This window comes from Sardina pilchardus, chromosome 9 (genome assembly GCF_963854185.1).
Source record: "Sardina pilchardus chromosome 9, fSarPil1.1, whole genome shotgun sequence".
Taxonomy (NCBI): domain Eukaryota; kingdom Metazoa; phylum Chordata; class Actinopteri; order Clupeiformes; family Clupeidae; genus Sardina; species Sardina pilchardus.
In genome coordinates, this window is record NC_085002.1 from 29,041,373 (window position 1) to 29,268,872 (window position 227,500).

General features: G+C 42.2%; 8 protein-coding genes and 2 long non-coding RNA genes across 17 annotated transcripts; 6 read left to right on the plus strand and 4 right to left on the minus strand.

Annotated features, from left to right (window-relative positions):
* Positions 1 to 21,594: 21,594 nt before the first annotated feature.
* Positions 21,595 to 26,718, minus strand: LOC134092889 (uncharacterized). Of its 2 annotated transcripts, XR_009940264.1 has the most exons (4): positions 26,655 to 26,718; positions 26,143 to 26,293; positions 25,834 to 25,922; positions 21,595 to 21,664 (listed from the first exon to the last, which is right to left on the minus strand). It is a non-coding gene; the product is annotated as an uncharacterized LOC134092889 (long non-coding RNA). The 2 variants fall into 2 exon arrangements; XR_009940263.1 differs by lacking the exon at positions 26,655 to 26,718 and having other exon boundaries at positions 26,143 to 26,521.
* A 7,157-nt stretch (positions 26,719 to 33,875) lies between these two features.
* Positions 33,876 to 36,185, minus strand: LOC134092302 (uncharacterized). Its single transcript, XM_062545105.1, has 2 exons — positions 35,882 to 36,185; positions 33,876 to 35,327 (listed from the first exon to the last, which is right to left on the minus strand). The coding sequence occupies exons 1-2, from the start codon at positions 36,057 to 36,059 to the stop codon at positions 34,051 to 34,053; spliced, it is 1,455 nt and encodes a 484-aa protein (XP_062401089.1). The 5' UTR covers positions 36,060 to 36,185; the 3' UTR covers positions 33,876 to 34,050.
* Positions 36,186 to 62,634: 26,449 nt separating this feature from the next.
* cfap20dc (CFAP20 domain containing) lies at positions 62,635 to 99,177 on the plus strand. Of its 2 annotated transcripts, XM_062544624.1 has the most exons (23): positions 62,635 to 62,736; positions 63,152 to 63,233; positions 63,963 to 64,052; positions 64,916 to 65,009; positions 65,119 to 65,191; positions 66,604 to 66,718; positions 72,376 to 72,526; positions 73,364 to 73,510; positions 74,752 to 74,895; positions 75,478 to 75,591; positions 75,900 to 76,001; positions 79,206 to 79,597; positions 85,534 to 85,893; positions 87,992 to 88,231; positions 90,154 to 90,215; positions 92,030 to 92,121; positions 92,672 to 93,801; positions 94,084 to 94,187; positions 94,302 to 94,395; positions 94,495 to 96,516; positions 96,612 to 96,710; positions 98,145 to 98,175; positions 99,078 to 99,177. In XM_062544624.1, the coding sequence occupies exons 2-17, from the start codon at positions 63,213 to 63,215 to the stop codon at positions 92,776 to 92,778; spliced, it is 2,304 nt and encodes a 767-aa protein (XP_062400608.1). In that variant the 5' UTR covers positions 62,635 to 62,736; positions 63,152 to 63,212; the 3' UTR covers positions 92,779 to 93,801; positions 94,084 to 94,187; positions 94,302 to 94,395; positions 94,495 to 96,516; positions 96,612 to 96,710; positions 98,145 to 98,175; positions 99,078 to 99,177. The 2 variants fall into 2 exon arrangements, with proteins under 2 accessions (XP_062400608.1, XP_062400609.1); XM_062544625.1 differs by lacking the exon at positions 62,635 to 62,736 and having other exon boundaries at positions 63,219 to 63,233; positions 63,963 to 64,047.
* On the plus strand, positions 67,178 to 71,021 carry LOC134092303 (uncharacterized). Its single transcript, XR_009940194.1, has 4 exons — positions 67,178 to 67,635; positions 69,225 to 69,282; positions 70,076 to 70,151; positions 70,454 to 71,021. It is a non-coding gene; the product is annotated as an uncharacterized LOC134092303 (long non-coding RNA).
* A 24,008-nt stretch (positions 99,178 to 123,185) lies between the features above and the next one.
* On the plus strand, positions 123,186 to 133,566 carry LOC134091899 (actin-associated protein FAM107A). The gene is made up of 5 exons (XM_062544626.1): positions 123,186 to 124,119; positions 125,548 to 125,605; positions 125,940 to 126,156; positions 129,724 to 129,877; positions 132,588 to 133,566. Exons 1-5 carry the CDS (start codon positions 124,096 to 124,098, stop codon positions 132,684 to 132,686), a joined length of 552 nt encoding a protein of 183 aa, XP_062400610.1. The 5' UTR covers positions 123,186 to 124,095; the 3' UTR covers positions 132,687 to 133,566.
* Positions 133,567 to 138,377: 4,811 nt separating this feature from the next.
* On the minus strand, positions 138,378 to 161,347 carry camk1a (calcium/calmodulin-dependent protein kinase Ia). Its single transcript, XM_062544627.1, has 12 exons — positions 161,232 to 161,347; positions 158,587 to 158,689; positions 147,463 to 147,594; positions 145,375 to 145,449; positions 145,143 to 145,281; positions 144,622 to 144,748; positions 143,788 to 143,863; positions 142,752 to 142,864; positions 142,416 to 142,494; positions 142,185 to 142,272; positions 141,597 to 141,780; positions 138,378 to 139,228 (listed from the first exon to the last, which is right to left on the minus strand). The coding sequence occupies exons 2-12, from the start codon at positions 158,670 to 158,672 to the stop codon at positions 139,137 to 139,139; spliced, it is 1,191 nt and encodes a 396-aa protein (XP_062400611.1). The 5' UTR covers positions 158,673 to 158,689; positions 161,232 to 161,347; the 3' UTR covers positions 138,378 to 139,136.
* Positions 161,348 to 162,890: 1,543 nt separating this feature from the next.
* Positions 162,891 to 179,460, plus strand: pbrm1l (polybromo 1, like). 4 transcript variants are annotated; one of them, XM_062544628.1, is made up of 30 exons: positions 162,891 to 162,950; positions 163,855 to 164,000; positions 164,168 to 164,265; positions 164,363 to 164,510; positions 164,711 to 164,884; positions 165,274 to 165,390; positions 165,631 to 165,699; positions 165,904 to 166,002; positions 166,108 to 166,193; positions 166,526 to 166,617; positions 166,951 to 167,167; positions 167,522 to 167,663; positions 167,842 to 167,924; positions 168,294 to 168,573; positions 168,773 to 168,878; positions 169,623 to 170,298; positions 170,622 to 170,833; positions 171,106 to 171,273; positions 171,571 to 171,728; positions 172,040 to 172,294; positions 172,532 to 172,677; positions 172,834 to 172,991; positions 173,127 to 173,310; positions 173,535 to 173,745; positions 174,274 to 174,472; positions 176,435 to 176,578; positions 177,043 to 177,213; positions 177,680 to 177,747; positions 178,140 to 178,353; positions 178,619 to 179,460. In XM_062544628.1, exons 2-30 carry the CDS (start codon positions 163,866 to 163,868, stop codon positions 178,780 to 178,782), a joined length of 4,974 nt encoding a protein of 1,657 aa, XP_062400612.1. In that variant the 5' UTR covers positions 162,891 to 162,950; positions 163,855 to 163,865; the 3' UTR covers positions 178,783 to 179,460. The 4 variants fall into 4 exon arrangements, with proteins under 4 accessions (XP_062400612.1, XP_062400613.1, XP_062400614.1 ...); XM_062544629.1 differs by lacking the exon at positions 177,043 to 177,213; XM_062544630.1 differs by lacking the exon at positions 177,043 to 177,213 and having other exon boundaries at positions 176,435 to 176,506.
* A 350-nt stretch (positions 179,461 to 179,810) lies between these two features.
* On the plus strand, positions 179,811 to 188,288 carry ergic3 (ERGIC and golgi 3). Of its 2 annotated transcripts, XM_062544633.1 has the most exons (14): positions 179,811 to 180,187; positions 180,439 to 180,509; positions 180,610 to 180,697; positions 180,791 to 180,910; positions 180,993 to 181,092; positions 181,294 to 181,459; positions 181,885 to 181,942; positions 184,028 to 184,042; positions 184,439 to 184,470; positions 184,571 to 184,667; positions 186,312 to 186,376; positions 186,495 to 186,631; positions 186,729 to 186,784; positions 187,302 to 188,288. In XM_062544633.1, exons 1-14 carry the CDS (start codon positions 180,100 to 180,102, stop codon positions 187,379 to 187,381), a joined length of 1,173 nt encoding a protein of 390 aa, XP_062400617.1. In that variant the 5' UTR covers positions 179,811 to 180,099; the 3' UTR covers positions 187,382 to 188,288. The 2 variants fall into 2 exon arrangements, with proteins under 2 accessions (XP_062400617.1, XP_062400618.1); XM_062544634.1 differs by lacking the exon at positions 184,028 to 184,042.
* romo1 (reactive oxygen species modulator 1) lies at positions 184,871 to 186,193 on the minus strand. The gene is made up of 3 exons (XM_062544635.1): positions 186,048 to 186,193; positions 185,515 to 185,645; positions 184,871 to 185,119 (listed from the first exon to the last, which is right to left on the minus strand). The coding sequence occupies exons 2-3, from the start codon at positions 185,643 to 185,645 to the stop codon at positions 185,011 to 185,013; spliced, it is 240 nt and encodes a 79-aa protein (XP_062400619.1). The 5' UTR covers positions 186,048 to 186,193; the 3' UTR covers positions 184,871 to 185,010.
* A 7,413-nt stretch (positions 188,289 to 195,701) lies between the features above and the next one.
* Positions 195,702 to 199,768, plus strand: mych (myelocytomatosis oncogene homolog). Of its 2 annotated transcripts, none has more exons than XM_062544637.1 (3): positions 195,702 to 195,853; positions 197,624 to 198,172; positions 198,520 to 199,768. In XM_062544637.1, exons 2-3 carry the CDS (start codon positions 197,635 to 197,637, stop codon positions 199,065 to 199,067), a joined length of 1,086 nt encoding a protein of 361 aa, XP_062400621.1. In that variant the 5' UTR covers positions 195,702 to 195,853; positions 197,624 to 197,634; the 3' UTR covers positions 199,068 to 199,768. The 2 variants fall into 2 exon arrangements, with proteins under 2 accessions (XP_062400621.1, XP_062400620.1); XM_062544636.1 differs by lacking the exon at positions 195,702 to 195,853 and adding an exon at positions 195,998 to 196,387.
* The last annotated feature ends 27,732 nt before the right edge of the window (positions 199,769 to 227,500 follow it).

Sequence of the window (227,500 nt, forward strand, 5' to 3'; positions counted from 1 at the left end):
AAAATAGAAAATAAAACAAATATCCTATGTATGTAATTAATATGTAATTAATGTATCAATATTAAGTACAGAACACAGCAACCAACTAATCAAGGTAAAATACTTTTTTTGAACACTCAAAATCTTTTTTTCTGCCCAAGGGAGCCTGAAAACATTTTACAAACGTGTCATGTCTGAGCTTTTTGATCTCAAACATGTAGCCTATTAAAACTCCAATAAGGCTAGGCTACACAGGGAATGGCACACATCACAAATTCCAAAAATGTTCAAAAGTTTTACCAAAACCAGGCAAACTTATGATTGTGGGTGAGAAAGTAATTGGGATTGATTGAGAGGGGGGGTATGAGAGAGGGAGTGCAATAACTGTGTGTGTGTGTGTGTGTGTGTGTGTGTGTGTGTGTGTGTGTGTGTGTGTGTGTTTGTGTGTGTGTGTGTGTGTGCGTATCTTTAGCTTGATACCTGAGAGTATTACAGCCACATTTGTGAAAAGTCTGCCACTTAGACATTGTCAATGAAGCCTGTTAATCAATCCAGAAGAGTGAATGCTCAACTGGAGCAGAGAATGGGATGATTGCGTTAGATCTCACAAAAAGGTGTCTGATTAGGGAATACTGTTCCAAAGACACCAAGTGGAACCTTAGGGATACAACATACAATCAATCCCTGTACTGGTAGTCAGTCATAAAAGCACTAGTACCTTTTGTTGTGAGTGACATTTCTTTCAGCTCTTTGGCGAGCATCAGATCTGACAGTCACGCAAATCTCCCACCATCACTATGGCAAATCCAGCTTTACACCTCAGTGTTCGACAAAACCCATAAGACCACGGTGTCACACAGCCCCCCCCCCCCCCTTCCCCTCAAGATTTAGTACACTTAAATGGCAAGGTGGCTGCCTTCGTCTCCCTCCGCCAAAGCTGTGATCGGAATATGTTAGCGCTAATTATCACCCCCAGGTTTCCTCAGCTGCAGGTAGCGCCACAGAGAGGCTGCTGGAGACTCGGGCACACAGGCCTCTTTTGACAGCCGTGACAGAGATGGGAACATGGGGACCTCCAGCAGCAGGAGAGTCTGAAAGAGTCACCCAGCTGGACTTTAATTTGAGCAATCTGATTAAATTCCTCATTTAATTACTCTGCCCTCGGTGGGGCTGTTGAGGATTGCTGCATGGATGTGGTCTTTCTTTGAGTGCACACTCAGCCATCTGCCACGTGCATCTCTTGCATGCCGTCGTTGTCTTTCTCCGTCTTTCACCGTGTCTCTCTATCCCTCTCTCTCTCTTTTTCTCTCTCTCTTTCATTGTGTCTGTCTCTCTATTATTGCTCTCTCTCCCTAACACACACACACACACACACACACGTACAGCACTTACAGCATACATACATACACTCACCACACACACACACACACACACACACACACACATACAGTACAGTACACACACATACAGTACACACACACACACACACACACACACACACACACACTCACTCACTTACTCAAGCACACACACACACACACACACACACACACACACACACACACATCCATCTACTCATATCCAGAGCTGAAGCCCTGCAGGCCTCCCGTGAGACATCCCAAAATGAGATGCAATGACCTGCACATTTTCCACACAAAAAACCCCGCAACACGCAACACACACCCAGCAGATCCAGCCTCCAGACAAATGGTGTGATATTGCATGGTGTGCCCTGGCAGACTTTTTTGTGATGTTCAAAGCACAGCCTTGTGATCCAGGGCGAGGTTTATAATTCAATGAGCCATTCCTTGTTTCTTTGATTTTGTTTTGGACTTGTCCTGTGGGAGTACAGTGTCCGCCCCTCTTCCCCGGGCTACAGTGAGCTAGACCCTCCTTAATAATATCTGGCTTAGCACTCTGTGACACGGGAAGCAATTTAGCCTTCAGTTCTCCGTCATTTTTCACTATTTATCCAAATCAGTCATGGTTACGGCTTGGAACGATCCATCAGACAAACAAAAGAGAGATCCCTTCCCTAAGTGTTACCCACCTGATGGAGCATTTGGTGCAGAATTTACTAAGGTCATGTTGTGGAATTCTGATCAGTTCCAAATCCACGACCAGATCATTAATTGTGTTACAGTAATGGATAATGCGCACAGACTACTCCCACCAATAAAACAATATATAACACATAGAAAGCATAGCACATATTCTGTCACAAAAGTGATTCTCCTTCCTCTTATTCAGATGTTGGCAGCTAGTGTAAAATATATAATGGGGTGCATCTATTATGTAGCCTTAGTTTAGGCCACAGTGATGTATAATTGATTCTGCATCACAGATACAGTGCATGCCATCTGAATCATAGGCAAGGCTATGTCCTCCCCGTTCTCCCCCGAAAAACAACCCGTTTCTACTGTAGGTTTTCTATTCTAATAAGTCTGATCAATTCAAGGTTTGGTGCTAAAGACTAGCCAGAGTCCTGAGTGAGTCCAGAGGCAAGTGGCCAGCTTACTGTAAGAATATTTCAGCATATGACTATTTCAGATTGGCAAGCCATTGATTTCGGGGGAATTTCAAATAACTTGTGTTTCTCAAAACACAGTCCGATAGTCCTGTGGTCAACCAATCAAAATGTGTCATTTGTTTAGTAAGTTATGGGCTCTGCATCTGCCAGGCTAAAGAGGGACCATCCAGCTTCTAATTAGTGCACACAGTCCAAAAGCTAGCAGCTATGATGGTATGGGGATGCATTAGTGCCTATAGCACAGGCAGTTTGCATATCTGTATAAGCTTAGAATAATGCTGAATGATACAGATTTTGGATACATGTTCTACCATCCAGACAATCCAGTCATTTTCAGGAAAGACCTTGAATGTTTCAGGAAAACAATGGCAAACTGTGTTCTGCATGGCTTCATAGTAGAAGAGTCCAGTTGCAAATGTGCCTGCAGTCCAGACCTGTCATACTGGGTGCATCATGCAACACAATTATGACCACAGATGGTTGAGCACCTGAAGTCTTACATCAGGCAATGGGACCACATTTAATTCCTAAGTTCCAGCAACTAGTGTCCTCAGTTCCCAAACATTTTCAAACTGTGAAGGAGGTTAAGCAACACAGGGGTAAACATTTCCCTGTCCCAACTTGTCCCAGATTTTTAGTGTGTTAGGCAGAAAATTGTGTGTGGTATTTTGCTAAATGTGTTTATGGAAACTGAGTCAAACACTGAGAATTAGTGTTTTGCAAAGACATCTGTTTTGCAAATTAGTGTTTTGAAAGACATATTCAGAAAATTGTGTGACAAGCACAGATTGAATGTGTAAGTAGTTAAAAAAAAACTGTAATGTAAAAAGTCTGCACACTAGATGGTGCAGTTGCAGCGCCCCCTATGGGTGAAATTGCATGAAATCGGTTGTGCATTCGAAGATTGGCAGTGATTATAAGCTCGTCAAATGTCATTAATTCTGGACCTTCAAATCATAAGATACTGGCACAGAGCTGTGTTGGCTGTTGAATTTTGATGAGCCATTGGCAGCTATTCTGTTGAGTGAGCCAAAGGAAACTTTATGACAAGTTATCAAATGTGACTAACCTGCGCATGAGTGTATAGTTCAGTGTCTTGTAGGGGTGGCACGGTTTTTGAAAAATGCTCCGAACCGTGCGGTTCGCATGTCACGGTTCGGAGTGTGTTTTCGTTGTACGGTCCTACGGTTCAGGCTTATGGCATGCGCAATTAATTCACATATGTGACGACGTGTTTCCCTTATGTGCGAGAGTAGGAGTATGGAGTTTTGAGTGCTGCGCGCAAGGTATTAGAAATGGCAAGTGCAAGAGATCATCCCTAGCGGTCAAACTGATGCACCTGATCCTGCTCGGGTGGAAGCATGTTCTTCCGCAACTGTAGACTATGCGTGCAACTTTACCAAATTAATCCAAATAGAACATTCACAATCGTGAACGCAATGACGCACAGAAGACGATTAGCTAAATTACTGTTAAAAACGGTTAGCATCAGACATTTGATAAAATCTCTTGCATTCAAGTTGACTGACCATCTCAATACCAATGTTTTCAACTCCATGGCTTAAAAGGGCCGGTCCCAAGGAGAAAAAGTATAAGCTTACCTTGAAATTAAAACACATGTGGGGAAACTGAACAGTCCAACCAGTAGAGTATGATGAGCTTAGCCTGCTACTTTGTTTACAATATTTTGAGGCTTCAGCCAGACAGCTGAATTTAAGAGGTGGAGTTATAATGAATAGTAGGCTATAATCTGCATAAAGTTTGCTGTTATGAATATCAGACATGTCAGTATATAGAATGAATAAATAATGACATAATGTGTGTGTTTCAAATAAAGACAAGCTTTACATCTTGTTAAAAAATCATTCACACTGAAAGGAAAGCAATAAAAAGGCGATGCAATGAAAAATATGGGTGGACGACCTACATTTTGTGCTGGTGCACCATCCCTGCCAAATAAATGAAAAGATTGTTGAAATCATCAATGTCTTCCCTCTTGCTTTATCAAAATCTCAACTGAAGCTTAAAGTTTCCTCAGACAATAATGTGCTTTATGTGAAGTCAAATTGAGTTTGTGCATTATTACATGATAACTATTCTCTAAATACTCTAGCCTAATTGTGGATGATTAAGCTATGTGCTGAAATATGCTTCTGGAGTGTTAAAGAGTAAAAGAAAAAATAACAACAAGAACCGCACCGAACCGAAAACCGTGACCCTGAACCGTGATACGAACCGAACCGTAGATTTTGTGAACCGTGCCACCCCTAGTGTCTTGTATAAGGATTCTTCATCTTAAAGGTCATAGAGGAGCTGGGCTCAAACTAAATGTCAAGGAAAACAAAATGAACTTGACCAGTAGGCTACAGAGGGGAAAATGTAGTTTAAAACATAAGTTACATGCATGCACACCAGTTTGGCCTGGCTCTCTTGTAGCATATAGCACATTGTACCATGTAAATACCATTCAACTGCCTTCCCGTCATCTGCCATTCCCTAGAAGAAATACTCAAGGGAGTGATATTTGGAGTTGACAATGATGTGTTTGACATCTTCAAATCAAAACATATCAACTAAGATATGAAGTAAGACATTATGTGCTTTCCAGAAGATTAGATTAATTCGATTCCAGGGAGACTACTAATTAGATGTGTTTGGCCATAGGTTCTGGACAAGACATTTGTATTTATCTTGAACAGTTTTTCCTACAACATGGATTGTTATCACATTACTAATTCATGGTTACTAATTGCTTGTCAAGGTGAAATGACAGTCTAAGGTAACCTGATAATTCATGACTACACTACACAGAGACACACACACACACACACACACACACACACACACACACACACACACACACACACACACACACACACACACACACACACACACACACACACACACACACACACATTCATAGCTTATTCCAGATGGCGTCATTCATAACAGGAACTCTTTTGCCTCCCATGCCAATACCATTCCCTGTCCTCTGATGTAAGCTGCCTGGTCCCCCATATCATAGCTTGGGTACTGTTCAGGGGGGCTCCCTTCTCTAAAATATTAACTTAATAACACTATAAAGATGAAGCACATTTAGGTCAAAGAAATGGTCCATCTGAACTTCAAATCTGTAAACAGCATGGGGGCAGACAATCAGGGGAAACATCAGGATTAAAATAGATTGCTACATGTGGCTAATACAATAGGAACGTCTAGTTTTCATGTCCGTTCTCATTAGCCTATGAAATGGTAACACTTTCAAACCAATTTCCTTACAGGTTCCGAGTAATGGAAGGGTTTAAAAGCATGATTAAAGGAACGTTCATGAAAAGTGTCTGAAAAATCTTTTGCAGTCTTTTTTTTTTTTTTTTTTTTTTTAAGCAGCAGGTTATTTCTACACTTCAAAAGTGTTTCCATTGAATGACAAAGGACAATGGTTTTGCTAGTGGATTATGTTTTTATATGAGATGTTTGATGTTGTGGAGGTTATCATATAAAGTAGGCTGGAGTGATGAGTTATTAGAATGGCGAATGGCCCTTTCAAATGTGCTCGTTCATATGGATGAGGTTAGTGTGTGTGCGCCAACACACAATAATACCACCCTGCCTCGCTACTGATACAGCCAACACACAATAATACCACCCTGCCTTGCTACTGATACAAATCAGTGACACATTTGATTTATTCGGCTCTAATCAAAGAGATGTCTGGGTCTTTGCAACACATGCGTCTCTGTGCCCTGTAATATAGTGGCCTTTAGCGTCTAACACAGATTAGATACAAACATGACGGGAGCTACAACTGTGAACACACATAGCAGGGAGAGAGCAAGCTTTTCGGTGTTAACACAAAGTTAAGTATTAAAATCCATGTCTTGATCTTTGAGAATTATCATCCTCAATGTCATGGTATTTCACAATAATATAATAATACTTTAGCCTCTTATCTGGATGTAGTTATTCACCAGGTTGCTGATTTGAAATCCAAGAAGCATGCCTCTCTTTTTTTTTCGAAAACGCGGATTATGTCTTCAAAAGTTTTCTTTTTTAGCCACATAATGAGTGTGAAATGCCTTCATTTCAGATAACAAAGGTGAGACAGACTGCTGATAACATGTAGATGGTTGTGATTATACAACTAATCAGAAACATCGGTGAGCCCCAGCATCCATGACAATGAGACGACTCGCGTAGCATTTTGACAAAGCAGGTGTCAAAACAGTGTGGTGTTTTCATTAATATGCAGGTAATACCTCATATCCCAAGAGCTACCTGTCAGAATAACCAGTGGGCCTGCATCAGAGTCATTCCATGTGGCACGGAGATACTAATTACAGGGTATCCACCAGCAATGGAAATGTTCATGAAATGAAACAGGAGCATGCTGGCACTTTTGGTAGTGTGCAAGTTGGGATAAAAAGCAGTGTGAACTGAATTTCAACGAGGGCACGGAAATAATGGTAAGAGTAGTACTAGCCTATTGTACTGGCTTTTCTGATTCATTTAAAAACAGAAAGAGAAGTAAAAAAAATACCTCTCCAATTAGAAAATGTCATGATGAATGCATGCAGTCGGTCTTCTTGGTTTAGTTTGGCTCAAAACTGTTTATAGTGTATACACCCGCTTTATGTGAAGCTTTAGGTGTAAGCTTTTACGTTAGCAAAGAAGCTTGAAGACATACAACCCAATGGGACGTGTTAATTGGTATGCCTCATTGGTATGCCTATACTGTATAACCTCATATACCCTGGACATACTGTAACTCAACCTTGACCTTTGGTCCCATGGCCTTGGGCACTTCACCACCTCAACGTACTGTAGCATTTATGATGAGGAAATGTGTGGACAAAGTTACAAATCCCCAAACATGGATTGAAGATTTTTAGTTGTTTAAGCATTATTGCACTTTTAAACCATTAAGCATTAAACCTTGACCTTTGACATTATGACATTAAGTACATAGTCAGTTCATTGAGCCCTTAGTCAGTAAGCATGTGAGCTTTGATGAGGATCTCTTAGCCTGCCCAGATGCACTAGGCTGGGTAAACCCTGCCTGATCTACCAGCGATTTGGATTTCACCCAGCAGCTCAGGCTGGAAACCTGCACATCTATCTCTCCTGCTTCCTGTCCACATCTTCAAGGTCCAATTTCAAACTGCCAAAAGGTGCACCCGAATCGTTGATCTGATTGGTTGAAGGACTATCCAAAAGCATAGAGATACAGTATAAAGTGCAGACTCCCCAGACTAATGTTCAATCTTAAAAGAATGAGCTCAGTATGGTGATAGCCAGACTACAGATACACAGCATGGACCCACACAACACTCAGACAGATGACCAAACAGTACACCTCCCACTCCTAATAGCCTAGATAAAGAACTGGTGAGCACTCAGCCAAAATACATCATAGTATGTGATTTCGACTATAGGAACTCACAAACTCAGAGGGGGCTTTCTGGATTCTACAGAGAAGTCATACCTTGGCACAAAGCCAAGTGCTCCACTTTTATTTGCAAAACAATGAAGCGAGACCATGTTTGAAGTCTTGAGGTTTTTTGGCAGGAATTGAGTCGGCTGCTCACATTAGACCACGAGACGTTTTGCATTTTCCTCCACCACCGCATCACTGACGGGCTTTTAGAAGTCGTTTTTACAGACTTCCTGACTTGTCTTGTAGAGCGCCCAAAAGAGTCAGAATTTGTATGATGCTTATGCAGGTGGCATTGAGGTAGGTTTCAGCCTCTAATTTTTAGGTTTCAGCCTCTGTTATTTACAAATGTGCCATCTGAAATTTTCACCCGTCACTCTGGGTGCACCCATCCACCCATGTCAGGGTGCGCCTCAAGCAGAGTGGTTGACTGTTGAGCAGTCCACTTTGAAACATTTTAATTAGAAGAGCAACAGGGGACAGATCTGGCACTGGCTCATTCTAGTGGGGATTCGTCCACAACTGGATAATTAAACTTGGAGAGAGTGTGGCTAGAATTCACATCAGCCCGTCCGCCGGAGCCGTCAAGCTGGGCCGAGTCCCACGAGCAGTCAAACGATCATGTCCTCACCCGTGGGACGCAGATGGTGAGGCAGTTAGCATAACTGCTTCTCTGAATGTTTGATTAGCAAGTGCTAAATAATTTACCAAACAAATACATGTAGGAACACAGTTCATCTCCCCACGGCCTTGTGTAGAAGGAGGGAAGGCGAGTTGTCTGAGTGGTGGTGGGTTGAAATCAACTTTTGAGATGCCATGAATGGTGGATGTCTTAGGTCTAAGAAGGCTGATCCTTAGTGCTTCTGAAATGTACCCCTGTGCTAACTTGCTAAGCTAACCACGCTCAGGTGTCCAGACAAACACCCAGTGCTGCTCTCTGCATGCCTGGAGGCCTCCAAGGGTGGTCCTCTGTGAAGTTAGAAGAAGTCATTGTGCACATCAAAGGTGCAGAACAAAAAACTGTCAAGAAATACTGCAACAGGGGGGCACTGTGGCATAGCTGGCTATAGAGATTGAGAACGTGACGTAAAACGCAACGCATTTTGGGAATCGGCAGCCCAAAACTTAAGTGGTTTTACTGATGTGCGGGAGCAACGCAGTGCAGTTGTCGAATATGCCGTTTACCTGCTGTATTATAAAATTCAATAGAGTAACCTGAAGCTTATCTTTTATCGTTTTCCAGCGTGGAAAAATAATAGTACACGCCATGTTTCAGAGGTGACAAAAAGGCGAGGAATGGCATGGATAGCAGCAGTAAGGAAGCACAATATTATGTTCTGTTTTTCACACTATTTTTTCACGCTAGTTTTCATTATTATCATGCCAGATCATAGACCCAGAACACTAGTTTACATGGGCTGGCATCAGGCGAGCCAAACATACCCATAATTCTTTGTGTTTTGATGACGTTGGTCACATGTCTTAGTGATCTCTATGGTGGCAATACCACAATTTGGCCCATGAGGACCTGGGTATGATAGTGCCTTCATGCCACATGTTCTGACCTCCGATAGCGGAAAAATTACTTAAACGCTAAATCGGGTTGGATTTTCATATTCTCCAACCACGACGGCCTCCCTTGCAACAACACTAGAGGTGAATCTCACAGTCATCACAAATAGGCAAGGTAATTTGTTACTAAATGAATAACACATATAGAAACACTCGCCTGAGACATTTTCCTTCTTGCTCAACCATAGTAAGCAGTTCTAATAACGTATTTATGCGTTGCCTGTATTTATTTTCCGAACTGATGTCATGACCACACTTTTTTCGGAGGTCGGGACTTTTTAAAAGAGGGTCCTCCGAGTTTCTGAGCGGCATGAAGGCAGTATGAGTCCGACCCGTGGGTCATTCCCTATCCCCACCCCATCGCTCTCTCCATCTCACTTCCTGTCAGTCTCTCCACTGTCCTGTCAAAACTCTGCTCATTTCTTGATTCTTTCCTTTTTTGTGTTTTAAACATCAGTCATGCTTGGCTCGGAATAATGTTTCAACCTATCGACCTTCTTCAGATTCACCACTGTGAAGGCCCTACAGCTGATAATGTTTCTCTTGTTGCAGTCTATAATGCATGCAGTTCATGGATCACAGTCATTTTTTTCACTCGCCATTTTTTTCAATACCAGAAGTATGCTCCTACTTTGTCTTTGGGGACCTGTCTTGTGATAATGTTAATGGATGCTTCTTAAATATATGGACTTAAAGGTATCCACTTTTGACTCGAGAGCGGCAGAGCACGCTAACCCGCTAACAACACCACAGCTTCCACCATCACAGTCTCGTCTCTGTTCACATTCTGTAAAGGATTCCAAGCTCAACCCAGGCTATTAAAGGAAGCATCAGAGGTGATATGATTACATTCTTTGCCGTGTGTAGTTCCAGGTCCTAAATGCCTTTGTAATGAATTCCTTGAACACTTGATTCATTAACACTGCAGACCTTCCAGGCCCTTTAGGAGTCACAAAGTGCTGAAACAGGCACCGGTAATGTGCTCCAGTGCATTTCGGGAGAGTATTAGGTACATTTGGCCTGTGGGCTGTGGGAATGATGAGGGCCATTTATGAAGAGTTTTAATGCTGCAGATAGTGCAACTTCTAAAAAAGACCAAAATTCTCTCTCTCTCTCTCTCTCTCTCTCTCTCTCCCTCTCTTGAAAAGGGAGAATGCTGACCTGGTTAAACACAAGTTATAACCTCAAGTTGGTTTCAAACTTATTGAGAGTGCAATAATATCCACAGGGAGGATGATGATGATGCATGGTCTGTGGGACTGAAAGTGAGATGAATCAAAATTAAATACGGCAAACAATTATGCAGAGACACATCTCACACCACAGAGATGGCTGCACAGCACACAGAGTCAAAGGAAATAACTTTCAGAACCCTTCAAAATGCTAAGTTTAAAGATTACATTTCTAAAGCTAAGAACACAAGAGGACATTTTCTCTGTTTCATCATTCATCTGCCTGCTTTGATAACAGGGAGGCATAATGTTTTTCCACAACTATTGATAATTGGAAATTAATGAACCTTGAGAAGCCACATTTATAAGCCATCATGAATGGATGAACCTTTCTAAAGCAATAGGGACAAATTTGTACAGATGAACATATATGTTCTATTCACTCCCACAATCCATTTGTCAGAATGATCAGCATGGTTTCTTAAGAAATTAGTACATTATGCGACGCCTAACTCACAGGGTATCACAAAGCATTGCCTGTTATATACATCATTTTTCGGTACGCTTCAGTGAGGCACACTGACACAGATTTGCCAACATGAGCAGCAAGGTCAATGTTCTTAATACATTAGACACAATTAGAAACCAGCTTCAAATCTCTGTAAATATGTCCACAGATTTAAAACGTTTGGGGAAAATACAGTATATCGCAGAAATAATAGCATGTTTCAGGATGTATACATATATTTACAGTATGACTTTTTAGGATATAAAGTGTTTTTCATTATTTCCTTGAGCGTCATTGTGAGGGGCAAATAATTTGCATTGAATTGAAAATGTTATTTTCACATTTTTTTTTATATATACAATTTTAGTTCAGTGTGTTTTTTTTCCCAATATGTCTTTCATATTATACAGTATGCTCCTGCCTGCCGGCCGGGAAGGGCTTGGGTGACCTTTCCCACTGCTATGAATTTCACACAGATTCACACTCCTCTCCCTAGTCCTCCAACACTTGCCCATTTCCAATACAGAAAAGGTCACAGCATGGGCCTTTGAGAGTTACACATTCTCACCCTGCAACTGTTTGTTGCTGTATCAGATGTGGTCCGGGTAATCACAATTCATGGGATCTCAGAATCTCTGGAACTAGAAACAATCTGAATGCATGTCAAACACAGCTACATCCCACAGAGCTCAAGCGAGTTGCCGAGAGGAATGCTTTATTTATAAGGTGAGGAGACAACGGATATAGGAATGAATCATGCAAATAAAATATCAAAATAATACACTGAACATTCACATGCATCAACCTTTTATTTCTTCTGTTTCTACACAAAGAATATTTGATTAATTTAGACTAATTCAAGGTGCTCTTTTAATCCAGTTCACAAAGATATTTAGTGGCAGGAGAACTGTGCAACTCTTATGCAACAATAATGTCTTTTTCCTCTCATGAGTCTACCATTTCATGCTGAAGGTCCAAGTTTGTTATTGTTTTAGTGCGAAGTCATGTAAGATTTTGAGCAGTTCCCATGTGATTATGTGCGGTATGCTGTGTGTGAGGATTACTCCCTCCACTACCCTATTGTGGTGGAAACAAGCCAACCAGAAGCTTGATCAGTTTTTTTGGAGCGCTGTGAGAAAAAAAAGTTAAATCCGGAGAAGATATGAAGGAAAAGGAGCCAAAACCCCAGTTTGAATCTCGTTAAGCCACAAATTCACTCCCAAAGCCAAGGCTGGAAATAAAACAACAGCCTTTTATCTCTGTATGCAAGGAGAGATGGGCCAGACCATAAAACAAGGTAAAGCAGAAACATATACACTAACAGTTTGCACTCGAGTGGGAGCAGAATTTTTAACAGCACTGCAGGGCTTTATGTTTTGTGAAAGAGGCAATGTGACCAATTAAAGTTATTTGTATCTCCCCAGAAAGAAAGTGGAGAATTGCAAACTGCGCTGAAAGCAAACAAGAGATGGTGACAAAAGTAGAGTAGCACTGCAGCTAAGTAATGATGTCATGAAAATAAACCTGGAGGCAACAGCAACACTCAGTTAACAACAGCAAAGTGTTGTGATCTATGTAAGTGATCGCCACAACATCTCTCTCTCTCTCTCTCTCTTTCTCTTTCTCTCCGTTTTCCCCTACATATAGTATGCTTACATTCTCAGGCTGATATGATAAAAATGCACCAGATGCAATCTCATTGCCCACAGCACATCACTCAAGGGGACAGTGCTGTGGCCTTTCTGGAAGCTAACGACCCACAGCTTTTAGCGTCCCGCAACCATCAGCATAATTAGGTTCAACGGTGCTGTATGACCCTCCTCTTTTACATGCCCTTGAAAGCAGAGACGCTTATTGGTATTGACAAATGAGAGAGGTGGGTGGAAAGTGATGCAGTGGCTTGGACGCGTGGCATCAGAGAGTCTCGTACACTTACGCCCTTCCCCGGCCCTCCTAAATAAAATCATCTTTTTGATTGCCTTTCACATCTGGCATGCTTGCCTGTTATTTGCAAGAGGGAAGAAGCATAATGGCCTAAAGGATATTGATACTGTTCATTTCAACTAGGACTGTTGTGCAGCACGCTCTCTTCAGTCTGTGTGTGAGGTGTGAGGATCTGGAGGGGAGCCCACAGTTCAGGCGAGAGCTTAATCTAGCAAATCAGCCCGGGGCTTTCCGGGTATAAGGTATTCATCTGCTGCTACTCCGCAGACAAGGACAGCAGTGGTGCAGTCCACTTTTTAATTTTCTGGCGCGCGTTCACCTCTACTTACAGATTCCTCGAGCAAAGTAAGAGTTATTCCTGGGCTGACCGCTACCCTGGCCTCCGAAAAATCTGCACCTGAGGATCCACTTATCCTTGATTTGGTGCTCGTCAGGGACAACCCCGAGACCCTCATCCATATGTATTGCTTCATGCATGCAGCACTTTCACCAAACCATCGTTTTAGGTCACAGAATCTGCTTCCCATGAATATAAGGCCAGGAGGATGGCTTTGACTCGAACTGTGGTTAAGGAGTCAGTTGAAATGGACTGTGTCCAGCTCAGTGGTCTCGGCTTGAGTTTGTGTTTCATGAAGCTATGCAATACACCGACAGACAATCTGTTAGTCAAGCTTCATAAAGCAATGCAAGAGTAACATGATTTATTTCAAATGTTGGACATGAGAACAAAAGACATAGAAACATTAAATGCAAATACATGTGAATTTACACTAGGCCAAATCATCCATCCAAATCATTTTACTCTTCTGTGTTGTATGTGTTGCATATTATATGCGCAATGTTTGAATTTGTGTGGCTCTATGGCTCTCATCTCCTATTGGTTGAATTAGACTCTTGCATTCGTTCTAAATAATGGATTCTGAACCTAAGTTGAGTTTCCCATCTGGGGTTGGAAAGCGATAACATCTATTAACACCTCATGCACAAATAAGAGTGAGATCGCTTTGGGGCAGACAGTTACTCGAGATGAATATTCACAGGTGTTAAAAAAAAAACAGCAACCACTTATTTGCAAGACCATAGCATACACAAGAAGGAGATCTTGCTTTTGTCTGATAAGCAGTGCTGCTGATTGTCCTTGAGAAAATGCTCTTAATTATATTCATGAGAAAGACATCTCTTGTACAAAAGGAAATAAACATATAGTTTTACCAGTCATAGGATAAGCACAGCAGCACACGTCTGAAAGCAATTTGAAGATGGAAACACAATGGATGCAGTGATAACATGGCCACCGGCTGGGGTTAGGCTCTGGTCAATCATGGCTGAGATCTGAAATAATTTTAACTTTGAAACTAATTGATATCTTTGAAATAATACATTTGGAAAATAATCAGCATTAATCGTTGTTTATTCCATGTTCAATACATATTAGACTTTGATTTTGACTTGTCAATGAACAGACTATTTTCAATAATAAACAAATGAAAATGGTATTGACCAATATGATGGTTCACTTGGTGTGTTGCACAACCTTTAGATGCAATTACTGCCAACAAATGTTTGTGTAGCTGTGAATGAGACTTGCATCTGTCAACAGGTAGTGTTGCCCACTCTTCCTGAGCAAACTGCCTCTGGCATCTCAAGGTTGAAGAGTGTGCTCTGCAGATTGCATGCTTCAGGTTTTTGAGATTTTCAATGGAGTTTAGGTCTAGACTCATATAAAGCCATTTTGGACCAGTCCACTCTTTGTTCCTTAACCGTTCTTGGGTGCTTTTATCAGTGTGTTTGGGTCATTAACCTGTTGGAGGACCCGTGGCCTGCGACTGACACTGAGCTGTCTGACATTGAGCTGTATCTTTTGCTCCAGGGTGCCTTTTAGTGTTGAGATTTCTTTGAGCACTATTCAGATTCAAGGCATCTTGGGCCAGACACAGCAAAGCAGCATCAACACCACCGAGCCTCCTCCATTTTTCAAAATAGGCATGGTGGTCTTTTCTTGGACACATTCATTTTTTCGTCTGTGAACAGAGAGCTGGTATGACTTGCCAAAAAAATTCCACTTGCATTTTGTTAGTCCAAAGTACATTCTCAAGTGTAATATTTTTCCAGTCTGGCTTTTCTTTATGTTTTTCTTTCAACAGTGCAGTGCATCAAATACATTTGTAATACCAATTACGGTGAACAAGTTTGTTTTCATATTATCAGTATTATTCAATAATTTAACTTTGTAAGGGGAACCAACAAATCTATTTTTTGACAAACAAAAGACAAATGCTACATAAGAAAATTGCTTTGAATTTCATCACCTTTACAACAAATAAGTTCTTCAATAATCTTGAATAATAGTACCAACAATTCAGCCATGTATTCAACCAATGATTGTAAAACAATTATTCATACAGTTCTGTAACCTGCTCGAAGACTACATGGCATCCTTGCAGTTTTATAACAAGCGACACCTTGAGGTTTCTTTATTTTCATTTCAAGGAAATTGAACCTTTTTAATGACAACACGAGAAAAAGAAACTTGTTTTAAAGCAATTAAAAACAAACTAAGGTTAAAGGTTTAACAGCAACATTCTAAACATATGCTGTTGTAAATATTCTGGCACATTGCAAGACACATTGCAAGAAAACAACATTCACACATATTCACATCATAAACATTCACACATACTCACATGCTCATGGCATCCATCACAGTTCTGTAACATGACAATGGGTTGCAATGCAGCTACTGGTACCAATTGATTTGCATAGCACACAACAGTGCAGGGGATGAACAAGAAAGCAGACAAAGGCTGATGGCTCTTCAAAGGCAAATGCTGAAATGGGTACTGGACAGCACTGGCAAAAGGTCAGCTAGATTTCAAAGAGACAGCGGGATCCCCTCTCTCTATTCAATTGTCCAGATGGACCATTGAACCATTAGCCAGTAATTTCATGTTTCTTTTGTTGTGGTCACAGTCAGCTGAAGCTTTCCGAGACCTGGGATCTTCCAGATTATCACAGGTGCTACTCGGAAGTCAGAACACGCTTGCAAAAAAACAACCTGCTCAGTTGGCATCTAGCAGTTATGGACCCTCTACACTTGAGTTTGCATGCAGAAACTATAATTCAGATATGGAGCCTCCAGTCTATGCATTGTGTGGATCTTCCTACCTGAAACTAAAGTTGCTGGGTTGGTACACTTGCCCACAGGGGGCCCCTCAGACAATGGCAGAAGTGCCACTCTTCATGTTATGAGGATATGTGCCATCGAAATGATTTTGGAAACAATACATGAGAAGGTCAGAAATGTATAAGGGTGCTTCTAAGGGCCCCTGAAAGCCTTCTGTTCTCACCTTTCATATTTTGGTCTATCTAAGGTATAGCCAGATTCATAAATGAAAAAAAAGCCCAAATATGTCCATTGCTTTGCGTTATTGCTTTGCGAGTACTGAAATTCACAAATATTTCTGCTTTCTTCAACAGAAACACAACATGACAAATAATGAAAGCACAATTGGCAACAACCCATAGTAGGGTGAAACATTTTATTTTTATAAAGTAAAGCAAAGCAACCTGTTCCACATTGCATCATGTCTGGCTTCTGGCAGGTTTAAAATGGAAAGACGAGGTGATACCTCGCTCCATAGTTCTTCCTTTGGCAAATTCTGAGTGTGTTCCGCTGGGTGTTGTTTACTCCTATCTCTGTGGGAAGGTAATTTGACCAGTTGTTAACCCAGGCATTCCTTTCAAATGGAGGAGTACAGCCACAGGCAATTTGTCCACAACACCCAGTTAAAACATGCATTGCGTTTTATTTAACATCTGAGAAACATGATGGAGGTTGACCCCCTGGTATAAATGCACTGTATTGCGCATTGCGAGTCATGTAAATTAGAGTGTGTTGATTGTGAAGCAGACGACTATCATGTTTTGCACCACACTGCCAAGTGGCCTGGAGGCGACAAAACGGAGGTTTATTAAGCCATAATAGTGGGCGGAAGGCACAGAGAAGATCTTTTGAAATTTAGACAAATGAGCAACCGCTTCAAGGTATATTTCCTCATGTAGACCTAACATTGACAATGCCAAGGTAATGCACTATCAAACAGATTTTAACACCTCACAATTATGCTGCTGTCAAGCTATCAAAATGTTCTTACACAGCTTGAAGTGTATGTGTCATTTATGTATTTTTCATCCGTTTGCCTTCTTTGATCAGCCACTCTAGTTTTATGTCAAGCTAAAATTCGACGAGTGAAGTTTTTTGGGTCCACTTGCAAGGCCTCCAAAGTGAGGCTCCAAAAGGGAGACTCTGTCGACATGTCTTTGTTGTGACACTTCTGAGAGTTACGTTTGGATGAACCACATCAACCTGCTTACATAAAAATGACAATTATTGGCTGAAAAGAACAATACTAGGTTGTTGGGTTTTTTTTGCTTTTGGGAGTCAAACAATAGGGCATAATCAAGTTTTTTTCATTCCATTCCTATCCTATTCCTTTCCTATTGTTGTGTTTGCAGTTTGTTGTTTGCCAGAAGACGACCCATTCCCTAAAATCAGGGTGAGAAAGTGTTGGCTTTCACACGCCAGCTTCAAAACAATTAACAATTAGCACTTCCTTGTCAATCTTCCAGGCAGCAAAACATCCTCATAAATGATTTGGTAATGTCTGGCAGAACAATTTCTTAATTTCGCCAGAGGAGCACTGTATCTCAATGGCTTTTTTATTTGAAAGAATGATTTAATAGTGATTAAATCATAGGCTATAATAATCTGTATCAGAGAGCTTAACTTCAGGGACTGGATTCTAGTGTAGGACATAGACACCGATTGCTTTAAGAGCCTTCTACAGTACTGAGAGACATACTGTACATGCCTCTTAAATGTGTGTAAACAAAAAACATTCTCTTTGTTATACTTGACCTCTCTTTGCATTTGCATTCATCATTTGAATCTACTGCCTGACCTCTGGACCTATAGCCTGCATAATTGTGTCTTGAAGGCTGTCTCTCGCTTATCAGTAAGGACATGAGCTTTTTTTCCTCAGAGATAGACTGTTCTTGCTCGTCTTAGCCCATATCTGATCTTCACCAAGCTCTTTGAGATGTCCTTTCACTCAAGATACCAACCTTAATCTAATTTCAGACACTGAAGCCTTTATGGAAGGTAATGTGCTGACGCAGCATGTCTAACATGATTTATGAGCACGCTTTAATTGGGTGTTTTGCTTACTCTCACAATATTGAGAGGTTGACTCATTTTAATTAGAGAACAGGGATGAGAAACTAAACATGTCAGAATGCCCACACTTTGCGTCAGACAAGTCAGACATCTTTCATGCCCGTATGGATGCTGTATATCAAGGCACGGTCCTACTGTAAATAGTGATGAAAAAATGTACAGTCAAAAAATGAAAGGACTTCCTGTCGCATACTTGTCGCCAACACCCCCTCCACACGCTAGGTTTCCCCAGAGGATTATGCAACAATTAGCTATTTGGGTCATGGTGAACTCTATGAATATGTAACTTTTACAGTAGGGCCTCTCATTTTACAGTAAAATAATGGGTGCCTGGAAGATCACAGGCACGCGTCTGCCTCCGTTCTGCACTCGTTTGCATACTGCATATCCGAGGGGATAACATGAAACAGAGGGATATAAAAAGGACTCAACCAACCAACGGTTTCTCAGACAAAGATTAATCTTAGTCGCGTTCGACGTGAGCATGAAACATGAGAGTCAAGTGAGAACGTTCTCTTTGTTGGCTTCAGCAGGGTGACGGCAAAGGTTTCAAAGGGCTGCTGAAACGTCAGTGCGTGTGTACAGTTTGCCTAGATCAGTTTGAAAGGGTCATCACATCAAATGCCCTTCGTAGCCAGTCAATAGAGCAAATGGGAAGTCTGGCCCTCAATGACCCTCCCATCCTTGCTGAGGGTCAGCGAGAGTGAACATAGCCGCTTCTGCTTTGCACAACTTTGTCTGTTCTCTTCATCCAGCAATGACCACTGACCACCAATGAACCTGTTAAATACAGTTCCAAAGGAATTTCTTATCCTACTATGAAAATTATGAAAGCACAGGAGGCAGGAGCAATGAAAGAAATATGTTCAGCGTCAAAGAAATAGTCAGGACATGCCATGACTGTGAGTGCAGCAAGGAAGCAGCACAGTAGAGCTATTGACAGAGAGCACACACTGTATGGATATGTCAACTAAAGTGACACATACACATAGTTCCTATTGTCACATACTGTATTCAATCAGCTCAATTGGTCTGCACCAGACATCCTTACCTGCAACGTAAGAAGACACCTGGTTTTTAAAGGCACAAAGGGATCACTTAACTGTCATGCTTCTTTCATTGATGACTGCTACAGTGCAAAGCCTTGCTGTTATTATTCTATTTGGGCTAGTGTCTGTCAGAGAGAGAGAGAGAGAGAGAGAGAGAGAGAGAGAGAGAGAGAGAGGGAGAGAGAGAGGGAGAGAGAGAGAGACAGCATAGGTAAAGCAACTAAGCTGTCACAGAGGTGTTATTGACTGTGCACAGCAGTGTATAAAAAAGACACATTGATCTTGCAGACTCTATCAAACCAGATGTCTCTTAAAACATGATGTTCTCAGCTTTTCACACCCACAAAACTTTAATTCTTTCATTTTTTTGATGAAAAAAGGTACTGTGCAGCTTTTTCTTTTTTTTTTGGTCAATAAGCTCAGACTTTGGTGTGATGTTTTCCCTCCTACCATAAAGGCACAAACAGTTGAAAGCACTCTACTAAGGGAGTAGGAGGATAGGCGCCAACTTCCATGTGGTATTCAATGAAAATACAACTGTGGTTTGCAGTCATTTATTTCCGAGTGCCTTTAACTACTTTTGATATTGAATGCTGGTGTGAGGTACAGTGTAACATCAGAATTGAACCATGAGACTATGAACCATGAGACTGCGGGATAATGAAATAATAGGCACATTGTTGCATCACACATTGGTTAAAAGGGCAGTCTTGTGCAGAGTGTAATTATTTTCGCTCAAAGAGATGTATAAATAGCAATATTTATTCTCATGAACTTAGATGTGGACATCAAAGGACAGCCAATATAATAATAAAACTTAAAAGACACTTCATATCCTCACTTCAAAGACAGTGGGGGTGTATTAGCACTTGCATCTCCGCCCGCTTTGCATTAAGAGACTGAAACACTGAGCTGGTCAGCATTCTTTCTTTAAAACAGCATTTTGGGATTTTTCTTCTTCTAAATGTTTCTGAAGCCCTGTAGCCTACTGTGACTAACTATTACAAAATCTCAGTGTGTATGGCAGACACTGGATGAATTTCAACAGAGTCAAACTCCAGACACCTTCAACCTAGCTCAGCATGCACAAGGGCCAACACTCTCTCCTAGCTGCACACTCCACCTTGTCATCACAAAGCACCCCCATGTCCCAGTAGCCATTTTTATCTGATCATTTTTGTGTATTCTTTGATGTGCCGTTGTCCCCCCACACTCAGAACAGAGGTATGGAAGTAGGAAAGCAAAATATTATTGATGAAGTACTGTCTTTCATCGGGCGCTTTCACAGATCATTTTACTTAAAAATATGTTACGTTTTATGGATTACCCAGGTAAAAAAAAAGTATACTTAAGTAGTATTTTCTTACCATATACTTATTGTACTTTTAACATGCTATAGAAGAGCATACTTAATTGTGTTATTTTGGAACAACTATTAGTGTATTAAGTGCACTTCAAGATATTCTTAAATACAGCTTAATTATAAATTAAATGCACTATTTTGTGTTAAAATGGAACAACTAAAAATATATTTATCATACTTAAATCATATTTCAGTTGAAGTACATTTAAAATGTCATTAAATCTGCAAATTAGCATACTTAAAGATATTCTTAAATACAGCTTAATTATAAATTGAATGCACTATTTTGTGTTAAAATGGAACAACTAAAAGTATATTTATTATACTTAAATCATATTTCAGTTGAAGTACATTTAAAATGTCATTAAATCTGCAAATTAGCATAAACATTACTGTATTTCTGTTGTCTCAAAATACTGCTACAACACAACCTTGTTCTTTTTCAACATGTTTTTATTAACACTTGAAGCACACTTAAAACATACCAAAAATACTCTTAATCCAGTATTTATGATCATATCTTAATCCAGTATTTATTATATATTAATGAGTGCATTCACAATATTCTTTAAAATTAGGTGCCTTAAATGGGAAAAAAAGGGCAAACAAATACATTATCGAAAATACTGGTTTCCAGCTGGCTAACAATTCAGCCACATGAGGTAAAATGAAGTATAAACAAAAGCTCAAATAAATAACATTTCTTGTTAATCTAATACCAATGCTAATGAGGGATCGGTTTAAGGTCCTTCAGTCATAATACCATGTCTTCACTGCCAGTGTCACTGGTAGTGCGTGGTGAGTTGCTTTGGCTGGAGGAAATAGATGAATCTGCCATGTTGTTTATGACTGCTTTCAGTGATGACACCATCTGGCAGCTCTAAAACAAGGATGCAATATAAAAAGGGTCAGTATCACATTATGACACAAAGAATAAGTATCACATTGTGGGAGGAGACTGGAGCACACTGATCTTACTTGCAGTCTTTATTGGTGCAAACAATAAACTGACGTTTCGACACTACTGTATCTTCAGACACAGTAGTGTCGAAGTTTATTGTTTGCACCAATAAAGACTGCAAGTAAGATCAGTGTGCTCCAGTCTCCTCCCTAATTGATTCTCCTGAAAGTCCTACTGAGAAGCACCTGAAACAGCAGACGAACAGCAGAGTTCTTCATTTGAAGAAGTATCACATTGTGTCAGAAAATAGAACATATACAGCGAGGATAATAAGTATTTGAACCCATGCTAAAGTTGACTAAAGAATATTTTTTTTAATTGATCTTAATGCCTTTTGTAAAAAAAGGACACCAATTGTCTTTGTGAATGTAATGTATCGTAAATAAATAAATGTTCTTCCTTAAAATACAGGAGTAAGTATTTGCACCTATGTTAAATTCCCATAGAGGCAGGAAGATTTATATTTTTAAAAGCCACTTATTTCATGGATCCAGGATACTAAGCATCCTGATAAAGTCTCCTCAGCCTTTGGAATTAAAATAGCCCCAAATCACATACCCTTCACCATACCTAGAGGCGGGTATGATGTTTTTTTTCAGTTAGCCTATTAGCTGGTTTGATTTGCATTGAGCTCAATGAGCATCAAACCAGCTAATAACTGAAAAAAAAAAAAAAAAAACACCATGCCAATCTCTAGGTATGGCGAAGGGTATGTGACAGGGATGGAAATTAGCCACCCGCCACCCTGCGTGTAGTTTTGCGCGCTGGCGGGTGAAATATGTCAACACACCCGCCACTGTGGCGGGTAAGCAACTACTTCTACTTCAAGTTGTTTATTTCATCAGAATATTAGCAGTCGCCGCAGAGATAAGAACACACGCCTTGTATCAATAATCCTCAACATCGATGGACATGACGATCACAACAAACAAGAACGGAGCGCCTTAGAATGTTGGATCTCATCATTGCGTCAGAGCCTAGCCTACCATAGATATATGTCTATGTAGCCTACTCTTCCAGTTAACGTGGCCGCTAGATAGCCTACAACCATTGACTGTATACATTTACAACAAGGCTACTGGTTAATACGTTTAGGTAGGAAATACATTGGATATATATGTATAACAGATATACCAAACTCCGAGTCATGGTACCTAAGTTAAGCACCCAGCCAATTAAACATGACCAAGGAAAAAGTGAATGGGACAACTCACAATGCCATAGGCTACCACGGTAACCTACCTAAATCATAGAAGTTAACATTGCAAGACACTTATCTTGTATATATGTCTATGCTTATCTTTTTTATGACGTCAGAAATATTTCCCTTACCTTCTTTGTTTTTTTGAACATTCACGTTATTTAATGAAAACGTGTAGGCTATCCTTGAACTTTGCGTGATTTTCCTAAAACCGAATGAACGTACTTCTTAAAGTGACAGGCACTCAATTAGACCTACACACCACCCCTGTAATATCATTAAAGACAAGTGTAATCAAAATGAAGTATTCAAATTACTGAATATTTTGAGTAATTATGCATATGCTATACATTGTTAACAAAATATATAAAGTGTATGAATTCAAATATGAAATAGAAACAAGACCAGCCATTTTCTGAGCAGGGTTGAGCAGAGATTCGGATTCCCACTGCTCTGAATGATCTGTATCCAGTTTAAGGCAATAAGGTTTTGCCAGGGGCAGATTAATGTGGCCAGGGGGCCCTAGGCTATCAAGGCTACTCAAATCTTCAGTCAGAAAACAGACATTTCAAACTGCAAAGCACATTGTGAAAATATGCCTTTATGTGCTGTGTCTTCTCTCATTCTAGTCACATATTACTTGTCATTCATATTGAATGTTCCTCTGTTATGTGGAACTACACAGTGTTTAACTCCGTTTTGAGGCAGGATGTTATTGTAATTTATAGGCTATATGTTTATTATTGTATAGCTGACACCCTGACAAGTCTGGACTGCCATTTCTTCATTGTGGAAATAATGTGTTGGTCATTGAACCAAAAACACCCTGTGGTTTGGCTAATGCATTTCTTTATTTGTCTTCAATCCATAAAGGGACATGTCCAGACCAAACACACCCCATGCCATTTGATCCCACATCACAGCTACCCCCATAAGTTGGATGAGCACCCACCACATCGACGGATCTTCTAACATCAGGGGCTTTCACACGGGACAGCACTCTGCTAATTTGCTCGTCTTTCTCGCTGCTCGGTTCGGAGTTTCGTAGCCTACTGGGTGCGAGATATTGGGGGGTCGATTTTACCCCCAATATCCCTCCTGTAGAGATAGCCTACACTTATTGTCGCCTCCGTTGCAGTGTAAATCCAAGCGGTCAACGTGTCGGCTCTTGTGTGAGATGGGCGGAGATGTCAATGACACTACAACAGCCTACAGTATGTCGAACCTACCACTGGAGATTTAAAATCTGACTGATCAAAAGCAGCAATAACAGAGACAGCACATTATGACAATCTTTAAATCCACAATCACAAAGCTTCCAGTCATTTAACGTTGACTGTCTCTCAGAATGCAATCTGTGGCCATAGGCTTTCTTCGAGCGATAAAACTGTCTCATCTTCAGGAAACGTTACTCTCCTTCAATAACATGACGCACAACTTTACTTCCATTCATTTGATTAACAGCTAGACAAGGCAAGCATAAAATTAGTGGCGCTATCAGTATCATCAATAACGTCCATTGTGTCTTGAAGGCTTAAAATTCTGTCAATTTAGGGATTTTTGTTTGCAGGAGAATTTGATAGCTTTCTTTAGCTATTAGCCTTTTGTTTATGAGCCCCGGTCTCATACTTTCTTTACGACATTTTCATATTGAACTGTAACTTGAATGGCGTATATTTTGAAAAAAAATGCACCTTATGAATTCCGCCATATTTACCCAATCAGCGTCTTACTACTACTTTGAATATCTATTTTGGACCAATGGAGTTTAATGTTCATTCTCTTATGTCGATTTTAAGAAAGTCTTGTTTTGTTATGGCCAGGCTGGCACACATAGGGCCCCTAGGCTGCAGCCATATCTAGCCTATGATGATTCGCGCCTGGGTTTTGCCTATATTTTTGTAATGTAATAGACACAGTCACACTTTTTAAAAACTATTTCAGCTTGTGTAGGCCTATCAGTGCTTTCTTATTGAACACAATACCGCGATAATACCAAAAACCGTGATAATTTTGCTCACTATAACCGTGGGGTTAAATTTTCATACCGTTAGATCTCTACTTGGCAGTATAATGTATGGAACGGTTGAATATATATTGGCTGGTAAAAATGTTGAGTGGCTGGTAGATTTTAAAATCTACCTGCCACAGTGGCAGGTGGACAAAAAAGTTAATTTCCATCCCTGGTATGTGATGATGAGGGGCTATTTTAATTTCGTACGTCATGGTTGAGGTCTGGACTCTGTGCAGGCCGGTTAAGTTAATCCACACCAAATTCTATCATCCATGTCTTTATGGACCTTATTTTGCACACTGATGCACAGTCATGTTGGAAAAGAAAGAGATGGACAATTCCATGCTCCCAACTTTGTGAGAACAGTTTTGGGGATTGCACAAAGCAATATCCGCAAAGACATGGATGACAGAGTTTAGTGTTGACTGGCCTGCACAGTCCTGACCTCAACCCAATAAAACACCTTTGGGATGAATTAGAGCAGAGACTGAGGGCCCGTCTCCTCGTCCAACATCAATGTGTAACCTCACCAATGCGCAACCTCACCAATGCGCTTCTGGAAGAATGGTCAAAAATGCCCATAAACACACTCCTAAACCTTGTAGAAAGCCTTCTCAGAAGACTTGAAGTTGCTATAGCTGCAAAGGGTGGACCAACATCATATTAAACCCTATGAATTAAGAATGGGATGTCTATTGACATCACTATACTTTGGGCAATATAGTACACACCGATGCAAGCTCCGTAGTGCTTCATCAGTGAAAAATACTGTCCGTCTCCACAGCTTATTTTATGTGTTTTCATGCAGAAAAAAAGTCTGAGGTCAATTTTTGCCGAACTTAGACTGTTTTTTGGATATTCATTTGCACTTACCAGGTATTCCTTTATGAGTTTATCGGGGTCTTCAAGTACACAACAAGTGCTTTCAGGTGGCAAACTCTCAACGAGCCAATGATAGGATTCTGCAAAACAGGGAAATATAACTGAACACTACTTTACTTACACTTACAAATTTAGCATCTTAATGTTTACAATGCCTTTCTGTGAAACCCTCCAACGTTAATTTGGATTGGATTTTTTGGAACACATTCATTTTTAGTTGGCAGGTGCATGGTACGGCCTGTAGCTCATGGCCTAATATTGGTTTTCAAAGTGGGAGGCACAAAACAACTTCTCACTAACCCAATCAATGGCAGCCATGATCTCCTTGATCTTATGTCCTGTTTTTCCTCCCTTCCTATGGCACTCAGCAGACAGCCTGGAGCAGATGATGTGCGACTGAAGTCCAAGTTTATGCCAGAACTTGACAACGCCTGTGAAATTCTGCACATATCTTGAATCATACGAGGGTAGAGGAGACAGAAAGAATGTACAAAACAACCTAGAAAGAATAACAACTAGCATACAGAAAATATTGATCTGTGTCATGGTATGTCTTGAATACAATAGTTAAGTGTGTTCTCAAATTCAAACAAATTGTGAATACAAATAACATTCCTTTAAAAACAGCCCTTAAACATGCAATGTACATTTTTGTGACTCAAACGACAGTTTAATGTAGTCAGACTAACAGGTTTTTGGACTGTTTTGTTGGCATGATATCTGCTTCAGTGACTATGAAGAGCATTCCATGCTTTTAATGAGAATATGCACATAGGTATGGGTGTCTACAACCAAAGTAATCATGAGCTAACCTGATGCTTCTGTAAGAGAGACCTCAATGACACTGATGTCTTGCACTCTGCACTGCCACATCTGTGGAGAAAGAAAGCATATCAAACTCAACAAATTTACACCATGTAAAACTATAATAGTATTAGATTACTGAATCATTTTAGAACTATGAAGAAAACATTTAATTACATTGAGGCCTTATTAATTAACAAATCACTCAAACATTTAGAGTAGGCAGCCTCTACCATGATCATGAAAAACGTATAATTACTTAATTACCCACAATTTGGTTGTAAACAAATCTTTTCAATGGCAAACTGCAATTTGCTTTACTCGTTTAACTGATATGTAAGTCGAATGAGAGCCAATAGCCTACAATAATGCTGAGCACCTCATACAAAAATAATGAGAAGTCTAATGGTTGTGTAAGTTACAGAGACTAGGCAAGGTGGTGTAGTTTGCTACACGAACATTAAAATAATTCAAATGTTTCTGGACGAACTTTAGTGTCTATACCAATGCAAATTGTTCATGACACACAAGGACAATTTGGTCAAACAGACTGGCCGTACCTACGTTTAGACATTACACTTTTCAGATAATAATCAAACTACTATTATTCTAAGCCATAAACCTAGGCTGCGTTTGTGCGGGGCTAGTGGCTACCTTATGTTAGCCGACCGTTAACTGCTAGCATAAAACAGTAAACACGTGAAGTCATCCTGACCAGGGGGGTATTTCACAAAACCAAGATAGGGGATTTAGACAGGCTTACTGGGTTATCCTGGATGAACATAGCCTTGACTTGGTTTCACAGAAGAGATCACATATAAGTTACCATGGGAATTTATACTTGGAAGCTAGCCTGCTCCCGACCAGGCTAACAGCCAAGCTAAGTTAATTCTAATGGTAATTACAATATCTGATTGGTTCTGCTAGCTGTCAGTCAAATCAGACCTCCATGCGATTTTTTCAAAGAGCTGTATTCCATTTATATATTATTTGCCACTTGTATTTACTCGCAAAACACAGCAAAATGGCTGCCTATACCATATGGGTGTCATTTAAATTATGGTGGCCTTATAATACTCGTTGTTTGCTTCTTTTTTGACGGACGTTTGATGAATAGCCTACTGTAGTAGCCTAGTTGGTTGGAAGTGGAGGGGACATTTTTCGAAGGTGTTTTCAACTAATTCGGCCTTTAAGACAAATTAAGATAATATAGGACATACTTTGTGCATCTTTGCGGTGGCAAAGAGCTTTCTTAATGACGTTGCGTGCTGAGACAAGGAAGCTCTCACACGTGGGTGCATACGTAAATTTGCATTCAGTTGATCTGCCACACCTACTCCCGCTATGTAACAGAAATACTCATGATTCCCATCCAAAAAAGTACAACTTTACCTCGTTGTTAGTCTATATCAAAAGCGGTTGTTCACTTTGTGTGCAAGACGCTATTTTTCGCGTCTTTTTTATTCCAACCGTGAGTTATTTGGGGGAGAAACGAGAACGCGCACACATACCGAATAACTTACACCTGGCTTGACCTAGCCGCCTCAACTCATCTGCGCTCAGCATTAGTGAAACGTGTTTTGCATGTTTACTTTGACCAGGCTTGGTCAACCGCGTGTGTCGTCACTTATCTTGGATCTACTTACTCTGGTTTTGTGAAATAGGCCCCTGGGGCCCGTTGCACAAAAGCAGAATTAAGACATCCGGGATAAGTTACTGAGCCGCGATCACTGAATCCTAAACAAGAGCATACCGGCTGAATTGGTTGCACAAAGACCAATCCAGGATGAGCAGACACGGATTCATCAAGCCAGGTGTAAGTTATCCGGTGTATGTGCGCGTTCTCGTTTCTCCCCCAATAACTCGCGGTTGGAATAAAAAAGACGCGAAAAATAGCGTCTTGCACACAAAGTAAACAACCGCTTTTGATATAGACTAACAACGAGGTAAAGTTTTACTTTTTTTGGATGGGGGATCATGATTATTTCTGTTACATAGAGAGCCGAAGTCACGCCCTTCTACTTCCGGTCTATGGGACCTATTTTACGATTTTTTATGCATGGGAGTCAATGGAGAGATAACAATTATTTTTTGGTCCCGTTCGAGTTGGACCGTGCATTTCACATATGATGTGTGGGAATTTAAAAGATAATTTTTCACATTAATAAAGTTCTGTTTTTCATTAGACTTTAAAAGTTATCTAAGTTTTGTGCGAATCCGTTCAGTGGACTACATTTCTCGTCTCAAACGATGCACGTCACCAACTGAGCCACCAACTATGCAAACGAGAGGCTGGCTAGTTAGCTAGCTATTATGCTAGTTAACGGTTACATCTTGCTGCCAGCTAAGTCACTTAACAGTAGTGTTTGTACAGTCTATGAATGAAATACAACTTATCTGATGTGTTTAATCCTCTGACTCATGATATTTTCATCGGCAAGGGGGAAGCTCAAATAAGACCTGTTGCTGGCGCCCGTGGCTGTGAATTGGTCTAACGTCACTAACGCGACTGATGTGTTTGTAGTCATTGGAAACACGATCTCTCACAATGTTGTAATTCACTAGTTACGACATACTTTTCAAATGTCTTTACATGAAAAATTGTCATTAAAATTGACAAACATCATATGGGTAATTCAAGGCACAAGACAATCGGGACCAGAAAATAATTTATATTTCTCCATTGACTGCCATTGAAAAAAAATCCAAAGATAGGTCCCATGGAGGCAATCGGAAGGGGCGGGACTTCAGCTCTCCCATCCCACTCACGTGACCTTCGCACAAGCGGCCGCCATGTTGGACATGTAAATTGAGTTAATTTGCCTATGCTACTGCTGTTTGAATGAATTAAAAAAACTAAAATTAGAAACGAGAACGGAGCCAAAGAAAATGCAAAAGTCGCCTTCGCTGTCCAGCGATGTGGGTCATTTACAGGGTGAGCAGAGGGAGAGGTATTTACAAAAATTGAAATTAGCGGGAATAGAAAACGACGTTTACCTGCTTCCATCAGGATTGTTCACCGATGTTAGGAAGATCGCGATCTCATCATTGCCAGACTTCACCCCTCACGATCTTTATCAGTATGTTATTAACAATCCTTCGCCATACACAGGTAGTGATCTGAAAGCTTTCAAAAGTTTGGATGCCTACAAATACTTCGTGTCAGGCTGGGTAACATGCCTACAACAGTGGATCGTCCCTGGAGCCGGTGGTCGCCATTTAATTACTGCCAAGGTTTGTTTACATTTTCATGTAATGTCGGTCATCAGGATCAGGATAAACAATATGTTATGAACGGTCATTGAAATAACTGCTTAATCCGTTGAGAAATGGCGCCTGTCATAAATTTGCTGCTACCTGAACCAAGCATTAGCCTACTGTAGGGTCGCTGTCTGTGTTAGCCTTCTGAAGGGTCTGTGTCTGTGTTAGCCTACTGAAGGGTCGGTGTCTGTGTTAGCCTACAGGTCGGGAACGTAGGCTGCATGTGGCACGCTGACACTAATTAGAACAAATCGAACATCGTTCGTTTAACCATGTTCGATTCCACTTATGCATGTGAGAAATCCTACTATTCAGTTCAGACTAGAGCTTAATTAGTCCTCTTGTGTTTGTTCTCCAAAGCTTTGCCCGCTGACGTGCGATTGATCTTGAACGCAAACACATAGGTATGCCAGACATCTCTATCACTTATTAAACAAGACAAACTTGCGCTCACGAAGCAAAAGATCAAAGCCTCAATGCTCGCATAAAACGTCACCTCACTGAATATGAGGCAGTCTTCAAGGCCATCAGCAAGTCCATGCTGCACCAGATTGGACCTGATGTTCAGTTTCGCAAATTACATGTCAAAGATATGTTGATAACGTTATTGTATTTAGCCTGTCATTCCCATTTACATATTAAGTTAATTGTAACATTAACCTACTTTTAATATAGAAAATGTATGAAAGTAAGTTAAATATCCAAACTTCTTATTGTAACCATCTTTATGTGGCTCTTCTGAAATGTAAATAAATAATTTAGTAAAAGTGGCTCTCTAGGCAAAAAAGGTTCCCGACCCCTGTGTTAGTACTAGCTAATGCCATTGTAGTGTGAAGACTATTGTAGCAATATTATGTTCAGTCATTTGGATGACTATAACAATGTTACAATGGTGGATCGGTGAGCACTATGAAGCTACAGTTACAACAACATTCATGTTACAGGTTCATCACTCCTGCGCTCTCTCTGTCGAGCCGCTGAAACCATGGGCTGTTATCCAACAAGACGGCACCGTTGTGTGTGGCCACTGTACGTGCAAGGCTGGGCTGGGTGAAGTGTGTTCGCACGTCACAGCCATGCTTTATGCCCTCGATGCAGCTGTATGTCATGTCCGGGAAAAAAGCTGTACTGATGGACCTAGGCAGTGGGGACAGCAGGGCTCCGTCACGACAGGCAAGGGCTTGTTTGCTCCAGGGGCAGAGATTGACTTCACAAACCCAGCGAAGAAACGAGATGGCCAGCCATCGCAAGGGGGAAAGGTGGCGAAGAGGAAACGCACTGTACCACCCGTTACAGCTGAGGAGACTAAACTCTTCTATGAAACCCTGAAGAACACTGGTGTCAAGCCCGCATTACTATCCGTACTGCCAGGGTACTGTAAAGACTACATTCCTAAACAGATTGCCCTTGGTCTACCGAAGCCATTGACAGAGCTCTTCTACAAGGCAGAACACAGGAAACTTTCACACCCTGACCTAATGGCTGAATGTGAGAAGGCATTCTCTTCACTGACCATTACGCAGGAGCAGGTAAAGTGAACTCATACCTGAAATATGTTAGAATCAATTGTGAATCAATTATGAATTGTATGTCTCATTAAGTACCACTTGACACTCCACTTTAACAGTTGTAGAGTTCCGCAGAAATGTTGTTGACCATACAAATTACCATACAGTTACTGGTGAAAATAACATTTGGGTCTTTCCAGCTGTGATCTCTGGGTCTTTGTTTAGAGATTTTTTGAGAAAAAACAGTAGAGATCTGAAATTTTGAATATCTATTGGGTGTATTACTATTTTTTATCAGACAAATCAAAGGGGTCAAGTGAATGACTAATTTGTCATGCACTTGAACTCATCATTCAAGAATGCTTTTATTTACATGTTGTCTAGATCATTGTATGCACCAACGGCATGTATTCTGTTTTAACAATCATCATACAATGCTTTTGTTTTCTTTTCTAACAGGCAGAGCACATTGAGCGGGAGACCCGACTGCAGGCGAAGTCTAAGCTGTGGTTTTCTATGAGGGAGGGCAGGATCACAGCTTCCGTGTTCAAGGACTCAGTACGGACCAGTCCTGCGAGTCCTGCTAAGAACCTCATACGGCAGATCTGCTATCCACAAACTAAACAATTTTCGACTGAAGCAACACGGTATGCATAACTAACAGTTTACTGCAACGTTGTACACAAAGCCAAAGCTGTTTATATGCCATTTGTGTCTCTCTGAGCCAATAAGTAAAACAAGATGATGATACATCAATATAAGATAATGAGACATTGCATTACAAAATGGTTTATTAAGACACATAAGAATATTTCAAGCAGATTGTTAAGCGATCTTGTGTTGCCATCAGCCTAACTATAGTAGGGAAGAAGCTGTTAATAGTCTGGCTTTTTGGTGGTTATACTGTATGCATTCTTTGTTATTACATATGCATTTCAGGTGGGGATGTGACAATGAGGAGCGAGCAAGACAGTGCTACGTGGAGCTGCAAGGCAAGGTGCATGCAAACATCAAGGTGGAGCAGTCGGGGCTTCAGATCAACCCTGCTTATCCGTTCCTGGGGGCATCTCCTGATGGCCTTGTTTCCTGCTCTTGCTGTGGCAACGGGTTGCTTGAAGTGAAATGTCCTTTCAGCGGCAAGGACGTTGGATTCCAGGCAGCTGCAGAGAAGAGGGACTTCTGCCTGGAATTCAGTAATGGCGTCTTCAAACTGCGGACAGACCACAGGTACTACTACCAGGTTCAGGCTCAGTTGTTCGTCACAGGCTATGCGCATTGTGACTTCGTAGTTTGGTGCACTAAGGGGGGAAATCAGGAGCTCTTCATTGAGCGCATTGCCACAGACCACCAATTTTTCAGCTCTGCCCTAGCTGCTGCCACCACCTTTTATAAACAGGTAATTCTTCCCGAGTTGTTGGCAAAGACATTTACAAGTCCACAGTTCCTGGCCCCTCCACAAACAACTACGACACAAGCTGAACCTGCATGGTGCTACTGCAAAGCAACAGTGCAGACTACCGACATCATGCTTACGTGCCAGTCTGAGCAGTGCCAGATCAAACGGTTTCACCTGAAATGTCTTGGCTTGAAAAATGTCCCCAAGAGGAAATGGCTATGTCACAACTGCAGAGTCTTGGCACCAGTTGGCAAGACAGCGTAACAACGTCTATCTATGGTGTGTGTGTGTGTGTATGCCTTTTCATCCCTCAAATGTGTTGTACATATCCTTTTTAAATGTCTGCACTGGTAGCTTGTTTGATATCCAAGCATAGCATTAGCCAATTGATAGTCTATCCACACTGGTAGCTTGAAGCGCATTGATATTCTATCTACACTGGTAGCTTGCTTGGTATATCTAAGCATTACTGATAGTCGATCCACACTGGTAGCTTGTTTGGTATCCAAGCATAGCATTACTGATAGTCTATCCACACTGGTAGCTTGAAGCGTATTGATATTCTATCCACACTGGTAGCTTGCTTGATATGCCTAAGCATTACTGTTAGTCCATCCACACTGGTAGCTTGTTTGGTATCCAAGCATAGCATTACTGATAGTCTATCCACACTGGTAGCTTGAAGCGTATTGATATTCTATCCACACTGGAAGCTTGTTCGCTATATAAGCCTACTGTTACTTGTTCGGTATATAAGCATTACTGTTAGTTCAGCGTAACAACATCTGTGGTCACTGTTGTATATACATACTGTTGTGTGTGTATCCCTTTTCATCCCTCAAATGTGTTGAACATATCCTTTTTAAATGTCTGCACTTAAGTGAATTGTTTTCAGTCACATTGAATATGTATATTACAAATTGTATAGTATAAACTGTACTTCTAAATAGTTACAATAAAAGACATTCTATTCCATCTATGCACTGAGAACATACTTGTTTGCATGTTTGCATTCCCAGTATGCATTTTAAATATTACATAAGACAAATAGTTGTACAAGCCAATGTACATGGATTTATTTTTCACAAACCTACAGGTAAAGAGAGTCTCGTGCCCTGTAAAAAAATGCATGTAAAAAAAGCAAATACAAAATTTACTGTCATGTAATTCATTTACAGTCATGTACATATTTACACAATCAGGTGATATTTGCAGTGAGAATTTCAGATGTGACAGATCTCAGTCAAAAGGAATGACAGAAGGACAGATGTTAGTTAGAGCACAGGCAACCCTTACTATTTTGTCAAGAGTAGTTAACTCAGAATTCTCAGTGTTATACAGTAGCGATATTGGTACAGGACCCTGTAACATAGTATATTTTAACCTTGCGAGCCCAATAACCCGTTCTACGTGAATGCGTACAGATGCTAACTTCCGAGTATCCTCCAACTCCACAGGACTCAGCTGCTTTTTACCTCTGGTGAATGCAGGAATTTCTACTCTGGCACAATAAAGGCCTACTTGATCTTGAATTGTAAAACCTCTGTCCGCTAAGACAAGATCACCAGGTAATAAGTTGTCTAAAAAGCCACTATTTGCTGTAATAAAGTTATCTGTTGCTCTTCCTCCCCATCCCCTTGAAATAAATGATATCACACCCTGTGGAGTAATTCCAATCAAATATTTCATTGTGTTATGAGCTTTATACTTTGAGTATGTTTGACATTTGGCTTTCAGATCTGTAGGTGTCTCCATAAAGATTTCAAAGCAATCAATAATACAGATGCAGTCAGGAAAATGTTTCCTGAAACACATAGGTAGTGATGTCCTTACATCTCCTCGTTCAGGCCAAATCACACACGCTGGGACCACATTTTCATCAAAAATGGAAAGTACATTTTCAAACACTCGTGAAACTGTTGAACTACTCACATTAAACAGATAGCCTAGGAACTGCATTGTTAGATTCATCCGTAATCGCATACAGGTCAACAACACTTGCTGAAAACATGACATGGACGGGGTATCTTTCAACTGCAGCCTTACCATACTTAAGATGGAAAACAGAAGAGTAAAACTTGGTAAACCAGTCAAACATCTCACTTTCTCATCATTGTTCCGAAATGATTCTTCTGACAGCATATCACAAGAAACCAGCTTTAACTTCAAGTCAGCATTGTCAGCACGCAGATTCTGACACTCTATCTCCAAGGCAGTCATGTCAGTCATAGTGAGATCAGTTTGACAACACACACTAATGTGATCTGCATCGACAGATGCATCTGCATCGACATCATGACCAACGTCCAGGTTCACCTGTTCATTACAGTCTGACAGCCCCAACAAAGTATGAGCCACATTGATCCTGACCTCAGCCTCTCTTTTCTTTCTCTTAAGATCCTGACGTTGGTGAAACTTTTCAAGGCTGGCTCCTACCCGTCGTTTTTGTGGAGACGTCAGATACTTGAACACACTGGGCACGTAGTCTGGAGACAAGGGATTGTTGCTCTTCTTGCCTGAAATGACAGATCGTAACATTAGCAAAGACATGCGTGCAGTTTATGGCACAGAGCCTTCCGGTTCTCGTGGAATCACTCCCTGACATCTAGCTTCTACAATGACTGCATAGATTGCGCCAATAACGCCTAACACACATTTAAGCATCGGTCATAAAGACGTGAAACTCCTTGTTTTGGCGAGTGTGTTCATTGATAAGCTCACACTGCCCTGACGCCGATGTCTTAACGTTTCAGCACTGTTTACCGACTCCTGAACTCACTATTTGACATTACTTTCTCCAACAGTTGTTACAGACTACAGGGAACGGCATACATTTAAGAGACAAATATATATTTATGTTATTTTAAACGCAGACTTGTACGCCATTACGTCTGATCTGTTCTTCAGTCTACCAACGCAAATGAACACAGGTTAGCTAGCATTAGCTAATAGGTACTACACAACAGATAGGTTAAAATGGGTTCTTTTTATCACATCTGGTTACACAATGCCCGCTATAAAACGTTAGAGGTAATGTTGAGCCTTTTCTGGCTAATTTTATTCGTCTTACCTCCAACAAAGTGGTCGCTACACAAGCGTTGGTATGTGGAGGGTTCCCAATCTTTCCTGTTAATGGCCGCGATCCATCTTCTCCTTCGGTCAGCATCTCTTGGGATCCGATAAAAAGATATATCTTCCCTCGTGTGTTGATTGTTACTACATCCAGGTGCGCAGCAATATAAGGGCATGATGGACGTTTGTTTTTTTTAAGTAAAGTTTCGATGTTTTACTATTAATAGTACTGCTCCTGGATGTTAGCTGTGGTAGACTATTGGTAGACTACTGGTAGTCCATGTCCAAAATGGCGCTTACGTTTTCTCTGACGTAACGTGGGAGGGGACAATAGCGGGAGTAGGTGTGGCAGATCAACTGAATGCAAATTTACGTATGCACCCACGTGTGTGAGAGCTTCCTTGTCTCGGCACGCAACGTCATTAAGAAGCGCTTTGCCACCGCAAAGATGCACAAAGTATCTTGATTTGTCTTAAAAGCCGAATTAGTTCAAAACACCTTCGAAAAATGTCCCCTCCACTTCCAATCAACTACTACAGCAGCCTATTCATCAAACATCTGTCAAAAAAGAAGCAAACAACGAGTAGGCTATGTTATTAATTATAAGGCCACCATAATTTAAATGACATCCATATGGTACGCTATTAGGCAGACATTCTGCTGTGTTTTGCGAGTAAATGCATGTTGCAAATAATATATAAATGGAATCTACAGCTCTTTAAAAAAAATCACGTGGAGGTCTCATTTGAATGACAGCTAGCTGAACCAATCAGATAATGTAATTACCATTAGAATCAACTTATCTTGGCTGTGAGCCTGGTCAGGAGCAGGCTAGCTCCACAGAATAAATCGCCATGGTAACTTATACCATAACATATCCTGCTGCCCCCTATCCCGCTTTTGTGCAACTGGATCACGGATAAATTGAGCCAGGATAACCAAGATATCCCGGGTTAATCCCTTATCCTAGTTTTGTGCAATAGGCCCCTGCTGAATGATTATTTAAGTTGGTGTTATGCTAAACTCCCTAAAATTACCCCAAACTCAAAATAAGAACACTGTGTGAATAGCAAATACATACCTGACAATCCACGAGTGAGGAACAGAGGCAGACCTGCCGCAGCCAGAGAAATAATGTTTTGAAACTAGAAATGCAATTCCAAGGAATTACCAGTGCATGAAAATGCAAAAATAGATAGATAATGTAGATATGGTTACTAAGGTGTAGCTAGGGTAAACATGGTGGTTGCATAGTTTACAGAGAGTTGATAGTGTGAAGGTAGACAGTTTAAAGCTGAAACATTCCCAGTTCTAACTTAACTAATGATTACTATTCATGTTAAAATGTTAACTATGGTAACAATGATAACCAGGTTGATTGGTTAACTTAGCTACTGATTTCATGCAGTAATGGTAAAAATGTTAACTATGCTAACTATGCTCACAGTGTTAACCAGGTTGATTAGCTAACTTAGCTAATGATTTCTAGCAGTTATGCTAAACATGCTAACTATGCTAGCAATGCTAACTATGGTAACAATGCTAACTTAAACTAACAATGCTAACCAGGTTGATTAGCTAACTTAACTGATGATTTCTAGCAATAATGCTAAAAATGCTAACAATGCTAAAATTGTTAACAATGCTAACCATGTTGATTAGCTAACTTAGTTGATGTTTTTTGCAGTTATGCTAAAAATGCTAACTATGTTAACTATGCTAACCATGCTAACTTGCTAGTGAGGACTTTTATTTTGAAACATTTGTTGCTAGGGTATCCATGGTGGCCACTATCAGGAAACAAGAAGTTACTGCAGTATAATCATGTTGGTTGCTATGGAAATGGTCATAAACACTTAATTTTAATGGTTGATATATTGGTTGCTAGGTACATGGAGTTTTCGTGTAGTTGACTGGAGGCATAGTTCTAGTTGATAACTGACAGTTGGAATGGTTGAACAGTTAAATAGTTGAGTAGTTACAATGGTTAAATGATTTAATAGTGTATTATTGCAGTGAGGACCTTTATTTTGAAACAGTTGTGGACAAAGGAAGTAGTGAAACAGGATCTGTAGTCTTAATGAGATTGTATACTTAAAGCCTGAGACAGAAGGTGCCTCTCATATAGTGTTTACGCGTCCTCTCTCGCTCCTCGATCCTCACTGATCTTTCTTTATGTAGATCATTGAGGATCGAGGAGCGAGGGAGGGCATATAAACGCTGCTTGAGAGGCACCCACAGTAAATACTTTAAAAGTTGTATGTAGATAGTCTAATTAATGTTGATAGATAGAATGTTTAATGGATGTTGATAGGCAGATTGTTTAATAGATATTGATTGACAGTTTAATGGGTGGATGAGTGAATGGTCTGAAGAAGATGAATGGATAGAAAGTTGGATGGAATGTGCCTTATATTCTTGTAGAATGGAGAGACACAGCTCTCTACTGAGAGAGTAGTGGATACAGATACAGGTGTAATCAATTTAACTGGCTAGTCTTAAGAGAGCCAGGCCTGAGACAGAGTAGATTGTTTCAAAGTTGAATGTAGATCGTCTAATTGATGTTGATAGGCAGACTGTTTAGAATGGGTGGATGAGTGAATGGTTTGAAGAAGATGAATGGATAGAAAGTTGGATGGAATTAGGAAGACTTATGTTGATACCGTTGATACAGGGGAACAGAAAGTGTAGTCTCAAGAGAGCCAGTTTAAAGCCTGAGAGAGAGAGAGAGCTGCTGCACCTGGACTGGCCACCTGGCGTAACATTCTAATTGCTGCCGTGATGTCATAATGAGCAATGTTAAGTCTATGGGGAAATGTTTAATAGTTTTTAATTTACAGTTCAAAAAGTATAAAAGTTACAAAGTTGAAAAATATATTGCACAGGTCTCCTTAGTAAGACCTACGTAACAAAGTTTGAATCAAGTTTCTACGTTAAACGGTTCAAGCTGAATTGCGAGCGTTAGAAGAAGTTGGAATAATAAGAAACCTAGGAAGAACAGTACAGTGCATTTTCATGCACTGTAATAATGCTCCTACGGCGACCATTGACGGACACATTTCCTCCAAACACCTAATCGAATGCGTTTCGCACAACTGACTCCATTTCACCTAAAAACCTACTTTTATTATGTAAATCCTACGAAAAATGATTCAGTGAGATGAGCAATAGTGAGATTAATTTTTTTTGAGAGTGAGTAGGCTACTGCCAAGTCCTGAGATTCTGATACTGAATTGACATGTAAATACAATATCTGAACAAAGAACTATGTTCTTCACCTGTTAGGCTACATAAAGTGCTGAACAAATGTTACTAAATAATAATAAATACACAATAATAATAAAGTATGCCTAAAACGTATGCCTATAAAATCCCAGGTTGAATATAAGTGCTCTTAAATGTACTAAAAAGGTTTTAGAAAATTTGCAAAATCTACTGTACTAATAGATATGTACTATAACTAGAAAGTACACTGTCAGTAGAATATAACAAAAATGTACTGGAAAAAAAGTATATTTTATACTGCCTTTAAAAATATGCTAACATTTTAGCACACTTAGAGCAACATTTTATCATATTTTTTAAAACATATTTATTCATCACTTACTAAAAGTTGAACTTAATTGTATTTTTTAAAAGTATACTTTTTAGTTTAAAGAAAAGTATACTTTTGAAAAATGAAATTAAATGCAACTATAAGTAAGTGTTGAATAAATAGGTTTATATAAATATGCTAAAATGTAACTTTAAGTATGCTTACAATTTAGCATATTTTTTAAAGGCAGTATAAAATATATTTAAATTTCACTCTACTGATAGTGTACTTCAGAATTCCATACTTAAGTACAGTATAGGTATGTACTAAGGAAATACAAATGTATTTCAATTACACTACTTTGAATTCCAAACACGTTTTTAGTATATTTAAGTATACTTCTTTTCGACCTGGGTACATTGACCCAAAATGTGAATTGTTTTTTTTTTCGCGTGGAATTTGTTCTTTCAATTCAAGCAGACAAAAACGCAATATTAACACAAAACACAACGCACCCAGTGTGCTGAAGCCACATGCAAAACACAGAATGTAAAAACAACAAAACAACAGAAAAAAGATACCTCTCACTGCAACAGTAGTCTCCTGCATGCCCTCAGAAGTCTAATGGCTTGACACGACTTAGAAAAAAAGATTCATGCATTTATTTCTAGTAGGGTTGACTACAGTAATGGGCTTTTTGCATGCCTTCCTCAAAAGACAATTAAGTAGCTCCAAGTGGTACAAAATACAGCATCGAGGGTCCTTATAAGAACCAAAAGGACAGACCCTATCACTATTAACACTGTGCACTGGCTCCCAGTAACTCATAGAATTGATTTTAAAGGACTGCTGCTTGTTTTTATCACTATCACTAAATCCATAAGGCCAAGCTACCTGTATTTTGTGTGCCCAAACTCATGTGATCTGAGAGGTCTGGAAGGTACAGTATGTACTGTAGAAACATCCAGACCTCTCAGATCGCATGAGAGACACTTCCAGAAGCCAACTTCCAGAAGACATGAAATTAAAATATGCTACTGCTGCTACCAATTGTAGATAAAGATGTAAAACAGAACTATTCACAGTTACTTATGTATTTATTGTTTTGAACAAGTTGCACTCTGTGTTTCATGACTTTTAGTGATGCGCTTGGTGACGATATACACAATTTAATTTATTTTTTATATTTTTATTTATCTATTGTTTTATTTTCCTTCATGCTTTAATTTCTTATTGTTTGCTACTATATGTTTTGTGACAGTGTAAGGCACATATAATTGCCTTTGTGTATTGTCGTGTCTTTATCACTACATAATAATAAATTAATTACTCTCACACAGAGCTGAAGTTCACTCGCGTTCACTCAGTTTACTGTCAATGTAGAACATGATATCACTGCGCATGCCGAACCACCAATAGGGAAAACAATGCACATGGGGAGTGATTACACCTAAAGAAATAGATCCTTTTAAAACACTAGTGTACATGTATAAAATGGCCTATATGAATAAAATGGCCTTGCCTTGCCTAAACAATGACGCTGAGCACTGTCTAATGAACTATCTAAGTGTGATGGATGGCTCTCAAGTGTATTAAGTGATAGAATTGACATGGCAAATTACATAATTTTTCTTCATTTAGCTGAGCTATTCAACCATAGTGCGAACGCTTACTTGAAAATTAGCACTTTTAGTGCTGACATAAGTAGTCACAAGGAGTTTTAAAAACTGGCCCAAAGGCCGGCGCAGATATCGGCTGAAAGAGTATAGTTGTGGTATCAAAGAGTATCGAGGACTGATACTAGGATTGAGCAGAATCTGTTGCAGAGAAAGAAATGTGAGAGAACTTTTCAGAGAAAGACTTCCATTTCTCTTTTTCTGTTAAAGGGATATTCCGCCATTTTTGGAAATACGCTCATTTTCCACCTCCCCTCGAGCAAAACAATCGATATTTACCTTGTTCCCGTTCATCCAGCCATTCTGTGAGTCTGGCGATACAACTTTTAGCTTCAGCCTAGCATAGATCATTGAATCGGATTAGACCATTAGCTTCTCGCCTGCTAGCTTCATGTTTAAAAGTGACTAAGATTTCTGGTAATTTTCCCATTTAAAACGTGTCTCCTCTCAAGTTAGAAAGTGCAATAAGACCAACTGAAAATGAAACCTGGCGTTTTTCTAGGCTGATTTGACATGGAACTACACTCTCATCTGGCGTAACAATCAAGGCAACTTGCAAACTACTGGCACTACTACTGCTTGTTGTCTATGGGGACTATTTTCGGATGCTGCGTACGATATCACTACGCCTATGGTACGTTTGCAAGTTGCCTTGATTATTACGCCAGATGAGAGTGTAGTTCCATGTCAAATCAGCCTAGAAAAACGCCAGATTTCATTTTCAGTTGGTCTCATTGCACTTTCTAACTTGAGAGGAGACACCTTTTAATTGGGAAAATTACCAGTTTTCTTAGTCACTTTTAAACATGAAGCTAGCAGGCGAGAAGCTAATGGTCTAATCCGATTCAATGATCTATGCTAGGCTGAAGCTAAAAGTTGTATCGCCAGACTCACAGAATGGCTGGATGAACGGGAGCAAGGTAAATATCGATTGTTTTGCTCGAGGGGAGGTGGAAAATGAGCGTATTTCCAAAAATGGCGGAATATCCCTTTAAAATGAGATTACTGGGTGACTGTGAAAATCATCTGAGACATTTTACCACACAGTGTGGGAGGGAGAGGTCGAGATGGATTACTGCTGTTGTTGTTTTTTTTTTTTAATTTGTTTTGCTTGCTGCTGTTGGGGGTTGACTTTGCTCTGATGACTGACAATACACCCATGATTGATACTTGCAAAAAAATAAGAAATTGAATTTTTGTTGGTATCCTGTCAGTCCCAGAGTTGAATCCACGATATGTTTAAAGTCTGCTCTTACTTTCAGATTTATAGAAATACATATGCTATATGGCTAAACAAGGCATAGCCACCACAAGTCCTAGCACACACACACACACACACACACACACACACAGATATACAGTACACATACTGTATGGACACGTGGTAAAAATGTAGATATAGCGCAAATTAGAGAATATGAAGATGAGTGTGATGTTGGAACACATCTATTTTTGTGACATTTACATTTATACATAATCAAAGAGTTTCACCAATCGCTCAGCAATCAAGGCTATGGAGTTGCAGAAGTAGGAGATGGAGAGAAGTTGAGAAGCGTGATTTATTTTCTTTAGATCGTACACACGTGCAGCACCTTGTGACAGGTGACCCTGCCAACATGACTCACAACCCCTTTTCGGATCCTTCTGTATGTTCAATGTACTTTGTTCAAATTGAGAGAACTAAAATAACTACCATTCTATTGCTATGTTGTACAAGCTCTCATTTACTCACTGTAAATAACTCTTTCATCAGTGAATTATGTCTGTTCGTCTGTCAAGTCAAGGTTAAAGGGCCAGCCGCTTTTCTTTAGATCTGGATGTTGTACATTGAAGGCGTTTCTAAAGTGACACATCAACAACAAACCAGACTCACAGCTGTGTGTGTGCGCATGGTGTCTGTTGTTAGATTTCTGAAAGCATTACTGCCCTTTCACCTCCCTCTCAGTGTTCTGTCATTATGATTTAAAGGATTTGTTTTTCATTATTCAATGAGCAAAAATACATTTATCTCGGCATCAACAAGAATCATGTTCAGTTCATAATCAAGCCCTGCGCACCTTTTGACAACTTGCTATGGTAAGAACACAGAAGAAACATCTAAACAGTTCCATCAAATGAACAAGTGGAAATTACACCCAGGGTATCTTTCTGACCTATTGCATACATACTCCCCTGTATAAAATCTCCCATCTTAGCTTCCCTTCACTGGCTCCCTGTTCACCATAGCATTAACTTTAAAATGACAACAACAACACTACCATATTTTAGATTATCACCTTGCATATTCTTATTGTTATCATTATTGCTTTTATTATTATTTATCATTTTATACTAGTATTTTAGTATTATCATTTACAGCACTTTGGTCAACTGTTGTTGTTTTTTAAATTCGCTATACAAATACTGTAAATTCACATTGACATTGACAAATGATTTGGGCTGGAATAAAACTTTGTCACCAGAATTTGGCAGATATCCAGAATTGTCTGCAGCTTGCTGTCTGCAATCAATTATTGCATGCTGCATTAATAGATTCATCTAAACATTTACACATATACATTTGGTTAATGACTACAGTAAACATATATGTGACTATACCATCTGGCCTAATTAACATTTTGTTTCCAACCATTAAGTGTCACAAGCGTTACATGTTTTGGCTTTGGGAAACTGAGACACAGCTATATTTGTGAATGTGGAGACTGTTGTGCAGGGTCTAAATTAAATCTTTATTACTTGGGAGTCTTCTCGATAAATACCAGCTGCATATGGTCACCGTCAGCCTTGCCAAGGGAATTCACGGACCATCAGACAAGCCCAGGTGCAGAAGCTCTATCTGTAAAGATGAACAGCTTGGGCCTGACCTGCTCAGCAGATGGAGTAGAACTCTCTCTGGGTAAACAGGAGAAACTAACAACAGCCATTACGTCCTGGAGCCTCCTCCTCCGACGGCTTTGAGTGTGTAGGAAGCAGGTGCAGATGGGCATCTCTGACAGGATCAAGACAAAGCCATCTCATTAGCTTCCTTTATGTTGCCATCATATCACTCCTTATGTAGAGTTGCTTTACTCATCCATATGCAATACGTCGAGAACAGACAGATGCAGGTGAAGAGGCTGTGCAGTGTGCATTGCCCCCTTTTTAAGAGAATTCGGTCAAAATATAAAAAATGAAGTCAAAACATTGCCCATTCAGTCAAAGTGTAAAAACAATCCAATAATTGTGAATTAAATGGAATTCTTAACCACATATAAAAATCTCACAATTAACACTGACTTTAGTTTAAATGAGCATATTTTGCAATCTTCACAGTCAACAGTGAGAGGGGAAATATGTTATTCATTGGTAATGCTCCATTAAAATAAAGTTGGGCAACTATATGTAAGGACAGTTTGTGACTAAAGACAAAGCAACTGACCTTTCAACATTGGCGATTAGAACAGTGATTTCTGGCCTCAACAAAAATTGTTTCACACATTTTTTTTGGAGCTGTATTTCTCTTTTGTGTTTTTCCCCAACAACATTTCACAGCTTGGTTTGACACATTTGCAGACTGCCCAGGCCACAGATGAAGATGTTTCTGTTCTAATTGGAGTGTTTCACCATTTCACAAGTCCTTTTCATTTGTACTCACTTGGACAAGATTACAGCTCTTGTTTTTTTTATGGCAATTGTAAGTGCTAATCAAAAGCACTTGGGTTAAATAATCCCAATAGTCATGTTAACAGATTGAATAAATAGGGGGTAGATTTACTTAATGAGCTTCCTAAATAAGCGCACTGTGCACAGAATTCCAAGATTGCACTCTTTGATGTATAGTGAGCCATTAGAGCAGGTAGACGGATACTTAAGCTCATTAAGTCATGGAGAGAGAAGCTTTTCTAAACTATTAATAAACCAGTTTTTTTTCTAATTGGTCGCAGCGCTCCGTCAGCAGGTAAGCACAAGAAGTCAGGTATGCTTGCCTTTCTTGTACTTCATCTTTTTGTCATAAATAGATTGTATGTCATGAAATGGTTATATAGAACGTGTCAGGAAATAGTTATAGAGACCCTGTGAACTGCATAAACAAACACGTGTGTTCCTAAAGCATTTCTGGCAGCACAGAAAACAACATTGATCTAATGGTAACTTGGGGACCTCTTCCCACACACACACACACACACACATACACACACAAAAGAAAGAAAGAAAAAGAACAACAAGGTGACATCGTATAGACTAGAGCATTTAGCTAAAGTCTGGTGCAATTATATTTCAAAGCATCTGTGTTTGGTTTGGACATTTCACAGCACGCAAGCGCTTTACGGGAGCAAAAAGGAGGTCAGACGTGAAAGCTCCATCTTGAGAGGGCAAAAGTCCAACCATATGGTGGTTCTACCTGTGCACTAACAGCATGTCACTAGTGAGCTGATCTAACTGGTAGTAGAATTGTGCAATTTAGAATCAGCTGGTTTAGTGAACGTGTGGAACAAATACAGTATGTGGGAGGATTTCTCTTTCTGAAGCCGAAGGTTTTCACCTCTGAGTGAGGTTCTCTGTGAAATGCACATTTCTACTGCAAACTGATGCTCTGCAGAATGAAGCCTTTACAGTACATCCTCCATGCTGTGCCCCATGCTCTGCCTCTGGTGGCTGGACCCATGGGCTCTTACGCAGGCGGCCTCTCCTGTTACACCACAGCCGCTGTCCAAGGTCCTGAAGCCAGCTGGAGGACGGCAGTGCTGAGCCACCCTGAGGGGGGGAAAGGAAATGCCGGCGCGCAGATGACAGGACTCTTAGGCACAAGCAGCGCCGCTGACCACCGGGTCCCAGTCCCACCACAGCCGTGGCCAGAGGGGGGGGGACGCAGGGACCACTGCAGGACTCAGCGGCGGCTCTGAGAAGAGACACTGAGAAAAGTTCTCATTATCATCCCGCTGGCACTCTGGAAAAACGGGCCATAACAAACGAGTGTGTGACTTTGCCCTGATGTATGGGCCGCGTAAGGAGGTTATTTATCCGCCTAAGAGAATGGAGCGCGCTGCGTCTTTTGTGTGGTCGTTCTTGGGGGTTCTGCAGCGGAGCACTTAATTCACAATGTGCTGATTATACAAAACATAATGGTGCCATCGGGAAAAATCATTAATCATCCTTTTACAAAGCCAGAAATACCAGTGATCTGAATTACCTTGAGTTATCTTAATCACCTTTAGCTAGCTGTCTTATGTATTCCTATGTTTCCAGGTGAGGACCTTGCATTGCATTGTTGCAAGGAAATCTAAGCACCTCAGTGCATTTGTGCAGTAGCAATTTATAGATTTGCATCTATCTCTGAACGTCTCCCAACTTAAACCTAGCAAGTTACATAATCTTTTTTTCCAACAATGTTTCACTTCAACTGGTTTATGAGCACAATACAAAAACAAGACTATGTAATGAAAAATGCTATCTAATCCTCTCAAAGTATCTTCCCAAAATATCTCCCATCTCTTCTTTGTTTTCAGTCTCACGGAAATGAACCAAGATGATACTATTCCATCCTAATGCATATATAAGGCCTGATTATGTGAAATGTTTTTGTTTTGGAAGACTTTAGTTTAAAGTGATCCTGGATAACAAAAGAATGATCTTATGAAAACAAATGCCAAAAAAGGAAGATTCATTAGTATGGTAAGCCTATTTCATGCATGATTATGTGACCGACTCAACATGTTGCCATGGTGCTTAGATACGTGATCACGTCTGAATGGATATTTATGTCATTTACTCTCCTGCATCAGGACGTTCCACAACAGGCATTCTCCACACTCTCAAGCAGAGTGCACCGAGAACAGAGCGCTTGAAGGGCATTCATGGCCACTGATAAAAGTGATGACCAGATGCCGCATTCCTAAATCAGGATAAGAGAGATGGAAGGGCAGGCAGACAGGCAGGCACTCATGCACACGGATGGTCATTTCAGGGAAATTTAGATGACATGGTCAATAGTACTGCCCCCCCCCCCCCCCCCACCCATCACTTGTCCTGGAAAAGGTTGTTTCAATCTAATCATTCAGCTTTTGGCTCCATGTGGCATGACTACCTGCTGAATGGTGAATGCCACTGAGACATGAAACATGAGGCGACAAGGCATCCTTTGACATCAGGCTTTCTTAATGCCCCAATTCTACACATCTCAAATACTTCTATTTCACAACAAAATATATAATTCTAGAGAACAAAAACATACGGGAGAGAATCATGCGGAGCTAATCGTCAGGGCTCTTCCATTCGTAAGAGAGAAACATGCATAAGAAGCACTGTTGGTGATATATATTGTTTTATATGCTCATGCATTAGGGCTGTTTTCCATGAGACTATTATGCAGGGGAGGCTGTATGCACCGGTTCAACCTAATGTACAGTCAGCCTCCCAAACTGCTTTTCCTGCTGTGAGTTTGTGATTGATGGGATACCGCATAATGGATGCATCACAATGCAGAACACCCATTTCAGAAGGCCAAAATCGGTATATCTTTTTTTGTTTTTCCTTTCAGGAAATGGGAGCAAAAAACCCTTGTGTGTGTGCATGTATGTGTGTGCATGTATGCGTGTGTGTGTGTGTGTGTGTGTGTGTGTATGTGTGTGTGCATACAGTATACAGACCTGCCGTCAGCCCACATTCCTTTTCCTATATGGGCACTTAATTCAGGTCTAAATAACATCTATAACCTCAAAGCTTTCATTAACACTTCCCCCTTGTGCTAAATCAAATGACTTGTTGTGAGGTGACTGTCCGTGGCGTGCTACCTGGCCCTTTCCCCTTTATTGACTGCTTGTCCTCAATGAACTGGAGCTCTGATTGATGCTAGAAAAGCGGCTGCTGTGTTTACTGAATGCGTGCCCTTTGCATTCAGCTGAACTTAGCCAAGGTGGAGCGGAACGCGCGCGGAATGCACCATCATCCGCCGATAGTCACGATTCAACAGCAGCTTTGTTCTCATAGAGAGACCAACGACGATTACAGTTCCACATTGTTCCCCAATGAAAGGAATGAATGCTAAACAAACGGAGACAGACAAACACCCTCTGCCGTGTGATATCCTCGGCACTGGATTCATATTGTACATCCAAGAAAATGCTGAAAAATATTCCCAACTCAGCATTATTCATGCCGGGGGATTTCTGTTTCTCTGTCCTTCATTTTACCAATGGGATGCCTATGGGATTCCAGTTGTCACATTACAGTATGGCTTTCTCAAGAGCGACAAATACAATCTGTCACAAAGCCTATCTGGTCGAATTAAATGCTTATCTGAAAAGAAAGCAAAATACTAATTGAGGAAAAATGAGCCGGCAATGGTCCCTGATTTGTATTCGAAACAGAATCTTATAATGACTGATAAACTACACGCCATCATATCCACAAGCATGTCTTCAAAACCCAAGGGCACCTCAGAGGCAAATACAGCAACAGGAGGTCTCTCTCGCTGCCTCCCCCATTTTGGCTTTCTTCCCTCCATAGCATGTTGCTGGAACAGCAGCATGGAAAACAGGCAAACCTGAAAGGAGCAGCGCTGAAAAGGTCTCGCTGCAGATGTCATGTTGATGGTCTGCAGAATACAAAAGCATATACAGTATACAGGGTTAGGTCAGTGGTGGAGGGCCACAGGCTCTTCACATTTAAAGTGCAGAGAGCTACAGTAAAGGAAGCATAAAACCTACCTGATCCTTGAATACGCCTCTAAACCTCTAAATGCAGTGTGTGCTAAACATGAACACGATACATTATTAATAAGGCAGAAAAAATATGATCTGATAAAAACCAAAATGCAAATCCTTTTCCCCCCGAACAAGGCTAATTCTCTAATGCATTCTCAAATGCATCTCCAAACATGCCTATAGACTTTCTGGCTCTTGGTTTCAGACGGAGGGGAGATTAATTTCAGTCTGTTTAATTCAGCTGTTTCAGGCGACGAGCGACTACAGTGTCCCCTCTGACTTCTACACACACTGATCACAGTACCTTTAAATAACAAACACTGCGAATGGAAATCAATGAGAATCATCTCCTGCCAAAATTATGCGGTGCCTCTAAAAGGGAGGGGGGGGGGGGGGGGGAGGGCAGCCCTGCGCACACTGCAATCACAATCTGCATTTAGACACATCATTGATTACACAGGCCTGTGGATAGTTGATACCACCGGGAATTGGAGGCCGGAAAAAAGAGGAGTGAGAGATGGAACAAACAAGATTAATAATAGCCTGGCAGTAGTAATCCCGTGGGCACGAGCGCTAGCTACTTTTGACAAAAAGGAAGGGTTCTTAGCTGCAAATGAATGGTCTATAGAGGTGTTGCATGCTTGAGAGGAGGGTATACGGGGACAATAATGAGCTGAGGGAACAGCGGGGCATGAGCACGCGCTCTCTCTGGCTCCACAGACCACACAGGGGAGACGGACATATGCAAATCAAATCAGCTTGTGACACTTCTCATCCACACCTCTACATTGGGTCTCAGGCAGGAGAGAGGGATTCCTCGGGGGGCTGTTTATGTATATATATATATATAGATAGATAGATTTAGATTAGATTAGATTGCATATATGTGATTGAAAAAGGAAAAAGGAAAAAGGAGAGACAAACACACGCTCTGATCTCTGACGTCATGATGGAGTCAGTGATTTGCTTTCACACAATAAAACAGATGTTTGGCATGGAGTGATTTCAATTTCACACATGAACACCAGTTCCCCACCACTGCTAGAACAAGACTGTAACCATCCAGACAAGATCACGTAATGCATTTGCGTTGTCGCTGCTCTGTTCACTGTGCAATTGGCATGCATCCCAAACATCAGAGAGTAACTACGGTTTAACGACTCAACAAATAGCTCTGCATGTTGTTGAGTTAAAAAGGGCCGCTCTTTAGCAATGTTTTTCAGGTGGAAATAGGCGGTCTGATTAGCTTTACTGATATGGGGCTTGAAGCTTAACGTTGCATCTAAGATGACACACAAGCTTGTTGCTTTTGGTTTGACCTGGTGTGCCATGTCGTCAAAATGACTAGAATGATGTCTTACTTTGATTTTGGTTCAACCACAAGTACCTCTGTTTCGTTATCATTTATTTATTTCCACTGATTAATGGAGGTTACAGTAAGTATGTGATAAGGGCGCAAAGGCCATCTGGGTTAGTTGGTAACATAACTCTATAATTGGGTATCATCTGCATCTTCTGAGGAAGTTTACATTATGCTGAATGATGCTGATAACCTCAGTAGCCAGTCTGAGATCATTGCCTATTTTTACTAAGGCCGCTTCTGTCATTTGATCTAAAACCTGATTTGAATTTTTCAAAGCTACTACTTGCTGATTTTAATACTACAACTCCAAATCATTTAACAAATCTATGACTATGATTTCCAGCTAAATTGTTGCTTTCTCTTGTTTTGCCCAACATCCAGGTCACCACATGCAAAACCTGGGTGGGGTCAGTGGCAACAACAACTCTTCAGATGGTGCCTGCACGAGCACAGATATAATGCAGCTATTCCATGCCGCCTTATTTAAAACCTGGCTCTGTGGCGTTCTACATCATCATCGATAATCATTGCAAAATCTGAAAATGAGTTGTGCCCCCAAAAGCACTTAAACCAAAATCTAACGAGACATTAATACGTTCTAATTGATTGAACGTCATCATGTATTTATTTTATGAGACTATTTGGCCTATTGGCTGTGGAGTAAACAGACTCAGAGCGCCTGTGTTGTGTATCAAATTAAGAGATCAAACCTCTGGCCAATTGAGCCATGCAAATGTGTGCTCCTGAGGCAGATCAAACAGCATAAATCATAAATCCCAACGCACTCAGTGGCAGGTTGGCTATGTCGAGTCTCTATTCGTAGGAAATACACATTTCAGCCACACATGGAAAAATCTGACCTTTGACCCATTTCATGTCTGACACAGGCCTGTCACTACGTGCCAAGTGGCTGTTCTCTGGATGGCATTTATGTTCCATAGAGACACAGCTGCAGCCAATGGAATGAATTTGTTGATCTATCTTGAAAAGAAATCTATCTTCTGCCTCGGACAGAAATGGCAGCTGGTGAGTAGTTATCAACCCTTGACCTGCCAAATTCATTTAACTAAACATGTGTTGTCAAGGACCTTATATTGGCCCCACCATGGACCTCTGTGTACATATTACATTTGATTGCATGCTAATGATGCTTTAATATGAAGACAAGCTGTTTTTACAAAAGTAACTGTATTTAATGCTTGCTATTGACTGTGCACGACGTTTGCCCCTTGTCTCTATTGGCACTGAGTAGCTGAAATAAACGTAACTTTGTTGAGGAGTTGGTGAAGTCAAGTGCTCAAGGCAAGAGATGTTGACGACGTATATGAAGACCAACGGTGAAAGTCCACAAGGTTGATCAAATATACAATTACCACTTGATCTAGTATGAAGAATCCTCTAAAGCTAAACTTGATGTCAGGGAGAACAGTGTGAATCGTGTTCTTTCAGTGTGATCCCACATTTTCAGTTTGGATTACAAGCTAAACTCTATTGTGCCGCGTGCACTGCTGGCTTCATCACAGCAAACCGCTGAGAGTATTTCTGTTCATACAGATCGATGTCCACTGCGGGTAATAATCTAAAGTTTCTAGAGGTTTGCCACTAATTAAATGAAAGTGCTGAGAATTATGATATAAAAAGGTGACTTCACGAGAAGTATCACACAGGAAATGGAACAGTTTCACAGAAAGCTTCCTGTAATTTTAATTATGCAGCAGTCTGGATGGGCTTTGTTTGACTGCTAAGTAATGCAACATGTTTTATTTATCGATGTAAATACTGCTCACACATGCAAACTAACTAACCCCTTGCAGGTGTGACTTCACAGAAATGTTCTTGCTTAAAATGGAATGCCTACTGGACCATTGCAGGTAAAATATTTCACCTTATTTACTTCAAAAAATAAATAAAACATTTGAGTTACTTCTTGAGGACCACGTTGGTGAGGTAACTTAATGAATATTTTATCCTCTGTCCCAGTTTTACATTAATATGAGTGCACTGTATGCTTATCTTAAATGTGTAGAAAATAGCACAATTAGTGTACAGTATTTGAAGCTTTAGCTAGCTGAGAGGTTCTATATGGATCTGACTCACAACATTCCATTTCATCAGGCAACTCATACATGTGGCTGCTCATCACACATGCACATACTGTACGTCTAATCAGTTCTAGTTCTCCAAGTGTCTAACTTCCATTACGTTTAGCCTAAGGTTCCATGTTGATAATGGCATTCTATGATTTCTTCAAAGTTCTCTTGAAAGATAGATCCATCAGAAGGCTCTGTGAATTGAAATACTTCCTTCCTGACTTACTGAAGGCACTCTTTGTAGAGAGGAGACTATGAACTATGAATATCTCTAGGCTTGCTGCCTGCATTTTGACAACTTGACAACTGGTCCAGCTGTTGATCTCTTGCATGTTGCAGTTTGACATACTTCATATTTCAACTCTGGGGGAAAGTTACTGTTCTATGTCTTTCAATTGGTGTGACTGTTACGGTCTTAACAGGATCTAGTTCAGTGCTCACACTCACTCAAGGACACACTCAAAATACTCATGTTTTTGTCACATTACCAATTCCAAGATGGCCCTGTCTTTGGGCTAAACATCTATTGCTTTGATTGTGTTTGGCTACACATCCAGAGCTAAACAAAAGCATTTTTGAAGGGAGGAATAAAATGGTATCAATCAAGGAAAGAAACACAAGTAAAGGGACTAAAACACAACTGAAAGGCTGGAAGAGAGACAATGGGTGCTTTTCGCTGTGCATTTTTCGAGCTGAGCCAGCACCAAATCCCAAGTGACCGTCGCTTCCCAGAACCCAGTAGATAAAAACTAGAGGCTCATTATCACTCCAAAGTTAATTAGACTCTTTCAAATGAAGCTTGGCATGGCAGACTGTGATGGGTAATTGTGTATACTGATTAACAGATATTGTGCATGCCAAAAAATAAACACTGGAGCATTGGTGTGTGTTCTCTTGAGCATGTGTGTTTTGTGTGTGCATGTAATAAAAAACATCTGATAAGAGGCCCTAACAAAAGAGAATTTGCCACATCATTAGCAGCTTGTTTTAGATCAGGTAGCCTCTTACAACACCCTTTTCATGCGTTTCATTTGTAAATTAAATTGTGCATTGGGAATAGTATATGCTGGGAACTGGGAATTGAATCAGCGCTGTAGTCGTATGATCTGGGTTTTTAAATAAAATAACATTACATGTTGCAGTGAAGAACTCCACTGATGGCTCATCAAAAGGACTGCATACAGCGTGTGATCGTGGTGTAATTGTTTATTAAACAATACAAATGGCAAGGGAACCTACCTGATATGAATATATACACTATACTGCTGCTTCCACCTAATTGAAAGTGTTCAAACAATCATGCAAAGTGCAAAATCACAGGGCATGAACACCAACACCACTGAGCTACTGCTGCTGTGATTCTAAAACAACTCGCAGCGTAGACCTCTGGGAAACCGAGTTGCTCTGGTACGTCTGATATGCTGTTTACCATTTGTGGATGCAGACAGAGTACTAGACAGAGGTTGAGAAGTGCTGTCGGATATTCGTGCCCACGGGAGGTTGTGTTCACTTCGAAACTAGAGCAAGATTGTCCCTCGGAGTCATATTGGGTTTTGTCATTTTCAGGGCGATTTGTTTATTAAATGTCACTTCCCATTATTTTCTATGGCTTAATGATCTACGACAGCAATTAACATACTGAATTTAGGACAACAATGTATATGCAAAAAGGAATTATGTCTGCATGTGTGTTTTTGTTCGGTTGTGGTGGGTGCGCTTGCTAGTGTGTGATCACAGTTCATTTAGGACTAACGTACAACACACATACAAAAACATACAAGAACAGACCTTAACAAAAGCAAGCCAGAAAAAAGACAATTAATGCCACCTCCTTATCGCAACACAACACTACAATGTGAGTTTGGGGGGAAAAACGCAATTGTGGGTGGTTTTCATAGCCCATGGACATAGATCAAGGCATATTCAGTGGTTCTGCGTTCACACACTGAGCCAAAAAAAAACAATAATGAAGAGTTGATCAGACTGGCAGCATTTGCAGTGCGGGTTGGCTCAGGGTCACATCACACCACTCTAGTCAAACACACGCCTGCCTGGGCCTCCGCCACACACACACTGCGCCCCACACAGACCCACTCAACACACATGAGCACTGGCAGAGGCTGAACCAGAGGGCAGGACACACACACACACACACACTCTCACACCCTCCCCTGCATTCTCTTTGGGTTGAGGCTGTCACAGCCACCACCAGACAGGGCCTTGATGAGTCTGCAGGGAGGAGGAAGCTCACAGCAAAATTAACATAATGTGACAATAAATAAATTATTTTCTCATAAATCACATCCTATTCAGGGCATCACTGAATGCATCTACATAAATTGTTTTACTCTGGTGATGATGCCCAAGTGCAAATAAAGCACCTAATGGGATATCTTTTTAAATAACAACGTCTAAAAACTACAGTAGCGCTGTGTGTGGTGCTCATTCTGGAGTCAGACGCGTTAATTGCTGTACCATTCTAAACATCACAACAAGCGAATAAACAATGAGAGCCGAATGGACTTTACATGTTTGTATGAGCAAATGGTTGGCTTTTGGCGTCTGCCGGAGAAACACAAATATTCACTGATAATCAGCTAACCTGCTGCCACGGAGGAGAGTTTTGGTGAAGTAGAAATGTAATGATTTGGGACACGGTCATGACCAGCGGCTCAGTTCCAGTCTTCGGCAGCTCATCAGCAAGACAGACGGAGATGCAAACTTTGAGCATATGCTTTTTGTCACATCCTATCTCATCCCGAGCACCTTTCTTAGCCTGGATGGCACACTAACTAGACAATTGACAAAGGTATGTCCGCCGTACTGTAGACCTGTGCGATAGACATCTGTTGATGGAACGGCGCCTGCGTGGACTGTTTGTGGCTCTGGGGATGTGGTAGTCCTTTGGAATTAAGGGGTTGTGAATACTTTAAAGGGAACTCTACTTATTATTCATGAGGTACATAGCACCAGGAGAATCAGTAAGAGGGCTCTCTCTCTCACACACACACACACACACACACACACACACACACACACACACACACACACACACACACACACACACACACACACACACACACACACACACACACACACACACACACACACACACACACACACACACACACACACACGCACGCACACACACACTCAATAAATGCACACACAATACACTGATGACGTAACCTATCGAAAATCAGACGTGTTATGGAGTTCTCATTCGACAGTCAATCAAATCCCCCAGCGAGTGGTGATGTAAGAAGACTGTAAGCTTGCTGTGTTGTGTTTTATTCATCCATTTCTTCTGACGGCTTTAAGAAACCATTTGGTGGAATTGATGTTGCCTCACCACGCTTTTGACTGCACATCCATTATGAAGTGATTATGTGTCAATATATGTTCATACAGCGGGGGTGGAGATAGATTCAACCCACACATCATTTCATTCTTTCTTCCAAAATATTTGATTTTTCATACGGAAAACAGTCAAATCAATTACCAATACAAAATCTGCAGAAGTGCTACCGTATTCAACATTGCAAAAGAACCTAAACCAGGTTTAGGCCTGTTAAACGTTTCTATTAACACCATGACCATAATAGACAGATGACTTAATAATAACAATGTTGACAAAAAACTGTGTGGTTTCACCCCATTATCTTGCTACTCCCAACCTAATATCCATGCAGGAATGGAGAAATAGTGGTTTTGTGGTGAGTAAAAACCTCCTTCTCTGCAGGCTGTCCTGGCACCATGTCTATGATGTGGAAACCCAGGATGAAGGAAGTAAATAAAGGGCAGGGAGCGCATCCCTCAGTAGGAGGAGCAGTGGACACAGTGTACCTGAAGAAAGGGGGAAAGGTCTCTGTTGAAATAGAGGCCACTCTCTCTCTCTTTTTTCCTCTCTCAGTCTCTCTCTCTCCCTTGACTACCAGCCCCGGAGGTGCGAAGTCTGGGGAATTAGTCATTCTCTGACTGGGTGAGTGGGACACAGACACATGCGATGCAAACATCGGGGAGGGGAGGAGAGGGGAGGGTAGGGATAAGTGGGCGAGAGGAAAGCCCCTGCCTGCAGCACTGACTGATGGTGCTCACACTTGACTGAGCCTGCAACAAGACGTCTGTGCCATGCCATTTCCTAATGCACACACACACACACACACACACACACACACACACACACACACACACACACACACACACACACACACACACACACACACACACACACAGACAGACACACACACACACACACACACACACACACACAGACACACAGACACACACAGACACTCACACACACACACACACACACACACACACACACACACACACACACACACACACACACAGCTCTGTTTTGCCAACAAGTCATAACTGTGCCTCCCGGGGGGGTGGGAGAAAGAGTGCAGTGACTGGGTCACCCTCGATAAAGAGATTTAATTCTCTTGAAGGTCCCTCTTTTGTCGACATTTGTGGATTTCCCTCTCACTGGGTTCAAGTACACTAATGTCTTCATTTCAATGTCACACAACAAGTTAAGCTGAGCATGACGTTTTTCAAAAACATGTGATACACTGATTTGCAACCATGCATGTTTAAGCATGAAGTTATTTACCACGCTGAATGCATTTTACAAAACAGTACATTGCCAAAACCCAAAGTGTTTGTATAAGAACCACATAATTAGGTTGACATGCATCTGAAATCAGCTTATTGGAAATTTCTGTGCTGTTTCATATGATAAAGTTTAAATTCCATCTAGCTAAAATGAGCGATAATATTGCTTTATTCTTTCTTTGATTTGATCCCTAGCAATTTTAAACAGTCAAAGCAACACATTACAAAGGATTGCTAATTAGAGAAAATGACGCAGTGATTGTATGTTCTGCATGTTAACATGCTAAATAAATATCAACAACGCACTAGTCTCTGATCCCCCTTCTATTTTACACTCCAAAGACAAATTACAAAATGGCCATCCTTATAGGAGAATTTAGCATTACATCTTGAATGTGGCCCCTTTTTATGTAAATCTTTGGGCTAAATTATATTTGCAGAGAGGTTCTACCTAAAGGTCATATTAATTCACTCTGAGAATTCGTTGATTAATGTTTCATCTATCTATTGGCTTTCGGTGACCTTTACAGCATATTCCTCCACGCAGACAGCCTATATTTACAGTGCTATTTGATGAAGCATTCTGATATACATCCCTGCAATAAAGAGACATACAGTACATACATACACTGAGTCTGCACATGTCTAACAGAGTAACTAAAGACATCTATGGCAGGAGAGAGGAGACCTAACCTATTTTGTTTCACAAAATTCAGAAAAGTACCAAATTACAGTTAGAAGGCCAAGTGTTCATGAATTCTAATAAGGACCTGATGAAAAGAATATGGTGCCTTTAAATCCTACACTTATTTTGACCTTTGAAAATGTATAATTACATTAGCTTAGAGAAAATGCCCAACTGTATTACTACCCACTCAGTAAGGGAAGCGACAGTCATCATCATCCTCATCATGGTAAGCAGTCTAAATGAGACACACACCAGCTCAGCGCTCTCCCATGCTCCCCTCCGCTCCACACCACAGCCCAGAGAGCGGCGCGCCGCATCCACGCTGACCCCGAGTGACCTCGTGTCCACGCGTCACCTCTCCCACACGCTGCTCTCAGCGCACACAAATCATCAACACATCTCTACTGACAGGCACAGCCACGGCAGGACACCACACACTGGCCTCGCTCTTCACACACCTCTGTCAACAGCCCTTCACTGAGCTGTCTCCCACCATGTTTCTGCCAGTCTCCTCCTGAATAACATGGGGGATTGTGATCAGCCTTTGAAGTGACTACTCTGCCGGAACTGTTCGCCCTGATGACTGTTGTGGACACACAACGCCCCAGTTTCCCCAGCAAAAGAGCTGTCTCACAGCAAGTGGATCTTGTTGTACTTGACTTGTTCACAGGCACGGGCATCCATTCAGACGTCTTAGCAGCATGGTAGCTGCTCTAGGATGGCTTGAGTCTTATGCCTCCTGAAGGTATTCTGGAGATATATCAAGTCTGCCTCATAGGAAACATCTTGTGGAACTCAAGTGTCAGTATTTGACCCATTCGCCTGGGATCCAGTTATCCAGTTACATCTGGTTTGATTTCACTGTCCACAACCTCACATTCAGCCTGTAATTCACCAGCATCCCTTTCAGCATCTATCTCAAAAACATGTTGGTCTATCTCACGGCATGCTACTTCTAACATAACTTATTAAAATGGCTACTTGTTGTTAACATGGTAAGTCTTTCAGCTAAACAAAGCAACACTGTTCAGCTAGAATCCTCATTATAACCACCATAAAGACAGTGCACTTGTTACTCGTTTGTGACATCCATCTTCAGTGCATGCTGTGCCATTAATTGACTTCTTTGTGGAGAACACCTTATTAGCACTTGATTACCATTGACTACAGCTGTTTAACTTCTCCCCTTCCAACACCGTGCAGATATATCTGGTCTTGGAAATGGGGATTGCATGGATGCATTACAGTGGGCTCTTTTAACATCTAGACAAAACTGTTCTCCATCTAGTAAGTCTGAAGAAAAAGCAACAAATGTAAATGTTTCACCTGACACCAAACCCTCAAAGCTACATTGTCATCAGAACACCATAGGGGTCAGACTTTTAACATCACATCTGAAAACAGCTGTTATGTTGTTCAACAATTTCTGGTTGAGAAGCAAGAGGGTATTTCTAATTAAAAACATTTGTTTAACAGTGTTGCAAGGTTGTCTCTTGTATAGCCCTGGGTAAGGATTTATAGTTTAACCTGTCTGAGAACATCATATTCCGCATATGTCTCACATGATGATCTCATCACCTCTCAAAGGTGCATGCTGTGATCTCACCCAGGGGCCAGGAGGCAAACCATGGTGCAGAAACACCAATCAACTGCAATATCGCTATGGGGTTAGGCCATAGAACCAGGCAAGGGGGGGATATCTAATTGTCAGACAGAACAGCAAAAGATGGCCAATTCATTTACATTTAGAATATAGGAAGGACTTTGAAAGAATACATTATAAGACTTTGAAAAGCCAGGAAGTGTGTTTCTCACAAGCTCTGTGACAGCTTTTTATAGAAATAAAGATTGAAGCTGTATTAACTGAAGATTGAAGAAACATATTTTTTTCTATGAACACTCTTCTTTTTCTCCTTACAGCATCCAAAGACTTTGGAGATACAATACACTCTAATACAATATTGTTTTTATTGCCAATGCTTTCAGAATGCGCTTTGGAAAAAACAAAGCAACACATTATCTGTCAATTACAGGAAATGTGGAAGGATATGACAGGTTAAAAAAGCAGGGTATTCAGTTTAAAGTACAGATGCTGGGGATGATAGCAAAGCAATAGTATTCATAATTAGGTGCCATATCAGACGCCAGACTATTTTCACTATGGAAGCGGTACAAATGAAAGCCTTCTAAAAATGTTCTTAGATTGCTGATTGCCTTCTGTCTGTCTTCACTTCTCTTTCTGTGTCTTCGATGGACACGTGGTGATATAATACCTATCTACATCAAACAGAAGCTGTCTGTGGAGGCAGATCGTTTGCCAGTCATTATGTGGCTTATTTAGCTTGACTTTGTAAGTGTGAGCTCTGTTATATACATTAGTGTATAACAGTCTGGATTATGTTATCATTACATGTATTCATTTCATTGCCACACACACAAACTAAAGCTGTAAAAACAGTTATAATACTGCTTCTCAAACACATCGGCTCAAACTCTTTTTCATCTAGTGAACAGTGGAAAGACTTCAACTGTCTGTCTGACCCAAAACCACTTTAAATCCACCGGAAAATTCATGAAATCTGAGACATATCTTGTAAACAAATTAAAAGCGAGACTGAACCCAAATTAAAATGCAACGTTAACGTTATTAGATTATGTGCATTAGCTTCACAAATCCACATTAATCTTGATGATTTTACATTTCCGCTGCAGTCACTGAGACATAACCACAATATGTAACCTAAAGATGAAGTCAATCCCTCACATTAATATTAATCAGATACCCAGAAAAAAAGCATTCTTCTGGTAGATGCAGCCAAGCTGTGAGCCAAGCAGAAGTTTAATCACAAAAACCTCAGAGGCCTTGGTAGTAAAGAAGTCTGTGTGGTGCATGATGATGTGAACCAGGGTGCTAACAGGTCTGTAAAAAAAAAAACCGAGGCGTACTTGACACACAAATTCCTCTCATGCTAAATATGAAAGAACATACAGTACGAGACGAGATAAGACACGTAGACATACGTTGAAGGAAAACGTAGAATACCATAAAGAATGTAGAAGTACTGCAGTTGAACAGGAAGAATGAGAGAAAGGGAGGGTGAGCGAGAGAGACACGATAATGATAATTGCAGAAGATGTCACAGTGTGCATAGTGCTGAAAATGAAGCAAAAAAGCCATTATGCTTTCACCCCTGTCAATTGAGAGAATGCTGATTAATTTCTCAGAGGAATGCCTGTCTCAAATTAGTAAAATCTCTGAGAATCTGAGGTAGGAATAAGACCTGCCAGTTTGACAGTGAATAATTTACATCAGATTCGTCATTACAGGCTGCTGTGAGATTGGGCAATCAACTGACAAGCAGGAAGTAAAAAAATCAATCAAGTGAAGTGAACCTCTTGCTTGCTTTCAGTCACATTTGTTAAATTCATGAAAAATATTCTTGCTATTTCTATGTTGCTGATCAGATCATTAACGGCCGCAGCAACAAAGATGATTGACATCATGAATGTGAAGGAGGAAGGACGTCACTGTTGAACCTTCTGCAGTTATTGTGGGCTTACTTCAATGAAACTAAATTGAATTCAATCAATCACAGATTAAGGAAGTTGCCTGTTTGATAACCCCAATAAAAAGTGTTTGTGATGTTTTTTTGACCACAAATGTTTCATTGTTGACAATTTGTATCAACAACACATGGTTGTTGATTGGCCACTGTACATAATGGCCCAGCAATGGTAGTATTAGTACCTTGCGGCTCAATTCTGATCCAAATTACAAGGCCAAAAGTGACACCATAGCCTATCAGGGCCCATGGAGACACGGATCTCACAAACTAATTCAGTGCTTTGAACATTTTTATTTTTAAGGTTTTGTTTTCCCCCTCTTATAATTCTCATTTTAGAAAATACATCCATGGGCTCTTGTGGGTTAGGCACAAAAATTTACCTTTTTCTGAGAATGTATAGACTACTTGCTCTGAAAGTCAAGGTTAGAGAGTAAGTCATTTATCAGAAAATGCAACACTGACCTTTCACAGCAGCCACAGTTGTCCTTTATTTGTTATGCTGTCATAGGGCATCCATGTTGTATTGTTGCATGTTGTATAAAGCATCCGTGGCCTACTGGTAAGGAAGTCGGACTGGTTGACCGAAGGGTGGCCGGTTCCCTGCCTGGTAGAAAAATGTGGGTGGGGGAAGTGATTAGAACAACTCTCCTACATCTAGAGGTGCCTTTGAGCAAGTCACCTAACCCCCCAACTGCTCCCCGGGCGCCAAATGAAGGGCTGCCCACTGCTCCGGATGTGTAGGTGTACTCCTTGTGTGTGTGGGCTCCCAGCTCACTGCTCCAAGTCTGTGTGTATGAATGTGTGCTCACTACATCCGTATATGCAGAGAAAAAATTTCCTCGCAGGACAACCCCCTTCCCCATCTGAAAAGACATCAAAGTATTGAAACCTGCTGAGGTATAACCAGGTCACTCTGATACAGCCTTGTGTGAATTATTCCTATAGCTGAGTGAAACAGGCCTGTAAGAAAGACTTGAAATTCACCCTGATATTTGGAAATCCCATTGTGGAATTAAACCGGCAAGTTTTTAAGCTATATCAGTATATATTTATTTTTCATAATATAGCCTATTCATGGGTTTCATCAGGTCCCTTTATAGGCCTACAGGTGTACATGTGGCTAGATTATGAATGCAAACTACACGGTGTTTGATTAACACACCTGTGGAAAGGGACCTGATGAAACCCATGAATTAAGCCACTCTTTCATTAGAGTGCCTACCCCATTCTGAGTAGGCCTACTTTATTCTCACTCACTGTCTCACATAGTATGTCAAGAAGAGAGCCTTGATACAGAATGAATGATCACATAAGAAACGCTATGCTACTTTCTAAAGAACCGTGACGCTGTAACGCCAAGGTAAGCCCAATAAACGTGAATAGCTCCTTCACTGTTGTTGCATAGAGTAGTAGACCTAACAGAAAACGTTGTTGACCACGCACAAGGCAGGCACATTCACGCGTGCGCGTGTGTGGATGTTGTCTTGTTACCTTGACGACGTTCAGAGCTGCTTCCTTCCACCATGATAAAGACCTAAGTTGGAAACAGTTTTACATTTAAATCATTTTCATCCAGCATATCCTTAACGTAGCATCATACCACTAATTGGACTTGACTTGTCGAATTCAGGTGAGCCTTACTATAGTATTTAGCTCCCGTGAACTTTTGCATTTTAGTTTACACGTGTTAGGATTAATGCTGGTGAATGGAATTAGCCTAGAACTAGTCTAGCTACCTGACGTTACATTATAGTCCGCCAAAAAGCTCGTTAGCAACGACGCCCTTGCTTTCTGGTGGCACAGTCTGCTACGCCAATCACAGTTTAACTAGCTGTAGGAATATTTGTCATTCTGAAACCATAATATTAAGATATCTTACAGTAACGTTAGTCTAATCTCCAAATTCAAGTTCAAGTTTCCCTGAATTCTAGCCACCCTATTCAGTTTTTCAGAACAGAAACAATGCTAGGCATATCATTTAGTAGCCTATGCATAAACCACGGATAACATTAACGTTCTTGTCTAATGTTGTGTCTACCTTTCAGCAGTGTCAGTCATCTTGTGAACCACACATGCCCTCGGAAGGAGTCAAAAAATATCTTCAAAATGTTTAAAAATGAATATCAGGTGACAACTCACGACATTATTACTGACTTGTGGTGCGTTCATCTGGTCTGGGAATGGGAAGGTTTTCATTGATGACATAACTATGAGCGTTCACGTGCTGCAGTTGGAATGTGGGAAAATCAAGAATGGGACAAGTTAAAAGATCTACACACATTAATGCTAATTGGTTATGGTTATTATAGTTATGGTATTTTGCATTTGCAGGATATGAACCAATGGAGCGTAATTAACATGCATAGAAGTTACAAGTGTCCTCTTTTCTGATTAAAGACCAGATTTGCTGCAACATTCTGGATCACCTTATGGTCTCCATAAGCAAGTGAACCACCTAACAGTGAATAGTCCAGTTTGGAAAGAACCAGGCCCTGCACAAAAAGTTGTGCGGCATATTGTGTCACATAAGGTCTGATCTTCCTCATGTTGTAAAGGATAAACCTATACGACTCATTTTTAAAAAAACTTCATGGTGTTAGAGCTTGTGAAAGAAGGATATACAGCTTTCAAGTGTCTCTGCTTTTAAGCGACTAAAAATTGTGCTATAAAGTGACAAACTCAGCAAAATCTTTCCCAAGTATGGTGTTTTGGTGGAGGTGGTCATCATTGTTACATTTTCCCATTATTCCTAGATCTGAATGTACCACAGTACCAGGCTATCTGAATTTTCATTGGACATTAACTTCAATTCTAGTAGTCACACCATAGTCTACGTCTGCCTTTTTTTAATCACAGGGAGGGCCTGTGGTGGAAATTTTCAGTGCACAAGGAAAAGATCCTGTGGCAAAATGGAAACTCTCCGGTGGACCTTCAGGAATAAGTAAAGTACGATTGTACATACTGCTTTTTAAAAGTATAATTGTTTGCTTTCTATGGTCAAAGAGCAGGAAGCTCAAACAGTAGACCTTGATCTATTTGGCACGGATGCCTTTTGTTGGCTAATCCTGCAATACTATACAATTTAGGGCATCCAAAGTGCACAATATCATATTGAAAGTCTTGTACACTACTAGTGTTTTGTCTGGCAATTAGTGAAGGACGTTGTAAATAATAGTGAAGCAGTGACAGGTTGAATTTAGCGTAATGACTATACCAGCTTGGTATGTCAGCACATTTATGCTCCCCATATGACCCCCCCTTCCACAAAATGTTTCACAAGGTGAGAGTGTTATATTAGAGGCAGTTAATACCAAGATTAGGAAATCGACAAAGGAGTAACAAAAGCAAAAACTAAATAATAATAATAAAAAATAATCTTCAGGGTCAATTAATTTATCCACAAGGCAACATTTTTTTGTGTTGTTTTGTTCATTAGTTTTTTTCCAATAGGCCTGCTAGTGCATGTATGCTGTTGCACGCAACATTTTGTATACTTCTACTAACTCCAGGGATAGTAGGGTCACTATAGCTTTACTGGTCTTTGGTATTATTTGCCCTCAACGGCGCCTTCCAGGCAGCGCTGCCTTCAAGGCACTACTCCCCTCAGTTTAGGGGTAGGATGAGGGTTGAGGGGGTTAGGGTTAGGAATAGGGTAAAGGTAGTGCCTTTTAGGCTGTGGTGCCTGGAAGGTGCCATTGGGGGCAAAAAACACCATTGAGCGTAGGTTACTGGCACTGTTATTTTGGGGGTCGCAGGTTGAAAAGTTTGGGAACCAATGGGCTGGGTAATTGTGTCTGTGTTATGGATAGGAGTTTGATAAGGAGGTGAAGGGATTTGTCTACTGCTTGGAGGGCAGCAGTCAGACCAACAGGATGCAGATACCGCGTGATAGCAAAATGGCTCGTGAGTATTTCCAACAGCTATGAATGTAATCAAACCCAACAGCTATGACAATACTAATCAAACCCAACAGGGATTTAACTGTTTAACTGTTTAGTTTTTTTTTTTTTAGTTGGACTGGTTCAGAAGTTCTTAGTCCTCCAAGTCAAGGTCCCCCTTGGTAAGGATTTTTCTACAGAGCTTTTGTAAGTATCTAATTACCTATCTATCTGCCCCTGTACACACAAGTGAAATTGACTATATGTTGTGGATAGGCTGTAGAATGTAGATATGTAGATATGCTTTTGATCAGATTGTGTCATATCAGTACTGCAAGCACTGATTAGACCTGTGAATTGGTCTCTGAGTAAAAAGAGAAAAAAGGAAAATTCCACTGATCTGCTTTCTGTAGGTATTGGTCTCATCAGGTTTTGAGTAAAACATTTTGGCATGCTGAGTCTTGCATAAGGAAATACATTAAAAAAAAAACCTCTCGTTCACTATTAAACATTGCAATGCTCTTTTCATACAGTATATAGTTAGATTTAACTAGCCTACTTTGGACTGCTGTGTGAGCTTGTCCTAAGTACAACACTGTGATGGATAAAATGATCAGTGGCTCATGTTGGATGGTGCTGTGGCTGCTGAGGCTTTAGGCCCATATTGCACTTCTAGAGAGGCAACAGTTGCTCTCTGTCTGCCCGCTCAGTCACATCCACACGTCTAATGATGATATACTTTACAGCTAAGAAACCGAATGAATCAGGAGAAAATGCTGTTTAACCATATGGTGTAACAAGAGGACCGGAAATAACGTTTTTATTGATGAGAATAAAGTACCTCTCTTGACTAAATGACTTATTCACTATTCATCCTAACAGTCATATTACAATCACCGACACACAGTAGGAGGATTGAGTTGTCCCATTCATCTTCTGTTCGTGGTTTTTTTTTTTTTTTTTTACCTTGAACGCTTCTTTGGTAACTCTGGTTAGAGGTGTGATGTTGTGAGAATTAGCATTCATCATTGAGAAAAGACTAATGCTTCGCTCTCTTTATTTGACTTTAAAGGGGATGTAACTAATCCAAAACTAATCCATCGCTGCCATTGCCATTAATTCACCATCATGACGAGTTGATCCTCTTTATCCATTCTCTAATCCAACAGATTGACAGTTAGCATTACGTTCATTTTCGTTTGAAATCGCACAAACACAGTAGGCCTATAACCCCCGTATTACTGCAAATTATTCATGTATTTCCTCTCATTTCACCTGGCATAATCCTAACACTGAGGACCTTAACGATTTGCTACTGCACTAGTGTCAATCTCAATTTTTATGGGTGTATTAAATAGTCTGGTTGAAGTTTTCTGTTCAACATCAAATCTGCTAATGTCATACTGTTTTAGCCATAGCTATATATCTGTGTGCACTCTATTTTTGAATTGGACAATTGTCTGATAGCAGAGTGAGTTGGAGCTCAGTAAGCATACACATGCTCCTAAAGAGATGCCATCCTAATTCAGCTCCAGCTCCAGCAAGAACCAAACTTGTCACCGAATTATAGATGAAATATAAACCACTCAACACCACAGGTTGTTTATCCTGTCTTGCAGGATAACTGATGCAGGTCATCTGAAGAGAAGACTGTACTTGTCAACAGTGCACAAGGAGGCTTCAGCAACCCCCCTTCATGCCAGAATACCTCTAACAAGTTTAGCCCGTAATGTTGTGAGTGTGAATGCTTGGATTATTGGAAACAAAAATGACAGCAACAATACTTTCAAAATGATACCTTGTATTGTACAGTCATGGTTGAATTTGTTGGTATTGGAAAAAAAAGGGCTTACGTTTTCTGTAAAACTGATGAAATTCAAAGCAATTGTTTCATGTATAGCTGCATGCCTTTGGTGGCTCTTCTGCTAGCCAGTCAGCTGGTATTGCGACAAGTGTCAGGCTTGTCTGATGCAGTTCCTGTGAAAATGAATGTCTGGGTTACAACTGACCCTTACAAACACTGGGAGGAACCACCAGACCTCTTACAATGTCATTCTGTGTCTGTGCTGAGGCATCCTGCTGTGAAATATACAGCCTAGCAACAGAACGCTCAGTGCCAGTTGTAGGTCATATGTCCTCCAACAGGATAATGACCCAAGCACGCTACACTGTATTCCCCAACAGTGCTATAAACTCAATAAAATTGCTGAGCTGTACTCAAAGCTGCCATATTGTTCTGGAACCACAAAAGTTTTAAGTTCACTCAACTGGTTTCCCAGTTATTGATTATTTAGAGTAGAGTAGCGCTTAGTATATGAGTAGAACTGACCTCCTAACTCATTTCTTTCAAGAGTGGATTGAAATTACGTCTGACGTAGTAATGACGTGCTAGTTCATTGGCTAGGTTCATTTCAACACGGCTTGCAGCCACTTGCAACTAACCTACACAAACCAACACAAACCCACAAAAACAAATAAGCATTTTAAAAATTGGAAATGATGGATGAACTAGTATATGGTTGATTTTGGCGGATGTAAATTAATACACTTTGACATCAGACGACTAGTTTGCAAGGACTGCTGCGCACCCGGATGTAGACAACAACAACAACATCAAGATCCATCAGCAACAGCCTTCCAAAGGTGCAACGGTAAGAACGCACTTTCATTATTTAATTGATTTGTTTACCGTCTTCCAGCGGGCAGACCTCAGCTAAAGCGTAGGCTATGAAACAGACCTTTTGTGGGCTAGCTGCATGTTTTAGCGAGTTAACTAAAGTTTGTTGTCTCAGTCGTCAGCTAGGTTAGCCAGCCGAGTGAGTGCCTAGCCTACTACTTACAACAACTAGGCTATATACCTAGGCTACAACAACTTTGACAAGATTTGGGAAAGATTTTTGAACGATTGTAGTCTTCTAACTAATGCCTGCCATTCAAGCTTTACCCAAAAGACTACAATCTTTGACGAGTCTTTCCCAAATCTTGTCAAAGTTGTTTGGTTTAGCACTAGCCCACCAGTCTATCAACTGGTCTGCAGCAATGTTTCATACATGACGCTTGGTAATCAAACACATTACACACAGTCCACGCGCTTTTAAACAATTTATTGGTGGACTAGCTGCCATGGGCTACATGGTTCGCATTAGTTGCTATACTGGGCCTCACTGAAGTGGCCACTCCACTCGCGCTTTCTATGGGTGGCTCTCAAACTCTCCTCGATCCTCGATGCTCGGTCCTCTAGGCTCGTTCCCACTGATCTAACACTGGATAGACTACCCCATAGTTGACGCCCCATCATTCCTTATCTAGATCGGTGAGGACGAGGACCGAGGAAGGAAGGGAGGATGTATAAAATAGCCTACCAAATGAGAGGCACCCCGTGATTCACGCATGGACAGTAAAATATAACAGTTTAAGTCCGCTGTAGGCCTATAATAAAAAATGCATTGGGTGATGACGTTGTAGTAGACCTAAATTCAGAAAAGTTAAATCGCACTAAAATGAAATTATCTAGGCTACGCAGAGAGGGCGTTCTCGAGAGCGATTACAATTAAGTTTCAAGCCTATCATTATCCTCGTGTCCCCTGTTAATGCCATTATTGTACATTAGACCATGTCATCTCCACCACACTTTCTGCCATATCTGTCATTTCCATCACTAGGGCCTACACATTTTAAGTTAATCATATGAAAATAATACAACATGCATTTTTGGAAAATTAAAACATATCTGTGTAATATTTAGCCTATTCAAATAATACATTTGGAACCATATGGGGTTTTTTTTATTATTTAAAAAAAAAACAAAAAAAAACACGTTTTGTTCTGTGATGGAAATAACAGGCTTTTGGAATAAATTGGAAAATACATTATTTAGGTAAAATCATCACTGCCACTATTAGGGTAGATAATTAAACCATGCAAAAGTATTTTTATTGAAAATGTTACATTTTCTTAAAATGTCCAGGTCAAAGAGTAGCCTACCATGGCCTAGTTGAAGAGTAACCCTGCAGCGGTAACATCTGTCTTATATTAACGTAAATTCCACAGTTTTGTTAACACAGATAGGAAGTCAAATTGTAGGCCTAGCTCTGAACTTACTGACAATAGCCTAAGCATGGTCAATGTCAACGTCTGACTCTGATAGGCATGCCTATAGAGGGATATGAAGAGATTGTCTGACTGGCTTTCATGCTGAAGTGAAATAATAGTCATCATAATAATTTAATTTCTCCTGCAGGACCAGATGGCGCTGTGACATTCATTTTCAGTTCTGTGCAAGGAACCATCATGCCATGGTAAGTGATAATTTACTGGTCTTCAATTTACTAGTGTCACAATGTAGCCACTGTGTAGCCTATATTATTATAGTAATATTTTGTAAGCATTTATCCACCAATGAGAATAGCCTAGTCTAACCGTATTCCTTTGCATCTCTCCATAGGGATACACAAAGGCTAGAGTTGAGTGATATTTTTGTGTCAAGGAAGGGATAACACCTTAGACTTTAGATTTTATATATCAAAATGGGTTGGCTATGTGGTTATGTGACGCCTTTTCCAAGAAGCTCAGTTACAGTATTTTGCCATTATTGATTAAATCGCAGTCAGTTTTCAAGGGTCAGCCCATGACCATGCATACACCACTCATGCATTTAAAGGGCTGAGAACCAAAGGGGCATAAGTGACATTTCACCAACTTAATAGGAGAGCCCAAACAAATCTAACTGCTTCTATATGTTCACAGTTAAAGACCTTTGGTTTTTGTTTAATAACTTTATGTTTACAAATATTTTACTTCTATAATTTTGTCAGCTAGAAAGAGCTCTCAGCTTTCAGGTGATATATATAACTCAATTTTGACCAAAATGTCACCTACGCCCCTTTGGTTCTCAGCCCTCGATTTGGACCTTCCAGTCTATCAATGCACTGAAAATTCATCTCTCACGATTTCATAGAAAAACTGAGCAGGAGGTTGTGTCTTGTGTTTACATGTCGCTTGTACTATAGTATTATTTAATATATGCACAGGATTACTATTCTGCTGATTTGTCTTCCCATTACCTCACAATCCCTCTCTCTGTCTTGATAGGACGATGCTGATGTCAACAGCAGACGAACAATTATTCTGCAGGCCCTTCTAATCTTCCTGCAGGATGACCTGGAATGTAAGTTTTTGATTCACTCTTTCCTTTTTTCTTAATTTATCTTCTCTGTATATCTCTATTTCTATTTAACCCTCTCTGATACTACATTGCAACCAAAAGACAACAACCACAACCATCTTCCTAGCCACCAGAATAGCAATTAAATCATACTACTGTACATTTAATTTGGGACTTTTCATTCACTGGTATTTCATATTATATGAAATACACATATACAGTATGTATAGTGTTTGTAATGTACAGTATGTAGTGTTTTTCACTGACTACTCTACTCATTAACTAATTACTGTCATGTTCTTCAGGTAGAAGAAATTGACCTGCCTGACCTCTCGGATGCAGCTGTACCTATTCTCACTGTCTCAAGTGATACGGACTCCCTTGTGAAGTTTGGTCATGCTATCCATTCTATAGTTCTTGAGGGAGCTATTGTTGAGTGTGATATAACAGAGTTGACAGATGCGTTAATTTTACTGTTTGCCTTAATTTATGCACTTCATGTCGATTATCCAAAGCAATTGTCTTACGCATTTAATTTCATTCAAAAATTATAATAGGTTTGGGTGACCTGAAGTCGTTACCTCCTAGACTACTTAGCCTTAAAAATGAATTGCTGATGATGGATGAGTATGCAGTCTGTTTTCCAAATCTCATTGTTGGTAGTGCCAGCATTTTAATACTCAAGCAAGCAATGAAGTGATTTTTTTTTTTTTTTTTTTTTTATTATTTATGTTGGCCTTATTATTTTTGTTATTTGAGTATTTGTACCTTTGTTGACGAAATGGTTGTTATTTCTTAGATTTTTTTGTATTAACCCCATTGCTGGGGAGGTTGTTCTGTTAGAATTCAAATGGAATTCTTAAATAAATGGAATGTGCAGTGAAATGGTCTTTTCAATAATTTTTCAGTTGGATCATACAAACAAAATATGTTTGTGTTTGAGGAAAATAGTAAATATAAACAGTCAATAAAATGTGTTTCAATAGAGTTAAGTCAACTTAAAAATATAAGAGGCTGAATTTATAATGTTTAGGTCTGAGAAATTGAATGAGTCATGTTGATAACATTAATATATTATTAGGAGCGTTAACTTAAAAAAATCTATTCCATCTTTAGTGTCAAATTTGCTAGATTTAACAATGATTTCAAAATGATCAGGTTCATTGAACTTATCCAAGATTTAAGTAGTGATTACTTAAAATTTTTGATTGTCAAATTATTATGTTTCAGTTCATCAATGTCCTCAAAAAAAAAGAGTGTGAATACAGCTTAGAGTTTTGAGTAGTAATTACTTAAAATGTTCGTTTGTTGAAGTTATTTGTTTTAATGTTGTTCATTTTCTCAAAGATTTGGAGTCTAAAGAGCTTGTCTGGCTAATGTAGTAATTACTTAAAACATATATTTCTCACATTATTCTTTTTAATTGGATCCTTGTCCTTAAAGATTTTGAGCTTTAGAAAAGTCTCATTTTAAGTAGAAATTACTTAAAGAATATGTTAACGTAGCTAAATAATTTGAGGTAATCAGTTTCATCAAATATTTTGAGTTCATTGAACCTGTTGGGGCTTACAGTGTACTAAAGGCATTCAAGAACGGTTCAAGAAGGAACAGTGGACTATTCTAAAGCGGCCTTCTATGATCCCATTGAGCATGTTTGAAAAGAGTTGAATCATGTACAGTAGTCTGCAGAAGCTTGAGATGACTGTTTAATGAGAAAGAGTGGGCAAAACTACATGATTGAATGAAAGAAAAAGTCCGTTACACAACATGTCTGAGGAAGGGCTAACGCAAAAGAATGTGCTTGTTTTTACTCAAAACTACATGATTGACAGATGCAGAGGTCTCATTTAGAGCCACAGAAAGTTAGTTGTTGGAAGTGATTGCATTTAAAGGTTTTTCAGCACACTATTAGGTGAAAGATACCATCATGTTTGTGAATGGCATTTCCATTGCAATTGAATGAACCATAAATCAAAACTAATATCTAAACATGTCATAATCAGTTATGAATGCCAACTGTCCACTTGTCTGTTTCAAATAATTTCAAAGCAAAGGGTTTTCATTTTTCATGGAAGGGTGCCAGCAATTTCAGCCATGACTGTGTGTATTCTATTCTGCAAAACTGTCTTTTATTCTGACTGTTGTGTTGACATATGGACATTATCCTGTAGCAAAAAAGTGTGTAATTTTTATTACAATGCAATTGTTTGGCCTCCTTGTTTTACAGTGGTGCAACATGTGCATTGATGTGGATTCGTTCACCCAAGAGATGTTCAAGGGAGCAGTGTTTATGCATTTGGATTCCATTAGCATATCAGCCTCATGCAAGGTCAGACGGATCTTCACCATGAAAGCTGAGCCTGCGGACTCGGACAGAGGTGGGATGCGTGGCCTGGAGGAATTTGACTAGATGATGAATGGAATGTATCATAAGAATATCTCTGGATTGTGTTTACATGAGTAATAATATTCTATCTGAAAAAGTGACTTTGTGAAATTGGTGAAATCAGCTGTACTTCCCTGAAGGTAACCAGACTAATTAGACAAAGGACATTAGAGATTTTCTAGTAATTAAAGTGTTGTTATATCATTGTATTATGTATTATAATACTATTATATACCCACCAAACCAAATTCTATGGTAACACATTCTTACCTACAGTCTCCATACTCTTCATATTAAGAAATAAAAGGCCATTATGTCCACAGTGAAGAGCAGTGAGTACTTTTGAAAACACTAAAATGAGACACCATCACATACCCTTGGGTATCCCTCTATCTATCAGTGCTTTGAAATGAAGCATGGTTTTGAGCTTCTTGTCGACTAGTGTAAACCACAGCTATGTACTTTGGATTGCCAAAGGAGTTTGGCTATTTGCATTTTCATTATAACTGAGGGCTTGCTAAAGATCGTGGACATTTCTAAACTGCTATGCCAGTAACTCACAATAGCTTCATTACTGCTGTCTGTCTGAATTTATGTTTTTGTTATGTAACCACTACTGAGTCTGAGTGAGTGAGAAAGTTAACTTTTTAAACATGATTTGTTAAAAATGACTTACAGTACCCGAGCTTGATTTACCTGAACATGACTTGCCCTAACATATCTTGCCTGAACTTCTCATACCACTTCTCAACTTCTCATTGCTGCTTTAAACTAGTAAATTAACTAATAAATGAGCTACTTCTCATTATTTTCATTATGTGACTCCCAGATCTCTACATCTATAGACATGGCAGACTGGATGAAATACCCAGGGCTTGCCAGTTTCCAGCTGAGGTTCAGCACATCACCCAAGTCATCAGCATGAAAAGTGCGGCTGCCTCTGACGTTAGGGCCGCCTCTTGGAAAACAGATTCTGGTAAATCAGACAGAAAATTATGAACCAGACTGATGCTGCTCTGTTTTACCTTTACCCACTCATCAGTGAGCAATTTTGTTGGGATTGGACTTTGTGTTAAAATAGGAAGCAAAATTGGCCTGGAAATGAGTTTTTTCTCTTGTATAACAGGAAGCAGCTTCAGTGAGGTAGTGCTGTGACAACGACTCGAATCAACTGCAGTTCATTAAAGCATGTGTCTCACAAAGAAATGTGTATAATTTCAGGATGATTTACAGTTGATGATGTAATCATTATTGATGAAATATTTTCTCACAGCAAAATAGAACATACTAGTTCCTGTGAGAGTTCATGAAGATATGACATACAAGTATTTGTTATTATTAATGAAGTTATCCTTTCAAAGAATTAACTAATGTTGATGTGATTCCAAATACTGCTTTGTTTATGAAGTTACTTTTCTTTTTCTTTAGTCTCTGCTCAACCGCCAAGATGAAGTATTTTTCAACTGGCGACATTTGTGCTTTGTGGGAGTTAGAAGTCCTTTATGAAAGATTCCTTTGTATTTTCGTTGTAGCAGTGTGTGTTTAGTTTACTCTGACCTTGTATGCTAGTCTTTGTAGCTCCTAGCACTCTTTGGGCTGTTTGTTTTCTTTGATCTACCCTAGAAAGAAAGCGTCTTTGAACACACTGCTTGTCTGTTGGTGAACTTTTAATTTTCCTGGTGTTCCTCTGATTGAGAGCCTGCCAACTAGAGACCTCACAAACCCTTAAGCTCTCTTCTAGAGAAAAGATATGAGCACATTCATTTCTTTTGTAATTCTGCTGTCATTGTCTCCGTTGTCTATTTTACGAGCATCTGTTTATTTAGGCATGTGTGCAGTGTTATCTCAGGCCTCTGAGCGTATGGTGAGAGTCAGGCGAGGGATTGAAGGGAAACATCTGCGTCAGTTGATATTGTGCTCAGTTGTTGATAATCAGGAAATTATATGAAACTATAGCTACGTTTTCATACCATCATATTTAAAGCAAATAAGGAAGAATGCATTTTTTTACAAGAAGAGCAAAAAAGTGTGGATAAGATTTTCAAAATATATCGATAACAATGATAAAGCTGAAGTCAGTTTTGCTGCCTGTGGGCTTGTGAGAGCTAAGACTGAGAAGGACATAAACTGTGCAGTGCAAGTGTTTGGAGAAGGAATCAACACTGCTGTTGCAGCAAGACAGTGCTTATGTATGTCCCTATCTGACCATCACTACAGAGCAGACCGCACCCCCGGCAAGTGCGCGCACCAAGAGCCACGACTCCTCCCATGTGGCCTTTGGCTCCAGAGTTGCACGTCCACCCCCATCCACGGGGAGGAAAAACAACCCAGCACCCAGCAGGCAAGGACAAGAGGACAAAGGTACGCACCACAACAGGCTCTCAGATACCCTCCGAGGAGAACCCCACAGCCATATCAGTGTGGAACAAATAATGTCATGTCATTTGGTGAGCATCAGGTGACTAGCTGGTATCTTGCAGGATCAGCTACTGCTGTAGAATACTGGCGTGGATGATATTGATTGGAGCAGAATATATTCTATGTGTTGCATTGAGGAGCTCAGAAAGTTGTATCTGAAACCAGATCAGAAAGTTGCATCCTAAGTCAGATCAGAAATGTACATATCATGGATTTTGGTAGTCTTCGCCAGATCCTGTTGCCTGCTCGGAGCTGAGCAGAGCTGAGATTTCTGTGTGTTCTTCTACCTCCATAATATATATATATATTTCAGTTTGCCAAAAACGTGTACTCTAGAATCTACCCTCTAGTTAGTGCTACTGGATAAATGATTTTGTAGCACAGATACTTTGTAGTGTGAGTGAACGTTTGTAGAAAACAAACAAACAAACAAAAAACTTTTTCTTACCACAGGTGCAAAACCCATTTGGTGCTTTGAAGAGATGTAGTGCAACTATCACTTACAGTATGTTTCCATGGATACAGGCAGATCTCGGATGTTACAGCCTCGTCCGCCTCCAGACAGGGCAGCGTCTGAACGAACTCAGACCAGGAGGCCTCAGATGCACAGCCCAGGGAGGGAAAGGCCCATTTTAACAGGTTACACACCGGATGTCTGCATGTTGTATTTTTCACTTTCCCAGACGTCTGGTTTTAGCATTTCAAATGTGCTCTCTGTTTAACATGCACTAATGTACAAGTACAAGAGGCACTCCACCTTTAATTTGGAAAGGGCTTGATCAACGTTGAATGTTGTTATTATAAAGCTCTTTTGAAAAGTGTTCCCTCTCATCAACATTTAGCTTTGAGCTTTGCTGCTATTCTACCCTGCATACAGAGTTGGTCCGAATGAATGGCCCGTCGTGATGTGTTTTCTTCCTATTTGTTATCCCCTGGTTCCATTGTAGAAAGAAGAATTGTACCTCAGAAACTAGATGAGCTGAAACAGGCCCCTACTCATCCTCCTGTCCAGCCTGCCATCGACCACAACAGAGGAGACGCTACAGAAGGTAGGAGAGAAGTACAGTGGAGTAAATCATAACAAATAAAAAAAAAAAAAACGGGCAAAGAAAAGCTTCCTTTTCTGAGTTCATGACTTTGTATACTAGTACATCTTGAGGTCCGTCATTGCCACTTGCATCATGGTTGTCGCTTAGCCATGTGACCGTGTTATTTGTTAGTCATTATTAGTCATTTAGCTGACGCCTTGTCCAGAGCAACTTAAAGTGAACTAACTCAATTCTATTTTGTTTTGTTGTAAATGTGCAATGTGTTTTGAGACCCATGACCCATGAATTGGGATGTACATAGAAAAGCTGGGTGGAATGCTGCGTACGCACAGTTTCATGCATCAGATTTTTTTTGTGTGTATACGCTACTTTCCAGGTTTGCACGTACACAATGTTTTAGTGTTAATTTCACACAAGTATACATGAGGCCCTAGATCCCTAACCACTACCAGCACATGCTGAAATTCTCATTTCAGTTATTTACATATACTGAAATTAGAATATGTGACATGCATCTACCACAGACTGGTCGCAACAGAAACAGAAACTGAATCTCACTGAATGCCAGAGGCTGAGAAGTTGTTGCATGGGCTTTGCTGTTGAGCACAGGGACCAAACTCTGCAAAAAGCATCATGTCAGCAGGTGTCAGTACAGTATGTGCACCCAAAATATCACAGCTGTGAGAATATTTGTGACAGATTTACCAAATGATATTTTGTAATGTAAGGAGAAGGTCAATAAAGTGATGCATTGCTTGTGAATAATAATCTTGCAAAAACAGTCAGGTCATAAAGGTAAGGTCAAAACGCAGGTTAATTTCTGGCCTCTATATTCAAATGTGTGAACTGAGCCGAGCTCTAAATTGGATAAGCCGCGGCATAATGCATATGGATGAGGAGCTGCAGACTGCTGGGAAACTGCTTGGCTGTAAATGTAGCCACTGTAGCAGCACTGCTGTAATATGGGTGTAATTGCTGGACATTGTATTCAAATGTCTTTAATAGAGAAGCGCCCCCTGTGTTAAAGCGCCCCCCCTCCCCCCTGCCTGTCTCTCCTCCAGACCCCCCCATCTCCCCAACCAGCCTCCCGAGAATGAATCACAAAGCACATTAAGTTCACCCTCCGTTCCAGGAGGCAATGAAAGATTCCTGGTGCCGTCTGCCGAAAGAAGGAAGTTCATTAGCAGTAATGGGACATTAAGTATACTGTGTAGGTCATAGGGAAGTCTCCGGGGTTGGGGGTAGAGGGAGGGGTTCACGCACGCTGTGAGTAATTAGGAATGGTGATTATGGCGTGACGTGACGAAGAAACAGAACAGAAAAGGCGTGCGTGGAATGCCTTATCAAGCCGAGGAGCGCGCAAATGGCTGGCTGCGGCTAACATTGTGTGAAATGAAATAAATGACTGAAGTACTGTTTTATTCTATTTCTTTTTTCCAAAAGTTCCTCTTTTCTCCCAGAGTTTATTTATCTCTATCATATTATGAGAACATTTGTGAGATGTTGGAGGGACTTGTGCATCTCCCTTGCTCTGCAGTGCTGTGTGTTTGTCTGCAGAAAAGCCTGTCTTTACACGGTGTGTGGTGCCATGGAGCTTTGCTGGCTGTAGCTGTGACTGAGCCATAGTTATAGTTATGGGCTCCCTGGTCTCTGGTGAGGCTCTGGTTGGGTTCCAGTGTATTTGTGTTCTTTAACGCGAGGGCACACCGACCCCAAAGGCACACACATGCATCCACACAGCGCTCCCATTGTGATTCAGCTATCGCATCACACCCGCTCTCATAATGATGTTATTTGTGTACGGATGGGAGAGCTGTACAGGAACAGCCACCCCCCCATCCACCCCCAGTCGCACACACACACACACACACACACACACACACACACACACACACACACACACACACACACACACACACACACACACACACACACACATATATTCACTCACACACACACACACATTCACACACACACACGCACACACACACACACAGAGAGAGAGAGAGGCACTCAAACAGACTATAGCAATAGAAAATATGTTCCCTTCCAGTTCTTTACTTTTGCTTATAAATGTGTTTTTTGAAACGCTTATTGTTGTGCAATCACTTTACCTTGGATTGAATCCTGGCTTAATTAAAACGAAATGTCTGGTAAATGTGGAGTCTCTGGTACTGTAATTATCCTGCATTTTTTTTTATGTGGTTATGAAGCCAGAGAAGAGGGACTAGGTGTTTTCTTTTTTGTTTTTAAGTATATTTTGGGGGATTTTTACACCTTTAATGTGACAGAACAGTGAAGAATGACAGGAATTGAACGGGAGAGAGAGTAGGGGTGAGATCCGGAGAGGACCCAGAGGCGGAAATCGAACCCAGGTCACCAGCATACAGTGCAGGTGCCCCAGCCAGCCGTGCCACAGCTGGGGCCGATCAGGTGTTTTCTTATGACAAATGAGTTGCATTATCTTGTGCATTGCTTTTAGTTAATCTCATCCCTTCCATTGGTCTGTGTCATGTTGCCCAGTCAAGGATGGCCTCTCAGAGGGGGAGTTCTGCAGGGTGTCGTGTGCTGGAGCCGCCTAGGCAGAGTGGCTATTGTCGCTCCTATTGGCTAGAGCGGTGGTTGTGGTTATTGTTGACGTTATTGTGGAGCAGTGTTTGGAGACGTTTACAACGATAAATAGAGGAACATCAGATCAGTCTGTTTTCGACTAGTTCAGTGAGATTGTGGCTATATTTGTGCATTTGAGCCAAATTGCCACACTTCAGTTGTGGAATGAAGGTGGTCTGGGATGTAAATGTTATTCAGTGTTGGCTAGCTAGTTTTTTCACTGTTTTGCAGGGATGTTTTAATGTGTTTCCTTCTGCCTTCATTATGTTGATGTTAATGTATTCGTTATGTTATGATTTAGTTGTCTCATTTTCAATATATGACATTTTATGACTTCTACACATTGTGAGTTAGCTGCTTACATTTCCATTAAATGCAATGCATGAATACAGAACAGCCAGGAATGATACATTCGATTCATACGCATCTGTTACTTGGTTTACTGTTAGCTTTATAGGATTGCTCTAGAGTTATCCCCCAAGGTGTAGGCTACACAGCCACTGTAGTGATCAATAGAGGCAGGCAGTGTGTCTTTGTCTTGTTGTGTCAAGAACATAAATACTCACAGTCCTCTTTCTCATTTGGGGCCCACAGATGAGGTGACATCGCTGTGCTCTTTAGAGGACGGCTGTCTGGGTGACTCTGACCAGGAAGCCGGCCAGCTCGATGATGAGCCCGACCCGCTGTCTGTCCCCTCGGAGTCGCCGGCGCCTCTCTCCGCCCCTCTGGCTCCAGGGCAGCAGGGTGACAGTGACGTGAGTGACAAAGAGGAACCACTGCTCGTCTTGGAAGAGGGGGAGGAGGAGGAGGAGGAAGAGGAGGTGTTTATTTTCTCCTCACGGCCACACTCGGCCAGGCGGGGGCAGGGCCTCAGTAACAGCGTCCAGGACATGACCTTTGACCCGAACGCTCGAGGTGAAGATGACGGAGGCATGCGCAAAGAAGCGCGACCCGAAGACGACTTTATTGGCAGTGAGAGTGAAGAGGTATGTGGCTTAAGCTGTAGTCTAGCTGGCAACAAATCAATCAAAGAGCACTCCCTGTTGAATAGCATCCATTGTGTAGGACTAGGAACTTGGAAAGCTTAATTAAATAGGTAACATTTGAGAAAATTGAGATGTTTTATAACACCTTTGCTTGTCCTTTCAAAAGGATACACTGGTGGTGACTCAAATGATGATTATTTATCAGCACAGGGCAAGCTATTCTAAATAATGTGTGTCCTTTCTTAGACTCTTTCTTGCACACCAGCCTCCATCTGTCACTTATCAAATAAGGGAGAGAGGATTTGTGTCTTTTCCTTACACGTATGAGTGATGAACATGACATCTGGGAGTAAAGGTAGAAGAGTACGATCTTCTGCTTCTGTTTTGATGAGGAAGTGGAACACGCCACATCAGTGCTGCTGCTGCTGGCCATTTTGGTGCCCTAAGCGAGTTGTTTAGTGGTGGGAACCGGATAACCTCACAAGTCGCAACCTCCCGTAGCCTCATCTTTGTTCCCTTGATGATTTCAGTCTAAACATTTCTCATATTAAAAAGGAGATATACAATGACAAGCCAGCTGGAATCTGCCGCTGTCTTTGTCCGTCTCCTGAGTGCGCAAGATGTGTTCCCAATTAAGTGGAGTTAGTCAAGTTAAATCTGCTACCACCCAAAAAGTATCCTCCTTGCATGTATCATGGTGCATTGTGACATTGTACACAATCTACTGCCCCGTCTGTTGGTTGGTGTCCTACGCGCCAGAGTGTGTGATGCGCATGCAGGGAGCTGTGGCACTGTTCCACACCTAACTGGATATGTACACAGGAAAGCGCAAGGCCAGAGGGAAATGTCAATTACTGAATTTCCTGTCTCCGTTTATGTGCTGTAACAATGTGTGTATGCGCTCATCTCTTTTTAACTGACGTAATATGTGTTTAAAATGCTAACATGCATTGTCTGGCGGAGTACCGTCACTACAGTTGAGTATGCACTCTGACTACCATACCAAGGAGCCTGGCAAGGTTTTGTGTTATATATCTTGAGAATACTGTTATTAGACCTGTGTTTTGTCTTGACAGGCGTTTTATAAAATAGCTATTAAACTGCCTGCACAGAACCAAAATAAATCAATGTTCTTTGATTGAAAGGGGAAAAAAACACTCAGCCATCAAAAACAATTCCATTTCCAAGTAATTATGAATTAACTTTGTTGTGTGCAAACAAAGCAGCAACAATAGAGTTATTAAAGTTTCAACAAAAGTCAGGCAAGTTTGTGTGTGTGTGTGTGTGTGTGTGTGTGTGTGTGTGTGTGTGTGTGTGTGTGTGTGTGTGTGTGTGTGTGTGTGTGCCATTGCTAGATAGTCAACTCCGAGTCAACTTGAGCTTGACACAAAGCACACATCAGAAGGACTTCCTGCAGGCACCTGTTCAGCCTTGCATCCACAGACCTGGCAGCGTGTGCTCGTCCTGATGAGAGGAAAGAGAGACATGCTGACATGGTGCACAGAAACACTGTACGATGAACCAACGGGGATCTGGAAGCCGTTTTCAAGACTTGTGACTGTACATTCGCTAATAACTCTTCATACATATGGTGTGCACTAACAGACTACAGCACAGATCAGCATCACCATAAGAGCACATTCATGGCCATCCTTTGTTGCGTAAAAATCAGGCATCTTGGAGAATATATACGGAAACGAGCACGATAACACATCATACTCAGTGACTTGTTGGGGTTGTAAAAAGACCTTAATTCAATGATATACTAGAAAAGCTCTCAGAGAGCGCAGACCTCCGCCTGTATTGTTCTTCCTACTGTAGGTCATACATTTGAACCTAAACCAGTCAGATCGCCACCACTTGGCCATACCGTGCCATTACACCACTAAGCGAAAAACATAAACGGCTCCGGAATCCCGGAGCCGTTTAAAACATAAACGGTTCCGGATCACTCCCAAAATGTAACTGTTTCTTCCGTTGGTAATTTCTGACCTTCCCTGAAAATGTCATCGAAATCCATCCATCACTTTTTGAGTTATCTTGCTAACAAACAGACAGACAGACAGACAGACAAACAGACAGACAAACAAACAAACCCCAGTGAAAACATAACCTCCTTGGCGGAGATGATAAAGAAAAGGTAGCCTTGGTACAAACACTGTTGAAAAAGAAAGTTGGTTTGGAATGTACTATGCCTTACAAATGTGAGAGGAAAGGGAAGGACTGTTTTAAATGAAATAGTCCCTCTCAGCTGCCGCTTTCTTCCCCATAGCACGAGGAACAGATTTGAACGTGTCAACCAGCATTAGCTCTTAAAACTAAATCCTTCATTGTGTAAATTATATGCATAGATTTTGAATATCCTGCTATACTCCTTTTGGTAAGTTTAAAAATGCACAATACAAGATGTTAAATCCCCTGTGTGACCAAACAAACAAGTAAAAAGGGGAAAAAGAAATGTACTGATGTCAAGGCAACCAAATTACTTGACCATAAAATGGTACATCTCAGGAAGTGTTGCCACTGCTGATGAGAAGATGTTTTGTTGGGGTTATCCTTTTGAAAAAGGACTCAGAAAGCCTTCACTCTCTGTCTCCCCATTATCATTTTCACAAACCATTAATTCAAGACTTAGCAATATGGTGTGATATTGAACACTAATAATTAATTTGTAAAGATATTCCAAATGAAATATATTTAAAAATCAGCCTAACCAGAGTCTAATTTTAAACCAGAAATGAATTATTTAGATTAAGGACTTTAAATCATTAGTGGTCACACACTGGGGGAAAAAAAGAAAGAAAGAAAGAAAGAAAAACTGAAAAAAAGAAGTGAAAAATATAATGAGGCTCTTTAGGTTTCCCTTTTTAGCTTGGTTTGATGTATCCCACTCATTATTTCTTTAAGCTTGGCTCTCTCCCTCAAGTTGTGACTTTGTCAAAGCACTGGCTACTTCTTCTTCTAGGTCAGTGATTGAAGCAGATTATCAGGTTCAAGGCTTTGAAACAGCATTAATATGCTAAGAAAGTGATAGTGTGTGTCAGCCCTAACAACGGATCCTGACACAAAGCCTATCCGTGTTTCCTGTCTGTGGAAATTCATCAGCTCTGTCCAGGAGGGTTTTTTTTGGCTAGCACAAATCAAAAGCCACTGCTGCTTTTAAAGGATTAACATAGCCCCATTCAGTTTTCATGGTTGCTACCATTGTCCGGCACATCGATGTAGACTTGTGATTACATTTTTTTTACTGGATCTACTTGTTGTGTGCCCCCATACAGCAATATTGGACACCTGCCAAGCAATCAGTACTATTGTAGTAACAGTAGTTTTTCCACTGAAATAGTCTATGACTGCATCTCTCCTGTGGAGCAGTGTCCTGCGCTGTTCACGGCAGTTAGACAGTAGAGATTTATGTGCGCGTTGCCAGGAATGGTGCAGTATTTCACTAAAAGTCTTGGCTCCGTTGTCTGTTGTGGAAGAATCACTTAGTCCTTTTTGCAGTTACGTTTTCCTTAAATAAGACACTGAATCCACCCTCATGTTTTGTGTGAGTGTGTGTGTGTGTGTGTGTGTGTGTGCATGTGTGTGTCCTCGGGGAAATCAAACCCATCTTCAGGATACATATGTTCTGCACCAGTTAATTAGGCCACTTTGATTGATGTAGTTGACAGCTTGATGTGTGTTGTATTGCACCTCTGGCTTCTTGCTCACTGTAAACACAGTACTACCTCTGTAGAGCTATATCTCAATTGGCTTTTATGCACTGGCCCAGTGTTCCGGGCTTTAGAGGCATAGTTAAAAGAGTAGGAAGCGATGCTATGCCAACACACTTTCTGCCAGATTCAACAAATAGCTCCGCATGATACACTAGCTGTGTATTCTACCTGCACACTTAAAAACCAGCCTTTGGCTCTGTAAACTGGACGTAAACAGAGAGAGCTCATCCCAACACCCATAGTGCACTGAAGGGAGGGGTATATTTGCCTGACTGTTCAGTTCAACGATCTTTCTCCAATATCCCTAACCCTATACCTTTAACCACTGGGCAATCAAATTCAAAATTGAGGCTCTCCAAGAATGGTGTAGTCACTCACCACACGTTCAACCAAAGATATTTCTGCACTCAGTCCCACTGAAGCTAGTTTTTTCTCTTCAGCAGTGGTAAACAGTAATATTTCACCCTAGTTCTGACAAAAGTTTGGATTTTATACATCTGACTTGAGAACTGTTGGCTTGTTGCCTGTTTGAAACATTCTTTCAGGTGTTTTCTCAACCATACTTTCATCATATGCATTGTAGATGGAGGGTTTGAATGGGAGCAGATTGTTAAATTTTTAATGTGTTCATCAAACAAAGATCTGATACATCTGATAACAGCAGTATGCACCTTGGAGTATGATATAGTGTGTGAGCGCAGCTCTTTTATTGTATTTTTTACTGAGAGGGTAAGACAAGGGCCCAAGTTTCTGTTGTAGTCTGCAGGTTTTTTTTGTAATATATAATATATAATAGAAGTGTTCGTCATAAATGGAACACCATGATTGCTGCGTCAGTGATCTAATATGTAATTTATTTAATGAAGAAGGACTATTTCTAGAGCTGTAAAGTTTGGTGTTTTTAGAACGGTAATACATATAGTGGCCCATCTTTAGCTACCCTGACATGTTAGTTATACATATTGTGGCCCATCTCTAGCTACCCTGACATGTTAGTTATACAGTAGCCTACATATAGTCCTAGAGAAGACTGACTACTGAGATGTAGTACCCTGACATGTTAGTTATACAGTACATATAGTGGTCCATCTCAAACCATATGCCAGTTTATGTCTCGTTCTGTTACTGGCCTGCCTCCCATCTTCAGCAAACTAGATCAGAGCTTTGAGTTCCATCCAAGCTCAAGTAATAACAGATGGCTTATTACTGACTTGTCGTATGGCTCAAAAGACTGCAACTGATACCAGGCAATGGGAGCTTCTGAAAAACTGCAGGAAGGCTTTCATTGGAATGCTATAAAAGGAGGAGTCCGTCCAAGTCCGCCTGCTTTATCATCAGCTAGCCGGCCATCATTAGCATGGTAGCAAGCTGGCTGTTAAAGGACATTAACAGAGATCAAAGCCAATTCAGATCTTCCTTACTAAGCGAGAGGTGAGTGAGGCAGCGCCTTGTCAAATGTGCTGTCGTCACCGCTAATTGCAGGTGATATCTGATGTAACTCCACCTCTTAGCAGGCAGTCACACTCCTCTGCGGTGGTGGTTTTATTAATATGTTATCTTCTGTGACCGTGTCGGCATTAGCTGCCTCCCTCGTGACTTTCATTGATGTTGCATCAGACTCCACCCGCCCACCTCATCTCTCCCACCCCCCCTACTTTGTCCTCTTGCATTTTTATCCTGAATTGAAGGATTCATACCTGCTCCAATACCAGCTGAATAAGGTAGCTGAATAACCAGTAAAAGGTTAATAAAGGTTAATGGTTAATATTGTTATTTATGACATTTCAAGGATGTCTGTGGGTCTCTGTGGGTTTGCTCTGGTAATTGCAGAACATTTACAGAGACTTGATTTGCATCACATTGTCTCTTTTTGCTCAGTATAAGGCAACAAAAGCAGTGTTTGAAACAGAGCTCTTTTATTCGCTGGATATTGTTCGTCTTAAGGCTCAGACTGTGTTAAGCTCTTATGTTCTCAGAATGTTTTTGTCAGTGTGTTCTCGTATCTGTGTTGCTAATTGTTTGTGTGCATTGGGATATAGGTTGTGTTCAGGACCCCAACCTCCCCCACCCCCTCTTCAATTGTTTGGTTGTTTTTCTATATTCAATCATATGTTTTTAAGAGTGTGCAGATATATACAGTATGTACAGTATGGCAATGGTGCTACTTGTTCCACTGGCCGTGTAAGAAAAGCTAACCTCCAGTTGTGGTCTGCCTGTCAGGACGATGCCTACATCAAGTTCCTTCTTCAGAGAGGTGCTGTGGAATCCAGCCCAGCTCCCTGTACCTCACCGGAGCCGTCCCGCTTGGCCTCAGGGTCAAGCTTCCACCGCAAGTCTCCCGACGAGCCACGCCAGATGAGTCCCAAAGCAGCAAGACCAACTCGCTCGCCAGGGGTCAGTGAGGGGTCAAGAAGACCTGACCACGGCGGTGTGGCCCCGACCCGCTGTCTGTCCCCTGGGGCTCCCAGGCTGAGCTCCTGGCTGGAGCGTCCAGGGAAGAGTGGCCCGGATGCGGACTGTAGGACATCGCTTAGCAAGAGGTCTCTCAGAGAAATCCCCCCCGAGGACTGGAAGCTTCAGGTAAGAGAGTAGCGACTTGTTAGGGAAACAGTGACACTGTAGCTGTCGATTTAGTGGTGATCTCATTTACTAAATGATTTTAACCTAACTTAACCTTGCTCACTTTTATTACATCCTGGAGAATGGAAAATTAGGCCATTTAAGCAACATGCTGCTGAATAGTGTAATAGTTTTACATTTAAACCACTGGTCATAATAGTAAGTGATTTGATTTGAAACAAACTGGAGGCTAAGGCAATTGATTAACACTGAGATCCTTTAACACACACACACACACACACACACACATGAAGCATGGGTCACTCTCTCACACTAGAACATCATGTTCACGACTTGACTGTGCATTGTGCAGTGCATCACACTGCTTCCATTTTGTCTGTCAGAGAAGAAATATTTTTGCTGAGCTGAATTTCAAACAGCCAGCCAAAAGACATATCAACGGTGTACAAGAAATAGCAGGATGGAAAACAGATTTACTTCGCTTGCGAAAGGCATTTTTCACACAAACATGACAAAGAGGGAATTGCTGGATGTACAGTAGAGTAGTACTCGGGCACCATTGGGTCGCCTTGCAGTTGGATAATCGTAGACCTACTGCTGCCTGCTGTAGACTTTGCTTTTTAACATTTTCTTTAAGGGCAAGCAGTGAGTTTCTATAGGGATTGATTCCGAAAAGCTGTCAGCATGGCATTGCATTGGATTCAGTGCTTCTGGCTTTAAGATTGGCACTTTTATCACAGCGGAAGTGGCCTTTCATACATTGAATGGAATAGTCCTATGTGAACAGACCCTAATAACTGTGTAAGATGAAATTCTTGGCCGCTTCAAGTTCAAGGGAGCCTTTCCAAAGGGAACCGACTGTATCAACATCAAGGAGCGTGACTCGGCATGTTCTGCTGTTCTTAGCTTGTGTTCCACTCCTGCTGCTCTTTTGCAAGACACTCGCTCACAATGGCAAACAATGTACATTAAGGCCAGCATTCTACTTGTCACGATGCCAAGGACCCCGCAGAGTCCAAGTGATCTATGCGGCATACATACATCGGTGTACCCTCCAATTATAAGTGACCGCACGACCACAAGTCTACAAGGGCACCATCTGGGCGCGAACAGACTCCAAGATGACTAAAAGATCATGATAACAACTACTGTACGTGTCCACGGTTTACGCAGCTGTCAGTGCCCGCATCCGCAGGGGAGTATAATTAAAGCCCGAAGAAGACTTACAGACGCAGGACGAGAGTATTGCAGTGAAACACAATTGTTACCGAGGCCCGTTTGACGGGGAGCTACCGTTCACCTCCTCGTGACCTTCTTAAGGAAGCCGGCACAGTAATTAAGTCTGAAAACATCAGAAAAGGTTTTTTTCTCCCGTGAGCTAGGAGCTCTGGAGGAGGAGAGGTCCTGAGTGTCAAACTGCTAATTTGACAGTGCATATGCTTGGCTACTGCTAACAAGGTGTCAACAGTTTCAAACCCCTCTAGTGCCTTGTGCCACAAAAGCCTTTTTAAATCCCTTTCACTCGTTCACGTCTGTAACAACGCTGAAGAGCTGTGCTTGATGTCAATAGAATCATTACAACGGATGTTGCCGTTAATTGCACCGTATGTTTCTGGCAACAGATTTAAGCGGCTCTGCAATCTGTTGTAAATGGATGGCTTTTGCCGTCACAAGAAATGCTAAGTTGTTTTCACAGTCAACTGGTTTAGTTGGAAGTAGATGTAGCTATTTGTTTTTAGCAGACTTGGTAGTGTGAGATGATCTTCATACCAAAGGTAGTACTAGATGATGTGATCGAAACAGTCACCAAAAACAGATAGTAGTATCACATTAATTAGAAATACTGCATGCATAGAAGTTGACCTCAATGGGAGGCAATGCTGTCAGTGGGGGATGCTCATGCAGAATACATACAATTAATCATTGATTGATTAATAAAGCCTTCCTATGATGAAAGTCTGGTATCTCATTACATATCCAAAGACGGCATTTTGTTTCATCAGTGCATCTGTGTTTGTGATGGCCATCATAGTGTAGAATCAGTTATCTGAACTTACACACACACACACACACACACACACACTTTCTCTGCCTTAAGGTGGGCGATGGCAGCCGACCAGCTGCCTCGGTCTCAAGTGACCTGGCTAGACCTGGGGACGAAGAGGAGCTGCGGATGTTGGCCAGCCTGTGCCGAGCACAAACGGAGGAGGAGGAGGAGGATGAGGCCAGCGGCGGTGGCGGTGACGCCGGCCTCAGCGCTTCCCAGCGGCGCCGCTGCAACGTCAGCCTCAGCACCAGCAGTGATGACACCACCACCTGGACCCAGTGCTACCCTCTGGTGAGTAGCCACAGCACCTTATACAGGACCTATACAGGCCCCTGCACAGGCAACATGCAGAATCAGCTCCCACAGCCTGGTCCCTAGACCCCCTTCCTGCGTTTTGTCTCTTGGCTAAAATGTTGAAAGCTGTACAGTAGTCCTTCTTCTGTAGGACTCCTGTATGGCTGTGTCTTCCTCAGTGGTTCCTTGTTGGTGGAATGAGTTGCCCAGTGCTCTCCTTTCCTCTGAGAGTGTTGGGTCTTTCAAGGGGGGTCTAAAGACATATCTGTTCAACATGCACTTAGTTTAATAAGCATTTCTTATGCATTATGGTTTGTATATTATAGTATTTAGTTATTTTCATTAAGCTATTGATTGAATTGGCATTGTTGTTTATTATTACCATTCTCTTTAATGTAGTATTGCCAACTTTTGAATTGTTTACTGTTAAATTGAACTATTGTATTGTTGTTATTTGTATGTCGCTTTGGACAAAAGTGTCTGCCAAACACCATAACCATAACCATAACCATCATGTTCTGCATTAAGGGTATTTTTTATGTAAGGTGGCCTGGTATAAAAAAATCTCTGAAAGGCAAATCTCTGAGGCCTGATATTGAATTGAATTGCTATCTATCAGAGCCAGCAGTTTAACCTTAGATTGATTATGAAAGCGTAGCTCGTTGAACAAGGTCAGCTCATGTCACCACCTTTCTGTTGACTCCAGCAATGTTCAGTCGATCCACTCATAATTTGTCAATACAGTCAGTGCAAGTGACAATGCATTCAGCTTGTTTTCACTACCTAGCCTTGAGTTACCATTTGTCACTAGACATGCCTCGCAGCAATGGTCAATGTCAGGAAATACTCCTATTCAATACAATGAAGTCACAACACAAACTAGTTGAGTGCTTTGATCAGATAATGTGAAATTGAAAATAACAAAATGTGTTTTTGACCTGTTTATTATCAGAATTCAGATGCCATGTATGTGTTCATGATCAGCTGCCATGCTTTCACGGTTTGGCGTACCTTAACAAGAACCTCTGCTATAAACAAGGGATTGGTCATACTTACAGTACATATGGCAAGATATCTGTAGGCTACAGTGTTGAGCTTTGTCTGGAAATATACCAGATTTATGCCATGCAGACCATTGTGCCCATAAAATGGACAGATGTTGGTACAGTTAGTGAACTGCCTGAAGTTTATTTTGCCAGAAGATTGAATAGAAAATAATGTAGTTTCACCAGCATTTTATTTTGCCAGACGTTGGTCAGTTGTCCACTCTCATGACTTACTGAGGGGGAATTACAAAGAAGAATGGCTCGTAACTTGTATGAGCAGCTTCTTATAATCCAGCTCCATTCAGAGACACTAATTCATATTCCGTCAGAAAGAGACTGGAAACTTGAGTGAACTTCATTTACATCGTCAAGTATCCTAATGGACATATTCATGCAAGTCCATCAAAAATAATCATTACGCCCCCAAGTTTAATTCATAACCTACAATTCATGCCCCTCACAAGTTCAAAAAGAGAAATTAAAATTCATTCTCTCCCGTAAGCCATCATAAATTAATACCTATTATGCTTGTCTTCTTAACATTTCATGTGACAAGACATTTTTTAACGATCCTTCATCTCCTTGTTCTTTTGGAATTACTGTGCCTTTCCCATAATGTGTGCACAGTGAGTTTGAAGGCATTTATCTTTATGAAATGGAAAGAAAATCTACATTTCCATTATGTGCAGCAACAGTGCCCCCAACAGGTGAGCACTGAGACCTGCTTTGAAGACAATAGGCTCTGATCATCATGCCTGTGAACGTGCTACATTTTGTAGTACAGAAAGATGGACAATATTGTGTGTAAAAAATGTAGCAGGTAAAGTTTAGATGTTTGCAATCTAACTGAACTGTAATCCTAATAATTTCCAGCCCGACAGCCAGGGCCAGTACTACCAGAAGGAGATGAACCCTCTCCTCCACTCCAATCCCAGGTAAGCACTGCCCCATGGACAGCCTGTGAGTGGCAGATTCAATTTCACCAGCTTCAAGATATTCACCATGTTATCTTTCAGATACACCTCTGTCAGAGAGCAAATGTACGATAGCTATTTGTTTTGAGAGAGTGCTACCTTGGCATTGTCTGGCTGTCTTATTCCGCATAATCAGACAATATTTTTCTGGGGGAAAAAAATAAGTTTAAGGGGGAAAAACATCAAATCTGTGTATTGGTGTTTATTTCAAGCATACTGACTGGCACATTTTTCAACTAGAGCCAGACTGAAGTGTTTACCGAGACTGTCGCAGGTGATTATATATTGTGGTGAGTAGAGGGAGCAGAATCCCCGCGAGGTCTGAACTTGTCGTCAGGCTGTCACAGGTCTCAGCGCCGCTCTCCGGGTGGTAGTCAGGGACAGCCCTCCCCTTAGCGACGGGGATCCTATCTGTTGTCGTGGCAGTAGGACTTGTGCTTTGTGTGTTGTGCATGGGTGGAGGACTATAACCTTTTCCTCTGATGTAAATGCATGTCAGAGTGGAGCAGCAGGAGACATGGACAATAGCACTGGACAAGAAAGAAATTGTGGGCTACATTGGCTCTGTTCTCTGATAGAGGAGTGAGTGAGTGAGAGAGAAGTTGTAATGTTCGTGTTTACTTGTTTTGTTTCACTTTTTTTAAATGAAAAAAGTACAATGTACAAACATGACAACAGCAGATGTTCTCGAAAGACAATTTTGTCATTTAATTATGTCGATTACGTAGATCACATAATCATCACACATCCGTGATGATCCGTCTTGGTAAAATCACAAGCATGTCCACAGGATCATTTTGCAAACGGTTATAAATGCTGGTCAAAAGTGCTAGATACTTCCGTGCTGTACATCACGTAGGGCCAGCGTGTAGGTTAGGTTTATGTATCTTATCTCAGGTTACATTGCAGACCTTGGTTTCAGCTGTAAACATTCTACCCTAGACAGTGTAGCTTAATTTGGATGCTGCGGCCTCAGCCTCCTCGTAACAGTGGGGGACAGTGTTACAGGAAAAGCGCTGTATGGGGGACAGGTACAGTACAGGACAGTTTGGTGTGTTCTAACAGCTTCCGAATTGGAGGAGGAGATGCAAAATATGTGAATACAAATTTTGTTAAGTTCCATACGGTTGAGCTGGTGGCGAAGGATCTGTTCTAGAAGTAGAGAGTATATTTTTGTGCAGTGCAAGTGTCAGCGAGGTTCTCCTTTTTCCAGTTGAGCTGGTGGCGAAAGATCTGGTGTAGAAACTGTAACGCGCCAGTCTAGGCGATAGACACGCAACAAAAGGTTTGAGGTAGAAAACCTCTAAAAAGGCGGACGGACGAAAAATAGCGCTCAATTCAAGGATGTTTATTTACAAAAAAAAGTGAATATATAATGAAAAATAAAGAAAAGGTTAACTTCAGAAAAATTAAGCCAGAAACAAAGCCTAACAACGAGGCCTACGCCAAGGCCATGCCAGCCTCTCACTCTGCCATATCTGGCAATGACGGCAAGTGCGGCTGGGCGGAGTGGGACAGGCGAACATGCAGAGCGAAGCCCCAAACGAAGGGAACAGCGCCCGCTTTATACTGCGGCTCATCCAATCCCTAATGGCAGGAACATAATTGATACTTAACACCAAGATGTCCTGCAACACAGTTCACAAACACAGGACAGAGCAGGGCAAAGAGCAACGCAAACCCACAGGACATAACAAAACCTAGAACTTATTGTTTGAAGTGGGTTTGAGTGGTGGGAGTGTCGGCGAGCTTTTCCTTTTCATTTGTCTTTGTAGGGAATGGATGGATGTGCTCAGCCCTCCCCTCATCCCTCCGAGCCAGCACAGGGCAAAGGGCAAGGATGATCTCTGCAAGGTCACAGATGAAGGTATTGGCTCATAATTTTCTGTCTTGTTGGCTTAGTGGAGCACGCACGCACGCACACACACACACACACACACACACACACACACACACACACACACACACACACACACGCACACACACACACACACACACACACACACACACACACACACGCACAGAGACACCACAATCATACACCTTGGCCATTGCACCCCTTGTTGAAATAGCATTTGTTTGTTTTGATCACTTTTATTCACAGCATTAGTTTTAGTTTAGTCCAGGGAGTTGAACGCCCGTTTTTTTTCTGTGATCAATATAGTACATGCATGCATAATCATTAGTAATAGTAATATTAGTCATTATTTAATTGGTAGTATTTCCCGACAATAGAAGCCCTGCTATAAGTTAATAATTCAGCATCATACACTTTCAAAAATGTTTTAATTGTCTGAAGTTTTGACATTTACAGTTGTATGTTGTTTAAATTGACATTGTGGCAATATTTATTTTAATGTTTCAACTATGCAATTTGGAGGTTATTTGATTTAATATTTTGCATCTTTGTCTTGCAGGAGCTGATAATAGCTGTGATGGGGAAGAGTTTCTCAACTTGCTTTACGATCCAGGTCTTAACTGTTATTTTGATCCACAGTCTGGGAAATACTATGAACTGGCCTGATTGTAACTCCTGTATATAGTTTGTATTATATTGTATTGTATTGTGTTGTATTGCATTGCACTGTGTAGTTTCTCCATACTGTAGAAATCCAGTGTTCACATTATTACTGATAAAAAATTAAATCACGAAACACATGCTGAGTAACTGAATTGTATCAATTCATAATCAACTTGATATCAAAGGATAGGAAGCTCTTCCTTTCATAATTTTAGTTTACAGTATAACATTAGGCTAGATTGTTTTTCATTACTGTGTTGTTGTACAGTGTTCAACTCAAGCAAGAGTGTGTTTCTGCATGCTGTGGTATTGGATCGTTATATGAGTTGATCACCCAGTGGGAGTATTTTATACAAGAACTCTGATTTATAATAAAATGGAAGATATGCAATAGCTGAACATACTGTGTGTGTGTGTGTGTGTGTGTGTGTGTGTGTGTGTGTGTGTGTGTGTGTGTGTGTGTGTGTGTGTGTGTAAAATTACAGATAATATGTGTGTCTTAGTTTGCATTGACTGTTATGATGGGGGTGGGGGTACACTTTATTTTTTTCATTGTCAAAAAGGGAGCCTGCTTCGGATGTCTAATAAACAGCTAAATAACATTATAGTCTATTAATTATGCAATTTGTTTCACAGTTATCAAGGACCAAACAAAGTGTCGTGGTTCTGAAATAGCTTGCTTAAGGTTCTTGAAAGGACTGGTAACCCTGCTGAGCTACTCGCTCAAAGCCATACCTTATTAGACATTCTCTGAAATTGAAGAGGCTCTCAAATGAGGCGGCGTATGATCCAATCGCTAGACACAGCGGCAGTGACGTAGTCAACCAAATGAGGAAGTAAACAATCATGGCGACTTATGCACACTCAGAGAAGTCGACAGTAAAACTCATAATATCAGTTTCTTGTGTGTATGTGTTAGCTATTTTCTTGGACACAGTCGATACCTTACCCTCGAACTACCTCAGTCTTCAGGATTCTCCAAATAGTCGACACCAAAGAGACAGCCCGACTGCAACAACTCCACAGGTTGGCGTCACATGATACCAAACAAACAGAAAGTTAACCACTAACTATTAACTTTCCGCTCAGTTAACGTTACCGTTAACTCAATACTTTTAGGAGCGTCAACACTGGGGTGATTTGTTCATTGTGGTCAGTTAGTATTAGGTTTTGTTTAACGTCGTGGGACAACATGGATGTTTGCGAATGTTTAATGCTCTGACTCGATGCTGTTGTTGTTAACGAGTTGAGAACATAGACAGACTACAGTCTATGGTTGAGAACATCACTATTTTTTTTACCAACTAGGTAAAAAGTCTTCATCCCGGGGTTGTGGCATCGGTGGTTATCGTTTCATTAGCTGCATTGGTGGCTGCAATATATGTCATTCGGAAATACTGCTTCCCTCAAAAGTAAGACATGCCAGTCATTAAACTTGTGTGTTCCATGTCTCTGAACTAATAGCCTACGTGACATTATGGCAGCTCAACTGTTGAGCGATATGAAAAGTTATGGTTTGTTTCCAGCGATGCCGTATACAGGTATTCAGTCCTGAGACAGATGGAGGAACAACGCACAAGTGCTACCGAGGAAAGCCGACTGTCAGAGGAGTCAGACGAGGTAACTTGTTTTTGCATAAATTATGAATGTCCAAATATTGATGAACATGATTAACTTGCAGATGAGTTTACACAGACGTTCTGATGTCTTGTCTCTCAGGACCTCCTGGAGTAATCACCACCTATGTCACTCCACATGGACTCCACTCCACTACTATTGGCCTTGCTGGATGTTCCATTTGACCTGTTTCATGCCTATGGCTGTATTGACAGGAAACACTGCTCTTGTTATCCCTTATGTTAAGCAGCTGACATTTTAAAATAAGCACTGGTGCTAATCAATACAAGGTCCACTCTTAACTGTACATGCAGCCTACACTGAATTTAGGAGGTTTAAGAGGTTCAAGAGGTGAAACATACATAGTTATATGTAATAACAATGGCTTCAACGTTTCGGATAACTTCACACATAGAACTTTTCCTCACTTTAAGCCCTGTCAATGAAAAAGGTTGCTTTCACAGAAGAAATTAAATAAGAACAAACCGATCAGCTCCTGACCGTACAAATAGATGATTCTTACGTGTGATGGTGTGAGGATTTGTGAGGAGTCTTATGTATGTAGTGGAGATATAAACTCAGGTGGAATGTCCTGTGTCCACGAGTATTAACTGCTGTAGCCTAGATGTGTGTGTGTGTGTGTGCGCGCGCATGCAGGTATGTCACCAAGTGATATATCTCAGGTGTAGGTCACTATATGGTACCCTGTTCACACTTAAAAGTGTGTGACAACCATTTTAAGAGCGCATCGCTTATGGCGGATGATGGTTACTTTGTTTTTTTGCTACCCACACTCCTGCTTTGCATGAAAGGAATATTACCATTATCAGTGTGACGAGATCAGTCAATATAAGTGGGATGGTGATTGGGCACTTGTTTGTGAGGTTTTTTTTTTCATCTAAAACGATATGACTACTGATGGAAAACAGTAGTCAGATCATTGAACGCATAAGCTTTAGCTTACGGTTTTAGTCAGTGTCTTCAAAATTCATATTAAATGATGAATAATGTAACATATTAGATGAGAACATTAGTTCTTATACCAAAGACAGTTTTGAAAGGAGGCAAAACTTTATGTTTTTATTGTATACCTCAATAAACCGCTCAGGGTAATTGTTAGGCTATTAAGTAAGCCAAACAATTTTACCTTGTGATGAATTCAAATTGAATATGGATTGACTACTACATGAAAAATAGCTTGTTAAAGAATATAAACCATTAAAGGGAAACTGTACATCAGTAGGCTTATGTGAAAATACAGGATTTTCCTCAACCGTTTATAATGAAAAAGAATGTGAAATTTACCTGTTGTGCAATACTTTTGTAATTTCTCATTATAACACTGCATTGTTGTGACATGCAAGTACATTATCAATAATGACTGTTCATAACTCTTCACTTCATTTGATTTTTTTGTTTTGTTTGGTTGATTGTTTCTAATATGTGCCTTTGTTGATATTGTCTGTTGTGTGCTTAATTGTTACTTATTTTCTCATTTTAACTTTTTTTTATGTCTCCAGTATGTAAATACAAATGCTCCCACTTTAATGAATGTTCTTTTTAGCCCAAGAACCTTGTTGTCATACTACCTCTGTCGAGGCTAATAATTCAGATCTGTTTGCCTGCGTGTGCTCACATTAAACTAATTTGGTTCAATATACTTCTATTTTTCAAGATAATAGTCACCATATTGGTCCAATCATCTGGACCATCAGGATCTGACTAATGCATTTGTTTCCCTCTTTTTTTCATTATATGTAGGCTATGTGAAATACTGTAGATTAAGGCCTTCAAAACATTAATTGCACATCCCAGCCACCAGGAGGCGTAGATCACAAGGAAATCACAGGTCCACCTCTCTTCACTTGTCTCTTTCTTTAGAGAAAGTTGATTGGGGAGGGGCATATATATCTATGGGGGAGGGACTAAACACACATGGAAGTGGTTTGCTTTTATGGGAGGTGACTGGAGGTGACAGTTGTGTATATCCTTGTTGAGATCTATATCATAGCTTTGAGATCTTTGGAACACCTAACCAAAGCAGGCTAATTAGTTGTCAAGTTACTTAAGATAATTTAAGTGACATAATCAAATGTGTATATAGCCTATATAAGAGTATGAAAGGTAAGAGCACATTTTGAACATTATCCTGTGTTTATAATTTTGTAAACCTAAACCTTGTTAATGACAGTTTATGTGTTTACATGTGCCATTCTCAGGGTTGTACGTTATCACTGGAATATGTTTTGTCCTTTGCCTTGCCTGTTACATGACTTATGTGCTGACACCTGACTTACTACAACTCACACAGCTGCAAGGTACTGTATATGTCTCCATTTGTTTTTAAACCTGTTACTGAAATAATTTTAGTCTTAAATACTAAATCATTTTTAGTCTTAAATACTAAATCAAATGCAAAACCCATGCTTATCCTGCCCGTGCTGGACAGTAGGCTACATACAGCAGCAGCATACAGTTAAGAGGATGGTCAGATGAAATAAAAATGGACCTTTATGGTTTTAAGCTAAACGTTTACATTGACATTTATTAATTTGGCAGACGTGTTTATCCATAACATTTAAGATATTAACATTTAGAGATATATAGCAATAGAATAACATTTACATTGTAAGTCTACAGTGCAAAGGAGAGGAATTGCATTGCATCTATCAATCTAGTATTAGAGGACAAGAGTGCCTACATATTATAGTCAGAGTATGGTGGGAGGAGAAGTGGCAGAGGAGATGGAAAAGAGGAAAAAGGGGGAAGTGGAGAAGAAGAAGGTAAGGAGGGAGGAGTGCCTCTGCTCCAATGGGACTTGGCAGAGCGCTAAAGCTCGCAAGATGGAATTTGTAATAGCCTAAGTAGGATGACTATACTGCAAAGAAACCCTTTGATTAATGCAAAGTATGGTGGAAGGTCTGTTACTGGGTCTGCTTTTATTCGAAAAGCCTAGGATTCATGATATCATGAAATCCATGACATTCTTCAAATCAAAAGTCGTTTTTGCCAATACACTAAGTGGGTTATGATCGGATCATCTGGTAAGTCAAAACAGACGTCCAGATCAACACAAACGAGTTACAGAACACGGAATCTAGACTTTGCTACTGCCATCTCGTTCCCCTGATCTGAACGCTAGAAAGCGTATGGCGTGAGCTGAGGTGGAGCATGCACGAGAAGAATCTGAATGGTCTTGAGAATCCTGTTAAGGGCCCCTCCTACTGAACCCTGAGCCACCTGACACCCCAGTGCGCCCAATACAATCATTCCACCCCATTTTGTATGTCTACAGAAGTTATAGATTGCCCCATATGACTCTGGGAAAGAAAAATAATTGTATGAATCACCTTCACAGTTATAAATGCATGTAGGGAACTTCAGGGGTCTGTAGACAGGGGACGTTATTTCTCACAATTTTATCACAATGTTGTTTCTGGCATATTTACAGTATCTAACCACTTGTAAATCATTAGATAAACATTTATTATAATTAGGAAGTGGTTTCTAAAACATGTATCCACACCCAGTGCAAGTGTTATTATTTTTTGCCTACATGTAGGTGTAAATAGTTTCTTAAATTGTTTATTCATTAATACATCCATTCTAACGGATCTTATTGTTATTATTGGTATTTGTTAGGAAAATCTTCCAAGTATTTAAAATTTAGAACACAAGAACCACAACAAGTAGTATGTTTTTTAACTCTGGCCCAGAGGAGAGAGTGACCTTGTGTGTGACCTTGTCCTTAGGTGTCCTGACTCCCATATCCTGCCTTTGCAGGTACATCTGTTTCCCTTGACGCACATAAGGACAATGTTGGCAAAAATAATCTTTGCAAAAGCAGTGCATGTATACATGAAAATATTGGCAAGATAACTGTGACACTCCAAAATGTACATAACTATGATGATAACATGATAATTTCTTTAACAGTATTACAAACATAGCTATAAGCTTATTTACTATAAACAAACCATATATAAGTACAAATGCTTTACTGATAAGAATTACAGTTTTTGCCTGTTGCTTCAACACATTTTGCAAAACTTCACTCATTGTGCCAAAACTACACACAAGTAAGCATGACACAACACTGAAATATACCATTCACATCTGTGTCAAATTGAAACCCTACTATCAGTACCTAAACTCAGCTATCAAAACCTAACAATCCTTTGTCAAAATGTAACTCTGAGGACAAAATGACACACACTTGAATCATACAGTATGCATACACTTTCAGATCAGGGGGAACACACTAGTCTACTTTATATAAAACACTGCAGTCTTTGATTTTTACTGTTTAAGTGTGTGTATTTGAGTGGTTGCAATTACCCAATGTGTTTTGTATTTTGGATACATGTGTTTTCCCGAATGGCGGCCTGAGATTTCATTTTTGAAGTCTTACGGTATGTATGAAATAGAGTTTAGTTTGCAGGACCAAGTGTGTTGCTTAAAGGAGTAAGTGTGTTGCAGAATTGCAACTACAGAGCAAAGCAGAACTTTTGTTTAAGGTATGTGTAAAAATGGTTAAAAAGTTTCAAGTTGTGTTACTAGTCTAAGCATGGGTCTATAGTGTTCAAGGAACGGGCAAAAACTGTAATAGGAAAAATGTTTTACAAATGAGGAACAAATCATTTAGCAATAGTTTACAAATGTTTTTGTTTGACTTGTTCTTCCAGGCAATGTACTGCCAAGGTTGAAGTGCCCCTCACGTAAAGGCTGCTCCTTCGACCAGTTTGCATTTTACATCAGGAGTGGAGTGGCTGATGTGGTGCCCCCAAAGATCTGCTTTCAAGGCAAAGTGTAGGTTTACAAATTCCTATAGCATTTCTATTGTCATATGCTGTTCTAGCTTTCTAGAGTGATTTTTTTTGGAAAGACACTAACACAACTTTTTGTTTGCCTAGGATCGTGAGTGCAGAAAATTTGAACACAGGCCCAGGTTTAAATATTGCGCTGCTGGATCGTGAGTGTCAGATTCCCGTCAATTGTCAGAAGATTAGTGTTTCCAAGATTAGTGTTCATCACCCATTAACGTGTTGTTAATTAATTATAATCTAGATCTAGTAAAATAGTAATCCAGATTTCAGTTGATTATCCCGATTTAATATAATATCTGTCCTTAACTTATGTTTTTATGCTTATGCTAAATTAGTAGTACACATTACTTCTGTAATTTGCTGGAATTCACTCGTTTTCTGTTTTCCATAGATGAAACTGGTAACATTGTGAGCAGTGACTTCCACTTCCAAGGTACTAATGCTTTCTCTCTCTGCTTTCTCTGTCATCAATATACACCAAGGGATGCAAATATACATGTTCAGGAACAGATGGATGTTCATGTTTTCTTTTTTGTTATGATGATATGAACAAAGCCATTTGCATGCTTAGGCCTACTACAACAAACATTTGCATTTATTGGCTTTATTTCCTCCATTTTGTTTAGGTTACTTTCAGTCTCTGACAGGTTGTGATCCATACTAGTGGAACAGTTAAAGGAATAGTTCGGAATTTTGGACATAGGACCTCATTTCCAACTTTACCGAGGTGATATAGGTCGGTGGAGACCGTTTTTATCGCGTTTAGCCCCTTCCTTCAGTTGCAGCGTCCCCCTTTGCTAACGCTGGTTTTGAGCTAACACATTTCTACGGTAACATCAGTCTGACATCAACAACAGTCTTACTCACTCCACCGCACACCCGAGACAAGTCAATGAAATCGTCGGACTATCGATATACATGTCCGTGTTGATAGAATAATTTTAGAAATAAAACTAACCTTGCAACTCAATGATTTATTATGATTATTTTGAGGGACTAGTTTCTCAATATCAATCCGCCACTGCCATACAGGGAACAAAGTAGGCTATTGCAATGCGATTCGTTTTATTTCTAACATGATTCTATCAACACTCAGTGTTGGGGAGTAACGCATTACATGTAATTGAGTTACGTAATTAAATTACAAAATAAATGTAACAGTAATATATTACAGTTACTGTAGAAACATTTGTAATTCAATTACAGGTACTTTTGAAATTCTTCAAAATTACAATTTGAATTACATCTCAATATTGTCAGCAAAACCTTGCAAAGAATATTGTATGTAAAAATAATTGTTTCCCTCCACAGCCATAGTTTGATACAGGACCTTCTGATAGGCTCTATCACGTCTACAACGCCATCAGCGTAGTAGCCTGCCTGTAAACGTGTTATGATTATCATTATATTATCCTCACAAAAAATGTGATCCTAATTCATGTATTGAATGCCCTTGCTGCCTGGTGCGCTTGTACAGAACTGCTCGGCCGCCTGTAGACCAAGGCCGAAATCTTCGCATGGATTTGGGGACTATATATATCATTAAAAAATCAGAAAAGTAATCAAAAAGTAATCAAAAGTAATTAGTTACGTTACTCAGAAAAAGTAATTCAAATAGTTACACTACTATTACATTTTAAACAGGGTAACTTGTAACTGTAACACATTACATTTCTAAAGTAACCTTCCCAACACTGTCAACACTAGGCATGTGCATCGATAGTCTGACGTTAAAATGTATTTATTTCGGGTGTTCTGTGGAGTGTTTTCAGTGGCAGGCTGGATGTTACCGTTGACTTGCGTTATCTTGGCACCAGATTAGCACGCGATGAACGCTGCAACTCATAGGAAGGGCAGAAATTCACTGAAAATGGTCTTCACCGACCTATAGCCTATCACCCAGACTGAGTTGGAAATGAGGTTCTATGTCCAAAATTCCGAACTATTGCTTTAAGATCAAATTGTCATAACAAACCATCATTTTGTGATAAAAGCATCGCATTGTGTAGCCAAGCAAGCAAGCAAAAACATAACCGCCTCCTGGATCCAGACGGTGATATGGATCACATTTAGTGGATTCTTCCTTGAGTCATTTCAGGCTTTTCCTGAAAATGTCATCGAAATCCATCCATAACTTTTTGAGTTATCTTGCTAACAAACAGACAAACAAACAAAACCCTGATGAAATGTTTTGAATTGAACGTTGAATGTTTTTATTGAACATTTTGCTAATCATTTTCCCAAATGAGATTTAAAGTGCAAATCTTGCTCTTATTAAACAATTTTAGGTATTAATAATTAATTTTAAATTATTAATATTAAGAAAAATTATTGAACTTTTGCCACAAAATGCAATGCTTGCAAATAAGAACCGTAATTACCCTAGTTACTGTAAAGTGAAAAATCGATTTTATGATTTCACATTTTTAACATCATCCTAAACACATAATCGTGATTACAATTTAAAATCGAATAATTGCACAGCCCTAAGTCCATGTACTGGTATAGCTCTCAGGGTCACGGAGGCACTCAAGCCACCACCCCGCGACAAGGGATGGACCGTGTGGTAGCAAGCACCTAGTAGGGCGCAAGCACCTAGTAGGGCCTCCCATGCTGGACAGGTCAAAGGGTAGAGGTGAGACTAATTGGACCACTCGCCCAGAAGTTAAATGGGTTGGCGTAGGGCCAACAACCCTACCCGTCAAAAAAGCATGTTACAGAAGCATCAACAACAATTCAAAACCAACACGGCCTGGGTGAGGAAGGGCTTCCACATAGGAGGTTTATGACGCGGAGCAGTGAAAGCCGAGAGGAAGCTGCTAGGCTGACCCTCCTTCTAACCCCCAGGACAAACACAAACATTGCTACATGGAATGTCAGGACCATGTATGAAGCAGGGAAGACAGCACAGGTAGCACAGGAGATGAGGAATTACAACATCTCTCTCCTGGGGCTATGTGAGACAAGGTGGCTGCAGACAAGGTGGCTGCAGACAGGGCAGCTGCGACTGACATCAGGAGAGACGGTTTTGTACTCTGGCCATACCGAAGACGGTGCACCTCACACAGAGGGGGTGGCTTTGATGCTGGCTCCAGAGGCACAGCGTTCTCTCATAGGCTGGGAACCAGTAAATCCACGAATCATCACGGCCAAATTTGCCACCAAGAAGAAAAGCATCAAACTGAACATCATCCAATGCTATGCCCCAACAAACGACGCAGAAGAGGAAAAGAAAGCCGAATTCTATGAACAACTACAGTATGTGCTACTTAGACAAAAAGGAAAGGATATAACCATTCTCATGGGTGATTTCAATGCTAAGATTGGAGCCGACAACACAGGCTATGAAGACATCATGGGTGTACATGGATTGGGGCAGATGAATGAAAATGGAGAACGATTTGCAGACCTGTGCTCACTTAACCATCTGGTAATCGGAGGCAGTGCCTTCCCCCACAAAAGGATTCACAAGGCCACATGGAGATCCCCGGACCACATCACAGAGAATCAAATTGACCACATTTGCATCAGCAGAAAGTTCAGGAGATCATGCCAGGATGTGCGGGTCAGGAGAGGGGCAGATGTGGCATCAGACCATCACCTCTTGGTAATGACTGCAAAACTTCGATTGAAAAAGCACTCCACAACCCCCAGTGGAAGAACACGATACAACGTTGGACTTCTTAGAAATAAAGAAGTACAAAGAAGATTTCAGATCAGCCATACCAACAGATACCAGCAACTACAGGAGCACGACGAAGACACAGACACAGACATAGAGACAAGATGGCAGCACACAAAAAAAGTTGTGGAAGGACACCTGTGAAGAAATACTGGGGAAAAAGGAGAAAAACCACAAGGAATGGCTCTCCATGGAAACACACCAGAAACTAAAGGAAAGAAAGGAGAAGAAAGACCAATTGAACACAAGTATAACAAGATCTGCAAAAGTAAGGGCACAGAACAACTACACACAAGCCAATAAAGAGGTGAGGAGAAGTATTAAGAGGGACAAAAGGGATCACATAAACAATCTCGCTAAACAAGCAGAAATGGCGGCAGGTCAAGACAACCTGAAAGACCTCTATATGTTCACTAAAAAGCTGGCAGGCAAATTTCAACAGACAGACGAACCAGTAAAGGACAAACACGGAAACCCACTTACAACATATGAAGACCAGCGAAGAAGATGGGCGGAACACTTTACCGAGCTACTGAACCAACCTATTCCAGCCAAGCCACCAGACATTACACCAGCGGAAACAGCACTGCCAATAAATTCTCATAAGCCTAGCAAAGCGGAGATCAAGAAAGCAATCATGTCCATGAAGGATGGAAAATCTCCAGGACCAGATAGTATACCAGCCGAAGCTATCAAAGCCGACATAAAGACTGCGGTTGATATGCTGCACAGCCTTTTCTCTAAGATATGGGAGGAAGAGATCATTCCCAAAGATTGGAAAGAGGGAATCCTCATTAAAATACCAAAAAAGGGCGATCTTACCAACTGCAGCAATTACAGAGATATAACTCTGCTTTCAGTTCCGGGTAAAGTTCTCAACCGGATTCTACTGGACAGGATGAGTAAAGCAGTGGACCCCATCCTGCGAGACCAGCAAGCCGGATTCCGGAGCAATAGATCCTGCACGGACCAGATTTGTACTCTCCGCATCATTGTGGAACAATCCATCGAATGGAACTCTGGCCTGTATATACATTTCATAGACTATGAAAAAGCCTTTGACAGCGTGGACAGGGAGACACTATGGAAGCTACTGCGACATTATGGAATACCAGAGAAGATCATCAGCCTGATCCAAAAAACCTACCAGGGGATGACATGCAAGGTGCTACATGCAGGCCAAGTGTCAGACAGCTTTGAGATCAAGACTGGAGTACGGCAAGGATGCCTCCTATCACCTTTCATGAGGATCACAACGGCAGGAAAGAAGAACGGCATACAGTGGACCCTATGGATGCAACTGGATGACATCGACTTTGCAGACGACCTGGCTCTACTGGCACACAACCAAAAACAGATGCAGGAAAAGACCACCAAGCTGGCAGATACATCTCTAGGGGTAGGGCTATGGATAGATAAGAAGAAGACCAACATAATGAGAATCAACAACTCAACTAAGCATCCAATTTCAATAGAAGATGAAAATATCCAAGAAGTGGACTCCTTCACCTACCTCGGCAGTATAGTGAATAAACAGGGTGGCACCGACAAGGACGTAGCAGCCAGAATTGGGAAAGCAAGAGCAGCTTTCATCATCCTGAAGAACATTTGGTCCTCTAAGGAAATAGCCATGACAACCAAAGTGAGGATCTTCAATTCCAACATCAATTCTGTCCTTCTCTATGGCTCGGAGACGTGGAGGATGACGAAGAAGACCTTGCAAAGGATCCAAACATTCATTAACAGCTGCCTGAAGAGGATCTCTAGGATTTGGTGGCCAAACAAAACAAATACTACGAAGAAAGTGGGGTTGGATCGGGCACACCCTTAGGAAACCAGCAAATAGCATCACAAGCCAAGCCTTGACCTGGAACCCACAGGGGAAGCGGAAGAGGGGACGGCCCAAAAACACCTGGAGGCGGGACTCTGAGGCAGAACTGAAGAGGTTGGGAACCAGCTGGGGAGAGGCAGAAAGGACAGCCCAAAACAGTGTTGGATGGAGAAAAGTTGTGGATGGCCTTTGCTCCATTGGGAGCGATGGGCCTAAGTAAGTAAGTAAGTCCATGTACTAAGTTTGGTTTGATAGATACAAAGGTTGCTGAGATATACGCTCACTTCCTGTATGGCGGAATCGGCGCCAATTTTGATTGCCTGTGATGCGCTTCTGTCAGTTGTTACAAAAATCAATGCACTTACAGTATAAGGCATGGGCTGAAGATGGTCTGTGCCAATTTTGGTGAGGATCAGATGAAATCCAATATGGCGGCCGAATCAATTATGTTGATGTCACAAGTTGTCATCTCTCAAGCTTAAGGACCTTCCACAGTTTTACCAGACACCACTAATTCTAAGCACAACAGCAACTACAGCCCAAAAGGCATGTCTTAATTGCAGTGCCCCTAGAGTGAAGTAAAGTAAAGTAATGTTTATTTATATAGCGCATTTCACATGCACAGAGTCCAACCCAAAGTGCTTAACACACAACACTGATACAAACAGTACCAAATGGAGTGGCGTAGTTGCCAGCGTACCCGTGACGGCATGAAACAAACAAATTTACAAAATAACAACATCATGAGACAAGACAAAAGATGACGGACGGAGTGGCATAATCGTCAGCGTACCCGTGACACCAAAGCCGCTTTCAGACAGACGTGTATTTACGCAATGTTCACGGACATTTTACGGTAGGTTTTTTTTCGTTGTGCTGTCTGAATGCATATGTCCGCATAACTAATATCGGAACTTTTCCTGCTGCCGACCTAGTAATGTTGCCACTGCCACTCACAGCTGCTATGTGAACAGCAATCGCGGGAATCTGCACTTGTCAGTGATGATCAAGGGAAGTATTACGTGTATTTAAAGTGCCCGATATCACTGAACAGTTAGCCTACATCTCTCTAACACGCTGCAGATCTGTTTCGACCTCACTCTGACCGTCACTACGGTCTAAAAAGGGTTGGTGACGGTCACCCCTCGGCCTCACAGATCCATAGTTACAGATCCTTCGTAACCTACAGTAATGAAGCAAGGCTACTCCCGGTGTGAAAACTACACTCGCATGCACAGCTGTCAGTGCGGCTGCATTTATTAGGTGTCATTATCTGCCCAGCGAACTAAAGCCCAATTGACGGAAGTTCTACATTAGATGTGAACAACAGGTGGCCGTATACATTGCGCATATATGCTTCATTTCTGAATGTCCGCTACCGTCAGAAATGCGGTAAGCAATTATCGCAAAATGTGTGCAAAACCTGTCTGAAAACAGCTCAAGACACAAGACACAAAACAAACAAAGATCAATCAAATAATGAATACAAACAAAACCAGAAAAGTCCACGCCAATCTAGTCCAAATTGACTGCATTCAAGCCAGACGGCCGAGAAAAGTCCCAGGGTAATGATGATGCACAGCTTTGTAGCCTAGACCAACCCGGAGGAATCAACGGCGCTAGGCAGGCCGGCTGGAGAGCAGCAGAAGCACATCAGTCTGAAGTCGTGGGCGACCCTGCAGATCATCAACTCAGTGGACCCCGACAGCGACAGTTTGTTTTCTAGCTTAACGTTAGCATGCTCGATCCAGACTCCAGGCAGCAGAGTGGCAGCTCGCAGCAGCAGCTCGGCAGTCGCGGTAGCAGCACAGCGCCCACAGTAGAGGTCAAAGGTCACCAAATTCCTGGAGCGTTCTACTGATGGGATCATGAGACCACGTACCAAGTTTGGTTTTCATATATGCAAGGGTTGCTGAGATATGAGCTCACTTCCTTTTTGATGGCTTCACCGCCAATTTCGATTGGACGTTACGGGCGAGCCGTTGTAGTTCCAAAGACAAAAAGTGATACATTTTTTCAGGCTTGATCTGAAGATTATTTAAGTTCTTAGAACTTAACTACTTTCAGGTGGACTGCATTCTTTTAGAATTGTTTTACAAAACAGTCCTTTTGAGTAGATTGTCCATATTCTTAGTCTGCGTATTTGAGAACATGCATAAACAAGACCCAAGATAAACTGCATTCTTGTTAAAGACAGCGAGCAAAAAAATATTGGATGTAGTCAGATGTCAGTCACTCAGCTATGATCAGATCTTATTTTGAGTGAAGCTGAGAAGATACTTAGGGATCCTATACCCAACCCTTAGGAAGTTCCAACTCAACAATTGTGGCAACAGTATGCTACTGCAAAGGTCAACTAGAAATGCAATTCCAAGGAATTACCAGTGCATGAAAATGCAAAAATGTATAGATAGATTATGTAGATACAGTACCCTCCAGAATTATTGGCACCCTTGGTAAAAGTTGACTAAAAATAGGTCTAAAAAATAATCTTTAGGTGATTTATTGTACTCCCACAATGAAAACAATGAGGAAAAATACACCCTGCAAGGGAAGCAAATTTATTCTGAGAAAAAGGAAAATCTCATAAAGAAATAAATGTTTTTAATAAAAACACGTCACTCACAATTATTGGCACCCCTACTTGTAATACCTTCTTAAACCTCCCTTTGTCAATAAAACAGCATGTAATATTCTTCTCTGACACCCCATAAAGATTGAGAATACAAAGTAAGGGATTTAAGACCATTCATCTTTACAAAACCTCCCCAGATCGTCCAGATTGCTAGGTCCACACTTGTGCATTCTTCTCGTTGTTTCATCCCACTGTTTTTCTATGGAGTTTAGATCAGGGGACTGCTATGGCAATGTCTGAAGCTTTATTTTGTGTTCAGTAAACCATATTTGTTTTGATCTGTGCATTTGTTTTGGTTCATTGACCTGATGAATGATCCAATCATGACCAACTTTTAGGGCCTTGGCAGAGATTGTTTGATTTCCTTTGAAAATGTTCAGGTTTTTCTTGGTGTTCATGATGCCATGCACCTTAATTAGGTTCCCAAGGCCTTTGGGAATTAAAACAGCCCCACAATAGCACAGCCCCTTCACCATAATTCTGATTAGGCATGGGGTTCTTTTTAGTATAGTCATTCTTCTATGTACGCCAAAGACACCTTAAGTGTTTTAGCAAAAGAGCATAATTTTATTTTCATCTGACAATAGACCACACTCCCAGACATGTCATGGTACCATTCAGTAACTCCTGCCATTTACATTGTTCATTAAATGACTCTACTGGCTTTAACCTGACATGCTGTCTAAATAATCTATTAGCAGTGAGGTCACTTTTGAAGATTTTTGGGGGGGACTTGGTGACCCCAAGATGATAGCTTTGTCTGTAACTCTCAACAGTGGTTCTTATGGATTTTTTTGCCTATCATACCATCCTCCATACTGTGCGTGGGAGCAAAATAGCCATGGGTCTTTGTCCAAGCATGTTTGCCACATTTCCAGATGATTAGAACATTTTAGTCATCATTTTAACTGGAAATATAGGCATTTTCAACAAAATACCTAGTTTCCATAGACATTCTCTCACTTACAAATGTCAACACAATTTCTTTTTATTTCAATTTAGTGTATTCTCTTGTCTCTCCAATGTTGAAAAATGACTAGAGGATTTAGCCTCTGAGTGACTTCATTTTCATACCATAGTGAAAAAGAACGTCATGAACTACTTCTGAAAGTTCACAGACACTCTGATTTACTTTAAAACGTTGCATTTACATAGGAAAATGCTCCTGTTAAATGTTGTACATAATATGTTTCAGGGGTGCCAATAATTGTGAGCAAGCTGTTTTTGTTAAAAATATTTATTTCTTTATGAGATTTTCCTTTTTCTCAGAATAAATTTGCTTGCCTTGCAGGGTATATTTTTCCTCATTGTTTTCATTGTGGGAGTACAATAAATCACCTAAAGATTATTTTTTATACCTATTTTTAGTCAACTTTTACCAAGGGTGCCAATAATTCTGGAGGGTACTGTATGGTTACTAAGGTGTAGCTAGGGTAAACATGGTGGTTGCATAGTTTAAAGAGAGTTGATAGTGTGAAGGTAGACAGTTTAAAGCTTCAACATTCCAGTTCTAACTTAACTAAGGATTTCTAACAGGTATGTTAAAATGTTAACTATGCTAACAATGATAACCAGGTTGATTGGTTTACATCATGGGTCTTCAACCGGGGGTCCGCGACCCCTAGGGGGTCCGCGGAGGTACTGCAGGGGGTCCGCGAAAATATTTCGTCTGAAGCATTTTTTTCTCTTCCAAAAAATAACATTAGTCAAAGTTAACATAATGTTCAATGAAAATCGCTTCATATTCGTTTTTAAATAACACATTGTAGGTTACCCATGAATCATGCTTGTGATAATGTGATCCCTGTAACAAGTGTGTTACCCAATGGAACACTTTCCCCCCCCGTGCGTTTTAGTTAAATAGCTTCGTTTTCAGCGGCATCTGACCATTAACAAACTCGTTCTTTTCATTCTTGGAGATAAATTACGTTTCGACTGTTTGATTCGTTTGCTTAATGTCGGGACTGATGGACCTTGAACTTTGCGGGGTAGCCTATTTGTTCTGTGTGATGTTTTGCTTTGTTTTTTTTGTTTTTTTAAATGAGAGTCTGGTCTTTGCACGTCAAGGCGTTCTGCGTGAATTTATTAATCCAACGTTCTCCGCGATGTCATACCATCAAAATGAAACGATAACGATAATCTTGTGTGTTTGTGTTTCCTTGTGTAAGACAAGTTATATTTACACAAGATGAAGAGGCTCTCTGTCTGTATCAGGTTGAGCAAATGAAGCTTTGCCTGAATTTAGCTGAATTTATACCACCAGAGAGGGTTAAAGCGGAGCTTCTCACACTTGAATATTAATTCGCCAATGTGAATGTAACAGTAAACACAGCAACGTTGTATTTAAGACAGCGGCGATATAAACGAAAATGATAGTAGGCCTAGCAGTGGTATAAACGGGACAATCAACTCCGCGCCGTGCGTTTATAGGAAAATAATGCACTGCAATAATGCCTGCGGCGTCGGGAGCTTATTAACACTTCGAACGTGCATTATTTTCCTAGAAACGCACGGCGCGTCGTTGATTATCCCTTACATATCCACCTTAGTTGACCCTTGTGACATTCATTCTATTATAGGGCGAGTTTATGCAACACTATGTAAAGAATTATCAGAAACGAGTTGTATAAAGCAGTTACCCCCCTGTTAATAATAACTTATGTTTAGAATGTGTGCGTGCGCGTACGTGCATGCATGTAGGCACTAATGACTGATGGTTCAAATGATAGGCATGATTTGAGGTGTGCCAGGTGTGGGGGTCCATGCTCAGTCTCGCTCACAGTCAAGGGGTCCTTGGGCTGAAAAAGGTTGAAGACCCCTGGTTTACATAGTTAATGATTTTTAACAGTTGTGGTAAAAATGCTAACTATGCTAACCAAGTTGATCAGCTAACTTAACTAATGATTTCTAACGGAAATGCTGAAAATTGCTAACTATGCTAACAAAACTAATGATTTCTAACGGAAATGCTGAAAATTGCTAACTATGCTAACAATACTAACTATGCTAACAATGCTAACCAGGTTGATTAGCTAACTTAGCTAATCATTATGCTAAAAATGTTAACTATGCTAACAATGCTAACTATGTTAACGATGCTAACTAGGTTGATTAGCTAACTTAGCTAATCATTTCTAGAAAATGCTAACAATGCTAACTATGCTAACCATGCTAACTTGCTAGTGAGGACTTCAATATTGAAATATTTGTTGAGAGGGTATCCATGGTGGCCAGTATCAGGAATAAAGAAGTTACGGTAGTAAACTCATGTTGGTTGCTATGGAAACGGTCATAAACGCTTAATTTTAATGGTTGCTATGTTGGTTGCTAGGTACATGGAGGTTTCATGTAGTTGACTGGAGGCATAGTTGATGATAACTGACAGTTGGAATGGTTGAACAGTTAAATAGTTGAGTAGTTTCAATGGTTAAATGATTCAATAGTGTATTATTGCGGTGAGGACTTTTATTTTGAAATAGTCGTGGACAGAGGAAACAGTTTAACAGGATATGTAGTCTTCACAGAGAGATTGTATGCTTAAAGCCTGAGAGAGAGAGAGCTGCTGCAGCTGGCCTGGCCATCTGGCATTAGGTTCTAATTGCCCTATTATGATGTCATAATCACAATGTTAAGTCTATGGGGAAATTTTCATAGTTTTTAATTTATAGTTTAAAAAGTATAAAAGTTACAAAGTTGAAAAATACATAGCACGGGTGTCCTAAGCAAGACCTACACAGCAAAGTTTGAATGAAGTTTCTACGTCAAACGGTTGAAGCTGCATTAAATACGTTAGAAGAATAATAACTAGAAAATGTAATTCCATGGAAGGAACTAGAGAATGTAATTCCAGGGAAATTACGAGTGCATGAAAATGCAAAAATGTATAGATACAGTAGATAATGTAGATATAGTTACTAAGGTGTAGCTAGGGTAAACATGGTGGTTGCATCGGTTAAAGAAAGCTGATAGTGTGAAGGTAGACAGTTTAAAGCTTAAACATTACAGTTCTAACTGAACTAAGGATTTCTAGCAGTTCTGCTAAAAATGCTAACAATGCTTACTATGCTAACAATGTTAACCAGGTTGATTAGCTAACTTAGCTAATCATTTCTAACAGTTATGCTAAAAATGCTAACAATGCTAACCAGGTTGATTAGCTAACTTAGCTAATCATTTCTAGCAGTTATGCTAAAAATGCTAACAATGCTAATATGCTAACTAGCTACCTTGCTAGTGAGGACTTTTATTTTGAAACATTTGTTGATAGGGTATCTATGGTGGCCACTATCAGGAATAAAGAAGTTACTGTAGTAAAATCATGTTGGTTGCTATGGAAACTGTCATAAACGCTTAATTTTAATGGTTGCCATGTTGGTTGCTAGGTCCATGGAGGTTTCATATAGTTGACTGGAGGCATAGTTGATGATAACTGACAGTTTGAATGGTTGAACAGTGAAATAGTTGAGTAGTTTCAATGGTTAAATGATTTAATAGTGTATTATTGCAGTGAGGACTTTTATTTTGAAACAGTTGTGGACAGAGGAAACAGTTTAGGATATGTAGTCTTCACAGAGAGATTGTATGCTTCAAGCCTGAGAGAGACAGAGCTGCTGCAGGTGGGGCTGGCCACCTGGCATAACATTCTAATTGCCCTATTATGATGTCATAATCCAATGTTAAGTCTATGGGGAATTTTTAATAGTTTTTATTTAATAGTTCAAAAAGTGTAAAAGTTACAAAGTTGAAAAATATATAGCTGAAGTGTCCTAAGTAAGACCTACGCAGCGCAGTTTGAATGAAGTTTCTACGTCAAACGGTTGAAGCTCAATTAGACGCACAAAAAGCGTTAGAAGAAAAATATCAACTAGAGAATGTAATTCCAGGGAAATTACGAGTGCATGAAAATGCAAAAATGTATAGATACAGTAGATAATGTAGATATAGTTACTAAGGTGTAGCTAGGGTAAACATGGTGGTTGCATAGTTTAAAGAAAGCTGATAGTGTGAAGGTAGACAGTTTAAAGCTTAAACATTACAGTTCTAACTGAACTAATGATTTCTAGCAGTTATGCTAAACATGCTAACAATGCTCACTATGCTAACAATGCTAACCAGGTTGATTAGCTAACTCAGCTAATCATTTCTAACAGTTATGCTAAAAATGCTAACTATGCTAACAATGCTAACTGTGCTAACAATGGTAACCAGGTTGATTAGCTAACTTAGCTAATCATTTCTAGCAGTTATGCAAAAAATGCTAACTATGCTAACAATGCTAACCATGCTAACTAGCTAACTTGCTAGTGAGGACTTTTATTTTGAAACATTTGTTGATAGGGTATCTATGGTGGCCACTATCAGGAATAAAGAAGTTACTGTAGTAAAATCATGTTGGTTACTATGGAAACGGTCATAAACGCTTAATTTTAATGGTTGCTATGTTGGTTGCTAGGTACATGGAGGTTTCATGTAGTTGACTGGAGGCATAGTTGATGATAACTGACAGTTGGAATGGTTGAACAGTTAAATAGTTGAGCAGTTTCAATGGTTAAATGATTTAATAGTGTATTATTGCAGTAAGGACTTTTATTTTGAAACAGTTGTGGATAGAGGAAGTAGTGAAACAGGATCTGTAGTCTTAATGAGATTGTATGCTTAAAAGCCTGAGAGAGAGAGAGAGCTGCTGCACCTGGACTGGCCACCTGGCATAAGATTCTAATTGCCCTATTATGATGTCATAATGTAATGTTAAGTCTATGGGGAAATTTTAATAGTTTTTATTTAATAGTTCAAAAAGTATAAAAGTTACAAAGTTGAAAAATACATAGCTGAAGTCACCTAAGTAAGACCTACGCAGCGCAGTTTGAATGAAGTTTCTACGTTAAACGGTTGAAGCTGAATTGCACGCACAAAAAGCGTTAGAAGAATATCAATAATAAGAATAAATCGGATAACAGTAGAGTGCATTTTCATGCACTCTAATAATAAGAATAAATCGGATAACAGTAGAGTGCATTTTCATGCACTCTAATTACCATTGCATGTAAATGCAAAAAGGTTGCTGACTGTGTAAAACATTGTATCAGGCCTATAGTTAAAAAGACAACTAGGCTGCACAGAAGAATAGATAAATAACAATAACCCAATTACAATTCCACTGAAATTACTTGGAAAGTCACATTTAAAAAGTGATTTGTGAAAATGCAGCAAAATTGTGGATATAGGCTATTTTGGAAAATAACTCTTTAAAAGACTGAAATGAAGTTGCCTACTTAAAACGAGTTGCAAGAGCTGACACTTTAGCACTAGCCTACCCTACAGTGACGACTGGTAGGATAGCTTACATAGCCTTCATATACACTAATGCAGGTTAAAAGTAGACCATAGGCTATAGATTTAGACACCATTGGAACACGGAATACAATCTCAAACAACGCCAATCAATTAACGATGATGCAGCAACAGGTAGGATATCTAGCAAAAAACGTTAGCTTACAGTAGGATATTTTATGTAGGCTACACATATTAGCCTACAGGATGAGCTAGTATGTTCTTCGAAGTGTTTCCAGGTGTGTGATTGTCCTAATAGGAATGTACAATACGCTGTTAACAAAGGTTTTTAATTTGTGAATGATGCCGAAAGCTTTAAATGATTGCCTGGCTGGCAAGTCCTATAGCTAAAACGACTAGCTTGCTAACAAACAAACGTGAAAATGATAGCAATGCAGTTTGTACTAGAAACGTAAGAAGGCTTGAACCTAAATGGTGCAACTAGTTGCTTAACTTGCTAGTAACTTGCTTGTCGTTAGCTAAATACAGTGTTTACGTTGACGTTAGGTTAGATTGTCTTTAGCTGTTGATAACGTTACCGAGAGCAAACCGGTTACTGTAACGATATAAACAAATCAAGTAAGGAGTAGCAGGAGACAAGACGATAACATCCTCGTTTAGCCTACAGCAGTGGCATGGTAGAATGTTTTCATAGCTGTTACAGCCTGGTGCAGCGGTGGCATTTGGATCAAAGATCCTTGATTACTGACAGCTGAGCACTGACGTAACAATTAATCTTTACCGCCAAAGGGTCTCAACGTTAACTCTATGGGAATTTTAAAATCTTTTATCGTAAATATCTCAAAAAGTATAAAGTTCACTAATGTGAAAAATTATAGAACAAATCTCCGTTTCCAGACCTTTGTAGGAGTGCTTGAATGACGTCAAACGGTTCAGTGGTTCTAGAGCCTTTGATCGTTGATTTTGGTCGGAAGATATAATAATAATTATAAGAAGAAGAAGAACAGTGATAACAGTACATTGCATTGACATGCAATGTAATAAGAAGCCTAGGAAGAACAGTACAGTGCATTTTCATGCACTGTAATTAAAACCAAAATACTTTTTAATGAAAGACACAGGTCAATGTAATGTTCATTAACAGTGACGTACAGCATGACCCCTACAGGCATGCGTAGGTAGGGCAGTCTAGGTAGAGCCGATGGTGTTGGATGTTAGCCTGGTCCTAACCATCCCATAATACTACCATTTCATTTCGTATTATGGTCTGGAATTTCTTTGCTCTGAAGCGCTTGCAGGAAGCGGGAAGTAACGCCCAGTTCTGGTTTGAATTGATTGGACAGCTCTCACCCAATCGGCGATAGTTACTCATAACAACATAGCGCAGGCGTTTAACGTCATCGTCACGAGCGCCCTCCCCCTTTCGCCCCCACCAACCCGTCTCTTCGTTTATTGGCTGCTTTCTGGAGGGGGGGGGCGTTCTGTTACAATTCTACCGAGCAGAATGCTCCACAGAGGAGCACGGCCAGACTCGTAGTGGAGGCAATCCTTGGCTGGAAGTACGTGGATGGCTCGCGAGGCTAGTTGGATGTATGCTTGTGAACCTCTTAGTAAAGTAAACGGCATTTTACGAATACACGGTCTGTTCTTTAATTCACACAACGAGAACATCACATTGGCGACGAGGACAAAACCGAAGGAGAAACCTGCACTCAAAAACAAAAGCAAAAAGAGGAAGAAAGGTAAACGAACGGATACTAGGAAGACACTTGAGGTGAAGAATAGCTAACTCAACGTGCAAGCTAACTCAGCCACTGGAGTAACGTTAGCCAACGAAAAAGACTTTTCAAAAAAAAAAAATGACACTAGTAAACACAGTCGCTCTGCCAGCATTCGATGTCGAGGCTGATCCGCTTACCGTGGGACCACGTTGGACTAAATGGCTGCAAAGGTTTGACAATTATATCACTGCAATGAACATTACTGGAGATGCTAGACATAAAGCATTGCTTCTGCACTTAGCAGGCGAGCGTGTGCATGATATCTATGACACGTTAGCTGCCAATCAGGACAAATTCGGAGATGTTAAGACGAAGCTCAGCACATACTTCGAACCTAAAAAGAACGTGCAATATCAAATCTACATGTTCAGAAAGGCAGTGCAGCAGCCAGACGAGAATTTAGACTCATATAGCACCAGGCTGCGCATATTAGCAAAAAACTGTGAGTTTGCCGACGTCGATAACGAAATTAAGGCACAAGTTATTCAGAGCTGTAGTTCAGCCAGACTGCGCAGGAGAGCTCTCAGAGAGTCAGGAGCTAGCCTAGATGACCTGTTAGAGTACGGGAGAGGGATGGAACTGTCTGAGCAGCAAGCCGCAGGCATGGAAGAGAACGCAGCGTCAGTGAACGCAGTGCACCAGAAGGGGCGAGCAGCCTTCAGCCGACGCGCCGAGAGAGCCAAGCCCAACAGCCAGTGCCGAAATTGCGGAGGACAGTACCCACACAATGGCGACTGCCCTGCGAAAGGAAAGGACTGTAAAGCGTGTGGCAAGCTTAATCATTTGCAAAGCAGTGCAGGTCAACTCAAAGACAACCAAGAAAAGATGTTGACACTAAACGCAGAGACTACAGAGACAACGCTGGACGCCAGGAAAAGCACAATAAGGTGTACAACGTCACAAGCACCAACACAGACGACGTCCACTCCAGCAGCGATGAACACGATGGAGCCTATGTGTTCGCTGCCAGCAGCGATGTCAACTCCAAACAGCCACGGACACACATCAAGCTCAATGGGGTAAGGATATCTGCACTGGTTGACTCAGGGGCTGCAGTGAACATTATTAGTGAAGCTGTTCTCAGTACCCTGAGACCAAGTCCACAGCTCAGCCCAGCTGACATTAAAATATTTTCGTATGGCAGCACTAAGCCACTTCCCATAAATGGATTGGTGTGTTCACATGTAGCACAGAGACTGAACACAAAAAGACTCTGGCGAAGTTCTATGTAATGAAGGGTGATAGCTGCACCTTGTTAGGCTACAACACCGCTGATGACCTAGGCCTCATCAAAGTTGTGAGCTCCGTGTCCTCTCCAACAGTCAGCACAGTAGCAAATGAGCTAATAGAGACATACTCGGAATTATTCCAAGGCATTGGAAAGCTGAAAGACTTTCAAGTGAAACTCCACATCAACAAAGACATTCAGTCGACTTGTCAGCCGCATAGGAGAGTTCCCTTCCATGTCAGGCAAAAGGTGGAAGAGGAGCTGAGAAAGCTTGAGGAGGAAGACATTATCGAGATGGTCACAGGCCCTACGCCATGGGTTTCCCCGATTGTCATACCACCCAAGCCAAAGGACCCGGACAAGGTGAGAGTCTGCGTCGACATGAGACAGGCTAACGTCGCCATCCAACGCGACGACACATCACCCCCACCATGGATGATGTAATCCACGAATTGACCTGACAGCCGGATACCATCAGCTCGAGCTCCACCCAGACAGCAGGTACATCACTACCCTTACCACACACATTGGCTTGAGACGCTATAAGCGTTTGAACTTTGGCATATCTTCAGCAGCGGAGGTGTTCCAAAACGCCATCTGTCAAACATTGCAAGGCATAAAAGGTGTTAAAAATCTAAGTGATGACATCATAGTGTACGGTAGAACACAGAAAGAACATGATGATAGCCTCATGGATTAAAGTTTTCCGTCGCTACGACGGATTTCCGTCAACCGGAGGCGCTAGAGGTCAATCATGAGATTGATGCAGAACCGGGAAGAAAATATTTAGGGGGGGGGGGGGGGGGGGGGCGGTGCGGCGCGAGGCGATCTCCCTTGCAAGCTGCAGTTATGGTTCCATCTCTTGTTGAACCTGTGAACCTTGTGATAGGCCTGTATTTTAGCCTACCGGTATGTTAAAATCTTCGTTGTGCGCAAAATAAATAAATAAATAAATAAATAAATGCGTTCGTGCAACTGCGTAGATGAACATTAGGCTAGGCCTACTACTAGGCTACCACTATTAGGCTGCTACTACTAATCATCATCATCATCATAATGATACAATAATAAACGAAAGAAAGGCCAATTGATATAGATGAAAGAACAGTCTTGATGTATAGCCTACTTTGGAGGGAGCCGCATAGCCTATTAGGCTTTTGTAGGTTAAACAAGCTTTGCAGAAGTTCAGGAAAGCTGTCGTTTTTTCAGTTTAATTAGTCTATGATTTGGGCTAATTATTCTTCATAAAAGTTAAATGAAAATAAACAGTTGTTTCGCTGCATAGCATCAGGACAGACATCCACGCACTAGCTGCGCAAAGTTCTGCGTTGTTTGCGATGACTTCTTGTCCGCACTTGCTGTGTAGTTCCCCGATCTCATCAAATTAGGCTACTTAGAGGTCGGCAGTGTTGGGGAGCTTAAAGACGAATAGTCAAAAAGAACATGGATATAGCCTACTTTCGGTCATTATTAATATTAATAGAGTCGGGTGCGCCCGAAACGCAGAGACAGACAACGGAAAAGTCTGTGTCTGCGCCGCGCCACTATTAGGCTATCCTACTGTTTAGTTTAACTGCTAATTTCTCTAAAAATAATTATAATAAGCCAACAAGGTTAATTTACACAATTCAAAAGGCTATGTCTAGATACAGTTTGCCTAATTTGTCTTCTTCAAAGAGAAAGTCGTAGGTCCGTGTCCAATAAACGAAACTTACATAATAGGAGTCCTATGACTGACGCATGTTCTTATAAAAACGTCTGGTCTTCCAGTTAATATTCTTGAATGTTTATTGTAACAAATAGCACAGTTCTCATACAATTGACACGACCAACACGGTCAGAAAAACCGTGGAACTCCTAACATTCATGCCGTGCATCACGTTCTTACCCAAAAACTAAAACGTCTTAAAGTGACATGCACCTAATTAAACAACATGTCACCTAATCACACTAGGTAAAGTTACACCAAATTATATCCTGACATCAGAAAACATCAGAATTCTTTAGCATATTACATTTCAAATTAATTATTCCAAATGTTCAATAACAGAGGCCTATCTGACGGTTAACCTATGGCTGTGAGTTTTAATTGTTTTCATGCATGTCTGATAACAGGTGAGGAATGTTTTGGAGACATACAGTACATGTTTTAGGCATAATGCTGGCCCTAATCTCTGACTGAAAGTGTGCAGAATTTATGCATTTACATAACAGTATTTAATAAATTTTCTCGGGGGTGACACCCCCCAACCCCCTATTAGGCCAACGGGCTATGGCCGGCCCTCGGAGCACTCTTAATAAGCAACAGTCTGCAGTATTGAATAGCTAGGCCTACTTTAAAATGTGTTACTTGTAAACGGAGGGTACAATTAGTCTGTATGGCCCTATTTTACGTAGGTCTACGCTAAGGCCCTTTGATTTGCATCACTTGCGCGTGTCAAATTTTTTTTTTTTTTGGACCAAAAAAATTTCAGTCAGATGAATTTTTTTCACTTTAATCCATGTAGCCTCAAAGCAGTGTTTCAGAGACTGAGGGACAGAGGGCTTACGCTCAATAAAAAAAAGTGTGAATTCAACAAACCCAAGCTTGAATTCTTCGGATTCATTTTCTCAGCTGGAGGCATCTCAGCTGACCCCAAAAAGGTTACTGCCATACAAGAAGCCAGCGACCCTCAAGAGGCGACCGAAGTTCGAAGCCTGCTCGGCATGGCAAATTACTCGTTTCATCAGAGACTTCACTTCGATTTCAGCACCACTGCGTGAGCTGACCAGGAAGGACACACCGTGGCGCTGGGGTCCAGAGCATGCTAGAGCACTTCAGGCCATCAAGGACAGCCTGACCAGCAACACAGTGATGTCATACTTTGATCCAGGTAAAGTCACAGAGCTTGTGGTAGACGCCAGCCCAGTTGGCCTAGGCGCTATTCTTTACCAGAAGAACACACTAGGCGAGAGGCGCACCATAGCATACGCCAGCCGTGCTCTCAGTGACGTAGAGCGACGCTACTCACAGACTGAAAAAGAGGCGTTGGCCATCGTGTGGAGTTGTGAACACTTCCACTTATATCTCTATGGCAACCCGTTCACTCTCGTCACAGACCACAAAGCTCTAGAGATCATATGGAACAACCCTCGTTCAAAGCCACCGGCGAGGATCGAGAGATGGGGACTGAGGCTACAGCCCTACGACCTCAGAGTGGAGTACAGGAAAGGCGCAGAAAACCCTGCCGACTACATCTCACGCCACCCCATCCAGCTACAGACAGGTGTGGACACAAGAGCGGTGAAGGTGGCAGAAGAATATGTCAACTTTGTGGCTCAACACGCTACACCCAAAGCCATGACTCTCGAGGAAATCAAGGAGGAAACACGCAAAGATCCGATCATGCAGCAGGTCAGTGCCCACATCAGAAACAGCACATGGCACAAAGTAACAGGTGATACACAACATGCAGAGACATTGAAAAAGTTCAGACAAATCAGCGGAGAGCTCACAGTGTCCCTTTCTGATGACCTCATACTCCGAGGCACAAGAATTGTCATCCCTGCGTCCCTGGAACAGAGAGTGCTCCAGCTAGCCCATGAAGGACATCAGGGTGTCGTAAAGACCAAGACACTGCTCAGATCAAAGGTATGGTTCCCTAACATTGACCAGAAAGCAGAATCCGTTGTTAAGAACTGTTTAGCCTGTCAAGCCAACACGCTGGTCACACAGTCAGAACCTCTGAGAATGTCTGAGCTACCAGAAGCTCCCTGGCATGACATATGCGCTGATTTCTATGGCCCTTTTCAGACTGGCGAATACCTCCTGGTCATCATAGACGAGTACACTCTGTACCCAGTTGTTGAAATAGTCAGGTCTGTCTCAGCTAATGCAGTAATCCCTGTCCTGGACAAAGTGTTCTCTATGTTTGGCATTCCCAGAGTTCTGAAAACAGACAATGGCCCCCCTTTTAATGGTGAACAGTTTTCCAAGTTTGCTGCATATCTAGGGTTCCACCACCGCAAAATAACACCTCTCTGGCCCCAAGCGAACGCTACAGCAGAACGCTTCATGCGCACACTCGGAAAGGCCATACGTGTGGCAGAGACTCAAAGCGTCCCGTGGAAACAGAGACTCAACACGTTTCTCCGTGAGTACCGCTCCACACCACACAGTACCACAGATGCATCACCTGCAGAGCTGATGTTTCAGCGTAAAATACACACCAAAATCCCGCTGCTCACCATAGCCAGCGACAACAGCACTGAAAACATCATCAGAGAGCGTGATAGGACGGCGAAAGCAAAGATGAAGTCCAACTCTGATTCACACCGTCACGCCAAGCCGAACACACTGACCCCTGGAGACACAGTGCTTTGCCAGCAGCCCAAGCGCAACAAACTCACACCTCCATACAACAGTGAGCCATACACTGTGTCAGAGGTCAAAGGCTCCATGGTAACAGCAACTAAAGGTGGACATTCCATAACTAGGAATTCTTCCTTCTTCAAGAAGATCAATGCTGGAACCCACGAGGTTCAAACAGATCTGAACGATCCAGTCCATGACGCTGTTGTGGTGGCAACTCCAAGGTATCCATCCAGGAGTAATCGTCGGTTGCCATTGCACCTCAAAGACTATGAGTGATCATTGAATCACCAAGTTGAATGTGGGAAAAAAAAGAAAAAAAAGAAATGATGTTCATACGTGTTGTTTACACTTGTTTACACTTGTTTTGACATAAAACAAAGTTATGTATCTGAATGTTTTAGATAACAGGTTCAATGACACTTACAATAGCCTTATGAATGTGTATTCAACTACTCTGCATTACAGTTCATCAATAGCCTTATGAATGTGTATTCAACTACTCTGCATTACAGTTCATTTGAGATGAATGCATGTTTATGATTCCTGAAAGACTGCTGAGTTAGAGATAGTTTGCAAAGAACAATAAGAAACTGAGAGTTTGAGCATTGTTTTTACATTAGTCAATTTGTATACAATTCAGTAATGTTGTAGCATACAGCAAGTGAATGAGTTCTTTCTTAGATGATGTTTACAGAGATGTTTATTCTTTAAAAAAAAAAAAGGAGTGATGTAATGTTCATTAACAGTGACGTACAGCATGACCCCTACAGGCATGCGTAGGTAGGGCAGTCTAGGTAGAGCCGATGGTGTTGGATGTATGCTTGTGAACCTCTTAGTAAAGTAAACGACATTTTACGAATACACGGTCTGTTCTTTAATTCACACAACGAGAACATCACAGTCAATATAATGAGTTGTACTGGCATGTTCCAAATAATACTGGGCCACAATTTGATGGAGAACTTTAAGGTGGTGATATATGAAGCCACTTTTTGAGCAGTGTCACTGAGCAACCGCATAACTGATTCCTTATGTTGACTAAAGTTTAATTGGAACTTGCAAACCAGCAAAATTAGTCATCTTTGTCACTTTTGTTCCTGAATAATCAGATGATTTGGGAGACTTTCTGAGAGGAATTATGCCGGGACATATCATACTCATCTCTTCATATGACAATCCAGCATCCATGCAAGTTCTATACTCTTTTTTCTGTTTGCTAATTGTCTCTCATTTTACAACCATTCAAATATTCTGTGTTAAAATTAACAATTGCTTGTAATTTATTAGGTTGACAGATGAAATCCGTGAGATCTTTAGGGGACTTGGAAGCTCCATTATTCAAAGAGTAGGAACTCGTGATAGTTGGGTCTTTGCAGTTCAGAAGGGTTCGAAAGAAAGACCATTTGAAAAGGTACATTTCTCATTTTCAAATGATTTAATTACTGTCATTTTGAACCTTCTTGTACTCAATGATCTCAGTAATAACATTTTTTTTCTGAGAAGTTTTTGTTGCCTGTTTAGTAGAAGTTGCCAGTTAGTTCATTATTCCATTTTGATGATCTGCATTTTCACTGCCTTACAGCACATTCCTAATGATGAGAAGACCAACACATACGTGGAGTGGCCTGACTATATAGAACTCTCAGGATGCTTTCCCAGAATGCTTCCCCCAGGTTCCCTCTGACTGAACTTCCCTTTGTTGATAACAACATCTATTATAGCTTCCAGGCATCCAACAAAATAAACTCAAATGGACATTTATTTATAAATTGATGAGTGGAAAACAAATGTGCTCACAAATACAGTATGAATGTTTCATTTACATGTATTCCTTTAGCAGACACTTTTATCCAAAGCCACTTCAATTGCAGTATGTTACAAGGGTTTCAGTCCAATTAAGTTATATAATGATTTTAGTAATCATTTTGTAAAAATGGTTAGTGGAATACTCATTTTTGTTGTTATACACATGGAAGCTGTGAAACCATTTTAGACACTAAAGTGATTTGATTTCTTCAAATGGGTGAGAGAGATGGCGATCAGAGGTGCTTTCAAATTTGGCAAACAGTGGCGAACATGTTTTCTTTGTAATTACATTTGAACGATTTGGTGCTGTAATTCCATTCTAACGGTAATTGCATTGTCACCGCGTCCAGTTCAACTGTATGTTCACGGAGAGCTACCCCTTCAGACTGTTTGCGATTGCTCACAAATGTTCACCGAAAGGCTAACGAAAAAAATGTTTGCAAATGTTTGAATGCACCTCAGGACATGACTGCAGGCAGAATTGAAACAGAGTCCCCATTGGCACTGAGACTCCCCCTGATTTTTCAGTCCACCTCTCCTGGTGTGTGTATCACTGACACTGACCCACTGAATTGAACTCTATTGCTCTGTCACAGTTTGACAATAATATCCTGATCATTACTGTTAATCCTACGGTTTGCATGTCTGCACTGTACTACTGTATGTGTTGCATATGTCCTTTGTCCCTCTGATTATTGAAGGAAGCATACAGCCACTTTTAAATGTTGGGTTGTCATGAATGTCTGGTCTCTCAGGCTTCCACTCTCCCCCCTTGACTTGCTCTGTCTCTTTCTCTCTCTCTCTCTCTCCTAGTCCCTCTCTCCCCTCTTTTCTCACCCCCTCTCTCACTCTCTTTCCCCCCTTCTGTGTTTCTCTCTACCCTTCTCTTGCTCTCCCCTCCTCTTCCCACTTCTCTGTCAGTCTCTCTTTGTGTCTATGTTTCTCCCTTCTCCCTCTTTCTTTCTCCCCATTCTCTCCCCCTCTCTCTCTCCCCCTTCTCTATCTCTATACCCTTCTCTTTCTCTCTACCCATTCTCGCTCTCTCTCCCATCTCTATCTCTACCTTTATTTTTCTCTATCCCCCCTTCCTTTCTCTCTCTCTCTTTCCCTCCCTGTTTTCTCTCTCTCTCTCTCCCTCTCCCCCCTTCTCTCGCTGTGTCCCTCTCCACTGAGGGGCAGAGGGGTTGCCTCTAATCTCTGGGCAGCATTTCTGGGGCTCTCATCAGATCCCACCCTGGCAGCAGTCAGTCTAGAGTGGCCTGGGGAGATATGGGAGTCACCCATGGGAAAAAAGTAAGAGCCTTTCCTTGCTTGTGTGAGGGTTCTGTGTGTTGTGGTAGTGGCCGAGCCATAGCTGAGCTCCTGGAGGTCCCTCCAGGGAGATGTTTGCAAGGCGGAGAGGGGGTCAATCGGGTGTCTGTGAGGTACGCTGTGGTTGCTGTATTTCAAAGTCTTTGTGATCTGGTTATCCAGCTGGTCAACCCAAAGTGTGGCTTGTGTATTTTTTACTTTGGATTTCATTTTTCATCATGATGTATCCAGAGATTAATATAGCCTTCACTTATCAATGAAAGAAAATATGAATGCTCACACATACTGTAACTAATTATAAGTTGTGTTTAAGTTGTACATTTGAAGATTGAAGTTCGGAGGTTGCTTAGCTTCGGTTAGTTTGAAAACTATGTAAGGTACTTGAATATGTATTGTTGTGCTTATGCAAGGATTTGCAATGTTTTGATGTTTTTATACTTGTTTTGTTTTAGATTCCATTAAATTGTTCTATTAAACCCAGACACCATGTTCCATATTAATTTATCTTTTAAGCTAAACTTTTAATGTTGCTAGAGTATATTTTGGCCTTACCTGTTTGAGTCATTTATATGTTTGTGTTTCTAAATATCATGCTATATTTCCAGTGCCATGTCATGTTGTATTAACTCATCTTCCGTGCATTTGACCCTAGAAAGCGTAAACCAGTCAAACAGCATCCTATCAGCAATTATCTCATTGAGAACTATCTAAGCATGTGAGTGAAAAGGGGGGGTGGGTGGCAGGATCACAGGCTTATAAAAGCACATCAAAAAAATCTTTCAGTAATGATGTGGCAAAACTCCAATTGGTCCTGGGAGCTTTTCATCCAGCTTTGATTGACCCAACATATCGGTCAGGGACACAATGACTCCCTTGTGTTGCCGTAGCATTGCCTCCCACACACAGGCCCATTGTCCACTCACTCACTGGCCCAGAGAATTATTTGCGCTCGTTGAGAGGCCAGTAGAGCGATAAGGGAAATATGTAGGTGAGATGAGGCTGTACAGACTGTTCCTCTTATTCTGCATGGAAACAACTCACCAAATTGCAGTACTTTCATCACTCAAAACTATTTTGAACAAAGCAAAAATGCAGTGCTGCTGTCAAGAGCATGCGACATTGACACACTGGTCAACTGAAGCTGTTGATTATGTTGGGTTCCTAGATGGACGAAGGCTGTTTTGATATTGGGGATTTGGGTGAACTTTTTGGTTTTTTACACTCTTATGTTGGATTTCTTTCCAAAACACTGAACCCTGGTGCGACTCAAGTTTAAGAATCAGGAAGACCTCTCATAGAGCCAATGATAGTATTTTTTGCCCTCATAGATATTATTTACAAGTAAACATGTAATGTGTTATGGACTTGTTTTCCTTTGTGCATAACTGTCCAAATGTCCATCTCTTCTAGACAGATCATGACCTTTCATATTCATGCTCAACTCATGGAAAGCCTCTGACAAGGCCTGGTAGGTACAGTTCAAAGCAATACAATTGTGTTACTCCCTAAATTGCAGTGCTGCGTGTTGATTTAGTAGTTCAACTACTGTAAGCTAACTTGTTAGTCATTCTGTCTATCAAAGCTTGTCTGTTAGTTCATTCCAATGTCAATATTTGCCTGGAATATGCTGAGGATAGCTGACCTATTAAATGGGTCCCTTATGGAAAGTTACCTTGTGAAATGTTCATTCAGGCATTGCTCATTCAACAATATTGTTTTCATTATGTTACGCCTTAAGTGTATGTTGTGTCCCTTTAGCTGCAGGTGACTAATTTCCATGTCAATTCTTTAATGGGTCACAGCGGCGAGGCCTGGACCGGACTCTGGACGGGAGCCATCGCTGATCCAGAGGGACAGGGCACTTGAGCTGCCCGGCAGGGCCTCCCCTTCCCTCTCGACCCACTCGCACTCCTCGGAGCCGGGCCAGGAGGCGCTGATCCAGCCCAAGAAGCTGATCAATCCCGTCAAGGTGTCCAGGAGCCACCAAGCCCTGCACAGGGAGCTGCTGCTGAGCCACAGGTGAGACCAGGGCAGTTTGAAGTGTATTTGGGGGATTATGAACATAGACAGTGAAAGAGAGAGAGAGAGTGTGTGTGTGTGTGTGTGTGTGTGTGTGTGTGTGTGTGTGTGTGTGTGTGTGTGTGTGTGTGTGTGTGTGTGTGTGTGTGTGTGTGTGTGTGTGTGTGTGTGTGTGTGTGTGTGTGTGTGTGTGTGTGTGTGTGTGTGTGTGTGTGTGTGTGTGTGTGTGTGTGTGTGTGTGTGTGTGTGTGTGTGTGTGTGTGTGTGTGTGTGTGTGTGTGTGTGTGTGTGTGTGTGTGAGGAGGGGGGGGGGCCTCAGAGCGGGATATATAGATCTGGTTGGGGTGATGCCGCTTTAGTGTAGTTAAGAGAGTGTAAACAGAGTTGATCTGAGCATCTGTCAAGTTAATTTTATTGATTTTATTATCCCACAGGGGGAAATTTAGTTGTAGCCAGGTGTTAACACATAACAAATGACGCAAAATACAAGCTAATAAATAACAATGAAGACAACATTGCAATACAGATAGACAAGGACCAGTACATAAAATAAAACACAGTGCAAGATCACTCCACGGAGAGGCCAAGATGAGCAATAGTTCAAAAGTACAGTGTGCAAAAGGAGCAAGTGCAATAGTGACATCATTTTTGCAAATGCAGCATGTGAATTGCATTGCATACAAAGGAGAGTTGATAACATTTAGTCCTGTGGGTGGGAACTCTGTCTTCTACCTGATGGTAGAAGCACAAACTCGCTATAGAGGGGATGGTCAACACAGTCCAAAATTGCCAGAGCCTTCCTAAGGACATGACGGCCAAACAAGTCACAGAGTGGAGACTGATTCAGCCCTATGATCTCGCCAGCCACACCGACCAACCGACCCAACTTGTTTCGCCCAGCAAGGTTAAGGTTGCCAAACCATACAATCTGTGGATAGTGTTGGTCTGTAGGTGGAAAGTGTGACCATGTAGGTGTGTGTTTTTACATGCAAAGAAAACAATTGAACAAAGAACACTTGCCAGTTTCTAATCCACAACATTAACAGTTGGCAGGACGTTGCCATTAATGTCAACTCCCTCTGTCAACTGTTAATGTGTGGATTAGAAATGTGTCATAGTATATACAAAAAACCTTTAACTTTGCATGTAGATTAAGTATTGATATTGGAATGGTGTTACAACATTACAGTTGTCTTCAGTTGCTTTGGCACATTTCTTAAATCAAAATGGTGATTCTTAAAACTGTTTGTTCAAACTCCATATCATCTCATCACTTGTACACATCACTGAATAAAACTAGCCTAGGGACTAGTTTCTCAGCAGCGGCGGAATTTTGCTTTCCTCTAGTTAGTAGTACTGTCACTATGTAACAGTTTGCCACTATTTGGGATGTGTTCAGGTCATAGGCAACATCCTAGCCACTCACAGTGACATTTACACCAGCAAGTGCACAGTGGTGATTCTAGAGATTGTTAAGAGTGGCCCTAGTGGGGCACTGGTTCATTCAAGGGTGGCATCTACTGTAGATAAACAGAAACAGGCTCAAGTTGTTGTATTAGCCATGCACCAAACCATACATAAAAAGACAAAGAAGGACCAAGACTCTCACATCAAATAACATCCATAACAGACAAACAAACCCTGATAAAAACATAGCCTCCTTGGTGAGGGTAATAAACGAACATGTTAAAGTTAATGATCTATGTTGTCTATCACTGGATTATGCTGTGCTAAAACAGATTCCCTCATGCAGACAATATATTCTGTTCTATTCTATTCTATGTAAGGGATAATCAATAGAATATATTCCGCTATACTCCGCTTTGCGTCAGGGTCCGGTTCACCCTGTTGGTACTTATTATCCCGATAATGACCTGCGTTCTATACATTATCCTGCTTATTATACGGCTTGCCACGGCTTATTATACTACTTGCCAAAACCAGAAAAGAAACTTACCACAATGTGTCTTTAGCAATGACTTAGCTACGGTTTTGTGGCTTCCACTAACAAAATAAATAGTTTGCCACACAGACAGAGCGTAACTGTTTTAGAGGTTGCTTGGCAAGTCCAGCCAAAATTCTCTATTGGATTGAGGTCTTGGACACACAAGAACATTCACATTCTTTTCCTTAAACAGATTCTGTGTACTTTTCACTGTATGCTTCGGGTCATTGTCTTGCAGGAAATCTCTCAAGTCGTAGTTCTCTTGCAGACTGAATTAGATTGTCCTCCAGGATTCCATATATTTTGTTGAATTCATTTTACCCAACACTTTTACAAGCTTTCCAGGGCCTGCTGTCAAGAAGCATCACCACAGCACAATGCTGCCACCACCACCAACATGCTTCAAAATAGAGATGGTGCATTCTTAGCGATTTGGTACAGACTGGTATTTGGTACAGACCCGAATGTAGAGTACAGTGAAAGAGGACATTTGGGATTTCCAAGGGGACACTATTTTGTATTGTTAAAATAAGCCCATTCCATTTACATTTACAGTTTTGTCAGAAGACAGAAAACTGGAAAATGTAATGTGTGAGTGAAAAAGGCCCCAACTGTAGCCTGTAACTTTTAAATCAAGACTCAAGACCAAACTGTTCTCAGATGCCTTCTGCTAACTGCACTGAGCGCTGCACATTCTGAATCTACCTTGTGTCTTTTATTTAGTCTTCTTAATTATTCTTTATTTTTTTAAATGATTTTACCTTGTGTGTTTTATTTATTTATTTTTTATACCTATTCTTTGACTATTGCCCTTCTATGATTTTATTTGCTATTACCGTTTGCTTTTGTTTATGTAAAGCATATTGAATGTAGTCAGGCTATCACCATACTAAGCTCAATCTTTTAAAATGTGCGTCTTTTGGATAAGATAGTTTCTGATTGGAGCCAAAGGTTCTGGCAGGGAACAGAGGACATAGATGTGCAGGTTTCCAGCCTGAGCTGCTGAGTGAAATCCAAATTCGCCATAAGTTCTGTCACGGTTCACCCAGCCTACATTGAATGACCTCTGTGTGTGAAATGCATTATATCAATAAAATTTACTCTACGTCAATATAAGACACTTCTAGTCTCGATTTGCTTTCTTTAATGGAAAAGGCATGACTTGGTCAGCTGCCAGCTGGTCGCTGGCCAAATACTGTGTAACCTCTAAATGACCATTGTAGATGGGCAGAAGAAGATAGAAGAGTCTCATGGTGGTGACGAGGTTCAGGAGCACCAATCAGAACCTCTGTCTTGCAGCATTTAGCTGTAAAAAAGTGATCCATCGGCCAGTCTCTGACGGAGCAGAGACATTTAAGGAGGACAGATCAACTGTCTGATTCATTTAATGGAGCTTTCATAAAACACAGAGATGGATGTCATCAGCAAGCAAATGATAAGCAATTAAAACTGTGTGTAATCCCCCTGACGCTGTGTGTGTGTGTGTGTGTGTGTGTGTGTGTGTGTGTGTGTGTGTGTGTGTGTGTGCGTGTATGTGTGTGTGTGTGTGTGTGTGTGTGTGTGTGTGTGTGAGTTGTGTGTGTGTGTGTGTGTGTGTGTGTGTGCGTGTGTGTGTGTGGCAGGCGTCCAGTGGCGGAGGAGAAGCCAGAGCTGCAGCGGGTCCTGGAGCATCGGCGGCGGCAGCTGCAGATCAGGCAGCGCAGGGAGGAGGATCAGAAGAGGAAGGCCTCGCCACTGGAGCAGGAGCTGCACAGGAGGCAGCACAAGCTGGACATGGTACACACACTACACACACACACACACACACACGCTATTTCCTAAAATGAGTTTTTACTTGTTCAGGGTGGGAAATGAAAAAGAAAGATTTGCATAAGACAAGTCAAATTGGTGTTTTTAAAAAGAAGAGGTAACACAGATTATAGAAAAAAATATTTAAAAAATCTTTGTATATTCCCACAAGGTGTAAGGGTGCTCTGAATATGAGATCAACATTTATTTTTCAAACTTGTGAGGTCTGCTGTTCAGTCCCTGATGGAATTTATTTTCTCTTCATTGCTTTTTCGGAGAGTGTTTACACTGATCTCAATAAGGGGGAAAAATCAAGAGCCTATGTTGAGTAAAAGATGTCTTGTGTAAGCCTAAACAGAGCCCAGCCAAGAACTCAAATTTGATCAACTTTGAGGGACTGCTATGACCATGCAGGATCATCCAGACTACTCGTGGTGATTTTACTGCATACTCTTCCTATTTATGCACCAGCCTGCAAAATTTGAGCCTCCTACAGATTCTAGTTCTTGAGCAATGAGCTTGTGAACTTTGACAAAAAAAAGAGGCAGAACAAGTTTGACACCCCCCTCCCCCCGTAAAGCTGGCCCCCCGTAAACCATTTTACAGAGTGTCTCCTGGGTAACATAGGCACGCATGGTATTTTTTTCAGATTTTTTTGAGACGCAAGTGCGTGCGCTCTGGTTGATTGACGTGGAATGACCCTGAGGTGAATCACACACTAACCCAGAGCAGTGAGCTGCCTGCCCAACCAGCGGCACTCGGGGAGCAGTTAGGGGTTAGGTGCCTTGCTCAAGGGCACTTCAGCCGTGGTGGACTGGTCGGGGATCGAACCGGCAACCGGTTACAAGCCCGAAGCCCTAACCAGTACACCATGGCTGCCCCCGTGTAATACTTTATAATAACTACACACAATTAATAATTTATTAAAGGGATAGTTCGGGTTTTAAGACACGAAGTTATATGGGTTCCCTGTCAGCAACGTTGTGCATCAGCACTGACTTACCCCCCGACAGCGTCCTGTGAGCCGAGATCCAGCCGGTTTTTGATCGTTTTTGATGCTGAAGAAAGTAGTCCGGTAAGTTTCTGGGGTCACGAAAGTAAAGTGTTTTTCTTCTCAAAACCATATGCGTTCAACAGAGTGATATATTTGCACCACAAAAACGTTGTCCAGCTGTCAGTAGCGCGCAGTGATAGGAATCGCGAAAAATAAGTAAGTGATAACGAGGTTTGAATTTTTCCTGGACAACGTTTTTGTGGTGCAAATATATCACTCTTTTGAACGCATATGGTTTTGAGAAGAAAAACACTTTACTTTCGTGACCCCAGAAACTTGCCGGACTACTTTCTTCAGCATCAAAAACCGGCTGGATCTCGGCTCACAGGACGCTGTTGCGGGGTAAGTCAGTGCTGATGCACAACGTTGCTGACAGGGAACCCATATAACTTCGTGTCTTAAAACCCGAACTATCCCTTTAAGCATTTGTTACCTATTAGTTAATGATTTGTTAGGCTACACTATATTGCCAAAAGTATTTGGTCAATAGCCTTGACTCACATATGTGTGTGTGTGCCCATGTATGAATTATTTATGTTTGACATATTGTCTTCCTATCTGTCTGTATTGTCTGTCTGTATATAAAAAAAGAATGGGATGCCACTTAAGTTCATGTGAACTTAACTCGAGGCAGGTCATCAAATACTTTTGGTAGTGTGTGTACTGTGTATTGGAGTGGGGGGGTGTCCTCACCAAAGGTGAGACCAAACCTACGCCCTTGGCAAGAAGGGTGGAGTGATATGAAAGATAACACCTATTGCCATTGACAGTGATAATTATATATGTGCAGAATGAGAAAACCTGTAGCTGTATGAGGAGCTGTACAATTAGCTCTAGTAGTCGTTGGCAACTTTAATAGCATACATTATGTACCCATTCATCCTTACTTTGTTTGACTGAATTCTTAGTCTGTTGAGGCACCTTTGTGTTTGTTTCCACATGTCTGTATAGAATGTGACTGGACTTGTCCTTGTTTTGTTGTTTGCTGTTTACCTCTGGGCACAGTTGTTCTTATTTTCATCATCAAGTAACATGTTGGCCCCAGCCGTGGCGCAACTGGCTGGGGCACCTGCACCGCACGCCGGCGACCCGGGTTCGATTCCCGCCCCGTGGTCCTTTCCGGATCCCACCCCAGTTCTCTCTCCCATTCACTTCCTGTCTATCTCCACTGTCACTGTCAATAAAGGCATAAAATGGCCAAAAAAATATACTTCAAAAAAAAAATCAAGTAACATGTTATCTCGAGGGCTGAGAAGCAAGAGGGTGGAAGTGACATTACACCAACTTTACAGGAGAGCCAAAACAACTCTAACTGCTTCTGTATGTTCACAGTTAAGACCTTTGTTTTTTTGTCCAATAACTTTATATTTATACATATTTTACTTCTATAATAATAATTGTGTCAGTTAGAAAGAGCTCATCGAGAGCTTTCAGGTGATACACACATAACTCAATTTTGACCAAAATGTCGCTTACACCCTCTTGCTTTGATCTCAGCTTGATCGTTTGTTCAGTGAGAAATGTACAAGGCCCTACACATCGAGTTACCATTTAAGCCTTCATCTACTGAATATTAATCTTCCTGATTCCTTCCTTACTTGCATGCCACCTACTGTAACTGAGTCTGTTTCCCTGCCGTTTCAGTTGGAGAGAGAGCTGGACAATCGGCGGGATCTGGCCGTGAGCGAGCCCGAGTTCATCAGAGTCAAAGACAGCCTGCGGAGGAGCACCAGCCTGGTATAGGGACCCAACGAGGGAGCCCAAGAGAACTGAACACACCAACGCTGTGTATTGGGTGGGCCAAGCGCTCTGTGAGCTGCCATACTGTAGGAGATATATTACGTTGTGCTGGGGAAAAGATGGTCTGTGGCGATGGCGTGACACTTGAGAAAAGAGTAGCGAATCAAGAAGCTGTGTGGGAGAGAGCAGTAGTTTGGTCTTTCAGGACAGGTGTTTATCATCTTTGGCTTGAGCCAGTAGTACTGAAATGCACATGTGTGTTGTGTTAACATAGCGTCGGCCCACTTTGTATAACACACAAAACATACAGTATCTGTGTATGTGCAGCCGAGCAGTTTAGTCTTGACATTAAACTACACACAACAGTAAGTAGACAACAAACCCAAGGTTGGCATGTGTGATATGTGGAATAGCTGGATCAGTCATCTGATTAACACGGAATTGTTTTTCGAGGAAATTAAAGGGTATTGGTCAGATGTTTGTTTAAGAGAGGTGAATTCATCTCTTATTTTCTCTTTCAATTTCATGTATTTGCTGTGATGCATTCTCTTCTTGGATTATTCAAGCAAATACTGCAATGTTTTGAAATACATTTTGTATTATAAGACAGAATAGTTGGTGTGTAAAATCAACAATAGAGAGCCATATCTACATCTTCAGTGTCTACATACGGTACCTTAGATGATGTATAGCACAATCACATATTCAGTCAGTAAGTCATCATCAGTTCATGTAACAACACACTGCATGTTTTTTTCAGAAGACACTAGAGACTAAACCGGTACACAAATTATGATAAATCATCTATTTTAGAGGACACGCTGGTTATTTCCATGCAGTACTGTTCCTGTAGGCTACAAAAATAAAGGAACCTTGAATGACAGCTGTTTATTGAGGCTTGCAAAAACTTTTTTGGTCAATCCACTGCATATTGCATTGTCAAAGGAGATGAAAGCAGGCTACCGCTCTGCAATGGCAAAGTAGTCAAGCAGCCAAAAGCACCCAGGCCTTGCTGTGTTGCAGGGTTTTTGTGTTTGTTTTGCCTCAGCTGCAAGTCCCTCAGGCTAGGAGACTCAAAATAGCCACAATGTTGTTTTTGTGGTTGTGCGTGTGTGTGTGTGTGCGCATGTGTGTACGTGTACAACACCATCTGTTCATTAAATAAGCCCGTTTACAAATGCAACAGAACATGCAATGCATAGACAAGGGATTTTTATTTCAGATCCTGCTACCATATCTCTAAGGTTACAAATCAGTGGCCTCTTGAGTGTTGATCCATAACCCATGATGCATTGCATCCATACATTAGTAGCTCAAAACAGCTTTTACAAAAAAGGATATACTATATATATATATATATATATATATATACACATACACATATATATATATATATATATAATACACACACTTGTGTATTGGAATAATCAGTGCTTCTGTGCTGACTCATCACAGTCAATTGAATAATTTACTCAGCGAAACAAACAAACAAACAAAAACATCTATAAAAAGAGAGACACTGTACTTCACCCAATGAAACAAACCAGCCCAGTTTAGCTGAAATCTAAGATAAGGACTAGATAGATGGAGCCCTTCACACATCATTTGCATAACCGGCCAGCTCAAAACATGAGAATAAAAGAATACATTTTACTTAACATTTTTAAACCCCCTCATGATTTTACTACAATGCCATGTAGCAGTTACAGTATATATTCTACAATATCTGCAGCTTTATTGATACAACCATTTAACACATTTCCTCATGCCAGGGCTTAGTAATTAATTACTTTTTGGTGGATGAATCAGGCATCGCTGAACATATGCCACATCCTTTTTTGCCATTATTTCAACTGTGCTGACTGGTCCTGAATAGTCCTGCTAGTACCAGTTTGTTTTTACTTCCATTTTGAGGGACATAAAGTCTTTCCTGTAGTGTCCTCAGCGGTTAACCCACTGGGAAGTCAGACCCAGCAAGGATAGCCTTCTCTGGTTGTGCAAGACCCCAGTGCTCCACAACGTCCTCCTCGGTCTGTGACTCTACAGAGCGCTCATGCGGCTGGGAAGTGGGAAAGTTCCCACTTCTAAACTACCCACTTCTGAAGTGAGAGCGTTCACTGTTGAGTGACATTAAAACATTCTCCTTTGGCCCCAGCCGTGGCGCAACTCATCCTCCCACTGAGCTGTGAAGGGAAACCAAGCCAATCGACACAAATCAATAATCGAGCCAATCCGCTGCTGAATGACCGCCGAAAGAGGCCGAGGACACCATGGGCGTATTCCAGAGCCAAACATTTGGCACGGCAACTAAACGAGGGAGGACCAAGCAAAAAAAAAAAAAAAACTAGGCAAGAATTAAGACAACAAATGACTCACTGTTCAGAGGCTTTTCTACCTTAGTCTGAAGGATTTTAACACTTTTCAGCTTGTCTCTCCTGGAAGTGGAAGTGTGATATGTTGCACAGCAGTCTGTCATCTTCTACTGTCAGTGTAGGACCACAACACCTGTTTGTGTGTTTGGCTTCATGCGTATGAACGGCTGTCTATTCTAGTACCCTTTTCTAGGGCCCCTTAGTCGCCCTCTGGATTCCCTCTGCTGTGCCATTGACACTCTGATTCTCTAATTCTAAGCGCCATGTCTAGTTATTCAAGTACTTTTGGTTGTCTAACTATATGTTTATCTAAGGAGCAGTCTGAAAACTCCCCTACTGAGTCGCTCTAACAGGGGAGCCACACCAGGTGCGTAACTGAAGCATCACCAGACGCGACAGTGGGGCGTATGTTCGGAGAAAATAGACCAGTCTTCTAAAATGAAATGTATGGCGAACGGAACGCCTCAGTTACGCACCTGTTGTAACTCCCCTGTAACTGTCTTGAATGGAGACGGTAACAGACAGTGGTGGCGTCAACGAGGAGGGACATTTTCACACCTCACTTCTGATAGTGACTGACTGAACGATATCTCATGCTAACTGAATTCTGCGCTATTCTGGTGTCAAGAAGATAGCAAAAGGGAGGCATGCAGATGTCTGGTGGTGCTGGATTGGTGTGGGTGAGGGCACCGACTTAGACATCTTTATCCCCCATCACCCCTGACTAGCCTGCCCAGTTGCAAAGCATGTGCCTGTTGATCATTTTCCCTGAAAATATTTACAGGATCCATTATCTCGCCAGAGAAATGCAAATGTGAGTGGCTTGCATTTTACAGTATATGCATACAAATCACTGGCTTTGTGGCTAACAGGGCACGCAACTGAAGCATTCCATTCACAGAGCATCTGCTGCAACAATTAGCTTCTATAATCAATGGTAACACCAGGCCTGATAGCAATGCCTTCATTTCAAAAATGTGTCTTCTAATAAAATAGTCTCCTAAACTATTTTTACGCTCTGCACTTCATTTGCAGACCTGGTATAGCCTGGAAATCCAGACCACAATCTAGCAAGATTTAGGGTCTGGCTATATGTAATGAGAAGGGCTCAATTTGAGGGGTGGCACTAAGAACACATTTGAAAATATCACTGCACGCAAATGGACACCACTACGACCAGTGTTTACTGACTGATTCCGGTCGTAATGTAGATGTTGCAGTCGTTATCTTGGATTTCCCCTAGGAGATCAATAAAGTATCTGTCTACCAGGGTGGGAATTTCGTCATTTTAGGGGCAAGGCCATTTGGCCTTCACCTTCTTTTTTTTTTTAGGGGCACCAAGGCCACATGATGGGGCACAAAGGCCACTGAGTAAAATTCGATGGTTTTACATTTCAGGGGTATCTCGACACAAATAGATAGACCCGCTAGCCGCTGTAGGCTTTGAGAAACACTAACACAGCCTCAAACTTCTTTAAGTTGAGGCCCAATCATGGCAGACTTGCGTGATCAATTGCGCAGCAAATTATCAGGTGAAGCACCGGACCTAATTTCACTCAAAGAGCAAAGAGCGTTCCGTATCAGTTCAATACGGAACAAGACTTTTACGTGTCAAATACGGGACGATTCCGTATTATACTGAATGGTTGGCAACCCTAAGTCAGGGGCATAAAGGCCACTGTGGCCTTATGATGGGGTTTTTTTCACAGGGCATCAAGGCCAAAGTGTAGGGCAACGGCGGCCATGGCCTCATGGCCTTGGTATAATTCCCACCCTGCTGTCTACTGTATCTGTCTATCTGCTTAGCTCGCCTCTGGCCCACCTATATCAGATCCACTGATGTGATTGGTACCGCTCAGCTCCAAGGACATGGGCAATGAGCATTACTGATTGGCAGAGTGACTTGCTGAGCAAATTCAAATTGTGCTTTTGTGAGAACTCTGGATTTCCAGGGCAGACCCGGTGTAGCCCTGACCTAAGATCTTAGACTTGCAGGGACCAGGGTTGGGAGCCTCCAGTGGAGAAGTTGCCGTCTCCAGTGAACAGGGAGAACAGAGTCATCTGTGTCATGGCACTGGGGAAGAGGCAGCACCTCTGAGTTAGAGGTCACTTAACTACTATGCCTAGGTCGCCTTTGGCAGTGCAAACAAAAAAAAACATTGTGTTGCCCACTTTATACTAGATATTAGCTGCAAAAGTGTGTACTGTCTTGGGGGAATAATAATAATAATAATAATAATAATAGTAGTGGTAGTAGTATTATAATGTAATAATGACATATTTATATGTACACATTTGTATATTTATATGTTTTTATAAGTTGCTCATCGCTCATCGCTTACATGTAAACATATTAACCAGATCATGCAAACATTGGACTTCCTCTACGGAGGTGCACAGTACAGTAGACGGAGAGCACAAACGTGAGATCCCTTCCCTCTGTCTAGAGAGCGAGCGAGCCAGTGCGCCAATCAGAGAGAGGGGGGGAAACGTGACAACAACCATCCCACTTGCTCATCCTGTGCCAAAGCAAAACTGTGGTCAATTCAGAGGGGAGACTGTCTGCCAGAAGAGTTCTCCTAACCCAACCATTAACCACGGTCTACGCGCTCTCTCTAGGCATGCGTTTGCCTTCCTGCTTGCCACTGGCAATTACTCCTCACGTCACACTGGAGCTCCTTGGGTAGGACGGAAGGGTCTGTGCATCGCATATGTATGAGCTGTGGTCACGTCATGCTGCCGCTGTGCCGTTCGGGCCTCTGCAGCATGTGTGAGAGACCGTGAGGGAAGCACAGACGACAGCTCTTCCTCTCGCGCTCGTGTCTAACAGGGCCGTGGGGCCCCAAGGCCGCTGCTCACGGGATCTCAGTTTGCGCCTCAGAGAACAGAACCGCCATTAGGCCCCATCTCCACTTCCATAACATTTTATAGTATAATCCCACTTATGCATGCAAACCCTCCTCACCAGAACTGTTACACAAATCCAGTCTGACATGGAATACAGAGTTCAAGTGATGCAATTATCCCAATTCCTCCCTAGTCCCAGGCAGGGGCCGACCCAGAGTGCATTGTTCCAAGGGTGAAGATCCAAACAGATGGGGAAGAAATAATGTCTTAAAAATTAAAACAAAAAATGGCAAGTCATTAGCATAATGTTTTGGATTACTTGGGAGACGAGTGCACAATTTTGTACAATTTACTGTGTGAAATCTAACCCTGTTGTTAAGCATACTATGTTATGTAAGGGATAATGTATAGAACGCCGGTCATTATCGGAAAATAATTCCCGACAGGACGGACAGAACCCCGACGCGCATGATTTCAGAGCTAAATCTAAATTGGAATCTTGGCACTGGGAGGTCCATACACTCTAATTTCCTTTCATTTTCTAATGCTATGAAAGCCAATGAGTTGGATGAAGATTTTTGAGCCACGGGTGACGATAAACTATCTAAGGACATGCCACTGAGGGCCATCCACCCTGATCTCACAGCTGTAAGTAAATGTCTGGCACATATACAGTAAGTAAGCTCCATACTTTCAATCCACTTTGGTTGGGACATTAAAAAGTCAAGTCAAGACAAACAATAAAAATGAACACAAAATTACCAATTCACAAATCTGTTGCCATAAGTCTTCCTACAATATGTCTAAATTCCTTCCTGTGATATCTTGGTCCTCCTGCACTGTTTTCTCTGGTCTCTTGGGGCCAGACTTGATTGTGGCAGCTTGACATTTAGCCAGTGAAATGGACTCTGTGAACAACTGACTAGCAGGCTTCTAAAACCTGCTTCACAAGACCTCCTATCTCCACAGGACTTTTCTGTGGACGTTCCTGTGCCAGTTCTATAACGTCCTCACTGGCTCTGTTCTAACCCAAATCCTGGGCCCAAGGCATGTTTAATAAACCTACATCTGGCCCCAGGAGACTACTTTCTGTCCCTCCCGTCGACACAGCTCCTAGTGGACGCTGGTGGGATAACTCTGTATTCCAAGCCAGACTGGTGGTGGTTTGAAAGGGGGGGAGGGGGTGCTTGGGTGATGGGTCAGGTTCTGTGTTCTAGGTTCTAGGTTGTTGTGCTCAGACCCGGCTGGACGGTCGACAGCAGTAGGTGCAGCTCCTCAAGCTGTCACGATCTGCGCTGCCTCTGCGTTCTTCTCCGCACTGAGAACCTGTTCAGAGAGAGAGAACCGCTGTTATATCCATGGAAAACTCCACAGTAAAGTCAGTCCTACCTACATACTGTAATGTGTCCCAACCACTCACAAAAGAAAGAGCTTCAAATAAGTCAAATGATTTAACGAGACAGCGCTCGGTAAGTCTCTTTTAAACAATACCAACTAGATGTTTTGATCTTACTATGAGATTAACAGCTGATTAGATAAGCTATTTTTGCAGTATTGTTTACATGAAAAATGGAATGTCAGGGTCATTTTACAATCATTCCACAGGTGTCAACATGAAACTGGTAAAACTTGCCTCACAGCTGACCACACTGGTCATTCTGGTTTAAATTTTTGACTGGCTGCCAATGACGTCTACAGATCAATAGACGTCAATTGAAATACAACCGTTGACGGCCAATGATGTCAATAGATAGACGTCACGATGACGTCGATAGATGTCAATTACGTTTTTCAACAGGGCAGGCTGGGGAACGATCTGGCGAAGCTTGTCACTAAAAATCAGGCTCGAAAATAGAATGTACTAGTGAACTGGCTGCAGTGGCACTCTGGACAATAATATACGGCTGTATCTGATTGTTTGAAGGACGATTCAAACGTACAGAGTCATTTGAACTCTGCCCATTGATCACGACTCATGTGCTGTAGAAATACAGCGCAGACTCCCCAAAGTGATGTTCAGTCTCAAAAGATTGAGCTTAGTCTGGTGATGGACAGGCTATGTTTTCTCCATTCTTTGGTCAAAAACAGGTGTTTTTAGAGAAAAAAAATTCTACTGCTGATTACTAAAGAACGGCAAACACTTTTTCCTGATACAAGAAGGAAGTCTACTCTTTCTTTTGGTAATTCAATGTTTACATAGTCATATAGAACTCATTGTTCTGTGGGTCTTGGAAAATCAGTCAAAATGCTGTTAAATGCTTGGCAGTATGGGACTCTCTGCCCTGAAAATGGTTGGCAGCTAATGAGTTAAAGGAGCTATGATTTTAAATCATATCAAATAGAACAGAAAGACTAAGAGAAGAAACAACCGCTTTGGTGTAATGTCAAAAATAAGTCTCTGGGGGAGCTGTGGTGCTATATGGGCCCCATAACACATCTAGCCCTCAGTACTCATGATCGAGGACCCAGTTTCAATCCCGACCTGCAGTCATGTCCCAATCCCACCCCATCTTTATCCCAATTGCTTCCTAGCACCCCCAACTTTCCTATCAATGTAAGGGCAAAAATAAAATATTATAATATACAATAAAAAAACAGAATTAACTGAAGTTAGCATGCAATCAGCTAACACCTGACCAGCTCTCCTGTGACAGCACTTTGTGTACCAGCTAGTAATCATGCATCAGATTTTGCATTTAACCGTCCAAAGTTGTGTCTATTCATTCAAAGTGACAGAGCGGCGATTTCATAACCTCATATTGGACAGTTAAGACAGAGAAGACTGAGTAAATGGAGTAGGCTGAATGTTCAGATTAACACCAAATGGGAGGACAAACAAGTACACAAATGACAGAGCACACACATCCTTGCTCACGCAAAAAGTCAAAAAGGTGACTTATGTATCGGCTACAGTGCCACACTAGAGACTTTCTAATGAGGAGACAGAGCACTCAAATAATCTTCCCTGCATGGGGTTCATTTGTAACGCCAGTAGTTGTCTACACATATCCCGCCCCTTCCATGTCAAAAAAGTTTACATTGTGCCAATCATATGGTGTGTTGTGAAAACATTGTGTCAATCATGTGTTGTGATCTCGCAGCTGGAGCAAGGTTGGTGTCGTAAAGCCTTGCACACGCACATTTCTGCCCAAAGAGATGCCCGATAAGTGCCCAAAAAACGTTACAATATGACCGCCGAGTGGAGGGACTTTGGCTACACATGGGGGCATGAGCATGGGGCTCACTGATATGCCCCCAGAGTGTAATCGCCAATCCTGCATAGTTTTCCTTTAACAAGCAATATGGTACATGTCATCACGGCATTTGTAAAATATACAATACTGTCCACACTGTTATGTTAAATACTAAATACTTAAAAACTGTCCATATGTTAAATACTGTGTTCACATTGCGCTTTTTTGGACTTTTGGTTAAACGCGAACTGCATTTTGTTGTCTCTGCACTTGTACTTAGCACAATGACAATTAAGTTCAATCTAACATACTCTAAATTTACCCACAACTATGACTTAATTATTCAATGTCTTTCTAGATGACCAAGCTGGTTATAACGTTCATACAGATGATGATATAGTCATCTGGTCATCCCAGATTACATTCCTGAAGAAAACACGATCTCTGGAAGGAGGCTTCCTCCACATCACCATTCCCACACCAAAAGCTACAAAACCCACCATCTTCGTCTTCCTCCTCCTCCTCCTCCTCCTCTGCCTCCTCCCCGATGTCCTCGGTGGGCAGGAGTAGGTGGCCGTGGCCGTGGCAGGGGCTGGTGGGGGTGATGTGACTGGTGCCCTCCAGGCTGGTGCCGAGCTGCAGTCGCCTCATGTGCCGCACCACAGCTGTGGCATTGAACGCTTGCTGTGAGGGAGGACAAAGATGGCAGGTGGGCACAACATGATGAGGAAGATATTTGAGCCTATCTCTGTTTTTCTTTATGATAACAGCATATGTAATTTTGGTGTACAAAAAGTAATGAACATACTGTGTCTGTGCTATGATACTGTACTGTTATGATACTGTATCTGTGCTATGATACTGTATTGCTATGATACGGAGTCTGTGCTATGATACTGTACTGTTATGATACTGTATCTGTGCTATGATACTGTATTGCTATGATACGGAGTCTGTGCTATGATACTGTACTGTTATGATACTGTATCTGTGCTATGATACTGTATTGCTATGATATTGTATCTCTACTATGATACTGTATCTTTGCTGTGATATTGTATCGCTATGGAATCAACACTGGCACTCACCTTCCATTTGCTTTTTGCAAAGTTCTTCTTGATCTGAGCACTGACAGATTCATGGATGTTCTTATCAAGAGCTGTATCGCCAGAAATCCTTTGGGGAAAATAAATAAATAACTAAATAAACGGTAGAAGCAGAACAGGGATTACAGTGGCAATTTGTTTGAAATGACTGACGGATTTGTAGATGGAGAGGGATGTGTTGGGGAACAAGAGCGGTGATTTTGAAGGTCGTACCAGGGATGTTGTAAAGCCTGCTCACATGTGAACCTCTCCACAGGGTCCTTCTCCATAAGGTGGCAGATGAAATCTTTGGCTGCAGAAGATTACAGTCAAGGATTATTGAGAGAGGCGAGCACATTTATTCTTACTAGAGAGAGAGAGAGTCGTGGAAGTGTGTGTGTGTGTGTGTGTGTGTGTGTGTGTGTGTGCGTGTGTGTGTGTGTGTATATGCAGTCTGTCTGTATATGCAGGAGAGACAAAAGGAAATATTAGACAGAGGTACAAACAGAGAGATTAAGAGACAAGACGAGAGCCTGTGAATTGGAGCAATAGCAGAGAAAAAGAAGGTACCTGAGTCTGATATATCATCCCAGTATGGAGAATCAAACTCGTACTCTGCCTTCAGGATCTGCTCGAACAGCTTGGCGTCATTTTCATCATAAAATGGTGGATATCCGCATAAACTGAAAGACAAAAATGGCATTGCACGTGACATTGACAACATACTGTACAAGTGGCCTTCAACACTAAACACAGCATGCTGTCCAAGACAATATCCTTGGCCTGCAGCTGTTTCGCAGGAGCTGTTAAACTAATCCAAACAATGAAAATCATTGCCTGCAAATGATATCACCAGTCTTACTGGGCAGAGAGAGGATTTGCCAGGAACCTTGGAATCAACTATAGACTCTTTCAACTGCATGTGTTCCTAAGGACAGCTTCTTCCCCAGAGCCATCACAGAGACAAATAACATGAAACAAAAATAGATTACCTGTACACTCACTCATACATTGGGACACATATACATATACTGATCATATTGATCATACAAACTGCCGCATACTGTTAATATTTATTTTAACATTTTTTAAAAATGTTATATTTTTTTTAAAAATGTTATATTTATATTGCATGCAGATTGCACCAGAGGAGTGGCATTCAAATCTCGTTGTACAACATACAATGACAATAAAGGCTATTCTATTCTATTCTATTCTATTCTATTCTATTCTAAGGCATTTCCAGTGGCACAGAAAACGACATTAATCTAATGGTAACTTGGGGACAAACAAACAAACAAACGAAACATTTTAAGGTCGACATTTTGTCAGTATCTATTGGTTTTCAAAAGAACCTTTGCATTTCATGGAAATCTTCTAGGAACATATTGACAGGAGCACGTAGTTTTCCAACTTGTACTACTAATTGTTTCACATGAATTACTGAGTTACAGCTGCAAGAGAAGGTGACTGGGAATAGTGAGATGTGCCCAGTGCTGTGAAATCCCTTTGCATTGTGACATACACAGTACACACACACAGACAGACAGAAAAAGCCCCCATCCCCACCCCCACCCCCCGCCCCACACACACTCACATGACTTACAGAATGTAAGAGATGACGCCAATAGACCAACAGTCAACTGCTTTGCTGTAGGGCTTCTGCGCCAACACTTCAGGGGCTGTCAGACACATACCAGGCAAGCCACGGTTTATGGAGAGAAACAGATAAAGAGTGTGTGTGTGAGTGTGTGTGTGAGACAGAGAGGGAGAGGTGGAATACCTCTCTGGTCTCTATTGAAGCTCTCATTTCATTCTCTTTTTGATTCATTTATTGGCTTTGTGGGGCCTTGGGCTATGTCACAGAGAGAGGGAAAGAGAGAGCACTTGGGAAGTACTAACTGTTGACACATGGAGCACTTGAACAGGTAGGCCAGCTCTCCAAGTACCTGAGAGAACAGTATGCACTGGACTGAATATAAACGACAAGATCAATTACCAGTAGCAGAGAGAGAGAGAGAGAGAGGGAGGGAGGGCAACAGAGAGTGAATGAAAATGCCCTTTCAGGACAGAAAAAGAGATTAAAGAGAAAGAATGCATGAAAGAAAGGATGGCAGGAGATAATGTAATGATGTAGAAAAGAAAAAAAGAAAGGAATTAAAAGTGCATGCTAAGGGGGGAGCCACTGCACCACGTTGGTGTCAACGTCCCATACCATGAACACAGCCCCATGCTCATGTCTCTTCACTGCCTGGCTAACAAAGGCTCAAAGAAAACAAAAATAATGATCTCTGTATGATTACCATGTCTTATGACCTGTCACTAATTGCTACTAGACTACTTCAATTACAATAGATATCAGATGCTAAAAGAAAGAAAGATAGTAAAACAGAAAATCAGAGAGTAGTTGTTGTTCATGTGTAAAACATGCTGTACTGACCCACATATCCAGGTGTGCCGCAGGCTGTAGACATCACACTCCCAGAGTCTTCAATCTTGGACAAGCCAAAGTCACTGATCATGATTTTGGAGTCCTCGTCCATGCTGTAATATAGCAGGTTCTCTGGCTGGAAATGAAGAACGGATGAGTGAGCACATCCCAGAGACTACTGTAAACAGTTCTAGAACAGGAACCTAACTCTTGGCAAAGGATTACACATTTTAGTGGCGAACTTACGTAGGTCCTGGCAACTGAGACTACTAAACAACTGCAGTCTCATTTTAATCACACAGCTAATGTTGAAGCATGCCAGCCCAGGCCATTTGTTTTTTATGACTATATGCGTTACTGTGACACAGTAACATAAACACTTTCACTTGAGCAGCTAATAACTGAACTGTATGAAATATATGAGTCATGACAGCCACATGACTCACACACTATTTATACACCTCAGAAGGGAAAAACACACACTGGGCAGGGCAAAGATGAGACAAAGACAAAGACACAACTTCCTGTACCTTTAAGTCCCTGTGCACAATGCCCATATCGTGGAGATACTTGACTGCATCCAGGATCTGACAGATGAGTTTACTGGCATCTCTTTCTGTGTAAAAACCCTTTTCCACTATCCTGTCGAACAGCTCTCCCCCTGACACCCTGAGAGGCAAGCACAGAAGTCATCTAACACTTCATCATGGCTTTGAAATAAACACACATATATAAATAGCCAAGGGATTGAGGAGAACTTACAGTTCCATCACCAGGTACAGATGGGATTGACTCTCAAAGATGTCTTCCAGGGTCACAATGTTAGTGTGCTGTATTCTGCAAAAGAAGTCTCACATTAGGCTACACATCTATGATATGCAGCACAAGACATGCTTACTGTAGCTCTGAGGCTTCCAGAGCTGACTTAGCCTAATGATTAGCATGAGGCATTTCACTTAATTATGTGCCCAATCTCTGTTATTTTACAGTGATGGACCAACATTTCACTATATTTTGATGTGTCTCATAAATGCCATACGGACTTAATTGGGTGTGAACTCCAACTGTAAATGTACCATGTAGGCCTATCAGCCAACATATTAAATCTTGCCACTAGATGGCGGTGATGATGCTGAGATACAGCAAGGATAACTAATTCAAGTCTCAGAGACAGAAAGAAAGTGATGTATATTTCATTATTTTACAGGTTCTCAATTATACTGTGTGGTAGCCTATAAACAATTTCGATGAACTAGGCTACACAGGGAAAACAATTAATTCATCATTATTAGCATGGCTAAGTAGCCTATGCGGTGAACCGAGTTGAAAAAAACATAATAACCACAGTGGATAAAACCGCATTTTTGATTAGGCTACCATGTCCTGACCGCCAACATTAATTCAATTACAATAGACACCGGACTGCACAAAGTCTCGAAGTAGCCTACGCCATGCTTTTCCGTTATGCTGCATCGACAGTTAAATGTAATTTATGGCTCCAGCAATTGAGATTTTATTCGGTTATCTCTACCACTGATGGATGCAGCCTGCACAGTAAAGGAATTTTACACAGTAATCCGTTTAACGTCCATCGACTCCATCGAGTGACAGCTCAGCTCTGTGACTGACAGAAGTGTGCTTAAACTGTTTAGACGTGCAACAATGAAAAATGACGTTCTCCTGCGCTACAACGCGGGAGCACTGGGCGCGTGCCGTGGCGCATGAAGGAAGGCACCTGACTGACTGACTGATGGTGAGGGGTTGTTCGGGATCATTTGTATTCATTACCGGTGCAGATCTAGTCTCCAGTCCAGGCACTGACAGGACTGAGAGAACGAGCCTACGCAATTAGCATGTCATGGAAATTGATATCTGTCAGGTCGGAGAGCACGTGAGGCGGGGTTGCTGTGGTGGTCTCCATAGAGAAGCATCTGGTTCAGTGTGCACAAAGTTGCATGTGCATCCTCTCTCTCTCTCTCTCTCTCTCTCTCTCTCTCTCTCCAATCATTTCCCACCACCAGCCCTTGTGATAATATGAGTATTACAGTAGACTTAAGTGATCTCCTCAGCCCCTCTCTGTCTCTTTACATCTCTCAGTCATCAGTGCCTCACTTCCCCTTCATTACTCTCTCTCTCTCCCTCCCTCCCTCCCTCTGTGTCTTTAGCTCTCCCTTCTTACACCCTCTCTTCCCTGTCTCTTCCTTTCCTTCACAACACTGCTGTAGGGAACCTCCATAACATCCCCACCTCTGTGTGTGCTGTTGCCCTGGCAACAGGGACACTAAAAATAGGTCTATCTTCTGTAGTCCTGACATTTCCGGTGCACAATTTCTAGCATTTTAGCCCTCTGATGCCATGCCTTTATCAGCCTAATTGCACACATTCATTGCATTTCCTCAACCCCACACAGTGAAAAGGGAGGAAATGTTCTCCTGACTTCCTGATCGTGTGCCGTGGAGGAGGAGGGGAGGCATTGCATTGTGCGGCAGCGCCATGCACCATTGACAGCACTGCGTGAGCGTGTGTGCAGAACGTATCTGCCATTCATAAAAGATGGAGAGCGCTCCTGACTTGCTTTCATAGCCGAGAGTGAATTGGGCACACTTCTATTTTATGAATTTCAGGGCTGGATTGTTCGCTAAATAATTCACACACACCGAGGCACCGTAATGTACCCCCAGCATACCCTGCAATTATAAAACATGAGATGCAGGCATAAACCTCAAACTATGAGCCTTTATTTTTTGTCTGAAGATTCACAGAGAACCTCACTTTTTCACAGCCAGACAGGGCATTGCAGGGCCACAGTCTTACCTCTGAAAAGGAGGAGAAAAAGCTGGTTCATGTCACCTGTGCAGGACAGCGATCTCATTTTCAATGCTGTTCTCCTTGCCCTCCAGGGCCTTCTTTGGGATGCACTTGATGGCCACCAGCCTCTGGGTCCTCTTCTCCTCGGCCAGGACTACCTCGGAGAAGGCCCCGCTGAAAAGACACAGATGCACCAGGCCATGAGGACAGCGCCTCGACAAACCAGCGCCTCGACAAACCAGCGCCCCGATTCACAAGCAGAAATAGCCTGAATGTGTTCTGAATTTGTTACAATAAAGAAAACCGTGTCATTAACCACCCAGTCAATTCTGAATGAATGACATGCATGGTCAATTATGATAAATGAAGTTTGAAAATCCTGAAAAAATGGACGGTATACTCTGGCCAGTGGCCACAAATGCTGTGGGAACTGGGCAGGTCTGCTGACTGTGCTAAAGCTCCGCAACTCTCCAACGAGATAGGTAAACTCTACAATCAGCAAAAATACCTAAACCTGCATAGTGCACCTTTAATATACTGTATACTCTGTGCACTGTGTACTGTATACTATTGACATCTGACATATTAATGCATCTAGCTCCATCTTCTACAGCATTACATCTGAGGCCAGAAATTCAATCTAAAGGGGGGGGAATCTGTTTCAGTGCTGCTTTCATCTTTAGTCTTAAGATGGGGATCACAGGACAGTTGTGAGTACAGGCAAATGTGGTGTTAGAGGAGGGCATGCTCTTCAAGTCCACAATGTTAACGCGCACACACACACACACACACACACACAAGAAACGACCTGCATAAACCCATTCCTGACTAGATATTCTGCAGTCTTCCTCAAGACGCTGATGAATGTTTATTGTGGCATTTGTTTTACTCCCATCAAGAGAGCATCAGCATTGCATTACTTCCTGTGAGACCGTTCGGAGGAACAAAAGTGGAATTTAATTAAGCAAACGGATGCCTGAACGAGTATCACTTTACTTTAATTACCTCAAAGACGTTTAATTTTAGAGCTCTCCTTCTACTTTATCTAGTTTGGTTTTCAGTAATCAGTCTAGGTCACATCATTACATCTCTCAATCATGATGCAAAAAACAGAAAACAGAAAAAAACACCTTTCATGACATTCAAGGTCGCATTACAAATATAGACAAACAAATATGATTTATATTACATTAAAATGGCAGTAATGGCATATTTTCAACAAATGCAGTAATATGTAACAATTTATAAAACATTCGAATGACAGTAATGTCATATTTACAACTAATGTAGTATTATGCAACCATGTTAGAATGAATATGCTAGTCTCAAGAGATATGTTTTTAGATGGCTTAAAAATAAAAGGCCTAAAAGGTTGGTCTTTATGAAATGAACACCAAGGTTTGTGCATTACCCGCTGCCTGGAGCTAAAATGGGCTTGTTATTGCATTGGGCTAACAATAGAGCTAAGGGTCATCCTAATAGAATTGGGACTGTAACAGTAGAGACAGGTGGTGTAAATGGCATGCAGCAGACAGGCAGAAAGTTTAACCACACACACACACACACACACACACACACACACACACAAAAGGTACAATGCGGATCAGTCCTTTAGCTTTTCAACGAGCTGGAGTAGCGAGAAGAGGAGCGATCTGCCACAGTGGAGAGAGTGTGAGGAGGCACAGCTAATCGCCTGTGGGCGGCGGGAATCTTGGGTATCAGGGGGAGATGAAAGACTCCGAGGGTGACTTCAGATGCAAAGTGGCCTTACGGCATAATCAAATGCAATTAAAACCAAGACCTCAAACAACCCCCACTCCACTCCACCCCCCACCCACCCACCCATCCACATCCAGCCCCACCTCAGGCTACAGGAAAGTGAAGCACAGGGAAGTGAATATGTGCATCATAGTAAAGAAGAATCAAGAGAAAAGTGGAATTATACTGGACGTTGCTTACGGCAAATGCTGTACGTTACCAAATCTCCCTCCAAAACTCTGAAACTACGAGAGGGAGCGAGGAGAAGGATAGAGAAACAAAACAGCTGTAAAGAGATCTGCATCTGCAAAGGAGATTGGGAGAAAGGGAAAGAGACAAAATGAGGAGGAAGAGAAGCAGCAGAAGAAAAGGAAAACAGTCAAGGAGTCTCTCTCTCTCTCCCTCTCTCTCTCTCTCTCTCTCTCTCTCTCTGGTAGGAAGGAGGAGGTGGAAAGGCACCTCTCCTGTTGCCGGGAGACATGCGGTAATTAAGGAATCCTCCCGTAGCTCGGCTTCCCAGAGCGCCGCGGCGGAGGGGTGAGAGTGGAGATGGGAGGCCTCTGCGCCACGCTGCGCTGCACGGCGCTCTGTTTGGCTAGGGGAGCCGAGGAGAACATCTGTGTTGATAGAAGCTAAAGTGTGTGTTTGTGCACGTGTGAACAGATTGACTCCCAAGCTGCGAGTGTATCCAGTCGCAGCCGGTCGTTCGCACATGCATGACCAGACGACCAAAAAACGGTTGGCCTCGTTTTCTCACTTTGTCTAATGCGTCGTTCTAATTAGCCCAAACATCCCATTCACAAGTGAACGCATATCTCTTGCGCTTGCTTGAATATGTATGTCTTACTATTTAGCACAAATGAAACAGCAGCAATAAACCCTCCCATGTGTAATAGGGTGACATTGAGACAGAAGTACTGGAGCACGCACCATGCAAACTAGGCACTAAGCGCTGTGTCCCATGGGGACGTGAACAGCACATGCCTGACCAAATCCAATCAGACGACTCCACACACACACACACACACACACACACACACACACACACACATACACAAACACACACACACACACACACACACACACAAAACACACACATACACACACACAAACACACACACAAACACACACACACACCCATCAGTCACTTTCAAAGGGCACGCGTGAGAGTGCAGCAGCAGCGGCAGCACGCCATCACTCTCCCTCTGATTAAAACACTAATTCTAATCCGGAAAACTCCTTCTTGCCACTGAGTGCTGTCTGTGGCGGAGAGATCGAGGCCACTTTGATGTGTATGTGGTAGGGGCGGCCAGTTTACCATTAGCCCCTTTACTATCCAGTGGTGATGATGTCCAGTGTCCCTGGGATGCCGTTTGGGCTTAAGAGACCAATATGAAGAAGGGCTTAGCTGAAACTGCAGCTTGGTTCATCCCCGTTTTGACTTAACACACATATAATGACATTCTCTATTTCTGCACTCACTGGTGGGCTGAATCAAATTTGCACTTGTCATTGATGTTTAAATTAAAATGTACACATACGGCCTGAGAAGTATTAAGCACACACTGTCTCCCCCTCTCTCGCTCTCCCCCTCTCTGACAGACACACACACACACAGACACACACACACACACACACACACGCACACAAATGAGCGCATACACACACTCACTGAAAATGCCATTACGGAAAATGGGAGAAATATAGCTACAAATCTCTCTCTCATCTCTGAGTAACAGAGGCTGCCATGTTTAAAGTGACACCTCTCCCAGTGATGCATGTGTGCTGAGATGGCAAAAACATGACACGTAATGGTCACTCTCTGCTGCGGGCCTCAGCCATCCATCACACGCTGAATTCATCAGTGTCCAGTTCAGCATTGGTTGTTTAACATCGGCGACAGACACAGCCATCCATCAGCACATTGATTTCCCATGATGCAGGTGCCAGCTCTCTTCTCTTCTCTTCTGCCCTCTTCTGCCCATCCATCTCCACCCTTCACCCGCCACCTTCACCAACGACCCTTTACCCGTCGGCCAGGCTGGCACACTGCACACCTAACACCTCCACACCCCTTTCCCAGCGCCCCCCCCCCCCTCCTCCTCCTCCTCCTCCTCCTCCAGCTCCAGTTGGCCGTGGCTGCCACCTGCCATGCAGTGAGAGGCTGCAGTAGAGGGTGAATAAAAGCGAGTCCCCTGCAGCACGGCTGCATCATTTCTGCTGCTTAGAGCCGGGAAGGCGAGGCCCTAGCCAACGCAAAGGTCAAATCCTTGATTCAGTGGACATCCAGGCCCCGATTAATCACTATGCAGTCTCATATTTCACATCGGTTAAAAGCTGCATGCTTAACCTGCACACAAGCCTCACACACATTACACATATTTACACACATGTTCTTATGTGTGTTAATTAATTGGTCTGCAAGTTAATTCTGGGCTTTAGATAACAGCCTTTGAAATAATATATCTGAATATTCATGAAGTGAATAAGTGAATATAAATGCACCAGCAATAAACCAGCCTTATACTGTATGTTTAGTCTGAGGAGTTTGAGACACTATTCAATAAAACCCCCTAAATAAAGGGGTTTATTTAATATTTAGTGGTTGACACTGCAGGGCTTTGCTACACTATTAGGCTAGTAAACACAGATGCATTGTGTTTGTAAAACATTAAATGACTCACTTGACTAAGCACAGCATAGGAAACAAACAACAGTAAATAAACCATCAGACTAAATGTTGTCTGTAAATAAATTGAGGAGTTTATAAGGATCTGAACCAATATCAATTATGATTCTTCAAACAGTGCCTGCATGGTGTGCCTTCTCAGCAAGACAGGATCCAGTCACAGAGGAAAAGGAAGAATTCTGGAGTGCAATGACTCTCTCTCTCTCTCTCTCTCTCGCTCTCTCTCACTCACACACACTCTGTCACTCTCCCTCTCTCTCACTCTCTCTGTCTCTCTTTCTCTCTCTCTCTCCACTCTCTGTCCCTCTGTATCTAAATCCATGAGGATAACAATGAGACACACACATCTCCCAACTCTCCTGACAGACTCTGTTGGGAAAGTAAAGCAGATGGGAGGCCAAAGCATCATATCCAGCAGGGAAGCCCCTAAAATATAACCCTCCATAGTCGCCATAGTGACAGTGACACACATTTTCCATCTCTGTGTATGTAGCTGTAGTAACCAGCAGCCTTTCATCACCCTATCTGAAGCAATATCTTCAAAAGTAAAAACACTGCCTTTACAGATAAGTGTCCAATCACTCTCTGATGGCTGTTGTATCGACATTATACACCAACATCTACTCTTTCCAGATAAAAGGTTCTCTCAGAAATGTTTACAATAAATCCACATATGAAGAGACATGTTTCCAGTTATGTTCCACAAACATACTGTACTGTTCTTGTACTTGCACTACCTCTGATAGGCTAATAGAATATGGACATATAAACAGCACTATGAACGTGATGGAATACATGCATGCACGCATGCTCACACATGACATTCATATCCTAGAACAATAGTCTACGATTCACAACATATGAACTCCAGTGGAGCTGAACAAATGCATGTGCCAAGCTGAGAGCTTTTCACAGGGGTTATCAATGGCATTTGCCTTCATGGGCAAAACACATCAGCAACAGAGCAGCCTTGGAGAGCATTTCACTGGGGTTATCAATGGCTTTCATTTCCATACCCCATGGGGCACTATATTAGATTTACTCATAAAGTTCCATTAACATCAATGATAGGCATGGACCAAAAACGATTCCAAGTCATTCCAAATGCCACATTGTATTAGTCCACCGTGATCTGTTATGTTTTTATGACCAGACTCATTCATACGCTCATGATCTCACTGTGCTGCCAAGCAGACTGCATGTCTAGACTGCTGCTGCATTGCTGATAACAGTGGTGTGCAACGAGACACAGTAAGCTGACCAGCCATCTCTGACAAAAAGAAACACTCCACTCTTTACATTAAAACCTAAAACTAAACACTCAAAACATCTCAAAAGATTGTACATCTAGACGGCTTTTCATTCCCACCAGTTACAGTCTCACTACCAGGCACCAGAGGTGGAAAATTCCAGCTTCAGAAAGCAAAAGTCCTACCACATACCTGTGCTAACTACTCACTTAAACCAGCGGCCTCTATCTAACCAATACATGATTGGACTTTTACTTTCTGAAGCTGGAGTTTTCCACCTCTGGCAGGCACCAGGACGGAGGATTCCAAACATAATCCCAACACACACACACACACACACACACACACACACACACACACACACACACACACACACACACACACACACACACACACACACACACACACACACACACACACACACACACACACACACACACACACACACACACACCTCTGTTCACCTGAGCTCCTCCCCTGAGGGCACCTCCACTGTCCTGCACAGACGTCTCTCTAAACAGATGAAGTAATTGCGTGGGATTAGCTGGGTTAGGGGGGGAAATGCAATCTTTTTGAAAAAGAATAAATCAATTGACTCAACTCACTGAATTCACGGGCTAAACCAATTCCGTAATCTCCTTTGGGAAAGTAAGGAGCTTTTCGTCAACACATGCAGCCGGATTAAGCCTTTAGGATGCCTGGGCTTGGGGCGCTGCGAGGCCGGCGGACAGCAAAGATTATACAGCATGATGCGCGTGATTAAAGACACAATGTGGAGGTATCCCTCGGCACTTTATGTAATGTTGGATTTCTGATGTAGAAATATGGTTCATTTTTACCCACAAAGTACAATTTCTGTTGAAATTGGTTGACATAAGATTACAATACGCTGCCAATGAGCCTGAGCAATGCAGTAGATTATATGATTGCCTTTAAACATGAACACCAAAAACTAGCTTGCCACAGAAACTAACAGAAGAGCCAACCTTGGTACAGGCAGCGCAGAATGCAGAATGCAGAATAACAGATTGCCATATGCCTGTGTCTGTCCCTCCTGCCCCATTCAAGGCTGAGTGTGATTTATTTCTGCAGTGGACTTCATCCCCTTCTAAGTCTAAGGCGTCAAACCATAGCAAAGCCTGTTTGGGTTGAACCTGCTCTGGTTCTCTCTCTCTCTCTCTCTCTCTCTCTCTCTCTCTCTCTCTCTCTTTCTCTCTCTCTCTCTCTCTCAGAGCTTTTGCTGAGGGAGCAGATGCTGAAGCATAAACTTGTGTGTGTGTGTCCGTGTATGTGTGTGTGTGTGTGTGTGTGTGTCCGTTCGTGTGTGTTTGTGTGTGTGAGTGTGTGTATGTGTTGTACTAAAATTGACAGTTGCCATGGGGCAGACCCGCTGTGGCGCAATCTTGACATTTTGTCTGGTTGGTACAACACCGTAAACTCAGGAGAGTGTGAATGAACTGAGTCGGAAATAAATCCCGGGCCGTGGTGGATGGACAGTGCATGCAGCTGGGCACAATACACACGCACACACACACACACACACACACACACACACACACACACACACACATGTTTATCTCTCTTTTTTCAACTGGAAATATTTTTCCTGTAAACAAACAAGAAGCACCTGCATGAACAAGCATAACGTTCACTAATGTGGCAATAGATAACCCAGATGTACCAGCCTCTAACCTCTACCCAACACATACAGTAGTGCATGTCCAATCACTCTGAGTTGGATGAAACAAGTCTCCACTTCTACTCTGAAGCTTGGTGGCTGAAAAGTATCCCACACAGAAGTTTTTTTTCTCCTCTCAGGACTATCTCAAAAGTGTTTTGGAGTGATAAGCCACACGTGAAGATGACGTCGGGACACGTGCTTGAAGGTATGTCCTGCCACTGTACTTGTTCTTACACGGTCTCTGATAATACAATATGTCTCTGAACACCACTGGAAGTACTGGCACAGTATATTGGATTCATGATTTAAATACAAAGTACGTAGCATATACTACCCTAATATGTCAACACAGAAACATGTTTAAAATTGAATCAGGGGCACTGAGAAAACAACTAACAAAACAACAATTATACAACCTTCAAAAAGTTTTGCGTGTATACGAACAAAACAACAACATCAAAGGTGTGCTTTGGTGTGCAACGGACATGGCTCCACTACAAGCCACTGAAGCTACTGTAAGGCTGCCCATGTGAACTCAGCCTTGGCCAAATCCAGTTTATTGTCTCATGACGCTTGGGTGAGCAGCGACGCAACACGAGCCCTGGAAGGAGGCGGTTATTGTGACCTCTTAATGACCACAGAATGGCAGGATTGGCAGGGGTCAGTCACAAGTGCCTCAGTCCAGTGAGGGTCCACATCCATGGCCAGAGCTATAGCTCCAGGCAGCGACTCTGTAATGCCCCTAAAGCCCTGTCACATGGCAGGGACAGGATTGTATCTGATATAACATGCAGTGCATCTGTGAATATATTATCACGCGAAAGGCAAAGACAAATGCAACGAGACTAGCACCAGAGGAGGTGCACTCAGACAGACACGGGCACACACACACAAACACACACACACACACACACACACACAAACACTCACAGACACACACACACACACACACACACACACACACACACACACACACACACACACACACACACACACACACACACCCGCACACACCCGCACACACACACATTCTCTGTGTCAGAGAGTGAATGTGACATAAAACATGCACACACCCCTCCCACACGTTAAACAGTATAAATATAACTCCAGGACTCCAGGGGATGGGGATGGGGGCACAGCACAGCACTTAGGAGGGGAGGCAGTGGCTTCTCCTACAGTGAACATCACAACGCAGGCTTCATTGATCAAAACTGCCACAGACGCGTCGTTCCTGGCACTAAAGGGAGGATTGGGAAGTGCCCTAAGATACCGAGATGTTATAAAACATTCCACAGAGGTAAAAATAGAAGCTTGCGAGCTAAAGTCGTCATACACAAACAGACACACACACACGAAGAAAGACAGAGGGGGAAAAAAAGAGATAAAACCATTTGGATTCCCTGAGTAGGCCCATACTCTTCGTCATTCACTCCAAATGATTTGTCACAGACTCTGACTGTACAGACAGTGGACAACTGGACACATGGGGAGCAGCAGCTGGCTTTTGAACAGGGTTTGGACAGTTTTAGATCTCTGTCCATTTGATGTTCTCACCCCATTTCTGTGCCTGTAGCTGAGCAATAACGACTACATTACACATAATATGCAATACAATTACACGGATTATGTGTTGCGTAATATTACCTTAGCAATCAAGCTATCAAAAGAAAGTGACACTTAAAGTCTAAGCCGTTTGGTAAAGAGACTCTCTTCCTTTTTCAACAGCCAACCATTATTCTTTTCAACACCGGCCAAACCTGGCACTTTGTCAAGGCACTTGAGGGCTTTTCGTCTAACTTCAAAAAAAGAAAAAACGTCTGTGGCTTAAACTTCTACAAAGGCTGAGGAAATCTACTTCAGCCTCTCCACAAGCCAAGATGATTAGCCACCATCTCCTTCATTATCTTCACAATGAACCGAGGGGAGTCCTGTGCTAATGAGGTTATGGCTCAAAGCGAGAACTCTTTTGCCGTCTACATTGACGTCATTTGTTAACGGTACCTCACAATATAGCAGCCACTCTTAGAGGGGCATAGCCTTTAACGCCCCAAAACTATATACACTTGAACTGAGAAGCAACAAGCCTTGATGACATAACACATGTTTTTGTGTTGACATCTGATGATTTCATTGCATAACAATGCATTTCCAGTTCCTCTGTCAACAGCTGAGGCTTTTTGTGTTTCTATGTTACCTTTGTTGAGTGTATTAATGCTGTTGACATCTAGTACAAAGTCTCCAGTATTGCTCATTAGTTGCCAGTTCACCTGATGCATGTAATATGATGCCTAATGGATAAAATATCCTACTACAAGAAAAGAAACAACTGAATTAAGTTTAGATCAGATGTCTCCTTGAAAATTGACACACGATGAAGGGCCATTCCTTGTCGAATCAGATATCCAGGAAAATGATTGCTGCATCATCTTAGATTTTGCTCAAAGTTTGTCTACGTACTGTTTTAGGTCCCAAAATGATATCTTAAATATGTCTAAAATATATCTTAAAATAATTATTCCTAGTCTGCCCATACTTTGTAGGATGGAAAACAAACACATTCTCAATATGACTGGATGATTAAAAGTTTATACTGCATGTCCATTGATTTTCTATAAGCTCCTGGATATCACATCATATCGCAGAGTGATATTGTGGGTGATGGGAACTATTAAGTATTTCTTTGGTATCCACAGGACATCAATCAGTATTTTGTCTGCAAATACAATACTTTATTAATGATGCACCAATATTTGAGGTATCCTCACCATATAAACATAGAAATTAAGGCTAAAACAAGGTATAGTCACTTTTTGGTTATTTTCATCGGACAAAAATGGTATGTGGGGTAGCCAATCCGTTCATTGGGCGCCACGATGTCTATCAAATGTGTCTGTGCATAGCTCACCATTGTCTTGCTTTCCCCCCTGTTCAGTGATTGGTCCCCTATCTCAGTCAAAAATTAGGGCGGTAGTTTCCAGACTGCCTTAGCAGCGTGAATGAAATTGCGCGCAAGGCGAGTATGGGAACACCGAGGCTACAATAATTAGTCATTTTGTTTTCAAAGTCTAAATGTTGTACCATGTTTCCTTTATAGAAGTACACTAGCTAATAATATGGTTATATCTCTGCTTTTTCAGTCTTGCTCTGGAGGAAGTCTGTCTATTTGTCTAATGATCTATTGTACATCTAGTACAATGTTGATACTTTGTCCATCATTGAGCTATTACGCATAGGTTTTCAATTGTATTATTTTGAAAATTACAGAAATAAAAACTTTTTTTTTTCAGCCAAATTGAAATATCAGGGGCTGATTTTTTTTTAAAAAAACAAAAATGTTGAGACTCATTCATGATATAGAGTGCAGCAACAACCTTATCTGGTTTGACAAAGAATGACCCAAAAGTTTTGCCAGTACAGAAGTGTCACTGAGAAACAACCTAATTGTCCTCATAGGCACCCACAGGCTTTTACATTTCATCCTATCACAGCGATACCTAAGGAGCTCCCAAGGGGAGAGAGAGAGAGAGAGAGAGAGATGCCATATCAGGCAGATATCTCCCATGTGCATCGCCTGTCAAAAAATGTGTTCACAGAATATTAAGGATCACTGATATCCAGAGTAAATGCTCATGACTGAGATTATGAGATTATTTTTAGAGGAGGGAAAGAAGATAGGAGAGTCACACACACACAAACACACACACACACACACACACACACACACACACACACACACACACACACACACACACACACACACACACACACACACACACACACACACTTACGTTCCCAGCACATCTTTGAAGTCATAGAATTCCTTGATGTCCGATGTCTTCTTTTTCCATGCATTTTCTTCCTCTCCCAAAGGCATCTTGCAGCTGCTCTTATCTACCACAGGATAACGACAAAGGTGAAAAGGACATCAGAGCTGCAATATCAATCTTTGATTTCCTCTGGGGAATACAAGGTGCAGGGAACTAAAATCCTGCAGCACTGTTAAGAACGCAGCATAGAAAAAATTAAGATGCTATCCAGAACTGCAGTATTTTGGTTTAACCACATCTTTACACGGCATAGGATTATCAAGTGAGCATCGATACTGTAGAGTGAAGCAAATGTGTCATACATCAAAATGAAATGAAGTCTACCTTAACTCACTTAATTTTCTGACAAGCACTTATGAGCACAGGAAAAAATAGAAGCACTTCATGTAATAACAAACTAATTCTTGAGGTGAACTTCTATTAAGGTGACAGCAGGGAAAAGCACCACAATGAGGTTGAAAGTGGTAGATATCAACAGTAGAGGGAACAAATGAAACATTCTCTGAGCAAACAAAGTGAGTCATGGTGGACGGTGAGGATTTCTTAACATACACTGTCATATGTGTGTGTGTGTGTGTGTGTGTGTGTGTGTGTGTGTGTGTGAGTGTGTGTGTGGGCTGGGGTTGGCTGGCAACCATGTAAAATGTATGTTATCTTCGCATGAACATCACACTCAAAAAACAACACTCTTCCCAAACATTCCCAAAAACGTAGGCCTGTCTGTGGGTGGCGCAGAAACATTGTGTGAGCCGTTGTTGAGCTCTGCTCCCTGTACAAAAAGACTCTTTGTGTGTTTACACGTTATGGGCAAACTTAGGTAAACACATCTCCATTGACACTCTCCCGTGACCTTCAAGCACTTTTAAGCGATGCCTCCACAAGTGCCTCCCGCAGTCAGTCGGCTCTGTGCCACCATGGTCATCGAAAAGTAGCCTACGGTCTTTGCAGGGCGCAGTAAAACACTTTTAGACTCACTCTGTCCACAATCAATTTGGGAGTACAAGTACCAAGGGCATGGCTATATTGGATATACTGTGTATGTGTAAGTTGAACACACAGAATAGCCTCTTGGTCCTCTGCAGCAGCAAAGTCTTCACTCAACACTACAACTAAGGATTGCCGGGTTTCCATATACATCAACCCCCAGAGTGAACTATTTTCTGTGACTTCTGTTCTCTTTTGCCCACTACTCTGGTGGTACACCAAGACCCAAACAGAGATGCATGTGAACACCGGCGGGTGGAGCTAAGGTCTTTCTGTATTTCACATGTAACATCTGAAACCCACAATGCCTCTCTGCCTGAGGACTGGTGATTAATAGCCTATATAGATACATAAATGAATAAATAAATACAATAAATGCACCATCTCTAACTCATTGTGATCATTATGTGACCTATTATCAAAAGAAAACGATTACTTTCTTGTGAAACCATAAGACTAGAGACCTAATGTTGGCCTTCTCTGCATGCTATGACCTTTCTGAACGCCTACATTTGACTAATGACCTAATTAGATAATTCATTAGGGCTGTAATCAAATGTACAAGAGGATATACAGTATTTTATATTTAGGGTTAGAAAGAGGAACTTGCAATATATAAAAAATCAAATAGAACTGTTACAGATGTAATTGAACTATTATGTGTACATAATTCCTCAATCTTGTGTGTCTATATGACGATAAAGAGTACAGACTTAAACAGTAAGGTGTAGATACCTCTGACTACGCCCACACACGTGCAACATGCAACATTATGCAGAGTGATATATTTCTCTGCTTTTAATTAATGTTTCATTTCACTTTTGAAACAGTGGGCTCGAACATACAGAAAACATTTTTTTTTTTCTTCATTCCAAATGATTCTCTAGAAAATGACAATAAATCAGTCTTACGGGCCACTTCTAGAAGTCTTGACATGAGAGCCCTAACGCACTCAGTCGTTTGGTCACATAAAACGTGATATTTCAGCACATGCGATGAGATAAAGCTACCCTGAAGGTCTAATCAGGCAGAACATTCTGGTCTAGAAGGCATGCATTTCACCGCAATAAGGCAACACAATGCGATTGAGCGTAATTCATTTCTCAAGCAAGATTCGCATTAACGTGTGTGTGTGTGTGTGTGTGTGTGTGTGTGTGTGTGTGTGTGTGTGTGTGTGTGTGTGTGTGTGTGTGTGAAGGCAATCCACACCAGAATAAGAATACAGTTCTGGAAAAACAACTGTATCCGTCATCAGTATAGTTATATGCCAATGCCATACATTTCGACACATTTAGTAAAATAAACGGAATGCAAACATTTATGATGCGTCTACAATCTGCAAGGGTATAGTCCTCAAAGCGCAACCTCAGAAAAATATTTCCATAAGACTAAGAACATCTATGTGCATGACAGGGTGAATATAGACAAGATTTCAGCGATTCGAAGGCTACCGACCATATAAAATATCGGAATATATTTCAAGCATTGTACAGTCTTGATCAAATGGCAAATGAGTTGGTTACGCACAGCGTGTTATATTCTGTCCCAGCTTTAACACAACGTTTAGAATCATTTCACTGTTCTGATTGATAGCACTGCACGAGTAAAGAAATACTTTTTACCTGTGTAGTGGGGAAAATACCTCCTCTCGTCGTTTATGTTTCCGCAATAATCCACTGCTCACCGGTCCGAACTGATATTCTGTGGCTAGACCTATCCTGACGTCAAGAAGCCACCGGAGGAGGTGGCTCTGGTCTGGTGGACTTCAGTGAGCCTTCTTACATTCAAAAATGTGAAAATTCTGAAATGAAAGCCAACCAAAACAACAAGCTATCATTGCATTTTATCTACCCATCTCTTCAAAAAACGTCTCATGCAATCGTTTGTGCCAAAGATGGATTTCTTCTTGCTGTGACGGTGCTACTATTGTGTTCTATTACTGAGGGAGTCCTGGTGCATTCCTTCTAATGCATAACCTATAGGGGGGGGAAACAGTTAGTGACACTGACATACAGTATAACTGTGGCCTAGTGCAGTGAGACTGGGATCAACTATCCCAGAGGTAGCCCATAGATAGGCTATACTCCATGGATTTTTAAAAATAGCCCATGCATAAGCATTTTCTGCATTGTCCAGTGACCATCCATCCAAACAAGATCTGTCACCTTAATATAAGTGATAAACTATTTTCTTTTATAAGCTATGCACCTACGAGTGATAGTAATAGCCTAATAATAATTACCATTTTGGCAATTACAAGTACAATATGTAGGCCTAATAAGGCAATTTTACCAGTGGATGAACAAAAACGGTAGCAAAGTGAACGTGGGCAAGAGAAAGAGAGAAAGAAAGGAAGGAGAGGAAGCAGAAGGAGGAAGAGGAAGGAGAGGGAACTAAGAATCTGACATGCTCCATAATACTCTGCTCTGGTTTGACTGCCTGAAATAACCCATATCTTCACCCTTACCTCTACGCGGTTATACTGCTATAGTGGGAAGGATGAAGGCCTTCTCCTCACGGTGTTAAAAAGGTTTCTCAATAACCTGCTTCATGGAACTAAGAACCTCAGAAACCTAGCAATGATTTCGTCCTTTGGAGATTTCCATGCACTTCCTACAAATGTCACACTTGGTTTGTCAATGCCAGGGAGGAAAGATCAAAACCTCAGCTGCATGTAGACGAGGACAAGGAGTCCTTACACAGAAGGTGAGACGTGCCAGTAATTACATTAAAAAAGACTGCAGACCTATTGTAGTCTACAGCATCTCAAGATAGAGGAGAAAGTGTGAGTGGAGGAAACACCTTGGCGAGACAGAGAGAACTGCATGTGAAAATACATTATGCACAAATGAATGGACTAGCCTCAGCATCAACTGTCTGGCAAAAGTGATGATTCTTGGTTTTATCTACTGCCACTAGGCTAAGTCATATTGTTTGAAAACAGGCAACTTTTCTGTATTTAATGACATGAATTGTCATCTTTTCAAACCAACAAGGCCTGTGATTCAAGGAATTGCCTATTCTGAAGTGGAATAGCCTAATTGGAAAGATAGCCCATTAATAGGCCTACTGAATTTATCGCAGCGCACATGGAATAAGAGAAGAATATGCCAAATCCCTATAGAGATTAAGTCGACTGTAGAGCCGCTGTTAAAACAAAACCAGAGCCTTGCTGGATTTCAAACATCAAAGTTGTGATAGGCTACAGTAAACCACTGGGAGGCGGTAATGCGCTGCTAGCCAGCCTACTCCGCTTCTACGGATCTTCAAGCAAATAGGGTTCTAGCTCTCATGAAGCTAGCCGTTGCCATCGCTGTGTGCTAGCCACGGGTTTTATACGGGTAAATATATGTTGTAATATTAGTTTTGTGGATATATGACTTCGGGTGGTGAATTGTGTAACTGTGCTTGAATTCAGAAATCCGCATTTTTCTTTTAGATTGTAACAGCTAACGTTAATTATGTTGCATTTCTACTTGGCTAGCAGTTACAATGTTGCAATGGCCGTGGAACGTTGGTCATTGTTGTATGGTTGTAATACTAGCTTGCTAGCATAATACAACACAAACTTGAATGGTTGGAGCAAAGTTGTGCTTTATTGGCTTCCGTCTTACATACCAGCTACAAAGTCGATGTGAATCGTTGGCATAGAACACTGAGAATAGTCTTGAAAATGAACTATCCGGTTATTAGCTTTATACAAAGTTATGACATTTGATAGTATTGTTGTGTTACAGCACTGTGCTAGCATCATCGTGAGTTAGCAGTTGGGACTTTGGAGAGTCAGAGTGCATTACTCTGCTGTCTGCATAGAATGCTTAGGCCTACGAGACCCTTTCTTATGAGTTTAGATTTTTTTTTCAACATTTATTTGTTTGTGTCTTGGTTTTTTGATGTATGCCGCGAATGGCTGGGTTGCTCGTTAGCTTTTGTTCTAAAATATAGGTCAGCACATACGGTCTATTGCACGCCTAATCCTCGGACATGCTACTTTTCATTGATATGTCGTCCGAATTGTAAACACCCCACGTTGCCACCATTTATTTAGTAGGCTATAGATAAATAAACATGACTTTCCTTATGCAATTAGGTTACAAACGCGAATCGACCTGTCTGCGGTCGGCCTGTGTTTGTTTTGACATATAGCGATTTCACGTGCAGACGCACATTCTTTTGCTGTGATTATTGAATAGGCACTTACAATAAAGCTCATCAAAGTGATGCATCACCTCATACATTTGGCAGGTATTGTTACAATGGGATCCAAAAGACGACGAGCCACCTCTCCCTCCAGCAGCATAAGTGGAGGGGACTTTGATGAGTCCACTTCATCCACCCCAGGTAGCGCATATAAGAGAAGAAGAGCTTCCAGTGGCCCGGGTATTGATCAGGTTGGTCACTTACAGACTTTGGGTCAAAATTGCAGGGGGGAAAAAACAGCATGATATTGCAAGCTTTTAAAAGTTGGCCTAGAGTTTTAAAAAAAAATCTTCATTCAAGACCTGGATTCAAAACAATAAGGTGCTATGTGTCTAATTTGTCTGCTTTTCTGTCCTAGATGTCAGTGTGCCAGGAGTTGTACAGCACTGTTCGAGATCATAAGGATGAGCAGGGCCGATTGCTGTGTGAGCCTTTCATTCGTGCCCCAAAGAGAAGGTACGATAGACTCGCTTACACTCATACTCAAGTCGAGACCTAACAAAGTCTTTTGCCCTGACTGTAAATTAAAAACACTGTCTGTGATCCACTCCAGGAACCAGCCTGACTATTACGAGGTGGTGTCCCAGCCCATAGACCTGACTAAGATCCAGCAGAAGATCAGGACTGAAGAGTACCAGGATGTGGACCAGCTCACGGCAGACCTCCAGCTCATGATTAGCAATGCAAAGACCTACTACCCGGTAGTGAAGACTAAACCTTTTGTAACAGTTTGTTGTGAGGGTCAGTTGTGACGGGGTTCTCTTTATATCTAGGCTGGTAATGGTAGCAACTGCATCCCTTTTGAATTTCAGCCTTTAAGCATTGCCCATGACTAAACCTTTTTTAACAGTTGTGGTGGTTTACCAACTAAGTCAGCAGTTGCATCCCTTGTGCCTTTCAGCGTGAGAGTACCGAGTACAGTGCAGCCTGCAGGCTCTGGGAGCTCTACCTGAGCGCGCGGAGCGACCTGCTGGGGGAGCAGGACGACGGGGACGGGGACGGTGATGAGGACGAGGATGCGGACGAGGATGCGGACGACACGCCAGAGAACCCAGGGACCTCTGCAGAGGATGAGGTAAGCAAGTGTAGATTCAGACATTATTTTTAGACAAAATACCTCGATGAACTTTGGATAATATTCCCTTCATTAGTAAAGATGTCAGTTTTCTTGTAAGTCAAGTGGGGGAAAAAAGAGGTTTGTCAAAATAGTGAGTCAAAATTGGCGCTTATTTCTACCGGAGGATAAACATTGCTGAAAGGTCAACCGGCCAATTTTTGGTTCGTTTGCTGGTGTGAAAGCGGACCTCACTGGAGTCTATGCTACATAATAACAATTGTATTGCCTGATGCGGACCAACTAATCGAACTAGTGGTATGAAAGCGCCCTCAGTGTGCTTTGCTATGTGTGGCCGATTATTCATAAGCTTCCTGTGTAATCAGCGTGTCCTTTTGACCTGTTGCTAGACTCCAGCTGGCAGTCTGAAGGAGGTTCTGGAGCAGCTGCTGGAAGCCATCGTCTCATACACCGACCCCTCAGGACGCCTCATCAGTGAACTCTTCCAGAAACTGCCTTCCAAATTGGTGAGGCCTCTCACAGTCTGCAATAGAAGCTTTCATTCATTAACGTTAATTAGCTGCTCTCAGACAGAAAGTGTAGTCCTAAAATATCTGTTTAAACAGCTTTGCTGTTTGTTTATGTTTTACATTCTGAATTAAATTCTCACGCAACCATAACAAAGAACTAGTTGGATTAACAGTGTGTGTGTTGGGTTGATTTGACATACTTGTGCCACATTGTCATGCCAATATATTTTTTTCCAGCAATATCCAGACTACTATGCTGTAATCAAGGACCCAATCGACTTGCGTTCCATTGCTCAGAAAATACAGGTAGGTTAAGATATACTATTGAGTTTCAATGATAAGGTTGTAACATATTGGATATGTAAGATAATGTCCTTATTATCTTATTTCAACATGTAATATTTGATATTCACCAAAATTATCAAGATTGCATGATTAAGATGATTCGATCTTACCCTAATATCAGTGCATCGTCACCCTTAAGCTATGTATGTTATACCTGTTTTCTAGCTGGGATACTACAAAAGTGTCAACGCCATGTCAAAGGACATTGATCTTTTGGCAAAGAATGCCAAAGCCTACAATGAGCCAGGGTCCCAAGTTTTCAAGGTTAGTGTGTCTTTCATGCCATAACTGGTGAAAATAGAAACCATACAATCTTTTTTTTGGGGGGGGGGGTTGACTAAAAATAATTTATCAATATTTGTGTACAAGGATGCAAATGCCATCAAGAAAATCTTCATTCAAAGAAAGACTGAACTTGAGCAAGCAGAGCCCACAAAAACCAGTCTTCGCATAAGGTAACTCTTCATAGCATTCAGCTGTTCATAAGGTAACTCTTCATAGCATTCAGCTGTCTGTATCATTCATAAAGTAACACTTCCTAGCATTCAGCTGTTTGCTGGAGAAGCATTTTTCTGTAGTGGCTGCTCTCTTATCTGTGTGTATTAAATTAAAGACTGGACTGTCACAGAACAAACCTAGAATACAAATACTTTCATCAAGAATTATGCAAATTATGTATAAGTTAAACCCTGGATGGCTTCTCAAAATGTAATAAAAGAAAGGGCTTATTACAGGTACTTTTTATTACTGTAATTTAAGTTGTGTGTGTGTGTGTGTGCTCTCTCAGGAACCGCAGATCAGCTCAGGGAGATCGCCTGTCGGCCATCACACTCAGTCTGCAGGGCGGCTCAGAGAGCGATGAGGACTCCATGCTCGCAGGTATCAGAGAAGCTCATATGAATAAGACCGTTAGAATATCTGCTGTATGCCCATATCGACCTTGCAGAATAGATTGTGCATGTAGATTTTAGTGTGGTTTGTTTGTTCTTGTTCTTGTTTTAGTCTCTTGATCTTTAGTCTGTTTTACAGTTCTTTTAGTCAGGTTGATTTGTCACTTTATCCTCCTGTTTACATTGTAGTGTATGTTGTGTGTGGTGTGTTAAGCTACTGGGACCTTGAATCTCCCCTTGGGGATCAATGAAGTATCCGTGTATCTGTCTAGTGGAGTTTCCTTGTCTCATGCCGTCTGCTCTGCACTCTGCTGCACTGCAGGGTCCGTGCGCTACGATGCCAGCGAGGCGGAGGCTGAGAGCGGGCACTCGCGCATGTCCTCGGGCGACCCGGTCTTCATGCTGTACCAGGCGATCCGCGGCGCCCGCAACACGCAGGGGCAGCTCCTGGCCGAGCCCTTCCAGCAGCTGCCCTCCCGCAGGGAGTACCCGGACTACTACCAGCAGATCAAGCAGCCCGTCTCCCTGCAGCAGATCAGGTGGGCAGTGCACTCCAGAGAGACCCTAGAGGCTAGGGCTGTAAACAGTGCACAAAAGTCACGATTCGGTAATGTACCTTGGTGTCAAAGTCGCGGTTCGGTTCTTTGGTGCGAATATGTGTACCTATACTCCCCTGCTAGAGGCTGTGTTCAACAAGCATTTTAGTTTTTGCATAAGTTCAGAGAATGTACAAGCAGTTTGTTTTGGATCTGTTTTTTTCTGTTCCCGTTTTATTTCAACTAAATGTTCAGAATCTTTGCTTTTGTCTAGCAAGACTCCTGCTAGTAGTATAAGTGCCAGTAGTAGTATAAAGCGTAAGCAAGGCTAAGTATACATGTTGTGTCTGAGCACAGGGAGAAAATGAAGAATGGGGAATATGAGGCCGTGGAGCAGATGGACGTGGACCTCAACCTGATGTTTGAAAACGCCAAGCGCTACAACGTGCCCAACTCCAACATCTACAAACGTGCCCACAGGCTGCAGCAGCTCCTCCAGGTGAGCTGCCTTCTCATCTCCATCCTCCATCTCTGCACACACGTCTGTTCTGATGTTATCTTCCTCGATCTGCATCTTTGATCTCGTGGAAACGGGGTCAGTGCAGAGCTGTGTGTGTGTAGGGGGAGAAGGGAAAGTGTGTCATGTCTGTTGTTTATCTGCTGCACGTGTCTGGCAGATGAAGAAGAGAGAGGTGCGTGATGAGGATGGAGACAGCATGCTGTCCACCCCACCGGACACCGGCAGTGCCAAGAGGAAAAGGTAGAGCCCCACATGAAAGCATTCCCCAGTCTCCATGAATACGGTCATTTCCTCTGCATTAGCCGCAGAACAGTGCTTTATGCAAGTTAAAAGAAACAAAACCATATTAATACCATATTAACTGCCCCTGTGTATTAACCTCATAGCTGAAGAAAGTTTGCAAAATTAAGCTGCGGCTAGTTGTTGGGAAATTATGTAATGGCCAACTAAGACTATGATTAGTGCAAACCTATTGTTCACACATGTTCCGAGAGTATTGGACTGAAATGAAGAATTACCACAGTAAATATGCATTACATTATAAACATACCTTGTAAACATACACATTGATAACAGCCACCATTCTAACACCGTGGATCTGTGTCACAGTCATAAGAAGAACACCAAGAAGAACCGCATGAAGGTTCTGTATGCAGCGGTGACTGAAGCTCGGGAGGCTGCCACCGGCCGGCGACTTTGTGACCTCTTCATGGTCAAGCCCTCCAAGAAGGACTACCCCGACTACTACAAAGTCATCCTGCAGCCCATGGACATGCGCACCATCGAGCACAACATCCGTACCGAGCGCTACACCAGCGAAGACGCGCTGATCGATGACCTGAAGCTCATGTTCCGCAACGCCCGCCACTACAATGAAGAGGGCTCTCAGGTGGGCTGCAAGGTTCTGTGTTGCAGGAGAGATAAATTTGCAGGTTTCCAGCCTGAGATACAGGGCGAAATCCAATCGCCGGCAGATCAGGCTGGGTTTACCCAGTCTAGCAGTCCTGAGTCCACTCTAAAAGTGAGGAATGTGTTGGCTTAAAGCAGTGATTAGTAATAATTAGTTCTGTTTGTTTGTTTGTTTACAGGTGTATAATGATTCGGACGTTCTGGAGAAGATTGTGAAGGACAAGAAAAAGGAGCTGGGCCCAGTGCCAGAAGAGGATGACATGGGTTCTCCTAAACTGAAATTACGTAAGTGTGCACAGGCAAATACCTGAGGATTCTTAGGCCATTAGCAATGTAATAGCTTTGAGTATTTTTGGTAATTTAAGTCACGGAATTGTTGTTGATTCAAGCTTTGCATGAATCTATTAGCTAATAAATCAGTTTTTTAGGCTTTTATGGGCTTTTTGTGTCATTTTGTGCCTACTAAGAAATATCTCAGTGTTTGATAGATTTATATTGCCTTTGTGTCATCAGGCTATTAAGAACTACCTGTTTATTAGGTTTATGTTGCCTTTCTGTCAATAGTCTACTAAGATTTACCTCAGTGTTTCATAGATTTATATTGCCGTTGTGTCATTAGCCTATTAAGATATACCTCCGTGTTTTAATACGTTTATATTGACTTTGTGTCATTAATCACTAAGATATACCTCAGTGTTTAATAGGTTTATATTGGCTTTGTGTCATTAGCCTACTAAGATATACCTCAGTGTTTTAATACGTTTATATTGACTTTGTGTCATTAATCTACTAAGATATACCTGTGTTTAATAGGTTTATATTGCCTTTGTGTGTCATTAGCCTCAGTGTTTAATAGGTTTATATTGCCTTTGTGTCATTAGCCTCAGTGTTTAATAGGTTTCTATTGCCTTTGTGTCATTAGCCTCAGTGTTTAATAGGTTTATATTGCCTTTGTGTCATTAGCCTTGTGGCATCCTGTACTTAGCCGGTAGCTGCTGCCCTAACCTTGTGCACCTCATGGCTCTACAGGCCGGAGTGCAGGAGGAGTGTCTCCTAAGAAGGCGCGCTCCCACACCACCCCCCTGCAGCACCGCCTGTCCGAGCTGTACGAGGCCGTGCGCGGCTACACGGACGCCCGCGGCCGGCGCCTCAGCACCGTCTTCCTGCGCTTGCCGTCGCGCGCCGAGCTGCCCGACTACTACGCCGCCATCAAGCGGCCCGTGGACATGGAGCGCATCCGCTCGCACATCGCCGCCGGCCGCTACCAGGACGTGGACGCCCTGGCCGAGGACTTCGCCCTCATGTTCCACAACGCCTGCACCTACAACGAGCCCGAGTCCCTCATCTACCGCGACGCGCTGCTGCTGCACCGCGAGCTGCTGGAGACCCGCCGGCGTCTGGAGGAGGAGGACGAGGCGGACGACGAAGGCCCAGGCAGAGGCTCCGGGGGAGCCGGCGCCGCCCCTCTGGTGCGCGAGCTCCTCCGCAACCTGTTTGTGTCCGTCATGGGTCACCAGGACGACGAGGGCCGGTGCTACAGTGACTCGCTGGCAGAGGTGCCCGCCGTGGACCCGTCGAGGCCCGAGGAGCCGCCCCTCAGCCTGGAGCTGGTGCGTGCCAACGTGGAGCGCGGGCGCTACCGCCGTCTGGACGTCTTCCAGGAGCACGTGTTTGAGGTGCTGGAGAGGGCTCGCCGCCTCAACAGGTTCGTCCCAGCTGCCCTGAAGCTGTCATGTCTGCCTCTTGTAGTGGTCATGGAAGCTATTTTCCCCTTTTTAGGTCCAAATCTGTACTAGGGGAAAAAATATCAAATAGTATAGATTGAAATCTATAATTAATAGATAGATTTCAATCTTTTTTCCCCACAGCAAACAATATGTGTTTTGTGGGTTGAGAAACCCCTTGTGCCCTATGGTACTGTGCTTGTAGTCATCTACAACTGTGACTTTGTAGTCCCCTATAATTGGGACTGGCTGTGGAAAGCACACTATTTTTCCCTGATGTCCATTGTCTAATGTCCCCCTTCAGAACGGACTCGGAGATCTTCGAGGACTCGGTGGAGCTGCAGCACTTCTTTGTGAAGATCCGTGACGAGCTGTGCAAGAACGGAGAGATCCTGATGTCCCCGGCCCTCAGCTACACCTCCAAACACCTCAACGCCGACGTGGACCAGGAGAAGAGGGAGAAGCTGCCCAAAGAGATCGAGGAGGATCGGCTCAAGAAGGAGGAGGAGAGTAAAGGTGAGGACGTCCAACCATGTCACTAGTACTGGTATGCACTGAAGCAATTGCGACAGAGAGGGTTGAAGTAGAGTCAGACTAATTGTGATGGTCTCTCATCGGAAAAGTTCACTGTCTGGCTCTTGTTTAAAAGCTGGTTCGCTAATGAAGGAGAAGAATGAATCTTCTGTCCGTTTTCCATACACCTTGGCGCCAAATGGGCACCCAGTGTGTTGGAAACGAATGCTAAGGGGAACGAGTACCAATTCTTCTGTCTTGCTCTACGTTGGCAGAAGCGGAGAAGGTGGAGGACCCCGCTGGCCCGCGGAGCTCCTACAGCCAGGACTGCAGCTTTGACAACAGCACGTACAGCGTGGGCGACTGCGTCTATGTGCAGCCGGCCGAGGCGAACCTGCAGCCCCACATCGTCTGCATCGAGAAGCTGTGGCAGAACGAATCAGGTGAGCGTCACTCTTTGTTTTTCCCCTCTCCTCTGCTTCCCCCTTTTCTCTGCTTTTGTTTCCTTCTGCCCTATCTTCATCTGTCCCGGTGTCCCTTAAGTCACTCCAGTCCCATGGCTCAGACATTCATTCCTTTAAAGTCTCTCCTCCTCTCCTCTCCTCTCCTCTCTTCTCACCACAGTGACTCTCAGCTCCTTGAACTCAACCTTTCAAACTTCTCTTTGCCATTCTACTACGCTGTGTTTGTTTATGTTCCCCATTTCATCCTAATGTTCCATCTCTCACTACGCGCCATAGGAGAGAAGTGGCTGTATGGCTGCTGGTTTTACAGGCCCGGCGAGACGTTCCACCTGGCCACGCGCAAGTTCGTGGAGAAGGAGGTGTTCAAGAGTGACTACTACAACAGAGTCCCCGTCAGCAAGATCATTGGCAAGTGCATGGTGTTGTTTGTGAAGGTAAGCAGCTCTCTTTGGGTCACATTTTTATTCACCTTAAAAGAGAATTCTGGCAATTTTTCCACGTAGACCTCTGTTTCTTGAAGAGTACTGTTGGTACAAAAAACAGCTCTTCCTAGCTCGAATTGCTGTAACCAATGGCTTGAGTTGCCAGGCAGCCACAGCGCTACACTTTTGGGTGCATGTTCATGAGCCCCCATGTTCCCCAATTCTCTTTGACTCTCCTAAAGAAGAGCGGCGGAAGGGAGGACTAACAGTCTTGTGGTGATTTAGAGGCAGGGAGTTAACCTGCGTGTTCTCTCTCTATTCAGGATTATTTCAAGCTTCAGCCCGAAGGCTTCAGGCCGGAGGATGTCTTTGTCTGTGAGTCGCGCTACACCACCAAGACCAAGTCCTTCAAGAAGATAAAGATGTGGACCATGCCGGCCAGCTCGGTGAGGATGGTCCCACGCGACGTGCCACTGCCTGTGGTCCGCGTGGCCTCCATGTTCGTGAGCGCCTCAAAGCGGGACAACGAGAAGCTGACCGAGACGGTGGAGCATGGCGTCGGTGGATTCATTGAGAAGGTCAGTGAATCGACATCATTGTTCTTTTATTTTTTATCTTTCATCTTTTTTTTTTTTTTTTTTACTATGCCGCAACTGGCTACAGCTTCTGTACCACCTTAGGTCCAATTCTGAGCCGGGTCATTTCCTGATCCCACTTTCTTCCTGTCATTCTGTCCTGTATCAATAAAAAAGGCTAAACTTTCTAAAAAAAAAAAAAAAAACTTACGAAGTTGATAACCATACTCATCTCTGTAGGAAAGAGAGGATGTTCCCATGGAGAATCCCAGTGGAGACCCAGGCTGCCAGTATTATGATCAGCTACATTGCAACAAGTTGTGGGTGAAGGTTGGAGACTGCGTCTTTGTTCGGTCTCATGGGTTGGTGCGACCCAGGGTCGGAAGGTCAGTTGGATGTTTTATTGCACCACGTGTTATCAGTATTCCATTTCCAGTTTCAATATTCTCATTTTGTTACCACTAAATGTATTTGATGTAAAACAGTTAAGACACGATAAGTCTTATAGATTTTGTTTTGTCTGTTGGGTTGTCTGCTGACAGGATTGAGAAGATGTGGGTGCAAAATGGTGCGGCTTTCTTCTTTGGGCCGATCTTTATTTACCCTGAGGAGACAGAACACGAGCCCACCAAGATGTTCTACAAGAGGGAGGTGTTCCTAAGCCAGCTGGAAGAAACTTGCCCAATGGCCTGTGTCTTGGGTAATGATGAACACAGTCCATCAGCATTTCAGCCATTCAGCTTCATTTGTTTCTTTTGTTTTTAGACTGTGACAAAACCCCATTCGTTGCCAGTAGTCTTGAACAATGGTAAACATCGTTCTGTGTTCTCGACAGGCAAGTGTGTGGTGTCCTCCTTCAAGGACTTCCTGTCATGCCGGCCGACAGAGTACGCTGAGGAAGAGGTGCTGGTGTGTGAGAGCCGCTACATCGAGAGTGAGAAGCAGATGAAGAAGTTTAAGGGACTCAAGCGCTTCTCCCTCTCAGCCAAAGTGGTGGAGGACGAGGTCTACTACTTCAGGTACTTGGTATATTTAAAAAGAACAGGAAGAAAAAGAAGAACAAATTATTGTTAAGCAACTCTCATCTTTCACTCATCTTTTGCTCTTGTTCTTGTGTTGCATTGTCTAATGTATTTCTATAACGTAACTTTAGTTTTAAATGTGCAGTCCTTTTTTAACCTTCAACCATCATCCCAACACATAGCAAACATTTCATAATCTCCTGTCTTTGCTGACTGTCTAGAAAGCCAATTGTTCCACAAAAAGAGCCGTCTCCACTTCTGAGCAAAAAGATTGAGGAGTTGGAGGCCAAGTTTGCAGACATGGATGATGCCGATGAAGATCTGGATGACCTTGATGACGAAGAGGATGAGGAGGCCCCGGCGACCCCCTCCATGCCCCAGATGCACACGTCTATAGCCAGCGACATAGACATGCCCTACACGCCACCACAGGTGCCCAGCTCCTCCAGTCTTTGAGAGACTCTGCACCACGTACAGAAGAGACACTCCATAGTGTTTACTCCTTAGACCTGATACACCATAGAGTTAACTCCTTAGACCAGATACACCATAGAGTTAACTCCTTAGATGAGATACACCATAGAGTTAACTCCTTTACTTAGACCAGATACACCATAGAGTTAACTCCTTTACTTAGACCAGATACACCATAGAGTTAACTCCTTTACTTAGACGAAATACACCATAGAGTTAACTCCTTTACCTAGACGAGATACACCATAGAGTTAACTCCTTTACTTAGACCAGATACACTATAGAGTTAACTCCTTTACTTAGACCAGATACACCATAGAGTTTGCCCTCTGTGTAGAAGAGATGCACCATAGAGTTGAAAGAGTGTGTCTGTCACTTTGACGGTTGATGTTGACCCTCTATCCTGAATCTGTCTCTTCTAGCACACAGATGTGTTCACAAAAGGATTATACTCATTGTCTGGCTCTCTCTTTCTCTGGTTTTCAGTCCACTCCAAAGATAAAGGGTCTGTCCAAAAAGGAGGGTGCTAAGAGGAAGATCAACATGAGCGGATACATTCTGTTTAGCAGTGAGATGCGTGCCGTTATCAAGGCCCGCCACCCGGACTTCTCCTTCGGCGAGCTTAGTCGCCTGGTAGGCACGGAGTGGAGGAACCTGGAGGCGCCGAAGAAAGCCGAGTATGAAGGTGAGGCTGGTGGACAGTGTTCCCACGGGGCCTTGAATGTGTTTGGGCAGAAATCTGGAGAAAAAAAATCAGACCCATCAATGTTTTAAAGGTGACATAGAATGGAAAGGCATGGTTGTGCCCTCCCTCATACGTAAATACAGTGAGGAGAAAATGTATTTGATACCATGCTAAAGTTGCCTAAAAAGAGGAATATAAAATCATCATTTGACAATTGATCTTAATTTCTTAATTCAAAAACTGAGTAAAAATAAAACCGCTAAGTACCCCAATTTTCTTTGTGATCGAAGAATGTTTCGTAAATAAATAAATGTTCTTCCTAAATGCTAGGGGGAAGGAAGTATTTGACCCCCAATGTAACCATATGGGAATTTAACACATAGGGTTAACATAGGGGCAGGCACATTTTTATTTTTTAAGGCCAGCTATTTCATGGATTCAGGATATTGTGCATCCTGATAAAGTTCCCTTGGCCGTTTGAATTAAAATAGCCCCACATCATTATACACCTTTCACCATAACTAGAGATTGCCATGGTGCTTTTTCCAGTAGGCCTATTAGCCTGTTTGATGCTCATTGAGCTCAATGCAAATCAAACAGGCTAATAGGCCTACTGGAAAAAGCACCATGCCAATCTCTAGCTATGGTCAAGGGAATGTGATGATGTGGGGCTATTTTAATTCCAAAGGCCAAGGGAAATTTATCGGGATGCATAATATCCTAGATCCATGAAATAGCTGGCCTTTAAAAATAAAAATCTGCCTGCCCCTATGTGTTAAATTCCCATAGGGTTACATAGGGGGTCAAATACTTCCTTCCCCTAGCATTTAAGGAAAACATTTATCTATTTACGATACATTCTTCAATCACAAAGAAAATTGGTGTCCTTGGCGGTTTGATTTTTACTCATTTTTTGAATTAAGGCATTAAGATCAATTGTCAAATGATGATTTTATATTCCTGTTTTAGCATTGTATCAAATACATGTGCTCCTCACTGTAACTTTCAAAACACCTATGCTTATTTATGTTTATTAATATACAGTGTGTGTATATACATACAGTGTTGAGAAATGTTAACTTTTTCAAGCCTCTCTGTGAGCAGGGCTCCCGTCAGTCCTTGAAAGTTTATGAATTTGAGAAATATTAATCAAAGCCTTCGAACATTTTCTAAAATAGACGTGAGTCATTGAAAGTGCTTGAAGTTTTATATTATTATGTGTTTGAAAAGGCAGGAGCTCACATCATCACTGTCATTGCACAATTGAGAAATGTTACGTGTTCAAGCACTTGAGCCTCCATCTGTTTTTCATTGTTGTCTGTGATAGATTGTGAAAATCTATCAGGTTTTACAGAAGGAGAACTATTTTAACCTTTAACTTGGTCTGAAGCGTGTTGGGTCCTTGAATTAGAGGGAATGGGCCTGGAAAGTCCTTCAAAATATCCTTGAATTTAGTATTTAGGAAAATGTGGGAAGCCTGTGTGAGCTTACATGAAGTATTTTAGCTCTTATTAGAGGAATTATCAATAATGAACAATTAACAATTAAAATAACAATAATTAACCATGATCACAGTTTCAAGCTGAGATGTTGGGCCCTTGAATTTTGGCCAATTGAAAAGATGTGGATAAGGCTTTTCATGAGTAGAATCTACTGCTATGATGGTCTGAGCCTGTCCTGCTGTTTGAGCTCTCATTGTCCCTGCCTTAATATACTGTCCATACTGTCAGTGTAATCTAACCATGTATGTGATTGCTTGCGATATGTACTTCTTCTGCCTATATCTTATTGTACAGTGCCCTTGGATACCTTGGAAGGCGCTTTTCTAAATTAAATGTATTATTATTATTATCATTATTATGATTTTTATCCCATCAGGCAAGGTGTTGAGGGAACCAAACCCCCTCCACTAGTATTTGCACCGTGGCGATATGAGAAGGTAACTGTGTGTGTCTCTTCCAGAGAGGGCAGCCAAGTTGGTGGAGCAGCAGGAGCGGGAGAGGGCAGCTCAGCAGCAGGCTTCCCCGAGAGAAGGTACCCCAGTGGGCATGGTGCCTTCGCCCACAGCTATGGGCATGCTAAACCAGGCCATGCCACCCATGTCAGGTAACTCCCCGGACCCTCAGAGACAGCGCCAGCGTTTTGGGCACCCTCCAACATCTCCCTGCAACCTCAACCCACCTCACCTCACCCCTTTATTCACTCTGTCTGACCTTTTGATAAGTGTTTGTTCTTCTTAGGGAATGAAATTTACTAAGGAGTTTGCAAAGTAGTGGAATATATTATTTTGTCATTCCAAAACGCTGCATCCGACTGAATTATAGGACAGACTGCATGACTGCATCACTGTATTAACTCAAAAGTGTAAAATGTACATTTTGGTTTGGCTTTGTCTTCCTCTCCATGTTCAGTCTTCTTATCTTATTCATATACTCTTAATCTTACTCCTAATATGGCTCTTAGAAGGTAGCTACTGATAATGCTATGTTTTATAGTGCATGTCCTTCATAGTCATCTGCATGACCCTCAGTGCATGGATTTGTTGTCTTGTCTCTTCTTCCTCACCCAAGGCATGATGGGACCTTATGGCCCGCCCTTCATGCCCATGCAGGGCCCTCCTCATGAGGGCATGATGGGTATGGGTAGTGTGCCACCTCATCCCATGGGGGTGCCCATGTCGCTGTCCCACCAGCACCAGCTGCCACCAGGCATGCCTGGCTACCCTGGCATGCCACATCCGGGTAAGCAGCAAAGCTACCAACCAGGTTCTCACAAATCACCCTCCACTCTGATGGCTTGTGCTCACCCTGGTCGCGTGGTCCAAACAGCTCGCCCTCGACTCAGGGGGCTAGCTGCTGCTTGGTGAGCTGCTTGGTGGTCTCTTGACCCGGTTAGGAGGAGTCTACTTGCCCAAATTGAAGATCTCTGCTGAAAAAAAGAGCTGATTTCTTCTCACAAAACACCACACCCTTACATAGAGAAGCACACTGCATGAATTCACATGTATTACATATAAATAATGTAAGTGGGTAAACTACTAACTCACATTCCCACAGATAATCTGCAGTGTTCATCAACAGTTATCTTGTTCTGATGTCTCTGTAAAGTCAAAAACAGCTATTTCAATTTTCAAAATGTTTATTGTTTTTCAATTTTCAATTGCGCCGTGTCCTCCCGGATTGATCTTATTTGGTGTGGTTGGTTCAGGCATGATGGGACCAGGAGTAAACGGTATGGCTGGCAGTCCAGGCCCGGGTAACCATTACGCTGTTCAGGTAAACCCAGACTTCTTTTTTGCACATTTTTGTGTTCTCATATTAATTCTCGTGGTTTGCAAAATACCAACACTGCATCAGAGGAATATATTAGATCAGTGGTGTTTGAAGCTGAAAGGTACGTTCATATTTGGGAAATGGAGGTGAACATTTGTCGCAACGGCCTTGTTGCTTGCAATTTTTCATTCACCACAAATGTTTACTTCTCTTTGCCAAATTGTATCAAACATAGCTGTGTGTGTGTGTGTGTGTGTGTGTGTGTGTGTGTGTGTGTGTGTGTGTGTGTGTGTGTGTGTGTGTGTGTGTGTGTGTGTGTGTGTGTGTGTGTGTGTGTGTGTGTGTGTGTGTGGAACATGACTGACATGCAGATGTTCTCTTTGGTTGTTGCTCAGATGGGTGGCTACCCAGCGGGTCATCAGCCTCCTCCTCCATACCCAGGCCAGGGCCAGATGGGGCACCCTGCTCACCAGCAGCCCAGCACCCCCATGTTTGTGGCCCCGCCACCCAAGCCCCAGCGGCTCCTGCACTCCGAGGCCTACCTCAAGTACATCGAGGGCCTGCGGGGCGACTCATCCACCGTCAGCAAATGGGACCAGACGCTCAAAAGTAAGCTGGTTTAGTTTAGTTTTGTGTTGTTTAATAGTGCGGAGATGTGGCAAAAGTGGCTGCATCCCAACCATATGTGGAACTAAGTGTCCAAGGGGACATTTCCAGAAGCTACCCCCATTTCTCCCTCGCCTACACGTTCTTGGTCACTTTCAACTGTCCTATCTGCATAAAGCTCAAAAAGCTCTAACATATACAAGTAAAAATAATCGCACATAATCACATCTGTGACAAGATGGTACCATCTGTGCGTTGTGCTTGACAGGTCAAAGAAGAGACGCTCGCATGACCAAAGAACAGGAGAGCCGTCTGCCGTCCCATTGGCTGAAAAGCAAAGGAGCGCACACCACCATGGCTGATGCACTGTGGCGCCTCCGGGACCTGATGCTACGGGACACGCTGAACATTCGACAAGCTTATAACCTGTAATGCTATTGGAGCTAACATGGCACACATGGGCCGGCCTCTTTTAAGCTAAAATTCCTGACTATGTTTGACCTTATTTGTGAGTGGTAGTATGTTACTATTTGACAGGACAACAAGATATGTTGCAGCAATTGTGGTACTTGTACTGATATGCATTTCTCCTCCCAACCGGTGAGGAACTGTAGTTAGAGATATGACAGAAGTATTTAAGTATGTACACAAGAATACACTGGAATAATGTTTACTGAGCACCTCTCCACACACCGCACAACTGTGCTGATCAAGCAGAGTTTTCCGACAGAGCGGATCATTCTGCCTCCGTAAAATCACGACACGCACACTTGTTGCTACTGATGAGAGGTTAGCAGTTGTAAGCTTCACAGTGTTTGTTTCTCAGCTCAGGTTATTAAATATTTACTGATTAGAATTATGGTATTTATACACAAGAACTTTAGGAACAATATGGCTTTAAAACCACTCCACCTTAAGGGCCCACTGATGGAACTCACTAGTTGGGAATAACTGAAAATACCCCCCCAGGTATATTTTTTATTCTATGATTTTATATGGAAATAAGCCTAGTTTTTTCTTCTCTGTTATCTATTTTTGCATTATGTATGGTTGAAGCAAAATTGTGTGAAAATCTGCATTAAATTCTTGGCATTAAAAATGTCATGTGAAGTTTTGTATCCTGTGCTGCATGTCTTGTAATAACTTTTTTGAAGAATGGCAAAAAACATTTTTTAACATAAATAACATCACTGTGGAATTTAATTACAACTACAGCTCACCACAGTTGGCATTATGCTGCATACAAAACACTACCACAAAGCAACCATGTAAAATCCATGTATGTAGCCTCGAACATTTTCTAATAGAAAACATTTTTGACATGAGAATGCCTTGAGAAAGGTTTGCTCACAAACGAGTTTCTTTGAATCTCTGGGCTGCCCGGCCCATTAAAAACATCCTGTTTGGCTGGCTGATGGTTAGAGCATGACAAGCGCACTAACTTTTCTTTTCATGGGGAATCCACAAGAGGGACCATTCGCTAGCTTGAATTAGCGCCCAAGCTGAACTAAAAGGACACATTGTTTTGACAGAACCATTACTGGAGACACCGTAACAGTTTTAACAGTGCCATTATACAAAAGGCGTCTTAAAAGTCTAAAACCGAAGTGTCATAGAACTGGCTAAATTATTTCTGAATCGGCACGGTCTTCATACGCGGTGAATTCTCATTGGATGGCACGCTAACCTGTGTACCGGAAGTGGTTCTGATGCGGGAACTGGTGTGACGGTTCTTGCGGTCGGTGTGAGATGGATGCAATTAATAAACTGAAACAATTTGATGCGTATCCGAAAACACTTGAGGATTTTAGAGTGAAAACATGTGGTGGGGCCACAGGTAAGTCTTAAACGTCATGTGTTTTCTCCCCCCAAATTATAGGTAATGTCTTAGTGAGCATGCAAGCACAGTAACGTTAGCGTCCGGCGGTCTGTATTGGTCTGGGATAGGCAGCTAGGTTAGCGATTCTTACATTACTGGCTATAAATGTATTGTGGACTTCAACTGTTGGTGTTTCTAACTGGTGTCCGTGTGTGTTTTGGAAGGGGCTTTAGCGGTTCATTCATGACCCCTATTTTTCCGTTCCACAGTGACCATTGTGAGTGGTCTGATCATGCTGATCCTGTTCTTTTCCGAGTTGCAGTACTACCTAACTAAAGAGGTTAGTAACAGTTCAACTAATCACAACAATGAAACGCAGAACTACACGGGGGTCTGATGACTCAATTTACTGAGATTGTCTTGTTTGTTGGGGATTTCAGGTGCATCCAGAATTGTTCGTGGACACATCACGGGGCGACAAGCTACAAATTAATATAGATGTAGTCTTTCCTCATATGCCATGCGTCTGTAAGTTTGCCCGGTCTCATCACACAACACCGTTTTGATAAAATGACAATAGGTTTTGTTCAACTTTGTGTCAATACCTGTTTTGTTCCACAGACCTGAGTATTGATGCAATGGATGTCGCTGGAGAGCAGCAGTTGGATGTTGAGCATAACCTATTTAAACAGAGGCTAGACAAGGATAGCAACCCTGTCACTTCTGAGGCAGACAAACATGGTAAACGCTAAATTGCAACCATAACATGGCAACTGTTACTATGTTTTCAGCATATTTACACCGACATACTTTGCATCCTTAGATTTGGGTAAAGAAGAGGGTGAAGGGGAGGTGTTTGACCCAAGTAAATTGGACCCAGACCGCTGTGAGAGCTGCTATGGTGCAGAGACTGAAGACCTAAAGTGAGTCTCCTTGCTTCTCTAAGATCTTTTAGGACAAAATACCATTCCCCCACCCTGAAACACACAGCCACCATACACATGGTGTGTCTGAGGTTTATGCAGCCATTTGTGTATGCTTTCCATTTATGTCCTATAAAGGAATTTGACATTGTGATAATAGTGTAAACAGTTTTCATTTATTGATTATTTTGTTTGTTGCAGATGTTGTAACTCTTGCGATGATGTGCGAGAGGCGTACAGACGGAGAGGCTGGGCGTTCAAGACCCCGGACACCATCGTGCAGTGCAAGAGAGAGGGCTTCAGTCAGAGAATGCAGGAACAGAAGAATGAAGGCTGCCAGGTGTTTGGATTCCTGGAGGTGAACAAGGTAAGCTCATTACCACTCCTCAACCAACCAAACTATCACAGGCAGTTGCAGCAGACAGTTTTTTTTTTAGTTTTTTTTTTAAATAGGGTCTGTCTCATTTCATGAGCCTTAGAGTAGTTAGAGATATAGCATGCAATTCTGGTGAAATTTTGAGCTCAACTACCTCAAATTACACTCCCTTGTGTAGTGCTCCAGAAGTAACGTGGTGATTGGCTGGAATGATTTATGCCTCCGTTTTGAACCACTTTGTGTACAGAGCCAGGACTGCATGTTACTAACATCTGGACTGTATAGCGCTGTTCACTGAATTCGGCTAAATAAATGTTATTAGACACAGATAGCAATTACTTTCAACATTCTTCTGTTAATCTGTTTCAAATTGACCATGTTCTGTTTACCAAGCGTTTCATCTTGTTCTTACAAAGGTGGCAGGAAATTTCCATTTTGCACCTGGCAAAAGCTTTCAGCAGTCACACGTCCACGGTAAGAGGAGCCATGTTATGATGATCTCTAAACATCAAGGGCTACATTTCGTAAATAGATTACAGCTAGTTCTAAACTAAAAGACCAGGACTTGGCTTAATACGCGAATGGGAAACTGTCCGCAAATGTCTGCTCTGGTTGATGCATCTCTATATCATTCTGTGCACACAATTGTGCACAATAGCAATCATGCAGTGTTGAATGTTATTATACAGTTATCAGGAAAAGTGACATGTAAATATGCCATTCAACAATATTAGAGGCTACAGTCAAGGTCTAGCACGTTGTTTCCCAACCTTGGGCTGAAATTCAAATGGGGTTGGCTGAGATATCTTCCAATCTACCAGTACATTACATACAAATATGTTACATAAACAAATATGAAAACCTCCGTGATATCCAAGTTAAGCCACTAATCGACCCCTCATTACAGTCTAGCTATGCAAAAATAAACGCAGACATAGCGCATGAGATCATCATGCTTGATCAACGTTCCAGACACAGTAGCAAAACAATTAGGCGGGTTAGTCAAACAAACAAAAATATACCTCTCTCAACTGGATGTTACAGCAGAGATGAGATGGGCTTTCTCTCTATGTTGTGAATGATTGGGGTCACTAAAGAAAAGTACAACATTATTTTGAAGAGTCCTGCATGATGGGACCATGTCAGAGGGGTTTCCTCCAAGCAGCGGATTCCCATTCCAATAGCCATGAACCATGTGCCTCCACTATGCATCATGGTCAAAGTTCACCTACAAAACAGCTACCGTCTTTGCCCATATAAGGAGATACGGTATCTTGAGATTTTTCCTATGGGAAAATAACATGGGTTTTTTTAATTATCGCACCTGATAAAATCTCGCAGGTACGAAGAAATTGCCAATGCATGGCGTTCTGTTCTGTCCTCTGCCTTCGAGTGGATGATTGTTGCTATCCCAGAGCTATCTTACAATGTAACTTGCCATAGGTAGTTAGCTTCAATTAACACCCAGATCTCCTTATATAGGCAATGATGTCAGTTTTGGTTCCTTTTTGTAGGCAAACTTCAGAGGTCTTTGATTGGGGTCACCAATGGTTTGTCACATCAAAATAGGGTCACTTGCCAAAAAAGGTTGGGAACCCCTGGTCTAGTGCCTTAACTGAATGCTGTATTGCAGACAGGCAGTATAATTTGGTGCATTTAGATTTGCTCTTAGCAAACAGACAATAGTTGAATTTGTTGAACACGTGGGAATAGGGGATAACGTGGCTAAACATTTGTAAGTTGATGGGCATACTATACTATGCTTGTCTGAGGAGAACGCACTAGAATTTGTGATTTATGTCCCATGTTCTTCTGTCTCTTTTGATGCATGTTTCTATCCCTCTTTCTCTGCCTCACTGTGGTTTCTGTTTTGTGGTGTGTCCACTAACCCCAACCCCGCAAAGATTACTAAAGGCTAAATTCTATAATGTTGGATGATGCTGGGCTTATGTGGGTTAATGAATGACCATCTCTATTCACTCACTGAAGTTCTCAGTCTATGTAACACTCTTTCTAATTCACTTCTACAAAATGGGACCCTTTGAGCTTAATTTAAAGTGTCAGGAATAAGAAATATATATCTGAAAAAAAATTCTTAGGTTAAGTTGATGATCAGGCATCTTCAGTTGCTCTAACTCTTTCTGAATGTGTGAAGCTACTTGGCACTATTGAGGGGAATGCTGCTAACACCCTTTGTCTCTGTCAGCATAAGTAACATGGTAGTGAATGGGCATTCTCTGTAACTGTTGTCTGTCTAACCTTGTAAGCAGCATATCTAGAAAACATGCTTGTAGCAAGATGCTTGCATAGGCTTGGCGACGGGCCAAGGACTTAAGTATTTAGAGATGACTACAGAAAAAAGAGACAATGAGCCGCTTTTAACCTGAATTTGGCGTAAACGATTGAGTTCATTCTAGTCCATACACTGTCCTTAAATGCACAGCACACTGGAAGGTCCAGTGACTGCCTGCTGGACCAGACTCTTCTCCTCACCCTCTCTTCCTTCCTACCTACCTCTGTTCCAATCATGTGGTGACTCTTTTTCTCTTCTTTCTGCAGTGCACGCTGTGGAAAGTAAGTTAATCCTTTTTGTAGTTTTTATGTTCCTATTTGACGAACCTTTCCCCCAAAATTCAGAAAGAGCGCTATAAACGATGAGCTGTAGTCATAGGACTTCAGAGAAATGGTGACCATTTAAAATGACCCTGCTACTTAACTGTTCTTAATTTCTCTTAACTCTTGCTTCTCTATGGTGCGGGTGTTGCTACTGCTGTGACTAAGCTTTACTATCCTAATAATCTTCTCGCTATGCTTTAGGGTCTTGTCAGAAACGACTAATTCTGCTTCAAATCTCAATTTGTGATTGACACTGCTCTCATCAAAACTCAAACAGCAACTCCCACCAACTAACCACTATAAATAAATGTCAAGTCAGTTGTACTAATGTTGTATCTTTATTTTTGTTTTCAGTTCATGATCTGCAGAGTTTTGGATTAGATAATGTGAGTATACAGGTTTGGTTTACTCTGTAATGTGTTCCTATGGTCATGTTGAATCACTTGACCGATTGACTTGATTGTGGTTGCCACCTCTGGTTCACAGATAAATATGACACACATAATTAAACACCTGTCTTTTGGCAAAGACTATCCTGGTATTATCAACCCACTGGACGGAACTTTCGTCACAGCACCACAAGGTGAGTTATTGCCATCCAATACACTCTCTACTTTATGCATGTCTCACAGTCTAAACCATCACCTATGGTGTCTCAGTGCAGCTTCCATTAGGAAGCGCTTAAGGCTGTGGCATGCAGCGTAGACTTTGAGACAGACAGAACGCCCAACCCTTCTTATCTTGTGATTAAGAGGACCATGCCCAAGTCACGCCTTTGTGAAGCCATTAGTGTTTTAAATCACAGTCTTTATTCAGTGTGTATTCCTCCAGCATCTTTGCATTTACTATCAGGGTGGCAGCGGGGAAAAAGTAAAAAATTATTTTGAAGAGTCCTGCATGATGTGACCTTGTCAGAGGGGTTTCCTCTAGCAGCGGATTCCCATTCCAATAGCCATGAACGTGCCGAACGTGCCTCCACTCTGCATCATGGTCTTCCCAACACCCCCCATCAGTTCTCTTCCTCTCATTCCAATTCTTAAAATGAACAGGGGGAAAAAAACATTTTAGTCATCATTCAAACATTGATGCCCTGATTATGTTCTCACTGTACTTGATCCTAGTTAGTCTGGTTTTAAGTAGTGCACTGCTTCTTCAGTGACAATGAGAACTTTATCTTCATCAAAAGCCATGGAATGGAAATGTAATATTTGCATTCACAAGTGGAAGGACCATTGTGTTAATAGTAGCTGTCCAATGTCAATTCACCAAGCTTAGTCCGCTCACACCAAGGCTACATGATTTGGGGTAAACATCTTAACTCCGATTTTCCTGACAGATATTGCTACTTAAAATATGAATTGCAGTCATTGCTATGGCCTGACTGCAATTTCAAATAAACTGTAAACTGTGCAGCCCTAATTCATACCCACCTTAAGCAGGAGAAGGTTCCGAACATGGCACCCGCTGCCATTCCAACAGCGAAGCCCATCATAAACCCCATCTTTACTCTGTCAACGCAGCTTGGCTGCGCTTGTCCGTAAGGTCCGACGGCGACCGGCATCTAGAAAGTGTCCGAAATGATCATCAAATGATCATCAAATCGAATTGCTTGACTGGGCACGTTTATAACTTTGCGTCTTGGTAGCTCTACGTTATGTTAGCATGTAGCTAGTAGTTTTAAAGCGCGTGCAGCAATAAGTGACCTTTCCTTACAATATACAATTATTGGATATCATGATGGTTGAATGCTGTCATGTGTCAATAAATGTAAAAGCCAATTCTGTTAATAAATGGCATCCTGCGTAGACAGTGCCTTGCTAAGCTAACTGGCTAGCAAGCATTGCTACATGTCACCTATCTCTGGCCTTGAAAACAAGTGTGTTAGCTAACTAGTGTAGACATACAGTTTTGCGTATTTTCACTCGCAATTGACAACTTTGGCAGTACTTTCGGGTATCATTACCTTGTTTCAAGGGTTATTCAGATCCTTCGACGAACCAGGAGGAAAGAAACTTGATGTATTTTCCCAGCACTGTCAGAAATAGCGTCGATCTATCGAGACTCCATTACTTGAGGGGAAATGTCGTAGTGAGAGGAAGTAAAATAAGTGGTATGACATTTGAGTAGCGCCCCCTGCCATCTATTTCACACAACGTCTTGTAGCCTACATCTCCCTGATCATAAGTGTCTTGCAACAATTCTAACCTTTATTTAATTCTTATTCCAGCGTCCATGATGTACCAGTATTTTGTGAAAATAGTGCCAACTATCTACGTTAAAGGAGACGGAGAGGTAATAGAAGACTTAGTGGTAAAAGTATACTAAGTGGTGTTTTAAATTGCTTTTCAATTTCCTGCTTGTTTATGCATCAAACACGAAAAATGTTGATGTGTTCATTTGTGTTGATCAGATGGTGAAAACAAATCAATTTTCTGTGACTCGTCATGAGAAAGTGGCCAACGGTCTGATAGGGGACCAGGGGCTCCCAGGAGTTTTCGTGTTATATGAACTTTCTCCTATGATGGTCAAATTCACTGAAAAGCAACGGTATGCAACAGTTATACACCTTACCTTTGTTGTGTTGTGTATGTGTGTGGAAATTTCACTTTTACTATATTTACATTCTGTATGCGCCTCTTCCCAGGTCTTTCACCCATTTTCTGACGGGAGTTTGTGCAATCATTGGCGGTGTGTTCACAGGTAGGTCTATTGCCGTTTTTCATGGTGTATTTTCCAGGATACATTACCAAATAAGGATTTTATTTATAATGAATCTTAATTAGATGGACATTACATTAACACATGACAAGGCAGCAAGTCATTTTGCAACACATGTCAATGTAATTTACTGCCAGAAGAACTTGTCGTCATAATTCAGATGGATCATAAATCTGAGTTTGGCAAGGGTATGAACAGGCTTTGCTGTAGTATCAAGTATCTCTTGAGGTGCATGGTAACATTAACAATATATGTATACATCCACCGGACTTTGGACCTCGTTGATTTGGGTACCATTTTAGTATTAACACAGGACGTCAGGAATGAATTACTGCTTTCCAGGGTTGGAAATGTGTGGTAAATTGGTGGAAAGTTATGATCGAAAAAATGATTGGAAAAAAAAGATATTTTTGGAAAAAGAGCAAGAACCTGCAACATTATATCGTGTATTTGTTTATTAATTCAGTGATCATTTTGTTTTTTCCCTCTTGCACTCTAGTGGCTGGGCTCATCGATTCATTAATATACCACTCAGCAAGAGCCATCCAAAAGAAGATTGAGCTGGGGAAGGCATCGTAGCCATTACTATTTTTTTAACAAATGTAATTAAAATTGATGCAGCTCTGGTTCCAACAAGTTCTGTCTGTAAAGGGAAGGGCCACCGACTGATTCCCAGCTCATGGTAAATTGAGCTCTTATTTTCAACACTCAGACAATGCAGTTCTACTTTTGTGAAATCCCCTCCCAGATGAGACTTGCTGAGTCAAGGACGACTCATCTCCGGCTTTATCAAACACAGCACTTCCCACATATCAATTGGAATCTACCTTTTTTTTCATTTCTTTAAGCAATCAATTTTTCTTTTTCATTCTCAAGTCTGAATTCTGATGTCTGAAAATCCTTGAGGATCACAAAAACAGTAATACAATCAAGCACCAGTGTTTTTCTCTATTAAATGGAGATGATGCCCGTCTACAGAATCAAAAAATGCTGGCACTCCAGACCTTGATAGTAGACACATCTCATATTACAGTCAAACTTCTATGAAGGTTTAATTCCAGTGGTACCGAATGCATTTAACACTCGACTACCGTCTAAACTGGAGAAGAAGTCACTAAAACAGGAATAAGTTGGGTCGTCCGTCGGGTTAAATACACTCACACAGAAGCACAGAAGGTGCAAGATGTGGATACTTTTATTGTGTTGACACCTTCACAAAAAAAATCAGGAGCTGGGGTGTGTGTGTCTGTATGTGTGTGTGTGCGTGCGTGCAATGCATGTATGAGTGTATGATTTGGCAGATGTTTGCGTCGGTGTGGGTGAGTGATCTATGTGTGTGGGGTTGTTCCTGTCTGCTTGATCTCTCTGTACGTGTGTTGGTGTCTGGTGCTTTGGGCAGCCTGTGTTGTGTCTGGGAGAAATGTATTTATATTTTGATTGTCCTCTACAGTTTTTAAAATGACAAATAAATAATTGAAAACTTGCACTTCTGTTTTGCATTTTCTTTGGCTCATTGGTTCTTCCTTTTGATAATAATGGAGGGTAGAAACAACCTCACAGTAGCCTGAATGTTGTGATGTGCCAAGAATTTGCGTTCTTTTGGTGTCACATCTGCAACTAAAACATGCAGTTCTGCTGAGTGAGCACTCAGAGCTTGCGATTGGGCAACGCAAGACTGAATCAACACTGGCTTTGGCAGGGAAATGTCATAAGACATTTGGCTAAATTTACACAATTCAAGACTTAAAGAAGTGCACAAAAGTACATTTGTGCCTGGCCTGTGCATGACCTTTCCATGTAGCCAAAGGAAGGGACTGATTTGTTTGGAATGCATATAGCATCAGATGATGGCTACGAGGCAAAGGATCTCCATCAGCTTCATGAAGTGTTATTTGTATGCCATTGAATGTGACTGATCTAATGACCTCTATTTAAAACACCCCTTACACAATAGCACAATGACCGCCTTGTGTTGTTGGAAAATGTTCTAATTGTCGGGGAAATTAAAAAAAAGATAACTGATTTCTTCCACTAGGGGGAGCTCCATTCCTACTCAGGAGAAGGACAGATTTAGGGTGACTGTTACTGTGGTCAGTGCTGGTGGAGTGTGTGTGTGTGTGTGTGGGGGGGGGGGGTTATGACAAATCATATGTGAGTCATTTCCGGGTAGTGTCAGAGTAACACATCTATGAAGAAAACGAAAAGTATTTGGAGGGGGGGCATGTGACTGGGCTTTGTTACAACATTACTGTACGGATGATAAAAAAAAAAACTTATTAGTAGCAGACAGTTTCTCCTGGGAGTCTTGAGCTGGAATTCCTCTTCCGCTGCTCTTTCTGTGGAAAATTTTCCTTGACCTCCCACATCCGACTGAAAGTTTGTGACGTATTCCACATGGATACGTGAATGCAAGGAAAACCATGATTGTTTGCGGATGTTTTCAGGCTTAGTAAAAGCAGATTGAATTTCCTATTCCTCCCGTGCCGTGATTAATTGTGACGGAAAATACTCTGAATCAGAACCAAGACCTTTTTAATCCCATCTGGAAATGGAACACAGAGTCTAAGTCCAAGAAACAGACACTACTGTTCAAATAAAATAATACATTGTATTCAAAGACAAATGTAGTAGGCTACCATGTGTACTAGATATAGGGTGCAGTAGTAGAACACTCAACCCAACATAAACTCTAATATAATTCAAATATAAGTTTATTTAAATACTTTTCCTTATTCCTCAAACATAAGACCTCAAACGATAAAGTCACTTTCTTTCAAACCTTCCCTTTCTTCGACACTAACGACTATGTCAGCTATTTCAATTTTCACCACAACATTTGTCTGCCCTGAGTAATCTAGCAGGAGTCTGTCAAGGAGCTCCCATTTACAGTAAAACACACACAGGGACTACGCTACTGTTTGTGCTCGAGGTCACACAGTAGCACTGGGCCATTAAAAATCGTGTAGCACACATTAGAGAAAATGGGGAGGTGACAATCCCTTTTGGACAAGTGCTGAATACTGTGGCCTTACATCATTGGAAATCCATGACACAGCTTGGGATCCATGGCATGCATTTATTTCCGATAGATTTTTTTGAGGCTGTTGTGGCAGAGAATCAGATGGAATTTAAAGTGGTAATTGACTTTTGGCATCCCGGTAAGCCATGCAGGTAATTCCTTACACACAGCTTCATTAACCCTTGGGGGGTGAGGTATCATCTCCACCTACACTGGGCTACAATCACCCCAACCCCACCCCCACCCCACCACACTCACCCACCCCCCATCACTGCTGAGTCATTGGTGGGGGGCAAATATTTAAAAATAGCCCACTTATCCCTAATGCTTAATGCATTCCTCATTGACGGTGCTAAAGCCCTGGGGGTCCCTCGGGGTTCCATGGGGGCAGTCAGCTCTGTTGCTGAACAAGGGCACACAATGGTGCATTGATCCTCCGACAGCCTCGGATATGCGCATGTGTGAGTGAGGAGAGGACCGGGGAGACAGTCAGCCTGATGGCCCACTATACAGCACAGTGAGAACAGAGCCGACGGCACGGACGCCACGCTTGTGTGCCACACGTCCTGAGCTGCAGAGAGGACTCGTCGTTCCCTTTCCTTATTCCGTTTAGCACCTAATGCCGCCTCTTCTTGTCCCTCCACTCCTCCTGGCTCTGCTCTCCCAAGTAGGCCTGTTCTACGAAGACAGACCCCTCTTGTATATGCCAACGTGTCCAGTTACATCTAGACTCCAGGAACTGTCCCCCTGGGAGATATGGTTTAAAAAGGAAACCATGCAGGACCCATGTTGCAGGTCATGCCATCACTGCAGGTTACATGAGAAGCACACGGCACGCACGCAAAGGCAACAGCTATAGTACATAGAGGCTCTCGGGTTGCTTACTCAAGACGCTGGCACCCTCTGTCGCCTATAGGTGCAGACCGTTCATGGAATGGAGTCACCAGAGGTAATCTATGTAGGGCACACGGCGTACCGTTCGGACCAGCGACACCCTACTCATCTGCGCTATGCACAGGCTATTTATTAAGTTCAGTGGGTCATCTGAATCCAAGACACCCAGCGGATCCATTACAGGCTACGGACGCTAGTGAACTTTCCTGAGCGCTGGCCTGCTCTGCATGTGTGGTAATGGCACAATGACCTCATGGGCCACCCTGCTGCTTTACATAATCCTTTGTGCTTCACGGGGAAGTGTGTCTTTTTTTCAAGACGAGGAGGTGATTATGACTGTGCATCTCTCCGCACAAGTGGGGCTGAGGCATGAAATTTGGGCGGCAGCTGGAGTTGACCATATAAGACTGCAGCCTGTGTTTCTGGGAAGCTGCCACTGGCTCAGTGAATGAATGGGGTTGTGAATGTCGCTGGCACGCGTGGCGTCAGGTTGCGGGTCAAGTGTGGGCAACAACTGACTGGCGCCCTTGCCAATACTCTGCCCTACATGGTAATGCGTTGCATACGCCTGTGTTGCAGTGATCCACGCTGAAGTGCAAGGCTGTAGGTGCTTCTGGTGCAGTCTGGCGCTTTCACTCCCTTCACTCGTTCCTCACTATTCCTCTGTCTCTCTCTCTCTCTCTCTTTTCGGCACTCTATCTCTCTTTCAGTGCACGGCTAAAAATAGTCTCACTTTGGTAATGCCCTCGCTGCACCTCTCTCCCCGCGCGCTTCTCGACTGCTCTACTCACTCGCCCGCGCCGGTTCGTGGAAAATGCTGCCCAAGAATGTTTGCTCTTGACATGACACATGTGGAACCCATGTGACAACTTCTGCAGATGTGTCTGTCTATAGGCCCGGCTCCCTGCTCCATTCAACTCATTTAACTCTCCTCACCTCTCTCCCCTCCTCTCAACCAGAACCCACTTTGGCCGCAAGACCAGTAAACCAGGCCCGTCTACACTGCCAACGGCAACTGTAACTGTACGACTACTGTTACCATGAAGATATGAGCGTGTGCAATGATGGCCAATGATAAGGAAAGTCTCTCCAAAATGTTATTCATGTTTTGATATGATGCTATTACAAGTTGATGGATTCTTGAAGGATTCTGTCATTCTGTGTTCATGTCATTCGTCTGAGTTGTGGAGTTCAAATGACCGAGACATTTAGAAATCAGTTTATCCTTAGTTGCTGTTGGCAGTGAATGGGCCTTTATTGTTGTCAACATAATTAATATGATCAGCAAAAACGTTTCCAAAGACATGCACAGTGACTAATGAGACGGAATGCACCGTGTATAAGGACAGCCACTTCATTTGCCTTCATGTCTTTAACTGCAAATGCACACTGAAATGATGCAAAAAGAGATTCCTGAAAAATTAGTCTCTGATATTTCAAAGACGTCAAAATCACATAAAAACAGGGCCTAAGACGACCTTTCCTTAAGAGTACTGGCGACGTGTCTTCTTGGAACTGACCTCAACTTGGATTCTTGGAAAATCCAAACTCCCCAACTATCCACGCCTCCATTCCATGGAAGCAGGAGCACATACATTAGAATACACAGTCTGCTGCAGCACTCGCCTCTTGTAACAGATGTTGCAAAAGCCGGCAGGGGAGACCTCTGCACGTTTTTGTGTGTGCATGTATGCTTGAGTGAGTGAGTGAGTGTGTGTGTGTGTGTGTGTGTGTGTGTGTATGTGTGTGTATGCGTCTGTGTGTGCGTGTCTGCATGTGCCATGTGTGTCCGTGTGCATATGTGAGTGTGTGTTCGCAGGCCTGGGCTGAGTGAAAGAGAGAAGGTCTGTTTCCCATTCTAGTACTGAGCTCCCTCTGTTCCACTCGGTGGCCCTCAGTAGTGGACAGATGGGGCAGAAGGAGAGTGGCGTGGGTGGGGGTAGCGGTGTGGGTCACCGTTGATGCCCCCAGACCCCTTTAAGCACAGCTGACCATCCCCAACCACCACGCGCAAACAGTTTTAGGCGCATTATACTAAGTAATCTGTTGCAGGGGAAGCGACAAAAAACAAAAAAAGTGTGTAAAGCACCCTCCAAATTAGGGATTTTACAGAAAGATGCTATGTAAAGGCTTTCAATTATCTTCATATGCCTGCATCGGCTACTTAACCACTTATTCTGGAGCACTTCTATTAAAGTCACATGGCAGCTGCTCAGTGATAATCAACAGTATGTATGCATCAAGCAAAAAAAAAAATGTGTGGCTGAGGCCAAATGTTTGAGGTGATGTGTACTGCTTTTTACAACACTCTTTTAGAATACAAAATATCTTATGTTATTCAAGTATGACAGAAGTTATCCCTTAGTAACGATACAGCACTGTACATTATTCCATTATAAACTAATAACGTTTGCAGTTGATTTCATTCATGTCTGTTAACTCAGGTCTTCCATTGAAGTATCTTTCCGTTTTGTAAAAAAAGACTTGAAACAGTTAATGGGATGTGGTGTTGAGAAAAGGGAACTGAAATTCTCAGTGTACACTTTGGCCTAAAAAATGACAAAAAATGACCCCTTCCTCAAAGTCAGATCAAGATAACGATCAACCATGTGACCTTTCTTTCAAACCCTGTGAAGACATTTATGCCTGGCAGTTGTGACTACTCCATTCATGCTTCTTAATCTGGGGCATGCCGAGCTAATTTTGTTCTAATTTTGGCACTCATAGTGTCCGTATTTAGCATTCCACACTTAACTGGAAAGCCTGAAACATGTTTTTGATGTGTGTACAGAACATCACATGTACCTCTGAACATCATCAACCTGCACATCTCAATCTTATGAGAGTCTGTTGAGGTCATTTCATTTCGGTATTTCAAGTTTACCATTGCGCTCCTCCTATTTGTCCTTATGGCAAGTAAAAGGTAGGCAACATTGAGCTGATTCAGCATAGGCTTCCAGTGAGACGTACAGGACCAAGTACATTGTCATTCCCAGTGGGGAATCAGTTGAGCTCTGCACTCAACGAGATAAGTGAAATCTAACGAGGATGTTGGTCTTCACCAGAAAAGCCTAGATTACTGTGCTGAGCATGAGGCAGGACTCTGTGCCCCACTGACAACCCCCCCTATCACACCCCACCAGACAGCACTTACACTTCCTGTGGCACACATTTCTTAATGAACGTTAAGGCGGTGTTGAAACGGGAGACCTCTTCCAGAGAAATCAAGTATTAGCCAAGTCCTCTTTTTTTTGTTGCTTTGTTTCATCTTCACGCCCTTCCTTATTCCCCCCAAAAGCAGGCCTACTCTTTATCAAGTAGTGCCAGCACAGTGATGTTGAAAAGAGACAAGGAGGGACCCTGTTACAAAATCTCCCCACCACGGAAACTGGTGGAAGGAAGCAGTTATCCCTAACCTTACGGAAACTGACTTGGCACGTTCATTCAGTCTTGCAATAGTGGACTAGACAAAGACAGACACCAGACATACATAAATTTAGCTGTCCCTACCTTGTGATGATGTCCCAATGCCTGGCATCAAATCCAACCTAGATAAATGTCCTTTGTAATATATGCATCGGAATGACCACCTCACTCATTGTTTATAAATCACATTTTTAAAGGTAAAAGTTATAAACAAGAACCTGTGTCTTGTCTCATCAACTTGTAGATACGCCACCCTATACACACATACATCATACCTTTCACCAGCACCTACACACTGAAGCCACAAGTCACCTATAGGCTACGTATGGGCCTGCTATATGTTAAGCATTTGCAAATGCACTGTCTGGATTGGTATGCAGCTATTTACTCAGTAGGCCTACTTCAGTGGCTCATAAATCCATAAATGTCTGAGAGATTTATTCTGACTCTGACAGATTTGAACATTCATTAAGCTATTGGCATTCTCTCTGCTGCATGCACTGTTTGGATGAACCCCCTTGAACTCTCCCTCTCTCTCTTTGCAACTCTCATTTTTTCCAAAGACTTTTTTTGCTCTGGTGTTGATGCAAGTGGGAGCTATTCTTAAGATATCTGTGTGAGCAATAGGAACCACTAAGAGAGGACATTAAGTATATTCCTTCTGGAAACTGCTCTCTGAAGTGTTCCGCAAGGCATGACAACCACACGGTGCCTTCACCACATAAGAGGCGTACAAATGTGCAGCCAGAAATTTAAATTCCCCTCTCAACCCCCTACGCTGAGCAGCTCTAAAAAAGACAAAATAACAATCTGACAACCATCTTCCACCACACACTGGTTCAAAAAAGCAACAAATAAGAAAGAGGAATGTAGACTAGGCCTATACTGTATATCACCAAAATCACAGTTACCTACATGGCAAGACTGAAGAGTATAGGCTACATGTGTAAGTCATGAAACATAATAAATTGTCTTTGCAGGCTTATGAAAAACTAGTCCCCACTGGGGTGTGAATTGCCATCACTGAATGGGCGTCTGCGTCCAAATTTGTGAATCAAAGCGCTGCTCTACCACATAGTGTCCCCCTCAAGATGGCAAAAAATAGGTTTTTGTTGTGAATGTGCAACTAGACTTTAAAATGTGAAACACGACTACTTTCACAAACAGAAATTAACTAGGCCTAGGCCTACTTTAGAACAGGTTTTAAAACTGCCCCGAATATTCACCAAATCTACCACAAAATTAAAGCTATAATCTGAACAGCATTGATCTGATGCATTTTCAAGCAGCAAACTGTAACTTAAATTTTCACCTAAACGCCTTTCACCATATATCCCATGCTATGATACGCACAATGGACAGTGGACGAAATACTCCAATTGCCTAGTCGGGGCGTTCTTATGTTCACGTGCACTGAGGTTGACTGAAACACCCCCTTACTTGTGATTGGGGGATGCCCCTGCACGTGTCCTGCCGGATGCGCATACAAGCACTTGCGCTCTACTTATGTAACCGTGCATGAGCACAAAGGCTACCTGCTACCTACCGGTGTAAATTATGTACAAAAGTAACCACTTCACATATTAAACTGAATGTACCCCTGCATTGCACATGCTGAAGCGTTTAACACAATATCATAACATTGCGGCACAGTTTAATCGGGGAAACGGGGAAAAACGGTTTCAGGCTACGATGTCAAGACGCCCTCGGTAGTAAGTTACGGTACAACGTGACCTGAACTCATTCACATACCGGCTCCAGTTCTGCTGCATTGCTTAGCTGCAAGCAAAGGCACACCCGGAGCAAACCCGCCTCTCATTTCTTGGAATTCCGGCTTTACCAAATCTTCATCCGCGAGGGACTATATAATCGTTTGAAAGCAAATATCTCGTGATTGTTGGTGACTTCTATTTTGCGTCTTTAGTCATTTCAGGTTGGTCACAAACAATCTGAAATTAGGCATAGTTGTTTTAGTATTTACTCAACCGTGTATTAAAATAAGTTTTGGCGCGATTTTGCGGTGTGGAAGGAGACTTCGCAATGTGGTAGTATATAGTTAAATGCCCTCCCTGCTTGCCACACCTACTGTAGAGCCGTATTGCACATGGTAGGTTGCCATGCTTCGTAGAATATCAACGATAGAACCCGTTTTCTCCTTTTTTCAACCTTAGCATTTGTTAACTTTTGTTCGCTAATATCGTAGCAGACGATATATACCTACTATTTCTCCTGTCGTCGTCCATAAGGTAAGCCTTTTTACATTCATTTCCACTTTAGTTCATGTCACGCCTGTACTGCTCATGCATGCGTGGTCGGCATAATGAGCCGGTTGTTCTTTTTAATCAGCGATTGTCACATTTAGTAGAATTTTACAACCGGTTGTTTCGGTAGCGATATATTATTAATACAGGTTGATGCTATTTGATGCATGTGAAATATTTGCAGCTAAATATTGAACTTATCTCATTTGGACATTTGTGCCCTGTTAACGCCTATTCTAGCCTACTAGTCCTTTACTGTCTCGCCTAGCAGAACGTTAGCTCGTTAGCAGCAGATGGGCAATGAGATCTACCAAATAAATCTAGATATTCGCACTTCTACACAAACTCAGTTTGAGCTTGCACAAATGAAAATAATATATTAGTCACCTCAAGAAAACAGTTTTGGTCTATGGCGTTGTAAATCATTATGACATGACAAAAAGTGGAGCCTAACTATTATAGTTTTTCTCATGGTTGGTGAACTGATGCAGCCACAAGCAACCTCTTAAATTCAAATGTTTATTTTTTTTGTGTCCAGATTAGCCCGTTGGTTTTATGCTTAGCCAACGTTAATACACGCCGAGGACATGCTCGTAATATAATTGTATCCTAGTATGCCTGAACTTAAACTGTTGCATCGATTGGGGAAAAGCCCCTGAAATGCAAGAATTTGTCCTGGTGAATCAACGGGTGGTTGACATTAGTAACTTCAACCGTAACTAGATGAAGTGGCTGAACCTGCGACATTCACTTATAGGCTACATTCATTTTGTACAGGAATATGTCCAATTATGTTTTAATTGTGATCAGTATTCAGGTTGTCTGTTTGCACGTGAAATATTGGACGATAGGCCCATGTTGTCGGCTTTGTATGTGTGATGGGGGCGTGGAAGGAGGTGGGGGAATTAACATAAAGAAATTCAGGTAATTCAGGGGACGGATGCAAATGTCCCCCCTTGCTGAGGATTCCAGCTGTTAACATGATGTCATTAACATTATAAGAAAGACCGGCTTCTAGAGCCAGCCCACAGGGCGGAGTTTGGGTTGTAAACACGAATAAAAAGGTGTGCTTGCCGGCACATTTGCTGTGAGTGTAGTAGTCTACTCTTCGGAATACGTAGTATTCAGACACGTGTGTTCTTTTTGCTACTTCTGCACAGAGTGAAACGTTTTTCTTATTATTGTATGTTAATCGGACTGCACTGTCTGCTTGTCCTATAGATTCTGCCAAAATGTTGCAGAGTTTCTCGCCCTCTCACGATTGGTTTTCCGACTCGGAACCGCTGCTCTTTGACGAGGAGTTCTGCCAGAGTCTGATGCAGTCGATCCCCACGCCGCCACAGTCTCCGCCGCTGAAGTCGGATTTAAGTAAAGCCTTGTCAAAGGAGGACCAGTTGGAGCTCGTGTCGGAACTTTTGCTTGAGGATCAAGACTTTCTTAAACTGAATTGGAACTGTGATTTTATGCACGAGAATGCGGTCGCTATAAACAAAAACCATCACGCTGATGTGACGGATGACTGTTTGTGGCATATTGGAGAGAAGTCACTGGACAAGTTATCTGTGCTCTCAACCAGCCCGCTGCTCTCGGACATCGACACCTCCATTTTCGAAGAGATTGCCGGCTCTACACTGGTATGCCACGATGCGGCGCTGGAGAACAAGTGTTCCGAGAAAGAGGATTTTTTATTAGACAGCCAGGAACAAAACGAGTCGTCCTCGGATTACGGCTCTCTCTCTGCTGGAGGCGAATCATCAACTAGCGATTCTGGTAAGTTCATGAAAACGTTATTTTTAATCGAGTGTAGCACTGGAAATGTTCCAATATTGAAATTCGAATAAATGAACTCAAGAGATTTTGTGATACAGAGTAGGCATAGTAGGGATTATAGTCATGTGGACGTAAGTAATGTCGTTCATCACCAATTATTCAGTAATACTGTGATGCATCTGATGGAAATGCAGTAATTGCGTTTCTGTTGTAAAGGACATGCATGGGACTGAGTCTTAGGGGAAAACGAGGGCAGTGTTAAACAGCTTTCCTGGGAATGAATGACTTGAGTTTGGGATTGAATTGTGATCTCATGTGTCCCCCCCTCCCATCTGTTGTTTCTACAGAGGAGGAGATTGATGTGGTGACGGTGAGGAGGTCCAGCACACGCTCTCATCACCGCGAGCAGCAGGAGGAGAGCCGGCGAGAGCAGCTGAGGGCCCTCAAGCGTTGCCACTTGGAGATCCAGCAGCAGCACAACTACGCCGCCCCTCGCCCCTCCTCTCCCATTCGGACGGAGCCCCACGTCTCCGCCCACAAGCGCCAGCGCACGTCGGACTCCTCCCAGCGGCTGACCCTGTCTGGCCGCGGCGCGCGTGGACTCTCCTCCCGGCACACCGCTGACATAGAGGATGAGGAGGAGAGGCGGCGGACACACAACGTGATGGAGAGGCAGCGGCGGAACGAGCTGAAGAACTGCTTCCTGCGTCTGCGAGACCATGTGCCCGAACTGTCCAATAACGACAAGGCCTCCAAAGTGGTCATTTTGAAACGGGCCAGAGACAGTATCAGGAACCTGGAGGTGGAGAACAAGAAACTGAACTCTAAGAGGGACAAACTGAGAGACCGGCAAGAATGGCTCAAATCCAGACTGGAGCAGTTACGAGGAGTATGAGTCTTGCTGTGGTCATTTCTGTCGGACTTGTCATGGACCAGTTTGTGTTGATGCTACGCACAAGCAAAGCAAAGTATCCCTGCTGACTGTTAAACAACTAAATAAGAGACATTTCATTTGTTCAAGAATTGAATTTGAAGTGTATGTGCATGTTGAGCACAGGAATTGTTCTCATTTTGCTTTTGCCAAATTCTTGTACAGTCTTAAATTTGTTTTTACTGTGCATAACTCTAATCAGTTGCCAGTTTAACAGCGATTCCTTCAAGTGCTTGAAATATGGTGGTCTTTCACATTCCCCCAGTTGTTATTACGTTAACATTTTAAAATTTCTATTTCCTTTGGGCTGGCTCCAATGCTTCTATGATCATGATGAAGGGGGTTAATGTAACTTTTACCAATTCAGTAACTTGATAGACATGACCTGGTTTGTGTTAACTGATATTGATTAGAAAATGTATATAGAAACTCAAGTATGCTATTTTTTCATCTTGTGTTAATATGATAATGGTTTATCTACCTCTACTAGGACAGACCTGGGAAGCCTTTTTGGCAACTGTAAATATTTGTTTCATTTTTGTACATTTCTGTTTTTGTTTATGTGTAAATTATTTAGTGTTTTTTCTTTGTTCATTTGAAGTAAAGGTTGTGTTCTTTTGCAGCACTTTGTTTTATTTTATAGTATAATAAAGAATGAACAGGAAGCTTTTGTTGTCTGGGCCTAATGATTTTCGCCAATACCATCTCCCCTCCCCTCTCTCCTCTACAGAAGCCTCAGTCCTGAACACATGCTCGAAAAGTAAGCTCGGGTTTCCTTTGTTTACCTCCTCTTTGGACCAGATAAAAGTGGCGCTCCCACTTCTTTTGTGGAATGTGACCGATGAAAGGGAGAGGGAGAGGTGCTCCTCCATAGCCTCCTAGGGCAACAGAGGGCTATTTGATTGTTTTAAACTCTATACACTAGCCAATTGCCTTAGGAAACAATCAGACAGGACGCAGTTTTTGCAGCGAGATGAGCCTTTTCATGTGTCGTATTGGCAGTAAGCGCTCTGCACGCTGCCTATGTGTACAGAGTGCCTTGTGTTTTTGTGGAGCCGCTCTGAGCGCCTCATTGAAAACAAAAAGTTCAAATGCCGTTTTATGAAAGCATGGTGCACGTCGCATTTTATAAACACTAAAGCACATCCTGTCTGATCATTACCCAAGACAGTACTGAGTCGAGAATAAGCGTTAAGGTATTTAGGTCAAGGTGAGTGGGTGGCTGACTTTGACATGTTCATTCTTCAGTTAACTTGAACCCAGTGAGGCCGTAAACCGTGTAGATAAATATGTGATGAGTCTTGTGTATCTGATAGCGGCAGTTGTTTCAGTTATGCTAATTGGCAATTAACCACACAGATTGCCATAGCTGTGAAAAAATACCACTGCTTGTTAGTATGTGCACTCATGTACGCACTTTCACAAGCCATGGTATATTATTGCTTCTAGCCTATATCTAGCTAGTGCTCCAATGATGACTACAGACTAAATATGACCGAGGTCAAGGCTTGAACAACAAGCCAAGCAGGAGGCTGAACAACAAGAGGTTGAGTCGTGATTGAATTGAGAGCCAGTAGTGGTGAGCCCATTTTATTGAAACTTGATGTCATAACTCATCAACATTGATGAGCTCCTCAGCCAACAGCCAAGCATTTCACATGTGTGAAGTATTTCTGACGTGTGAACTATTACCCAGAACTGTGAATGTCTAGGGAAGAGTTTTGGCAGGACCAATTCTGATTTCCCCCTACTCATCTGGTATACATTATGAGTGTCACTCACTTAACATCCCAACTCATCCCCAAACAGACAAGACAACACACCCATGGGCATGATCTTGTGATTGCATTTCTGAACAATGATCAACACTGTTTTGGGTAAACTACCTACTAGAAAAGTATCTAGTTGCTAAAGTGAATTACTACTCACAAGAGGCAACCTGCCTGCTAATTTTGTGGAGGCAATTCAATTCATTTTTTATTGGTGGAAGTTTTGAGGTACTATTTCTGAGTCGTTATAAAGTCTGATAGTTCAGCAGTCACCTTTGCCAAACAAAATACTGTGGAGCATCCACAACAGGGTGACACTTTGGCAACAGCACATCTCACCCACAAAACAAAAACAGTACTGCCCTACTCTTTCATCTTTTGTGTTCAGATCCACATTCGGTTGTAGATACTGTGGTCAAGTATTCTGGAATGAGAAGTTTCCTCAGGCCCTCTACATTCTTCAAGGGGCATTCCTTGTTCAAAGTGTGCTCGTCAGATTACAGGATATTGTGGAGTGTATTGGAGTCCAAAGACAGGTCGCCTTTTGATATGCTAATACCCATGTGGCTCCATGACGGGCTCCAGCAAGACTTCGAACTGAGGCGTTGAGCGATTGTGAGAGTGCTTAAAAATCACATAGCCGTTAGCCAGAGTACCAGTCATTCATTCATGCATTGGCCAAGGCACCACCGCATAGCAGTAATCTGATAAGCTATAGCCTAACAGTGCTGCTATATGGGACTAGATTGTTTAACTCCTATAGAGTTGTGATGGCTCTGGACTATTGACTTGGTAGACAAAGCCCAATCTCAGGACATGCCTCAGTGAGCAAATAGCCAAGATTGCTTACTGGGACAGCAGAATAACAAAGAGGAGAGAGAAACGTGTTTTGTTCTTTGTCTAAGAGAAAAAAAGAGCAACCTTGTAGTCCAACTATTTCCTGACTTCTCCTGGAACCTCAAGTCTAGCCATATTCTAGAAAAGGTCCCAAACTTAGAGTATCACCTATAGAGTAAACCTGTTTACGAAGAATCCAAGGCAATTTGTAAACCTGATTCAAAGAATGCTGGGTGGTTTGCATGCCTCATGAGGTAAGCCGTCCTAGGATGAGGTGGTAGGATACAGTAGTGGAAAAACAGTCCTCTTGTAGTTTTAAAGCCTGTTATCATATTAAATCATACCAAGGAGATGACTGTGTGAAAGGATCACTTATAACCCTGTTAATATTTTATTTATGACTGTGTCACCTGGAATATACTCACCACCTGCATAGTTTCTATGATTAGTTCTATTTGTCTTCTGGTGAGAGGCGTTTTGATTGGTGTGTGTTTTTATGGTTGGTATGCGTTTTTGACAGAGATTACCTCGGTGAAAGGCAAATTAATGGCCCGGCAAACTTTTTCAAAGTGACAAATGATTTGAAGCTATGAGGAACAGCATAATCTCTGTTGCAGTGTAAAAGTGTTGCTGCAAGTCATTCTGTGCCTACATGTGCTGAATTACATACATAGCTAACACACTTCGTGTGTGAGTTAAATATTCAATGGAAATCTTTTTTTTTGTCATGCAAGCACAACTCGATTCCCCCGAGACTTTCTCCCCTGTTCTTGGGAATCCAACTATTGAAAAGGGGGAAGGAACAGCTAACAGCCACAGGTTGGTGTTAACAGGCTTAACAGTCTCCTGTTTGTCTATGGTGGAGTGTGACCTAGGAGTTTAGGAGGGGGCCATATGTTGATGGGGGACTCCCTTAGGCATGCATCGTTCTTATATTGGTACCCCCCCCCCCTCCACACACACACACACACACTCCTTCACACGGCCAGTAAAACATGAAAGATGTGTGAGTGAATCTCAGACAGGCCCTGACAAACACTTCTCTGGAAGCCTTCAAAAGCATTCAAATCCAACGTGCAAAAATCTCCAGTGGAGAGGGAAACTGTGTCTATATGCTTATTGGGGGATTTGAATGGCAGACACTAAATCATGATTATGGTGTGTGTGTGTGCGTGCGTGCGTGTGCGCGCGCACGTGTGTGAGAGAGAGATTCAGCCATATCACTTCAGTTAATGCTTTCAGTCCCACTGGAAATGCTGTTGAGTGGATTGGGCAGAATGTAGAACACCTCTGCTGATTGTTGAGTAGGGGTATTGTGCAAGCCAACATTTTGGTTGGGCACAATTAGAAACAAAAAAATACATTTATCTTAAACTGGGCACAACCAACAGCTTTGAAATAATTCTTTTAAAACTCCATGACCCAGATATTAGATATGAGGGCACGTTTCCCCTCAGCCAGCACAACGCCACTGAATGGAGAGGTGGTAAATCACTTGATATACTGTACATTCCACAACACACAGCCACATATTGGTCTTGGTTGTGAGGCATGAGCAAGTTAAATACGATAGGTTAAGGAGAGGCACTCTGAAAGAATGTAGGGCACTGCAATCGTAGCCACAACAAAGACTAAACAGACAGGAAAAGGATGCTTAAACTCCATAAAGTCAGACCTTCCTCAGAACTTTTCAACCTAGAAATAGATAGCCATAGGTGTTCACCATGGTTAGGTACCTGAAAATCCACTTTACATCGCTTAAAACAAACAATGACTCAATATGATGGTAACCAGACACAGAGGTACCATAGCAGTGTGTACAACGGTCACAATGCTAACATGGCTCAAGTGTTATCACATGGTGATTCATTATTCAACAGGCTCTGGTATGCAGCTCATACAGGGGGCTTGCTGTGACTATAGGCATGTAAAGAGTGTAGCGCTTTAACACTTTATATACACTGACCTACATTTTACTTATCTGTCAAGCCTTCTCTGAAATAAAATCTATATTTAATATCTCTGAAATCAAGACATTTGATTAGAGAAACACAATGTGATGCATTGGTCCCTGTTGGCATCACTGGATACCCCCCAGTAATAGTTTTAAAAAGTGCACCAGAAAAGGACATTAATGGGGTACCCAGTGTATGGGAAAGTGGCAAAAAGGGTCACGTACACAGTGCATCAAGTTTTATAGTTAGTAGTAACATTTTATATATACCAGATGTTTCAATATGCATGTGGCAATGACAGGCCGTTTACATGGTCAATGATAATGACAGATACCCTTTTATAATAATTCAGTGTACCATCAAGATGGGGTTGGACCTGTTATTTTAAGGTTTACAAAATTACGTGGTGTCATGTCAGAAGATCTCATCACAACATTGAAAAACATGCCGCAACAATGTCATACAAACAAGCCACGAGACCAGTCAAGGCACACACTGCACCTAACCCTAGGAGAAGTCTGGCAGCAAGGATGGGCAAGGTTTAGAAAAAGCAGAGCTTGATCATATAAACCACCTTTATTCGGTATGTGGTTTCAAGCCACACACACACAAACACACACACACACACCTTTTCTTTCTCTTTTTTTCCTCTCTCTCTCCCTCTCTCTCACATCTCTCTCTCACACACACACACACACACACACACACACACACACACACACACACACACACACACACACAGGGAACACCTACCGAGGACGCCTAGGTATTTAATGACCCTTGAGGTCACAGAGCTCTAAACCAGTAGAGATTATCTTAGATGCTGGAGGGGGAGGGCTGGGGGTCATCCACCACCCCCCTTGGGTCAGAGGTCAGACTGTATCCACTTTCTCAAAAAAGTCCTCAGATGGTCATTAAGGACTTTTTATTCAAGTCCTCACTTCACAGGGAGTTCTCAAGCACTGAAAGAAGAGACAGGGTCTTTAAGAGTGTTGAAAGGACAAAAAACCTATTTGCATACATTGATTGAAAATATAATTGCATAGTATATATATTCATTTACTAGGTGTTGTTTTTTTATTATCTATAGTCGTCTTTGTTATTGTTGTTATTATTATTAGAAGTAATGGTAGTAGTTGTAGTAGTATTTCTATTGTGTTCAGATTTGGACCAGGGTATTGAATTGACATTGGATTGTAGTGTCTCTGTTTTGAGAATGGAACTTTTATTTCTGTCCCTTGAGTCATAAAACCACTAAAAAACTGGCAACATCACAGTTATGGGAAGTGAGATATGGGGAACACACCACACACACACACACACACACACACACACACACACACACACACACACACACACACACACACACACACACAAACGCTTATGAGGACCAATGGATGTAGAAGGTTCAGAGAGGTATAGTGCTTACACACATCAAAGTATGACAGGCAGCCAGTATTGTGTATGTGTCTTTTGTGTGTTTGTGTCTCATCAGGACTTCCTTCCCCAAGTGAAGATACCAGCAGTGACCTTTAAAAAGTTTTTTTTTAAACCAAGATGTCTGTCGTAAATGCTTTTGCATGGTGTTTATGGACCTTGCCACCTATTATCGTATGGCCTTTTGTTGACATGCTTTATGTCCTTGGCTTCAAGTTGTTGTGGCTCAGAGCAACATCTGTTCGTTATCCTCCCGGCGTGCAGTGATTTCTGCTACTATAAAGGAATTTCCCCACCCAAGGACCAACTAGGAGGATGGAGAGAGTAGAGCTTAAGAGGGGAGAGAGCAAGACAGAGAAACAGACAGACAGACAGACAGAAAGAAAGAGCGCAAGAGAGGGAAAGGGCGCTGAGGGGTTAAGTTATACAGCAGTTAAAAATACACCAAATGTACATCACATGCTTCCTGTGATTCATTGGGGGATTTTGTATCGGTCCAACCCAAATATGGCTGCTCGCTTTGTTATTTCGATAGTTTGAGATCCATTGTCAAGACAGTTGGAAAAAGTGGTTGGCTAGTTCTACATTTACACAACTGCAGACCATATGACGAATGGGCAGTGAACGTTCAAAATTAAAAGATTATACTGTTGCATGCAGAGTGAAGTCACATGTTCACCACAATGACAATTACAAAAGGAGTAGAGAAGATGGTGAAATAGAAAAGGGAAGTGAAAACTGCTCAAATATGTGTGTGTGTGTGTGTGTGTGTGTGTGTGTGTGTGTGTGTGTGTGTGTGTGTGTGTGTGTGTGTGTGTGTGTGTGTGTGTTAGAGAGCGCGCCTGTGTGTGTGTTCCATGCGGAGTCACCTAGCTAATGGGCTCTGACAGCATCAGGCCGCGCTCTGTCAGATTTACCTGCAGGGGGGAAGGATTGCCACAGTGGGAAGATACCGCAACCCCCCTCCTTCTGGGTAATTGTTCTGACCCAAAGACCCCCAAATCCAAATCCTTTCCTGATAATAAGACTTGGCCATAAGGTGGGCCCAAGCAGGCTGGCCACTGTTCTGCAGTTTATTTAAATTAATTCAGTAATTGGTTGTCACATGTTATAATCATCCGAAAGATTATTTGGCCATTCAGACCCATGGCTGCATATCCTCTTACTTTGAGAACCAGCGATGAAAAGACTGACCATGAATAGGAGCATGCCATCAAATAGTTTCACATGGGTGATTAAATGAGGACTGATTTTCTATAGGATCTCATTCAGAAAACTTGAATCCTGTAGTAAACGGTCATAGCGTCTAATCAAGGCAACACTGTCAGTGCTGCTTTCTGTGCCATTGTGCAAAGTTTAAACAGAAGAATCCGGATCCAAATCTATATAGTAGTTGAAAGAATTATTGAAAGAGTTATTTTACATTCTGAATGGCATTCAGCAGTGAAAATAGTACAATGAAGATGACATATTTCAAGTGGACAGAAGGGCATTTGCCATTTCAATCAGTGCATGTTCATCAAGTTTCCCAAGGACTACTGTATACTTGACCCTATTAATTCATTTTTCTTGCCCTCCCTCTGAACATATTTTTTCCCCTGGAACTCCTTGAAATGTTCCAGGGTTATTTTGAATAAAACATAAACAAACCTGTGTACTTGACTTTTATATGTCAGGTCTCATATCTGTTTTGGTTTGTAAATGTGCAGCAGTTCCACCTGTATCACCCCCATTCATCACACACCAGCTCTTCTCTGGATATGAATAGAGGTCATCTATCGATAGCAGGCTTTACCCTTACAAACTCTCATAGTATAATAATACACAGTTTCTCCTCTTGGTGCATTCATGGGCAACTGGAAGTAGGAGAATTCTGGGAACTTCCCAGTTTGAAGTGGCTTTGGGAGAGCTCCCAGAATGTTTTGACATCACTCAACATAGTGAACGCTCTCACTTCGGAAGAGGGGAGTTTAGAAGTGGGAACCTTCCCACTTCCCAGCTGCAACAAGTCTCCCCGTGAATGTTGGACGATCTCTATCTAAAAACGGCTATTGAAATCAAATCAGGCAATACCACTTCCTAAAACTCAGCTACTCAACTTCTGCCTCACCATCGAGAAATGCACTCCCTCCCTGCACATACAGAACCTCAGTCACCTTTGACAGCAACCTCACCTTTGAAAACCATTTTAATCAAACTATTTTTGCATCTAAAAGCATAGCATGTCCTTTACTCTGCTTCTTTGCGACGAAACTTTGATCCACACCTTCATAACATCCACACTGGACTAGTCCATCAGCATCCTCTATACTATGGTGCATCAATCAACTCCGCCACACATGGAGCCGTTTTGACACAAGACCCTTAAAGGCGTAACTAGCTAGCAGTGAAATTAAACTCTTATCAAATCATTCCAGAAGTGCAGCAATCTTGTAAACGATGGTTTTAAATGCAAGTTTACTCAATTCCAAAGAAGTACACTTCCATGCCGGATTAGCAATTGTATGTGCGTGGTCGTGTAAGGACATTGGTAATGGGTTTCAATGGCCTCTTGGCCAGACAGACCTGCAGACCACGTTCCAAATTTGGGTATTACCAGGTTGCCACACGCCTGCTCACGCACGCTGCTGACTGCCCACCCCAGTGGATCCAACTCGAGATTCTTCTCCACACCCACAATTAATATTTATATGTAGCAGACACTGTTATCCAAAGTAACTTATTATGTCAATATGCTACAAGGGACTACTTTGTCAACAGAGCAACACGGGGTTACAGTAAGTGCTATGCTCAAGGACAGAGTAGTAGAGTATCTTGCAGATACAATTGAAATTGTGTTCTTGAGTTGCGAGAACTCTGGATTTCCAGGGTAAACGTGACTTAGATGGGTGTCAGATTGCGCTCTCACAACAACCATGCTGTTATCTTAAAAAGGCCAACATCACTCTGGTTGCCTTCAAGAAAGCCAAACAATGCTTTCAAAACATCTGTTTCGCTGGAAGGGCAAGTGGGTAGCAACAGGACAACAATACAGAGATGGACAGGTCTGATGGAAGGGCTAATGAGAGTATTAAAATACGGGATAATTTACGGAAAAACACTAAAACGGAAAGACAGTGGGGAAAGAGCTAAAATATGTGACAAACCCGGAAAAAAACGAGATGTTCAAGACAGTATCCACTGCCCATCTTCAAACTACTCTGAAACTCATCTCTTCAGGACTGCATTCAATCTATATGATGTTGAGCAGTGTAATGCTGTTTTTATGTATTATTTGTTCCATTACTGATAACTTGCAAACCAACTCTGAGTAGGCTATCTAGAAAAACACTCTAAAATAAAATGTATCATTACTATTACTACCACTAACATATACTAATCTTTTTATATTGTGGCTTTTACACTCGGTATCATGTTTCAACACACTTTAAGTCAATATCACAGCGGAATTCTCCTTTAAACCTGATGATATGAAGAACAAAGGCAAACAAGAAGTGGCGCAGATGCAGTTGGAGATGGCTTGCCATTGTGTGTCAGTGGGTTTGTCACAGTAGCACACAGATTCACACAGATTCTGATGTCAGCCTGGGCACCTGTTAAACATTGGCCAGGGACAAGCTGGGGGAGGGAGGAGGACTTCCTAGAAACTCCCCCTAGTGCAGCCTGCTTAGAAGAAATGAGATGTGTTTATGTGGTCAAGGGAAGGGGGGGGGGGGTTCTCCCAGCCAATCCAGTTGTAGGGAGGAGATGCAGACACGTGGAGTGAGCAACATTCATGCTTGACGTTGAGCACATTCCTCTCTCTCGCTTGACTCACACACTCTCTCTTTCCCACTAATACTCACACACACACACACACACACTCATTCATATCACAACTTCTGTAATAACCCACTATGAGGTAGTATGGCCACCACCAGTGTACTATGACCACCACCTATGACCGATGATTTGCAGACCGCCTCTTCAGAACACCGATCACACTCTGTGCCTTTGCGCTGCATTTTCTGCACACGCAGCCGTTCTCTCAGTCGGTCCTACGAGGACATTTACACACAACATCCTGACTTACAGCACAGGGCTTGTATGACACCCCAAGGAGCTCACGAGATACAAGCCAACTCTCAGCGAAATCACTGACATAGCATCCTTCTGTTGCGTATGTTAACAACATTCAATACCTGCCACTCATTAGAAAATGCCTCAGTTAATGGCCTCAGTACGTTTAATTAATTGAGGGGAATATATTCCCCTCTCTTCTCTCCTTTTACCCTACTTGACTCTCTCTTTCTCTCTGTCTCTCTCTCTCTTTTTCTGTATGTTTGTGTTGAGTCCTTGTCTCTGTGTGTGTGTGGTCTGTGAGTTTCCTCCAACCTCAGTGCTTTCTCAGAAGTACCTCACAGAGTGCATACTTAGAAAGGCGAATGTGCGACAAGAGCGCCCGGTTTGACCTCCACAGTCAGACAGAGTTGTAATTTACTCTCTACTTTTGTAGGTTCACACACACACACACACACACACACACACACACACACACACACACACACACACACACACACAAAACAAACACACACACATGCGCGTGCGCCCACATAAATACATACACATACATACAGACACACTTACACTCACACACTCACACTCACACACACACACACACACACACACACACACACACACACACACACACACACACACACACACAAACACTCACACACAAAACAGCCTATCTTCAGCAGGCTCTCAAATAATCAACCAAACACAGAGCATTGTCTCCCCTTGACTCGACGGTGCAAGGAGTCAAGAATAACTGCTTTCGTAATCGTTACCCAGAACATTAAAGGTGCAGCAATAATGACTCGCTTGCTGTAGACGCCAAGTGTGTCACAACAGAGAATTTCCTCAACCCACTCAAGGTGCTATCTTTATTGCTTTGCATACATGGTGGAAGGTCCCTTGCTCTAGATGTGAGTGATAGCACACCATCCCCTCGGGCAATTAACTGCTAAATGTGCCTCCAGGGCATTTACGGTACTCAGGTATCGCCTTGAATTACTGTGAAGATGCTGCATGTAGGCACACGGAAAAGAGGCATGAAACAGCTAGTAATCCAACCGCCATTATCATTCATCCCTTTCAGTCTTACTCTCAGAAACCGACAGGGCGGTTGGTTGCTATACAGAGATCATCTGTCGTTAGTGGCCAGCCATGAAGATGAAACCCAAATAACACTACTGAGAAATCCATGGGCTGCAACAGGGTGGTAATTTGAGGCCGGTGACGCAGTAAGAGTGGGCCAACACCACCTGTGTGCGTCCAAACAGCCCTGCGGTTTAAGGAGGCCACGGGCTTGCGTGCATTCATGTGAACGTCTTATAACAACTGAAATGTTACGTAATGCAATGTGCTTAATTCGCCAGAGTTCAAGCCTTTCTTTTGCTATCGTGCAGTCTGAGAGTCATGGCGATGTCATCCTCTACAACACATAATATATTATGAAGCTTCTTTTTTCATTTCTCCACCAATTACTATTTTTTGTCTCTATTGGACCGCCGATATGCAGTCCTATTTGTGTGGTAAATTATTGATTTTTAGACAGAAGCCACAAAACATTAAAGGAACTGTATGTAGGATTTTGGCCACAACTGGTACTGCAATCACTTTCAAAATTCTGTCGGGCGGTGTATCCCCTCCCCCTCCCCCCTGAATCGAAGTTGCCAGCTAGGCTGGAGGATCCAGCAGGAACGTAGGAGCTTCCAATGGCAAGTGCTAATGTTGTTTTCCTCAGCGTCTCAACATAAGGTTGACACACCTCCTCCATATGCGCTAACATGCATAACTTTGTTTAACTGTCATGAATATTTTAAATGTCCATTTACATTAAGTAGGCCTACAAGTAGGCTAAGTTAGCCAAACATAGATTAATTTTAGCTGTCCAGGAGAAAATTAGCAACATTGGCGTCTGTATTCAAATTCCTCTCCATTTTCAGCCGTCTCCATCTTTCAAAAACATCTCAGAAATCCTTATTTTGTTTTGGACTTTGTCACAACGTATTTCAGATTCATAATGAGGTCTTTTATGTGTCGTAACATTAGACCAGCGGTGGCCAACCCGTGGCTCGCGAGCCACATGCGGCTCTTTGCCTCCTCTCGTGCGGCTCGTGGCTGCTCAACTGATGTTCTGACTTCTCCTCGGACCTAAACGTTTTCTTTTTGAAATAGCCTTAATTTCCGGTAAATAAAAAATAAATTGAGGATTTGATAGTAGCCTATTGCCAAAAGTAATTATTAATAGTTAACAATAATAATTGTACCGTCATGAAATGGATAGGAATTGGCCAAAACGAAGCAGACGTGTTTATTCTTCAGCCAGGTTTAATGCTAGTGTTGCAATTAGGAATACCCTGAAGCTAATCGTAAGTAGAAGGAACACGTGCCATTGAAAAGGACCATTTATTGTTTTGTAGTATTATATAAGTAATCAAAACAAAAGCTCCGAGATCGCAAACCTCCGCCTCGCGCATCCTGCTTAACATCTTGCTTAACAAGCAGTCAAACCCCGATGAAAACATAACCTCATTTGCGGAGGTGATATGTTTCTAGCCTACACATTAGTTTGGTACTTGGTATGCCACTGATTCATAAAGCTTCAAACCTGAACATTTCCTACATACTTTTGCAAGTAGGCTGGTTTATTTTCTTCTTTTTTCATTTTCCAATGATCATTTATCAATGATCATTGAGCATCTGCCAAGTGTCTTACTTTAAATGAAAAACAAAGGAGCTATAACTGTAGGCCTAATGTTGTGCTGTTGTTGTATGGACGCCTTTTTTGTTGTGCGGCTCTTTTGACTTTTGTGGATTTTTTTTGGCTCTTCATGCTAGACTGGTTGGCCACCCCTGCATTAGACATTTTATATTATCTGACGCGTTTGTAGCTGCAGCTGTGGTAACTCAGAGCAGGCAACCCGGATGCCGAAAAACACTGTAACTGCCTTTGTGATTTGTAGATAGGTGGATGGTGACGCATCAGACCAAAACACAACATGTAAACATCAAAATCAGTTGAAGGCTGCAACTTCACTTTTTTAAATGACAATATCCTGGCCGAACTGTTGTCAGTGATATAAGTATTTGCAATGAGCATGATTTCTTAATGTCTAGTGACATATCAGGGCCATTTTATGATTAATTGAAATACATTTCTGACATATTTCCTTTAACTAAATATATATTAAAAAAAATAAATAAATAAAAGACACAATAATAGTATACTGTATCACCCTTAATAGGCTTAGACTTTGTGCTAAGTTGCTGCAGGGTGAATCATAACAGTCTTGATGACAGTGTTCCCCTTTAAACAGGTCTGGGGAATTTCTGAGATACTTTTCATACCTGTTGTGCAGACAAATGCTCTTGAATAGCACAAATGGTTTGACTGGTCTTCATTCATTGGTGTAGTTGACATTATGTTGAACATGGGGAAAGTCATTTTTGGCTACACAAAATGTCTGTGAGCAAATGCCTATAGAGCTTAACCTTATCATTCATTTTTTCTTTGGCCCCTTGGCCTAAAAAAAGGTATTTCTGCCGCAAGGCAATCTTGTCTGGAACGTAGGCACATGCTATGCAGCATACTGACATGCGTTCAGGGTTTATTTTGCAACATTTAATAATGTGGCTACCTCAGTGGATATAATTAAAGGCTTTAATGTCCTTCCATAGATCATTGTGCAATGCTGCTGATGAGAGAGCTTTGCAATACTGTATCTTTGAAGCACTTTAAATGAGGTCATACTTCTCTTCTGTAATTACTTTTGATACTCTGCTAGAGGGAATCATGCTCGTAAATTGTCAACATTTTGGTAAGGACTTCCACTTAACACTCCCAAATACATGTATGCCCTCTGACATGTTAAATATAGACTACAATTTGCACAGATAAACTCCCACACTGCTCCTGCAAATAAGCAGACATCCTTTCAAGCAGCAACAGCACATCCTTGAGTTACCCTGTGAGACTGGCACATAGGAGCTGCTTGTTGTTGTTGTTTTTTTCAGCACTGTTCTGGTAAATCAGGCAGGATGTGGCGTACACTCACTTCTAAATGCTACTCGCATGCTGCGGTCTAATTTTACGACTCTTTGAACCATCATCTCACACCATTGCTGCTGTCCACCATCCAGTGCACTCATTCACAAACCTTCTGCGCTGGCAGCTACTGAGCAACTACTTTGAGAGTATCCAAATAAGAATTCAATTCATGTCTAATCATTTTTATATTCATTCAGTTGTTTATATGTTGTTGTTTTTTATCTCCTTATTTACTGCTAGAAATATGATTGGGGAAGAATTAGGTTGTTATATATTCTTTCACATTTGAGACGACCATTCCTGAGCATATCTTTGTGTGACTGTTTTTGGCGATAAGGGGATATGTTATGGTTTTGTCAGGTTTCAAACAGTTCTGCATGGGTGCATTAACTGTTGTTCTAGTTATCTGCTCTGGATTGCCAGGTTGGCACTTATCAGGGTCCGAGTTGTCCGCTGGGATGGCCAATGTCATCCACAATAACCTGGCACAATATGTAAACCCTGGCTATTTATTTGTTTAGTTAGCAGGTGGATCTTTATGTGCATTATTGTAAATAACATTTTGTGCTCCTGAATTTTCCTACCATTGCCTGACTGACTCTTCTTTCATCTGTTGTATCAAAATTACTATGAACTTCTGCTAAGCAGCGCATCTAGCAGTACTGAAAAACAGCCCACACAGAACTGAGTTGTATTAAGAAGAAAGACTGTCATCAACAGTAGTCTCTTTTCATCTCTCTCTCTCTCTCTCTCTCTCTCTCTGACCTTCTTTCTTCTTTCTTCCTATTTCTAACTCTCGCTTTTCTTGTCAAGATCCCTTCCTTCAAACCACATTCGTATTGAGCTCGTAGGTGTGAGTTGGTTTGTGAGGCCATGACTTGGGGCATATAAAAATAGACTGAGCCCCAAGGGGGGGGGTAAGTGTGTGGTGGAAACAGCACCAGAAGTGCTGTATGTGTGACGTCGGGAAAGACTGTGTGCTGTACGCAGACGCAGGAGCTCGTCATTCTCGGACTTGAATACTGATTGGGACGGCCCCTGAGAAGCTTTCTGTCCATAACCTGCAAAGGCGTCTTCTAGAAATGTCCAAAGAGCCCTCCTCTGCTTACTCTGGAAACTATTCTTCACTCAATTGTTTAAATAAAAACAGGCAATTATCACAGGACTCAGGGAATCCCTCACTGGTGCACAATACCAACATCACGAAAGATGCTATCGTGGGGTATTTTTTAATGACTCACACACTATAGAATGAAACTGTATCATTGTTTGGATGGCACATGACAGATTTATTAATGGATTTGGAGATGTCCCTCTGATACCTATTCTGACTTATTCATTAGTAATATTTGAAGAGTTTGATTCCAAAACGCTATATATCCATTTTTAAAAACATTAAAAAGTCATGTTATTTAATTGTGTATTTCAATATCAACAAAAATGCAGTTTTTTTGTTTTGATTGAGTAAAGATAAATCAACTAAACATAAACCAATACAGTTCCACTGTAATTACTTGCAAAACAAAATTAAAAATATATATTTATGAAAATTCATTAAAATGGTGGATACCAAACTCTTCATTTATACTCCTAAATAGATAGATGAACAATCTCCAAAACAGACATCACAATCAAGGTGTGGATAATTAGATATTAAATGTGATATGAATACATTGTACATAGTGGGATAACTAAGGCTGTCAGAAGCATGCACCATGCTAACTGCCACACCGTTTAATCGAGACATCGCTTTATCTATTACTGACAAAACCACAAAAGGGAAAAATACAAGTTGGCTACATTTCAGAGAAAGGAACCTTAGCGGGCTGCTGGGTGGGCTATGTGTAGGTTCTGCTAGCAGTGAGTGTGGCGAGCCTCTTCCTGTTCCCTCTTGATGTGGGCGGAGCCTGAGCGCAGCGCCGCTCTGCTCTGCTCCACGACCTTTCCACTCCACGCGTGGCGATGCGAGGACTTCCCCATCTGACTGTCAGCCGCGCCGTGACTCACGGAGTGCTCAATGGAGTGTGTGGCGCAGCGTCTGCACCCGTGACCGAAAAAAACAACCACTTTTGCCCCTACGCCTGGGGCTTTATGGTGGTCCACTGTCAGAGCTCAGGGGTATTCAGGTGGGTGGGTGGCTGGGTTTGGGGTTTCGGGACAGAGATGACTAGGTGTGTAGCGTCTTTGCAAAAAACGCCCTGCAAAAGAAAGCTCCACAGTCCTCTTTTTCTCTATTTCACTGTGTGTTGCTCTGGTTTCCTGTTTATCTGGGTGTGGTGTGTTCACCATCTTCATGTACAAGCCGCAGACATATTTTATAATCGATGTTTTTCTTTTTACCAAATGAACATGCTAACAACAAGTGGCTCAGTGGAACGGCCTTATAGCTAAGAGAGCCTTTATGACTGAGAGCCGTTGGGAGAGAATGACACCGTCTAATGAGCAAATGCTGTGGGAAGAGCGGTCTGAACGGAGCAATCACACTGATAATCACACGAGATGCACTGACAGGCCTGAGACAGCTTAATGTTGAGTGATGATGCCACGGGGAATTGGGCGGGATGGCTGATTTTGCAATGCAAATTATTCTCAAAGATCCAAGCAGCAGATGTACTGTAGAAGGAGTGGAAGAGCTGAAAGGGAGATGCATGTGGACCTTAAAGGGGAAATCTGCCCAGACTTGTGAAATCTCCTTCTCTCCCACTCTCTTTCTTTCTTTCTCTCTCTCTCTCTCTCTCTCTCCCTCTCTCTCTTCTCAACCCCCCCATGCCCTACGCCTCCTCATAGCTCAGATTTGAAATCACAGGTAAGTAGCCGAAACTGTGAGATGGAATGAGCTGTAAATGCGTGAAGAATGCGCAGGTGAGCAGCGCGTAGGCCTTGGGCGACCCATGTGTACCTGCAGGCAGCTACTCACCACGGCCAAGCAAACCTCTCATTGCTGTTCTCACACTTCGGTACCCTTCCTGTCTTGTACAATATCCCACTGGTCCCCCCACAATATCCCACATACGATAAGATGTCACTTTTAACATATGTAATTGATAAGCCAGACACAAAAAGTCTTTTAAAAGTGAATTTTCACAGTGAAATGCTTGCAGAGTAAACTGTTATATTGACAAGATGGCTAAGGGTTTCCAGTATTTTGTTCATAGCAGTAACAGAGGAACTTGTCATGCTAATGACATGTTGATGCATAGGCATAACTGAGGAACTGAGAAAAACTATAATTGCCACTGTGTTCTCTCGGTCACACACACACACACACACACACACACACACACACCCTGTTATGAGCTTCCCAACATGTGTTTCCACATGAGCAGAAAGCACATCTGTCTGTTTGAGGAGGCTCTTGCACAACACGGACAGCAAACACTAAAAGCTCTCACCAAAAGCTGCCCTCTGGGGTGTTCTGGGAAGCCCCTGTTTACCCAGTGCAGCCAGCCCATGAACATGTCTGTTATGTGTTGTTTGTATGTGTGTGTGTGTGGTATGTGTGTGTGTGGTGTGTGTGGTATGTGTGTGTGTGGTATGCGTGTGTGCGTGTGTCAGTGTGTGGTGTGTGTGTGTGTGTGTGTGTGTGTGTGTGTGTGTGTCTCCAACAGACCAAAAGGATCTCTGGTACACTAAAGGCCAGCTGAGTGCAGCCACGAGGTTGGGCTTCCATACTGCTGACCGCGGTCATCAGCAGGACAAACATAGGTCCGTGCACAGGGCCAGCGCCGAGACGACGGTCACTGGAGATGGGATGCGTAGCATTCCAGGTAACCGGGCTCCCTTACCCCAGTTAACATACCTGTCAACAGCAACAACAACGTCAACAACAACCCTTATCACCCAGAAGCACAGTTCTCATCGTTGCATTTGACCACTGCAATGCATCACCTTGGCAATGTACAGTATCCCAGCTGATAGAACCACAGCTTTTAGCCAAGCACCAGTCAGGCAAGTATTTAGCCAATCCCTCCACACATCCCGGCCCACACTGTAGCTGTGAGTGTGTGAGTGTGAGTGTGTGTGTGTGTGTGTGTGAGTGTGTGTGTGTGTGTGCATGTACGCGTGTGAGTGTGTGTGTGTGTGTGTGCGTGCACGTGTTTGTGTGTATGTGTGTGTGCGTGTGTGTGTGCAGGGCTTTGGCCTGCTCTGTGACTCCCGTGCGGTTCAGATGTAGATGTGGAGATGGTGTATTGTGTGGCAGCGTGGTGGACAGTGTGTCCCTGGAACAACGTGTGTCTTCTGTGTGCTGTGGGCCACTGGGGACGGGACAGGAGGAGCACATGTGGGTCTGGGGCCGCAGGAAGGCGCACACACACACACACACACACACATACAGTACACACACACACACACACACACACACACACACACACACACACAGAGCACCGTGAAATGGCTCTGGAGTGACAGCAGGCAGCTGATGAAAAGCCCTCACGCCAAACCCCCCAACAAAAGGCCACTATCAGTATGTGTGTGTGTGCGTGTGTGTGTGTGTGTGAGAGAGAGAGAAAGAGAGTGTGTGAGAGTGGGTATGTGATTCATGGTGCCATGTGCTCCATCACTTCATGTTTAGAAGAAGTTTTTGTGAAATTCCTATGTGTGTTTCTAAAGAGTGGTATGAGGGCTCATAGAGCAGTTGTTTATGTGTATGTGTGTGTGTGTGTGTGTGTGTGTGTGTGTGTGTGTGTGTGTGTGTGTGTGTGTGTGTGTGTGCGCGTGCGTGCGCGCGCGTGTGTGTGTGTGTGTTTGTGTGTGTGCTCATGTTCGTGTGCTTAGAAAGAACACATTTGTCCATGCCTTATTTACAGCAAGATGTTCTGCCCAGGCAGAAGGGAGCGAGAGAAAGAGGAAGGTACTGTAGAATATGCTGGAACCACTTTCCCATATGCAAATTGTCAACAGAACGACTGAGGTTTCATGCATGCAAACCACTTAACAACTAGTTTCCAGAGAAATCCCGGATTTGCATAACATTCCACTGTACAATCTTCAATGTGTAACCCCCAACCCCCCCATTACAGATGAAAAGACATGCTAAGAGTGCAGGCGTTCACCAATAGAAGTGCACCGATGGAAGGATCTTCATTAGTCTGATCTTATTCATAGCTCCATTCATCCATGCTTCCACCCATTCATGGAACACAATGGACATCCATAATGACCCCGAGGTTAGCTTTCCTGTACTTCTTTCAGGGATGCCACCCTGCCACACACGGAGCCCCGTAATGATAAGCCTCTCATATGTTAGCCTGTAATCCGAAATCACGACCCAAGGATGTTATTAAGCATGGAAAACAGGACGTTAGTCATGTTCCCAGGCAGCTGGGCCGAGCCTCGCTGATAGAAATGTAACGACCGGTTCGAAAACCCCTGGGTTTGTCATCGCTGGTCATCTGGACGAGAGATTACACACGGTCCAGAATAGAGAGGAGAAAATGGAGTAGCAGTGTGTGCTCTTGAGAGAGAGGTTCACCGGTGCTCAGTGTCCTTGGGATGAAAGCAGCCCACTCGCTCAGTATCAGTGGGTGTGTAGTGAGTGTGACTGATAACAAGATCAAGGAAAGACCGCAGTGTGAAACAGAAAGAGAGAGAGAGAGAAAAAGTTTGGTTTCTCTAGAAATGAAACACTTCCGTTGGTTGAACAGAGTTATGGCAAGAACGGAAAATAAACACTTTTTACTTTTCTTTTACTGAGGTGAGCGGGTCATATGGGGACAAACTAAAATAGCTGCATATTTTAGATAGACAGATAGATTGATAGGCAGATGAATCATTGAAAGTCTACAAATGGTTTGTTTTACAGGAGCGTGAGTGGACCTGTGTGTTTGAGGGTCTGTGTCCGGTCCCAGTGAAGCTGCAGATATGCGGTCAGATGAGCGATTGGGGGGCCGGATTAGCTGTCCCTCGGGCCCCCATCCTCTGGTGAGGACACACAACAATGGGCCAGTGGCCCTCAGGAGCTGTGGATTAGCGGCTGAAAGGGCCGGCCTGCAGTGTGGGGCGGAGGGAGGGAGCTGGACCTGTGAGTCGCACGCCAGCCACCGCCGCCCACGCTATAACGTGTGCTAAACAGGCAAACTGATCAAACTCGCTCTCCGCTACGAGGTGTGAGGTGTGAGCTGTGAGAGGTGTGAGTCGTTCTGCGTCGTTTAGACTGGCAGTGCCAGCAGCAGAGTTATTACAGGCCGTAAAGTACCACACAATAGCGGCTGGATTTATCAAGATAGCGATCTCATTGTGTTGTTAAGCAACCACTACGCATCGCTGAGAGTTCAATTTGTCAAGAATGTAGACCTCATACCACCTGTCAGACGCGTTCCTTTGTCATTTGCATCTCCACATGATCTGTGGCACTAATAAAATACACCTCCATGGGAAACGTCAGAGAAAATAAGATGGATGAAAAATAAGTCAAGACAAGGCGTCTCTGGTCAGTAACCCAGAACCAGGAACTAGGTGACTAGACATGTGCTTACAAGAGTTACACAGACATTTTGAGAATACAGACGCCGTAACTTGAACTTGAGACACGTGTCTCCTGGGCTGTGCTGTGCACTGGTGTTGGGTGCTGCCTAAGCGTGGCTCTCGTGGAGCCTGTGGGCTAAACGGGCTAACGGAGCCCCAGGACGGAGCCCCAGGCAGGGATGAGCCAGACTCCGGAGTGCCCCTCTCAGCCTGGGCCTGTGGCTCAGCCGCTGGAATTCCTCAGGTCAAACCGTCGTTTCCCATCACACACACACACACACACACACACACACACACACACACACACACACACACACACACACACACACACACACACACACACACACACACACACACACACACACACACACACACACACACACACACACTCTCTGTCTCTCTCTCTCTCTGTCTCTCTCTCTCTCACACACACACACACACACACTCACCCACACACACTCAAACACACACACACTCTCTCTCTCTCTCTCTCTCTCTCTCTCTATCTCACTCACTCACTCACTCACTCACTCACTCACTCACTCACTCACTCACTCACTCACTCACTCACTCACTCACTCACACACACACACACACACACACACACACACACACTCTCTGGTCAGCCAGGCGTTTCCCATTTCAATGCGGGGGAGCAAAAGAGCGCGTTGACCCCCGCGACCTCCCCCTGTGGTTCTGAGGCATTTGCAGGGGGGTAGTCCCACAGTGGACCAGAGACACAAGGTAAGGTCATCCCTAAGAGGAGGGCTATCAAAGAGCCCCAAACCCCACTAGTGGGCCCAGAAGCTTAGCGTTTCTCATCCGCTCTAAACAGCAGTGGGGAGTCAAGAAAGCATCGTCAATTGTTTGGCTGTTTGGTTCCCTTTTCTCCTCTCTCCCATCAGCCAGTCTGTCTGGGTGAATCTCATTCATGATCTGCTTAAAGGGATTTCTCTTGATGAACAGAGTGGATTGAAAAGAGGTGCGCCCGGCCAAGCCACAGGGTATTGATAGGGTGCCAATCACATTTTCATAAACTTGCTTCATGTGTTGTTGTTGGAGGGCAGCGTACAATGAAGACTGGTTCCTCTGCATTGTATTAAAACCATGTTTATGAAGATAACACCATAACAAAGTCGGCTGCCCTTTGAACGGGCCATTGATGAAGGATGTAATACAATTGGTGGCAAACTTTCAGGCAGAATTACAATACACACACACGTACGCACACAAACACACACACACATACGGTAAACCATATACACTCAGTATATATCTCCATATATAATCTTCACATACATAATCAGGGTTAATCAGGATCAAATATTCGTCCCTCTCAGAGTTTGTGTGTCTGTGTGTGCTTTATTAATTGCATAATTGATCTTGTGCAGACTGTTGGGAGTCATTGCAAAGTAATTATCAATGCATCAGTGTCACTGCCATTCATCATCTTGGGCCAGCTCAGGCCTCTCCAAATGGAAGGTCAGGCTTGAGATTGACCCCTGTGTCCTCCCGATGGGCGCCGTTGGCCACTGAGGACCCCAGCAAATCCATCAAAGCCCTCAGCCTGTGTGTGTGACTGTGTGTGTGTGTGTGTGTGTGTGTGTGTGTGTGTGTGTGTGTGTGTGTGTGTGTGTGTGTGTGTGTGTGTGTGTGTGTGTGTGTGTGTGTGTGTGTGTGTGTGTGTGTGTGTGTGTGTGTGTGTGTGTGATGGGGGACTGCTGTATCTGTGCCACATTCAGATCCAAATGCCCAAGGGGTTGGTATCTGACAGCAGTCATTTCTTGATCCTGACACATCTGTCTCTCTGTTGCTCGCTTTTCATCACTCTTCACTGTCTTTCTGACTAAAAGTAAAAAGCCCAAAACCATGCTTAAAGAACCCTTCTCTGTCATGGACGCATGGAGGCCACTGCCTGACAAAAAGCACCCAGGGGCACGAGTATATGTCTTTAGCAAGACAGGAAGCGAGATGACACAGAACAGAATAGAATAGGAGAACAATGGACAGAAGCCTCAATACTGTACATTAAACAGTGTTATTGTGTTGTCTACAGCCTCACAAACAGAATAACAACATGACTAGGAGTCATTAAACATGTAAATAAACAACAAAATGTCCACGCCACTACATGAGGACATAGCATAATAACCTGATAGCATAACAGTAAAAAAAAACGCCTGTGATGAATACACTGATTTTCTAACGTCTTATCATTTCAAAAATTCACACTGAAATCATTTTGAACCTCACAAGTTGTTTGGTGCTTGTCTGTGATGCATGTTGTTATGACAGTTTTCATAACATTTCAGATATCAGACTGACACCTGAAACTTAAAATGTATAATAAATCGATCCATCTCTATTCACTGAGAGTGTATCCAGCTGTATTCACTGAGAGTCTGTCCACAGCATGTGAAGAGTATGTCCAGCTGTATTCACTGAGAGCGCTCCTGTTCAGTCCCTGTCATATCCCATCAGGGTCCCCTCTCCTCCCTCGGTCCACTGCTGCGGCTGCTGGGGCTACTGTACCCCAGGTCAGAGTCATAATCCCCTGCCCCCGCTGCTGGGGTCACTTCTGGTGGCATGCGTCCCTGCGGGTGACGTGTCAAACTGGACAAGTGTCACTCTAGCCAGTGAAGTGTGCAGCTCCTGAAATAACAAGCCCTGTTAGGCCCATTCTCCTAAACATATGTTTACATAGTGGGCTCTCGCTCCACCTCTCTCTCTCTCTCTCTCTCTCTCTCTCTCTCTCATTCACACACTCTCTCTGCTCTCACACTTTCTCTTTTCACTCTCTCCCTGACACCCCTCTGATGTCGGCTTTTGTTTTCTTGGACCTGCTGCTGTTAATGAAAGGTGTGGTTCGTAAACAAGGATGAGAGTGACAGAGACAGGAGTGCTGATCCCCCCCCCCTCCTTCCTCCCCCCACCCCGGCCTGTGTCTGGATGATTAATCAAGCATTGGTTGATGAGGAGGCCCGTGTTCAAACGGCGGCAGGTACGCACAAAAGGGCCCTGGGGCCAGCCAAGGACCCCATGTAGACTTATCATCACACACTGCATAAAATCCATTGGCCAGCATTGGAGCTTTGGGAAGGGATGGGGGGTACAATTATAGGGGGGGTGGGGGGGTTGTGACAGTTGAGTGTGAATTCCGAAGTGCTTTTGGCGGGAGCGCGAGAGAGCGAGTCCTCGTGAGAAGTGGCATGGAGATGAAAGAGAGGAAATGTGAATGGGGGCAGTCACTCGCTTTCTCTCTCTCTCTCTCCTTCTCTATCCATGTGCAAGAGGGGGGAAAAGAAGAAGAGAAAAAAAAGAAAAGAGGAGAAAAAAACGTGAGCGAGAGAGAGGGGGGGGGACTCCTTGTGGAATTCCATTGACTTGTTCTGTGAAGCCCTATGAATTCTTTATGGAATTCTGAGAAAATCGGCTTGAGCTTTAGAGAACGGGCTGCTTGGGGGCCCCCTCTTTCCTCTGTGCATGGGGGGTGGAGGGGAAGGAAGGGGTACCCAAAAGAGAGCAAAAGGTCTCATAAACGAATGGCTTACGTTCAGAGGAGGGCAATTTATTGTGCGTAAACCTTTTAACCAGCCAATAATAAGGTACCTTGGAGCTCACTCAGAATCAACATGGACTAGATTGCAGCTAAGGCCTTGATTGAAAAAAGATTTGCTTTTGCAAACTTTGCATGACCCCCCCACACACACACACGCACAGCCCCCCCCCCCCCCCCCCCCCCCCCCCCACACACACACCAAAACAAGAATGTGTTACTTGTTTTTGAGTCTTACAAATGACTAAAATAACAAGTCTTTATCCATCAGTGAATCATGGATATTACGATCAACATAAAGGTCTTCACCCCCAACATTTAGCGGAAAAAGGTTCCTAATTTTGTCAAAATTAAATATGTAAAACAATCCATTGTGTTTCTATTGCATAAACCACAACAACCACAGGAAGTGCAGCCGGAAACGAACAAACTCATACCTCAACACACAGTATCTCTTTACCTTTCTGTCCACCATGTTTCACACTGGCATCAAGTTCTCGTAACGACCTGCTAGTGTGGCTGCAGGTGTGCGTATGTACAAGTCCGCAAGGAGGGTAGTGAATAATAGGCATACACGATAAGAATCTATACGTGGGTCTGCGTTCGTTTTGTGCCCACTGTCAGACAACCTGCCACAGCCAACCTACAGGATGTTTACAGTAAACGCCTGGATGTGAGAACAGGGCCTACCTACACACTGACAAGATGAAGTGGTGGAAATGTCACGGCTAGCAGGCGGTGGTTATGTGCTTTGCTGTGGGGTCTCGCTGCGCACCCACCCGAGACCGTGACAACACCATGGAGTGGACCTCAACAAGCCGTGGGGAACTTTCCAACGAGGTCGGCGTGACGACAGCAGCGTCAGCGTCAGGAGTATTTTTTGGAGATTCTGAACAGTGAGAAATGCAGAATGGACTTGTACACTTCCAGAAAGTCTAGAGATTTATGACTGAGCTCAAACTGAATGCTATGTCCTGTTCAGACCCTTGTCTATGCTTGTAAAATCTTACGCAAATCCTATGCAAATGAGACAGGCTTTTGTGGGATGGCACAAATACTCTCTCTTTGACAGACCAACAGCCAAAACATAAATCATGAAAGTTCTACATTCTGGCAGTGAAAGCAGTACTTTTTTTTCTCCCCACTGGGTATTGCCCAACCTTTAGAATGATACCTGAGGTGTGTGTGTGTGTGTGTGTGTGTGTGTGTGTGTGTGTGTGTGTGTGTGTGTGTGTGTGTGTGTGTGTGTGTGTGTGTGTGTGTGTGTGTGTGTGTGTGAACTTCACATCTGAGGGCCACTCCTAAGGTAAACATACACGCATTTCTCTGGAATCCTTTATCAGGGATGTGGAGCTGTACAGAGCGGATGTGCTCTTTTATTCAGCATGTTTGTGGGCAAACAGAAAGTCAGTTGACTTCCCTCTCTGCTCCTTGAGAAGGGCAGATCTCCTGGCCAGCTCGGGCCTCCCTGCCCGTCTGGAGCGCCCCTGGTTACCTGACCCTGTGTGTGTGTGTGTGTGTGTGTGTGTGTGTGTGTGTGTGTGTGTGTGTGTGTGTGTGTGAGAGAGAGAGAGAGAGAGAGAGAGAGAGAGAGAGAGAGAGACAGAGAGTGCGTGTACAATTCACATAGCTCACCTCAGGGCATGGAAGTGTGTGTATTGTTTGGTCTCTTAAAGCGAGGCCCAGGTGGAGGCGAGTGTGATGAGTGGTCACTCCCACTGCCCGGGCCCCATCTGGCCTGCCAGGTCAGGCTCTGGGGACGCGGGGCCGAGGCGTACGCCTCCTGATTGAGCTGATGGTGTGTGCGGTGTTTGGTGGTCAGGGCTGTGCTGGCCATTGTTTACCTGCTCAGGTGAGTGTGCTGCACTGCTTGCCATTGTCCCCGGAGCTGAAAGCAGCGCAGTGTAGTGTACATGTGGCGGGCGACAGGAGAGCTAAGCCTAGACACACACACCAGGCAATGACTTGATTTGGTGTCACTTTTCAAACACACACACACACACACACAGCAACAACAGCAGATGGTCAATGCATGCATACAGGGTTCTTGTCACCATCGTCCTGGCTCACACTCACACTGCAGGGACTATGGGTATCACACACACACACACACACACACACACACACACACACACACACACACACAGAGAGAGAGAGACAGAGAGACAGACAGACAGACAGACAGATGGAATAGACAGACCCACTCAGACGCACCGACACACAAGCAGCTCCACATCTCATTGAGCTGTGAGGGCCGGAGGTGTGATGAGGGACACAGTGACGTGTGCTCTCTGGCCATCCAGAGCGGCGTACTCAAACAGAGGGGTGGGACTGACCGGAGCTCACGGGCCACTTGTGACCAAACACAGGAAGTGAGCCCTGCTGGGCGTCCCAGTGGATGTGTCGGGATTCAAGCCTCTTGGCACACACTACACACACTACACACACAACACACACACAAGGCGAATGGCTTATTTACAGCATCCAGCTGAGAACTCACACACCTGCAGTATACTGAGAAAAGTGTGTGTGTGTCTGTGTCTGTATTTGTGTGTATTTCTCTCTCTCTCTCTCTCTCTCTGTATTTGAGTGTGTGTGTGTGTGTGTGTGTGTGTGTGTATGTGTGTGTGTGTGTGTGTGTGTGTGTGTGTGTGTGTGTGTGTGTGTGTGTGTGTGTGTGTGTGCATGTGCAGTGACAGACTGGGATCAAAAACCGACGCTGGTATTTGCAACACACAGCCCTAGACTGTGTGTGTGTGTGTGTGTGTGTGTGTGTGTGTGTGTGTGTGTGTGTGTGTGTGTGTGTGTGTGTGTATGTGTGAGTGTGTGTATTAGTCTAGTTTCTGGGACTACTAAGTGGACTACTGACCCAGGTCTCCTTAACAGCTTTACAACAATTCCACAAAAAATAAATCCTGCATATGTGGTCATGTTTCTCCTTCATGAGAAAAAAACATATAAAGAAAGTACAAATCATGCCCAACCCAGATTATATATATATATATATATATATATATAAACAAATGAAGTATAAAAAAAATGTCAAGCTTCTCCCAAACCACAAAAGTCCTCAATAGTGCTGGATTCTAGCCAGGAGATGTTCTACATCCCTGTCCACACATGCTCAGAGCAGCGCTGGTTGCCTCACAGTGCATTCTTGTTGCTGTTCACAGGCTTGGGAGAGGAGAGGTACGCCAGTGATTCACGGTTTGGTTTCGATGAACACATCCTAAGCCCTTGGCCCGGTCAAAGCTCTGGGGGAGAGCGAGGATCCGGTTATGGATCCTCAAGAGATTCTCAGGGAGATTCAGATCATTCACCTGCAGGCACCAACGCAACAGGGCAGCTGTTAGCTGAATACACTGTACACTGCATTGAGCTGCTGTAGGCTACCAAAAGAGGGTCAACTGTCAGAACATCACAAACTATCACAGAACTGCCTCCACGAGACAGCGTGCTATTTTAAACCATGACGCGTGAGCAATGGGGAGAGAAATTGGGCACCACCCCCCACCCCCCCCCTCCCTTGACCCAATAATAAGATGTCATCACAACCTTACAGTATGCCATCTTCATAAGTCCATTGTGGTATGGGTAGGTGCAAAGTGAGATTGGATGAGTAATTTGGCCCCTGAGGAGTTAACGAGTTGCCGTAATGGTGCTGTGACGAGGTGGAATCTTGGTGGCACCTGGGTCGACGTGCCCCACAGATCCCTGGGAAGTGGTCGTCCCTGACGCTCCTGTAGTACTTGTTTCTCTCCACTCAGGTTGCCGGGAGTGACCCCCCCCCCCCACACACACACACACACCCCACCCCACCCACCCTGCAACGATCGCATTTCATCCAGCCTGCCACACAAGCGCAGCAATATGGCCTCGCCAGGGACAAGCGTGGGCCCCTGCCTGCAGACCAGGATGATTTGCAGGTCATCATTCATGCCGCAGTGCAGGCCATGCGGCTCCAAGTGTACACGGGGAGATGACATGCTGCACCGCAGGATATACAGTTGAAAGTATACACCTTTGAAACCACATCACTAACATGGCGTTTTGACCGTAGACACCACTGGATACAGGCATACCGTTTAGACATAAAGACGTTCTCTTGTAATACAAGCAATATGTTCGCCTTCTGCTTTCTCTCTCTTTTTTTGGTTTCTGTAATTCTGCAAAGCCCAAATTTGGCAGTTCCTGTGCATGCTCACACGTGAGTGCCATTTCTGGGGGGTGGGGGCGACTGCTCGTAAATCCGCCCACTTCAGAGGGTGTGACACATGGTGGGC

Bases quoted from the DNA above. Each gene is read 5' to 3' on its own strand.
- LOC134092302 (XM_062545105.1), bottom strand. From the start codon at position 36,059: ATGCCCTTATATTGCTGCGCACCTGGATGTAGTAACAATCAACACACG. The intron at 35,328-35,881 runs GTAAGACGAATA...CTGTCATTTCAG, and splicing joins TAGCGACCACTTTGTTGGAG to GCAAGAAGAGCAACAATCCC.
- cfap20dc (XM_062544624.1), top strand. From the start codon at position 63,213: ATGTTTAAAAATGAATATCAG. The intron at 75,592-75,899 runs GTTACACACCGG...GTTCCATTGTAG, and splicing joins GGAAAGGCCCATTTTAACAG to AAAGAAGAATTGTACCTCAG. The intron at 90,216-92,029 runs GTAAGCACTGCC...TTGTCTTTGTAG, and splicing joins CTCCTCCACTCCAATCCCAG to GGAATGGATGGATGTGCTCA.
- LOC134091899 (XM_062544626.1), top strand. From the start codon at position 124,096: ATGGGAGTCACCCATGGGAAAAAA. The intron at 124,120-125,547 runs GTAAGAGCCTTT...CATCTCTTCTAG, and splicing joins GAGTCACCCATGGGAAAAAA to ACAGATCATGACCTTTCATA. The intron at 126,157-129,723 runs GTGAGACCAGGG...TGTGTGTGGCAG, and splicing joins GAGCTGCTGCTGAGCCACAG to GCGTCCAGTGGCGGAGGAGA.
- camk1a (XM_062544627.1), bottom strand. From the start codon at position 158,672: ATGCCTTTGGGAGAGGAAGAAAATGCATGGAAAAAGAAGACATCGGAC. The intron at 145,282-145,374 runs GTAAGTTCTCCT...CTTGCCTCTCAG, and splicing joins CTGTACCTGGTGATGGAACT to GGTGTCAGGGGGAGAGCTGT. The intron at 144,749-145,142 runs GTACAGGAAGTT...CTTCATTTCCAG, and splicing joins TTGTGCACAGGGACTTAAAG to CCAGAGAACCTGCTATATTA.
- pbrm1l (XM_062544628.1), top strand. From the start codon at position 163,866: ATGGGATCCAAAAGACGACGAGCCACCTCTCCCTCCAGCAGCATAAGT. The intron at 172,295-172,531 runs GTCAGTGAATCG...TCATCTCTGTAG, and splicing joins TCGGTGGATTCATTGAGAAG to GAAAGAGAGGATGTTCCCAT. The intron at 172,678-172,833 runs GTCAGTTGGATG...GTCTGCTGACAG, and splicing joins GTGCGACCCAGGGTCGGAAG to GATTGAGAAGATGTGGGTGC.
- ergic3 (XM_062544633.1), top strand. From the start codon at position 180,100: ATGGATGCAATTAATAAACTGAAACAATTTGATGCGTATCCGAAAACA. The intron at 180,911-180,992 runs GTAAACGCTAAA...TTGCATCCTTAG, and splicing joins TTCTGAGGCAGACAAACATG to ATTTGGGTAAAGAAGAGGGT. The intron at 181,093-181,293 runs GTGAGTCTCCTT...TGTTTGTTGCAG, and splicing joins GCAGAGACTGAAGACCTAAA to ATGTTGTAACTCTTGCGATG.
- romo1 (XM_062544635.1), bottom strand. From the start codon at position 185,645: ATGCCGGTCGCCGTCGGACCTTACGGACAAGCGCAGCCAAGCTGCGTT. The intron at 185,120-185,514 runs GTGGGTATGAAT...GTTCATTTTAAG, and splicing joins GGAACCTTCTCCTGCTTAAG to AATTGGAATGAGAGGAAGAG.
- mych (XM_062544637.1), top strand. From the start codon at position 197,635: ATGTTGCAGAGTTTCTCGCCCTCTCACGATTGGTTTTCCGACTCGGAA. The intron at 198,173-198,519 runs GTAAGTTCATGA...TTGTTTCTACAG, and splicing joins ATCATCAACTAGCGATTCTG to AGGAGGAGATTGATGTGGTG.